At 44.7% G+C, this 255258-nt stretch overlaps 1 protein-coding gene across 1 annotated transcript; it reads left to right on the forward strand.

The window, feature by feature from the left end:
• The first annotated feature begins 586 nt into the window (after window positions 1-586).
• On the forward strand, window positions 587-187707 carry PRKCH (protein kinase C eta). The gene is made up of 14 exons (XM_074998675.1): window positions 587-1211; window positions 41114-41177; window positions 79905-80055; window positions 81978-82012; window positions 83235-83323; window positions 86493-86622; window positions 88335-88462; window positions 91177-91320; window positions 92247-92420; window positions 110255-110409; window positions 152421-152559; window positions 153977-154165; window positions 184616-184759; window positions 186588-187707. Exons 1-14 carry the CDS (start codon window positions 852-854, stop codon window positions 186732-186734), a joined length of 2049 nt encoding a protein of 682 aa, XP_074854776.1. The 5' UTR covers window positions 587-851; the 3' UTR covers window positions 186735-187707.
• The last annotated feature ends 67551 nt before the right edge of the window (window positions 187708-255258 follow it).

The raw sequence follows: 255258 nt of genomic DNA on the forward strand, positions 1-255258 counted from the left end.
AGGGCACAGTGAGGGTGTAGTGTGGGCACACCCGGCAGGGCACAGTGAGGGTTTGGGTGTAGTGTGGCTGTACCCTGGCGGGGCACAGTGAGCGTTTGGGTGTAGTGTGGCTGTACCCTGGCAGGGCACAGTGAGGGTGTAGGTGCAGTGTGGCTGTACCCTGGCGGGGCACAGTGAGCGTTTGGCTGCCGGGGGCCCCGCCTGGCCTTTCCTGGTAGGCCATGCTCCGGTCCGCGGCTCGCCACATGCGCCCGCGGCGGGCGGGAGGCGGTCGCTGCCGCGCAAGGTGCCCCTTCCCCCCTGTCGCGGGCGGGCTCCGACCAGACAGCCCCAGAGCCCCGCCCCGGGCGCAGGGACGCGGCTTTCCCAGGCGCTGCGGCGGGAGCGGGACCTGCCCCCACGTCCCGCCCAGCCGGGCCGCTCTGCGGCTCCTCCCCCTGCTGTCACACATGCTTCAGGTGCTTCCTGCCTCGGACGGGGCGGGCGATGAGCTCTCCCAGGCTCAGGCGCGCTCGGCTGCGACCGAACTCCCGCGCCGGCTGAGGGGCGGCGGCGGCGGCTTTTTCCTGCTGCGGAGCGTCCGGGCCCGGGAGCGCCAGCGGCGGGGCCCGCTGCGGTTGCGCGGCAGCTCGCCCCGCGGGAGGCGAAGCCAGGCGGGCTCGCTGCGGTGCCCGGGGACTGGCGAGCGGGGGCGGGGCAGGTCCGGGGCATGGCTCAGGCACGGGGGAGCGGGGGCTGCCTGCCCCTCTGAGGGGGAAGTGCAGTTGCTGGTCCCCCCCCTCCCCCGGAGGTGCTGAGCTCAGCCCCTCTGCAGTTAGCGCCTCGCCCTTGGGCCATCCAGCCGGCTAGCCATGTCCTCAACCATGAAGTTCAACGGGTACATGAAGGTGCGGATCGGCGAGGCTGTGGACCTGCAGCCCACCCGCTGGTCCGTGAGGCACTCGCTCTTCAAGAAGGGCTACCAGCTGCTGGACCCCTACGTGGCGGTGAGCGTGGACCAGGTGCGGGTGGGGCAGACCAGCATCAAGCAGAAGACCAACAAGCCCACCTACAACGAGGAGTTCTGCACCCCGGTCACCGATGGCGGCCTGTTGGAGCTGGCCGTCTTCCATGACACCCCCATAGGCTACGATGACTTCGTGGCCAACTGCACCCTGCACTTCCACGACCTTTTACACACCATGGGCAACACTGACAGCTTCGAAGGCTGGGTGAGTAGCTGGTTTTCCATGGGATGTGGGCAGCCCACCAGTGTGTGCTCATAGCTACTGGCATGTACGTTCACAAGTCTGTGGGCATGCAGTCCCTTGTACAGCTGTCTATGCATCCTCATCTTTGTGCTCATATGCCTCCTTGTATTCACACTGGTACGTGCATCTTGCATGCAGGTGCACCAAGATGCACCTGTGACAGGCACCATGTTGGCTAGCGTACTGGAGATAGAATTGGGGACCTCCAGAGCAAAACTTCCACTCAAGAGCCCAAGCTCCCCAACAAGGGTCTGTAGAAAATTTTTATTCTTTGCGAATATGTGAGTAATGCACACCCACTAGTGGGTTACGCATATGCACATTATGAGAGTGTGTAGGTGTGTATGCTTGCAGATAATTGCAAACATACACATAAGGAAGGACACGTTTCCTTACAAACTTATGCACGCACACATCTGTATGCCTGTGCAAAGGCACATGCATTTTGGGCCAAATTCGCACCTGAATTTAAAGGCATTACAGGGATGAACTTGGCAATGCATGAGACATTTGTATGTATAAATGCATAAGCCAAACATCAGTATTGGCAGGTTGTTCCCCAGCTTGCCAAGTCTGTGTGATTTGTTTTTCCCCTTAGAGCTATAGTTCATATTTCAACCCTAATGAGGGACCCGATGATGTACAAAATCATAGACATATAGGGCTTCCAGGGACCAGAGAAGGTACCCAGGGTATCCCTCTGTGTTGAGGCTGGATTAAGTATACCTAAATCTTTCCTTATAGGTGTCTGTATAGCTTGTTTTTAAAAATCTTCACTGAAGGAAATTCAGTGACAGGGATTCAGCAACCTTCCTTGGTTGCTCAAGTATTTATGACTACGCTTAGAGTTAACAAGTTTTTCTTAACTGTCCGTCTTAAATTTCTCTTACTGCTGCTGAAGCTGATCGCTTCTTGTCCTACCCTTGGTGGACAAGGAAAATAATTAATTACTGTACCCTTTATGAGAGTCATTAATGTATTTGCAAGCTTCCTTGTGAGGTTGATAGATTTCCATTCCATTTGAGTTGAGGGCGTCAAATTTGCAGATGAATTGTAGCTCAGAAATTTCTCTTTGGAGTCTGGTCCTGAAATTTCTTTGCTGTAGGATAGCTACTTTTAAGTCTGCTACTGTGTGGCCTGGGAGATTGAAGTGCTCTCCTACGGGTTTTTGTATATTGCCATTTCTGATATCTGATTTGTGTGTGTTTATTCTTTTACGTAGAGACTGTCCAGTTTGTCCGATGTATATAGCAGAGGGGCATTGCTGGCACATGATGGCGTAAATTATATTGGTAGATGTGCAGCTGAATGAACCCACGATGGTGTGGCTGATCTGGTTAGGTCCTGTAATGGTGTTGCTGGTGTAGATATGTGGGCAGATCTGGCAACGAGGTTTGTTTCATGGATGGGTCCCTGAGTTAGAGTGACTGTGGTGCGGTGTATAGTTGCTGGTTAGGATTTGCTTCAGGCTGGCAGGCTATCTGTGGGCAAGGACTGGTCTGCCTCCCAAGGCCTGTCAAAGTGGGGGATCATTGTCCAGGATGGGTTGTAAATCCCTGATGATGCTCTGTAGAGGTTTTAGCTGAGGACTGTAGGTGATGGCTAGTGGTGTTCTGTTGGTTTCTCTCTTGGGCTTGTCCTGTAGTAAGAGGCTTCGTGGCACACGTCTGGCTCTGTTGATCTGTTTTTTTACTTCCTGAGGTGGGTATTGGTAAAGAATGCTTGGTAGAGATCCTGTAGGTATTTGTCTCTGTCAGAGGGGTTGGAGCAAATGCGGTTATATCTTAGTGCTTGGCTGTAGACAATGGATTGTGTGGTGTGTCTGGGATGGAAGCTGGAGGCATGTAGGTAGGCGTAGCGGTCAGTGGCTTCACGGTACAGGGTATTTGAAGACTATCAGATCCTTTTATCCCCCACATAGTCTTTTCCAGACTTAACATGCCTTATACTTTCAACTTTCATTCAGAGGTCAGGCTTTCTTAACCTTTTATTATTTTGATTGCTTTTCTCTGAAATCTTTCCAGTTTATTCCCATCTTTCTTAAGTGCATTATAATTACTTCCTGCATCTTACGTATGACAGTTAAAGAATTGCCTGTTTCGTTTCCAGAACTAGAATATGGGGAAGGGAAGCATGTCTATGTAGCAATAATTTACAGTTATGCTAAATGAGAATATACAACAGTCCAGGTAGACAGATTGCAGACGAGTTAGGATATTCCTAGGAGGAATTATTATTAATAACTTGCTGAGACCAGACAGTTTAGTGAGCGTAGTCAAATCACTTCCGTGCTCAAATAAAACTGACGATACATGGGGAAAGGAGAAATAGCTATTGAGCGCTCATCACAAGAGAAAAAGCCATTCCTTTCCTTTCTGAGGCTAAGTCTACACTCCATGATAAATCAAATTTAAGGCAGTTATCTTGATTTTAAAACATCACTGTCTTCTCTGTAAATACCATTAGCTCGATTTTAGAGAGCAAAATACCGATATCATAACATTGTCAAAAGCGGGTGGGTGTAGCATCAAGTTTGAATTTAAAAGTTTGAATAAAGGCTGGTGTGGAAGCACCATATATTTGAATTAAATTCCTTAGCTTGCAGAGTTGTCCCATATGTATTCTACAGTGCCCCACAGTCTTCCGTTCTGGCTGCCTCCATCTCTGCTGCTCTCCAGGTGCACAGAGATGCACAGGAATTAGGCAACAGGAAGCCTTAGAATTTGAATTCAGCACCAGGAATCCCGGGGTTGTGGAGTCATGCTTGTATGAGAGGCTGAGAAACTTCATTTTTGATGTGTTATTAGTGCTGTGAACACATCTACCCATTAAAAACAGCCCCAACAGAGAGTTCATGGTTCTGTCTCTACCTCTGCAAGCTGAGCACTTGGGGTTTTTTCCGCTCTGGCTCCAGCCCCTGCCTCTCCACACCACATGGTAGCTAGGCTGTTGGGAGGGTCATACTTGCCTGAAAGGCCAAGAAACTTCTTTTCTGCAGTTTACAGGCATCATGCAGGCAGGGTTTTTCCCACAATCAACCACATCACGTGGCTAGCCCCCAAACCAATAAAAGGACGTGCCTGCTGTTTCTGCTGCCAGGCAGCACTGTGTGCTGGCATGTGCACGATGAGGGCTCCAAGGGCAGGAAAGATCTTTGGGAGCTTGCTGCCACCGGGGGAAGTGTGCCCCGGCGGCTAAGATATTTGGGGCCTTTCTGCAACCTAGGGGGACCATTGCAACTCGCCATGGACCCCATATTACCTCTTCCCAAAAAGATTTTTGGCGAGCATGTCAACTGGCTCTTCATCCTCCGATCTGCCCAATCCCCGCCATGCGATGAGGGTGTCTGGCACCATAACAGTCGGGACTGATCCCCCAACCTGACTACCACTACTTGTTGAAATTTGGTGAGCCCCTTCCCCTGTGTTGGACAATTCAGTGTAGTAAAGTGGGAAGCCCAAACTCTTTTTCCTAACCTTTTCTAGCCTCTTTCTTCAAGCTTTTGTCCCCTTAACCAGGGAGGAGTGGCTGGAGGACCAGTTGAGGAGACACAGGCAACTTGCTGCACTTTAAGCCCATTGCAGACACCTGCTGATTTTTGTAAAATCTTTGATATTTCCATTTTAGAAGCAAGAGATTTCAGCCCCATCACTTTTTGGACAGCTGTAGTGTAGTGGGAAGCCAAAATCTTTTTCCTAAACTTTTCTATCCTCTCTCTTCAGCCTTTGGCCCCCTTAACACAGGGAAGAGTGGGTGGAGGGCCAGTTGAAAGAACACAGACTTCTGGGTGATCCCAGGGCACAGAAGCTGTATAATGGACTGGCAAGCCAAAAACCATGCTTCACAAAAACTTTTTTCAAAACCTTTACTATTATACTCTTTCTTCAGGCTTCGAATTGTTCCTATATTATCATGTTTCTGTAATCAAGGGAGGGGTTACAGTGCTTGGAGGGCCAGTTGAGAAGACTTAGACACCTGCTGTTTTTTGTAAAATCTTTGATAATTCAGTTACAGCTACAGTTATAAAAAGCAATTCAGTTACAGAAGCAAGAGATTTCAGTTAATCTGGCAATCTTTGTTGATGCCCTACTTTTCTTTCCTTTCTCCTGGAAAAATATCTGTGTGCTTTCCATGGGAGGGAAATGAGGGTAGTGCAATGTGGAAAGATGACATCACATACCCACAACCACTTGCGGGTCTTTTTTTCCCATGCTGCTCCATCAAAAATACCCAGAATGCTACAGGGATGAGGTAACTGTAGTATAGTTTCCCACAATACACTGTTGCAACAGTATGTGTTTGGCAATTGAGTTTGTCAGTAATAAGTTGACTTTGTGGGGAGCCTGTGGGGAGGTGAGGATATTGAAATATGAATTTTTCATAGTGTAAATGTAGCCTCAGTTCTTCACAGTGGCTGAGAAATAACATTGTCTTGAAATACCAGCAAGACGATTATGCGTTTGTAGAAAAATACAACATTGGTGCTACACATTGTGTTTATTATTGTCAGCTCCAACAGTCTGCTAAGTGTTCTCCAGCCAAGTTGAGGTTTCTGCCCTGTTGAATTTCACACAATGGAGAGATGAAAGAATAAGACAATCACACTTATCATGTCAATCTTTTTGTTAATATTGGTTTTTAGTTTTGTTTCCAGTTTCAGGAAAGTTTGTGTTTGAGGGAACAGTTAGAGCCCTCTGTATACAATGTATGCACTGCACACCCACAGTGATCAGTGCAAAATCCATACATGGTGCTGCAGCTACACCATTCTAGTGTAGACAGTTGTTGCAGTGATGGAAAGGATTTTTCCATCACAGTAGTTAATCCGCCCATTTGAGAGGTTGTAGGTAGGTTGACGAATGAATTCTTCCCAAAACTTATGGGTATCTATACCAGGGCCCAGGCAGTCTAAGGCCAGATCTGTGCTAGCGGAGAAAGTTGACCCAAGATGTGTAGCTGGAGACTGCATCCCTTAGTTGTGGCATCCCCACGTGGGTGGTTGATGAAAATAATCTCTCTTGTTAACTTCTTTTACTCCTTGCAACCTGGTTGAGGGCATATCAGCAGTTGATTTAGTGGGTCTTTATTAGACTTGTTAAACCCCCAGAGATTGATCTGCGGGGTTTCAATCTCTGGATAAATGAAAACAAGTCCTTAACTACATCTCTTGTGCATGTGAATTTGACATGCCATGGGTGGCATAGGTAGGTTTGTCTAAGTTTTAAGTGTAGACCAGTCCTATGTCAGGTCCAGTGTACACTATTAAAACTTAGTCTGGTCTAGCTAAATTGCTGAGGGCTGTGAAAAATGTCATGTCCTGTGCAATGCAGTTAGGTCAGCCTAACACCCCCCTGCTCATGCACATAGTTGAAGGTAGGTCAATGGCAGAATTATTAAATAAAATATCTTCAGATATGTTTTAAAGAGGATGGGGATCAACTGTTCTCTATTCATTGGTGGTAGGATGAAAATAATGGGTTCTGCAGCAAAAGAGGATTTAGTTTAGATAGTAGGAAAATTTTGCTAGAAGGATAGGTAAGCAGTGGAATAGGTTACCCAGGGAAGTTTGGGGAATCCCCATCAGACCAGGCTGGACAAACAACAGTCGGGGAGGTCCAAGTCTACTTTGTATTGTGTCAGAACCAGGGGGGAATGGACTAGGTGACCTCTTCAGGTGTCTTCCATATTCCCTTTCTATGCTAACGTGAGAAAAGTTGTTTATATTGTACCAATATAGCTTATTCCCCTTCTGATGTGGGCATAAGGTATAGAGGTATAAGCACTTTTATACAGTACACCCTCGAGATACCCACAGCTTGATTGTGTGTATCTCAGGTTAGCCTGACTCTTGCTGTCCCTGACAGGAGTGGTTTCCTGGTCCCCAGAGTGGCAGGGAGCTGGGAACCAGGCAGCAGCCTGGCTCCCCTCCACTTGCAGAGCTGGGAAACCGAGCAGGGTAGCGGCTCTGGTTAGATTCTGGACTCCAAGCAGTGGAGGGGAGCTGGGAGCCAGGCTGCCCCTGGTTCCTGGCTACCCTCTGCTGGCTGGACCCAGGAAACTGACCAAAGCTGCTGTCCTGTTCAGTTCCCCTCTCTGCAAGCAGAGGGGAGCCTGGAGCCAGGCTGCTGCCTGGTTCCTGGTTCCCAGCTCCCCGCTGCTTGTGGGACTCAGGAAACTGACCAGCTGGTCGGTTTCCCAGATCCCACAAGCAGCAAGCGGTGGGGAGATGGGAACCAGACTGCCCCCTGATTCCCAGCTCCCTGACTCTCTGGGAGCCAGGAAACTGACCAGCCCTGCTGGACTGGTCAGTTTCCCAGCTCCAGCTGGTATCCAGGCTTCAGCCTGGTTTCTCTCTCCCCTCAACTTGCACGAAAACGCAGAAACGCAACACCTGCGTAACTCGATGGTTTCCTCTACCAGTATAGTCAGCCCTCACTATAAAGGGGGTTGTATAGCTTTAATTATGCCAGGATCATAAAAACTGTACGACGGTTGTGGGTAGACAAGGCCTAAGATCTTTTGCACTCTTTTTTGGTCTGATGTCCTAAAATGTTGTTATAGCCCTTCTTGATCCAGCCAGCAAATTAGTGGCGAGTATTTCATGACAACTGTAAGAAGGGATGTGAAAGTGTAAATCTTGCAGGTTGTATTGAGCGAGACAATTTAGGATGTGCAAGTATCCAGATGTGGAAAGAATGGCATCTATAGGAAGTTGTATGTCACTACTGCTGGCCCTTGCCAGTTAACATACGCATGATGTTTTGCTTAATGCATAACAATTAAGGCCCCAAACTCTTACATATTTGAGTAACTATGCATTTGAGTTGTCCCAGTGCTAGGTATCAGAATGGAATATTGGGTTTGTTGTTTGTGTTGAAATTTATATTTGGAGCATTGTTTTAGAATTTCCTGTCTCATAACTCTACAGATGGGTTGAGTTGTCAATGCCTTTCTACTAAACAATTTTATTACAACCTGAATATTTCTATAAATGCACATTCATTATTAAGCAGGTACAACATTCATCTTGTAAATTCATAAGTGTATTGATAGGAAAGATTTACAGTGAGTGTCTGCTCTCTGTTTCTGATCATTTTTATTTCCCTGTTTGAGGCATGTCTAATGTCTCCTGTTGAGTGCCAACATGCCTTGCATATGAATAAAGTGGGCGTGTCTGACTCCACTACCATGTACCTTTGGGTGCTGAGTGGGTGTAAAACTTAGCCAAACCTGAATGGCAGCACTTTATGCTTGCTTTACACAGGTGCATACAGCTGCATCATCTGCAAGGCAGTGGAGAATGAAGCTGATTGTTGTACTAAGAATGCTGGTATGTTGTGACTTGCATTGAGCATTTATGGAGCTTTGCAGATATTTGTTTAAGGATTTGGCATGTAGCTCCCATGGTGCCTTATTTCCTTGTGCCTCTGTTTGTAGCATAGGAGACAATCAGATGTCACTGAGGCTGCATCTGTATGAGGTCTTAGCTATGTCTACATGGCCGAGCTATTTTGGGATACCACAAGTATCCTGAAATAGCTACTCTGACATGCACCTGTCATTTTGAAGCAGTTTTTGAAATAACGGGCGCAGTACAGTATTTTGGCATCCTTATACTCCTGGTTGCAGGAGGAGTAAGGGATGTCTTGAATTAGCACATCCTTTCGACGGAGCTGTTTAGACAGTGACAAATGCCAAAATAGCCTGTTTTGAACTACACTCAAAATTGTATGGTTTATTTTGAATTTAGGCTGTTGTGTAGATTTAGCCTTACAGTGGTATATCTGTACTAATACAGCTGCACTGCTGTAAGATCTCTCATATAGTTTTCTATGCCACGGGGAGAGAGCTCTCCCCTTAACTTAATTAAACTTAACTAAATTAAAACAATTGCAGCAAGCAGTAGGAGCTCTCCAACTGCATAGCACTATGGCACTACCACTTACAATGTTGAAACTTATGTGCTTAGGAATGTTTTTTCACACTCCAGAGCAACATAAGTTTTGCTGACCTAGGTGGTAATATGGAGATGGCCTGAGACACAGGAAGTATCAGAGGGCAGGAAGGAGGGGAGGATTGCTAGGGGGTCCCACAGCAATGCCAGATAGCTTTGGATTGAACCTGATATGGTGGGACTTGGGGAGGAAGCCCCACCTCTAGCTTCTGACTTACCTCTTTTTGTCTGGTTTCGTGTGGGGTGGTGGTGGTGGTGAAAGGCAAATTATAACTCATGAGAGAGTTCTGCTAAAAAAAAAAATTTGAAAACTGTGGCCATAAATAATGTAAAGTAATGAAGCCTTAGCTGAATGGAGAAATGTTTATAGTCGATCATTACTAAATATTTTTGTATTCATTCCTGTGGGATTTATGTAGTAGGTGATATAACTCTTAAGCATAGACAGATAGCAATTGTAAGAGTGTGTTGGAACGGTCTTTACTTGCCATAGTTGCTAGGGAGTGATTTAATTATTGTTACAAAGACTGTCAAGTGTCCTAGAATTTTCAGCACTTTTACTCACCAGCCTTGTTAAACTACCACAAACTTTTTGATAGCTTTACTCTTGGAGAACGTGAAGGCAAGGGATTCACTTACTTAAACCTCTCTAAAACCACTAGGGGGAAATACACAGCAGATGGACCATTATATTGATGGGCTTGGAACTGCTGACATGTCCTGACAATGTTATTTCCATCTGCTCCCATGATAGATGCTTGCACAGTGGCTTGTTAGCAGTTCACATAATTGCAGTAAGGTGAAAACGAGCCTCATCTCTCTTGTGTTTCCTTGAAAAAGTTCATTTAAAGTTTCTCCTACAGCCTTTTGTAGGGTTATGGTTTTCTTGTAGCAGATGCAAAAAATGTGTTCTTGTTTTGAATGTGGTAAGTGTAGTAGTAGTAGTAGTAGTAATAGTAATAATAATTAATAAGGATCTATTACTAAGTGAGATGCAGGACCCAAAGGATGGTACAGTTGCTTTTCCAAGTCTTGAACAGACTGGTGTTTGTGGGTGTGTAGGGCTGAGCAGACAGATGACACAATGAACAGGGGTGTCATAGAGAATGGTTGCTTTAAGACCCGACCTGTGAGCCAGAGGAAATTGTGTGCTCGGCATCATTCTGACTTAGGCTACTGAGCATAAGTTGTTTTTTGTATGCGTTCGATTTTTATAGCCTGGGAAAGCGTATTTTCTGACATGAATTGTCATTTTGGACTTCACAGAAATAAATGCTAATATCTAAATTTTATTGTTAAATATATTAATTTTTCTTGGGTTGCTGCTAATTATGTGCAATATGTATTGTATAACTTTTAAACTATAACCTTTGTCCTTTAGGATAATTTAAACACTCTCCCCTGATGTACACACACTCTTCTCTTAACGTGTGTTCTATAATTTTAACATTAATAAAATTCTATATCTGTAAAGAGAGATTTGAACATGAGAGGTTGAATGTGGGGCAAAATGCAAAATCTTAATACTGAGTTTAGAAAGATGTTTCAAGTTAATTGGGTATTCGCATACTCCTCCAAGTTAATCTGCTACCCCTTTATAAAGGCAAGGTGACCTGCTTCTTGTAGAACTGGATCAAATAGCCATTTGTCCTGTATGGCAACATCTTTCTTCTAAGATGAAGAGCAACTAAGGGCATGTCTACTCTATGGGGCAATGCTGACCCAAGGTGTGCAACTGCAGCTACGTTGAGTAGCATATCTGTAGCTGACCTACCTTAGGTTCAGTTGCTCTGGGGTTTTTCACCTTGCAGGGGGGTCAGAAGGAGAAATTCTCCCATTGACTTCCCTCATGTTTCTCATTCCACTAGAGTACCAGAGTCAACTAGAGAGTGATTAGTGGTCAATTTAAGAGTTCTTTACTAGACCTGCTGTATCGACCCTCCCTGCCCCCCATGGATTGATTGTCTCAGCTCTGATCTCTGGGTAAGTGTAGACCTTTCCTGAGATAAACAGAAAGAAGGGGTGGTTTTCCGGCTATTATATTCCAAATTAGATCACAGGGAATGCTGAAAAAATTATTGGAGATTCTAGTTGGAGGGTAATGGAACAGGCATTGGATTTATTAATCTGGTACCTGGGTCAGAAGAACACACTCACACAATGAGACCTGTCATGTCAGAGAAGTAATTCCTAGGTGTGAGTGTTTGCAGGCCTAAGACACTGGTCACGAAGTTGCTGTTGTAGAAGACGTTGCTTGTTGAGAGAGGTTTCTGAGGTAGGATTTAACAGCAGAAATAAGCTAATCAAGCACCAAGGGGGAGGTTTCTGTTCAAAGCTGAGTTCTGTAAGCCTAATCTGACGAGGCCTCTGTGCATTTGCATTTACATTAAAGTTTTACCATATAGGCTTTTTGCAAGTCTCTGTTTCTAGCCAGCATTATTGGGGGGGAGGTTGATTTTGAGTGATTTCTGAGAAACTGTTTGGTTTTCACTTAATTTGAGTCACAAGCAATAAAGGGCCACTTAAGGGTGGTTTGATAAATTGAACATTTGTAAAATTTACCAGTGTATAAGTGTAATTCAATATGAAAGTGTATCTTCTTACTAAGCTGAATGAAACTCATTTATTTTCCCACTTGCATGGTATACAAGTTGTGAATGAAGCTGTTGTGCTTTGCTCTGGGGATTTCTTTTTCTTATACTAGCTCTTGTGTAACCATGAAAAAGGATAATCAGAAGAGCTGTCAAATAAAATCATGCTCTAAATATTCCTGCTAAATGATTCCACACCAAACACCACACTTCTCTGTTCACAAAATCTTAGCTCATTTAGAAATTTCAGCATATGTGCAGCAAACAATTCTGGCTAGGATGACCATCTGTCCCATTTTTGCTGGGACAGTCCCTTATTTAAGCTGTCTCACAGGCATTCTGACTTTTTAAAGAAAATAGACAAATTAACCTGTGTTTTGTGAGGCTCCTGTTCCCTAGCATCCTGTGTCTTGGGGTGGCAGCCTCTCCTGCCAGGGAGCTCATCCACTGAGTTGTTGCACTGGTCCCCAGAGCTCTGCACCTCATGGCAGTATTTTCTACTGCAAGGGTGCTCCTCTGTGAGGCAGCTGCCCCATTCCCTGGTACCCCATGATGGCAGTCCTGCTGCCTGTGAACTCCACAATGGGACGGCTGCATCGTTCTCTGGTGCCCTACGCTTCGGGGAGGCAGCTTCAGCTGCCAGGGGACCCCTTCATAAGTTGGCTGCCTCATTTGGTGGCCTCCCACATCTCAGGGAGGCAGCTTCTGCTTAATTTTTTGCTGCCCCCCCCCACTGGGAGGCTTTGAAACACCCTCTCCAGGGGGTTCTGGAGCCTCCATCTTCCACTTTCCTTCATCCCTGTTGCCGCCTCTTTGGAGACTGAAGAGTCCCCATCCATGGTGACTCACCATGCAGCAGCAGCCCCCATCGCCAAGGAGCCCTGACATGGGACATCAGCCCCACACCCATCCCAGTAGGCCGGTGTCCCGTATTTGCCATAGGGCAATGCGGTCACCCTAATTTTGGCTCATATGTTTTAAATGAGTCTGCCTCTGACTAACGTGAAATCTTGGTTTTTCATATCAAGGAAATAACGTCTTCAGTGGTGTGTTAACAGCAGCAATTGCTATATTCCAGGCTGTGGAGTCTTTGGACGAGTCAAAGATTGAGTAAAACATAATTTTTTTTTAAAAGGCCAGGGCTACACTAGAAAAGGTTTGTGTTATAGCTATCCCAGCAAACTCTCCTCATATAGATTTAGCTTACATTGGCATGAAAATGCTTTTTCTGGCATAACTGCATCCACATTCAGGCTTCAGCCAGTATGGAAATGTCATGAAAAAAGAAAATTGTATCTGCAGCTGTTTTTTATAGTTGATAGAGCCTTCAGCCAGCACCCCATTCTGCTAGCTGAAGTACTTCTGAATAAAAGGAAGACATTCTGTGACCCAGAGAGTTTACTGTCTAGGCTTATAATAGTTTGCAATAGGAGGATAAGTAGACACAGGTGAGTGATGGATGGTAACACAGCAGAGAGGATAAATAAGTTGCTACAGAAGACACAGTAACTGAAAGTAGCTGCTAGCATCAGTCAATGGTTATTTGTAGGCCTTATGACAGAGGAGGCTCGGAGGAGGGAAGGCAGTGACTCTATGAATTTTGATGGGATGTTATTCCCAAACATAAAGGGCGTTCATTGCTATGAGCAATAAGAACAGGTGGCCTTAAGTTGACTGTGACTCAGTGAGCAGTTTCTTATTTTTCATCCTTCAGGAAGGAATTTGAAATTTTTCTCTCATACCCAGGACTGGAAAGGACCTTTTGAGTCATCAGGTCCTGCTGTCATAGATAATGCCATCATATAATGCCATTTATGGATTTATTAAGTGGCATTTTAATGACCCTAATTGTTTGCCCCTTCTCCAATTATTCAGGCTGTTCCAGAACCTCCCTCTTCCAATTCCCATCTTAATTCCAGTTCAGATCCAATCCCACATATAAATGAGGAGTAATACTATCACAGTCAAAGGCGAGGCAACAGTTGGATACAGATGAATGAATGGGGGAGTACAAGGAAATTAGACAATGTTAGTGATCAGCAGTAGTCTCAGCACATATCAGAAGCCTCACCTCTGTCATTTTTTTATAGGTGTAGCAGCAGGGGAGTATTTTAAGGAGGGTTGTGAAAGAAGACAATGAGGTTGCTTTGCAAAAGGTTACTGGTAGCTCTTCCCAAGGAAGAGAGGCAGCATGGGAGAAATAAATGGGTGATAGACTTAGTAGGTGCATGGCTTACAGGGAGCTTAAGTGCTGCACAGATGCTTAAGGAAGCCACATAGGTCAGTGACCTGCGGCAGCAAGGGGAGGGCCACCCTGCTTCGGCCCCAGCTTAGCTCACTCTCTAATCTGCTGTGGCTGGGGCTGCCAGGGTCTGGCCCAGCCCCTGCCATGGCAGTCCCCGCCCTGATTCAGCCCCAGCAGTCCAGGCTTAGGCCCTGGTCCTTATCTGGGCCCAGCAGGGAGGGGATAGGTGCTATTCCCATCCTCAGGTGTTGCAGGGAGAGACTGAAGTGTGTGTGGCCGCTATTATTACCATGGAAAGGAGGGGATAGTGTGGCCACAGACTACCTGGATTATAGTTTCATGGGGTAGCCATGTTAGCCTGGAGCTTCACAAATAGCAAACAGCCCTGTAGCACCTTAAAGACTAACAAATGTATTAGATAATGAGCTTTGATGGGTAGGTCTTACCCACGAAACTCCTTACCTAATACATTTGTTTGTGTTTAAGGTGCTACAGGGCTACGTGTTGTTTACCTGGCTAGGAAGCCAGGGCAGATACTGCAGCTCTGATGTCATTTTATAGGCTTGGGCCCATTTCATTTGTCGTTATCTTTAAAGCACACTCTCTTGTTGGATTAACAGAAAAATATGTTTACAGTGTTATGATGTGTGGAAATCTAACAAGCATTCATGCCTTACGTGCACTCTCTGCTGAAGATAGGTCTCTCCAGAGCATATTCATTGTCTGTCTTTCTTCTTTGATCAGGAGCTGTTCAAACACTCTGCTTGAAGTGCTTCTTGCAACTTCAGGCATAGCGTAGAAGTTCAGACTCCGTTGCTCGCATTTCCAAAACATTTTATCACTTGCCATTGCAAACAAAATTAATTGAGTTGCGACCGTACCTTCAGAAGTTATTAATGCTTGTCATTTGGCTGAAAGTTTACAAAATGGCTACGTGCATACTAGGTAAATGTGCTTCAAGGCATGTTATCTAACGTAATGTTAACATGTTCTCAAATACGAACCTGGACGTAGCATAACATGAGATTTAATGTGTTAGGTGATCAAGGTCAATCTGAGCCCCTCTTGTCCCCACCTTTGGGTTAACTATAACCTCTATTAATATATTTTTAAAAATCATCTTTGTCTTAAAGATAGGTGCTAAGAAAGCAGTGCGCAAGACCCTGCCCGAGGGCCAGATTTGGCCTGGCAAGCTGCTGGATCCAGCCTGTGAACTGCCTCAGGCACAGAGCAGCCAGCTGCTACTTTAAGTAGCTTCCTTCAGCTCTCCCTTCCAGATGCAAGTGTGGTACCCAGAGGCACTGAGACCTCATATGAGGGTGAGTGAAGTTGCTACTCTGCAGCCTTGGCTGAGAGCCAGCCAGCCTTTAGCTCATGCAGTAGAGCACAGGCTTCACTCACCCTGCTATGAGATCTCAGTGCCTCTGTGTACTACCAGCAGCCCTGCACTGAGGAAGCACGTCCCGAGCTTCTGAGACCTTCCAGCAGTTCATCCTGGATGAGCCCCCAGTTGTAATACCAACAGACCCAGGTTGCCAGCACTAGGGATTGAACCTGCAATCATAGGGGCTAATGCCCTGTGCTCTACTGCATGAGCTAAAGGCCAGCTTGCTCTCAGCCAAGGCTGTAGAGCAGAGACCAGTCACCCTAGTAGGAGGTCTCAGTGCCTCTGGGTACACAAGGAAAGAGTGGTGGGGGGCTTTATGCGCTGTTCTAGCCCCCTTGCAAAATCTCCCAGCTCCCATTGGCCAGTTTCTGGTTTCCAGTCAATAGGAATTGAGAGATTTTTGTTATGTGGTGGGGGCAGTGCACAAGGCTTACTCCCTCCCCTCGGCATCTGAAGCAAAGAGCCACATGGAGCAGGAAGAAGTTTCCAGAGATCTGGGGCTTCAGCAGGCAGAGGGCCTGCCTCTGGGTCTTGTAGGGCTGCTGTCTAGGAGTTGTCCAGGTAAGTATCCTAGCCAGAACCTGCCTCTGGCACCTCAGCCCCTGCCTCCCCCAATCTTCTTCCACCTCTCCTGCACCCATACATACTCCCTGATCCAGGTCACATCCCAAACCTCTGCACCCCTGTCTCCAGCCCCAGGTCACAGCCCCTTCCTGCCTTAAGGTCATAGGCCAGACCCCTCCTCACAACTGCCTCTTTCACCCAAATCCCACACTCCCTCCTGAACCTGAGCAAGACACGAGAAGTCATTCTTCTGCTCTACTCTGCGCTGGTTAGGCCTCAGTTGGAATATTGTGTCCAGTTCTGGGCACAGCATTTCAAGAAAGATGTGGAATTGGAAAGGGTCCAGAAAAGAGCAACAAGAATGACCAAAGGACTAGAGAACATGACCTATGAAGAAAGGCTGAAAGAATTGGGCTTGTTTAGTTTAGAAGAAAGAAGATTGTGGGGGGGGGACATTATAGCAGTTTTCAGGTATCTAAAAGGGTGTCATAAGGAAGAGGAAGAAAACTTGTTCTTCTTGGCCTCTGAGGAGAGAACAAGAGGCAATGGGCTTAAACTGCAGCAAGGGAGGGTTAGGTTGGACATTAGGAAAAGGTTCCTAACTGTCAGGGTGGTCAAACACTGGAATAAATTGCCGAGGGAGGTTGTGGAATCTCCATTTCTGGAGATATTGAAGAACAGGTTAGATAAATGACTATCAGGGATGGTCTAGACCATGGGTGTCCAACCTTTTGGCTTGCCTGGGCCGCACTGAGTGAAGAGGAATTGTCTTGGGTCACATATAAAATATATAATATAGTTAATGTATATAAATCACATAATAATGTTAAAAGTTTACGATCTTGTGGGGCCGCATTACTAGCTGTCTAGGGCCGCAGGTTGGACACGCCTGGTCTAGACAGTGATTGGTCCTGCCATGAGGGCAGGGGGCTGGACTTGATGATCTCTCAAGGTCCCTTCCAGTCCTAGCATTCTATGATTCTAATCCTTCACCCCAAGCTGCTTTCTGCACCCAACCTCCACCCCAGCCCCGGAACCTCCTGTATTTATATAATATTAATTAATATAATGGAATAGTGCAGCCCTTGACCACTTTCCAAATTCTTGAAGCGAACCCCCATCAAAATTTATTGGCCACCACTGTGCTAAGAGGTGTTTAAAACCCTAGCTAGTTTTCTAGCACCACTTATTTTGCTGGGTTAGACAAGACCAATGTATCTCTGCTGACACAAAATATTAGCAGTGCACAAGTGGCTTCAACATTGACACTATAGAGGGAGAAAAGAACTACTATAATTTTGGCCATTTAGACCCAGATCTAGTCAGGCACTGAAGCACGTATGTAACTTTAAATATGAGTGTTCAGAAAAATGTCTGCAAAAATAGTTTAGCTTCAAAACTGCTAGAAAAGAATAACTGAAACTGGTGCAGACCATGGATTCTCATAGACTTAATTTGGACTGTCAGACAGGACAAAAAAGTGGTTTTTTAGACAGTAGTATAATGAGCACTTGCAGAATTTTAACCAACCACCATATTTCTCTGTATTTTGAACCGTTTGTCTCTTCACAGTATTCAGCAACGGTTTCCACAGGAACTTCACTCTTTACAATACACCCTGCTGTGGCTTGCTGCTGCACCACACTCATGGAGTGTAGGTGTTCTGATGCTTGCAAGTGGACCACATGTTTCCATCTCTTGCTCTGAGTTTTCCAGTCAGTTTATTGTTCAGACTTTTTATTGTAAGAAGATTGTTAATTCAGTGGCTGAAAATATTTACTGGGGCAATCCGCTCCCCCCATCCCCCAAACCTTCTAACCACTAGTCTGTAGTAAGAAGAATCTTGACATCGCGCAGTGCCTGAAGTGTTAGTTAAGTCAGAAGAAGTATCTGATTCTCAGCTGTAGTCATTCAGCTTAGTGAAAGTCAATGGTGCTACGCCATGTTACACCAGCAGAGGATCTGGCCCTTGATTTCTACAGTCTTATCTATAGCTCAGTAAATGTTATACATACCAGTTACATGGTGTGTTTGTGTTCAGTTTCTGTTCTTAAGGACTTTTGTATGGCTATATCATATGAATGATGTCAAAGGAACCATACCACATGCATTTATTTTTCATAGTCGCTGACAGAATGATGTAATGGCATACCAGTTTCAGGACTAGATCTATGCTTGTTTATAGGCTATATGTTGCAGCAGGGGTGAGCAAAGTGTGGAGGGGTAAAATTTCAAAAGTGGGGGTGCAACACAATCAGCTGCTGGGTGTTAAGGTCATCCATCTCATTAAAAATGTTGAAATATGTTACTGTTTTTGTGTATGTGTATGTGTATTCATATTTATATACCAGTTTGTGAAGTTTTTAGATTCTACTTATTTTCCTACACATGCCAAAAGAGGTTTTACTTTTCATATGAACAGAAACAAAATTTCAATCGATTTAGATAACATTAGACAGGTTGTGGGGTCCTGCTAATTGCAGGGGTGAAAAGGGGGTCCTGACACAGAAAGTTTGCTCACCCTGTGTTGCAGCACTCAGTCAATCTTAAAGCAATAAAGTTATTCCAATATCTTCATTTAAAATAATTATGAAAATGACTTCTAAAGACTTCTCTCCTCTCTAGATGTTACTGTAAATTGGCATGTATAGAATTTAAAATAGTCATGGCATGAGAACCCCACAGTAGGAGACTGTACCTCTGAAAGAGTTGTGTTTGCTCCGTGGGAAGGAGGCAGAATTATGGAGTAAAGGACATGACGGTAAGGACAGTCAGATGGGGTGTGTTTGTTCCAGAGTGGAATTTACACTGATTTTGCTAGCTAATGTTTAGGAGACTGTGGGTTATGAGTGTGTGTTGTCAAATAAAGTAGTGACAAGACAGACTGTGGGCTGCTGTGACAAGAAAGCAGGCACCAGCTGTGATAAGCTCTTCTCTGTAGGGTGGGTGCATGGCAATGAATACGAACCATCTTCCATGGGGACCAAGATGGAGCTTTGCATGTTTCCAGTTGTGTTCCCAGACACAAGCACCATATTATGGAGGAGAGCATTGGCTGCTGCACTTTATAGGCACTCCGCAGTTTGACAATGTCCCAGTTCATGTAGGAATTTGATTAGCAATATTAACCTGATATCCTTCAGTAGTATCATAGAATCATAGAATGCTAGGACTGGAAGGGACCTTGAGAGGTCATCGAGTCTAACCCCCTGCCCTCATGGCAGGACCAAGTATAAGTAATGGGGTACTGCTAGTGTACTTAAATCCAACTACTAGCGTAGTGAAATCCAAAGCAGACTATAAAGAACTACAAAAGGATCTTGCAAAACTAGGTAATTGGCAGATAAAATTCAGTATTGATAAATGTGAAGTAATACATACTGGAAAGCATAATCCCAACTATATGTGCAAATTTATGGGGTCCCTTCCACTTCGCAGAGACTGAGAGCCCAGGCTCCAGACTGGGGTGAGCAATAAGCATCTTGCAGCTGGATGCAGTGTGCTGCTAGATGCTTCATTCGTCAGTGCCTGTTGTCCAAGGTTTTTATATTTATATTTCCTGTCAGTGAGAGCTGCTGGAAGTGCTGCGGGCTGAGCTACTGCTGCTCACAGCTCCCGCAGGTTGGGAATGGCAGAGTCAGCAAACACAGAGTCCGACATGTAGGAAGACAAAGCATCTGGCTGCCCATCAGTGATTTATCCTGGTGACCTGCACCTAGCGTGGCAGCCACTTATTGCCCCCCTTGCTCCAGACCTACTCTGAACGTGTATGCCACAGTTAATTAGCCTCGTAGCCTAAGCCCTAATCTATTGGCACAGGCTGGCCATGGATTTTTTATTGCACTGTAGTGTAGACAGACCTTTGGCATCCAAGACACATCTGAGTTATATCGTTTGAAGTGCTCCTGTATGAAACTGCTCCAGTGAAACTGTATTTTGGAAGGGAAAAAAGTGGTGAATACTAATAAATGCCAATGCACTATATAGGGGCTTTCAGTAAGTCAGGCTTACTTCATTTTGCAAATGGAGGTTGAACATGAGGCTCACATATGCTGGCAGACCTGGAGGCCTTCTTTAGTTCCTTTCCATCTGAACACTGCCATGAGAGTGGTAGCTGTGACTATAAGTTTGCAAAGGCAGAATGAGATCATCTCTTGTGTTGTAGGCTGCTGAATTCTCTTTTATATTCAAATTTGACACATGAACACATGGTTTGAACTGGGATGGGAATTTTTTAGGTCATTATAGGGGCTCTTTTGCATAGTTGGCTTAATCTAATTCTTGACTCCCCTCCCCCCCACCTTCTGCCCCTCTACTCTCTGATTTGCTCACCTTGATAATATTTTTCTGATTTGTCAGCCTTGATTACTATTTTTGGTTCTCTGTGCCTTAAATATTGAGTCTGTTCTGGTATGGCTATGACCTGAAGAAGTGGGTCTGTCCCATGAAAGCTCATCACCTAATAAATTATTTTGTTAGTCTTTAAAGTTCTACTGGACTGCTTTTTGTTTTCATCTCTTGTGTTGCTTTTCCTTGACTACATAACTGTGATTTCAGGATTGATGGCACTAACAATTACTTGAAGGCCTTGAGTGTAGTTTCTTATTGTACCTCTTAACTTTTGAGGTCCCAGAAATGTTTTTAAGCTAATCTTTGCTGTAGAAATATGCAGCATAATGTTATTTGGAGTTTTCCATATGGAACAAGCATCAGCAACCCCCAGCATGGATGGCAAGGGTGACATGTAAGCCGATTTTCATTGGCACTAGAGGCAGGAGCTCAGTCTCTTCCCTCCTCCCCTATGCAGCCAGGAGCTTGCTCAAAGCCATGCCACCTGTGGATTAACAAAAGACCAGCTAATGCTACCACCTAAATGTTAAAGCTCTGCATCTTAATTATTTATTAATGAAGCTGTTGTAAGTAGGACTATTTGGCTTTGTCTGCACTAGAAGTATCTGTCTACAGAGGTTACTGTTGGAAGAGATGTTCCTACAAAACTTCTGTCTTCAGATCCATCCACACAAAGAAGTGGATAGATCTTTTGATCCACACTGTTAGCAACAGAGCCCCCAGAGCATCTACACAGCCTTTTTGTCAACAATTTCTGTCAACAAAACTCATTTTGTATGCAGCAGCTCCACGAGTTTTGTCTGCTAAAATCTCTAATATAAACATAGCCTTAGTGACTTTAGAAAGTATCACTGGCTCTCAGACCATACGTAGAGGTCAAAGATCAAATTTTGGCACTGTGCCTCAGACAAGCGATTGACTAGGTGTCACTCTCTTACCACTTCACTGAATAATTTTTAAAAAAATAAAATAGGATAGAAATTGAACAGAACAAATTGGCAATAGCAGGTTTCTGTACACAGCACAATAGAGCTCATGGATGTCATGAATTAAATATTGAATCCTATCCCAAATTCTGCTTACTGAATAAAAGCTCAGCTGTGTTTCTTAGAGCCAGACCTCATGTGATTAGGTCACCCAAATGAATGGCAGCATTTTGAAGCATTATATCTATAGAGGAACAGCAAACATAATGCCCTCCCCCACTCCCCAGAAACTCCTTGCTACTCTGTCTTTGGAAAAACCTTATCTAGGACAGTGTTTCTTAAACTTTTTGGCGGTGTCTACACATGCCACTTCTGTCTGGAAGATGCTGATCAGGCATGGATGTAAATTTCCTGCACCTCATTAGCATATGGGCACGTGGTTCGGAGTCCAGAATACACGTGCAGACACGTGGCCTGCGGGGATCTTCCGGAAGGAAACCCTCTTTTCGGAAGCCCCCTCTTCTTCAAAAAAAGTACTTGGTTATAATAAAAGAAAATATACACCATTGGTGTATAATATCAAAAAAGTGTCAGATGCTTGTGGCACACCTTCAAGTTGTTGACAGAACACCCAGTGTTCTGCAGAACATAGTTTAAGAAAGGCTGGCCTAAAAGGCTAGATGGACACAAGTTGCTACATTTAAACAAAGTTCTTAAGGGCTGTCCTGGAGACATCATAGTGCAACATCAAGGTATGGTATAAGGCGAGGAATCAAAATGCAGATTACACTGTGATACAGCATGATTCTCTAATGGCAGTAGAGGAAGAGTGAAATTAATCAATGACCTGCCGAGCATCTCGTGAGCATAAATAATTAGATCTCTCCATGAGGTCATTTTCCATATTTTCAGCTAGATGTTAATCCAGCGCCCAATAAAGATGGCAATTGATTGTTCCCGTTTAGCTACTTAGCTGACGGGAGGATTTCATAATGTGATTAGGCTTTTACGTAGGTGCAGCTGCAGGTCTGAATTACATATGCAAAGTTTTTGACAGTTTCTGAATACATAGCCTATATGCCACTCTGCCAATATGTGAAACCCCACTTTTGCCAAAACTGTTATAACTGAGCTGTTAATTTGCACATAAAATTAGCCCCTTTCCCCAGGGACTGCAACAGTGACAGATTTTTCAGATAATGCAACTAAAGCAGTATTTTGTAATCAGTAGGGAGAGACAGGTTTGCTTTCTTTTCCAGGAGAAAAGAGCAATTTAGCCTCACTGGCTTGGGAGGATTCTGTGGAATTAAAGAAGTGTGTTGTATTCAGGTGCCTTGCGATTGTTTGGTATTATGGCTTGGCAAAGAGGGTATGGGTTGGATTTCAGGTGCCCTAGGTTCTGTTCCTCTGTCTGCCACCAGCCTGACTTCTGTTTGCCTCTCTGTAAAATTGGAATTGGGAGATTTTCATCTTTTATATTACACTATGGGGTCTATGGCTGATAAGAGATCTATGGCACACTCTCAGAAGTAGATTGTGTTGTAACACACTGGTTCTGGCAACAGCCTAGGCAAGTGTTAATCATAGCTGACATTCATGGTCTCTGCACATATACAGACTGAATACCTGTAGTTGTCATCCAGAAATACAATTGGAAGACTAGTATCTCGTGTAATAACTTCAGTCTTTCTTTAAATATTCTAATATTTGGGGAAATCAAATCCACCAGACAATTTCAAAAATAGAGCAGCAGTATTTTTTGCACTGTTTTAGGAAGGTTACATTTTAGTTTCCATATCACGTAGCCCCCAGTTTCCTTCCTGCAAGATAAGTGCTTAGATGTCTTCTGTCTGCCTTACGGGTTTTTTCATGCTTATCACTGTAGTAATGCAACACTATAAATAAATTGACTTTTTTCAGTCAATTGTGATATACCATGTTAACTTTAATTTTGCTCTAATTAGCGAGAAGATGCTTGGGTTTGCAAAAGCTATTCAGATCTCTTAAATCTTATCATAGTATCCCCTCTTTGGCATAAAGGAAGACCTTTCTCTTCTTTCTTCCTGTGGCATTAACAATTTTGGAAAACAAATCTGGGGAAACAGTAGGCTTACATGTCTGTTGCTGTATTTAAAGATTGTTTATTTTAACAGCAGAAGAAAAGGTACTTGGCAAAAATGGAATGGCAGCAGTAGATTGAAGTAAATTAAATACAATGGCTGATTTGAAACAGTTCTCAGAAATAGCCTGTATAATTAATAGGAATTTGTATTTAAAGAGTAGTAGGCATCCTTCAGTCTGCATAGACTATGGATCGCTCCCTTTACAGTTTCAATTGAAGACTTCATTTACAGTGTCTACTGTGACTATGAAGACCCACACGAGAGTGACAGTCCTTGCTCTATCTCTTGCAGATGTGGTGGGTGTCTGGCAAGTCCTTAGTGTGCTTTCTGTGCGCTCGCTTCTCCTCTGCTAGCTGTCTGATCCTCATCTCGCCCTTCTGAAGGCCCTTGTGTAACCCCTGCCTCCATCTGCTGCAGTCGTCTGCTAGTTCTTCCCAGTTGTCCAGCTCGATGTCTACTTCTCTGAGGTCTCTCTTGCAGACATCTTTGTAGCGCAACTGGGGGCGTCCAGGAGGTCTTTTGCCAGAGGCTAGCTCACCATGCAGGATGTCTTTTGGAATCCTTCCATCATTCATCCTGTGGACGTGGCCAAGCAAGCGGAGCCGACGCTGCCTGAGGAGGGTGTGCATGGTTGGGATTCCAGCATGCTCGAGGACGGCGGTGTTGGTCACTCTGTCCTTCCATGATATTCCAAGGATGTGCCTGAGGCAGCGCAAGTGGAAGACATTCAGCCTCGTTTCCTGGTGGGCATACAGGGTCCAAGTCTGGCTGCCATAAAGGAGGGTGCTGAGGATGCAGGCTCTGTAGACTTGCATTTTGGTGTGAGTGTACAGCTTGTTGTTATTCCACACTCTCTTGCTGAGTCTGGACAGAGTTGTGGCCGCTTTTCCCATCCTTCTATTTAGCTCAGTGTCCAACGACAGGGTGTCAGTGATGGTGGATCCCAGGTAAATGAACTTGTGGATGACGTCTAACGTATAGTTGTCAATGCTGATTGATAGGGATTCAGCAACATCCTGACCGAGTACGTTTGTCTTCTTTAGGCTGATGGTAAGCCCGAAGTCCTTGCACGCTTTGGAGAACTGATCCAGCAGTTTTTGAAGCTGGTCTTCCGTGTGAGACACTACAGCAGCATCATCTGCGAACAGCATGTCTCTGATGAGGACTTCCTGCACCTTAGACTTAGCTTTCAGCCTTGCAAGATTAAACAATTTCCCATCAGATCTTGTGTGCAGCAAGATGCCCTCTGTTGAAGATCCAAAGGCATGCTTTAGGAGGAGTGCGAAGAAGATCCCAAGCAATGTTGGAGCAAGCAAGCATCCTTGTTTGACGCCGCTCCTGATTCTGAAAGCATCCGATAATGCGCCGTCATATTGGATGGTTCCTCTCATGTCTTCGTGGAACAACTGGATCATCTTGAGTAACCGTGGAGTACAGCCTATCTTGTGGAGCAGTTTGAACAGACCATCCCTGCTGACCAAGTCAAAGGCCTTGGTCAGGTCGATGAAGGCTATGTAGAGTGGCTTCCTCTGCTCCCCGCACTTCTCCTGCAGCTAAGAAATTGCAGCATATTCAAGATTATACCATAATCCTGTAATCATTACCATAATTGTTCTTTGATACAAAATTCTGACAGACGAAGCCAGAAGAAGTACTAACCGCTCAAAGAAAGTAAGCAGGATCACAACAGAAAAGTTAATTTTATGTAAGATGTAACATCTGCAAGTATGCTAGGACTCCATAATCACCTGAGTTACGTTCACTGGAGGTAAAGATGTAGAGCGCAAGGTCTTTGTTTCTTGAGCCTTCTATTGCTATAACTCAGCAGTTCCCAAACTTTTTCTGGTCCTGGAACACTTGGAAGTCAAGGTGCTCTACATGGAATACTTCACCATTTTTTACATCGTACTAACTATAAGGGGTTGAGCCACAGCCATGCGAGGCTGGGAAGTTTCAGCCCAGGACTGTGTGGGACTAGGAGGTTTGAGCTGGGGCTGCGGGGTTGAACTGCTGCTGTATGGGGGTGGGGTGTGTGTGTGTGTTCGAGCCGGAGCTGTGCTGGGCCGGGGGCGTTGAGTAGGGGCTGGGGGTTGTGGGTAGAGCTGCAGCTGCATGGGGCTGGGGGTGTGTGTTTGAGCTGGGTCTGGGAGGGGGGTTGAGCCGTGGCCACCGGGGACCAGGGGGTTTGAGCTGGGGTTGCGCAGAGCCAGGAGGTTTGAGCTGGGGATGGTGGGGGGTTGAGCCACGGCTGTGGGGGGCGGTGTTAAGCGGGGGCCGGGGGTTGAACCATGGTTTACTGTGGGTCTAAGCCAGCGGTGAGCAAAACTGTAAAACTGAGCAACTTTTATCCCAAAATTTATTTTTTTTTCCCCGTGGAGAATGGGGAAGAGACCTCCATTAATCAGTTTCACTGGAGGAACACTTTGCCATAGCTCGAAGAACACAGTTTGGTATCTGCTGCTATAAGTCAATGGAGGTGACTTGTGTGGATAACCACCGCTTCTATGTTCAAGTGTGCTATTAAAGCTCAATTGAAGACAGAGGAGAGTGCTGCAAGGCCAAGGACCCTGTTGCTGCTGCTCTTCCTTCTAGCATGTGTGGCCTTCTTTTGCCATTTGTTCCTACATTTTCTTCTGGAACCAAATGAAAAGCTTTCTGTTTCTACCCACGCAGATGGTCAATATGTCACACCTTCATTGGAGTCTGAACGAAAGTAGGCCTTTATTTGCCATGAACTGTTTCTGAGAATTTTGAGGAGTCTTAAACCTAAACTTTCTGTGGCATCATCCACAAACATGCACAAAATGGTCTGTTACATGCTTTGCAGTGTTGTTTTCATATTGCGAAACACTACAAGCACACTTTTCTCTTTTGGTATTTCAATTGTTTCTGTACTGGGAAGTCTAGTTGTTTGTATGTATTTAATTTTTTATTGGACATAACGAGTTTAGCAATTTCCTGGGTTTTCTGCCAATATATATTGGGCTAATCAAGTTATGTACCAAACCAGGCAGTCATTCATAAAACTCTTGAGGGGAAGGGAAGATGTGGGGGGTGTGTGCCTTTTTAATGCAGAGGTGAGATTTCAACAGCAATCCTACCTGTTGGTTATGCATGTCTGTCTTTTGTTAAAAGTTGAATTTCTCTTCCCTTATGAAATGAGTAACCAACAGCTTCATGACTAACCACCACTGTCTGTAGTTGAAATCAAACAGTCTTCTTTTATCAAAAGCCATGGAAGTTCTGTCATGCGAACAGATACTTTGGGCTTACTTTTAGAGGTGTGTGCTTGCAGTAGCATGTACAGCTGTTTTGTCGGCTGTGATTGCACATGCAAATTGGCTAATCAATGTACATTGCAGCAGTCATGGGATGTTTCGAGGTTCCTGTGTGGCAGTATATGTGAATGGAGCCCTGTCTTTGCAAAACTTCAGTCTCCTGGCTTTGTATGTTTTTGCTTCATTTGGAAGTTTTAATGATGTTTATCTGAAAAGAGCAGGAGATAATCACATGTACAATGGTAGATTGCAGTGTCGATGCCATCTGAGCTTTGCCCCATAACAAAAGGAGCTCTAAAATGAAATGTTGGGTGCAGGTTTAGCTCCATTTCCCTCCACATTTCCAAAGTTCTCATTATCTGATTCACCAGTAGCACAAAGCAACCTTGATCCAACTATTCTGACAATTTCTCCTGCAGTGGTAAATCTGTAATGCTCCCATAACAGATGACATGCCACCTCTAGCTGAAGTGTAGTGTGAGAGGTTTGGAAGTATAACTGGGCTCTCTCTGCACCTGGCTGCTATAATGGCTCCTGGGAGCCATTGATGGCTAATGTATGAGTGTGGTGAAAGGGTGAATTAAAACCTCATTGAGACTGACTGGTGTGAACTCAAACTTCAGTGCTTGTAGCTATGGGTATGTGCTTATAGTTAAGATAAAGGGATGTGTGAACCCAGCCAGGAACTTTGGAATTAATATTGTTTTAAGGGTGTGTGTGTGAGAGAGAGAGAGAGAGAGAGAGAGAGAGCACTTGCACAGTACCTGACAACAGTAAGGAATAGAGTGAGAAGAAAAGCAAGAGTAGATTAGACACACACCTGTCAGGGATGATAGTTCTGCCAGGCATGCAGGGGATGTGACCTAATGACCTCTTTGATCTCTTGAGGTTCCTTCCAGTTCTCTGATTCTAAGAAAGCCAAGCAGAAACCTGTAAGCATTGGGTGGTCTGGAAGAAGCTAGAAAACAAGCTTTTGTGTCGAGTTTTGTGGAAAGAAGCTTGAGGGCTGTACGTTATGAGCTTGGTCTTTTTGTTCTTTGTTCCTTCTGCATTGAGATATTCTTGTAAATATAGACAATTGCTTTGAAGATAATGCTAGTCTCTATCAATTTCTGTTTCCAGCTGGAATATCCCTAAAATTCTGAACTTTTACTAAGCACCTGGGTCAAAAAATGGACAACAGAATGTTAAAATAATGGTCTTCCTAATTTCAGGTGCAGAGGTTTTTAAAGTCTCTATTATGTATAGCCCTCTTCTCAGAGACTCCTCCTTTGGGAGTTTTCATAACAGGGTAACCTAGGTCCATAGTGTTTTTAGATTTGTCTGTAATCTTCTCTCAAATATAAAGTGTGGGAGAGAGCTAAATGTTCCATTATCTGAATACTGAATATTGCTCTTTCCCCAGTTGAATGGTATGAGAAATGTTTCACAATATAATGCTGTACTGTCTGAATGCAATAGCCACATAGGGCAGGAAGTCACACTCACGAGCATGACTGAACCCAGACAATCACACAGTTCTGTGGTAAAACTCCCCTCCCGTATAATGCTTAAGTCTATTGATGATGAAACAGCCACAAGTGTATAAGACCATCTAACGCTTCTCACCAACATGCCCTTACCATGAAATCAGAAAAATACCATTAACTTGAGAGAGGCAGAAAAGATCCAGGATGAAATTTTCAAAAATGTGGTGCCTCCCTTTATGCATCTGAAAAATGGCCAGATTTTCTGAACTCCTCTTCTTGTACCTCCTATTGTGATACCTGGGGGCAGATTTTTTGGAATTGCTCTGTACCCAACATGCTGCATGCCTTTGGAAATCTGGTTGTGTTTATGAGTGGTGAGCTTTTGGGGAAATCTGAATCCTGGTTGCTTTTCTCCCTGTTTTTTTTTTTATTTATCCATCCAGTGATTCACATTTAGTATGCTCCAGGTAGAGAAAAGTGGGAACTCCCCGAAACAGTCTCATCCTTGTTGACAAAAGATGGTTCAAAGGCTAGGGCAGTAGCCTATGGCTCATGAAACCTGGATGCAAGTCCCCGTTTTGCAACAGATGCCTGCGTGCTCTTTGGCGGATTGCATAGGATTGATTTACACTACGGGAGGCGATTGATCTAAGTTGCGCAACTTAAGCTATGTGAATAATGTAGCTGAAGTTGATGTACTTTGGTCTACTGTACAGCAGTGTTTTCACCCAAGAGTACCAGAATCAATGTGAGAGCAATTAGCAGTCAGGCAAGATAAACAGACCCCTGCAGGACTGATAGCTGCCCATCAATCCAGGTGGTAGCATAGATATATCCTTAGTCTGTCTTTCTACTTCTGTTTCCTATTTGTAAAATGGCATTTTCCCACTTAATAATGGTCGTTGGGGGGATAAAATACATTAAAGACTGTAAGGTATTTTGCAACTATGTTAATAAGAATATATGCTCATGATAGGTCTGCAGTAAACAGTAGTTTGGGTTTTAATTAGTTTTTCTATTTTTCTTTAATCAGCTCAGGAATAAGAGGACAATAGTCCCTGAAGAAAGGGATAATAGGTATTGATTTTTTTTTCATGTACATTTCTCATGTAGTTTATATTTCTAGAGAACCAAACTAGACTCTTCCCTTAAAACACAATAAGACATTCTACTACTGAAACAAGACTAGTCACCAGAAATTATAACTGAGGTCTATGGGTTTTGCTGTGCATTAGAGGTGTGGTTTTGCAAAAGCAGTTATTACTGGCTTAACTCAGTCGCATTGAAGTTAATGATGAAACTCCCATTCATTTAAATGGGAGTAGAATTAAGGCAATACGTTTTGTTATATGTGTCCACTCAGTAGGTTTATCAAGAAGCGTTTCACATGAATACAATGAGATTAGTAGAAATCATGAAACCTTAAGGGTTTTTACTTGGGCAAAGGTTCTATTGAAGCCTGTAGGGTTTTTGATTTAGTAAAACTAACTAAAGACTTTAAAATAGTGATCAGTGGCTGTCCGTGCTTGATTGTTTTAATGATCATGTTCATGGTTGGCCTATAGCCTGTAATTCAGGAACTTTACTGAAAAAGAAATAATGCTTTAAGTACCCATCCTGGAATGTAAATCAGATGAAATTTTAGAGCAATGCCTTGAATAACTGGTTATAGGAATTGTTAAAAAGACTACATTCCCACCAATATGAATGGGGTGAAAATTCTGTTAACTTTACAGTGCAATGCAGGGGTTGGCAATAAAGTGGTTACTTTATGATATTTTATTATCCATGACAAACTTTGACAGTAACTCAGCATGGAAGAAAGTAAACTTTTTTTTTAAATCCCAATTTCATGATGTCCTTATGTCAGATCCACAGTTTTGTCATTACACTGGGGATTGAACAAGGAATATTTGAAGCTGAAAGCATGAGTCACTACAGCTTGACCTGCAGAGTCCTGGATTTTTAACTGGGGCTATAACACATATTCTCTATGGCCTGGGCATGGAGCAAGAACATAAGACATAGTGACCAATGGATAAGGCCCTTCATTATTGGTATCTACTGATTTTTTTTTTTTTTCAACCATGAAAATTTCCTAGCCTCCCTCTTTTTGGGGTTTTAATACTTTTTTTTATCCGCACTTTATTTCTGCTGGAGGGGGTGGGGGGGAGATGTTTTTACAGAGGGCGCAGACAGGGCTGTGCTGAAGGGCCAGCAGGGTCAAAAGGGGGCTTTGTCTAAGCAGGGGTGGGTCAGTACTCATAGATAACAGCTTTCCTCTTTCTCCTGACCTTGGCCATGACCCTTCAGCATGGCCCAGTTTGCTTCCTTTCTGCAGTAGGAGAGTGAGAAGGGCAGGAAGCTGTGTCCTAGCAGCCAAGGTTGCTCAATAGGTGCTGAATGCATAATTCTTCCTTACCTGCTAAATGGTGAGTATCTGTCACCATGCAAAATGTGCACTGCAACCCCTTGTATTTTTTTGTTTTTGTTGATTTTTCCCCCATTTAAAAAAAAAAGAAATCTAATCCTCCTCCAGAAATAAATAGAACAATGCCTGAACTGAAAACAGAAAGAATGGCCTGACCAATGGGTTGTATTACACCATCATTTGTAGAAGGGAAAAGCAGCAGGTTAATCCATTTGTTTAGGTCTGTTTTTATAACTGCTAATTACATAACCTTTTCTGTCAAATAAACAATTTCAGCCTGTAGAAGCCCTTTGAAACTAGAAATGCCAGGCCTGCCATATAGCAGTCCAGAGGATTCCAGCTGAGATACTTCACTGTGCATGCAGCAGCATCACTCCTTGGAATGCTTGTGGGGGGAAAAAGAATGACTAATTTAGACGTATCGCGAAGGAGGGACAGTCAGGCCAAACCTGAATGTTGCTATGACCCTTTGTGCCAAGTTTTAACACCTGGGGTGAGGAGCTGGACCCAGTGTTGGTGGCAGTCACTATGGGTCCTGGGGCAAGGTCTGTGTGTGGTCGGGGGTGGGGGGGGTTGGCTTGAGGTGGTGGCTGGCTGGCTCCCTGCTCCCAGAAGGGGGCGGGCCAAGGGTTGAAGGGGCGCAGGTTAGGGCGGTCATCCCCACCATGGTACCTTAAAACCTCATACAGAGCAGTGGCACAGTGTCCCTTGGTGTTTCAAAGGGGCCTGGAGCTCTGGCCACCACTGCTGCTACTTCAGCAGTGGCAGCAGCTGAAGCTCTTCCCCCATCCACCACACACACATGTTGGTGGGCCTGGCTGGACATCGTCCCAGGAGACAGGAGCAATTGCTGCAGAGTGAGTACTGGATGAGCTTGCTCTGACCTGCCTTCTTTCCCTTTCCCTTGCTCTGCAACCCACCTAAAACCTTCCTGTGAGTGACACCTCCCCCATTTGGAAAACACTGCTGGAGTAAAAGTCAGAGAGTGTTCCTTGTTGCTTGAATCTCATTCGGGCATGAATTTGTATTCAAAGTTTAGAAAGTACTGAGCATTCCTTTTTTGCATTCCAGAGGTGCAGTTTACGTTCACTGTTCTCAGTTTTAGACAGAAACTGTCAGGCAGACAATGGAAATTAAGGCCTCCCTCTAGGTTTTCTCCTCTTCATTCTTTTCACAGCCATGGTGAGGTATTCATGGAAGAATGCCAAGCTCTGTCTTGGAAGCTGACTGGAAGTACTTGCTGTTCAGGTTTAGTGGATTCTTCAGGTGGGTGTTGATGTATTAGCTGAGAGATTTTCTTCCTTGGAGATTGTTTGTAGAGCCTCTACCTCTGATGATTCATACTTGACCAGTTTCTATTATGTACATGAAGGTCTGTGAGTGAAAGAATCTTTTGTTTGAGTCTCTCTGCTTTCTTGTATTAATTGACTTCTAAACTCAGATTTAGGAGGAGTTAGTAACTTCTGTCTGATTTTCAGTAAAGATATTAATATAGATCTGATCTGAGTGATGTCGGTCTCCAATTTTACTTGGAGGTAGATGGTAAATGATAATTTGGGGCCTGATCCTGTGACGTGCTGAACGCTCTTATTGCCAACTGAAGTCATTGGAACTAAGAGAACTTAACACCTTGCAAAACTGGACTTTACAAGAGTAGTTCTTCTTATAGAATGAAGTGTACAGCCCCGTTTAATTTTATGTAGTGCCTTTACTATCAAATTGGTATGTTGAATAATAGGAGTTAGGTGATACCATAGCTAAACATAGCTAAACATGACAGGTGCTCAAGAGTAGCACACACAGTACCTTCATGGATATGATTCAGCAAAGCACTCAAGCACACGTTCAACTTTAAGTTCCACTAAGTTAGAACGGGTGTTTAAGTGCATATTGAATTGGAATCAAAGTATTCTGCTCATACCTGTTTTCACACAGGAGCAATTTGGCTGATCCATCCTCATTTCATCAAGTGGCACAGGATTTTTATTCTCCATCATAGATACTAGAGGTGTAAAAGTCTGATAAGTCAGCTAATAATAAGCTGATAGGCATCCACTGCCCTACCAATCTGTTAGATCCCAGGTTTGTTAATTTTCTGGGAATGCTGCAAAATAAAAATCCATTTTCTCCCAAGAATTTGAGGAATGAGGGACTGAAGTTTACAATGTGGCCAGATGGGTCTCCTAGTTAGTATTATATGAGCAAGTATTATATTATGTACATGAAAAAATATTATGATGTTATCTGGCAGGCAGGCAGTCTAACTGTGTATAGTTAATACCGTATACTGAATGTTGTGAGGTGCATACAGCTGAGCATGGGGAATCCTTATAAATGGAATAAAAAATAAGACTCTCCTTTTTTCGAGTTGAACTAGTGGAGGTTTTTTTCCTATTGTCTGTTTCCCACTCTAATTTAAACTGTTCAAGGCATTGTCCAACCACTTACTCATTGTGGAAAGCTATTCTGTATCTTACTGATCTTGCTGTCAGGGAGACTTCTCAAATACTCAACCTGAATCTTCCCTCTTTTTCTGTCAGTTCACTTCTCTTACTCTTGTTTCACTCTAATAATGGTCCTTATTCCAAGTGACTTTTGAACATCTCTTGGACGTACAAGGCTTTCTATAAATGTTTCTTCCAACCCCCTGATTATATTGTCGTGCTTCCTGGAAATCACCTGTGGGGAGAGATCTGTATCAACTCCATCTTCCCAAAATAATCTAATTGATCTCATATGCTTTCACTTTTGATAATTTATAAAATGATAAAACTGTAACTACTGTGTCCTCCCCGTCCATAAAAAATACAATATAAACAGCAACAATTAACTCTGTGAAGGAAAGAAAGATAACATAAGAAGCAAACTTGATGTGAGGATGCAAGTGGTTGCCAGGCTCCTAGATTTAGCAACTCTTGACAGAGATTCCACAATCTCCATAGGTAATTTGTTCCAATGCTAAAATATTCTGATGGTTAGGAAGCTTTCCCTAATGTCTGACCTAAATCAGCCGTGCTGCAATTTGAGCCCAATACTTCTTATCCTGTGCTCCTCTTACTAACAACACATATTTGAAAATTCTATAATCTTTCTCCTCAGTTGTCTTTTCTCTACAGTCAACAAGTCCAGTTTTTTTTCCAGACAGTCATGTTTTCTAGACCTCTATTTTTTCTTGTTGCCCTCCTCTGGACTTTCTTCTGTTTGTCCACATCTTTCCAGAATTATGGTGCCCAGAACTAGACACACTACTCATTTTGAGACCTTATCAACACTGACTAGAGTAGAAGAATTAGTTCTCTTGCTTATAACACTTCTGCTAATATATCCCAGAATAATGTTTGCTTTTTTTGAAGCATTATTACATTGTTGACTCATGTTTAGTTTGTGTGCATTCTAATCCCCAGATCTTTTTCTGCAGTACTTCTTCCTTTTCTATTTTGTATTTGCACAATTGATTTTTTTCTTTCCTTAGTGGAGTACTTGTTTGTCCTTATTGAATTTCATCCTGTTTATTTCTCCAGTTTGTCAGAATAATTTGGAATTCTAATCCTGTCCTCCAAAGCACTTGCTACACCTCCTAGCTTGATGTTGTCCACAAAATACGTAGGTGTAGTCTCTTCAGATCATTTATGAACCTGAACCTCCGTGATTTGGGTGCCCCTGATTTGGCAACACCTGTGATTTGGATCCTGGCAGGAAGGGGAGGAAGTGCCTCTGCACACTGCCTCTCCTGCTTCCCTCCAGATGGAGGAAAGGCAGTGCAGTAAAGTGCTTGTTTGGAGGCTTTTCCCCTGCTATGTTCATTGCTGCAGGGGGCAGTACCCAGGGAGGGGCATGGAGCTGTATGGGCCCCCCGGGAGTGAGGCACCAAGTAAATTCCTCTCACACACTTTCATCTCTCCCAGACCCTGCCACTGCACCTTCCATGGTCTGAAAATTTCCTTAATCTGGCATATCCTATTTCCTAGGGTTGCCAGAAGATCAAGTGTATTGAATAGGACCAGAGTTGGGACAGATTTCTGTTATCCCACTGAAAATGCCTTTCCAGGGATAACTTCTCTCTGAATACAGAACATTGTGCACCCACCTTATAGAAATTCATCTAAGCCAGAGCTCTGCCATCTGTGGCTCCAGAGCCACGTGCAGCTCTTTAAAGCTTTTTAAGTGTCTCCTGACGCTATAATTGCAAAGTAGAAAAAAAAAACCCTCCTGATTATTTTTGATAAACGGTGAACATCTAAAAGCCCAACAACAAACACCACATATCTAAATAGCAAGCTATATGTGATCTTGAAACATTGGATAACTCCTCCTTCAATATGTGTGGTGCATTTTGGAATATGATAGTGTATCTGTGTGTTGGTCATATTGCTAATAGTTTGAGTTTGAAAAGGAAAAGGGAGCTTGCATCATTTCTGATGTGAAGGGCAGCACACATTTTAAGAAGAAAAACTGAAATTAAACGAAGTAAAATTGGCATAATTAAAGTGGATTTGGGAGTGAAAGTCAGGAAGATGGGGTACAAACACACACATGGAAAGTATGAGGAAATAGAATATGTAAAAAGTTTGTGAACATCCTGCAGTAAACATGTATCTCATTACAAATCATTGTGTGTGCCCAGTTACTAAAGTAGGGGTTACAAAAAGTATGGTTTGTTGTTATTTATTAAGGACTGTCTTGTATTCACATGCCTTGTGGCTCTTGAATTCTTGCGTTTTTACCAAGTTGGGAAAAAATGGCTCTTTTTTGCTATTTTGCTTGCCGACCCCTGATGTGGGCTTTATTCACATAGTTTGTTTATCAGAAGATCATGTGAGATTGTAGCAGAAGCCTGACTTGTGGACAGAGTTAAGCATGTGAGTACATTGAGTGACTTAAGTGGGGTGACTTTGTTGTGTCTGTCCATGTACTTAAAATTAATTTTGTGCCTCGCTGGATCGGTGCCTAAGCAGGCAAATTACATGGGCATGAGTCTTCTGAGTACGCCTCATCCTAGAGATTTCAGTTCTTGTGGTCAAGATCGAGAGCATCCTTTGAGATTTGAACGGCTGTGACGGGGCAGCTTGTCTCTCCATGTCAGGTCTTTCACAGACTCCTTGGAATGTCAGGCTGGACAAGGAGGTTGACATACGAACATAAGAATGGCCATACTGGGTCAGACCAAAGGTCCATCCAGCCCAGCATCCCATCTGCCGACGGTGGCCAATGCCAGGTGCCCCAGAGAAGGAGAACAGAAGACAATGATCAAGTGATTTATCTCCTGCCATCCATCTCCTGCCCTTGTTCTGATGGCTAGGGCACCATACTTTATCCCTGGCTAATAGCCATTTATGGACCTAACCTGCAAAAATTTATCAAGCTCTTTTTTAAACCCTAATAGAGTCCTGGCCTTCATAGCCTCCTCGGGCAAGGAGTTCCACAGGTTGACTGTGCGCTGTGTGAAGAAAAATTTCCTTTTATTAGTTTTGAACCTACTACCCATCAATTTCATTTGGTGTCCCCTAGTTCTTGTATTATGGGAAAAGGTAAATAATTTTTCTATATTCACTTTCTCCACACCATTCATGATTTTATATACCTCTATCATATTGCCCCTCAATCGCCTCTTTTCCAAACTGAAAAGTCCCAGTCTCTCTAGCCTCTCCCCATATGGGACCCGTTCCAAGCCCCTAATCATCTTAGTCGCCCTTTTCTGAACCTTTTCTAATGCCAATATATCTTTTTTGAGGTGAGGAGACCACATCTGCACGCAGTACTCAAGATGTGGGCGTACCATAGTTTTATATAGGGGAAGTATGATATCTTTTGTCTTATTATCGATCCCTTTTTTAATAATTCCTAACATCCTATTTGCCTTACTAACTGCCGCTGCACACTGCGTGGATGTCTTCAGAGAACTATCCACTATAACTCCAAGATCCCTTTCCTGATCTGTCGTAGCTAAATTTGACCCCATCATGTAGTACGTGTAATTTGGGTTATTTTTTCCAACATGCATTACCTTACACTTACCCACATTAAATTTCATTTGCCATTTTGCTGCCCAATCACTCAGTTTTCCTCTATTTCTTCCCCTGGGTGAAGTTTATAGTTTTAGTCTCATTTCACATACCTCTGGTTTGTTTCTAAAGATGAACGTAAAAGGGGGTTCTTCACAATGTTGTCAAAGCTCACCTTTAAAAGACATCATTGCAGGTCACAAAATCCAAACTTATATCAACAGTCTGACATTTTTAATTGTTTCATTTCACCGTAACAATTGCTTTTACTAAACCTGAAGTACCAGAAGAGACTACTACAATGGTCAAGTCTGATTGCCTTGCCTGACTCTGGGGCAAGGTGTGGGGAGTGGCTCCATTCTCCCGGAAAGGATGGAGCCTGGGGCGGAAGGGACAGGGCTAGGGTTAGCCAGGCCTGAGCACTACCTGGAACGCATCCCTTCCCTTCCTCTCACAGGCAGTTCTTAGCACTGCCTGGAGCATGTCATGCAGTGCTCCAGTGGCAATTTAAGGGGTCTGAGGTTCCAGCTACCACCACTGCTTTAGTAGCTGCGGCCAGGAGCCCTGGATGCTTTTGAATCACCGGGCCCCAGGACAACTGCCCCTCCCCTCCTCTGTTGTTGGGTCTGGGCGTGAGAGAGTCTGTTACAGCTATTCTGGGCTGTTATTTATTTATTTATTTATTTATTTATTGCTGAAACAGCTACATTCTATGACCATGTGGCTGCCAAATTAATTCCCTGGAGTTAAAAAGATCCTTCAGCCTCAGAATGGGGAGATCTTTGGACATCTGGGCTACGTCTACATGTGCAGCCAACATCGAAATAGTCTATTTCGATGAATAACGTCTACACGTCCTCCAGGGCCGGCAACGTCGATGTTCAACTTCGACATTGCTCAGCCCAACATCGAAATAGGCGCAGCGAGGGAACGTCTACACGTCAAAGTAGCACACATCGAAATAGGGATGCCAGGCACAGCTGCAGACAGGGTCACAGGGCGGACTCAACAGCCAGCCGCTCCCTTAAAGGGCCCCTCCCAGACACAGTTGCACTAAACAACACAAGATACACAGAGCTGACAACTGGTTGCAGACCCTGTGCCTGCAGCATAGATCCCCAGCTGCCGCAGAAGCAGCCAGAAGCCCTGGGCTAAGGGCTGCTGCCCACGGTGACCATAGAGCCCCGCAGGGGCTGGAGAGAGAGCATCTCTCAACCCCCCAGCTGATGGCCGCCATGGAGGACCCGGCAATTTCGACGTTGCGGGACGCGGATCGTCTACACAGTCCCTACTTCGACGTTGAACGTCGAAGTAGGGCGCTATTCCTATCTCCTCATGAGGTTAGCGACTTCGACGTCTCGCCGCCTAACGTCGAAGTTAACTTCGAAATAGCGCCCGACGCGTGTAGACGCGACGGGCGCTATTTCGAAGTTGGTGCCGCTACTTCGAAGTAGCGTGCACGTGTAGACGCAGCTCTGATGTGGTAGACCATTTCCTACTGTATCTTTAAAGTGAGTGATCACACCAGTGATCTCCTGAGATTGCATAGTACCTTGGACGCACAAATCATATTTATAGTGGAGTGCAAAACAATGAAGAGCCCATGCAGAATCTGTTCCAAACTCCAAGTTTGGTGCTTTTGGTCTGTATCAAGATACTCTGGAAGGCTCATTAAATATATATAGGGCTCAATCCCATGGTCTTTACTTGGGTAGAACTCCCATTTAAGCAGTATGGGAGCAATGCCCTGTAGCATTTCACCTATGTTTTACTATTAAATTTCCAGAAGAGTAATGGAATGCTTGAGTCATCTTCACCTAATAACAGTAGCGGAATAACAGTGCATAGTGACAGTCATTTTGATTTTACATTTGAAGGCCTACTTAGCTCACATTCAGGCTAAAAGGAAGAATTTCTCTGAGAAGCCTGAATTGTCTGTTCCCAAATGCCCATAACTCAGTTTTATTTATTTTAAAACAACAGATGTCAACTTTAGTAACCTGCGGACCTCCATTTTGTGTTAAAATTTTTTGAGGACCCATAAGCCTCCTGCTCAGTCCCTGCTCTTGCCCCAACTCTGTCCTATCCCCAAGCTCTACCCCTGCCTGCCTCCACTCCCACAGCTCCACCTCTTCTCCCCTCTTTCTGCCCCCTTCCTGAGTACACCCTGTCCTTGCTCTTCCACCTCCCTTACAGCACCTCCTGTACACTGCTGAACAGCTGTTCCCTGGTTCACAAGAGGCACTGGGAATCAGAAGAGTTGAGTGGGGTTGGTGGACCCTCTATAGAACCCTTTGAACCCCAGCTGGAGGAACACTGTTTTAAAAGAACAATTCAGGATTGCTGAAAAAGTGTTTAGAAATCTAGCAGCATTGGAACTGAGGTCCACGGGGGCAGGACATCATGGGATGTGTAGTGTGGACAGGGAATTGATCCCATAGGAGAGAATGGGAGCATGAAATGCAGCTGCGTTGATTAATGTTGACTCAAAATGACACATTCTCTTAGATTTTCCCAGTTGAGTGGTAGGGTGGAGTGGGTTTCAAAATAATTTCATGCATTTTCCATACAAAAAACGATTCAATAGAAAGTTTCCAAGCAGTTCTGGTTAAACTGTTGGCAGGAAATAATGAGTTTCCTTGTCTTTATTCCTTGTGGGCATGTACCTGTCTTTTTTTGTCTTCAAAGTGCAATGAATTGCTATTGGACTGTATAAATAACCATTGTATGCTAGCTCTCCTTTGTTCACCCTCACTTAGCTCTTTTTTCCTTTGTGGTGTTTCATAGGTGTTTCACGCTAATCAGTGACAATTTTAAAAGCATCAATCATTTTTCTACACTGGTGCCAAGAGCAGGGATTGAGAGACCCATGAGAATAGTGCATTTTACCATCCCTTTCAGAACAGCACTTGCTCCTTGCTGTTCTTAGTCCAGCTTCACTGGTGGTGGTGCTGCAACTTTTCTTGGATAACACAAAGAGGAATTACTAATTAATACCAAAAACACAATTCAGAGAGAGTGACTTTATCAAACACATCTCTTCCCATTTACAATTGTGTAGACCACTTCTCTTACTATTCATGATCATGCAGCACTTTCATAGCACCAGCAGCAACTGTTAAATGTAAGTTGAACGTATCAGACTTCATGTTGTTGCAGTTTAGCAGCTGGAAATAAAGAATACAGATCGAACCTCTCTAGTCTGGCAGCCACAGGACTTGACTGGTGCCAAATGAGAGAATTTGCCGAACCAGAAGCGGTCAATATTGTCTAGCAGCATTACCAACACTTCCGCAGCTTACTGAGCTCTTACAAGACATTTAGGAATAAATTAGAGCTAAATAACAGCACAGAACACTGAGAGCCAGGCCTGGTGGCTGTAAACAAACTTTATGGGGCCACGGGAAACTTGGCCACACCCATGATAAGTGGACATGCAGCTAACTAAAATCATGGTGGACCATACATGACCTCCTAGGGTCCGGCAAATTCTCTCGTTCAGTACCGGTCAAGTCCTAATGATGCTGGACTAGAATGGTTCAACCTGTAGTTGTTTTAATGGTCTGTTAAATAACTCCCCTGTCCCCCTCCCCCGCCCACAACTAGTGCAAGCTAAGAAAAGAGAAGAGACAGCTGGAAATTTGTGTTTAGTCATTCCTCCTGAGAGCTCTATTTTCAGAATTTTTCTTCTGCAGAGATTGTCAGTACACACGTGGCGTGAAGCTGGTTCTTAGATTAGCAAAGATAAAATTAGCAGAGACTTTTTTTGTAGCTATCATGTGACAAGCTGACTTGAACTTCAGTAATTCTTAGCAAGTCTTCAATAAAGGAAGTAAACTTTTAAGAAATGTTTCAAAATAAATTTTTGTGGTTCCTTAAACTTGGTCATCATTAGAGGTTGAACCCAGAACTTCCAGAACTATTCCATGAGGCACCGTGTAGTGTGAGTAGTAACAGAGAGGTAACTCTGTTAGTCTGTACTCCAACTAAACAAAGCAGCAGAAATGTAGCTCTTTTAAGATGAACAGAATGATTTATTCGGTGATGAGCTATCGTGGGACGGGATCTACTACATCAGATCAACCTCATTTCCAGTCCCAATGACTCCAGTCTAAAACAAGCATGATGTGAGATAATAAGGGATTAAATAAAAGCTTTTTTAATTTACTTCACTAATTGTGATACACCTTGTAGGTTCCATTTTGCCCAGAAAACCAGGGATCTTATTACCATTGACTGTGTCTGACAAATTAAAATGGTAATAGATTTTGTTGATTTATTTTAATGCAAGAATGCGACTGTTCAATACACTGCATTATTAAACAATTAAGAACCTGCTTTTTTCTACCCCCCTCCCCCCCCCCCCCCCCCGAGATGGTGAGCAATTGGAGTTGAGGATGCTCTGTATTTCTGAGAATCAGGTCTAAAGGAGCATAATTTACACAGCTTTAAATGTTTGTCAAGTATTGTATTAATGTCACATGTGAAGAGAAGACTATATTCTGAACAATAGTTTCTCCCTTTGTCCCCCAAACTTTTTCAGGTGGATCTGGAGCCAGAAGGAAAAGTGTTTGTGGCAATCACTCTTACAGGCAGCCTTACTGAAGGTAGGAGGAATATTTTGGCTTGTTTTCAAATATGGTTTTAACTCCATTATTGCTTAAGTTTAAGCTGCTTCTTGTTAACATAATGTAAATATTGTGGATGATAGTATGAGAGTTTTACAAGAAGAATACTGCTGCATGCCAGAGATTTTATGAGTAACAAGGGTAGTTCTGAAGAGGCTTTTATAAACCGCTTTTTCTGTCTACAACATGGGCCTTAATCATTGTGATGTAGGACCAGCAGAGCTGATTTGCACCTAATCTGGTTCATTTCTCCCAGGTTGCCCTTCAGACTAATTGTTTGATTCACTTGAAATTTCCATGTGAGTATCTTTGACAGGGTGTGCCAAGTATGGAAATTTTTTTCTTGATAATCCTTACTCCTTAATTTTACCCAACTACTTCATGAGTGTTTCTGTTTCAAGAAAGACACTTAGCACTGGGCATCCATAAGCCTCTTAGTGCAAAAGTTGCCCTGAAAAATATATTTTTCATTTTTTCTTTCCCTTCTCATTTAAATTTGCTTCCATGACTATCCATGTTGTGAAATGTTTTCAACTTTTCCAATTTTTTATTGTGATAATCGTTAAAGCCTGGTTAGGAGAGGACAGGTGATTGCTTTACCGTAGGATACAATGCAATTTGGAATGCCTGCTTGGAAAAGACAAAGCAGCTTCTTTCCAGGACATGATGTGTTTCTGTCCAATTGGCTTCACTAGGATGGAAAAGTAAAGGATATTGGGTTGATCTATAATAATATTGCATGTGAGCTGATTATGGATAGTAAATGTGTGCCTATATTGGATCATTTACCGTATACATACATTTGTTTAGTTTAGTAACAGGGTTGTTTGGATGGCAACAGAACAGCCCCAAATAAACAGTCTCCCATTAAACATGTTGGGGGTCTTTGCTAGGTAATGCCTGAGTTACTAACTGGGAAGATTCTCCTTCCATCTGGCAGCCAAGTTACTTGACTTGTTTTCTTAGGGCTCAACAGGATTGCAAACAGTCACCTGTCTAGAGGCAGGGGCAGCTGTTGTCTGCTGTTTACAGGCGAGAAGACTGACACAGACATCAGCGTGGGAATGTGAAGCTCTTTGCTTTCCTATACTAAGATGGGGAATGATTACCTGTAGGCAAGACAGACATGGGTGTAGGGCAGGGGTCAGCAATCCCCGCCATGGGTGCAGAGAGTGGTATGCAAGCTGATTTTCATTGTCACACGAGGTGGGAGCTCAGCCCCATGCCTCTTCCCCCATGCCGTCAGGAGCTTGCTCAAAGCCAGGCCATCTGTGGATTAACAAAAGACCAGCTAATGCTACCAGTCATCACCAAAACGGTAAAGACCTGCATCTTTGTTTATTAAGGAATCTCTTGTAAATAGGACTATTAGCAACTTAAAAAGTGTCACTGACACTTGGATCATACATAGAAGTCAAAAGGTCAAATTGTGGCTCTCTGCCTCGGAAAGGTTGCTGACCCCCTGGTGTAGGGGTAAGTAAGTATCTGGAAGACTGTCTTCCAGTGAAAAGGGGTAAAAGCTGTTCTGAGAGGACCACTGAATTTAATTTGGTGTTCAGTTGGTCACACTGTTCTTGGTGCTCTGACTGAGTGATTTGTAGGACTCCAAAGGGTGCCTGACTGCTGACTCTGGGTCCTAGCCAGTTGCCATTAAAGTCCATTGAAAGATTCCCATTAGCTTCAGTGGGAGCTGGAGTGTGAGTCAGAATTTGTCCAGAATGCTGTCTTTTCAGTAGCTGCTACAGGCATTGTATTCTGTTTCTTTGTACTTTTCTCCCACTGTTATACATTTGCAACCACATGAAGATCATTGGCTTTGATTTGTAAATCCACATGCTATTTCTCGGTTGCATCAGTTGCATTTGGCTTTGTTCCATTGTCCCTGTTCATTAAACCATGTGTTATTCTGGATGTTGGTCTATGTGTAACCACCAACAGGCAGGCTCAAACTTGGAACCTCTGGAGCTTTGTTCATGAGCCTATACAGTTTCGGCTAAAAGCCAATGGCCTCTCAGCTAAGGCTGTAAAGGAAACTCAGTCTTTCTCTCTCTGTAAGTGCTCTAGATGTCACTACATGGGACAATGAACCACAGCTAGTAGGTGTGTAGGATACATATGCCATGTGGGAATTTCTCTCATTCTGTTTATTATGCTTGATTAAATTTGTGCTGTTGCCCCCAGCATTGCTGGACTGGGAATTCACTCCCAGGAACAGGAGTGAGATGTAGCACTGCCATCTTTTGCCAGAGAAGGGAAATTTAAACACAGAAGCTTTTTGGAAGATTTGCTAATTTGGTGTATCATCAGGGTGCTCTGGTTCCACTTTACCTCTAGCTGCCCCCTCCCACGTCGTGGGCTGTGCCATGTGTCTCCAGACCTTAACAGAAATGGAAATTGCTCACCACTTGCACTCTTACTTTGTTGGGTGTTAAGGGCCTTGCAGCCTAGCTTCTCCCTGTGGAAACCCAAGGATTCAGGCCATGAATCTTGCCCACTATTGCTAATCTTCTCCTTTTGGATTTGGCGTTAGTGAGGTATCTTGTCTCTTGCAGTGAAGTATTTGTAAGTGAATTCATGGCTTTTGACAAGTTGGGTGTCCTTGGAAGATCATACATCAGAGTGATAGCACGAGTAGCAGTGCAAACTTCCATTTGTCTCGGCATTGTCTCATGGGTGTGTCCCAGCCTTCATCTGAAGAGACTGCCTCCAGGAGCAAGAGAGAGCTTAGTTCTCCTTCTCAGTTTTTCATTGTTTGTAGAGCCTCCACCATTGCATCAGGTGTCCGGAGAAAATTTTTTCAAAGGCGCATAAGTCTCATTTTCAAAAGTGACGTAGGCATTTAGAATGGTAAGACTTACTGATTTTCATTGAGACTTAGGACCCAGCATCACTTTTACATGCTAAGATGTGTAACTCAGGACCCATGAATCCTTGGGGCCTCGCTAGACAGAGGCTGCCTGCTTAGCCAGTTTTGAATACAACTGTCTGGTAAATGTGAGAGGAAGCGGGAAGGAGCATCCAAACTTGGCAGATGAAATGGAGCTAGAAACTCTACTATGGAGAGAGCTTCTTGGTCTGGTAAGTCTTTGCAGCTTACCAGAAGGGGTCCTAGGCCAACAGACCTTAACAAGTATGCCAGAATGGAACTTTCCTTGTTGAGGCTTGATTTCTTTGGAGCCTTGAGACATGACTGGGGAGTTAGGTAGCAAGGGATGTGAATGAAGGGGCCAGAGAAGCCATAATGAGGGACTTCCAAGAGCTGTAGCCAGGAGCCAGATAGGGTGACTGGACAGAAAGCCTAGTCGAACAGGATATAGTACGAGAGAATGGAAGCACCTCTTGGATCTAAGCAGTTCCATCGTCTCTTGTTTGCAGAGCTTAGTTAAGTGATGAAGAATAAGGGAAGGCACTCTTTGGCCATCTCTGGATTAGTATTTCACACCTTCAAATCAATCCTAGTTGTGATCTGCCCTTTTGTATAGATATAAAATTTGAATATGCCCTAGGCCTGAGTTGTTATGAGTGGGATGTGTGTGTGAGTGAGAGAGAGAGAGAGAGAGAGAGAGAAATCTGGAGTTCATGAGGACTGTGGTTCTTTAACTACAGAGAGCAAGCGTTTCTAAGAAAGCATTTAAAAATATTTTATCTTCAATCAGTAAATATGTCACCCAACAAAAAGGCAGCAAAATTCAAACTGTTCTCTTTTTTTTTTAAAGAGGAGGTGAGTGACCTGGAAACATCCACTTTTCCCTGCTCCCTCTATTTCCTGTCTGGTTTGAAAATGCTAAATAATCATTTGCTGGTGGTTGTTTCTCCTGCACCAGAGAGTTGTGCGGGTTTTGGCTGAGCAATTGCTTATAAGAACCACTTTGGAATTTGGGATTATATCACTTCTGCCCTAAGGAAACTATTTTCTTCCTTGGAAAGGTGGAACACGGATGACAGAGTAGCCCAATGACTAGGGTGCGAGCCTGGATCTTGAGACATTCAGGTTGATTCCCTGCTTCGTCACAAAGTTATGTTGTGATCTACATTGTGTCTCTTAGGCTGCATCAATACTAGCAAGTTCTTTTGGAAGATCTGTCCCTTTTTCAAAAGAACACACAGAGTGTCTACACCTACAATATGCTCTTGTGATCCGAAATCAGAAGAACTCCTTCTAGAAGCCTTCTTCCACTCCCGGATCAGGAAGACCGCCTTCTTTTGAAAGCTGCTTTTGAAAAAAGCATGTGTAGATGCTCTGTGGCCCCTTTTTTGAAAGAGCAGTCACCATGGCGCTGGATTTTTCAATCACTGGCCCATACTTTTGAAAGAGCAGTGGCTGCGTGGACACTCTCTGTCGAAAGAGCAGATTGATTTTTGATTCACCTTTTTGTGTGTGGACATGATCTTTCAAAAGAAGTTTTTTTCAGAAGAGATTTTCCAGAAGATCGCTGTAGTGTAGACGTAGCCTTAGTGTCCGTACCTCAGTTCCCCATCTGTAAAATGGGAAAAGCAGTTTTTCCCTACTGTGAGAGATGTTGAAAATGCATGCAATATAATATCTTTGGGAATTATATTGTATTAAGTGAATGAGTGGTTTATGTATCACTGCAGGCCAGTGATTGTATGCAACACTGAGGGAAAGAGGATTATCATAATGCCACCAGGGTTTAAAAGCAGCCTGGGGTAACTAGGGTGAATCATTAAGGTTGTAAAGACTTCCAGAGAGGTGCCATCTGTAGGGGAGGCTTAATATACTGGTGCAAACTAAATTCCCCAGAGACCCGAGCAGAGAGAGGATTTTTGGCCAAAAGGGCTGCTCTGAAATTGACTCAGCACCTTAAGCCAGCAAGCAAACAGGACCTTCTCTCCAATGGCCCCGAAAGTTGTAAAGGGCATCATAAAATGGATGGTTGATCTCCAGTGCTTTTAGCATGAATAGGAACCTTTATTGTTTTTTACATGATTAATTAAGGTCTGTAATGCATTTTTTAGATTCTTGAATTGCAGTTGCTGCAGAAGGACAACTCATTACTGTTGTTTAGCCTATGGGACATTCGTGCTCACAGCAACAGTGATGAGATCTCTGACACTATTCCTGATGTGATATTGTTATGTCAGGCACTGGGGATAGAAAGAGGAAAAGGAAGGCTGGCCTTGTGGTCAGGGGACTGGAGTAGAGCTTCTGAGATGTGTTCAATTCTGCCACAGACATAGTAGGTAACATTAGAAAAGTCATTCAATGGCTTTGTGTCTCGGTTCTCCATCTGTCAAATGAGAATAATAAGCAAAACAAAAAGCAGTCAAGTAGCACTTTAAAGACTAGCAAAATGGTTTATTAGGTGAGCTTTCGTCGGACACACCCACTTCTTCAGACCATAGCCAGACCAGAACAGACTCAATATTTAAGGCACAGAGAACCAAAAACCTTGCTTACTGTTTTTGGTTCTCTGTGCCTTAAATATTGAGTCTGTTCTGGTCTGGCTATGGTCTGAAGAAGTGGGTGTGTCCGACGAAAGCTCACCTAATAAACCATTTTGCTAGTCTTTAAAGTGCTACTTGACTGCTTTTTGTTTTGATAGTGTATAGACTAGCACTGCTTCCTCTTTGTTACTATGAGAATAATAATGTTTCTTTTGCCTACCATTTGTCTGCTTAGATAGTAAACTCTTTGGAAGTTAGACTCTTTCACAGTATGCACAGTGCCCATCACATTACAGTTTCGTTGACAATCTCCCATGAGTAGCATGGTAGAAATGGCTCTCAAAGGGTGGTTTGTGGGAAGACAGGTTGGTAGCTTGTATGTCTAAGGGGAAGCATAGGAGAAAGTACTTGCGGGCATGAGGGAAAAAAGAGATAAATAATTGGTTGCAGCTGGGACGTTGGCAGAGGGATGAAGGTTGTAAGTAGGGAGCAGAGTTCAGTATGACTGTCCATACATGGAGTTAATCAAAAACAACTCTGTACGTAGTCAACCCTTATGGCCTTTTCTGTCTCTGTAGACACCACCAAGTCATGAGGAAATAGACAACATGGAGATTTGGAAGGGAAGCCCTCCTGTAATATTATTCATGTTTATTACAGCAGTGTCTAAAGATCAAGCAACAATAGGGCCCAGGGTTCAATACAGGAGGTGCTCATCATTCTTCCTTTGTTTTACTTTCTTCTCCTTTGTCACTTTTTTTAAAGGAAGTAGCTCAAGGTGGAACCTTATGGATAAAATTCTAAATTGGAACTGCTCAGATGAATGTTAATGACTTGGAATCAGTCATTAAATGCCAGTTGGAAAACACAGAGGGAGCTCCTAAATCCCCAGTTGCCTGCAGAATACACACTCAACTGCATCTTCCATGCTAATAATTACTAATTGGACAGATATGGCTGTAATTAGTCCTGGCTGACAAAAGCATCCTATCACTGAGCTGTGTCTGAGCTGGAATGAAAGTGTGTGTGTGTGTGCGCGCGCGCACACGCGTGCACATACAATAATATAATAATAATAATAATAATATAATATAATATAATTATAGCCTGTATTAAATACAGTCACCTGGTCTAGCATGTATTTTATGGGCTGTAATTTCTAAGGTCTTTTGCAAACCTTACCATTTTCTCATAATTCATCTGGAACAATAATATACTGTAGTTAGGTATGTTACTCGTATTTCCTGCTCCAAATTGTCTGAGCTAACTCTGATGGAAAAATGCTACACTGTACAGGAAGCAAAGAAGACCAATATAGGAATTAAAATACACAGAGGGTTTTTTTTTTTATTTTTGAGCCATGTATGTAACACCCCAAGTGCATTGTCTAGGCATGGCCCTTTAGAGGTCTTGAGTAGGTAAGAGGATAAATGAAGAATTTGTGTGAGCATCTGAAAGCTCTGACCAAGCAAGAGGAGGGGACAGTAAGATCAGGATGCATTTATTCCTTAAAATATCTTCAGACATTTCTCATACTGAGTTACCAATAGGCTATGTGTACACTAGGGAAAATAAGTTGATTGCAGATATGCAATTCTAGCTATGGCAAGTGCGTAGCTAGAATTGACATATCTGCAATCAACTTACCTGGTGGTCCTCACTGAAGAGGGTCAATAAGAGAATTTCTCCTGTTGACCTTCCTTTTTCCTTGTGTCTTTCAAGGAGTACAGGGGGTCACTACTGACCCCAAAAGGTCAATTTCACTTGCCCCTATTGGGGTAGTGTAGACAAAGCCCAAGAAATAATTTACTTCAACAGTTTTTGGGCAACTCTCTTTGGTATGTCTACATTGCAGTTAGACACCTGCTGCTGGCCATGCCATCTGATCTGGGCTTGTGGTGTTCAGGCTAAGGGTCTGTTTAATTGTGGTGTAGACATTTGGACTTGGGTTGCGGGGTCCTAGATCCCAACAACAGCTCAAACCCAAACATCTACAGCACACTTCAGCAAACCCTACCCAAAGTACTCAAAGCCTCGTTTGCGGATTTTTGATTGCAGTGTAGACACACCCCTGATAACAGAGACTAAATTCATCCACATGTAACTCCAATGGATTTCAGATAAACTTTTCTTAGCGTTAGTGGAGTTACACTAAGGTTCAGCTTGGTGTTACAATCATTTGAAATCCTAGTAAACGTGTCCAATATAAAAAACGTTCCCCATGATGCTGGCAACTTACAATTCCTTTGTTGTTGTTGCCATTATTTAAAATCTTTGACCAAAGATTAGACTTGTATTTACATTTTGCAGAGAAGCTGAGTAGAGAAACTTAATATATAATTTTTATAACTGTGTCAGATGTTCAAGTAGATTTTGGTGGTGAGTGCTATGGTGATTTAAATCAAAACACAGTCCCTCATTTAGCCCTTTGCTTTACAAGTTGTATACTCCTTGCTTAAATCCCCAGGAAATAGTTTGAGTCATGGGGCACATGGTAGTTATATTTTCCATGCCTGTCAGTGGGAGTTTTCAACAGCATTCAACATTTGCCTGACTGCGCATTTTCAAACAATGGTGAAACTCCCATTGACAGCACAATTGGGCCAACGTTGAGCACTTCTGAAAATCACCAGCCAATAATAATGACCCTCTTTTAGCTCTCCTGTTACTACTTTATTCTCTGAGCCTTCTTCTTTCACTGGGCAACTCAGTAGGAACTTGGCAGAAGGATATTTTTGAGTCCACTCAAAGTGAATGTTGTTATATACTAATTTAACTGAACAGTGTCCTTGTTTTTCTCTGACTTCTTACTTCCTCAAAGGGAAACTCCTGTGACGATGGCTCATCTTTTGTACTTGCCCACTATTCTGAGGCATGGGAATATACTTGTTAATTTTGTTAAAAGTACATGTTATTTTTTGTTTTGAGGAGAAAACGGTGCCATAGAAAGCGAGAAAAAGGGACTGAGGATAATTTAATCATGCTCTTTTTGTGTCTTCTAGCTATGTTGAATAAACATGCTTGTGTATCTGTGCAAAACTGGACTTGACAGAAAATGTTTTGTTCTCTTTGCTTATTCTGTACAAACTCCCCGCCTGTTCAGCTTATATTTCCTGTGTGAACCCACTCAGACAGAAATAATTAACCTCTTTACCTCAAGCTCTGATCGCCACATGCGTGACACGCTCATGCTACTGACCAAGTTCCTGCTAGTGCTGACAACATTGCACAATTTAGCTAGCTGCAGTTTGTTGCCGCAGTTAGTGGCACAAAGAAACACAGGCTCTTTTATTGTTTGATTTATCTGTTTCATAGTCCTTTTTCATCTTTTCATGTAGATACCGGGTGGGATTTTTCAGAAGTGGCTCTTGTGAATGTCCCTGTGTTTGGGTGTCTCTTTAAAGAATGTTGATTTTTCCCAAAGCGTTTGTGCTTAGCACCTTCTGAAAACCAGGTCTCTTTTAAGGAGAATGGCCAAAATCACTAGTTACTTTCGAAAATCTTGATAATCAGTGCTATTCCACTTAACGCTAGACTTTTTATTGCATTTTTTAAAATGTGTTTTTTATACTTAAGTTTTTGGGTGTTCCGGCCCACTTAGTAGTAGATGGTTTCTGCTAGGAGGAATTAAGACCCATTTGGTCTCCAATACATGAAGATGAAGCATACCTTGTGGAGCTCTTTTCTTGGGTTGCATGATGTAGGAGACTTTCTACACACGACTTACATGGAGCAGGGTTCCTTGTCATGAGAAAATGGTTCACTTTCATCAGTGTCTTATGATTGGGGAAGACCCATCTGAATTATGGTTTAATTGAAAGACCCATCAGAATATTGCTTTAAAGACTGTGCCTTTTTGATAGAGCTCCTTAGGTGTTGTGTGGTCATTTTGAAATCATCCATAAGTTTGTGACTCTAGCTATATTTTAACTCCCATCTTAAAAATCCACTTCTGATTTAAATTCGTTTGAAGCCATCTTTGCTGCCAACAAAGAATCTAAGTGCATACAATTCCCTAGTATTTTGCGCTTCCCCTAACCTCTGTCCTTACGTAATCCCCACACCTAGGGGTGTTGGTCGCTGACTGTCCCATTAAGTGAGACCTAGACCACTTAAAGAGAGAAAAGAATAAGTATCATTTACAGCCTTAGCTGAGAGGCAGCTGGTTTTTAGCTCATACTGTCGAGGTTCCTGCACTAAGCTCTAGAGGTCGCAGGTTCAAGGCCGCCTGTGGTGGTTATACTTACACTGTGAGCAAGCCAGAGAAAGGGCTGTGCCTTCTTCGGAGTCTGAAAAGCACTTAGTCCATTAGTAATTCAAAGATTGCCACACTTGTGGTTGCCGTCCTTGCGTATTTGCCACGGTCCGCTCGTGCCCCACTCAATGGCCTCCCCATTCCCCAGAGCCAGGTACCCCCAGCCCCACCACCCTGCTCTCACTAAATGCCCTCCTCCCCAGCCCTCAAGTGAATGCTGGCGACTTACCAGACCTGCAGCCACTGGAGCTGCAGGGGTGTCTGGAGCTGTGGCTGCGGAGTCATGCTGGGGCTGGAGCCACAGAGGTTGCCACTGCCACATGCAACAGTGGGGTGCATGTGCAAATGGGTGGAGGGCACAGCATATGTGTGGCTCTGAGGTGCTACATTCAAAGGCTTCAAGAGCTGCATGTGGTTCCAGACCCCAGGAATTGCCACACCGCAGTGTCCTGTTTGCCGCCGGTGGCAAATATATTGGGCACTGTGGACCTAGCACATCCTGAATATACCACAAACTGAGCCAGGAGATATTACTGTTGTAGTTCCATAATCTCTAATCCAGTGTGTCTAAACCACTGAGTAGAATCTATCACCCTTTGTAGTCCTCAGCACTTTGATAGTGTGCCTTTTATGCAGCATCACTCAGATTCCTTTCTTAATCTGTGTGAAATGTGAATCTCTCTTTCAGGTGAATTGATTTACAGAGTTTGTGCTCTCAGAGGAGCAGCTGTGTTTGTAGCTTCACAAATAACAAGCAGTCTGGTAATGCCTTAAAGACTAACAGATTTATTTATTAGGTAATGAGTTTATGTGAGTAAGCCCCACTTCCTCAGAATTTGTGAAACTTACCTTAGTGGTTTTACAGCGCTGCCAGTGCCCTCTGCAGGTATTCTGTGAATCAGCCATGATTCAGAATGAGTAGAAGTAAGGTATAAATTAAAACCTGCCATCCATTTCCTGTTCCCATCCTTTACTCCTACTGAATACAGACTTCAATTGTCAAAGGGGAAACCAATAGCTTTTACACAGTAGCAAGGCACACATGTAATGTGTGTTAATTACTTAGTACTAAGTTATCGAATCACACTCCCAGAAATCAGTGAGAAAGAGTGGAACGTGCTGAAGTGCTTTGCTGAGTTAGGGCCAAATGAACAAAGAGAAACCTCAAGTGTGTAGCTGAGAGATGGCATGCTACTCATATCCATTGAAACCCCAGTAAAATGAGGCTAATTCAGTCCACTGGCAAGCAACTTTGCACATAAGGTGTGGCGTTATGCTTACAAAATATACACTGATTACTACTAATTATTTGTATTACCATCATACTTAGAAGGCCCTAGTCATGGACCACAACTCTTCTGTTTGTACTGCACATAGAACAATGAACGTGATCATAATGTAATAACATATAATATTCCTGTGGTGGGAAGAACACCTCAGCAGTCCAGCACTCTGGCATTTAATTTCAAAAAAGGGGAATTATGCAAAAATGAGGAGATTTAGTTAAACAGAAATTAGAAGCCAGAGTGACTAGAACAAAAACCCTGCAAGCTGCATGGAAGCTTCTCAAAGACACTATCATTGAGGCCCAACTTAAATGTATACCCCAAATTAAAAAACATACTAAGGGACCAAAAAAAGAGCCACCATGGGTTAACACCCATGTAAAACAAGCAGTGAGGGATAAAAAGTCATCTTTCAAAAAGTGGAAGGCTAATCCTGGTAAGGTAAATAGAAAGGAACATAAATACTACCAAATTAAGTGTAACGCTGTAATAAGAAAAGCCAAAAAAGATTTTGAGGAACAGCTAGCCAAAAGCTCAAAAAGTAATAACAAAATGTGTTTTAAGTACATTAGAAGCAGGAAGCCTGTTAAAAAACCAGTGAGTCCCCTAGACAATACAAGTACAAAAGGAGCAATCAAGGACAATAAAGCCGTTGCAGAGAGACTAAATGATTTCTTTGCTTCAGTCTTCACGGCTGAGGATGTTGGAAGATTCCCAAACCTGCACCATTTTTTGTGGGAAGTAAAACTGAGGAACTGTCCTGGATTGAAGTGTCGCTAGAGATGGTTTTGGAACAAATAGATAAACATAATGTTAACAAATCACCAGGACCAGATGGCATTCATCCGAGGGTTCTGAAAGAACTCGAATGGGAAATTGCAAAACTGTAAAGACTAGTTTGTAACCTGTCCTTTGGATCAGCTTCTGTACCTAATGACTGGAAGACAGCTAATATGACACCAATATTTAGAAAGGGTTCCAGAGGTGACCCTGGCAATTACAGACTGGTAAGTCTGTCAGTTCCAGGCAAATTAGTTGAAACAATAGTAAAGAATAAAATTGTCAGGCACGAAGAAGAACATAATTTGATGGGCAAAAGTCAACGTGGTTTCTGCAGAGGGAAATCATGTCTTACTAATCTGTTAGAGTTCTTTGAAGGGGTTAACAAACATGCAGACAGGGGCGATCCAGTGGATATAGTATACTTAGATTTCCAGAAAGCCTTTGACAAGGTACCTCATCAAAGGCTCTTATGTAAATTAAGTTGTCATGGAATAAGAGGGAAGGTCCTTTCATGGACTGAGAACCGGTTAAAAGACAGGAAACAAAGGGTCGGCATAAATGGTAAATTTTCCAAATGGAGAGGGATAACTGGTGGTGTCCCCCAAGGGTCAGTCCTAGGACCAAACCTGTTCAATTTATTCATAAATGATCTAGAGAAGGGGGGTGAGCAGAGAAGTGGCAAAGTTTGCAGATGACACTAAACTGTTCAAGATAGTCAAGACAAAGGCAGACTGAAGAACTTCAAAAAGATTTCAGCAAACTGAGTGATTGGGCAACAAAATGGCAAATGAAACTTAATGTGGATAAGTGTAAGGTAATGCACATTAAAAAAAATAACCCCAACTATATTTACAATATGATGGGGGCTAATTTAGCTATAACTAATCAGAAAAGAGATCTTGGAGTTATCTTGGATAGTTCTTTGAAAACATCCATGCAGTGTGCAGAGGCAGTCAGAAAGACAAATGAGATGTTAGGTGTTATTAAAAAAGGGATAGAAAATAAGACAAGGAGTATCTTATTGCCCCTGTATAAATCTATGGTACGCCCACATCTTGAATACTGTGTACAGATGTGGTCTCCTCACCTAAAAAAAGATATCCTGGCACTGGAAAAGGTTCAGAAAAGGTCAATTAAAATGCGTAGGGGCTTGGAACAGGTCCCGTATGAGGAGAGGCTAAAAAGATTGGGACTTTTCAGTTTAGAAAAGAGGAGACTGAGGGGGGGACATGAGAGAGGTATATAAAATTATGACAGGTGTGGAGAGGGTGAATAAGAAGTTATTTACTTGTGTCCATAATATAAAAACTAGAGGACGCCAAATGAAATTAATGGGTAGCAGGTTTAAAACTAATAAAAGTTCTTCACTCAGCACATAGTTAACCTGTGGAACTCCTTGCCAGAGGAGATTGTGAAGGCTAGGACTATAACAAAATTTAAGGAAGAGCTAGATAAATTCATGGAGGTTAGGTCCATAAAAGGCTGTTAGCCAAGGGTGGGAATGGTGTCCCTGGCCTCTGATTGTCAGAGGCTGGAGATGGATGGCAGGAGACAAATTGCTTGATCGTTGTCTTCAGTCCACCCCATCTGGGGCACCTGGCACTGGCCACTGTCTACAGACAGGCTACTGGGCTGGATGTACCTTTGGTCTGACCCAGTATGGCCGTTCTTATGTTCTTATGAGCAAAAGGTTTCCTCACCAAAGAGCTTACAATCTAAATATAAAACAAGAGGGAACACATGGGGGAAACTAGAAGACAATGAGAAAACACAACAGTTTTCTATTTTGACCAAAGTTACTGCAATGGATAATGTGAATTCATTCTGTTGGCTTGATTTAATAAAGTCTACCCTACAAAATATAAAAATCCTTTCCACTGCAATGCTTTCGACTCTTCTGAACTTGCCTGTTTCTTTTCTAAATTGTCACTCAGAATCCTAGTTCTATCCTAAAATTCTGTTTTGGGTTTCCCCCTCCTTTCTTGTAATGACAGCCCTTTTTCATGAAGAGCCCAGAAAGCAAATGACAAATTCAAATCTAGCTGTAGGCTAGAAATAGAACAAAGAGAATATTCAGTAAACAAACACATTTGGTAGTGCAAGTTTGGCACCTGTTCCTTAATATTCAATGAAGATGGGTGCTGCTGCACCCAGGAGACCAGAACTGCCTCTAAACCAGAAAAACCTCTGTAATTTGTAACTCTCAGTCTTAGGCATGTGGTGTATTTTTGAGATAGCAGTGTTTCCTTTCTGAGCATATAGTACCATTAGTCTCAGGTTATCATCCTTTCAATACTTTTTTATTCTCAAGTGTTCTTCTTTTAAAAATTATCTTCCTTTCCCTCCCCACTTCTGCCCTCCCCTCTCCTTTGGCAGCTGTAGAGGTTTCAAGACAGGAAACCTTTAGTTATATGGCTTTATTGAGTCATCAAAACATCATCTGATAGCTAGAAACACTGTTGAGACCACTGCCTATCATGTCGATGCCATTGTCTTGTTATTTCCTTGTATACCCTCATCTTCACTGTATCCCTCTATTTGTTGTTTATTGTCCTGACGTTGGTCTGGCGCAAACTGAAATGTTATATCAAAATAGCAGTGTTGGCCAGTGGTGTGAAAAAACACACCCATGAGTGATGTAGCTATGCTAACTTAATTGCCAATGTAGATGCAGCTATGTGGGTGGAAGTGGGTTATCCATGTCTTTGGGCAGGAGAAGGGGTAAGTTCTTATATGGACAGAAAAATGCCTTTTGTTGGAGTAAGATGTGCCCATACCAGTGTTTCTCAAAGTGTGGTACACGTACCACTGGTGGTACATGAAAGGATTTTAAGGGGTACACAGCAGAAAACAAATTCTTCTTCGAGTGGTCCCCGTGGGTGCTCCACCGTAGCTGTCGGGCTCGCCCCGGCGCTGCAGCTTGGAATTTTTCAGCAGTCTCCGTCGGTCGCGCATGCGCCGATGCGCGTCGGTCCTTCGTGTGCTTACGGTCACGTGCGCGATCCGGTCCCCGCCAGTTCCTTCTCAACCGCCGACGGCTGCAGACAGAATCCTCTCCGTCTCCAATGCCTGAGACAGATAAACTCTATTTACTTGTTGCTATAGTTATCTAGTTATTATAGTTTTACAGTGTACATAGTTTTAAAGGAAGGGGAGTGGGAGAAAGGACTCAGCGGCCGCCTTTGGGCGGGCCTGCTGTTTGAAACCCCTTCAACGTTGCTTATCTAACTGTTAACTGTTCTTGATTGCTGCCTTAATAGGCTGCTAAGTGCCCTGTTAGTACTAAGATCTTAAAGACTTAAAACCAAACAATGTCTTCACCAGGTTTTAAAAAGTGTGAAGAGTGCCGGGAGGCCATGCCCGCTTTGGACGGGCACAGTAAATGCATTCAGTGCCTCGGGGAAGCACATGTCCCCCAAAAGTGTCCTCTTTGCTCTAAGTTATAACTAGAGCTCGAAAGGACAGAGAGATGAGGCTCAAACTGTTTCCTTTTGATAAGGTCCTTCAGCCCGCGACATCGGAAAAACCCCATGAGGAGGGCTCCTCAGTTTCGCACAAGAGGAAGGCGGCTTCTCTAACCTCCTCTGTGCACAAGAAGAGGAAAGCTTCACCAGCTCGATCCCTGCCAGTTACCTCTCTGAGCGGGATGAGTGGAGCACGGGGCCTGGGCCTGTTGGCCTCTTCTGTTGGGAAGGCTGCAGCGCATGTGCCCGTATGGGGGCCTCCGGCTCCTAAGGAAGCGGCACCGAAGGCCGTGCAGGCACCGGAAAGATCGGCACCAGCTGCCGTGGCACCGAGCCTCACGGCTCCGACGGCACCGGAGCGAGAACACCGGCACGGAGTCCAGCAGTGCCAGATGAGTCTCCCCGCTGAGGACAACGGCACTGACCGCGGCACCGGGGGCAATGGAACCCAGCACGGCACCGACTATGGTGCCGATCCCTCCGGCACCGATCAGACTTCCTGCGGCTCCTGAGAGGGGGAAAGCAAAAGCAAAGACCCGGCACTGCAGCCCATCCTCTGAGGTTATTGCGCTGCCATTATCACCGCGATCTGCCCTGGAGATTCAATGGGCAACAACCCCATCTGCCTGCTGCAGGCTCCCATCTCCTTTTCTTCAACAGCCATCTCCTGCATATGGGCATTTTTCCCCAACTTCAAGCAGGGATCCCTATGAATACTATCGCAGGGGATCCCCGCCCATGTCAGTATTATCTCGACAGTCACGTCATTCTGCTCATCGTCCCTACGTTTTCAGGTCCTGGTCCAGGTCCCCATCACTGGGACCTTGCCCTTGTTGTTATGGTCGTCATCACTATACGGGGCATCGACACAGAAGTTCTGCGTCTCAACGTAGATCCCTGTCAATGCCTTGCCAGTATCTCAGTGCACAGCTTCAACCTGGGGGAACACTACAAGTTTCCCAATCCGAGACTGGTTCAAAGGATTTGGAACCCCATCTGGAAACTTCAAAGTACAACCATATGTACATAGTCAGGAGCCCGAGGACTTAGAGGAGAGGTATCACCGCGATGCCTCCTCATCCTCCCCAGATGAAGCTGTTGTTCCTGGGGATATCTCTCCCCCAGATGACCTAAAGCAATTTCAAGAGCTGTTCAAAAGGGTGGCTCAATCACAAGACATTCAAGTGGCAGAGGTACAGGAGAAACACCATAAACTCCTCAAAAACCTCAGACCTCCGGCTTCATCTAAGATAGCCATACCACTGGATGATGCAATTTTGGAGTTGGCCACTAACATATGGCAGACCCCAGCCTCCATCCCTCCTACTAACAAGAGGGCAGATAAAAGGTACTTTGTCCCTGCCAAGGGTATGGAATTCCTGTTCAGTCACCGACAGCCTAATTCACTAGTGGTTGAATCCTCTTAACGCAGAGCCAAAACGTCCCAGTATAGATCTGGAGGGTCAGACAAGGATGTAAAGAAATTAGACCTCCTCGGCAGAAAGGTTTATTTGTCATCTACTTTACTTCTACGGATGGCGAACTACGCTGTTCATTTGTCGAACCACAATTTCGACAACTATTCTAAGCTTACCTCCCTCATGGACTTCCTCCCGCAGGATATTTAAAAAAACAAACAAAAAAAAAAAAAAAGGTCCTCAAGGCAATTGTTCAAGAAGGATATGCAGCTTCTCGAGCAGGAGTCCAGATTGCCCTGGATGTAGCGGACACAGCGGCTCGTTCCGCAGCCACCGCGGTGGTGATGCGCAGGGAATCGTGGCTCCAGGTGTCGGCCATTCCCAAGGATCTGCAAGTAAAAATCGCAGATCTTCCCTTTGACAGACAAAAATTATTTGCAGAATCAACTGACTCAGTTCTACACTCTAGTAAGGACTCGAGAGCTACACTTAGAACCCTGGGTAATTATACCCCACCATACAGAAGAAAGAAATTTTACACGCAGCAGCGGCGTTACAGCTATCAACCACAATGCACTCATTTCAACGTGGGTATGATCAGGGGCGCCAACAACAGTCGCAACAGTACAAGGCCCATAGATGTCGACCACAGCAGGGCCGCGCCCCCTCCAGACAAAACATAAGACAGCAGGTTTGGCGGGTATGTCGGGGACTGCAAAGCCAACACCATCTCTCAGTGCCAATCCCAACACGTTTCACCATCGACTCAAGCCATTCTACTCCCAATGGCAAAGCATCACTACAGACAAATGGGTATTGGACGTTATAGCCACGGGGTATACAATCCCCTTTCAATCGTTGCCGCTGCCGAATCCTCCCACCGGGCCCCTTCTCAGAGACCCTTCTCACCACATAAAATTAAAGCAAGAGGTGGACCACCTCTTATTCATAGGGGCGGTGGAGAGAGTACCAGAACAATTTCAGGGAAAAGGCTTCTATTCCCGGTACTTCTTAACACAGAAAAAGACAGGAGGTTGGAGACCCATCCTGAATTTAAGGGCCCTCAATCGGTATCTGCACAGGCAATGCCTCAAAATGACTACAATGGCTTCCATAATCACGGCACTAGTCGATGGAGACTGGTTTGCAGCCCTCGACTTACAGGATGCGTATATCCATATCACAATTCATCTGGTGCACAGGCGTTTTCTCTGGTTCACAGTGGGCAAAGAGCATTTCCAGTACAGAGTCCTTCCATTCGACCTCTCTTCGGCACCAAGAGCTTTCACCAAAACCCTAGTGGTTGTATCAGCATACCTGCACAGACAGGCGTCTTCATTTTTCCGTTTTTGGACGACTGCCTGTTAAAAGGAACTTCCAAAGTGGAGGTCTTGCGGATGATAAACATCACCACAAGCACATTTGCCTCACTGGGCCTCATTATCAACCTCTCAAAGTCAAAAACCGAGCCCTCACAAAACATAGAATTTATAGGAGCCCGAATAGACTTGGTCACATCAAGGGCATACTTGCCCAATGCCCCTTTTTGGGCCATCAAATCTCTGATACAAATAATAACGTACAGCCCCACTGTTCCAGTCTTAACATGTCTACAGTTGCTGGGGCACATGGCGACCACCACGTTTGTGGTACAAAACGCCAGACTGCACATGTGAGCCTTGCAGCATTGGGTAGCGACCATGTACAAACCATCATCTTGTTCCGTTCACGGGATGGTATCACCTACAGTGAAGGTGCAGAGGTCATTGGCATGGTGGGCAAACCCCAAAAACCTGCTAGTAGGGGTGCCTTTCCGCCAACCTCAAATTACCGTTTTTCTCACAACAGATGCATCCCATATGGGATGGGGAGCGCACATGAACAACAAGACCACTCAAGGTTTATGGTTCCCCGTAGAGAAAACACTGCATATAAACACACTAGAGCTCGGAGCAGTGTTCAACGCGTGCAGACACTTTCGGCACTACCTCCGCGGGAAAGTAGTTGGGGTAAATACCGACAACACCTCCACTATGTTTTATATAAACCAACAAGGAGGGGCCAGATCTCGTGAACTCTGAGCAGAGGCTGTCCGCTTGTGGAACTGGTGCATTGCCAACAACATAACCTTACGAGTTTCATAAAGGTGGACCAGCTCAGCAGGCACTTTGCGCCCACACGCGAGTGGCAGATCCGTCCTGACCTGCTTCGTCGAGTGTTTCACAAATGGGGATTTCCCCAAATCGATTTATTCGCCACTTATGAAAACAAGAAATGTCCCCAGTACTGCTCCAGGGCGTGCATGGGACAAGGCTCTTGGGGGACACCTTCATGATCGCATGGAAGGGCCCTCTACTCTATGCGTTTCCCCCCACAGCACTCATACACAAGGTTTTGGAGAAAGTCAGGAGGGAGGGAGCGCGCATGATTCTCATAGTTTCCACCTGGGACCGACAACAATGGTTCCCAATACTTCTACGCATGGCATGTTGCCAAACGCTTCCCCTACCGGCGGCACCCGACCTTATCACACAGGCTCGAGGGTCGATACTGTGTCCGCACCCGCAGGGGCTCTGCCTACAGGCGTGGTTAATCCATAGCTCAGTGCTTTAGAGAGTACATGTTCAGAGGGAGTAAAGAAAGTCCTGGAATGTAGTCGGAGGACTTCCACCAGAAGGACTTATGAGCACAAGTGGACGCGTGTTACCTCCTGGTGCTCTTCCAAGCAATTGACACCTCTGGACGCCCCTATAACCGAAATTCTGGATTACCTACTAGAACTAAAACAAAAGGGACTCTCTCTCTGTCATCCATAAAGTTTCATCTTGCGGCTTTTCGACACGAAGAGGAAGGAGCAACCATTTTCATCCATCCTGTTGTCTCGCAATTCTTAAAGGGGCTGGCAAATTTGTATCCCCCTCGGAAACCGATACTGCCACCGTGGAGTTTGGACTTGGTCCTCCACACGCTGTCGGGACCGCCCTTCGAGCCATTGGCTACGGTTTCCCTTCGGCTACTTACCATGAAAACAACCTTCCTGCTTGCAATCACGTCAGCTCGCCGGGTGAGTGAACTTGCGGCAATGATGGCCACATCTCCCTGCACAGCATTCTCAAAGGAAGCGGTGGTCTTGAGATTACACCCAGCCTTTGTTCCAAAGGTCTCTTCAGACTTCCATATTAACAAACTGATAATACTTCCCTCGTTCTACCCAAAGCCTCACAACTCAAGCGAAGAGGCTCAGCTGCACTTATTAGATGTAAGAAGGGCGTTAACCTCCTACATAGATAGGAATAAGCCTTTCCGGAAAACGGACAGACTCCTGGTGTCCCTCGCACCCAGGTCAAAAGGGGAAGGCCTATCCTCGCAAAGAATTTCAAGCCACATCGTCGCATGTATAAGACTGTGCTATGAGCTTCGTAAGACTCCGCTACCAGTTCCGCTCAGGGCTCACTCCACTAGAGCGATGGCAGCATTGACAGCCTTCTTCAAAGGAATCGCACTGAGGGACATCTGCAGAGCAGCGACTTGGTCATCCTACAACACTTTCGCCAAGCACTATACCATGCACAGGATGCTTGATGAGGATATGCGCCTGTCGACAGCAGTCCTTTCAAGGGCAAGCTGTGCATAAAGCGGGTACCCACCTCCTTTTTTGGGGGGGGTTACTGCTGGGTAGTCACCTACGGTGGAGCACCCATGGGGACCACTCGAAGAAGAAAGAGAAGTTACTCACCTGTGTAGTAACGATGGTTCTTCGAGATGTGTCCCCGTGGGTGCTCCACTACCCACCCGTTCCTCCCCACTTCAGAGCTCTGTTTTTAGTATTTTTTTCAGAGGCATCCGGAGCGGTTGATCAGGAACTGGCAGGGACCGGATCGCGCACGTGACCGTAAGCGCGCGAAGGACCGACGCGCATCGGCGCATGCGCGACCCGACGGAGACTGCTGAAAAATTCCGAGCTGCGGCACCGGGGCAAGCCCGACAGCTACGGTGGAGCACCCACGGGGACACATCTCGAAGAACCATTGTTGCTACACAGGTGAGTAACTTCTCTTTACTAAAATTCAGGAGGTAAGCACTAGAATGGCCCCGGCAGAGGGGGTACACTAATAAGACTGATGTCCCGAAAGGGTATGTGAACATTTTAAATTTGGGAAACACTGGTCTATAGTATTGGTTATTCTATGCTATATAGCTATGGCAGAGTAGTCTCCATAGTGTGGACATGCCTTTTTATTGTAAATCCCTCGGGGTAGGGACCATTTTTTTGTTCTTTACTTGTATAGCACCTCGTACAAGGGCATCGTGGCTATGACTGGGGCTCCTAAGCTCTATGGTATTAAAAATAATAATAATAAAAACAATAATAATAATATGGTCATGCACAAGTATTAAGAAGATTCCCCCCCTTGGCATCACCTCCTGGCCCCCTAAGCTTTCACTCAGAAATTGCATGGAATTTTTTTAGGCTTGAAATTATTTCTATCCTGTTCTTACAGCTCCACTGTACTGTTAGCTCTGAACTTTTGGATGTGTATCTCAGCCAACCGCTGAACATTTAAGATGTTACCCCTCATTAGTTATGACTGCTGTCTACTAAACATCAGGGTGTCTTGTCCTATATTCAGGCTATAAACAGTTTAGTTAGGCATTGTCTCTTTGTTGTGCTTGTAGAGTGCTTAGTAGAATGTGCTATTGCAATACATATACAGTAAACCCTTTGATTTAATGAACTCTTGGGGGGAAGGGGTGCCCGTTAATGCTGAAAGTCTGTTAAATCTGAATGGTTATACTGTATGACAATGCACGGACCTTCACTGCCCATCACTTACTCCTATCCTCTGCCCCCACCTGCCCCATTCTTCCCCTCACACCTTCATCTCCCTCTCCCAATTACCAGGAGAGGAGCTACATGCTGGCCTGTCTTCTTCCACCTCCCATGGCTCTCAGCATGCTCAGAGCCCTGCCCCTGGCTCCAAGCCACCCACGCGAAGGCAGAGTGGGGCTGCTGCCCCAGGCCTGCCAGCGGGCAGCAGCCTCCAAAGCTGCAGCTGCTGCTCAGCACCATTGCAGTAGTGGTGGCTAGGTGCCAACACGCTCTGCCACATGCAGCTGCGGGAGGAGAGCTCCCACACCTCTCTGCAGCCCACACCCGCCATGCTGCTGCTCAGGCCTCAGCTGCTCCAACGGCCCCAACCACTGTGGCGTCTCCTCTGGCCCTGGTTCTGCAGGCTGTTTAAAGCATGATTTACTCCTATGCCATACAGTTGACATCAAACAGAGTTCTAACACAGTCAGGGCACAATCCTTTCTGTAACACAATTCCCTCTCCATCCGAAGAATAAAATTTGTAGCACGGATGCCTTGTTAGATTCCTACATAAGAAAAATGAATGATGAAAGAAAGAGACGAGTCTTGATCTTTGATTCTGTCTCCCCCACCCATATACTGTAATTATAACAACATGGTTTTCAAGCTATTTAAGAAGCCAGGTGAGCCGTTTGTTTTGAGAAGTAGGTAAAAAAACAAATGGAAATGGAAGCGGAAAATTTCTACTCCCTGGCAATTTAGTGAACAACATCAGGATTAAATTATATCTGTAGCTAGCTGTATTGGGTCTAGATTTTGAATCTTATTTATAATATACAAGATCTCAGAGTTTCTGGACATAAGGAGAAGCAGAGTTTTTCACTTCATTTTAACGTGTTTTCCTGCAGATGTGCTGGTGGCTTAATCGGCATCACCCCACTCGAGGCCAGCGTAATGCTAATGTTAGTGTTATACCACAAGGAAGTGAAAGGACAAACTACAGTAAACTCTGTTTTCTCCACTGTTCAAACAACCAGAATTCTCAACCAGCATTCTGTCCTGCCTCAGTCATCCCCTTCTTCCTCTGGCTTCTCCACTCTCCCGTCTGGTGGCTGTCACCTAGAGCAGCTCCCAGAATGGCCACTGCCTTCAGAGTGGTGCGTTAGCTGCCTGCAGAGCAGCTCCCCACCCAGTGCCTGCTGCGGGCAGCGGCTCCTGGAGCAGCTGCATGGCAGCTGACCCCAGCAGCAGCTCTCCACCCAGTGCCTGCCACCAGCAGTAGCTCCTCAAATGACTGTGCGGCAGCAGCTTTTCACCCAGTGCCTGCCACCGCAGCAGCTCCCCAAGCTCCCAGGTTTTTCCGAGCGGCTCCTTGCCCAATGCCCATTGCTGGCAGTGGTTCTTCACTCAGTGCAGCCATGTCCAAGGCCCGTAAGTGACTCCCCACGGTCCCCACCAACAAGGTAATGGGGCAGCGGTTGAGCAGGAGCCGGTGCTTGGGGGGTGGGGGGTGGCAGGAAGATGAACAACCATGCTGGGTCAGACCAAAAGGCCATTTAGCCCAGTATTCTGTCTTCTATCCAACAGTGACGAATACCAAGTGTCCCTGAGGTGATGAACAGAACAGGTAGTCATGTCACCCATTCCCAGCCCTGACAAACAGAAGTTATGGGCAGCATCCCTGTCCATTCTGGCTAATAGCCATTGATGGATTGATCCTCCATGAATCTATCTAGTTCTTTTTTTAAACCCCGTTATAGTTTTGGCCTTCACAACATCTTCTGGCAAAGAGTTCCACTGGCTGGCTGTGCATAGTGTGAACAAATGCTTCCTTTTGTTTGTTTTAAACCTGACGGGTATTGATTTTATTTGGTGACACCCCCAGTTTTTTGGGATTTTTTTTTGCAAGAAGGCATAAATAACATTTTTTTTACTTTCTTCACACCAGTCACGATTTTATAGACGTCTATCATATCCCCACTTTGTCATCTCTGTTCCAAGCAAAAAAGTCCCAGTCTTATTAAACTTTCCTCATACGGTAGCCATTCCATACCCCTAATCAATTTTGTTGCCCTTTTTGAACATTTTCCAATCATATTGTATCTTTTATGTGTTGACATTAGGAAGACTTTTGATACAGTCCCACATGACATTATGATAAGAACATGGGTGTGTTAGAAGTACCATTAAGTGGATAAATAGTTGGTTGAACAACTGCACACAGAGAGTAAGGGGATTTGCCCTTCTATGTCTCTGGAGAAAGAAATTATCAATCATGTGTCATAACTCTGCCTCCATATTGTACTCATCTCCACATCCATAATGCCAGGAGGAAGGGTGTCTGGGTCGTGATAATGCAAAGAGAGACTTGCCCAAAAAAAGGCCGTTGGGAAGTGTCAGCTAAGGTTTGCTAAAGGAGTTAGAATTGCAAACAATTAACCAGTTTTCAGTCTATTTAACATGGCCTATGTTTAGTTTTGCATACTGCAATTTTTTTTTCAGAATCATACGCAAAGTCCATTGATGTACAGAAATCTATTGTTTAGTATGTTTTCTCACAAAAAAATTTGAACAAAAGATACGCATTTAAAATGTTTAGTGTTTTATTTCATATTTTTTTTTTAAAAATGCGGTTTTGATTCCAATCAAGTTTTTTATTTCATTTTTCAGAAAACAGTCTTTTTGTCTTGAAATATTATATTCAGTAGGACTTTGTTTTTTCCATGGGAAAATTTTCCTGATGAAAAATTTTCACCAAATTTTACCGGTCATTTGTTAGCTGCATCAGGGGTTGTCTGTAAAAGTTACGTTTTCCAAACATTGAGCAACTTTCCTGGAATACAGCCATCTTGGGGACCTACGCCCTTAGAAGTGAAAAGGTTCCTCCTGGACCAGAATTGTCTGCAACGTTATTAGAATAGTGAAAAAGCATATGCCATTGTGTAAGCTTTTTCACAATAGTCCCCCAACCCCCAGTGAAAGAAACGACAGCTGTTTATCAAATGTTTTCACCATAGCAGTAGTTTTGAATATGAATTTTTCTCTAGAAATTCAACTTTTTCACATGGTGGTGGTGGTGGTCTCTCCTTTGTACGCCAGTCCGTGTAAGGCAATAAAGTTGTTAATGACCTGCTTTTAGGGCATTTACAATTACGTAAATGTTTAGCAAGCTGTCATGTGCAAATCTCAAAAGAGGAAGGAACAAACACACATAATTGATGTTAGGTATGCAGCTATACCACTTTGGGTTACAGTGTTGTCAGCTAAGTAGGGTTGGGCCCAATCAAGATTTGGGCCATTGGCCAGCCAGGTGAATTCAGGGGTGCTGTAATAAGTGTGTTGATGACTTGGATGTTAGTCATCCACCTGAGGTTATATCTACATTACTGCTGAGCTACTGCAGTATAGTTGGTACTTCTGTGCTGCAGCTGTGCCACGGTATAGACACTTACAATGATGGAAGGGTTTTTGTGTTGCTGTTGTTAGCTACCGCTCCTCAAAGGGACGGATTAAGTTGACAAAAGAATTCTTCCATCAACAAAGCAGTGTCTGCACCATATGTTAGGTGACTGCCTTTTAGGGCTGAGAATTTTTCACATCCCTGAGTGACGTGACTAGTTTGACTTAAATTTTAGATATAGACCAAACCTGAGTTAATACTGAATTAATATGCCAGCAGTTTGTTAGAGGGGACTGGGCAGCTGTCAGTCAGATGAAGGATCTATCTAAGGCACTCACTGTGGAAGTGGAAAGGTGTCAATTACCTTGGCCAGAGTCCAACTCTCCTAAGTAATTTCTCCTTTTCTAAATTCCAATTTTACTTTATCATTTACTTAAAATACTTACTATGATACTTACTTACTAATGGCTTTAGTGCTACTAGTGAAGGTGGTCTGCTGTAGCCTACACTTGAGGTGGGTGCATTTTAGTGTTAAATAAGATGATCTTTAGTCACAGAATCTCTAATGTAGATCAGCACCTTTTGGATGAAAGTTGCTTGGTAGCTAAATTAACATTAGATTTATTAATAAATTTTGCCTTCTCTTAAAAAAAATTCTCTCAAAGTTTTCTGACAGTTTAGTTTATTTTCTCTTTTGCCCACTAACTTGAAGAGTATTTTCCATGTTCTATATCTGTGAGATGGGCATGTACACCGGCAAGGTGCATCAGTTTAGGGATGAGCAACCCCAAATAGTGGCTGGGCCATACAAGTGGCTCTCCTTCAGTAGGCTGCAGCAGCCTTTGGCCCACTGGGAGTCCACCTGCAGCCTTCTGGCTCTCCCTGCCCTCCCAGCTGCTGCCTTCCCCCACCCGCCTCTCAGGCACCAGGACCTTGCATTTATCTCCTCTTTCCCCCTCCCTCCCAGCACTTTTGGAATGTGCAAATTGCCTGTTTCGTGCTCCATCTTGGCTCCTCTCCTCCCACCCAGAGCTAAAATGCTGGGAACAGCTGATTCGCTGTGTTCCCTCTCTGGGATGGAAGGGGAGAAGTTGGGACAGACCCCGAATTAGCAGATTCCTGGCTCCTCTGAAAGTGTTGGGAGTGGGATGTATAGGAAGTGTGGGTCTCTGACAGCTGAAAGAAAAGTAATAACTGTAAAGATAAAGTAAATTATTGGACCTTTTGTAAAGACATTTCCAGTAAGAAGGTAAGTGTCACAGCCTGGTGCTGACAACATAGCACTACTCATTTAATCAGGTAATTCTTGTTATCTTTGTTAGCTGTAGTCACATTCAAGTACTACCAGTAGTTCAGCCTGCCTCCTATCGCTTGTCTCAGGGTGAGGCTTAGATGGTATTACTCATAGATTAACTTCTTCCCTTCATGTAGCAAAAATTTATAAATAGAAATGAAGTGCAGCTAGTCTGCTTTCTTTAACAGTGGAAAGAGGAAATTCAAGGAGGCTGAATGCCTTGCCTTGTGTGTAGAGTTCACTTGATCTTGTGCTCATACGATGCTTGTGGATGGATTGCCTTATTTAGTGAATTTCTAAGGCTGGTAATAATTCTTTACAACACGTGAGAGCTGCAAATGGCTTACTAAGAGGCTGGTGCTTCTGTGATTTTTCTTTGCCTAAGTATTAGTCTTCTGTATGACATAGTGTTTATATTATGCCTTCTGTGTTCCAAGCACTGCACAAATATTAACAAATTAATTCTCAAAGCTCCTTTGTGAGGTAGATGGGAATGAGTTTATTCCTTGTTCACAGATGGGTAAACTGAGATGGAAAGGAAAAATTATTTGGTCTAAGCTGCACAATGAGTAAGTGACAGAGCAAAGATTAGAGCTATGGATGTGACACCTAATCTTGGATGAAATGCTGGCTCCAATGAAGTCAATGGCAAAACCCCTATTTCATAGAATCAAAGGGTTGGAAGAGATGTCAGGTGGTCATTGAGTCCACCCCCCTGCTAAAAGCAGGACCAATCCCAACTAAATCATGGAATCATAGAACACAAGAACTGGAAGGGGCCTTGAGAAGTCATCGAGTCCTGTCCCCTGCCCTCACGGCAGGACTAAGCACCATCTAGACCATCCCCGATAGGTGTCCATCTAACCCGCTCTTCAAAATCTCCAGTGATGGAGATTTCACAAGCTCCCTAGGTAATTTATTCCAGTGTTTAACCACCCTGACAGCGAGGAAGTTTTTCCCACTATCCAACCTAAACCTCCCTTGCTGCAGTTTAAGCCCAGTGCTCCTTGTCCTATCCTCAGAGGCCAAGGAGAACAATGTTTCTCCCTCCTCCTTGTAAACCTCTTTAAGGTACTTGAAAACGACTATCATGTCCCCTCTGTTTTCTCTTTTCTAAACTAAACAAGCCCAGTTCTTTCAGTCTTCTCTCATAGCTCATGTTCTCTAGACGTTTAATCATTCTTGCCAGCCAGGGCTTTGTCAAGACAGGACATTCCACCACCTCCCTAGTTAACCCTTTCTAGTGCTTCACAACTCTTCTAGTGAAATAGATGTGCCTAATATCCAGGCACCTCCACTGCAACTTGAAACCATTGCTCTTTGTTCTGTAATCTGTCACCATGGAGAAGAGCTTCTCTCCATCCTCTTTAGAACCCCCCTTCAGGTAGCAGAAGGGTCCTGTCAAGTCCCCCCGCCCACTCTTCTTTTCTAGAGACTAAATAAGCCCAAATCTCTCAGCCTCTCTTCTTAAGTTCTTTGGTCCAACCCCCTAATCATTTTGGTCACCCTCCTCTGGACTCTGTCCAATGCATCCACATTGTTTCTGTGATGGGGTCAGGGGACAGAATTGAATGCAATACTCCAGATATGGTCTCACTAGTGCTGAATGAAGGGGAATAATCACTTCACTAGGTCTGCTGGCAGCACCCCAATGCACCCTAGTATGCCATCAGCACATTGACTCACATACAGCTTCTCATCTTTGTAATCCTGAGACCCTTTTCTGCAGAACTGCTGCTTAGTCAGTCAGTTCCCAGTCTGTAGCTATGCTTGAGATTCTTCTGTCCCAAGTGCAGGGCTTTGCACTTGTCCTTATTAAAACCTCATCAGATTCCTTTTGGCCCAGTCCTCCAGTTCTTCTAGGTCATTCTGGACCCTATCCTTGCTCTCCAGTGTATCTATCTCTCCCATTAGCTTAGTGACATTCACAAACTTGCTGAGGGAACAATCCATCCCCTCATCTAGGTCACAAATAAAGATGTTGAGCAAAACCAGCCTTGGGGCACTCCGCATGATACCGACCACCAAGCAGACATTGAGCTGTTGAGCACTACTCATTGAGCCCCATGATCTAGGCAGCTTTCTATCCTCCTTACAATCCATTTATCCAGTCCATACTTCCTTAAGATGCTGGCAAGAATACTGTGGGAGACTGTATCAAAAACTTTGCTAAAGTCAAGGTATATCACATCCTCCACCTTTCCCATATCCGCAAAGCCAGTTACTTAATCATACAAGGCAATCTGGTTGGTCACACATGACTTGTCCTTAGTGAATCCATGCTGACTATTAGTGAATCCTGATCACTTTCCCCTCTTCCAAGTGCTTCAAAATGGATTCCTTGAGGAATGGATTCCTGTAGTTCTCCAGATCTCCTTCTTCCCCTCTTTTTTAAAATGGGCACTGCATTTGCCTTTCGTTGATCATCTGGGACTTCCCTTGACTGCCACAAGTTTGGCCAAGGGTTCTGCAATCACATCAGCCAACTCTATCAGCACCATAAGATGCTTTTGATCTGGCACCATGGATTTGTGTATGTCCAGAAATAGTTCTTAACCTGTTCTTTACCCACTGAGGGTTGCCTACCTCCTTCCCATACTGTGCTGCCTAGTGCAGCAGTCTAGGAGCTGACCTTGTTTGTAAAGACAGAGGCAAGAAAAGCACTGAGTACCTCAGCATTTCCCATATCATCTGTCACTTAGTTGTCTCTGCCATTCCATTGGGGTCCCACACCTTCCCAAATGATGTTTTTATTGCTAACATGCCTGGAGAAACCTTTCTTGTTAGCTTTCACATCCCTTGCTAGCTACAATTCCAGTTGCACTTTGGCCTTCCCGAGTATACCCCTGTATGCTTGAGCAATATATTTATAATCTTCCCTAGTCACCTGTTCAAGTTTCAACTTCTTATAAGCTTCCTTTCTGTGTTTAAGCTCCCCAAAGATTTCACTGTTAAGCCAAGGTGGTTGCCTATCATATTAGCTTCACTGGAGTCAGAATTTACTCCACTATGATCATTCCTCCAAACAACACTGATGGGAAGGGGGAAAAAAAGCCCTTTAAAGACAAACTTCTCTTGAAAATGAGTTTGCTGGAAGTTCTACTGTTGATATCTGTATATGTGGTCCTTTCCCTGGCTTCAGTGGTAGAACAATGGCTGGATCAAATATAAGGTACTGTTTGAGTTAAAATGTTTGAGTTAGTGCCCTTTGTGGGAACTGAATCTGGCATGTTTCTTCACAGTGAAACAAAAGAGTGATGAAAATTTAGAAAATTAAAAAAAAGTAGAACTTTAGAAATAGGAAAGAAATGACAGCATCGGTAACTCATCAATCATAATTGTTGGAGAACTGCTCCCATGTATTTTTTGGGTAAAGTGATGCTATTGAATGACTTAAAAAACCACAAAGTACTACACATTACATAAAAACAAAAAAGCAGTAAAGTAGCACTTTAAAGACTAACAAAATAATTTATTAGGTGAGCTTTCGTTGGACATACCCACTTCTTCAGACCATAACCATACCAGAACAAACTCAATATTTAAGGCATAGAGAACCAAAAATAGTAATCAAGGTTGACAAATAAAAAAATAATTATCAAGGTGAGCAAATCAGAGAGTAAAGGGGCGGGGTAGGGGAGTCAAGAATTAGATTAAGCCAAGTTTGCAAAAGAGCCCCTATAATGACCCAGAAAATTTGCATCCTGGTTCAAACCACATGTTAATGTGTCGAATTTGAATATAAAAGAGAGTTCAGCAGCCTCTCTTTCCAAAGTAGTGTGAAAATTCCTCTTCAATAACACGCGAACTCTTAAGTCATTGACAGAATGGCCCACTCCATTAAAATGTCAGCTGACCGGTTTGTGGATCAGGAGTGTTTTTCTGTCTGTTTTCTGCCTATTAACTCTTTGTTTAAGAGAGTTTGAAGTCTGTCCAATACACAAAACATCTGGGCATTTTTGGTGCAAGGAAGAGTCCCAGGACTGGTGTTCCTGCGGTATAGACTGTGGCTGTTTGGTGAGAATCCTCATAAGGTTGGGAGGTTGTCTGTAGGAGAAAATAGGCCTGTCACCTAGGGCCTTCTGGAGTGTGGCATCCTGATTAAGGATAGGATGTAGGTCTTTGTTACTACACATTACAGCTGTGTCTACACGTGCACGCTACTTCGAAGTAGCGGCACTAACTTCGAAATAGCTCCCGTCGTGGCTACACGCGTCGGGCGCTATTTCGAAGTTAACTTCGACGTTAGGCGGCGAGACGTCGAAGTCGCTAACCTCATGAGGGGATCGGAATAGCGCCCTACTTCGACATTCAACGTTGAAGTAGGGACCGTGTAGACGATCCGCGTCCCGCAACGTCGAAATTGCGGGGTCCTCCATGGCGGCCATCAGCTGGGGGGTTGAGAGATGCTCTCTCTCCAGCCCCTGCGGGGCTCTATGGTCACCGTGGGCAGCAGCCCTTAGCCCAGGGCTTCTGGCTGCTGCTGCGGCAGCTGGGGATCCATGCTGCAGGCACAGGGTCTGCAACCAGTTGTAGGCTCTGTGTATCTTGTGTTGTTTAGTGCAACTGTGTCTGGGAGGGGCCCTTTAAGGGAGCGGCTTGCTGTTGAGTCCGCCCTGTGACCCTGTCTGCAGCTGTGCCTGGCACCCTTATTTCGATGTGTGCTACTTTGGCGTGTAGATGTACCCTCGCAGCGCCTATTTCGATGTGGTGCCGCGCAACGTCGAAGTTGAACATCGACGTTGCCAGCCCTGGAGGACGTGTAGACGTTATTCATCGAAATAGCCTATTTCAATGTTGCTATTTCGATGTTGGCTTCACGTGTAGACGTAGCCTACATGTGTCAGTTTCAGAGTACCTGCAATGTATTCCTGCTGTGTGGTTCTCTCAAAGTGCCTGCTCAGATCTCCAGCCATCTCCTGTCTCTGAGAAGGCAACCTTGTCCCACTCCATATGACTGGAGTTTAAGGCTGCACAACTCCCTGCTGCACGCTTAGATACACAGCATGTCAGTCTGCTTAACTGTCAGCCTCTGTGCCTCCCTTTCTCTTCCAGGGCATGAACACTGTATTGCCAGTGGTGACATGTTACCACACACTTATAAGCAGCACAATTTTTCTTAATGTAAAAGCATTACAGAGAAAAAATGTTTATTCCCCCTGGTTAAAATGTCTATTAAACATAGCATGAAATACTTCTTGGTTTTTGTGATGCCCTAGTAGGCCAAAATCCTATCAGAGGTTTCACAGATTATGGCCTCCTTGGACCAAAATTCGTGTTCATTTGGTGTCTCTGAAAGAAGGCCTTCTTAAACCAAGACAGGTATTCATGTGAGTTTCTGGGAACTCACTTTGAACCTGAAGTGGTACCTCTCTAGAATTGTTTAGTTCGGTGACCCGTCTTAATCACCCTCCACTGTTTTTCAGTTCCTGGAGGAGTAGTGGTACAATAGAACACAAGGAATAGAGCACAGTTGTATATAAACCATTTATAAATTTAAAACCATGATCTCCAAAGATACTGCCTTGGGCTGCAGCATCTGTCATCCCATATTCCCAGCTAGATAAGAGAAACTGACTACTTCTACCGATCCTTGAACATTCAGCACTGAATACTTGTAGAAAGTGGAAAGCTGAAAGAAATGGGCAGATCAGATAGAAAGCATACCATAATTTTCATCATTAGCAAAACATGATTGCTGCGAAAAATAGGATGTAGACAGTTTATGTTCGAGAGGTGGTTTATGAAGCAGAAATGGAAGCTGTACCAACAGAGCCAGGGCCATTCCCTTGCCCCCACTGTGAACGCCCATGCTGTTCAAAGCTTGGACTCCTCAGCCACATGCGAGTCCACAACCGATAAGCCCGTGCAAACTCAAGAGGTCATCGTCGGACATGACGGACTACCTATATGATATAAACATATCGGAGAGGTAGCTATGTTAGTTTGCATCTCCAAAAACAACAAGAAGTCCTGTGGCACCTTATAGACTAACAGATATTTTGGAACTTAAGCTTTTGTGGTCAAAGATGCGCTTTGTCAGATGCAGGTGACGAGTGGGTCTTTGCCCATGAAAGCTTGTGCTCCAAAGTATCTGTTAGTCTATAAGATGCCACAGGACTTCTTGTTGTTTTTGGCATAAACATAAGAAAATATCTTCAGCCCTTTGCATTCATCAGGCTGAAGGATTATATCTGCAGCATGCTCTTGGTTTAAAAGTTACTAAGTCATTGTAAGAAAGTTTTGTCACAGAATCATTGTTTTTCTATTAAACATCTTGGATTTGCCTCTGTTTATTTTCAATAAATGTCTCTGTATTTACCTAGTGGGAGGAGACTTTTATCTTGGGACTAAATTTGATTCCATTTGCATTTTCATTTAACTATTTACTTGATCAAATCCTCTTATTTTTTTGTTTAGTGTAGACACCAGGTGAGTGAGTGTATGTAGGGGAGGAACAATACATCCCTGAAGGAATTGTCATGCACAGGTTGTTCCCATATGACTTGTAAAACCAGCGTAGTAATAAATTGTACCAGTAGGTACAATAGCAGTAAGGCTGATTTTTTGATTAATTACATCTGTCAGTCTTTGGCTATATCATTCTCACATCTCATTTGAAGGAAATGATTATGCAACATAACATTTAGAACAACTGTTCTGTGGTTTTTTTCCTTTTGTTGGCGCAGTTATAAAATCAAGATAAGGACTGAATGTAAACAAATACTGTGATAAAGTATATAAACACTGCAAATGCTGATCAGTCATCTCACTCATTTGGCCCTTTCAGCAGAGACAACATTAATTCAGGTTTATTTATTTTATTAAAAGAGGAATAGAGCCCTAGCAGAGAACATTGGGAAGAGGCAGCAATGCATAATGCCATTCTAAATAGTATGAATACATAAGTTTGTTGGAGTAAAAAGACAAATGTGAATATGTGCTTCACTATAGTGGAGAGCAAAATGATATCTATTTTACAGCTATGGAACTCTCGACTCTTTAAGGTATATTCACCTAAAAATGTATGCAGTAGAAAATAGAAGAAAATTCAGTTGCAAAGAATTTTGGAATCACTTAATCTAATATGGCAGATATTCCAATATCGTTACATTGCTGAGAAGCTGACTAGCATGCCTTTACATATATATGTCCTCAAATAACTTAGTGGTTTATTCATTCTCTGTTCCCACAACATGGATAATTTTTACTGACGTGAATAGGTACTGTGCGTATCTGGAAAGAGGGAAAACTCCTGAATATTCCTCTCTGTAGTCAGTTTTATAAATAACCAAGCATAGTAAACACGCTATTATCATGGATGGCTGAATTTAGCCATCAGCATAGTACCAGCTACTCCCTTTGACTTCTTTGTGTGGTTGCTTGCATGTATATGATGGCAGAATTTGGACCATACCAGTAGTTCCATTACCAGAGTTTGGAAGGTTTTAAAAGTTTGAGTACTAAAATAATCTGGAATTTTTCAAATCATTACTTTCCTTTGAATGTGTTTTGTAAAATGTTAAATGTGGAAGTTTGTCAGTTTGGGAGGAGAGATTCTGTGGGAAACTGGCCAGAATTCAGTGTGAGGTTTTTCTAGCTATTACTCTCTATTACTCTTTATTTGTGACACTAAAATTATAGACGAGTGGGGCTTTTACATCAGCCCCTCTGTGTTAACCAAGGAAGCCTCATATGCTCTCTTATATTGCACATACAGTCTCTAGAAGGATGGTGTTCTGAATACATAAGTGGACCCAGTGATTATTTGCTGGGATTTTGCCATCTTGAAGGAAGCTGGTTGTGGGAAAGGACATACTTTTGACCTGGAAGGGAAAATTGGTGTCTTCAAATACTTTTAAGGAGAAATAATGAGACAGATTCAAGAGCCAAGTATAACAAGTATAACAATTTTCTGCAATATCTTGAACAGAGCTTATTGAATTAAGTATTTTAGGAATTCATTGTATTTAAAAGGCAAGTGTTTGTGTTATGGTGGGACTTGACTAATGTAAACCTAGGAAACTATTATGAGCTTCAGAGGACTTCCTTATTCAGTGAGCTAAGACAAGAATGAACTGTTAAATGGGTTTCCTAGGACAGTGTTTCTTATAGTACGTTCCATGAAACCCTGGTATTCTGTGAACAACTTGCAGATATGCCACAAACATTTGGAAAAATAATTTAAAGTATATATTTTCATTTATTAAAGCCTGATACAATGCTACTTCTCCATTGCCATGATAGCTGATTAAAATACTCCATTTTGTTTTTGCTGTATATGTTTTTTTGTAAAGAAAATTTTCATAGGTGTTCTGCATAAAAACTATTGTCTGGTGTTCCATGGTTTCAAAAAGTTTAATCTTCTTCAAAAAGTTTAAGGAAAATCTGTCCTAGGAAATACTTGGGAGGAGGGGAACGAAATGACCACCTTCAAGCCTGCAGAGGATTGTCTTGCTGAGGGGACCTTTGCTTACTAATTACTTGTTCCCAGGATGAAATTGCCCCCAAAGCATATAGAAGTAGCTCATAGATAACTCGTAACTCATTCATAAGTGTGCTGGTTCTGAGTCAAAGCAGTTATGAACTGGTAACCACAGAAAAGCTCCTTGAGGGAATTTGAAGAACTGTTAAAAGCATCAAAAGGCTGTGCAGGATTTTATCACGCCCATAAAATGCTTTGAAAATATGGTCAGTGCTATGAGCAGGTGGTGTAACTTTAGCACCAGCAAGCGTGTTGATGTTTTGTGGGAAAACAAAGAAGTTTTTAAATTGCCTGACTTAATAGATGACTCCCAAAAGTACAGCCTCTCTTAAATAATCAGGACCAGCTCATGAATGCACAGCTGAATCCCACTAAGTGGGATTAATTAGTTTGACTTCTAAATAATTATGGTTCTTTTTGCAAAGAACCTCATTGCTTTTCATTACACATTGGATGAATACCAATTGGGATGGCATGGGGTGGGGGTGCATTTTTAAGTGCACATCCCTGAAGGCAACTGAGAGGACAATTGGAAATACACATGATAAATTAAAAACACATAGTCTTAAATTCTGGCAAACATGAGCAACAAAGTGTGAAATTCAGGAACTGCTGGATTTCCCAGTGAAACAACTGATGGAAAGCAAGCTGTACACAGAAATTATTCTTTAGTCCATTTAATTATGCATGGAATAAATGGGACGCTTACAAGCATTATTGTCTCTTCTCCTCAATTCACTTTTCAGTGCCCAGGACTTAGGTTATCAGTGTTTAAACGCTGCTGCAGGATACTTTCCTGTTATTTTTTTGACCCTGGTTGAGGAAAGCACTTAAGCATATGCTTAATACAAGAACAATGGTGTAATCAGAAAATGTCACACTAAAATTATATAAGTATATATTTTTCACACAATGTATAATTAACTTGTGGAATTCATTGCCACAAGAAGTCGCTGCAGCCAGTCATTTAGCCAAATTCAAAAAGGGACTGGAGACTTTCATAGAGATCAAGAATTTCCAGAGTCACTAGGATTAATGATGACAAATCATTTGGAAAGGATACTAAACGTTGTGCTTCAGGTCTTAAACCAGTTGTTAGAAATTAGAGTTTGATTTAATGTTGGTGCAGATTATCCTGCTGCAGGGCTGCTGTGTGCTGCAAGGTATTTACAGCTTCCTCTGAAACATCTGGACAGGTCACTAGTGGAAAAAGATACTGGATTAGAGGGACCATGGCGTCTATTCCATAAGGGAATTCCTGTGTTATGTCCCATTGACTTCAGTGGGAGTTAAGCACATGTTGGGATTTTTTTCCTGATGTCCTTCTGAGCAATATCCTTTATGTTAACTAGAAAGCTGGTTATAAAGAAACTAAGTTTCTTTTTAAGTGATTGGATAATACCACATCCCTGCTTTGTTTAATTGTCAACTCTCGATTTATGGTGTGTGTTGCATTTTAAAAATTCAAACTGTCTTTAAAGACAAGCACTCTTCAGTGTCCTAGTTATATGATGAGGCATGAAATTTGCAGTTTGGGCAAGTGAAAGGAAGCATGTACATAAATGACTGAAGAATCCAGCAGAAAACAATCTGAGTTTTACTGATAGTTTTCCTTCTTCAACTGTATAGCAAGAAATGAGAGAGACTGCAGTGTGTCCATATGGTTAGTGTCCCGTTGAAATGGTTGGCTGCAGCGCTGATAGTATTGCTTTGTCTATCTCTGTTTTGCAGAAAGGACCATGAAATGTGCTTGTAGTGTGTAACTCTTTCCCCTCATGCCTTGATCAAGTTAGCAACATTTTTTGTTTATTTGTTTTAAAAAACATCTAATGAGCAGAGCTGGTTGAAAAATGGAAAAAGTTCTCAGCCTATTTTTGACATGCTCGGGGTTCAATCCAGATTAATGCGTAGCTGTGTCATCCCTGCCCTCTAACCTGAGGTGCCTTCACACTGCTTTTTGCTGCTTTATCCTCCAGTAAGGACTGCCCACAATCTGCCTCCACCATGCAAATTGCTTCCAGCTTATGTCTGTACTTCAGTGTATCAGCCATGCTTTGGCACTCACCAGCCATGTTTATAGTAAAGGGTGCCTACAATTGACTTCCAGTCTTAGATTGACCCCCAGAAGTATATATATTGAACTGCTCACCCTCTCCTGGGCAATAGAAGTGTGCAAAGTCCATTATTTCTTTAAGATGATAATATAACCACAGCATATTATTTCAAATAGTTCTTCAGACACTTCAGTTTAGATGCACTGGATTAGGTAAAACATTAAAACAAGATAGTTGTCCACAAAGTAATGGTGCATAAAAATCAGAAATAGTTACAAGAAAAATAAAGATAAAACACAACTAGTGCTTAACTTAACACATTATATTAAACTGAAAGCCAAGTTTTCTCACTGCATGTCATCAACAGTCTTATTTGTCTAACTTCATTGGAGTGCTTATTCCTTTTTATAGTGTCAGTACCCATTTAAAAAACATTTATAGCTGACATTCAGGAGACAGTATTCATAGGTAAGGATATTCCCCACTGGTTTTGCCATCATTTGAACTTCCTTTCTCTCCTTTTTGGCTGAATAACTGTGTTTGCTGTTTGGTTATGTGCAAAGTAAGCAGAGCCCACATTGTTTTATTTCAGACAGGCCTGTTTGCCGGCCTCAGTTTGAAATGTTATAATAGCATCATATAGGAAAACTTATAACTTCACCTACCTGGAAAACAGGACAATATCAACCAGCCGATTATGCATTTTCAAATGATACATTACAAGACACACCTTGTACAAAGATTATAGTATATAGTAGTAGTAGTATATAGTATGTAGAGTAGTATGTAGGGTATATACTTTGTCCCACCATTCTAAGGAGAGGGTTGTTATGGTAGTACCCAAGAACACCTGCACTTGCTAATAGTGGGTTTGTGTGCAGAGTGAGGGCAGCAACTTCAGCAGATATTACTGAACATGCTCAGTGTAAGCCAAGTAGTAAATCAGTGGGAAGAAAAAGGGGAGAGGACGGAGGGGATGTGACTCCATGCCTCCCGTACAGGCACACACATCACCTCTGGTGGTAGCTGCACTTTCAGATTCAGATAAACTTGTAAGAAAAAGAGTTTGCAACTCTACAGTTTCCTGAGTTGTTACTATGTTGAGCATTACGACTATGTGGAACTTCCCCTTCAACATCAATAGAACTTTTATCCCCCTATCCCAAGGCCCAGGCCCTGAGCACTTTCACAAGAGGAGACTCTCCATTAGTATTCTGCAGTGTGTGTTGGATATGCTACACAGGTGGTCAGCTCTGATTCCATCATTGGAAAGCAGCAGTATGTGTACAGTGGCCTGTTTATTACAATATTGGTGGCTTTTATGTGATGTAAAAGTCTAATGCCTTTGATCTGAAAAACTAGGAAAGGACAAATCTGGTGGCTGTGTCTACACATGCCCCTCCCTTTTGGAAGGTGCTTGTAAATAACACGGATTGGAACTGGTTAATGAGGTGCTGATATGAATATTTAGTGCCTCATTAGCGTAATGGAAGACAGTCTCACTTCAAAAGTGCTGCTTTTGAAATGCAAACTGGTTATGTAGACTTGGGCACTTTGAAATAAACCCCAGGCTTCAAAAGTCCTTAGTCCCAATTCATTTTGGGAATAAGGGAATTTCAAAGTCTGGGCTTTATTTCAAAGCTCCCACATCTACACAGCTAGTTTGCATTTCAAAAGCAGCACTTTTGAAGTATGACTGGCTACCATTATGCTAATGAGGCACTGAGTAGTCATATCAGTGCCTCATTAACCATTTCCAATCCATGTCATTTACGTGTGCCTTCCGAAAGGGAGGGCATGTGTAGACACGGCAGTGAGTGCTGCATTTGTAATTTGTGGGTTCTTTGCTATTGTCTTATTCTCTTACCTGGCACAAATAATTTATTTTCTCTTTGTGGTGTCCTTGTCTTTAACTTGGGGATATTATGATTGATAACTTTGGAAAATGTTTTGTGAAATAAGGATAAAGATCAATATATATAATAAACGTGGTATTCATTTTATATGAATAATCATAGATTAATATTAATGTTGTTTTTTCCTGTACAGGAACCCTCCAGAGGGAGAGAATTTTTAAAAATTTTACTCGGAAACGCCAGAGGGCTATGCGAAGAAGAGTACATCAAGTCAATGGGCACAAATTTATGGCTACGTATTTGCGACAACCAACATATTGCTCTCACTGCAGGGAGTTTATCTGGTAAGAATCACTTAAACAACTCCTACACGGGCTTTTCCTTCCCCTGAGGATTTAAGCACAGGGAGAGTGAGCGTCATTTTAGGTTATAATTGTACAGCTCATTGATCTGCTGTGCACCAAGTCACTGTGTGGACTCCACTTCTGTAGCAGGAGGTCAAAGAGCACTACTGACATTTTAGTGCACAGTAGGAGACTCCATGCTGTGAGCCATACTGAGGTCCATCTAGGCCAGTATCCTGTCTTCCACCGGAGGCCAATGCCAGATGCCCCAGAGGGAGTGAACAGAATAGGCAATCATTGATTGATCCCTCTCCTGTCATCCATTTCCAGCCTCCGACAGACAGAGGCTACGAATACCATTCCTGCCCATCCTAGCTAATACGTATAAATAGACCTAACTTCCATGAATTTATCTAGCTCTTTTTTGAACCCTGATAATGTCCTGGTTTTCAAAACATCCTCTGGAAAGGAGTTCCACAGGGTGATTGTGCACTTCATGCAGGAATACTGCCTTTTATTAGTCTTAAACCTGCTACCTATTAACTTCATTTGGTGAGTTAGTAGAAAGCAAGCTGGTGCTTTGTAGATTTACACCCTGTCTTGGCATGTGCTAAATGACTGTGTAGACTAGCCCATAACTGTACCTTTACACTCTTTCTTATAGGTGTGCCGCCATGCAGTCACTCCTGAATTAGTCATGTGGTACTTCACAAATGTTAGTTAAGGAACAGAGCTTACAGCCTGAGTTAGTAAGACTATTGGGTAGACAAGACCTTGGACTGTAGTTCAGTTGATGTTGTGGGGATTACTGATGGTGAGAATAAAGCAGGAAGTTCTGTTTGTTGAAGGAGGAGGAGAGAGTGCTGGGTGGGTGAGAAAACAAAAACCATTCAAGGCATAAAGAGCAGGTTAATAAATGTAGAGCTAAAATGGGAAGAGAAAGTAGAAGTAACCCAATCCATTAAACTGAAATGGCTGAGAGGAACAATGGGGAAGGTGATTCTCTCCCTCTCTGCTGTGTGTCTCTTTTTCCACATGGAACATAGGGCCCTCAGACACAATTATAGAGCAAATGTAGTCTGATCCATCTAATAATCGTTTTGTTTAGCAGGATATCAGTGTCGGCACTTAAGGAAATATGGGGAGAGATTAGACTCAGAGGGGTAGCTGTATTAGTCTGTAGCTTCACAAATAACTCTAAATCTGAGGAAATCTACCCACAAAAGCTAATACAAAATAAATAAATAAATAAATGTGTTAGTCTTACATGCGGCTGTGTCTACACCGCAGTGTTATTTCGGAATAAGCTATTCTAGAAGAGATTTTCTGAAGTATCTTCGAATTAGCATGTCTACATACAAAATGCCTATCAAAATAGTGCTCAGCTATTTTGAAATAGAGAATCCATACTGTTTGGATGCTGAATTTCATTTAAGGCCACCTGGAACCAGTGCTGGAGGCTCCCTGTTTTGAAATAACCCCTTTTCCCTGTCTATATAGCCGGTATCCTGAAATATCTATTTCAGAATGGGTGCTATTCCTCATGAATGAGCTTTACAGAATTTGAAGTAAGATGACCACTATTTTGAAATGATTTCAAAATAGTGGTTTTGCTGTATAGACGCTCCCAAAGTTACTTCGAAATAGCGGACATTACTCCGAAATAACTTTGCTGTGTACACACACCTTAAGGTACTTCAGGACTGTTTGTTATTAGTGAGAGATTAATGTGGAAAGAAAGACGTATTTTGTTGGCTATTTTGTGAGCCAAAGCACATTGTTGTCTTGTCACCCCCCGCTGTTGCCTTTGGGAATCAGAATGCTTGGGCTCCATCACCTTTCAGTTTCTGCCCTCATAAAACTACTGCCAAACTGTTTTGGGGTGTGATTGTGAGTTACGTTCCATGTTTTGTTTTGAACAGGGGAGTGTTTGGGAAGCAGGGATACCAGTGCCAAGGTAAAGTGCTATATCCCTATGCTGTATATTATAGAATATTCCAACACTGAGTTGCATCTCCTCCACCAGGGCCATGCTGTCTGCCCTCTCTGTGAAGTCACTATTCATACTGCTGCCTGAGGCAACCCATAAGGTGTGAATTAGCAGCTGTCAGGCTGGCTGCATGAGAGCATGCTAATACAGATGCATGCTGGAGCATCCACATGCTATGGCCCCGATTCTGCACTGTGCTGCTAGTGGGAGATATCAGATTAGAGGCTGTGTTGCCTCAACATAGTGTCATGCCTTCTTTAGGCATTCAGGCTCCAGGCTGCAGGGTGGGTGCCTTTTTCCCCTGCAATAATTCCTTTATCTGTGCAGTTAAAACCAATTGACAGTAGTGGAATTACTTCATAGGGAAACTGTGGTTTGAACTACTGTTTTTGCCTAATATGAAACGATAGGATGCATTGATTTTTACGGTATTTTTTCTGTTTTATTGAATTCTCTTCAATTAATTTAATCTTGGCCTTTCCCTTTCCCTGTGCCTTTGCACTAGAGTGCTATGCAATATGACTTAAGTTAGCTTCCTGCATGAAGGGTCTTTCAATAAGCCTAGTAATGCAGCTTGGCTCTTGTGAGGTGTGCAGGGACATCAGTGTGTTCACATTTGTTTAAACGGAAGAGAAACCAAACGTTTTCTGCCTAGCTCAACAAAAATAAAGTATTCATTTGCTGATAAACCTTTGTGCGTGCTATAAGGCACCGGGGGACTTCTAGATACAATCATCAGTGTGTTTCATTTGACCTTGTAAATATCCCTTGCTAGAATCACTTCCTTGAGCTGTGTCTGGAATATTAAATTTCTCAAAGCAGTGTCTTCTATGACATTGTTCACATCACCTGTAATGCTCTTTATTGCAAGATTTCAGTGATCCTATTTATTTAGTTCATTGTTAGTAATGTTTATATTACATTGACATTTCTGTATATATCTCCCTATATTTAAAGTTCCCTTATGTTCAAAGCTTCTTAGAGGATTTGGGCATCCAATTTCTATTAAAATTAACAGAAACTGGGTATCCAAATCCTTTAGGCCACTTTGAAAGTCTCCGCCATGATGTTCATTTTTCATATCTTTTCATTACCTGCTGATTTAAATGGAATATAGAAGAACCCAGTTTATTGTTTGATACATTTTAAGTTGTTTGATAAAAATCAATATACTTTTTCTGTTTCCTAGTATGCACCTGTGTTGTACACAAGCGTTGCCATCATCTGATTGTTACAGCCTGCACGTGCCAAAACAATATTAATAAGGCAGACAGCAAGGTAAAGTCACAGTTGGTTACTTGCATCATAGGATTTCCTGAAACTTCAGGTTTGTGTGAGTGGTAGCGGTTGCAAAATAATGGAATTTATTTTTCTTTGGTTTACTATCTCCATTCCCAAATTCTAAGACCAGATGTGACCATTTAGATTATATGGTCTAACATGCTGTATAACAGTAACAGAGAGGAAGCCGTGCCAGTCTATACACTATCCAAACAAAAAGCAGTCAAGTAGCACTTTAAAGACTAGCAAAATAGTTTATTGGGTTTATTTATTTATTTATTTGTTTATTAACGAATAAACTATTTTGCTAGTCTTTAAAGTGCTACTTGACTGCTTTTTGTGTTGATGCTGTATAACAGAGGCTGTAGAATTTCATCATCTGTTGAGCCCAGTAATTTGAGTTTGACTAAAAGCCTGTTTTACTTGCATCCAGTCAGGATCTGAAGACTTCCAAAGATGGAGACTCTGTCACTCCTTTTGGCAGTTTGTTGTCTAATTTCTAGTTTAAATTTCTCTGTCTTGGATGCCTTGTTACACCTTTTTTTTGTGTGTGTCATGAAAGAGCCCCTTAGTAAGCTGTTTGTTCCCCCCCCAAAGAAAGTATTTGTGCACCAAAATCAAATCACATCTCAATCTTCTTTGATTATTATTAATTCTTTCTTTTTCCGTAGAATTTGCTCTGTTTCAGACACTTTTAGGTACAGATCTGGCTGTTCCGGGTAGTCTCTTTCCTAGAGCTTGATAATATTTAGGTTGTATCAGGTGAGGTATTTCTACTAGAAATTAGGAAGCATTTCTGCCATTGCACAAAGCACTGGTAAGGCTAAATAAGGCATACCAGATGCAGTTCTGGCTCCCCATGGTCAAGAAAGATAAATTCAAAATGATCAAGAACTCTGGGTCTCATTTCCCTGAGCTAGCAGCTCAGCTCCTAGGCTGGCTCATGAGCTGAGTTGTGCTGTGTCAGCATTACTGGATTGACTGGCAGCCTGTCTGCTTGGCTTTCTGGTTGGCTGCCAGGAGCCTACAGGTCTGCAGCAGCATTAGGTTTTAGGGTGCTGAACAATTACATCCATTTCCAGTCTTGCTCCAGACTTGTTCATCCCTTATTCCTGTCCAGTTGTAGCCTGCCCGAGCCCTGTGCCCTTGTTCGAGTCCTGGCTCTGACTCCTGGTTCCTGTTCCTGTTTCCAGTCGCTAGATCAGGCTGCCCACATCCCAGTCCCTGATGATGACACCAGAAGACATTCAGCGAAGGGCTGCTAGGGTAATCAGGAGAATACAGACTCCTCTTTCTACAAGAGGAGATTAAAATAGCTTGGTGTTTTTAACCTACCAACTCCAAGCCTGAGAAGGGATAAGATTGGACTTTATAAATGCAGCAGGGAGGAAGAAGAGCTGGTTCACCTCAAGGACAATGTTGAGGCAAGAAGAAATGGGTATAAACAGTCCATGGCTAAAGTTAGGCTGGAAATTACAAACAGATTCCAACCTATCAGAGAGAAGCAGGCTCTGAAACAATTCTTTAGTCAGAGAAGTGAACACAAACAACCTGACTTACTTTATGAAGGAGCTTGATAAATTTATGAATGGGATTATGTGACAGGGTTGCCTGTGATAGCAGGCAACTGTTCTCTAACCCAGATGATCACTTCCAATTATAAATCCTCTGTTTTGTAGTATCCATCCAGGTCCAAGATCTGTGAGGAATATTACTTGTCATGGAGTAAATCTACACCACAAAAGATGTATTGTAACCAGTAGTGTTCTTTCCAGAACATGCAAACAGATGTCATTGCTCACTATTTCTAAGCAGAACTGTTGAGCGAAACTTTAAAATGACTCCTCACCAATCCTAAAATGTTAGTCAAATACTGAATCACTCAAGAAGGCGATTAAACACTTTAAAGAAAAAAAAAAAAGACCTAAGCTCTTACACATGAGACAGAGAGAATGTTCAGGAGGTGTAACTGACTTAAAGCCTGTTAGTATATTAGCAACTTTCTTTTTTAATTACTGAAGATGTGGATTCATCTTTCAGTCCACCAGGGCCAAAATGTTGAGGCACAAAATAAAATTGGATCCATTTGTTTAGTATGCATCACATTTTTTAAAGATTTTTGGTTCTGCATTTGTGATCTAAATAATTCACACTGGAAAAGCAAGATAACCCCATGTGTGTGTGATGTGTCTGGAGGAGATAAATCAGAGGCCAAAATGTTGATAAGAAGTTGTGAGGGAGGAACCAGAATGGATAATTCTGGAAGACCTGAGAAGACTAATACCATGTACTAAAAATCATACAGAGATTCAGCATTTTTAAATACCTTTATTTTTCATATGACATGTAAGCTTATAATGTTTACTGCTGATTCATTAACAGCAAAGTGCAATAATTTGTATTCACTACTAAAATGGCTTGATAGTTGCCATCATGTGCCAACAATGCCCAGATGCTTTGTATATTGGACAGACTTCAAACTCTCTTAGGCAGAGAGTTAATGGGCCCAAAACAGACATAAAAACACTCCTGATCCACAAACCAGTCAGCCAACATTTTAATGGAGTGGGCCATTCTGTTAATGACTTAAAAGTCTGTGTTTTACTGAACAGGAGTTGTCAGAACAGTCTTGAAAGAGAGGCTGCTGAACTCTTTTTTATACTCAAATTCGACACATTAACATGTGGTTTGAACCAGGATGTGATTTTTCTGGGTCATTATAGGGGCTCTTTTGCATACTTGGCTTAATCTAACTCTTGACTTCTTCCTCCTTCCCCCTCCCCCATCCCTATACTCTCTGATTTGCTCACCTTGATCATTTTTTTCCTGATTTGTCAACCTTGATTACTATTTTTGGTTCTCTGTACCTTAAGTATTGAGTCTGTTCTGGTATGGCTATGGTCTGAAGAAGTGGGTCTGTCCCCTGAAAGCTCACCAAATAGATTACTTTGTTAGTCTTTAAAGTGCTACTTGACTGCTTGTTTGTTTTGATAGTATATAGACTAGCACGGCTTTCTCTCTGTTTCTTTCAGAACTGGGACTTTTTAAAAAATAATTCTGCAGTTGCTCCTAATGCTTTTATGTTATTGTACTTTGTATTAATAAAATCAGCTCAATGTATGCACTGATTTTTTCTGCCCTGTGTTTCTTTTTGATTCCTTCTCAGGTTTCTGAACAAAGATTTGGAATCAACATTCCCCACAAATTTAGAATCCACAACTATAAAGTACCAACCTTCTGTGACCATTGTGGTTCTTTGCTGTGGGGCATAATGCGACAAGGACTGCAGTGTAAAAGTATGTAAACCTTATTTTTCGTGCTTTCTTAGAATAACCTCTATGGATGTGTGGAAAATCAAAGAGTTGATGGCACAATTTCCTCTATCTTTCAGCTTAGGCTATTGAAAGAGTATTACGTTCCTCTCTAGTCCATGGATAAAAGTGATGCATAGCTCTTGTTTTACAAAGGTGAAATAACAAGAAGCCCTGTGGTACCTTATAGTCTAACAGTTTGACTGGAGAATAAGTTTTTTTGTGGGCAAAGACCCACTTCATCAGATGCACTTTGTCAGTGGGTCTTTGCCTACAAAAGCTTTTGCTCCAATCATTCTGCTCGTCTATAAGGTTCCACAGGTCCTTTTGTCGCTTGTTTGTGCAGGTACAGACTAACATGACTACACCTGTGATCCTTGTCAAGCTGAAATGATTATTCTAATTTCTACCATCTGTCCAAATTTTCTTTCACTCACACAGCTTATGGGTACAGTAGAAAAAGTACTAACAAGGGAAAAGTCATCAGTATTTGTTTATTAACACGTCGCTTTGTCACATAGCTGGTTGTCTGCAAAGCCTTTTCTTTAATTTAGCCGTTGTTTGATGACTGTTTATTGTCAAGCCATTTAAGTAACAAATGCTCTGTCTCCATTTGCCTTTAACTCCCCAGTGCTGTGTGTATGTGTGTGTGTGTTTAAAATTCTTTTGAAAAATATGGATGTAAAACTAGATAATTGTAAATTAGAGTTGAGCAGACATTTTAGACAAAATATTTTTTGCCACAAAATGTGCAGATTCAGATTAAATGAAACATGCATTTTTGTCTCAAATTAGCTGAGTGGTTCATTGTTGTTAGTAGTAGTTAGTTTAATATTTAATATTTTAAGATCAATTGAAGCAAGTTTCTACATATCATTTCAAAATTTAAAAAATCCAAGGTTTTGCTTCAAAAGTTTTGAAACAGAATGATTTTAATTTTATTATTTTAAGGCTCTTTTTTTTCCAACTAAGTGAAATATTTTGTTGAATACAAAAGATCTTTTTTTTTAAACATTTTGGTTCACTGATACTGCTTTTAAAATTTTCAGTTTGCCCAATGAATTGAAATATTATTTATTTTCCCAGCTGTTTTGTAAGCGGCTGTTGAAGTGTGTCACTAGATTCCTTGGCATCCTGGAGCTAATTTATATGAATGGGTATTGCTGTAAAATAGCGTATGAACCCCTTGAGCCTTCCATGCTCAGATGTGTACACAAATGAACACATGACCAGACTGCACCATATGGGATAGTTTCAAGTAAACAGTCTCTTAATTTACATAGACTTGTTCTATCATAGGAGCTCTGATCCTGCTTCCACTACACGTTCCTTTGGCAAATGTCTTTTTGGCTTCAGTAGCACAAGATCAAGGCAATAATGTAGATGATCAGGAGGGAAATCATAGAAATTTAGGGTTGGAAGGGCTTTCAAGACGTCATCTAGTCCAAGTCCCTGCTCAAAGCAGGAGCAACCACAGCTAAATAATTCCAGCCAGGGCTTTGTCAACCCTAGCCCTAAAAAGCTCTATGGATTGAGATTCCTTCCTCTTCTAGTAATATAGTTTCCCTAATATCTTACCTAGACCTCCCTCACTACTTTAGTCCTTTAACCCATGCTATTTTTCAGCACTAACTTTCTGAACCTTTATCTCAGCATTGTTCCAATTGTTCATTTGTTTTTATTTTTCACTCCTTCAGTGTGTAAAATGAATGTACATATCAGATGCCAAGCCAACGTGGCGCCCAACTGTGGGGTAAATGCAGCAGAACTGGCCAAAACCTTAGCATGCATGGGCCTACAGCCAGGAAACATTTCTCCAAATTCGGTGAGACATTTCTCCTTTTTTTTAACCATAGTTTTCAGCTGTGTCATTCACTTGCAACTGCCAGAGAAGCTGAGGGCTTTGGTTAGAATGAGAGGCATTAAGGGGCAATTTGTCTTTCGTTCTGTGACGTTCAGCAAATGCATCACTTCACCTTGATGGTGAATGTTCAGTTTCAGAGCTTATGTTGGCAAAGGCTTTGATGTGTGTTTCTTCCTGTTAGATTAGTGTAAAATGTGGCAAAATCAAGGGCCCTGTTCTCTTCCCACACTTACAGCAGTTGAGCTGTTGATTGGTACAAATGAAAGGAGAAGCCAGTTTAAAATTTTGTTTAAAGGTCAGTGTTGTTCAGGGACGTGGCCACTAGCAAATAGGCTGATAGCCTTGTGAATAGAGCAGGAGTTCTAGTTCTTGTCCCAGTTCTGCCACTGGTTTTCTGGCTGATCGTGGGCAAATCACTGCATCTTCCTCTGTCTCGGTGTAGCCAACTAATAAAATAAGGATTCTGGATGCTCAGCTTTTTTTGCACAGAGCTTTAACATCTATGGATGGGAAATGCTATATGAGAACAAGATATTATTTACTGAAGTTAGTCTACACTTCCAGGGAGATCCAAGTCAGGGTCAATCTTCCAGAGTTTGATTTCACGCATCTGGTAAAAGATATGTGAAATCAATCTATGTGGGGTCGGCAGTTAACCCCTGTACTCCTTGCTATTGCAAGGAGTAAGGGAGGTTGCCAGGATAAATGCTCACATCAGTCTTCCTTAGTGAAGACAGTCAGGTAGGTTGATTTCTGTTATATCGATTCTAGCTACACAATTGCTGTAGCTAGAACTACATATCTGAAATTGACTTTCAAGTCTAGTGAAGACCTGCTGTAGATGAAAAGCTACTGCTGTCCCTTCAGCCAACAGATCATATAAATAGGAGAACTCGCCAGGGATATAAAGGGTTCTATAAAGCCCCTCTCCTGCAGACGTTATACACACACCTAATTTTGAGTATTTGAGTCCTGTTGTGCCTAAGAGTTTGCAGGATTGGGGGCTGAGTGTGCACTGTGTAATCATGTATATTAAAATATTCTATAATTTTTAGACTGATATACATTTTTATGTAACAGAATGTTCAAATGACTGTAAATATTTTTGAAAATAAGCCAGGCTGGCCAAGGTGGGAAGGGCCAAATGAAGCAGTTTGCTCTGAGCCTTCCCCTCATTTTAGGAGTCTGGCATATCCAGAGGACAATATGATTATTGAATGAAACACCTCTACTACACAAAACTCAGATATACTACATGAATTCCAAAGATGACAAATGCAGAAAATGGAAAAACTGTTTATAGTGCTGTGATAAACTCCATATAAAAGCAGGAGACCCTGTTGCAGTACTTTCTGTGCAGCCTGCATGTGAGACTGTCACAATCTTTGAATTGTTTGAGCATTTGTTTATTACTGAGCTCTAGGGAAGACACTGCTGAAGACACTCCAGCTGATGTAAAATGTCCTTGGGGTTTTATGAAGAGAAAAGCTACAATTCTACATGAAGATCATTCATATTCAGGAAAAAAAGATTAAAGAGTGTCTGTATATAAGTAGAAATAAGCTAAGGTAAAAAAAACCCATTTGTCTGCCTGACTATTCTGTTAGTGCATGCTGGACACAAAATATCTGTGCCCTGGTATACAGTGGGCTTTCCTAATTCTTTGTGAAGTCAAGGCTGCACTTAAGTTATTAGAGCTGATGACTTTTGCCAATGTACGAGAGTTAAGTTCCTCTAGCTCTATTTTTGCTAAGGATTTGTGGATTTTTTCCAAATAGTTTTGTTTCATTCTGCATGGCTGGATTTTCAGTTACTCTAACATTGGCCTTGTCAGAGGTCTCATTGTGCAACTGAGAATTTTGGTTTGCATGGAACAGTCACAAGGTGGAGCTCAAGAAATCAGTGTGTGTGTGACTTAGTTCAAATGATAAAAAAAAAAAAAAAGCAAGAGTTTCCATTATTTTCTAAGTATTTGGGACTTGTCTATGCACCTGCATATAAAGAACCATGAACAGAAAGCCCTGGATATTGACTTGATATAACTACTGCAAAAGTAATAGCTGTAGAAAGATATTGATACCGACAGTATTCTTGAAAACATAAGGGACACGCCATCAAAGTGGATCTGTTCTTTAGTTAGGGAGGAGACAGCTCCAGTGGAATTTATGTTGAAGGCGGAAGACTCCAGCCCAGCGACAGGGAGGTAGCTTGGAGTGGGAAGGGAGGCTGAGAGGACGTGGCTTAGACGCAGATCTTTTGGGTTCCAAATGTAGTGAATACCATATATGCTGCAAGGTATTAGGTAGCCATATTTATAAATCTCCCTGCAATTTAGATGGGAGACATGGAGGTTTTCTCATGGATCTCTCCCATTTCCAAAGCAGAGAGGTCAGGCTTGTCCGTTGGGTTTAGCAAAGTGACTTTACAAGGTAAAACACAAAGAGCAAGAACCCAGTTCTGATGTTTCGTGATGGCTGTTGCCATTGGCAGGTGGGCTTGTTGCACAAGATGTCTGTGGTGATATTATGCCCAACTTATTTGCCATTTCAGCGACAGTACAATGTGGCTGAGCACAGCAGCTGCCTCCAGACAGATATACGTCATTAGTAAACACAGTGGCATGTCATATGTGGGATATGGTTTTCAGAAAACTCAAGAGTTATTTTCCTCTGCAGAAATTAGTTTCAAGGTCCACGCTGAGGCGCCCCAGGAAAGAAAGCCCAAAAGATGGCAACTGTGTGAGTGGAAGTTCAGCAAGCAGGCTCGGGATCAAAGACTTAACCTTCATCCGAGTGTTGGGAAAGGGCAGTTTTGGGAAGGTGAGTTTTATTCCTGGCTCTTCAAGAAGGGGTGCTGGTGGTGGTATTTATTGTTTTAATGACTCCCAAGTACATAAGGTGCTTCCCAACACAGATAAAAGGTAAGACCCCACTCAGGAGAAGCATGACAGGAAATCAGTTGGGGGGCTGCATGGCAGCTCAGCACATATGAATATCTGGATGATTATACATAAAGGATGCAGAAAGATCAGCTAAGGAGGGAAATGGGGGGGAGAGAGAGGGAATGTAAACCAGACACAAACTGAAACATTGCCTATGACAAAAAAGGAAAACAGCCCCAATCGGAAGAATAATTTTAACATGCAAGGTAGCATAAGAGCTGGCAAATACATTGCTGCTTTAGTGCTCCCTTGTGCAAAGTTTCCTTGGGCAGGTGAATTTTTTCTTTAAAGGATGCCATGTGTTAGTGTAGGAGCTCAATGTGGTTCAGATCTCACTCTCCATCTACATGCAAACTTGCGCCTACTTTTTTCCTTGGTGCCTCAGAGCAAGTGGCACAGTCAGAATCAGTGAATGGGCCAAACTGTGCAGCAGAGTAGGACAAAAGGCACTACTTATTGTGTGTTTTTTGGTAGAGGATTCCGGCTGGCACTTGGGAGGATATTACTGGGCAGATCTAAGAGAAATTTGCTGCCATTTATAGCACTGAGCAAGCTACATGCCAGTATCTACCAGCTAAGGCCTGCTATTGTGGCAGCACACATGCCTGCTAGGTTTGTCACTATATGGTTACACTGGTGACCACCACACCTGCTGACATTGACTTCCTTGTGCCTAATGCCTCCTTGTGTGCTGCCTGCCATCTCCTACCAGGTGAGCTGAGAGGCCCCTGTGTCCTCCTGCCATACATATCAGGGAGAGGGCAGGATTTAGTTTGTACAGTTCACTCTTCTGCTTTGGTTTAGGTGATGCTTGCCAAAGTGAAAGCGACCGACCAGCTGTATGCAGTGAAGGTGCTGAAGAAGGACATTATTCTCCAGGATGACGATGTGGAATGCACCATGACTGAGAAGCGCATCCTGTCCCTGGCAAGAAGTCACCCCTTCCTCACCCAGCTTTTTTACTGCTTTCAGACTCCTGTGAGTATGGAGCAGCTTCCACATAGCTCCCTGGATGCTAGGCAGCGTGGCCAGGGAAAATAGAGTCGTCTTGAGTATTTATCCTCCCCAGGTATAAGCAGTGCTGAGTGTATAGTGCAACATCCACAGACAGTTCCTTCACAACTTGCTGTAGGCGCAGTTTCTCTATTCCACTGACAGGAGTAGGGGCAAGGCAAAGGTTCCAGCAAGTTCCACACCTAACATCAACATCCCCACTGATGTGGCACAATCCCACCTCAGTCCAAGCTCCTTAACAAAACTGCAGTGGCAAGGAAAACATGCTGTGCCATGTTTCCTGGAAACAAAGCCTGTGCCAGTGTTATTCTGCTGGCATATTTCCATCCTCCCTTCTCCTCTTAATCTTCTGAACTGGTTAGTGAGGGGTCTCTGGCCTGGAGAGTCTCGTTAGAGAATGAAATGACGCTGAGCAGGCTCCACTCCATGGCACAACTCTGCAATCTCAACAAACTAAATTTTGGGGCAGGAAAAAACCCTGTTGGATCATTCTAGCTCGTACAGGGTCTGCTCAAAAGACCACTGAAACCAACAGAAAGATTCCCATTGACTTTAGTGGGCACTGGGCAGACCAGTGTAGAATAGCTCTGTTTCAATATGGAGATGTATGTTGGATAAGCAAAACCATCTTTCCCATTTTGATCCAAGTACCGACTGTACTGAAGCTCTTTCAGACCACTACAACTCATTTCTAGCTATTACGAATCTGTCTCCTACTGACGGCTAATAGAGCCTGCCTTTCCCCTCAGAGGGTTGCGGAAGAAATTATCCTTTAATCACACGTATTGCACTGCTGCTTTGGGAATCTCTGACAGCGAAGGAGTGCATTCTGGCAGCAACCAGACTGATGTTTGTTTTATTTGATTGGCACAAAAGTCAATGCAGAGAGCTCGGGCAACATGCCTGCTTGGAGTAGAGCTCTGGTTAGTTTCACCCAAGAAATGGAGGAGAGATTTTTCTTGGTGTTTATATATTTCACAAAGCAACCTGTCTAATGTGTCAAATAGAAATATGGTTGGAAAGGTCTGAAAATGTTAGCTATTACTAGAGCTCAGATCTACTTAGATGGGACTTTGTGTCATTAACTGATAACCTACTTTGCCATGACTTTATTTAATTAAAATGTTTCCCTGGAGAATGTCCCAAGCTGAAAGATTAGTTAGTTTTAAGGGTTGTTCTGGAGCAGCAATAAACATCTGTAAACCTACATTAAATTAAAACAAAATAATAGAGACACTAAAACTAAATAGATTTTCAAATTAACATCGTTAATTGTGATCAGTATTGCTTGGGCCAAATTCTGGACTCAGCCATGCCTGCTGTAACCCTGAATAATCAGATTTAACAAAAATCTAAAGAAGTGGGTCCTATCCATGAAACCTTTTTACCTAATAAATAAAATTTAGTCTTTAATGTGCTACAAGACTCTCTTTTTTGTGAGGCTACAGACTAACATGGCAACCTTTCTGAGCAGATTTATGTTAGTTTCTGAGAGCATGGGTGGGTCCTTTTGCTACAACAGAGATACATTTACTCATTGGGGTGAAATTTACGTCTCTGCATAAGACAGTTAAATGATCAAAATGGGTTTAGGGGGACTAAAGTGATGGAAAGTCTTTATGCTTAGTCTCTGCACGGGGTTAATTTCTTCCCGTATTCATTTCTGTTTTTCCTACACAGTTATATTAATAAAGTTTAATTGCCTAGTTTTTAAATTACATTGTCATCTATTAATCAGATAGATTTTCGAAACTTAAACAGTACATTACAGTTGCAAATAAAAATAAGGTCATTTTATGTGCAATGCAGAGTTCACTCATCCCAGTCCCCATTTTCCTGCACCCGCTCATGCATACAGCATATATTGCCACACATAATGTGTGCCCTAAGTTCAGAAAACGGATGCAACAGGATTATGCTTAGAAAAAAATAAGTCCGTTGCTCACCAGCAGCGGCAAGGGGTTTGAGGGCAGCTCACCTCCATTTCTAAATGATAAGGTGCCAGACGTCTCATTAGAAATCTGAAAATAACACATTTTGAGGGCTTGTCAAATTTTACAGAAAATGAAGAGCCTGATCCTGAAACATGCTGAGCTCCCACATCTCCTCTGGGGCTGCCCATTTTACCTTTTTTTTTTTTTTTTAAATTTAGTCCTAATCACAGAATTTCTGTATTTGAAAAATATATTAATGAGCATAAAAAGGCTGTTATAGCATAAATGTACACAATGCATTGCCTGCAATAGGGCTTTCCGATGATGAAGGAGAATTCACTATAAAAAAATATATATGAAATACCCTCAAGCTTCAAGAGTGGATGGACGAAAGCTGCATTGGGGATATTGGTGAATGCAGGGCCCATCTGATCATCTAGACCCCAATATAAGATTTGGATGCAGTCAGGCAAACTGTGTTGCAAGTTAGGAGCAAAGCATAGGTAACTGCTTTGCAGCTGATTAGAGAGAGAGTTTGTTTCTTTATAAGAACCTCTGCCTCTGTTGTCAATCATTTTCTCACTTTTTGGGTTGTTTCAGTGCAGCACCTAGCCCAGGGGGGCTTTGGTCCATTCAAATAATAAATACTAGTAATGACCCTGAAAAGGCCTTGCTCTGTTCTCTAGATCTGATTGACCCTGATGCAATTGACCTGCTGTTTTCAAAAGGATAGGTTTTTACCACTGGGTGGCAGGAGTACACTTTTAGCCACAATGGGTCACATATTTTTGGTTTAATGAAGAAATGTTAAACCTGCAAGAGGTTAATGAGGAAACTTATCCGTGCTGTTCCTTGCTTATCTTGTGTCTTTTAACTCCCACAAATGGATAGGGAGGGTGAAGGACCTTTGTTTTTCCTCTTTCTTTAGTCCCTGAATTCAGTGAACTCAAATTCCTTGCATAGGGTAATTTTTAGGCACATTGAAACTGAGCTTGAGGGGATGTCTGTTCTTTGAAGTTCACCATTCCATTTGGCATTTTTAATGCTGTTCACTGTTTATATAGTCACACATCTTTACCTGATGGGTGATTTCTACTTAGTCTGATGCAGTTACCCTCTCTTTCTATAGGGATTTGAGCCATGCCATTGAATTGCATAGAGGATTATACCCCCACCATGGTATCCTATATAGTGTGCTACCTGGCCCTAGAGCTGACCTGGGAATTTGCACAGGGGACTGAAGGTATTAGTTCCTTATTGTCCATGATCGCTAAAGAATACTCTTATGTCTGTTTGATGATATGGACACTATGCAAATAAATACCAGTGACCAGGGCAGTATAAATACATTCCTAGACTGAGTGAGAGAGATTATAAGGATGTAGACAAGAATTTAGATTAAGGGGGTTAGTTTGGCCTGGAATGTATTAACCAAATATGTTTGCATAAACACAACCCATTTTCTTGGGAGCTGAGGGACTGTTATTTCTGTGAGGATGGTTGATTTTTAAATTCTTTGTCCCAACAGCCATTAGAGTGACAGGCAAGATCCATTTCCTGTTCAAATTGTATCCAATGGCACCCAAGTTAATGCTTCTAGGTTTTGCTCCTGTTGCCCTCATCCCTTTCTGTTACTGAGCACACAGTACTTTCAGAGGCCTCTGTCCTTCTGAGGTGCTATTTCAGGCACTGTCCTTGTTAGCAGGACTGCAAATCTGGTCATGCTGTGGCTTTATTTTCCATATCCTTACCCTGCCAAGTGCTGAAACAGAGAGCTGTGAGTGTGTCATTCCAAAAGTAGAGAGACCTTGGTTCTTGGCATTGGCACATGCTTTTCTGTAATGAACACCTTCTCAAATGATAGTTTACAAATAAGGGTACTCTTGAAGTCAAGAATTCTAGGAGAGCTAATCACTGAATAGTAACATTTTGCAAAGCCAGGAGGCTTTGTAAGACACACAGACTTCTGCCCCTTCTAAAAACGCTAGCTGATGTCATGCCACTAAAATTACTGAACAGCCAGTGAAAGTTACTCGTTTGCCTCAAATGGCTCCCATGGTATTCAGTTTGTTTTTTTAGAATGAACACAACCATTTTGTCACACATCTCACACGTCCCAGCAGATGAGCCTGTCCTCAGCTGCCCTTACTTTTAAAAAATTAACGTAGGCTGAACTTGAATCTGTGCATTTGTTACATAAGGGTTCTAGCTGTGAGTACTTTTTAAAGGGACACCTTCAGTTTTGTTTTCTCCAAGATTGCATAACATTTGGAGCCAGCACCGAGGCTGGTTTGGGAATCTAGCAACCACCCTGAAATCAAAGGTTGACAGTCCCGGGGGCAGAAGCCTGAGTAGCTGAGATGAGAAACTCGAGAATGCCACTTAGCCTTCTCTCAGTCAGAGCCCTCCCTCAGCCAGAGGGGAAAGCGTCATGATACAGGCCTTGCAGAGTGCAAGTTGCAAAGTATATAGGAAAGAAAAGGAAAAAAAATGGAGGTTCTCTGTCTGAAAAAGGCTCATAGGAATAATTGGTAGGTCTGAGTAATTTATAGATACCTAGAGTGCAAATGTATTGGGTCTGTTCTTGCCGAGTAGATCTTTCTATTTCTCTCTGTGGCAGTGGCAGGCAATGAGTCTGCTACTCATCCAAGTGACCACTATGTTAGAACACCACCAGCTTGGGGTGTTTTCTGGTCAGGGGGATTCATTAAGATTCGGAATGAAGTGAGGAGAAAGGAAAATAGATCAAAGGGCATAGCCTGGCATGAAAATGGACAATGATTGGGGTTTACCATGTCGATTACCTAGGTGGAACAGGGTCATTGGAAATGTTTGCAGGGGTGAAGGGTGAGCAGACAGCATGGATAGAGGGAGGGAGAAAAGAGCTGGGGGCTTGGAAAGTCTCCTAGATCACATCTGTCTAAAACAGCTGTGGCAGTGGGTCACCTGAAACAGAAGCTATTGTGGAACTCTAGCACAAATAATATAACATGGTAAATATACTTACTCACTGTAATTCCATCCAGCCTGGGTTTCTGGGTGGGATTTGGGCTGTTGTTGTTGCAGGGCAGGAATAGGGTTGTCTCTTTACCTGGTTGACATCAGGGTCCTGAATCCTAAGAGATCTTTGTTCTCAGGGGAACTGTTCCCCACTGGCCTCTTCATGCTTATCCTCTGAGGAGTGTTGCTGGTTGTCCTTGGGGGGGATGGAGAAGAGGAGTCAGAAGCTTCCAGAATCTTCCTGGGTTGCATGGTTATGTATTTAGGCAAAATCCTACCCAGTTCCTTAGAAAATTAGTAGGTTATAAGTCCCTTGCCAGATTATTTCTGGTCATCTTTGGTTTTAGTATTGGTTCACTGAGCTGCTTTCTCTTTATCTGGCCTTGCTCAACAGCAACATCAGGTGCACATGAACAGCAGAGCAAACTGTTTCAACTTGCAGCAAATGTAGTGCACTTCAGAAAAGGACTCCGTAGTTTTTGATAAATGCAGAGTTGGTGCACTGTGATGGATTCCACTTTGTGTACGCAAGCATTTTTTGACTGGATTTACTTGACTTAGTCTGGTTTTAACCCCTTGTGTAGACAAGCACTCAGCCACAATATTTGGCTTTGGCTAAGAGTTACGAAGAACAGAGTAAGAACGTCCTGCTTCTAGCATGACATGTTCCAAGAGGTTTGGTAATGTTTGTCGTTCCTTTGAAAGGCCAGAAAGTGAATCATTGTTAGGGGCCTGCTACAAAACCCTTGTAAATCAGATTGTAGCTGAGGTAAGTTGCTGCATTGCAGCTAGGCAAGCCCCAGTAGTTTGCAGGGATAGTATAATCTGTGGCTACCACCGACGCTGGAGTATAAATTGGTTTAGAGGATACTGCATGAGTGTCAAAAGCAAGGCAGTCCCTATCCAATGTGTGGATTGGCTCCAATTCATGGACTAGTACATAATTTTTACAGGAAACATCTGATCCTATCTGTGAATCTTGCTGCATGTCCTGACTTAAATTGGTGCCATGTGAACAATAGCCCTCTCTAGGTATTAATATGGTGATTGCTACAGCTGTGCTTTAATTACCACTTCTGCTGGCTAGCATGGCTCTCGGGAACTGTGCGGACAAGCAATTTTTGATAGGCAAATGATGTTATAACACCATTTCATAGGTCCCATCTACAATGGCTTATTACACATTTTAGCATTTTGTCAAACACAAGCTACCCCTATTATGCTTCATGCAAAAGTAACCGGATGATGATAGTGTCTGTATCATGCAGGAGATCAGATTGAAAGATCCTTCTGGCATTGGAATATATGACTCTGTGGCATAGGACGGTTTGAAACTGGAACAATTTACTAACTGTTTGTGTGGCTGGGAGCCAGCTCATGTTGAAATTAGTGCTATTGGCCAGTTGTGAGGCAGGGGTAATGTGCTTTCGGCTGATGGAACAATGTCCAGTGGTTTCCAGGTGACATTTAAGAGGTTGGCACACATCTGCCCCCTCAGGCCACATTTTCAAAGTGACTATTGAATGTCTTAAAATTTGGCAGCCCCCTGATTGGAAAGTTATTGAGTCTAGTTTCGGATGTGCTGAGCACCACATCTCCATCTGAACCTGGTAGGAGCAGAAGGTGCTCGGGAGTTCTGAATTCAATCCAGAGTCTTGTGCCAGGAACTGATGCACCTAAACCCAGTGGCTGCTTTTAAAAATGTGTTTGCAAGCACCATGGTCCCAGTTACTCTTAAAGAGGCCTCTCTCCTTGTGTGATCCTATGGCAGCTGCAAAAGTGCATGCACTCTGCAGTCTCTGGTTTGAATGAGAAAGGTTGGTGGCTGGACATATTCAATCAAATGCCCTTGATTCTCAGATTGGTTCCTCTTCGAGAGCCAAGAGAACCTGAATTTTTGACCTGCCAGAACTGCTGAAAGTGCTACATAATTTCCCATACTCCCTACAGGGGGACATATGTAGTGAGGGAAGAATATTTTGTTTATGATGGGTGACTCAGAGAGTTTTTTTGGCATGTGTTTTTTTTGGTATGTGGTATTGCATAGGCCCGTACATTTTGGGATTTGTTTTATTAAATGAAATAGAAATGAGTAAGCAGCAATACAAATCATCTCTTTGTGTGCATTCTCTGTAGAATTTTATGACCAAGAATCTTTGTGTCATTTAAGATGTGTTTGTTTAAGATGTATGTGGTCTCAAGGGAGTGCCAGGAGTAACCTACAGTTTGCAGGACAATTACCTTTCACAGGGTGGCCAGACTGTCAATTGGAGTTGGGCCTAATCTCACCTGTGACTGACCAGTTATTTCTAAACTGAAATTGAGCACTTGATCATAAAAAAGACAAGAAGTGATTCGGTAGAAGAGGATTGCTGCAGGAGTGGGATGGATTCCTGTTACAGGCCTCAAGACCAGGGCCTAAGGAGAGAGAGAAGCAGCCTGATTAGGTGAAGACCAAGAACAGCTTTGTTTAACTTCTGTGTTGAAGAATAAAACTGTACCTCCAAGGAAGGGCATGAACAGACTCGTGGGCATGGCATTAGCCCATCCTGGACTGGGGCAACCAGACACTGTGTATCTCAAAGGGTACAGAGAGATGAATGTGATTAACTTGAAACCTCTTAAAATTGCTGCAGCGGACAAGTTTGCCACAACACAGAAGGGGTTAAGAAAATACACAGAGGTTCTGCTTTATTAGGATGTATATTTGTGCGCAAAGTGTTAACTGATTCCCAAAGATGCCGAGTGCCTATAGCTCCCATTGACTTTAACTGGTGTTAATACTCAGCACTTCTGAAAGACAGGCTTAGTGTTAATACTGCACTGTGTAGAACATTGCACACACAGTGACCTTTGCTCAGAGAGACGCTGGAGAAATCTTACAGGAAGCTGGACAGAACCAGTTCAATTGTCTTTGCCTCAGGGAGCGCCCTTATGCTCAGTTGCTTTAGGAGTGCTGTATATGGAAGTTGGTCTTTTGCCTGCAATCAGCAGTGTAAAATAACAAAGCACTGTCAGATGATGAATCAGCAGTTCCTGGAGCTGGAGCAGTGTCGTCAGTAATTCATTGTTGTAAGTGCTAAGAACAGGCCAAGAGAGAGAAACTGATCTGTGTTTCTCAGAAATGTATTAACTAAATATAAACTGGGCAGGCCCCTTAGATTAAACTAATCTACTGACTGGAAATCCTCAGTCCTCTCAAAGACAGCCACTATGTATGATTTTTCTAGCTTTGGAGAAATAAATGCAGCATGCGGTTTACTTTATAATTTCTGAAACGTGTTAGTTTTTCATTATGCCTTCATTTGCTCAAAAATAAATAAATCACAGCAATTCAGTGTTTAGTTTTACAACAGCTCATTTGTGTTTGTGCTGTACCAATAACTTGAGAGCTATATAATATTATTGGCATGTTGCAATTTGATTTCTTCTCCTAGCCATAAATTGTTGCTGATAGCAGAATGAATTTACGGAGTGATTGAAGTATGCAAATAAATTGTCCCATATAATCACAACAGAATCAGTTCGCTATTCATTAATTGCTGCGTTTTTGTAGTCCTTGCCTCTGTCCACAAGATTTCCAAATGGCTGGCTAAGTGCTCTGATGTAATTAATTTGAAGGTATTAAAGAACTTTAGCTGATGTGTAGAAATGGTTCCTAGGATGGGATTGTGGGGAGTGGATGGCGTATCTCTGTTTAATGTTACTCTGATTAGAAAGCAGAGGCCTTGAAGATTAGTATACCTCCATTCAGTCAGCTGGGAGCTGGCTCCAAAATTAAATTTAATCCAGAGCACTTCTTAAAGAAAGTTTTTATTTATGATTTGTCTCCCTCATTCCTTCCTTGTACTCCTGATCCCTTCTTACTCTGGACTGCTGCCATTCTATGAACCCATTCTCTGTAACTGTGCAAACCTCTTACTTTAGAATGTCAGAGCTCATTAGGATACAGGACTGGTTTAGTGGGCATGGTGAGGTTAAGTTTAAAAGTGGATCAGTCAAATTATTGTCTCAAATAACTTTTTTGGGAAAATCAAGTGACATTTTCACAGTAAATCACTTGGTCTGCTCCTGTTCACTCTCTACGATTGCATCTGGATTCTGTGGGTGTGTCTATGTAGCAAAGTTATTTCAGAATAATGGCCGCTATTCCAAAATAACGTGGCGAGCATCCACACAGCAAAACCTTTGTTTCGAAATAGTGGATGGTTTATTTCAAATTCTGTAAACCTCACTGTATGAGGAATAGCAGATATTCTGAAATAGATATTTCGGAATAGGGATTGTATAGACAGGGCACAGGGGCTATTTTGAAATAGGGGGCCTCCAGCCCTACCCAGGTGCCCTGCTGGCCAAGCAATGTGGAGGCTTTATTTTGAAATAGTCAAGTGCTATTTTGATACACAATTTGTGTGCTGACACGCTATTTTGAAATCAGCTATTCTGTAAACTCTCTTCCACAATAGCTTATTCCAAAATAACTCTGCTATGTAGGCATAGCCCATGATAGTAAGAGCACTGCACTGCTAGTGAAGTTTGATATGTGTTTTTCATTAGCATGGTGTTTAGAAAGCAGTTGACAATTTCCAAGTTTCCAGCAAGACTTCAAATGTGTAGGTTTATGTGGGTTTGCAGAGCCTTACACCACTACCTCCTGCTAAAAAAAAAAAAACACACCCAGAAGCTTTGAGGAACTCTGAGATAGACTGTCTGCCCTTGAGACGGCTTTGTAATAATATTTTATCAGCTGTCCAACCCCTACACTTTTTTAATGAACAAATAAAATTCCATTGTTGAGCAAAGACCTGCGCCTGCATTGAGTAGCTTTTGTGCCTTGACTTCCACTGTGCAATGAGTAAACTGCTGAGAACACACTGTGAAAGCAATCTTAATGAGAGAACAGGCAGTGAAAATGTCCCCTGCTCTCTAGTGGAGCCTTTTGACTTTACTTGAGTTTCAGATTGGGCCTGAAATATGTCTACCAGTAAGTTACATGTGCTAGTCATATCCATGGAAATTAGATGCTTACAGCATGGAATTCCACATTCAAGTGGGATTTCTGAACATGCTGGATAACCATAAACCACGTTTCTTCTCCTCCAAATGCTCCCTTATAGGGACCTTACAAGCTTGAAAGTCTTTAGATGATAAAATAAAACTACTCACCATTAAATTTTTCTTAGAAGAGTAATTAAGGATCTGATCCTGCAAAAGCCCCCATGTGAATCAGTAGCTATAAACATCTGCCTTCATGAGTCTCTTACCAGGACTGAAGGCTATGACAACTTCGCAGCGCCTCTAAGAAGTGCAGCTTAAGGACAGAAGGATCTAACATGGCTTTAAACCACCTTTGCACCCTCTAAGTCCTGGGCTGCTATGTAGGGGTGGAGAGATCTAGGGGACTAATTAAGTACAGCAGTCTCCTTGGAGCTTCCCTGTGGACCCTATGAGAATCTCTGCAGCACTCTGATGCATATCTGCCCTGACACTCTCCTGGTACACCCCCTATGCAAGAGCAGCGTTCCTGAGGAGCTTACGGTTCTCTCACTTCATTCCTGCATCAGGGGAATTGTTTCTTGTCCTGAACTGGGATTTTTAGGCCCTGTTGATGCCACTCCAGCCTTTTGACTCTGCGTAAAGGGGTCCAAGCACAGGTGAGGATTTCACTGCAGAAGTTTTCATCATTCAGCGTCTGATCGGATTAGACTGCCTCGGTTAAATGACACAGATCTCACACAGCTTGTAACCAGTTTGTGTGTGGACACTAACAGTGTTATACCTGTGTTATGCTGTAGCTAGACTTGGCCAGAAATTTCCCAACAGAGTGATTTTCTGATGGACTATGTCATCTTGTTTTGCTAAATGTAAATTGTCGTGGAAAAATTCCAATTTTATTGAAACAAGAATTTAGAGTTTTCCTACTGGGAAAATTGAAATCAGGTCTCCTAATATGGGAGGTATCTTGTTAATTTCATTTTCTGATGGAAAGCTTTGTCCTGTTTTGGGATTTTTTTTTCACCCCACAATAACATGAATTTTTTTGTAGGCAGGGATCCCTGTTTTCCAGCTAGCTCTAGCTGTAACTGTGTCTGTAGAGTGTTATAGACATGTGGTTATAGATTGTTGTGCAAGTAGATTTTAATTGTTACTGACATACGGGCAACTTGGGGGGGCACAAGTCTTCCACGTGTAAGAACCCCCTTTACATGATCTCTTGCCCGTCACTAGCCTGAGCTCCCACACTCTCCCCATCCCCTTCCCATTCAGTGTTACTGGTGTGGGAGCTCTCCTCTGTCCTCCCACTGTGCTGGATTTGATTTCTGAACTGCAGGGCTCTCCAGAACTGCAGTAGTGAAAGTAGCATGCTGGCGGCTTCTCTGGCACAACTATACTACCTCCACCCTGTCAATCAGCAGGTCTGAACAGACTCTGAAAGGAAGGAAGGAGATGCAACTGGATGGAGGTCTGTGGGCACTACAGGCACACTAGCAGCTCTGTGTTTTGCTCCTGTGACTTTCTGGTGTGACGTGGTGGCAATTAATATCTTAAAGGTGCAGCATATCAGACCGTACCGATCTACTTGCACCATTCGTATAACAGGCTTTGGAGACCAGGTGTATCTCACCTGCTGTTCCAGGCTATGCCACTATAACTTATTCTCACAGGCAGATTCTGCACACTCCTATACCTCAGACAGTCCTATGTTTCCGTTCCCCTATTCCTTCCTGAGTCAACTCACTCAGTGTCCCAGCCACATATCTTGAGGAGTATGTCTACACAGCCTGAGAGTAGCAGGGCTTATGCCAGTGTTCTTATAATAGTCATGTAGACAGTATTTGGAAGTTATGGCTGGACCGGACCTCAACTTCTGAAACTCAGTGGAGTGTGAGGGGTGGATTTTAGAGTCTGAGCTCCAGCCAGAGATGTACCTTTCACCTTCACTTATGTGCAAATACCAGCAGGAGCCCTCCTAACCCAAGCCTGTCAGCTTTGACTGAGAGACTCACGTTTGTGGGTTGGGAACACATGCTCTTAATCCTAATCCTGCAAACTACTCAGTACCCACACAGACCTGCCTAGTAATTCACCCAGAACAACTTGCAGAATTGGGCCAAACTGGAAGGAATCCCCTTCAAAGCCCTACAGTGCTTTTCCAACCAAAAAGTGGGAGGTGTATCTGAGTTACATGAGGCCCTCTCTTAAGGCACAAAGCATGTATAAAGGTGGTTACAAGGAGGAGGGAGAAAATTTTTCTCCTTAACCTCTGATGATAGGACAAGTAGCAACAAAGGCTTAGGTTGGACATGAGGAAAAACGTCCTAATTGTCATGGTGGTTAAGCACTGGAATAAATTGCCTCTGGAGATTGTGAAATCTCCATCATTGGAGATTTTTAAGAGTAGGTTAGTCAAAAACCTGTCAGGGATTGTGTAGATGGTGTTTGGTCCTGCCATGGGTGCAGGGGACCAGACTTGATGACCTCTTGAAGTCCCTTCCTGTTCTGTGACTTTGATTCTCTGTAGTTCCCACAGTACTCTTGATTAGACCTGGGAATTTTAGCGAAGTGAATATATATATCTATTCACTTAGCCTATATATATATATATATATATGTATATATATATTTACCAGAAATGCAGATTTGGATCAATGAAAACTATTCACAAATTTGATTTGAATTCAGTGAATAGTTTTGACTGGGAAACAAATGGAGGAGGGGTCAGAAAAATTTCATTGTGGTGCCAACCAAAGCATTTTATTTGGTCTGAAACTATTTTTTTTTGTCACTTTTGGTTTTGTCAAAAACTTTTTAAGAATTATATACCTGATCCCAGCTGCTTTTTGTTTTTGGTTTGACCAGCACTGTTATTTCCCCAGCTCTGTTCCTAACATTTTTCAGCTTGGCAAGCAATAAACTAAGTTCTCCTGCAGAAGAATCTACAACATTCACCTCTGGACGCTGGCCAGCCTCAAAACAAAACCATATGATGCTGGTCACTTTATTTGACTAAATTGTTTCTTTAATTTACAGTAACATTTGGCATTGTGGCTTTTGTTCAGCTTGAGTCTCATCCAAAATGGTGCAACAGTATTTCCTGTTGTGGCTGCATTGCTGTGAGGCCTTGAAGTCATTGTTTCCTGTTGACTTGAAGTCTTAATTTCTTATTATTGGCAGTGTCAAAGATAACAAAACGGGGAAGCTGCTTCTGAGAAACAGCATGTAAAAAGCCCTGAGGAGAATTTCAGCAGTGCCTATCCTCAGCCCATTTTAACTCCCCTGTGTACCCCATTTTAGTACCCATCAAAGGGAAGGCTGTTTTAGGTGAAGACTTTTCCCTCTCCCTCTGCCCCACCTCAGTACAGGGAACATTCTGAAATGAAGACTGGGCAGTTGTGGCTTGTGGAATAGCTCCTTGGGAGCCCTTAGCCTCCAAAACAAGTCGGAGCTGCACTGAGACTGCTCTAACTTGTGCAGAGAGCCCAGCATCTAGGAAGGGAGAAGAGTGGTACAAAGCTCTCAATCTCTGACCAATCGCTAGGTGCGCCAAGCATTGCTGTGGAGTGCCAGAGGATCTACTCCAAAGTTTATTATTAAAGCTATTTGCTGTGTAAAGCCCTTCCACTCCACCCTGATTCACAGATATTTTATAGTAGGCTGATCCCTAATTTTAAGTGGTGTAAATCCCCTTTCTTAAGAAAATGTCATTGTTTCAGAATGCTTATTTTTCTCCTCAGGGTGCTTTTTTACAGATTATTTAGCTGGTCTTTGCATCTTAGCAGGTTGATTGCCCTGCTTGTGAATACCAGTGGAAAATCTTGCTTAGTTTCTGATTTTTAAAACCTTGTACTCTGAGTGGAGCATAGGTCATCTACAAGTCTCCTCCACTTCATTCTGTCTCAGGACAAAAATACTAGCTGACTCCAGGAGTACCCCAGTTGTTCTCCTTCGGTCTCAGTAGATCTTCTCCATATTGTCCGGGGTCTTCCTCTGTTGCGTTTTCCTCGTGGGTACCATCTGAGAGCTTGACAGACTATGCTGGATGATGGTTTTCTGTGAGTGTGGCCTTGCCATCCCCACTTTCTTCTCTTGATTTGAATGTCAAGTGGTTCTTGTCCCGCTCTGTTCCAAAGCTCCTCATTTTTAATAGTCTTCCCATTTGATGTGCAGGATGTACCTCAGGCATCTGTTTATGAATGTCTGTTGCTTGAGATTTTTTAGTACACCAGGGCTACGTCTACACTAGCCAATAATTTCGAAATTGCCATGCAAATGGCCATTTTGAAGTTTACTAATGAAGTGCTGAAATACATATTGAGCACCTCATTAACTTGCAGGCGGCCACGGCACTTTGAAATTGACATGGCTCGCCGCCGCGCAGCTTGTCCAGACGGGGCTCCTTTTCGAAAGGACCCCAGCTACTTCAAAGTTCCCTTATTCCCATCTGCTCATAGGAATAAGGGGACTTCGAAGTAGCTGGGGTCCTTCGAAAAGGAGCCCTGTCTGGACAAGCCGTGTGGCGGCGAGCCACATCAATTTCGAAGTCCCCTTATTCCTACGAGCAGATGGGAATAAGGGAACTTTGAAGTAGCCGGGGTCCTTTCGAAAAGGAGCCTCGTCTGGGTGAGCTGCGCGGCGGCGAGCTGGGTCAATTTCGAAGTGCTGAGGCCACCTGCATGTTAATGAGGCACTGAATATGTATTTCAGTGCTTTGTTAGTAAACTTTGAAATGGCCATTTGCATGGCCATTTTGAAGTTTTGGGCTAGTGCAGACACGGCCAATGTCTCACATCCATACAGCAGCACACTCTTGACACTTGTGTTGAAGATCCGCAGTTTCGTCTTCATAGATATTATTTGTGAACTCCATATGGGATGGAAAGTCTTGAATGCAACTGTTACTTTTCCTCTCCTGGCATTGATATCTTTATCTATTCCTCCATCTTTGCCCATAATACTTCTCAAGTAGGTGAACTGCTACACATCATCTAGGCCATGGGTGTCCAACCTTTTGGCTTGCCTGGGCCGCATTGAGTGAAGAGGAATTGTCTTGGGCCACATATAAAATATATAATATAGTTAATGTATATAAATCACATAATAATGTTAAAAGTTTACGATCTTGTGGGGCCGCATGCGGCCCGTGGGCCGCGGGTTGGACACGCCTGTTCTAGGCCATCCCCTCCCAGTGTGGTGGTGGTGTTATAGGACTAGTTGATCCTCATTGTCTTGGTCTGTCCCTTGTTAATTCTCAGTACAGTCATTGAAGCAGTTTTGTCTAGTGCTGTGACCTTTTCTTCCATGCTTTCATGTCTCCTTCCTTTCACACCGACATCAGCAACAAAATCAATATCCTCTAGCTGTTTGAAAAGTGTCCATTGATGGCCATCTGTTGTCCTGTTCCTAATCCAGTACACTGTGATCAAGAACAGGAAAAGTGACAATAGGCACCCTTGTTGCGAGTGCTGATCTTTCTAATATGGTCTACCGTGCACGTAAAAAGTCAGTTTACAAATGCTGGATTGTGAATAATTTACAATACCCAGCCATATTCTTCTCTGTAGTCAGACCCACAGGACTGATAAATGTTAGTAAATTAGACAATTAATAGCCCTAGCTAAACTGGGGGGTGAGAGGGAAAGAATTGAGTAGGCTGAAGTTACGCCGAAGACTAAATGGTCTCACTGGTAAATCCTGATGTATAGTCTGTGGATGTGAGCATATGCAGTGTCAATTTCTAGTTTGTATGGTTAAAACATGCTCAGAATGTGACCTTAGTGTAACCCATGAATGATGTTTGCTTGGATTTGTGGAAAGCCTGAAACGTTAGTTGCGGACTGCCCTGTTAATTTCAACAGCTATTTAATTCATATGCCAGTGATGATGTTTTAAATACTGCTGTTTTAATGCACCCGTAAGCATGTGGGAAAGGAGGAAAGTATTAGACCATGAACATTTACAGCAACATATCTGAGAGTGTACCCACAAGGAGGTCAGGAAGGACTAGCTGGAAGGGGGGAAGCAGAGCATGTATGAATTAAGATAGCAAGGGATTGCCGTGGCTTCGTTTTCTCACAGTTCAGCATAAAAAAGTGGGAAACTCCCTACTACTTCAGTCACTGTTTTCATAACTGCAAACCTGGTACATTTGGTGCTGATGAATTAAATAACTTCATGTGGGCAACGTGGCAGGAAGGGAGTTTTAAGGAGTAATTTGCATGAACAGGTGAGTGGTAGCTTAGTGAGCAGACTTATGTAGGATGGATGGTTCTTTGTGCAGCAATCAGTGTGGGGGCGGGGGGGGAGAGAGAGGCGTAAAAGAAATGTCAAGGATGGTATAATTAGCAAGGTGCAGGGATCTAAATTTTATCAGATTTCACCACAGTGTATGTTCCTTCTTCTTGCTCAGTGTCCTTCTAAGGGCTTGTCTACACTGAGAAGCAAGTTCAGAACAAATTTGAATGTGATTTTTAAAATGCAACAGCAATTCTCAGCTAACTTCCTGTGTGCATATGTGTATTCCCTATTATGACTACTTTCTATGCAGTATAGCTTAATCCAGTGTGCCTTGAAAGCATTATTAGCTTATTGATGTAGTGGCAAGATTCCTTTCAGATCAACTTCTACCTTTCTCAAATCAGAAGAGTTGGTTATTCTTAACCACTGAGTCCATGGAGCATTAGCTTACTAATTTTAACACTAGGTTCTTTTCAGGGTAACTCTCAAATTGTCAGTATTTCTCAGATGGGGAGAGCTGATTATACCTCACTGATCAGTAGTGTATTCTTTCACCCGGAACTAAGTACATGTGGATTAGAGGAAACCTCACAAAGGCATTTTTAGTATGGAATAGGAGCGTCCTCATAGGGAGCTAGTGTGCAATAGATATTCCAGGCTATTTCTTCCTGGGGACAAGTCCTAAGGTCAGGCCAGAGCAAAACAGTGAAGGCTCATTGCCATTTGTATGGACTTCATGCAGCGTTTAAAGCTCTTGGGGTTTGATCACTTTCCACGCTATAGTGCAAATGCTGGCTGAAATTTTTTAGACTCCAAGATGTGGGGGCACTTCTGTCTTAATTTTGCTGCTTTTGGAGAGAGCTCTAGCAGCAGCCCACAATGGTGATGAGAGGAATGCTTTTATCATCAGTCACAGGCCATTTGGCTTCCCTCTTAAGTCTGCAGCACCAGCTATAAAATGAAAAGATTTCTGGTTTTCTTTTCTTCTGCAGTGAGCGTCTCAAGAGGTTAATGTCAGTGGTCATTTCAAGCTGGCCAAATACAAGAGCCTGCAAAGAACTAAACACCCATCCATTGGAATTTCAAGATGAGGTTAAAACCTCAAGTCATAGATTAGTAATGTTCAGGAATGGGAGGGGGATTTGGAGAAAGGCAAATCAAAAAGAATCAGAAAGAACTTGAACTTGCTCATGTTAATTCTCTATTAGCCTTCCAGACAGAATGGAAAGTTTACCTCTGAAACAATTAGAAGAATAGGACATAATATTTAACTATTGAGGCAAATTTCGATGCAACCTCAAACAAGCCTGTGACTTTATTTTCATTTGCAATTTTCTTTGCATAAACTGGACTGCATGCTCTCCTCCTACTCCCCCCTCCCAAAAAAAAAAAAGCATCTGCTCATATGTTCAGACCAAATGGACATATTTCATTATTGAGATGTTTGGAGTGGCTTTTGTTTTTTCCAGACCTTCTAGTTTTTTATTTAATTTTTCTGGAAGATAACATTTTTCAGCATCTCTTGGTGGTTTCTTCATTTTGTTTTGGGGAGAATAGTTTGTATTTGAATTCATCTCTGTACAGGACAGGATGTGCTGATTTGTCCATTTTGTGTGTTTGTCTGTGAAGGATCGCTTGTTCTTTGTCATGGAATTTGTGAATGGTGGGGACTTGATGTTCCATATTCAGAAGTCTCGTCGTTTTGATGAAGCCCGAGCTCGCTTCTATGCTTCAGAAATTATTTCAGCCCTCATGTTTCTCCATGAGAAAGGCATCATTTATCGGTGAGTTCTGGATTTCATTTATTCTCCTGATCTAGCCTGCACTTTTTCCACTTGGGCAAATAATCCATCACTGACCCTTGGGAATCAGTTAGCAAATGTAATGACAATTGCTATGTTTCCTTTACTGCTTATTGTCAAAGGTGCATGCTCATAGGCTGCAGGAGGGCGGCAGAGAAACTACCTGGTACAACATTTGTTACTGGGGAGAAACTGGGAAATTAGCTCAAATGGTAGAGTGCTTGCTTAGCATTTTCAGACCTGTTTTATGTCTGGGAACAGATATGAAAGTTTCAGCTTTGCTTGCCTAGATATGGGACCAAATGCTGAATTGGTGTAAACTAGTATTGCTCTGTGAGTTCAGTGAAGCAATGCTGATTTACATCAGCTCAGCCTCTGGGCCCCCAGATATTGGCATTTATCAAGGCACGTTATTAATGAGGAATTGGATAATTGCGGAGTGTTAGCTTCTGAAAACAGAAGCCTCATATGAATAGGTCTCAGCCTGTTCTTCAGTTGCTGAATACAAATCAAGGTCACCACAAAGAGGGAGTAGATTATGTGAAAGCATTCTGTATTATCTGGGGCATAAATAGATGAGCTGAATCCCCTGGCAGGGAGTGATTTGTCATTTATAGCCCTAGCCACATGGCTTGAATCCAGCCCTGGACTGCTGTTTGTCCATATTACAACAGTGCTATAGGACTGTGTTCATTCCCCCTCAGTGCCCACCTAGGCTACGTACAAAATAATGGGTCTGACACCCATGTCTAATGTGACTCAGTATGTCCACACAAGTGCTTTTTTTCCACAGCACAAGTATTACGTGTTGTCCTCACCTGTCACTTTGCACAGTTGTGTTGATATCAGTGCAGTGTAGGAAAAAGGGAACATTGTTCCCACGTTGTTTCAGACAATACTGTACAGCTAGAGGATTATGAGTGTTTTTAAAGACACCATTTCCTTCTTTCCAGTACCATTGCAGAATACATCTGGGTTTGCAGGGCCAGTTTGGTTATTAGCTGTCCCTTATGTAATTCTCCATTGCTCCTCAGTAGCCATCTGACTACCCTGTGGTCATCAGGCTAGGGTGGATGGTGGGTTCTGCATCATAAAGGTTGGCCTGGCAAAGACCAGAATTCCAGAAGTTTTTAAGAATTCCAACATGTGTACAAGGAGCCAGATGATATGAGGCACTTCATAGAACTGGATGGAATGACTAGTGCGATGATCTTACAAGATATTGAGAGGACATGATTAAAGAGTACTGTCCAGAACATTTGGTACAATGTACTTCAGAATGTCCTCCCACATTCTTTCAGGCAGTCCCAACAGCAAATCTCTCTTGTTCCTAGTCCATTTATGGCCTGACAATCCTACCACAGCATCAGTCTCCAGCCAGGCCTTTATACAGTAGGTCAGTCTGGCTAGAAACCATGTGGGGGTATGGATGTGCTTTGTGCTGATTCAACCACATTACATTACAGTCTATACAAATGTGTGGCTAGATCATGCAATTGGATCCACGTGAGTAGACTCTTGTGCTCAAGTGGAACAGCCTCATTGAAGACAGTGGCCATTGGTGACATGTTTTTTGTGTGTGTGTGTGTGTGCTGAAGGTTGGTCCAAACATCATTTGATCTTTGGACCCTAAGGTTTAGTGCATCTGAGCCTTCTCTCCAATTGGTAGTGTGATTTCACTTAGCAGAGGAACAAAGTTAAAAATTGTTTTCAAATGTACTTATTTGGTGCTCAGCAGTCACCTGTTCTGAGACAGGACTGAAAGATAAGATAAATAAAGGATGAGTAATAGGGTCAACTCACAGCCATGGCACCTCCTACGGATCACATCAGGAATTAGCTCTTTTTAATGGTATATGCTGCCTTCTGGTAAGTGTCGTTCCTGTTGTTGCACTGCCTCACCGTCACCACCATCCCTTTTTGGACCTGTCACTCTCTGGACTGTGGCATCTTCATCAGGACACTGCCTTCTAACAGTGCTCACCACTCCGTTCTGTCCCCTTCTGAGGGTATGAGCAATCCTAAGTCCTTTCACACACTACATTGGCCAACTGCAGACCCAAAGTGTAGCCCCTGGCTAGCTACAGTTTGTCTAGGCCACACTTTAATTACAGTTCAAAGAGAATGGTAGATTGTCTTGGTGTAGATTTGGATGATAGTCAGAAAGAAGAGTGTGCTTTCTTGTATAGTGTCAGTCTAATTAAATATGATAACCCCAGCTGGTTTGAGAGTTTCCACTTTCTTCCTTGTTAAAGCTAGAAAGGAAATGAGTCAGTCTTTTAACTCATAAATTACTTCTTGGATGGTTATTGACATAGTGACTGGTAGGAAGCCGTTTGCAGCCCAGAGGATGATGTTCAGGAGGGAGCCATTTTATATTACAAGAAAGGAGATTGAATCCTCTGCAAGAGAGTCAAGGGCAGAACTTTCTGAACTGAAAGCGCTTTGCCAGCATCTTTCCAACAGCCCTCTTTGGTCTATACCTGGGATGGGAAACCCCTGGCCCACAGTCTGAATCCGGCCCCCTGAGACTTGGGGCTCCCCTCCCCAGCATCCAGCCTGAAGCGTGTAGGGGTTGTGGAGCCTTGAGTCAGGCAAGCTGGGGTTGGATCCGCTCCATGGGCTCTGCCTGGTGGGTCCACAAAGGGGTTCCGCTGCCGCTGTTCTTCTTCCTTCTGCTGGCTGGGGGAACGGCAGTGCACGGCTGCATGGAGAGGCTTTCCCAGCTGCCTGGGGGCAGTGAGAGAAGAGCCTGCTCAGGGAGCATTTCTCAGCACTGCCATTCCATAGCCAGAGCAGGGGGCAGCAGCAGTGGCACACGGAAGTAAGTTCTCCCATGTTGCTCAGGCCCCCCTACCCTGCTCCTGCACCGCTCCTTCCCAGACCCCTACCCTCAGCCCATTCCTCTATCATCCCTCCCACCCAGACCCCAAACACCCATCCGCAGCCTGCTTCTCACCCTCCCTCCTGCCCAGGCCCTTCATCTGCTCCCTGGCAGCCCCCTTCCACACACAGAGTACTGAACCCCCGCATGTTGGTCCTATCCGAGGTCCCAAAAGGGTTAATCTAGCCTGAGGGAAGCCCTGAACCTCAGTCCCGCTTTCTCCACTCTCCTGCCCATAGTGCTGGATCATGAGGGGAGTGAGGTGTTTCATTCAGGGTCCACATCAGTGAGGGTTGGGGGTGGGAGGTTTCTGTGGGTGAGTGGCCCCTGACCCAAAAAAGATTCCTACCCCTGGCCTATACTAATAGAAATTATCATTAGAATAAAGTAGTACCTTGGAGGATGACCCCAGAATTTTCCATCTTTCAAAATTAAGTATTTCAGGATAAATAAGTTTAGTGGTAGCTCTTTAATTCTCAGTGGCTGCTCAGATCACCTCATTCTGAAGCTGTCACTGATAAGTCTATTTTTTTGTTCTTGAGAACAGGCTCAAGAACAATTCCCTTAAACCTTGTGACTTTCTTTTCTTTAAAGAGGGTTTTTGGTTTTGTGGATGTTTTTGTGTTTCTGCAGATGTGGGACATTTTATTAGCAGTATCAAGGAAACATCAGCTGAGGTTTACTTTTCAAATCAGCACTTTCTGTTTATAGCTGTTTTCTGAAGAACATTGACAAGTCTACCGCAGTTTCTTATCACATCACATGAGGGGGAAAAATTAGAACAAAATTCAACCATGGAATTAAGGATATGCTTTTCCATATGTCAAATCATAGTTTGTTTCCTGGACTGCAATAGTGTTGCAGGAGGGTAGATTTTACCTCCATTTGCCATACAGTAAACCCTCGAGTTACGTGAGGGTTGTGTTTCTGCAACCCCCACGTAACTCAAATTTTCGTGTAAGTCATGGGGAGACAGGAAACAGGCAGCAACCTGGTTCTCAGCTCCCCTGGGTTTGCAGGAGCCAGGAAACTGACCAGCCCAGCAGGACTGGTCTGTTTCCTGGTTCCCAGCCTGGCAGAGAGCCAGGAATCAAGTGGTCAGTTTTGCAGGTCCCACAAGTGGTGGGGAGCTGGCAATCAGGCAGCTGCCTGGCTCTCCTCTGCTTGCAGCAGGGGAAACTGAGCAGAGCAACAACCTTGTTCTGTTTCCTGCCTCTAGTCAGTGGAGAGGAGCCAGGAACCAGGGGCACCCTGGCCCCTGGCTCTCCTCTGCTCCTTGGAGCCAGGAAACTAATCAGGGCTGCTGCTCTGCTCAGTTTCATGGCTGTGCAAGGGCAGGGGAGCCGGGAGCTGGGAGCCAGGGTGCTGCCTGGTTCCCAGCTCCCTGCCACTCTGGGGACCGGGAAACTGCTTCCCTGCTCCTGTCAGGGATGGCAGCCTGAGTCATGGCTGCTGCCCCTAACAGCAGTGGTTTCACACTCCTGTCAAGAGTGGCAGTCGCGGTAACCCAAGACACACGCGACTTGGTTGTGCGAATCTCGAGGGTTTACTCTGTGTGTGTGTGTGTGTGTGTGTGTGTGTGTGTGTGTGTATTTATATATATGTTACTGGACAAAGCACTTATCACTGTTCAGGTTGTTGCACATAGAATTCTCTTCCATACTGTAGCAATTGTGCTCTGTTTAAAAAAAACCTACATCCAAAGGAAAACACTATTATCAGCATGGGCCAGGATATGTGAGTTTGTTCTCAACTGTTCATAAAGCAGGCATGTAAATATTCTTGAGGTAGTTTGCATTTTCCAGCTTGCTAGTTCTCTAAGCTAAGGGGAATACAGAACACTTGAATTTTGTGCATAAAAGCCCCATTATATGAGTATTGTATCTGAGGTGGTGTGTGCTGCCATATACACTAGCCTTAACAATTAACAAGAGGGTTTGGAAAGAGAGAGTACGTCATTTCTAAATTTAAAAAGGTGCTTACTAATTTTATACTGATCTAACATGTTAAATGGATGAGCTACTTTGTTGTACGCCAGCTGAGACCAAGGCAAATCAGTGCAGCACTTGGATTATAGGTTTCCTGTCTATTAGGTTCTCTTGTCATGTTTCACTTGCAGTATCCTGAAACTGAAGCATGGTAAATGCACACCTGGACCCATTAGGTGTAAACGTATCTTTGAAGTGCTCCTTTCCGTGAGTGAGTTTAGTAAGATTCAGACAGATTGTGGGCTTCCTAACAGCAGCACAGTTGTCTGCTCAACCTTCCTGCACCCTCTTCGTTCTCATTACACTTCTACCTTCCTTCTTTTCCCCTGCAAGGTATCTCTATGAGGTAGTTGCCATGTTCAGAGGTGTTATGCACAAGCAACTGCTGCTGATTTTGCAAGTTTGTAGGATATCCTCAGTTCAGACAAGTAGTTCTCTTTTTGATTGGGACTCTTCTCTTCAGAATGTGATGTAAAAACAAGGTCCCAGGCACCTGTGGGCATTAAAGGACCCGAGTCACTTTTCATAGAATCATAGACTACTGGAACTGGAAGGGACTTTGAGAGGTCATCAAGTCCAGTCTCCTGCACTCGTGGCAGGACCAGATACCAACCATCCAGATTATCCCTGATAGATGTTTCTTAATCTCCAACCTAAACCTCCCTTGCTGCAGTTTGAGTCCATTGCTGCTTCTCCTAATAAAACAATCCATCCAAGGAGCAATTTATGAGTTAAAAGACAGACTGATTCCCTCTCTAGTTTTCATAAGATAGCAGGGCACTAATGTTTTCACCGAGTTCTAATTCTGGTCATGACATTTTGCCTCCCCAAGGATACATTTACACTACAGAAGCAACCATGTCATTAGACCCAGTTCCAGCATAATTTTCCTCTTTTATGATTTACTCTTGTATTGTAGATGCCTCCTCTCCCACCACCCCCTCCCACCCTGTGCCAGGCCCTCTGTACGTTATCATGACGATGGTCCCTGCAGTTGTTAGCACTTTGAAAGAAAGTGATGAGGGAAGCCGCATCCCTTGAGACAGTCCAAGCAAATTACTGGTAGATCCCCTCAATGAGAGTGCACCTCCGCCCTTCGGAGGGCAAAGTGTAATTATCTGGGTTAGAATGTGGCCATGATTTAGGGATTTAACAGTAGTGCCTACATCCAAAGGAAAACATAATTATCAGTGTAGGCCAGGATATGTGATGAGTGCCATTGAATTGGTAACGACAAGGGATTGGGGATCCGTTTATACAATTTCATCAGTGCAATGCTTCCTAACAGCGTTTGGGTCATGATTCACAAGTAAGAATCTGACCACCTGAATCTTCCAGCAGCTGCAATTGATTTGGAGATCTCCCAGCCCCAGAACTGGGGCAGGTTTATAAGAAATCTTTGTTAGCTTATAACGCCTGACAATATCATGTCTCCTAGGCCATAGACTTCTATAAGCAATATGTTTTTGCTACAGGTTCATAAACTTGGTATTTCAGTTGACAGTCAGTGGCATTTAGAAAGAGGTTTACATAAACCTTTTAAACAGACTGATTTTACAAGAAAGCTTTATAATGACCAGAAAGGACAGAAGACTTACAGGGAGGCAAAATCTCAAAAAAGTTAATGTGAAATTATACACTCAAAGCCATTAGCCCCCTTTCCCATTTGTACAGAATCACTGTCCATAGCCCAGCTCTTTCTAGTACACAGCTTCCCTTCTTCCCAAGCCAAGAGATTCCCCCTCCTCACGCCACATGTTTTATTTGTGCAGTTTTTGCAAATGGTGATTTTATTTCCACTTTGGTTCTGTTGGGTTTCCATGTCTGTGCATCTGGGTTTGGATCCCGATTCCCCTAAGCACCTGTTTTTAGTCTGTGAACCTCTAGGGATCCGCAGTGTGCTACACATCCACTCTTGGATTCCCCTCTAATCCCATAAATATACATACGTGTTGTCTTTATACTAATCGGGAAGCAAGGGATGGGATGTGAGCAGAGTTAGGACAATGATGCGACACTTGTATGTTTACTGCATGCTTGTATGTTTACTGCAGCAGCAAGAATCCCCAGTGACTGAATAAATCTATTGTTGTAATATGAGAGGCCCGGCTTCAGAAAACCAGTTTAGCACAGGCTTAAATTCTTTCCTGGATTGGGGCCAGGAAGAGTATTTACAGTATGATGGTATATGCATGATAGAACAGCAGGGGTTATGAGGATAGCAAAAAGAGTGGGAAATGAGCAAAGAAAGCTGATAAGATAAAAATTGTAAATTGTCAGAAGGCATGCAAGTTTACAGGTGGTATAGTCCCTTGTGCCAGAGTTTGTATGCAGCAAACCTAAAATCTTTGTAATTTAATCCTTTTTGTGCAACCAAGTAAAGGGAATTCAGACATAGTCTAGTAATATCTGTGGGCAGGTTGTATAATAGCCAACAGCATAGATACTGTGATAGTAACTGATTTCTTTCAACCTAATTTAGGTTGACATCATTATGCCTCGCTCCCCTGATTTTATTATAGCTATTCATATATTTAAGAGCTGTTAAATTACCAACTGATATTGGCTAGAGGGATCATTATCAGGAATTACTGATGTCATGAAAGTCTGTTGGTGTTTTTATATTGTTAAAACAAATTGACTCAAAACATTGAACCTGTGCTCATGGCCAATCTATGTAAAAACATATGTTTTTGGTAAGGTTTCATTTGTTCTCCAGTTTGTTACATCTTGTGTGTTTAGACTGCATGCTCTTGGGGGAGGATGGGGAGACAGAGATTATCCTTTACTCTGTTTTTGTACAGCATGGAACACAATGGGGTCCAGTCCTGCTAGTGTAGGGTGCTACTGCATGTACTAGTGTAATTCAAATACACCACATCAGTTACAAAACAAAAAGCAGTCAAGTAGCACTCTAAAGACTAGCAAAATAATTTATTAGGTGAGCTTTCGTGGGACAGACCCACTTCTTCAGACCATAGCCAGACCAGAACAGACTCAATATTTAAGGCACAGAGAACCAAAAACAGTAAGCAAGGAGGACAAATCAGAAAAAGATAACCAAGGTGAGCAAATCAGAGAGTGGAGGGGTGCGGGGGAAGGTCAAGAATTAGGTTGAGCCAAGTATGCAGACAAGCCCCTATAGTGACTCAGAAATTTCCCATCACGATTTAAACCATGTGTTAATATGCCGAATTTGAATATAAAAGCCAGCTCGGCTGTTTCTCTTTCCAAAACGGAGCGATAATTCCTTTTCAGTAACACACATACCTTTAGGTCATTAATAGAATGCCCCATTCCATTAAAATTTTGACTAACTGGTTTGTGGATCTGGAGTGTTTTGATGTCTGTTTTGTGCCCATTAGCCCTTTGTCTAAGGGACTTAGAAGTCTGTCCAATATACAAAGCATCTGGGCATTGTTGGCACATGATGGCACATATGTTGGTAGAGGAGCATGAGAAAGTGCCCGTGATTCTGTGACTAACCTGTTTGGGTCCAGTGATGGTATTTCCAGAGAAGATATGTGGACAAAGCTGGCAGCAGGCTTTGTTGCAAGGAAAGGTTCCAGGACTGGTATTCCTGGGGTATAGACTGTGGCTGTTCATGAGGATCCTCATAAGGTTGGGAGCTTGTCTGTAGGAGAGAACAGGCATATCACCCAGGGCCTTCTGTAGCGTGGCATCCTGATTAAGGGTAGGTTGTAGGTCTTTAATAATTCGTTGCAGTGGTTTGAGTTGGGGGCTGCAGGTGATCTGTTCTGGGCTTTTTTGGGCCGATCTTGGAGTAGCTGATCTGTGGGTATTTGTCTGGCCCTGTCGATTTGTTGTTTTACTTCTCCTGGTGGGTAATTCAGGTTTATGAATATTTGGTGAAGATCTAGTAGTTTTTGGTCTCTGTCAGTTGGATCAGAGCAAATGCGATTGTATCTAAGAGCTTGACTGTAAACAATGGATCTAGTTATGTGTGCAGGATGGAAGCTAGAAGGGTGTAGGTAAGTATAGCGATCAGTAGGTTTTTGGTACAGTGTGGTATTGATCAGGCCATCCTTGCTTTGTACTGTAGCGTCCAGGAAATGTATCTCTTGCGTATTGTAATCGAGGCATAAGTTGATGGTGGGGTGTAGATTGTTAAAGTCTCTGTGGAATTCTTCTAGAGTCTCTATACCATGGGTCCAAATCATAAAGATGTCATCAATGTATCTTAAGTAGAGGAGGCGTAATAGGGGACGAGAGCTGAGGAATCATTGTTCCAGGTCAGCCATAAATATATTAGCATATTGTGGAGCCATTCGGGTGCCCATAGCAGTTCCACTAATGTGGAGGTATAAATTGTCCCCAAATCGGAAATAATTGTGTGTGAGAACAAAGTCATAGAGGTCAGACACCAGATTGGCTGTGGTGACATCAGGGATGGTATTCCTGATTGCTTGTAATCCGTCTTTATGTGGAATATTAGTGTACAGAACCTCTATATCCATTGTGGCAAGGGTGGCGTTATCAGGAACTTTTCCAATGTTTTGTAATTTCCTCAGGAAGTCAGTGGTATCTCGGATATAGCTGGGAGTGTTGGTGGCATAGGGTTTGAGGAGGGAGTCCACATAGCTGGATAGTCCAGTGGTATGGGTGCCAATACTCGAAATGATAAGGCGTCCAGGGTTTCCAAGTTTGTGGATTTTGGGAAGTAAATAGAATAATCCAGGATGGGGCTCAGATGGTGTGTCTGTCTGAGTGAATGAGGTCCTGAGTAGCAGCAGGGAGTTCCTTAAGTAGTTGTTGTAATTTCCTTTGGAATTCCAAAATGGGATCAGCAGAGAGAGGTCTGTAAAATGTGGTGTTGGAGAGTTGTCTGGCTGCCTCCTGTTCATAGTCTAACTTATCCAGGATGACAACAGCCCCCCCTTTGTCAGCTGGTTTGATTATGTTGTCTGGGTTATTTTTGAGACTGTGGACAGCATGGTGTTCAGCATAGTTGAGATTGTGTATAATGTCAGTTACATGCATAAGCGGCTGTGGCCACACTTGGCCAAACCTTCGAAATGGCCATGCTAATAGCCAAATTGAAGAATACTAACGAAGAATACTTATTAGCATTAGGGAGCTTCTGGCCGTGGCACTTTGAAAACACTGCTTTTGAATGCCCGCAGCTCGGAGTGGCTACATGGGGGTCCTTTTTGAAAGGACCCTGCACATTTCAAAAAGGACCCCCGTGTAGCCACGCAGAGCCGCGGGCATTCAAAAGCAGAGCTTTCGAAGCACTGCGGCCGGAAGCATCCTAATGCTAATGAGGCGCTGAATACTCAATTCAGCGCCTCATTAGTAATCTTTGAAATGGCCATTAGGATGGCTATTTCGAAGATTTGTGCCAGTGTAGACACAGCCAGGGTGTACGAGATTAGGCTCTAATTTGGTACGATGTTCAGTGTCCTGATTTTTTTAATACTGGAGTACATTGAAAATAATGCAATTATGAGATTGCTACATACATCTACTTTAGAAAAAGGGACAAAACCAGAAGAAGGAAGCAATGAAAATTGAAACATTTTGTGTTCCAGTTTTTCGTCTCAAATAAAACATTTTTATGGGAAACAACAGGTTTTTATTGTTAAAGTTGCTGAGCATGTGGGTGCCTAATTATGTGTGCAAGAGCCTGATTTTTTTCTAGCCAGATTTTAACATCTTAGATCTCTGCCCCCCAAAATTGTCTGATACTAGTGCAATAATTGTTTTTTAAATTTAGTACACATCTGCCATATAAAATTAATTGGCAACATAGAATCATTTCTGAAGGAAATTTTCAGCATAGATACTGGGGGGCATAAACCCTTAAATTTCCATTGGGGGAGCTGATACTTTTAGCAGAACAAAAGGGAATTGTCAACCTCAACTAGAATGAGTGCTTTGTAGAGTTTTTAAAAAACAAACAGTATACCAATGGAATTTCATTTGATTGACTCCTTCCTAGTTGTTGAACTAGAAGAATTTTTGCAACATCACATGGTACAGAAGGTGACACAGCTGCCTACGTAATAGTGACAGCAAGAAAATCAGCAGTAACATTGTTAGCCATTCACAGACAGAAAAGCTATAAAGGAAATATTTTAATTAGCTTTTAAGAATATCAAGGTCCGATTACTGAGATTTTCTTGGCCTTTAATTCCTAATCCTGTTCAGAACTCCAATTAGTTTAAAAACATTTCGTGTGTGTATGTGTGTGTCAAATATACGCGCACACAAGGAGATGAATTTTATAAAGCATTTATTTCTAACTTGGTTATTTCACATGGTGCTTGACACATTTGTTTTGTTGGTCTCACTCTCTCTTTTCCTTATTGTTTATGTTGCATGTATGGTAGTTTGTAACGTTTTTGTATTTATGCCTAATCAATAATTTAATCTTCATCTTGAACAGTAACAAAAAAGACATAAATTAAGTCACCAGAGTTTAATGTCACTGATTCTTTTGAGCCTCAGAGTGAACAATAAGTCATAGAAACGGAATTACTACTGTGTGTGCAAAAAGAACAAGCAGTCATGTGGCACTTTAGAGAGTAGCAAATTTATTAGGTCATGAGCTTTCATGGGTAAAACCCACTTCATCACATGGGCAGGAAGATCCTGAAAGGAAGTGACAAAGCTAATTCTGTAACCCAAGTCTTTGATGAATAAGACAACAGTATCTCTGTGGAAACTGCAGAAAGACAGCACTGGAGGGGATCCAAGAAATGCCAGGTGACTGACTCCCTGTGCCTCCAAAGAAGATGTTTCTAACTGTGGCATCCAATATATAGTCACTTATAAAACTTCTCTTTGAAAATATGGTTCAAAATGTATCTGAGCATGTAGGACAACAAACACTACCACTTGTTGGAGGCTTTTCCAGTGACAAATCAATGTCTGTTACCAGTAGAGGTGTTTGAAGAAGCGTAAGACGGTATTTAAGGACACAAGGATACTTCTGCATGCTGTGTATGCCAGAATGGCTTTTGGATCTCATGATGTCAAAGAAACCATAGTAACTGGTTCCTTGATATAGATGATTTGGCCCTTGCTGTTCGCAACTTTCTAAAAAAGGAACATACAGATAATGTGGGTTGAAACAAGCACCGTTATCAGCATAGCTGATAAACATCACTTCATACCTGTGCATGCAATTTGTGGTGCACTCACTCCTGACTTCTCCAGCATACTTCCTGCTGTACATGTATTAGCGAGATATGACTTTGTCGTCCCTCTCAGGTATTGGGAAAATAACATCTGTGTTTAATGCTGTCAAAACAAAGGTGCATACTAGTTCAAAGATTTTGCCAAATGGGGAGAGAGTGACAGACATGCCACAATCTCTACAGCAAAGTAGTTTGGTAGCAGCAGAGCGAAAAAGAAAGAGATACCCACGGAGACCTTAGTTGCTTGTGGTTTAACCTAGCCATCAAAAAGGACAAGTCACTGGTCAGACTCCTACCATGTGAGGACAGTTTTGAAAAACAAGCCAGAAGTGCAGCTGAGCAAGCAAAGATTTGGATTTCTTCACGTCGGTAAACTAGATATTGAATCACCATTACAGCATGAGTGAAAAATGTATTTTATATTCGTCAAGTGCCCAATATAATCTGAGCTCCTACAAAATGTTATTTGTGCCTGTATTAGTAAGGGTCACTGCACAATACACTATGTCTGTGGTCAGAATAATCTTTCATGCACAGAACTCTTTATGGGCCAAGATAATGAAGACTGTGGTCACCTATGCGCACTCAACAGAGATCTTGATGTTAACGAGAAATCTCACCGGCACTATTGCATTTCATTGATACTTATAAACATTTGTTATTAGATTTTGTTTTACCCTCTTGATGTTATGGTGTTTTGAAGTCCCAAAGAAATTGAAACTTATGTATTGAAATAATACACAGAGTCAATATGCAAAGATAAGCAAATGCAGAGTTGTCATTTTGACCTGTTATTGTAATTGTTTTTCCCTATTTCTCAGGTAGCAGCACCATTTGACAGTTCCACATCATACCTCATCTTAAACTAGAAATAAGCTTTAAAAAGATGTATGATGTGCATTTATGTTGAGAAGTTATGTGAAGTTGAATATACTGGTAATGTCTACTGCTCACCCAATCCCTATAATATGCAGGGCAGGTGAGTTAAGAATGTTGGTAAGTATTGGTTCTGTCTCATGGTGCACTAGCCAGGTCCAGCTGAGTTGATGGAGGGAGTGTCATGACTTACTGCTATACAGACCAGAATTCAAATTGATAAACCATTGCTCAGCTCCAAAGCAGACTGAGAAGTGTCCCTCACCATGCCTGTTGAGATTGTGCAGTTTATGCACCACCCCTTGTTTGGAAACAACAGGCTGTATTATCTGATCCTTATCCTTCTAAAACCAGGGGCAAAACTATACTATAGGAGCAAGCCTCAGAGACTAATAACAGAGCTATTCAGAGTCTAATTTCAAATTTATAAAGTATACCCAAGGTCTAACATTGCCAGAAATCACAGAAACACTTATTGCAAATTCTGCTCAAGTCTCACTCAGTCAATTGTATATGTCCATATCTGGGCATAAATTATAAATATGTAGAGCAGTTTCACAAATCTCCAGATTAATAATCACAAAGAAGCACTCCTAAATCAGGAAAAAGTGTTTTCCTGCTGCAGCCAAATCTTCCTTCCAGGAATCCTGCCATCATGAAGCTCATCCAAAAATTTCAACCTTCAATATGAACTGGTAACGAGTGGGAGAATGTGGTATTGTGAGGTGCCTAAACTGACTGGATACATGTCATCTCAGGAAAGGCTTGCAGAGTCAGGATGCCTTCCAAAACTGGCCATGGCCCTTTTTTTCCCTTTGGAGTGATAGAAATTTGGGCTGGTGGGAGAGGAAGGAGAAAAGCAGTGGGAGAGAGGACTGTGGAGTGCAAGCAGTCAGGAATTTTATAACAAGGAAGTTTCTGGTAAAGATGAACTTTGAAAACTAACTCATACTCTGTCTTTTGTAAATATGCATGTGTGTGAGAAGGCTGCAGAATATTTCCTTTGGAGACTCCAGTGCACACAGGTTCTACCACGTTGGATGCAGTGGTTGAGCTGATGTATGGCATGTAGCATACATGCTTTTTTTTTCCTCCATATGAGTTCGGTTTGGTACCTTGAGATAGTTGCTAAGCGAAAAAATATAACGGAGGTTTGTCATGTATCCTGACTTGATTCTGGCAAAATTGTGGTGTCAGTTTTATATTTCAAAACACACCAAGTTAATAACATTTGACGCATATATAAACTTATATCTTATGTTTTAGCACTTCAACACAGCCCACAATCATAGACTCATAGAAATGCAGGGCTGAAAGGGACCTTGCCAGGTCATCTAGTCTATTCTTTTGTGCTGAGGCAGGGCCATATAAACTTAGAACTTCCCTGACAAGTATTTATCTAACCCTAAGGGGCATGACCTTTGTAGGGGCCTTGGAGGAATGGTGGGGGCAGAGGGGTACAATGTGCAATACATATTTTACTTTGTAAAAATTATTATGACTTAGTCACTAATTTGTGATAGTGTGGAAATTGCAGATCCTGCAATATAAGGGTACCACCAAAGTTTTTCAACTGTCCCATGGGCAGTGGGAGCCTCGGCCACAAACCACCCATCTGACAGATTGTAGTGAAAGCTTTAGAGAGCTATTAGAGAAGTAGCCATGTTGGTCTGGTCAATGAAAACAAAAAGGTGTTAAAGACTAACAATTTTATTTGGGCATAAGCTTTCATAAGTTGCAACTCACATTGTCCAACACATGAAGAAACAGATAGTAGGGACACAGAGGTGGAAGTGTTATATCAGAGCTAATTCAGGATGGATGTGGATAAGAAAGTGAGAAATACCTAAGTGGAAAATTACTTATTGTAATGAGAGAGCCATTCCTGGTTCCTATTCAGACCCATTCTGATAGTGTCAAATTTTCATATGAATTCCAGTTCAGCAGTTTCATGTTGCAGTCTGTTTTTTTAAGTTTTTTTGCTTGAGAATGCCAACTTCTAAGTTTGCAACTGTGTCGAGGGAGGTTAAAATGTTTTTGTATGCTGCCATTCTTGATGTCTGATTTGTTCCCCTTTATTCTGTTGCATAGGGACAGTCTGGTTTGTCCAGTGTATGCAGTAGAGAGGCATTGCTGGCACACAATGGCGTATACCAGACTAGTAGATGTGCAGGTGAATGAGCCTTTGATATTATGGCTGATATGTTTTGGTACTATGATGGTGTTACTAGGGCAGATATGTGGGCAGAGTTGGCAGTGGGGTTTCTTGCTGTGATTAGTTCCTGGATTAGTGTTTCTGTTGTTAAGTGTGTGGTTGGTGTTGAGTGTGTTTTGGGTTGTGGTGCTTTCTATGTGGGATCCTGAATTTCTGGAATATCACAGACTAAGTATGGCCTAAAGTTGCGAAATATTTACTTGTATGTATTTAGTTATAAGGACTTTTTCGACTGATACAAGGCTGCTGTAGTGCATCTGAGCATATTGTTAGTATTCGATAGCCACAGCTACCTTTCTGTCCTTCTAGTTTAGTACAGTTGGGTCTCAACATGCAGGAGGGTTCCATGTTCAGAACCCTCACAAATGTTGATTTTTCATGAATATGGGGGGTGGTGCCCAGGGTCCTGGGGGATGCGGCAGCTGCCAGTGCTCCTGCCCGAGGCTCCAGGGGCACAGTGACTGCTGGCACTCCTGTCCAGTGGCCTGGGGGAAGTGGCTGCCCAACCACTCACAAATAATTGAATTTGCGAACATTAAGTTCATGAATCATGAGACCCTACTGTATATCTTATCCCTTCGTTACAACAAACAGTTGTGCAATGGTTATTCTGCTGGTGAGTTTGATATTTTTTCACATCATTATGAGGTCAAAAATGGGTCAGTACATATTGTGAAAAGATGGTAATATTCTGAAACAAAAGGCAGAAACTGAAACTGCCAAAGCCAAAATAGAGGAAAAATCTGTAAAAACAAAAATATGATGAAATATTTTTGGATTTTGGTTTCATTTCTTTTGCAATTAACAGAGAAATTAAGCCTCAGTATGTAGTATGTGCAGTAACTTTATCAAACAGCAATTTGAATTCAACAAAATATCTGATAGGAAAGAACAGAGATTTTAATGAAAGCTATAAGAAATTAAAAAAAGAACAGTAGAAAATGTGGTATCCACCCCTGCAAATGCTCTAAAGGCATCATCTCCAGTCACACACTGCATGACCAAGAGCAAAGTGTCTTGCATAACCAGGGAGAAGCTGGATCTCTGTGCAGCAACTGACGTTTTCAGGACGATGCTTGGTCTCAGTGTGGCAGAGAAGTTTAATAATGATCCTACTGTCAAACCGTACAGTCTGCCAGCAAACCTCTGACACATCAGAAAATATCCAGGCACAGCTGGTCTCCACTGTATTTGCAATACAGCTGGATGGAGAGAGAGTGTGTGTGAAAAGAAGCTAATTTAATTGCTTCCATTCAGTACTCCCATGAAACATCAATATTGGAAGGCTTTTTTGTTTGGTTAGCCAGTTAAAAAGCGTGCACCTGGATCCGAATGGTTTAATTTTAAACTAATTCTTAACATCTCACAAGTTGAAGTGCGAAGCTTGTGTCAGAATCGGCTCAGGTGGATCCCTTCTGTGTCTGGAAGCAGGGCAGTTTTGAAAGCCAACATTTTTGAAATTGCTCCACATAGATTGTGGACTTACATAAGAAACACCACAGAGCCCCCTTGTGATTTGAAAGGTGGATTTGGAACTTAGGACAAAACTTTTTTGTTTGGGGAACTTAATAGTGTTCGGAGTTCTGCTATTTAAAATCATGAACTTTATCAAGGCACAGCCCACAAGGGCACATCTCTTTGCACCGCTGTGTGCAGAAATGGAAGTAGAGCATATCACTGAAGTGCGAGGAGTCACCAGGTCCTTCACCCCCATCCACAGTGAGATGTAATTCTCAGTCAGTGGGTAAAACGAAAGGTGTATTAGTTAACAGGAACACAGTAGGCAGCCAACACAGAAGCAGTCAGTGCAGTCCATCTTGAGGACGGCCATGTGCCACTAAAGTTCCAGTGCTGGCTTAGAGGAGCTCCCTGCAGAAGATGTGGCACATGTCTGTGTTATGGAAGCAGCTTGTTTTAAACCCTTCATCACTACCTCTCTGGCTGAATCCCAGAGTCAGGCAGATTGTCATAAGAAGGCTCTGGTAACATAGGTGTGACTTTTCTTTTTTTAACTCAGCTCCCAGTGCTTGTGTGGGCAAAATTTCATTTGAGGTAGCTGGGCTGAGACTGCCCCAAGAATGTGATCCTTTTTGTCCTCAACAGGACCTTGCGAATGAGTGTTTTTCACAAGTCCTCTGAAGCTAGTAACTGGTAGTCAGGAGAGAGAACAGTTCGGTGCATTCCTTACGCTGTAGGGTGACCATCTGTCCCATTTTCACTGGGGCACTCCCTTATCTTAGGCAGGCAACCTGCCCCCTTTTTCTCACACACACACACACACACACACACACGCGCGCGCGCTGAGCTGCCCTTTCCCCAGGTCAGCACAGCTGCACCTGCAGGTAAAATCGATCAGGAGTTGGCTAGACAGCACATGCAGCACATACTGGCCAGCCAGTAGAGGCAGCATCAGGAGAGGGAGCCACAGGCCCTGCCATAGAGGTAAGGCAGAGTATGTTGAGGGGTGGGGTGGTGTGCTTTGTCCCCACCTCTAGGATTTTAAGGGGGACCTGGTGCCCCAGCGCTGCTGGGCAGCCCCTCTGTGGGGCAGCTTCCCTTGCAGCCTGGGAGACCACTGCAGGGATGTAGCCCAAGTCCTGCTGCAGGACAGCCTCCAGTGTGTAGCGCCCAATGCCTCCTCTCCCTCATGGGGCAGGTGCCTACACGGCTAGGGAGTCCCTGTAGCCAGGGAGCTCTCCTATGGGTAGCAACAGTGTTGCCAGAACCCCAAGGCATGGGGCAGCCACAGATCTCTCCTGCAAAGTGGCAGCCCCATTGCCAGTGCCCTAAGTCATGGGGCAGCCACTGTTCACAGCCGCAGAGGGCCCTCCCTCCGGCAGCAGTCTCATTGATGGCTCCCTGAGGCATGGGGCAGCTGCCAAGGCCCCCATAGGGCAGCAGCCCCGTTCCCGGCATGCCAAGGTATGGGGCAGCTGGGGAGGTCCACCGGTGGCGGCAGTTCCATTCCTGGTGCCCTAAGGTGTGGGGCAGCTGGGGAGGTCCCCAGCGGGCAGCAGCACCATTCCCAGCACCTGGAGGCATGGGATAGCAGGGAGCCACAGCTGCCCCCCACAGCCAGGGAGTGCCCCCCCACAGAGCAGCAGCCACTGCAGGAGCCAGGTAGCATCCCTGCAGTATTCCCAGAGTCTGGTAGCATGGGGCAGCCAGCAAACCCCCTGTTCCACAGGGCAATTGCCCCAGCAACCTCTCTGTGCGGTAGCAGCCCCGTTCTGGCTCCCTGTGGCATAGTGCAGCCACGGAGCTGCACTTGCTTGGTAGCCACAGCCAGGGAGCCGCCCCTCCTCCCAGAGTGTCCTGTATTTGGCATAGGGAAATATGGTCACCCAAGCTGAGGAGTATTGGGGAAAGATTAACCTGGACCTGCCCCAGTTGGGGGACATGCACCTCTCTCCTGGCTGTACCTGCTGGAGCTGCAGCAGCTGTGGAAAGATGCTTTTCACCTGGTCCCAAGTTGCTGCAGTGAGAGGGAGCTGGAGTAGTCCTCTCTCCCCAGGGCAGCCTGCAAACTGAGTCCCTCATCCCAAGCCCCTCCCCAGAACAACGATTTAAATTAAGAGTATATATTTTAATTTTATTTTCCAAATAATGAAAATTGAATTAAGGACACAACCAGCGCCGGGAAAATGAACAGTTTCTTCCCCAAGACCCTGGAAGCATTGCTTATGTTACCTATAATCACGCGATAGCCCTGGATGTTTGTACACTGGTCCTGATCCAGGATTAGGGTTTCTAAATGCTGTAACAAGAAGCTTAAAAACAACTGCTTGTGCTTAATCAGTGTCAGTTGGCATAGGACCCAACTCTTTACCCTTACTCCCCCTGAGTAGTGCCCTGCTCTGAAAATAGACCAATTGATTTCAGTGGGAATGCTGTCAACAAAAATTAACACAATGGCTTGAAAACTTTCTCTGCAGTGATTTTTCAGTTTAGCAGGTCCAGGTCTGTCCCCTTCCGTAACACATTTTTGGTGATTTTTTTTCAAGACTTATCTATCTCTTTTAAACACTGAAACAAATGCATACAATTAAGGTCCCACCTATGCCCTAATCCATTACATAATTTATAGTCTCTTCTTCCTTTAGCCAGAAGCCTTTAAACAGGTCTCTCTCAATCTCTGCCTGTCCTTTTTTTTTTTTAAGTAACTCACTTCATTTCCTTGCCATGTATTAATCACATGGTGCTCTTTCTCTGTAAGCCACCATACCATAAAAGTTTGTTTAAACTGCTGAGGTTTGGGAATGCCAATCAGCTGGATAATAAAGCTCAAGATCTGTCTTATCCTCCTTCCTTATCTGTCCTTGCAGAGCTACCTCAAACAGGCAAGGTTAGCAACCTCTTGTCTGGTGAGTAAATACTGTGAGGTGGTAGTGACAGTTTACATCAAGGGCAAGCTTAGAAGCAGATGCCTGTGGGGATTATGTTCTCATTGTGATAGGGTCAGTGCCCCCCTCCCTTGAAATGGAAGTCATAAACCCATTTAAGTCTGCCTAGAAACAAAAAAAACACACACTACCTGTCTAGCATCTCCAGCTGTTTTCCTTGTGGGAGGCCATTAGTTTTTCACACAGTTCTCTTTTTACCAAGATCAGACTAATACAAACAGCTGAACAATAAAGATTCCTTTCGTGACAGGGCAGTCACATGATCTCAGTCCTCTGCTGCATGAGGGGAAGGGAGGGAAATTACTCCTCATTACCAGTCTCCTCTCACAGGAGCACCTCAATCCCATCAAAAACCTTAGCTTTCTATGGTTGCATCTCAGTCTTTGAGGTGCCACAGCTATGAGCCCTTCTCTGCATGCCTTACCAGGGAGAAAGTGTTTACAGGCTGGGTTTTTCCTCTTTGCCCTAGGAAAGGGCTTAACACCTTCAAGGTTCCTCTGAAGATGGTATATATACATGAAGCACATACCACTCAACATGGCTGCAGATCTGGATCAAGGATGGTAGAAGAATAATCACCACAGAATAGAGCACTTGTGGGGTGTTTTCTCCAACCATTCTCCCCTTGAGTACCTCACTCCAAAAACAGCTTCGCACACTGAAATCACAACAAAGTGTCAAGAAAGTCACTGTTTAGCACAGGTAAGAGTGGCAATCTGGTAAGGAGAAAAGCATGAGCGGATGAGGAAAGAAGCTGACTTAAATTCCCGGAAAGAGATGCTACCCCCACCCAAATTGTGACCCTGAGCAACTTAGGAGATTTTATTGTTTGAGATATTGAAATGCCTGCCTTAAAAATCCTCCCAGCAGGAAGCCCCTAGTTAAATGATGCATAATGCTCCCAGCTCTACAAAGGGAGCTCACAATAGATGGGTAAAAGGCCCAGAAACTGAGTCATGTAATATTTTATTTACAGAACAGTGTGTATGCATGTGGTGCTTTGTAAACACCACAAGGGGCACAGTCACTGCCAGGAATATATGCCAGCTAATGCAGACAGGATGAACCACAAGTGACTGGTTTAGGTAAGGAAAGTTGTGTGGCAGCACCCCTGGAGAGGAAACCACTACATGTGAAGAACTCATGACAGCCAGGCCCTTATAGCTGAGTACTAAGTTATTAAAAAGAGGCCTTCTGGTGTTAGAGCAGCTGGCCAGAGTCCATTTTATAGCTTAACTTTTTCTTTAAAGGAGAGAAACTAAACCAGAAGCTGCTTGGTTTTCTGTTTAGTTTTTCCGCCTATATAAGCTAGTACAGTTGCCAGTGAAATGCCAGGAAGGGCTCCAATCACCACAGTTCAACTAAGGACAGAAAGGAACTATCCCTGGATGCACGTTTGAGTAGCAAGTCACTAAGGGCCAGGTGCCAATTTTAGCTTTCTGTCTTGTAAAGAGGCAATATGAACTCCGCAGTGTACAATCTTCAGAGCCCTTTGCTTTGAGATAGAAATCTGAAATTGAAAGTATTGAGCAAGGCAACCTATCATCCTTTTCAGGGGCCTCTGACTATGACATGTCAATGGGTTATATGGGAACACTTTCACAAGAGCAACGAAATCAGGCCGCTCTTCCAAACATCCATCCTTATCTGGTCTGAATCCCCTTGACAACCCATTTGGGTTGCTGCGCAGGAGGTAAAACTCTCTTGCTGAGTACTTCCTTGCTGAGTGTTGGCTATTTAGAGTAAATTCAGTCGTGATCAGATTTGCTGACACAGCCAATACGTGAGCAATAGCAAACACTCAGTTTGTGGGGGATAGAACTGTATTGCAGCATGATTTGATTAGAGCCGCGTGACTGTCACAGAGCACGATGGCTTTGGAGTGCCCCATTCTGCCTCAGTTACTCTCTCAGCCACCTCAGCTACTCTTGACTCACCCTTCTAGGCACTATTTTCTTATAAAACCTCATACAAAATAGTCCATAATGAAAGTCCCAAATAAACAAAATGCTCTTCTGGCCTTTGGGGTTCCTCTGAAGTGATCTCTCTGAACCGTGTAACTCTCAGGCTTACTTTTCAGTCTGTATGTGTCTCCTGCTTCTTGGGCTGGGAAACACAGGCAATTAGTATCCTCCTTAAACCAGAAATCCCCCGGTCTCCTGCAATGGTACCTGTAACTTTTTCCATGCATGCGTGGAATAAATGTTATGTGCACCAAGGCACTGTGGATGTGTATCACCAACAGAAACACATGCTCCTGATTGTGGGCGGCTTTCCTCTTGCCAAGTGCTCCTTGCCCTTACTAATTCAGATAATTAATTTGCTAATGTGGTGGAATGAATGACCTCCAGAATATACAGTAAAAGCAAAAATGTTTCACCGTGAGTTCCTTTAGAGGGTACCCCATAGCTTCCCATTAGCTTCCAGCGCCTCTAATTACTTGTCATTGAATTTATTATTGAAAGGAATGGCTGGGTCTTCATGAGCCTCAGAACTCAAAGTTCTCAAAGGGGCATGAAATGAACCTAATCGAAAAATGCTAATACGGCGCTGCCATGAATATGCAGCATCTTATTAGCATAATGGCAGCCACGGCACTTCGAAAATGCCGCTTTCGATCACATGCGGCTTGTCTACACGGGGTTTTTTCGAAAGGACCCTGCACACTTCAAAATTCCATTATTCCTTTTGAAGTGCTGTGGACATAATTATGCTAATGAGGTGCTGCATATTCATGGTAGTGCCTCATTAGCGTGTTCCAGTTAGGTTCATTATCATGCCCCCTTTGAAGTTCTGGGGCTAGTGTAGACATAGTCAATGTGTCTGAAAGCAGCAAACACAAATGAAGAGCATTATAAGTACCCACGCTTGAATGCACTGTTTAGTTTGGTGTACTTCCTCCTGATGATAATTATGCATACAGTACTTGTTAAGAGCCACTCAGCTGCCATTGTACATAAACAGAGCAGTACAGTGTGAGAGCAATGGAAGAAATAGGACTTCGAGTTTTGTGCATTAAATTTTAATCAATACGTGAGTGAAATACAATACACTTTAGTTGTGACATGGGTCACTGTACCTAAAACAATCAATATCGGAAGTGCTTTGAAAAGTCTTGTTTTAAGATTGAGACAAACCTCATATTATAATAGGAAATGTTTATTATTTTGCATTTTTATATAGTGCTAATAGAGTAGGTTTGAGGGAACAATATGTAATCTCAGATTTTGACAGGTGTTTGCTAGTCACTGTATCCAGCAAAGATTGTTTTCCTTGTTGCCTGTTGTTTCTTGTCTCCTTAGATTAAAAGAAAAATAAAAAGGATTTAGAGTGAAGAAAAGTGACTCATAATGCAAGTACCTGAAACCATGCCCAGAACTGAGGGCTATACAGAATAATGATGAGTCTGAACTTAAGTTTTCCTTCATTTTAAATAGTCTAGTCTGAGATGGTAGACCCTCAGTTTCAGCCCAATGAAAAGTGAGAGACAGAGCTGCACAGTTATCTTCTTTTAATTTTTAGGGAAAAATGTGAACCTAACAGAACCATGCAAGTACTGACTCAGGATGAGCTGGCTGGCGGGCACATGTTACTCATGGATGGTGCCGTCAAAATTCCCATTTTACTGCATACCACAGTTAGTCACCAGTCCCAGCATAGGTGCCAACTCCATAGGCTCTCCAGCTTTGGAGCACCCATAGAACAAATTAGTGGGTGCATAGCACCCATTAACAACAGCTTCCCCTCCTCCCCATCACCTCGTTTTCAGCAGCCCCTCTGGTCCACTCTTTACCCTCTCTCCCAACTCCTCCGCCCATTGTGACCAGCTGTTCTGCAAGGGGCAGAAGGCACTGGAGGAGGAGGAGTAGGGCTGGGTCATGCTTGGGGATGGGCAGAACTGAGAGGGAAGAGGTGGAGTGGGACATTGGGGGAAGGGGTGAAGAAGGAGCAGGGCCAGGTCCTGGTAGGTATTGAACACCCCAAGGAAATAGGAAGCCAGTGCCTGTGAGTTCTCAGAATTACATTGTAGACTTTACCCTGAAGACTGCTCCTGTTACTAGAGAAACAAATCATGGTAAGTGTAAAGACATACATACTCCATACACTGCCCTCTTCTTAGAAACCAGCTTTTGAGACCCACCACCACGACGACTGTTCTTACAAAGGAGAGTGAGTGTCAGCACAGAGAACTTTGTTTTATACTATGTCACCTATTTATAATACATATTTCTTCTACTTCTGAAACAGCCAGTTGTTCAAACCACATTCGCCATGTAACCTTCAACATAGTTGCCAACTCCCCATCTCTGCTTTGCTTCATATGTCTAGCATTTAGAATCTGGACTCTTCAGGATTGGCATCTCTCTTCAGTGTGTCCGTGTGGTGTCTGGGGGCACACAGAGTGAAATCTGACCAAGTGTGGAAGGCTGATGCAGAGCCAGTTGCCCAGCAGCAGCCTGGATGGGCTGCGCGGTAGGCCAGTGTCCTGGCACTGTGGTGGGTGGAGTGAATTTCATTCTCCTTTGTTCCACCCATAGAAAGCCAGGTCACTTGCACCTTCTGCGTAGGTAGAGTGAATCACCATTAATGAGGGAATAGCCATCATAATCCCATTTTAAAAGAGAAGCTAAAACATTGGAAAATATCCCATCTGGTAGGCTCTGACAAATATTTCTCAGTTTGAGTTTGCTGATGGAGTTTAAGTGCTTTCTGGGGCAAGAGATTGCTCAGAGGAGTTGGGAGAATTTTTGTTTGTTTAGCTACAGCTTCTCCAGCATCTTAGAAAAGAGTACTAATAATGCTGATGCTGGCTTCAGCCTTTAATGTAAACAGAGCTGAAAACAGGGTTCCCCCAGTAAATATTTTCAAATATTCTTATGTCTAAACAGCAACAGTGAGTCTCAGTGGACTTGGACTTGTGTGGCAGGCCTAAAAATAGCAGCGGAGACAGGTTGGCTTGTTCTGGAGCCTGGCTGGGGTAGCCCAACGAGTGGAAAAGGTCTTTCTGGGCAAGTTTGATTGTCTATGCTGCTAGTTTTAGCCTCACAGCACACATCCTGCAAGTCTGAATTTGTTAACCTAAGCTCAGAACTTGCTACTGGTGCAGGGAGGATGGGTGTTTTGTGAAGGGAGGTTATGTATTTTGTCCTCTAGACATACCATCAGTGCATTATGCCTCCAAAGTGTTGCTTTATAGTCCATGGGAATGTACCCTACAGACAGAAATTATACACATGGTGAGAGGATGGGGAGTTTTCCAAGATACTTAGTCTTCAGCCTGATGAAGTTATTGAAGTTAGTATTAAAGTCCAACCTGCTGCAATGAAAACAGGCCAAAGGTGAGCACATTTACAAAGGCAACCCAGACTATTTCACAATTTACTGTCAGCTTTCCTGCTGCTTTATGGAATAGAGTAAGTGCTATCGAATAGCCACGCAAATGGCCATTTCGAAGTTTACTAATGAAGCGCTGAAATGCATATTCAGCACTTCATTAGCAAGCGGGCGGCAGCGGCACTTCGAAATTGCCGCGGATTGCTGCTGCGCGTCTCATCCAGACGGGGCTCCTTTTCGAAAGGACCCCGCCTACTTCGAAGTCCCCTTATTCCCATATTCATTTCAGCGCTTCATTAGTAAACTTCGAAATGGCCATTTGTGTGGCCATTTCGAAGTTTGGGGCACGTGTAGACGTAGCCATTAACTGCTGGGTGGGCTGTGGATTGATACTGGATAGCATGTTGTAACAGGTTAATCATTAATCATCATCTTGTCAGGTAACTCATCCACCTCATTGCTCCCACGTTTACAGCTGGCACAAGTGCTTCATTTCAATTTCTGCATCAGGATTCAGGGTGTGTCTATTTCTGTCACACAGTGACATAACCGGCTCATGCTTCTCCCTTCCTCTCTTCCTCTGTTGGCAACATCTGTCATGAATCTTCGTCTAACTCACATTGGCACATTTATGGCTGAAGCTTCCCCTGCACCTACTGTGAAGATTTCAGGCAGTAGGATGGAGCTGTTGTTTTTATTTTAATTATTTTGGCAAGCATAAAATAGAAGCACTGTTAGGTAAATGGTATTGCCTGGGCCAGCAAATTCCAGGTCAAAGCTGTCAGTCCAAACATCTCATTTATTTGGTCACCCAGACAGGATGTGTACAGCATAAATGCCATGAATTTGAAATAATGACTTTTTTCCATTGCTTTCTTCCTCACTGTGAATTGCAGAATATTTTAATTGGGATTCTGCAAAATATCTTAAGTGTAACTCCATTCTTTCTGTTTTTCTGAGAAGGCTACTGTGAAAAAGTGCAGGAAGTAAATGTGTGCCATATATGTACACAAAAGTGGATTGCACCATTGGGAGTTACCCTAAGACAGCCATCTCTAGTAGTGTCTTTGCTTCAGCAGTAATGTTTTTGCTGCTGCTCTATTCCATAAGCCAGAGTACTTCAGTTCTTTTTAAGGCTGCTTTTTGTAACTGTCATTGCACCATCTAATAGCTACCATTGGTATCATAACGATGCAGCTTCTGTTGGTGGACTTGAACCTGAAAGCCATAGACTGCCCACACCTCCCATTAGTTCTGCACCTCTTTGGCCCCATGGCATCAAGGAAGCCCTGCAATTATATATTGTGGTCTGCCAGTCTTTTAGTCAGTAGCGTATTTTCTTTCCAACCCACTGACATTTAATTGGGAGCTGAATCAGGCCTCTTTTGCTCAACCATATTAGAAATAGTTACCTTCCACAGGAGGCTCTTCTGAGCAGTTAGGCTGTCCACAGGGGGCTGAGATGGAGAAACGGGAATCTTACGTGAATGCAGAGAGGTCTTAGGAGCAGGAAAAGTCTAATCCATGTTTGCATCCATTTATTTGCTTTACTTGCAGTGGTCATTGCATCTTCTCTGTAAATGCCATCTGGGGAAGACAAGTCTTCTGTGTCGTACAAGTGCTGCTTGGAGTTCATAGGCAAGGAGCTAGGTGGGCCCATGAAGCCCATCAATGTTTTGTGTTACATTTGCAGAGCCATTCTGTCCATAGGATGAACCAGGAAAATGCCCCAGGCCCAGTGCTCTGGGGAGCATCGTGCACTTCTGACGAATGTGGGGACTTGGTGCCATCAGCAGCAAGTGATCTGACCCCAGCCCACTCCTCTCCACCTTACCCCATTCCATTCCATCCCCCAAACTCCCTCCCTACCTCTTTCTAGCTTCCACCCCGTCCCTTGAGTGATGCTGGGAGCTGGTAGGGTAAAGCTCAGCAGGCTGGGGTCAGATTGCTCACTGCTGCCAGCACCAGGCCCTCGCTAATGCCCCAGGCTGCTCTGGACCCCAAGTCTCCCTGAAGAGCACTGCCCCCCCAGAGCATGGAGCCTGGAGCTGTTTTCCTGGTCTGTCCTGTGGGTGGAACAGCTCTACTTGGGCCCATTTTGGGCACCACCAAAAATTATGCAGTCTTGGTGCCCATGGTGTAGTTGTATTGCAGAAATAACACAGTTACAGATACGAGGCAGGGGTATCAAGTGATGGGAGGGTGAAACTGAGAGCCGGGAACTCCCATTTTCTAGTCCAAGATTATGTGGAAAAGTGAATGGCATTGGCATGGCCTAGACAAATAGCTTGCAAAAACTTGTCCATGTGCTTGAAGTGCTAGTTGGCTCTATCATTTAAGTGCAATAATAGTATTTCTGAATGTAGAGATACTCGTTCATACAGCTCAGCAGAAATTAAAACTAAAGCTAACTCATTTGGTACATAAAACAACATGAACTCGATAGTCCCTGGATCTTGCAGAGGTGCACAAGTGGAAGAATTTGCAGGGACACGGACACACACCTGCTTTCACAACACAAGGCCTAGGTCCTTCAGTACACTCCGAAGGGCATAAGACATATGAAGTAGAGGGGAAGATGGGGCAGGGATCCCCTTTTCCCCTGCTATTTTCACAGCAGGTCCCTGTACACACAGGAGGAACTGCATAGGGACTGTTTCCTGAGGGACAATCCTTCTCAAAGGACTTCCTTTCCCTCCCCACAGCTCTTGTCAAGAACAAGTAACTACCTGCCATCATCTGCTGGTGAATGTTTTTACATTCACTTATACAAGATCTGGATTTAAGCCTTTGCCTTTGTTGTGTATTGAATTACCCTTTGCTATACCAGTGTTCAGGAGAAATATAGAGGTTTAGGTTAGAGCCCTCACAGTAATGTTCTTCATTCCTTTGGCCTAGGATCTGACAAGCATTTGGGAATGGCTTCCTGCTATCAAAACAGAGCTTTTCACTAACCATTTTACATTCTGTTTAATGTTCAGATCATTACATTTACTTCCTTTTTAAAAAAGTTTTTTTCATTTTTATGGCACTATGACACCATGGCTACGTCTACACGTGCACCCAACTTCGAAATAGCTTATTTCGATGTTGCGACATCGAAATAGGCTATTTCGATGAATAACGTCTACACGTCCTCCAGGGCTGGCAACGTCGATGTTCAACTTCGACGTTGCTCAGCCCAACATCGAAATAGGCACAGCGAGGGAACGTCTACACGGCAAAGTAGCACACATCGAAATAAGGGAGCCAGGCACAGCTGCAGACAGGGTCACGGGGCGGACTCAACAGCAAGTCGCTCCCTTAAAGGGCCCCTCCCAGACACACTTTCATTAAACAGTGCAAGATACACAGAGCCAACAACTAGTTGCAGACCCTGTATATGCAGCACGGACCCCCAGCTGCAGCAGCAGCAGCCAGAAGCCCTGGGCTAAGGGCTGCTGCCCACGGTGACCACAGAGCCCCGCAAGGGCTGGAGAGAGAGTATCTCTCAACCCCCCAGCTGATGGCCGCCATGGAGGACCCCGCTATTTCGATGTTGCGGGACGCGGATCGTCTACACGTCCCTACTTCGATGTTGAACGTCGAAGTAGGGCGCTATTCCCATCCCCTCATGGGGTTAGCGACTTCGACGTCTCGCCGCCTAACGTCGATTTCAACTTCGAAATAGCGCCCAACACGTGTAGACGTGACGGGCGCTATTTCGAAGTTGGCGCCGCTACTTCGAAGTAGCGTGCACGTGTAGACGCAGCCCATGTGAAGTCTTGTCTTTCAGTGCATTCTGGTTTTATCGTACCCAACATTGCAAACCATTGTGTTGTGCAGTTACGTTGGACCAGGCATCATATTCAGTGCCCTAGTGAGCTGAAACCAGTTTTGCTCCTATAACACAGGGGGCTTTACACTGGAAGGTAGATAGAACATTTCACTCACCCAACAAACAGAAAATTCATATGGGGGGTGGGGGGGTGAGAGGGGGGAACTGGTGAGGTAATGGTTTGCAAACCAAAAGGTTTATTTTGATTCTTCGTTTTCAAAGGTCAGGAGGACTGTGCACATACCTACAATATCCATTGTTTCATATTTTGAATAAGGGAAAGTAGCAGAGAAGGCTGCAGTTAAATCTTAACAAAGATTTTGGGATCATACCCTGAAAGCAGAGAGCTATAAAACAAGTCCAGACTTCTAAATATGGGTCAGGCAGCAATAGTATGGCCATAAATGGCAGTAGGATACTGAGTTTCTTTAGCTAATCAACCTAATGTGTCATTTTCAGTATTCCTTTTGGCTCTGTGCCAAAAAGAAAGTGTTCTTTCTCTGAGATCTCTGTACTGTATCTGTGCTGCTTATTACTGCACAATTGTTCTAGCTCTGCAGATTTTTCTTGTGAAAGTTCCACAACAGAAGATTTACAACAAGCATTCAAAGCTGGCAGAGAATGATAATTCTGCTTTTTATTCCACAGACCTGAAACTTTCAAGCTGTTTTTCTCAAGTTAAGAACAGTTTGATCTGGTTCTGATCCCCATTTTGTGGCTTCCTTTTTCAAAAGCCAATAGTCTGGTTTTCCATTTGTGATTATGATCTCTAAGCCAGAAGGCTTGTCTTCCCCAGATGCAGAAGTCTTCATCAGATAATGTTTGTTACTATTTGTTGATGCTTACTCTGTTTTACTGGTGCTCTGGAAATTTGCAAAGTACTTCTAAAAGGCCCCATGCAGGCTTTTGATTGGGGAAAAAATGTGGAAGAGGTGAGACATTTTCCTGTAAGAAGAAAAAATCTTATTCAACAATGACTTCTCTGTGATTTCAAGTTACAGGATTGCAAATAATGTGAGTAAAATGCCATAGGCTGCGATGTGCAACTTAGGCTAGTGAGTCGGCCATGTGAGTGGTCTTCCTTCATCTTAGTGGACCACAAGTTTGTTATTACCAAGATGGTCTCTTGAGATGGGTGGGATAGTTCAGTGGGTTGAGCATTGGTTTGTTAAATGCAGGGCTGTGAGTTCAGCCCTTGTGGGGACTATGTAGGGGTCTTGGACAAATAGATTTTTGAGTGGGAGGGATAGCTCAGTGGTTTGAGCATTGGCCTGATAAACCTGGGGTTGTGAGCTCAATCCTTGAGGAGGCCAGTTAGGGATCTGGGACAATTAGATTAAAAGGAAGTGCGGGGGGGCATGGTGCTTGGAGGTGCTCAGTGACCTCCCAAGATCCCTTCTAGTCCTATGAGATGTGTCTCCATATACAATAAATATATAGTTAGCTGTGCTTCTGTACCTAGAATGGGCAGGCTGGGCTGATTGCATGTTAGTGGTGCTTTCACTGGATGTGGAGGCAGTGCACAGCTCTCAGAAGCAGTGATGTGTCTAATCAGCACACATCTTACTGCACGTTTCCCTGCTTTACATGAGTGTCACTTCAGTAATATCTGTAGTAAAAAGAAACTACATCAATGGAAAACAGTGGAATCTGGGCACCCTGCATGTGGGCAGCAGTAAACAAAGTGCCCCATGGGCCACACATAGAAACCTGATGGGCTGCAGGTTGTCCACCACTTTAAGCCTGATCCAAAGCCCAAGGGAATTTCTCTATTAGCTCATTACATGCATTGAACTAGATTCTGCTACCCCTAACTCAAGTGAAATGCAAGTAGCTCTGGTGACCACTTCCACAGCAAAGTGCTGCTCAGCGGGAGCAAAGGTGGCAATGATGCAGTTACCACCTTTTGAGCGATCCAATTTGGGAATCCAATGTCCCAGACTGATGGACATGCATTCTTATAAGGCATGTGCCTCATCTCATTTAAATCAATGGCAAAATCCCCAGTAGTGCAAAGGAAGCCAACATGTATAAATATTACAGAGATGACCACATATGTTACACATTTTTTCTGGAAAAATTTTGGGTTTTAAAATGCCAGTATACTTGGTGATGCAAGAGGCTAGAACACCTCTCTTGTCACATCCTCCACGCTTAAAACAAAAGGATGCATTAAATGCACACGTTGTAATTATATGTTCCACTCCTTAGCATGCACAAAGTCCTTTTTCCAACGGGGTTTGCCTGCAAAAGGAGTGTGTCAAAACTGCCTAATGACCTCAGACCAAAGGCATAATGAATGCATTCTGAATGCAAAATAGTCCTCTCTTTACTGCTGTATCACTCTACTGAAAAAGTGGAATGGCAAAGGCAAGCATTAAGGAAATTCAAGGTAGGCTGGGACTCTGGGAGTGGGTTACTTTCCAATTTCATCAGCTTCCTGGATTTCTTGCTGGTGAACTGAAGAGTGCCTTGTAAATCTTAGAATTCTGTCTGGGTTTCTTTATGTGATCCCTTTGGCATAAAGAACAGAAAGACCAGTGTATGCGTAGCAGAAAGTATGCAGATTAATGCCTTTGACATCGCTTGAGAAAACCACTGACTGCAGATGAGGCCAGTGACAAGTAAAATAAACAGTTTTGGCATATCCTATGATGGAAGCTAGACTTGGAGCATTTTGTGACCAAGCAAAGTTAATACCCCATTCTGAGCCACATGAAATAATACCCCATTCTGAGCCACATGAAATAATAAAATGTGAGCTTTAGATTTCACATTACTTACGATGCCAGTGGGAGCAAATGTCCACCTTTTTGCAGAGGGAGACAGATTTGGGAGGGACATAAGGAAGCCCACAGTAAGCTTGCACCTGCAAGTGCTCCTTTCGTATTGGTACTCTAATGATCATATTGTACTGCCCAGTTAACAGCTCTCTTGGTGGTCACTTGATAATGAGTAGGGTGTCACCCTCCTATTTGTGGGTCTGTTGATGGCTGATAAGCCCAAATCTGGACCTGCAGATCTGATCACAGAAGAGGCAGGTGTTAATAGCTGTTGGAAGGGCGCAGGGCAGTTTCTGATGCTCTTTTCTTCTCTGCCTGTTGTTGTCTGCACTGCAGTGGGACCTCTCAAATTGTGCCACTGCCTCATAGTTTACTGTTCTCCATTGGGGATAGTCTTGAGCAAAGTTTTCCCAAGTGTCAACACCAATGCTACACTTTTTCATGTGTGCCTTCAGCATGCCTGTATATCTTTTCTGCTGGCCCCAAATGCTCCTCTGTCCTTCATCCAATTCAGAAAACACAATCTGTTTTGGGAGGTGCTGATCAGATATCCGAACCATGTGACCAGTCCAGCGAAATATGTTGGTGAATGATAATGGCTTTTGTGCTGGTCATCATAGAATCATAGGGCTGAAAAGGATCTCAGGAGGTCATGGAGTCCAGCCCCCTGCTTCCAGAAGGATGAACCCCAACTAAGTCATCCAAGGCAGGACTTTGTCAAGCTGGCACTTAAAAACCTCAAACGTTGGAGAGTCCATCACCTGTCTAGGCAATGCATTCCAGTGCTTCAGCATCCTCCTGGTTAAGTAGTTTTTCCTTGTATCCAACCTACTCCTCTCCTTCTGAAACTTCAGACCATTGCTCCTTGTTCTGCCATCTGTCACCACTGAGAACAGCCTTTCTTCATCCTCTATAGAGCTCCCCTTCAGGAAGTTGAAGGTTGCTATTAAATCACCCCTCAGTCTTCTCTTCCGCAAAGTAAATACGTCCAAATGCCTCAGCCACTTATCATAGGTAATGTGCTCCAGCCCCTTAATCATTTTCGTTGCCCTCCGCTGAATCTGCTCCAGCACATCCACATCCTTTCTATACTGGGGAGCCCAAAACTGGACACAGTACTCCAGGTGTGGCCTCTCCAGTGCTGAATAGAGGGGAGCAACAACTTCTCTAGATCTGCATGAAATGCTCCTCCTAATGCACCCCAATATACTATTACCCTTCTTGGCTACAAGGCACACTGTTTACTCATATCCAGCCTTTCATCCACCATAATCCCCAGGACAGTTTCCCCTGTACTGCTGCTGAGCCAGTCGTCCCCAGCCTATAACAATGCTTGGGATTCTTCTGTCCCAAGTTCAGAACTCTACACTTCTCCTTGTTGAACCACATCAGATTTATTTGGCCTCCAGTTTATCCAGGTCACTCTGGATCCTATCTCTACCCTCTAATTTATCAACCTTACCCCCTAGTTCAGTGTCATCTGCAAACTTGTTGAGGGTGCAATCCAGTCCCTCATCCAGGTCATTAATAAAGATGTTGAACATCACCAGCCCCAGAACCGAGCCTTGTGACGCTCCACTTGAAACTGACCACCATCCAGATACTGAACCATTGACCACAACCCGTTGGGCTCGACCATCAAGCCAGCTTTCTGTCCATCTTATAGTCCATGTATCCAACCCATAGTTTCTTAACTTATGGGCAAGAATGTTGTGGGAGACTGTATCAAATGCTTTGCTGAAGTCAAGGCACTGACTTCCCCATGTCCACAGAGCCAGTTACCTCATCATAGAAGCTAATCAGATTGGTCAGGCACGACTTGCCCTTGGTGATTCCATGTTTACTACTATTGATCACTTTCCCCTCTTCGAAGTGCACCAAAATGGATTCCTTGACAATCCCCTCCATTATTTTCCCAGGGACTGAGGTAAGGCTGACCGGTCTATTGTTCCTTGGATTGTCCGTCTTTCCTCTTTGAAAGATGGGCACTACATTTGCCCATTTCCAGTCATCTGGGATCTCTCCTGGTCTCCAAGAGTCTTCAGAGATCATGGCCAAAGGTGGTGGTTACAGTGCTGACATGGCCTTTGTTGACCCTGCACTCGTTGGATGAGGGGGTCGTCCTCACAGGAGTTCCCTTTGCCCCTCAGCAGACCTCGCTTTCCCTATGAATGGACGCTTCAGACCAGGGGAGTGCACCTGGGTCAGCTGCAAACCCAGGCTCTTTGAAGTGTGTCGGACCTTCAGCTCCACATAAATGTGAGATTGCTCAGGACTGTCAGACTAGCATGTGAGACTTTCAAGGCCAATCTGACTGGACATTGCATGGCAGTCAGTATAGACAACACGACAGCAATGTACTATGTCAACAAACAGGGGTGCACGCTCCTCTCCCCTGTGTCACAAGGCCGTGGTGCTCTGGGACTTCTGTATACAGCACAACATTATGCTGCAGGCCTTTTACCTGCCAGATGTGCACAGTTCACTGGCAGACCAGCTCAGAAGGTCCTTTATGGATCAGGAGTGGTCTCTCCAGCCGGAGGTCGTCCATTCTGTTTTCTGGAAGCGGGGGTATCCCAGGTGGACCTCTTCGCCTCCTGCCTCAATGCAAAATGCGGGATGTTTTGCTCCTACCGCAATCATAGAATCATAGAACACGAGGACTGGAAGGGACCTCGAGAGGCCATCGAGTCCAGCCCCCTGCCCCAATGGCAGGACCAAGTACTGTCTAAACCATCCCTGATAGATATCTATCTAACCTGTTCTTAAATATCTCCAGCAATGGAGATTCTACAACCTCCCTTGGCAATTTATTCCACTGTTTGACCGTCCTGACAGTTAGGAACTTTTTCCTAATGTCCAACCTAAACCTCCCTTGCTGCAGTTGAAGCCCGTTGCCTCTTGTTCTATCCTCAGAGGCCAAGAAGAACAAGTTTTCTCCTTCCTCCTTATGACTCCCTTTTAGATACCTGAAAACCACTATCATGTCTCCCCTCAGTCTTCTCTTTTCCAAACTAAACAAGCCCAATTCTTTCAACCTTTTTCCATAGGTCACATTTTCTAGACCTTTAATCATTCTTGCCGCTCTTTTCTGGACCCTCTCCAGTTTCTCCACATCTTTTTTGAACTGCGGTGCCCAGAACTGGACACACTGCTCCAACTGAGGCCTAACCAGCACAGAGTAGCGCAGAGGAATGCCTTCTCGTGTCTTGTTCACAGCACACCTGTTAATGCATCCTAGAATCATGTTTGCTTTTTTTGCAACAGCATCACACTGTTGACTCATACTTAGCTTGTGATCCACTATAATCCCTAGATCCCTTTCTGCTGTAGTTGTTCCCAGACAGTCTCTTCCCATTCTGTATGTGTGAAACTGATTGTTCCTTCCCAAGTGGAACACTTTGCATTTGTCCTTATTAAACTTCATCCTGTTTACCTCAGACCATTTCTCCAATTTATCCAGATCATTTTGAATTATGACCCTATCCTCCAAAGCAGTTGCAACCCCTCCCAACTTGGTATCATCTGCAAACTTAATAAGCATACTTTCTATGCCAATATCTAAATCATTGATGAAGACATTGAACAGAACCGGTCCTAACACAGACCCCTGCAGAACCCCACTTGTTCTACTTTTTCCAGCAGGATTGAGAACCATTAAGACCTACTCTCTAGGTATGGTTATCCAGCCAGCTATGCACCCACCTTATATTAGCCTTATCTAAATTGTATTTGCCTAGTTTTTTTATAATATCATGAGAGACTGTATCAAATGCTTTACTAAAGTCTAGATATGCCACATCTACGGCTTCTCCCCTATCCACAAGGCTTGTTATCCTATCAAAGAAAGCTATCAGATTAGTTTGACAAGATTTATTCTTTACAAACCCATGTTGGCTGTTTCCTATCACCTTACCACCTTCCAAGTGCTTGCAGATGATTTCTTTAATTACCTGCTCCATTATCTTTCCTGGCACTGAAGTTAAGTTGACTGGCCTGTAATTTCCTGGGTTATTCTTATTCCCCTTTTTATAGATGGGCAGTATATTTGCCCTTTTCTAGTCTTCTGGAATCTCTCCTGTCTCCCATGATTTTCCAAAGATGATAGATAAAGGCTCAGATACCTCCTCTATCAGCTCCTTGAGTATTCTAGGGTGCATTTCATCAGGCCCTGGTGACTTGCAGACATCTAATTTTCCTAAGTGATTTTTAACTTGTTCTTTTTTTATTTCAACTTCTAACCTACCCCTTTCCCACTAGCATTCACTATGTTAGGCATTCCTTCATCAGACTTCTCAGTGAAGACCAAAACAAGGAAGTCATTAAGCATCTCTGCCATTTCCAAGTTCCCTGTTACTGTTTCTCCCTCCTCACTGAGCAATGGCCCTACCCTGTCCCTGCTCTTCCTCTTGTTTCTAATATATTTATAAAAAGCCTTGTTGTTTCCCTTTATGCCTGTAGCTAGTTTGAGCTCATTTTGTGCCTTAGCCTTTCTAATCTTTCTCCTGCATTCTTGTGGTGTTTGTTTATATTCATCCTTTGTAATTTTTCCTTGTTTCCATTTTTTATACAATTCCTTTTTTATTTTGAGATCATGCAAGATCTCCTGGTTAAGCCAAGGCAATCTTTTTCCATATTTTCTGTCTTTCCTACACAGCGGGATAGCTTGCTTTTGGGCCCTTAATAATGTCCTTTTGAAAAACTGCCAACTCTCTTCAGCTGTTTTTCCCCTCAGTTTTGCCTCCCATGGGACCTTACCTACCAGGTCTCTGAGTTTACCAAAAGCTGCCCTCCTGAAATCCATTATCTCTGTTTTGCTGTTTTCTGTTCTACCCTTCCTTAGGATTGTGAACTCTATGATTTCATGATCACTTTCACCCAAGCTGCCTTCCACCTTCAAGTTCTCTGCCAATTCCTCCCTATTTGTTAAAATCAAATCTAAAACAGCTTCCCCCCGGTAGCTTTTTCAACCTTTTGGAATAAAAAATTGTCTCCAATACAATCCAAGAACTTACTGGATAGTCTGTGCCCCGCTGTGTTAGTTTCCCAACATATATCTGGATAGTTGAAGTCCCCCATCACCACCAAATCTGGGGCCCTGCTTGACTTTGTTAGTTGTTTAAAAAAAGCCTCATCCACCTCTTCCACCTGGCTAGGCGGCCTGTAGTAGACGCCTAGCAGGACATCACCCTTGTTTTTTACCCCTCTTAATCTAACCCAGAGACTTTCAACACGTCCATCTCCTATGTCCATCTCCACCTCCGCCCAAGTGTGTACATTTTTAATATATAAGGCAACGCCTCCCCCTTTCTTCCCTGTCTATCCTTCCTAAGCAGGCTGTACCCTTCAATACCAACATTCCAATCATGTGTATTAGCCCACCAAGTTTCTGTGATGCCAACAATGTCACAGTTATATTTATTTATTAGCACTTCCAATTCTTCCTGCTTATTACCCATCCTTGCATTTGTATATAGGCATCTAAGATATTGATTTGATCTTGCCTCCCTGTTTTGCCCTGACCCTCTTTTTACTCTGACATTGTTGCCCATACTGCCTCCCATTTCTGACCCATCACCCAGGTTTCCATGTTCTCCACTTACCTGAGGGCTTTGTTCCCCTGCCCCCGTTGAACCTAGTTTAAAGCCCTCCTCGCTAGGTTAGCCAGTCTGTGTCCAAATACAGTCTTTCCCCTCCTCAAAAGGTGAACACCATCTCTGCCCAGCAGTCCTTCTGGAATAGCATCCCATGGTCAAGGAAGCCAAAGCCTTCCTGGTGACGCCATCTTCGAAGCCAGGCATTCACCTCTAGGATGCACCTGTCTCTGCCTGGGCCCCTACCACTGACAGGCAGGATTGAGGAGAATACCACCTGCGCCCCAGACTCCTTCACACGTGCCCCCAGAGCCCTGAAGTCACTCTTGACCTGCTCAGCATCATACCTCACAGTATCATTAGTGCCCACATGGATGAGAAGCATGAGATAGTAGTCAGATGGCCTGATAATCCTTGACAATGCCTCCGTAACATCGCGGATACAGGCCCCAGGCAGGCAGCATACCTCCCAGGATGAAATGTCAGGGAGACAGATGGGTGCCTCCATCCCCCTCAGAAGAGAGTCCCCGACCACCACTACTGTTTCCTCCTCGCAGTGGTGGCAGCAGACTTCCCAGTCTTGGGGGTACGAGGCTTCTCCTCTACTGTATGGGGCAATTCTTTGTCTCCTGTATCAAGTACAGCGCAACGGTTTCCCAGTACCACAGTGGGAGGGTTCTGAGCAGGGGTGGAACACTGCCTACTGCCAGAAGTAACAAGCTGCCAGTGTCCACCCTGATCTATCTCCTCCTCCACCACTGGTTTATCAGCTGTCCTGTGTACTGGGACAGTTACCTCAGCTGTCTCCACATGAATACTGTTCAGGAACTGCTCATGGAGTCGGATACTCCTCAACCTGGCCACCTCCTCCTGTAGCTCCTCCACCTGTCGCCTGAGAGATTCCACCAGCAGGCACCTTTCACACTGGATGGTCCCCCCAGCCTGGATATCAGTGAGTGGGAATTGCAGGCTACAGACCCTGCAAAGCCACACCAGGATCTGGGTAGAGGCATCCATGGTCAGGCAGTCTGTCTGGCTACAGGCACAGGTGGAGGAGACAGCAGTAGTGGTGGCACAGGTGTTGCGGGTCTTCCTAACCATCGTAGGCCTCCCTCTGTCCAACTCCCTCTTAAACTCCCCTGTCTGCAGCTCCCTGTCCACTTCGCTCCCCTGGTCGCCCTTGCCTCTGGCTTTTAAAGCCTCCTGGCCTGGGTCAGACCCTCCCCCTGTGAGTCACACAAGGGAAGGCCAATCAAGGGAACAACGGTCAGGCAGGCAGTCCCAGCTGCCACAGAAACTGAAACTGAAACTGACCCACCTGAAATCAAAATGGCAGTTCAAATTCAAACAGATTCAAACAGTTAAGCACACTCACTCACCCCAAAAGGCAGCGCTCTCACCTGGTAGCTTCTGCAGCGGCAGGATCACTTGCTCTCCCTCTTAAACTCCCTTGTCTATAGCTCCCTGTCCGCTTTGCTCAGAGCCTGGGATCCTGGGCGGATGCCTTCAGTGTCCCCTGTTCGGGCAGGATGATGTATGCATTCCCTCTAATCCTCCTAGTTCACAGGGTCCTCCTCTAGATTCGCTCAGAAGGGGCATTGATCATCCTGGTGGCACCAGCATGGGCCTGTCAGCACTGGTACACGTCCCTCCTGCACCTGTCGATCCGCAAGCCGATGACGTTGCCAATCCGGACAGTCCTGCTGACACAGCAAGAGGGGAGACTGCGACATCCCAGTCTCTAGTCGCTGCACCTCACAGCGTGGATGCTCAATGGTTGAGGGACCGGGAGCTGGCCTGTTCAGATCCCATAAAGGACGTACTGTTAAATAGTAGAAAACCCTCCACAAGGGCGATTTATTTGGTCAAGTGGAAAAGGTTTTCAGTGTGGGTGTCTCACAGAGGGCTATCTCCCTCGCAAGGCCCTATTCCATTGATTTTAGATTACCTATAGGGTCTGGTACGGGAGGGCTTGTCCCTGTCCTCAGTTAGGATGCACTTAGTTGCTATCTCAGCCTTTCACCTGGGTCATGTAATGTCTTCTGTGTTCTCAGACCCCATAGTCAAAATATTTCTGAAAGGTTTGGAAAAGGTCAAGCCCCAGGTTTAGGCACCACTGCCTCCGTGGGATCTCAGCTTGGTGTTAGCCAAGCTTATGGGGGCCCCCTTTGAACCCCTGGCTACCTGCTCTCTCCTGATTGAGTTACAAAACAGTGTTTTTGCTGGCAATCACCTCAGCTAGGAGGGTACCTGAGTTGAGGGCACTTTCAGTGGTCCCCTTGTGCACTGTGTTTCACAAGGATAAGGTTAGGCTGAGCCCTCACCCTGATTTTTTGCTTAAAGTGGTTTCCATGTTTCATGTTAACCAAGACATTTCCCTACTGGTATTTCACCCAAAGCCCCATGCCTCCCCAAGGGAGCAATGTTTACATACCTTGGACGTTAGAAGGGCGCTGGTCTCCTATATGGATAGGACGAGTCCCTTTAGAAGAATGCATCAACTCTTTGTGGCAGTTGTTGATAGGATCAAGGGTCTTCTGGTTTCCTCCCAGCGAACTTCCTCCTGGGTAGTGACATGCATCTAGGAGTGTTACAAGCTCACAGGGGTTCCTCCCTCTCAGGATAGGGCACACCCCACAAGAGCGCAAGCATCGTCTGTGGTGTATTTGGCACAGGTGCCTATCCAAGACATCTTTAGGGCAGCCACCTGCTCCTCAATTCATACGTTTACAGCACATTATGCTTTGATTCAGCACGCACCAGATGACACTGGGGTGGGCAGGGCTGTCCTGCACTCCGTTCAGGGCTCTGACCCTACTTCCGAGGCATTGGCTTGTATTCACCCAACTTGGAATGGACATCAACAATCATTCAAAGAAGAAAAGACAGTAGCCTGTTCTGTAACTGGTATTCTTCGAGATGTGGTGTTCATGTCCATTCCAAAACCCTCCTGCCTTCCCCACTATCGGAGTAGCAGGCAAGAAGGAACTGAGCAGGGGCGTGGGGTAGGGCGGTGCATATATTGGTCGCCATATTGGCGCCACTCCAGGGGGCTCTGCGCTGACCCTATGGCTACTGGCTAGGGCAAAAAGCTTCCAGTGACTGGGCGTGCATCCATGCACACCCAGCTTGGAATGGACATGAGCAGCACATCTCGAAGAACACCCGTCACAAAACAGGAAACTGTCTTATCTGTCAGCAGCACAGGGCAGAATTTCAGGAGCTCTAACCATAAACCACAGAGCAAGGTTGTCATGGTCCAACATACATAATACATCTCTCTGTGTCCTCCTAATCCTTTCCAGGGTGGGTTTTTGGCCCAGGAGGCTTTCTGACCATTTTAATTTTTATAAAGAAAAACTCTGCCACTTGCTCGCATCTCATCCAGAGCACATGCTGCAATGTAACTCAGAGTAGGGCTTATTCCTGGCTCTGCTGACCTTGGGCAAGTGACTTAATCTTTCTGCACCACGGTTCCCCATCAACCAAGTAAGGGTGGCAGTACTCCCTTTCTCCCACTCTCTTATCTATTTGTAAGTTCTCTGGGGCAGGGTCTGACTCTTGCTAGCATGGTTGCCTAGCACAGCAAGACCAATAGCTCCCTTGTAATAGAACTAATAATAAATTCCATGGTGACCCAATGCTAATTTAAGAGATGCTTTCTGCAGTGGTTCTGGTTATTGGACTGCTGAGACAGAGTGGGATAGCTGGACTTCTCGTTTTCAGGGCATGGTAGTAGAGGAAAATGGTGCTCCAGTGGGTAGAACGCTAGCAGGGCACCTACGTTCTAGTCTCTTTTCTAACGTAGGCTTCCCATGCCTTGGTTTCTCTATGCCTCTGTAAAATGGGATTATTAGCCCTGCTCTGCCTCCCAGGAGTACTGTGAGGCATCCAGATGCCATACCAATAAGGGCCATATGAGGACCTACATGGATACGCCAAGATGTCTGTCTAGTTGAGAACTAGTGTGTCTGCTCTGGGAATGAACTGGAAGGTTGGGGATGTACCACACCAGCAAGGCACTGGCTTATCTGACCATACGTTTGAGAGCCCAAGTTGTCCACAAAAGCCAGGAAAAAGAAATGGTGCCCATTCCTATCATGTACACAGGCATCCTGCGGTTAACATTAATGTCACTGGGGCAGCTCTCTGGCAGGGGTTGCTTCGTCCCATCTGTGAGTGTGTGCAGGATAAGCTTGACAATTGCAGAGGCCAGGTGCCAAGAGCTGGAGTATATTTTAGGAAAGTGTTGCCTTTGTCTGCAGATGGCTCCAGTGCTGTCCTGACTGTACTTATGACTGTGGAATATTCCCTGGGGGCCATCTCAAGGTCAAGCTGCCAACAAACTTCTGAAGTGTTTTGATCCTCTAGATTCGCTGTTTCTTGGACTCTGCTTATGCTATGGGCCTCCATCCTGATAGAGATGGTGTGCTGGAAACTGCATTATTTTCTTTGTTCCTATTCAATTGGATGCAACCACTGGACACTTTGACAGTAACATGGGGATGGAACAAAAGTACATATATAAATAACAAGATTCTTGCCAGCAAATCCTCCCCTTGTGTACGTTGGTACAACCTCACTGAGTTTAGTGCACCTAAGAACAGATGGGCCATTGTGTATGTAGAACTGCCACTCTGCTCAAATGCATCTGAGTGAAATTAGCATTAGATTTGTGGTGCATTGGGAAAGTGTGTAACACCTGATCACATTAAATCTGGCTCATCCCAACATTATTAGGGCCTCCCTTCCTCAAGTGCCAAATTCATACACACAATTTGTTTGATGGTGCAGTCATCCACTCAATCCAGTGATAATGTGTTTTGTCCAGGCTTTATTTTAAGCTCTGGAAAGTAGGGATTGTGTCTTCCTGTGGAGTCATACAGCTCCTAGTATGTAGCAATTTAAATAATAATCATAATTCTTGTTGTTTCAGGGATCTGAAGCTGGATAATGTGTTGCTGGATCATGAGGGCCACTGCAAGTTGGCAGACTTTGGCATGTGCAAAGAAGGAATTCGTGATGGAATTACAACAGCAACGTTTTGTGGCACACCGGACTACATTGCTCCAGAGGTACAGGAAACCCTTATTCACTGGAAAATCCACTGTGCAGTTAAGAGGTCTGGTTTAAAAGCGACAAGATGAGCTCACCACTTAATTTGGGTGCATCTTCTGTGGCTGAGAGGTGGAAAGTTTGGTCTCAGAAGGACACTAGATTTACAACCCTGTGGGCTAGTGATAGCTAAACAAATCTGCAAGTTGTTATGGGCAAGGGCATCAGCTCTACTGAGAGAAGAGAAAATGCAGCTTGAAAAACATGGGTGCCAGACTGCAGCTTCCAAAAGGCTGATTGCAGAAAATGCCACGAGTTCCAGCATAGTGTAGTTGAAAGCAGACCTCTGTCTCCCATAATCCCCCAACTCCCTTCCATGTCTTGATGTGTTCCCCTCTTGCCATTCATCTGTCTAATTTAAAAATGAATAAATACAGCTTTAAGAAGCCTCTTCACTCTAACTTCTGCCAGGTGTACTCATGGTGCTGTACAGGCTTCTGAAATGCTAGTGGATTTATGCTCTGTGGCAGCAGTTCCCAAACTTTTTCTGATCGTGGAACACTTGGATGTCATGGTGCTTTCTGTAGAACACTTTATCTTGTATATATCATCATACCATGAGAAACATTACGAACAGAAAATATGTCATAATATTAATTAAATTATAATTAATAATAATTTAAATTATAATTTAATTATATAATTATAATTTAATTATGTAATTTAAATTTGAATTAAATTGTATAGTAAAGGCAGCTCAACAAATAATAATGAAACCAGACATTAATAAAACACACACAAAATTGGTTACTGTATAGTCATTTCAAGAAAACAGTAAAATTGAGAAATTCCATCCCATAATTCATTTTTCTTTTCCTGAGAATGGGGAAGAGACCTCCGTTACTCAATTTCAATGACGGAACGCTTTGCCGTAGCTCGCAGAATACAGTTTGGGAAGCACTGCCCTGTGGTTATGGTTCCTCTGCCCCCTGATCTCACACTTACTTGTGTTTTTGGAGCCATGTAAACATTTCCTTCTGAGAGGCAAATGGGAAGGCAGAGGTTCAAGCCACAGTCCTAGCAGATACACCTCACTGGAACAATTGGACTTGAGAAACTCTTTATCTCCTGGCAAGCTCTTGCTCAGCACGTTATTTTAAAGAGTGTGTTCCCAAGCAGGATGGACAAAGGGAGTACACCTGGCAGAGCCCTTGCTTATGTGATTTGTAAATCAGTGGGCTGCCAGCTGGGAATGCACATCACACAGGGGCTATGAGAAAGGAGGAATGGTAAGCGCAGCAGCAAGCACAAGTAGTTCTTATACAGTGATATGTTATGTTCATATTAATATTCCATAATCCGTTTTCTCCCTGCTTAGTAAAAGAAAAGTTAAGCCTTGTAACTGATATTTATCCCTTTTCCAAATTCCCATTGTAGATTCTGCAGGAGATGCTCTATGGTCCTGATGTAGATTGGTGGGCTATGGGGGTGCTGCTTTACGAGATGCTATGTGGCCATGCCCCTTTTGAAGCCGAGAATGAAGATGACCTCTTTGAAGCCATTCTCAATGATGAAGTTGCTTACCCCACCTGGCTCCAGAAGGATGCAGTAGCAATCCTAAAAGCTGTAAGTTACTTTAGTTTTGCGTGCTCTGCCTCCATGCCCTTCATGCCAGCTCACACCAGTTTAGCCTGTTCTTTAAAATAGTAGCTGATACAAACAGAGGTGGGCAAATAATTGATGTTGCAGTCATATGGCAGTTCCCCAAAATTGAAAAAAATAAATAATAATTTATTTCGGTTTTAACTGAATATGAAAATTTGGGGAAAAATGTAGGTGAATAGGGTCAAACAAACATTTCATTCAACACAAGACATGTTATTTCCAGAAGTTTATAAGGGCTAGATTCACAGAGCGGAGAGAGAGGGGAGGAAGTAACGTTAGTCACACTTACAAGAGGGCTTAGAAGGGTTTGTTTTTTGTCAGTAAGCATTGATTGCACCATACAACCACAAGCTAGCAAAAAAATTTCCATTGGTAATAACTGAAATGGTCGGTAGGCAAAGTGAGAAATATGCTGCTTGTGATCTCAAGTTTGATTTTGAATATATTTCATTTTGTATGTTGTAACAAGTGAAATTTTGTTTGAACTGTCAGAAAACTTTAACTTGTTGAATCTCAGTGTCTGCTGACATTAAATAAGTATTGTGTGACACACGCCCCATAATTTCCCAGGCATGCAAAAATTTAGTAAGTAAAAAGTACAAACAAGTTTAGAACCCAAAATTTTGTGTAACTATAAAAAATTAATTCAATAATCATTAAAAGGCTTAAAAATAACCATCAGTGGTAGCCATCGAAATTATAAAATTAGAATTCTGCTAGTCCTATATCTAAGTTTTATCACAGGCTACATCTGCACTAGAATTATCTGTCTACAGAAGTTACTGTTGGATGAGCTGTTCCAACAAAACTTTTGTCAAAAGATCCTGTCTACACATAAAAGCAGATCGATCTTTTGAGCTGCTCTGTCAACAGAAGGTCCCCTGGAGCGTCTACACAGCTCTTTCAGTCAACAGTTTCTTTTGACAAATCACATTTTGTGCATAGGCGCTCCATGAATTTTGTCTACAAACCCCAGTTTTGTCTACAAAACTCTCTAGTGTAGACACACGCACAGTGGTTAGGGCCCTTATCTAGGATATGCAAGACCTGAGTTCAGTACTCCCCTCTGCCTGATGGATAATCTAATAATAATTTCAGCAGGGATTTGAGCTTGAGTCTCTGATTGTACGAGTTCCTAACCACCTGGATATAAAGACCCTCTCTCTCCCCGGCCTACTTACTGTATAACGATGTACCACACACTCAATAGGAATGAATGAGAAAGGCCTGCCCTCTAGGATACTGCACTCTCTTTTAGGGTGGGAGACTCAAGTTAAAAAACATTCAGACATTTAAAATGGAGGGGGCAGACACCATGGAAAGCAAGCAAATGAGTGGAGTAGTGGGAGTCCTGGTTCTGAATCTAATAGCACCCGTTCACTTTTTTGGGATGAAGGACAAGAATCCCTTTTGGGGGGGAGGGATTTTGGCCATCCCCTAACTGGTTCACCAGTCAGGCTGGCAAGCAGCATGCATGCTCCCTCCTAGACTGTGATTGTAGCACATGTTCATCTTCCAGAACAGAAGAGATACCATGCTCCGCATGCACTAGGGGATACCATGTTATTTCCATGTGAATTAAATAGCTACAGTATCTCAGATTGGCCTATGTGCTAAGCATTGATAGTGCTGACTTTCCCAAGGAGATGGCAAGAAAATTCTCATTTTTGAATGTTTTTAATGGAAGATTGCTGACCTGCCTGGAGACCTGTTTTTGGGAGGGCCCAGAAAATACATGTGGAAGGATGATATTCCCACGTCTGCTCCATGTTTTTGTGTGACCATGGATAACTCAGTCTCTGTGCATCTTAGATCTCCACCTGTAAAATGGGAATAATAATCTTTCCTTTTTTATTGAGATTGTAAAATCTTTGTCAGGGACTGTCTTTTACTTTATGCACACGCAGCACCTGCCACATCACGGCCACTTGGCACTGCTGTAAGGAGTGAGAGGATGGTCATGGGGCTAAGGCACTAACCTAGGGATTAGAAGGCCTAAACTCAAGTCCTTGCCCCACCACAATCTTGCATAACCTGGAGTAAGGCATTAAGCCTGTTGGTGCCTCAGTTACTTCTTTACCTTACCATAGCACTGTGAGGATAAGTACAGTAAACTCTTTCCTATCCGGCAGCCCTGGGATCAGGAAGTTGCCAGATATTCAAATATTCTGAATAATAGAGAGGTATACCTACCAATGCATAACACTAAAGAAAAACAAGATTAGATATGAAGAAGCAAACAAAAATGTATTCAGAGTACTTTATTTGCCAACGAGAGAATTGTACACTGTAAACTTCAAGGCTACGTCTACACTACAGAGATCTTTCGAAAGAAGCTCTTCCAAAAGAGCTTCTTTAGAAAGAGTACATCCATGCACAAAAAAGCAGATCAAAAGAGTCATCTGCTCTTTTGAAAAAGAGCGTCTACACAGCCCCCATTCTTTTGAAACAACAGGTCAGGAATTGAAAATGAAAACTGTTCTTTGAAAAGAAGGGCCCTGCAGAGCATTTACACGCATTTTCTTTCTAAAGATTCCCAAAGGGGGTGTGCTTCCTGAAACGGGAAAGGAAGAGTGATTTCGAAAGGAGCACCACATTCTTTAGACTTACTTTTGAAAGAATGCTTTTTGTGTGTAGCTTCTCCATAGGCTCTTTTGAAAGAGCTCCCTTCTTTCGAAAAATCTTTCAAAAGAACTTGCTAGTGTAGACACAGCCTATTTTTACTGTTTTTGCTGTATTTATTTGTATTTACTTTCAAAGTATTTGCTGTACTTAAAAACATAACTAAAATTTACTTATAGCTAAAATGCCAGTTATTTGAGAGTTACAGGTGGTAGAATGCCAGTAATGAAAGAGTTTACTGTACTTTAAAAATGGTGAAGTGCTCAGATACTCTGCTAATAGGGCCAGGGGGAGAGACAACCATATAAATACCTAAAATAAGTAATTAATAGTTTGTGAAACACTGGCTTAAATAAATGCAGTACCATAGGAATGACTGTTGAAAGGAAGGTGGTCTAGTAATGAAAGGCTGGAAATTGATGTGGTAGGTTTCTGTGGGTTATAAATAATCCAGATAATAATAATAATAATCCAGTTTACAAAGTTGCCTGCATGTCCTTAATATTACTAAAAGCACCATTAAAAACAATCTCCTGAGGAAGGGTAGTACTATAAAATCCATAGGCTCTGACCAGAGGTGATCACTTTTCTCTTTTGGAGGCTTGGAAATCTTGCCCAACAATTTAAAAAAAAAAGGTTGGTTTTCAAAGCCATGGAAATTCAAAAGCAGTACTTGTAGTGCTGCATCAGTGCTCTCAAATAATTAGGACAATTTGTGTCCTAGAACAAATACCTCCTCAGATACGTGAGTGCCTGCTAATACAAAACAGTTCTAAAGTTGATAATGTTACACTTACAGATATTGAATCTTCTGTAGGTTGAGTGCAAAGTAGGATTCAGTGATCACACAAGGAAGTACAAAGTAAAATATTATTTATTTTGTTTCAGAACAAGGTGAAGGGGGTTTAAACTGGTGATATACTTGTTTAATTAATTACAACAGGTACCTCAGCAAGCCAGCTGGTTCATGTTAGATTCACCCTCAAGCAGTTCTGCTCCTTGTGGGGGCTGGGGCAAAGAATCAGGGAGCCATAGCAATTTCACAATACATTTTCAAACATGTTACTTTAAGTGATCCTCTTGTAACTGCCAGTAGTAGCATGGTGTGGGGAACTGGAGTTAGAGAGTGAGGTTTCAGGAGGGGCTGAATTCATTAAGACACTCTGGTGTTTAGGAATGTAATGGGAAGCTAGGCAGCTCTCTCAAAGGCTTTGTCTACACTTGCCGCAGACTTCGAAGGGGTTATGGTAATCAGGCTGATGGAAGATTACTAATGAAGTGCTGCAGCGTGCCACCACTTTGAAGTTTGACACTTCAAAGTCAGCATGGGGGATAGTTAACCTAATTAAGTGCTGCATATTCATTGCAGCACTTCATTAGTAGTCTCCCATCAACCTGATTACCACGCCCCCTTTGAAGAAGGGGGCAAGTGTAGACACAGTCAAACCATAGACCCTCCACATAATGCACAAATGTCTCTATCTTACCACTTTGCCTCACCTGATCATTGCTTATTGCTCATGAAACACAAACCAGAGCTGAACTGCCTTTCTGCTGTTTGATTACAAAAAACTGTGCCCTGAAAGGGATTTCTGCAGGAGGAGAAAATACATGTAGGGTAGAGAAATACTTTAAACTACTGAAGTTCTGAGCAGGTCAGTTTCTGAGCAATAACCAGAAGTCTGTGATGAACTGCGGAGAGTTTGCATCACCACATTTTATGTGTGCCATTTGGTTTAATTCCTTACAGTCCATCTCTTTCCAGGTGGCTGCTGCTTCAGGTGGCTGCATGAAAAGTTCTTGAATGTATGATTAGGGTGACCATCTGTGCCTGTTTTGGCAGGACAGCCCTGTATTTGGCACGCCAGAATGACATCCCAATTTATTTTGTCTGAAGGCCTAATTGCCCCATATTTTCAGGCGGCCGCTGCCCGTTTCCCCCTGCTTCTCCATGGCGGCTCAGCTGCTCCCCAGCTTCCCCCAGCTCTCCTGCAGTGGTGTCCAACTTCACCCCCCTGGGGGAGCTGGGAGCCGGACCCGCGCAGCAGTGCTGATGTTTCCCAGCTTCTCCCAGTGCCCCCACAGTGGCACGGCTGCCCCTCAGCTTTACCCCACTGTGGGAGCCAGGAGCCAGACCTGCACTGTAGCTCCCCACTGCCAGCTTCCCTTGGCAGGGGGAGGCAGAGCTGGACACGCACAGCAGTGTGGCTGTCCCCACCCCAGCTTCCCTCAGCTGGGGGAGCCAGAGCAGCACCACGATGAACCCCCAGCTGGTGGAAGCTGGGAGCTTCAGTGGGAGGGTAAGAGCCCCCGCAGGGCAGCTACCTTCTGACTCCCAGGTAGGGTGACTATAGGTCTATGCCAGACTTTAGGAACCAAATAGGGGGTCTTTAGCACAAACCATAACCTGCCTCCGAAATTTCCATCCTACACCATCCGTCCCATTTTGGCCTGGACAGTATCATTCCCCTTGTCCCATATTTGGGTGGGGAAGACATGGTCACGCTATGTATGAGTCAAGAGACTAAGTTCCTTTTTGCCAGAGGTGGAAGAAGTACGCTAAAAGTTACTTGAGTAAAAGCACATCTGCTTTCATTTCTGGATACTTGAGTACAATCAAGATGTGCTGTATGTGAGAGAGACTTAAGTACCCCTGCCACACACACACACACACCCAGAAGCTATACTTTTACTCGAGTAATGTTTTAGGTACTTTTCCCACCTCTGTTTTTTGCAGCACTAAAACACTTTGTAGCCTTGTGCAGAGCTTCCTGCTGCTTCTCATTAATTGCTTTGGGTTTACAGACCATTTCATTGGACAATCTCATTAGACCCTTCTCTTAGAGGAAAGGCAAAGGGATGTTTTTGCCTCTAAATTCTAATGAATAATTGACGTGTTTGTTTACTCTCCATCTGTTTTATAGTTGTAACAAAGACTTTTAGTGCTAATAACTAAATTTACATATTTGCCACAGATTTTAGCTCAATTCCATATTTATATATAAAGTTCCAATGTAACCCACACTAGTCCAGTGACACACGTCCCTGAAACCAAAATCGAAATCTCTCTCCAACCAGAATGGCAAAGGGCTGAAGATATTTGCTGTGTTAAAGAGTTGGCCTTTTGAGATGTCTTGCAAGTTGATATAGAGCGTACATAAGCACAGGAGCAGTTTATCTTTGTGTATGGCTTTATGCTGTGATTCAACCTCATGAACTTGGGGGCTACTTCAGGGTTCTTTTCACCACTCTTCTATTTGCTCACCTCCTTCGTCTCTAGACGTCCTCTGTATGTGTGTCCTGTGAGGTAGGTTGCATCCTGTGCATCTCTGTAATTTCCTGTAGATTGCAGCAATCCATTCTCAAGGGCTTATTTGTACTTAAGTCTTGTTTGGTCAATGGCCCTTCCAGGTCTGCTTTTCTGGATTGCTGCTGTGGGGAAACAAAAAACAACTTGGATGCACGTGGAGCCTGTCTAGGAGCCAGAACAGAAACCATTTGAGCTTTAAACAGGAAATTGTTTCTTATTTCCCCTTCAGTGTTTCGTGTCATTTAAAAATATTTGCAAAGGGCTGGAAGTGAGGGGAGTCTGAACTGATATAAATCAGCAAAGCTGTGTTGGAGTCAGAGGAACTGCACTGACTTGCACCAGCTGGCACCCTGGCCTGTTAGCTGTAACGAGAGCTGTATGAGGTTCATTTTCCAACTTCTGTCTCCCGCTACTTACTGTCAACCCTAATGTAATTATGTTGAGCTACACTAAGAATGAATCTGGCCCCTGCTTCTGCTGTATAAACTTCTACCCCCTCAAATCATTCTTGATGTAAGCTGACCTAGTTATTCCCATTTTCTGCAGAAGACTCTGTGAAAGGGAAACTCAATTTTTGGTCACATTGAAAATGTCATTATGCAAGTTCCTAGACAGTGACTCATATTGGCTATATGTAGCTAGGGGATCATTTTAACACAGAAAGCTCATGTCTGATTTGTTATTAGTGGACAGTAACACCTAGGCTACGTCTACACGTGAAGCCTACATCGAAGTAGCTTATTTCGATGTAGCGACATCGAAATAGGCTATTTCGATGAATAACGTCTACACGTCCTCCAGGGCTGGCAACGTCGACGTTCAACATCGACGTTGCGCAGCACCACATCGAAATAGGCGCTGCGAGGGAACGTCTACACGCCAAAGTAGCACACATCGAAATAAGGGTGCCAGGCACAGCTGCAGACAGGGTTACAGGGCGGACTCAACAGCAAGCTGCTCCCTTAAAGGGCCCCTCCCAGACACAGTTGCACTAAGCAACACAAGATCCACAGAGCCGACAACTGGTTGCAGACCCTGTGCATGCAGCATGGATCCCCAGCTGCAGCAGCAGCAGCCAGAAGCCCTGGGCTAAGGGCTGCTGCACACGGTGACCATAGAGCCCCGCAGGGGCTGGAGAGAGAGCGTCTCTCAACCCCTCAGCTGATGGCCACCATGGCGGACCCCGCTATTTCAATGTTGCAGGAAGCGGATTGGCTACACGTGCCCTACTTCGAAGTAGGGTGCTATTCCCATCCCCTCATGGGGTTAGCGGCTTCGACGTCTCGCCACCTAACGTCGATGTTAACATCGAAATAGCGCCCAACACGTGTAGCCGTGACGGGCGCTATTTCGAAATTAGTGCCACTACTTCGAAGTAGCGTGCACGTGTAGACACGGCTCTAGAGTGAACGAGCGGTATTTCAGCAGCTGGAGATCTTGGGGTGCCACCTGAAAGAATTGCAGCATGAAATATGACTGTCTCTTTCATCCTTTTTTGCCCCATGAACAGCATGGTATATGTAATTTCAGCACCATCACTATCCCCACTGCCTTGCAGGTAGGTTCGGGAAATCCAAAGACTGGGAGTAAACCCAAACATAAAATCCGGAATGAAGACTCTAAGACAGTTAGCAGGGAAGATTCATCAAACCTGCTTTCTGGCATCTACTTGCAGTCACCTCAGTTCAGAACATACTGACTTCTGTCTTTCCTTTGGATTCAACTGGGGCAACCGAGTGGGGGGTAGTACCACTTGAGCAACACACTTACTCCAAACACTAGCCCAGGCAATGCAGCGTGTAAGAGGGTGCCAAATGGAGAGGACCCTCCATCCTTGCTGATGGCATGGAAACAACACAGGAAGTGGCAGTTACAGGTTAGGAGCCCTCCTCAACTGGTGAAGAGGAGGATGCCATAGGTCACTTTCATTGGTGGGAGGAGTCATCACACCCCACTGGTCAGCTACCATCTGCCTCAAGCCAGGCAGCTCCCAGTCAATAAGGTACTGACCTGCCACATCTGCCTTCCTCATTGGGTGCGTGGGGATAGACCAAAAATCAATAAGTAGATGTTATGATTTACCCACCAAAAAGCGAAATAATAAATCAACTTGCCTGCGTCTCAGTAGCTGGAATGTGTGGGCCCAGGGCTTGAATCTGCCCATGACCTTATGAAAACTGACTCCATACACAAAACAGCAGTCATAGATCAACAGCTACACAAACAGAACGTCGACATCACTGCCCGCCAGGAAGCCAGGTTGGCAGATGCTGGGTCAGTGAAAGAAACCAGCTATGCTTTCTTCTGGAAGGGCTTGAGTTCAGGGGAACACTGCCTCTGTGGAGGTGGATTTGCTGTTTGGAACAATCTGCTGAAATCTATCAATACGCCCACAGCTGAATCTCAATGTATTATATCCCTGAAGCTCTGCTCCAAGCCAGGATATGTCAATATCATCAGTGCTTATGCACCCATGTTGGCATCATGCGCCGAAGACAAGGACTGCTTTTATTATAATCTTCAGAAAGTTATTGACTCCTTTCCAACTGGCAAACAACTGTACATCCTTGGCGATGTCAGTGCTAGAGTTGGACGTGACCATCACTCTTGGCCCCTCTGCGTTGGTCATCACGGTATTGGGAAAATGAACAAAAATGGTCAGAGGCTTCTTGAATGCAGCTCTCAGAATCAGCTCTGCATCACTAATACTTTCTTTACTTGAAAGAGTATCACAAGGTTTCTTAGCTCCACCCCAGATCTGGTTACTGGCATCAACTTGACCTTGTACTGGTATGCAGGACTGGTATGCTGTGGAAATTACACACACGTATCACAGTGCAGATTGTGACACGGATGACTCCTTGATCATCAGCAGAGTGCAAATCATCCCAAAGAAATTCTAAATGACAAAGGAATGCAATAAGTCAAAAATCAATACCCTCAATACCAGAGATGCGCTGAAATGCTCTGTCTTTGCAGATGATCTCACTCGCAAAATGGAACACAAACCTGACCAACAAACCATTGATGAAACATGGTCCATGCTGAGAGATGCAATATATGAGTGTTCCAAATCTGCCTTTGGAACATGTAAATTCTCTAACAAAGACTGGATCAATGAAAAATGCTGACATTTTTAGGCCTCTTCTTGAAGAAAAACACAAGGCACATCTGAATATCATAAAGAACCCATCTCAAAGCACAAGAGATCAATTTCAACATGCAAGCTCTGCTCTTCAGAGAGAATCCAGGCAGTGTGCAAACAAGTATTGGGCCGACCTATGTTCTAATATTCAAAAGGCATCTGATTTGGGCGACCTGAAAACCACGTATGATGGATTGAAGAAAGCACTCGGACCAAACATTACCAAAGTCACCCTACTGAAGCATGGACAGGTGATTACAGACAAAAAGCTGCAAATGTCCAGATGGGTGGAACACTACTCAGGTCTTTATTCCCATGAGTGTACAGTACAACCTGAACTTGATGACCTCATTTCAACTCTTCCAGAAATGTCTGAGCTAGATGCAGAGCCTACAAAAGAAGAACTTCCTCAAGCTCTTAATGCTCTCTCCAATGGAAAAGCACAGGGAAATGACAGAATTCCAGCTGAAGTCCTGAAGGCAAACAAGGCTGTGCTCTTCCCTTTCCTCTGTGATTTACTCCTAAAATGTTGGAGAGCAGGTGATGTCCCACATGACATGAAGGATGCAAGCATCATCACTCTCTATAAAAACAAAGTCAACAAGGGTGACTGCAACAACTACAGATGCATCTCTTTACTGAGCATCACAGGAAAGCATTTCCCCGTGTCATTCTCAAATGCCTGCAAAAACTTGCAGATCGAGTCTATCCGGAAAAACAATGTAGCTTCAGGGCTGGCAAGTCAACAATGGATATGATTTTATCACTTCGACAACTACAGGAAAAATGCAGAGAACAAGGAAAGCTGTTATTCATAGCATTTGTGGACATAGCAAAGACGTTTCACACAGTCAGTAAATCAGGACTAAACAGAGTATTAACCATGATTGGCTGTCTGCCGACCCTACTCAGGTTCATAACATACTTTAACAAAAACATGAAAGCAACAGTGCAATATGATGGATCTACATTGGAACCATTTGCAGTGAACATTGGAGTCAAACAAGGGTGTGTTCTTGCCCCTACCCTCTTTGGCATATTCTTCTCAGTTCTACTAAATTGCGCATTTCAAAACTCACGCAGCAAGGTATTTCTACGCACAAGATTAGATGGCTCTGTCTACAATCTGGCAAGACTTAAGGCCATAACTAAGGTCAAGAAAGTCTGCATCAGGGAACTCCTCTTTGCAGATGATGCAGTTCTTGTCACTCATAATGAAGACCCACTATAGTCACTTATGGATTCTCTATCCAGAGCCTGAAAGTTGTTTTCCCTTGACATAAGCATGAAGAAAACTGTTATATTCACTCAAGGTGTATCTTAGTGACCCAGTGTCATTCTGGGTAACAGCCCACTAGATGTGGTTCAACAATTCTGGTACCTTGGATTTACTGGCACTGTGAGTCTATCCATGGACAAAGACCTGAATGTCAGAATCAGGAAGGCAGCTATGATTTTTGGCAGACTTACGGAATGAGCATGGAACAATCCTAAGCTGACAGTGGAAACAAAGATACTCCCCTACCAGGCATGCGTATCGAATATCCTGCTATGAGGTTCTGAGGAATGGACCACCTACTAGAACCAGGAAAAAAAATTGAACAACTTCCATCTTTTCTGCCTCTGCAGAATTATGAATATCAGCTGGCAAGATAAAGTTTCAAATGCAGATGTCCTGTCAAGATCTGGCACACCTAGCCTGATAGTGATCCTCAACAGCAGAAGACTATGATGGCTTGGTCATGTGAGAAGAAATGGGAGACGAACTTCTTCCCCAAGAAATCCTCTTCAGTGAACTGTCATGTAGGTTGAGAACAAAAGGAAGACCAAAGCTAAAATTCAAGGATACATGCAAAAACGCCATGAAAAAATTCAAAATCAATCCAAAATCCTGGGAATCTACATCATCAGACCAAAATACCTGGCGTCGATTGCTACGACAGGACACATCATCTTTTGATAGTATGTGTGCAAGCCATGGAAAAGAATGTAGTCTTAGAAGGAAAAACTCTCAGACTCAAGAAGCTGGAAATAGACTGACATGCAGTTACTGCAATCAGCCATGCAAATCCAATATTGGACGGATAAGCTACGAGAGAAGCTGCAGACTCAAACGCTGCCCATAGATCCTCACCACTGCTGATATCTGCCATCTCTCGAGATGAAAAGGAGCCATATTATACTAAAGGTCTAGTTAAGTTTGTGTCTGTGAGCTCTTCTGGGATGTGGGCCAATTTTGCACCAGCTTGCTGGAGGTTACATTTAATAGGAAAGGAGATAGGAAAAGTCATGTTAAAAATCAAGGCTCAAGGAGCAATGGTCTAAAGGAGAGGTAAAGCCATGAAAGATGCAGAGGGAAAAATGCAGAGAGTCAGGGTCAGAGGAAGAGGAACACTTGGTCTGTGCTCTAGAGGAGGGGTGAGCAAACTTTTTACATCAGTCTCCATTTTTTTCCCCTGAAATCAGCAGGCCCCCCCAGACCTGTCTAATGTCATTCAAAACAAAAGAACTTTCAGTTATGTTTATTTGAAAACAAAACAAAACCTTTCAGCATGTGTAACAAAATAAGTAGGTAGAATGCAAAAGCTTTATGAAATGATATAGAAATGAGAATACACATCTATGTAAACAATAACATTTTTTAACGAGATGGATGAGCTTAAGGCCCAGCATCCAATTATGCTGTGGCCCCCAACCCACCCCCCCCCACTTTGCACACACCTGCCCTAGAGCAAGATAGTTATATAAACTTAACCCCAGGTGCAGACAGTGCTGCATCACCCAAGGGCTTCTCCTGTTGCATAACTACCCTCTCTTGGGGGGGTGAATTAAGTACACTGATGGGACAAGCACTTCTGTCAGTGTAGATAGTCTTCGTTAAGTGCTACAGTTTAGGCAAGGTCTAAGACACTACAATAATAACAACGGCTAGTGGAGTAGGCAGTAGATACAGCTGGTTGTCAGCAAGCCAGATGCTTGGAGATTTGCAGTTGTTTCCTAGGTTTTTGGCATCTTCCAGCTGCACTAAAGCCTCTCTCTAAAAGGCAGGTAATTTTGAGAGCTAAGGCATGGAAGCACCCCAGGGATAGCTTTATCTCTGGCTTCTGGGCCCAGGGCTTCTAACCAACTGCCTCCCTCTCTTTTGATAGTCAGATGAGCAATCAGGTGTTCAGTGGAAGATGCCTGCTAACTTCTGTGCACAGTGTGAGTGTTCAGATGTTTCTTGCAGCTCAGAATTTCTCCAAAATTGGGTGTGTGGGCAGCTCTGCCTTGTTTTGTGGTCTATAGAACGGTTGCACTCTTCAGGCCTGCTGCTAGGTGCTGGAATTGGGGGTGATGCCACCACACCCTTGGCTTGAAGTAGTTTCTAACATATGCTGGGTTACAGTTTGGTTCAAAGGCTCTCGGCATTCCCCCTAAAAAAATTGTTCCATCGCCCCTGGCTGGAGATGCACATAATAATGAAAAAGTACTATTTAAACCCTGCTGTTGTCTATGGAGGTCAAAATCAGGATGAGGTTATGTGTCTGCAATGCTGATTTTGAACGAAGAGTGAACAATAAACTGAAACATACTGCAAGAGAGGGGTCAGATGCTGGAAGGACAGCCTGTGATTGCAGTCATCCGTGTTCATTGCTGAGTTTGGAAACGCAGGGGTAATCTTTATGATGGTGAGTTAGCAAAACCAGCATTCTCCAGAGTCGGTGAGGCTGTAGAGGGGATAATTTAAAGAGCTAATGGGCATGCTTACAGCAGTTAATCCAGTCCTGCTGACACAAAGGTGGCTAAGAAATACTTGCCAATAATGCTCCTGCCAATCGTACTGCGACAGAAAGGGGAAAAGAAGACGGAAGCTGATCTATGTTTATAGGTCACAATTAGCCAGAACTGACACTGACTCAGAAGGCAAAATCTCTGTTTTACCATACTGCCTGTTGCCACAGGTCACTGAGTTCACTGCGGTTCTCTACGTAACCAGAGTCAAACAGGTTAACACTTGCAGATGTCTGAACCCACCGTTAAAACAACAGCTGCTAAGTGGGGTCATGCATGAGCAGTGTGTTAGTGACACCACTTAATCCTGCATGTTTCTCTTTAGCACTTATTGAAATGTTATGAAAAAATAATGAGAATAAGGAGTAGGAAAAGTTTGACAGAAGCGAGCATGTTTTGGTTCCTATCTTTCCTACTGTTCTTCATATCAATGCACTTCCAGAATCTTATCATTGCCTCTCTTTAGCGGAGTGGTGAGCTAGTTTGGAAGCCCTGCAAGGTTGCTTTCGTTAGGAAGAGAATTAGATTGTGGGAGCTGGGTGTCTCTGTGATATCCTGTTTATTCACAGTGCACCTAGCTCTGCTTCCCTGTGCACAGTGGCAGTTTCCTTGCTCAAACTTTTTAGTCCTGTCTTTCAAACCAGTACTTATCCAGAAGAAATTCTTTTTTGGCTTCCTCCCTGGGCTGCAATCACACTGCTTCTCTTGTGGTCTGCTCCCAATACACACTGTCCCCAAGGAAACACGTCTGATCCTGCCAGAATTAGTTCTTGCTCAGACTTTCCAGGGGACCAGTGCTTTTGGGCTTGAGATGTACTTTTTCATTTATTTTACTCCATACAGGCACTTAATTGCTTATTTTATTTCTCCAGAATGAAGTGTAGTTACCCATCAGCTTCACTGAAGTGTGTGATTGATCCTTAGACAATGACGCACTTCCTTGGAGCCACCCACTGTCCCCATCATATAACTGTAAGTCCAACAGACCCAGGTAGTCAACTGGAGGGAATAAACTTGTGACTTCAGGGGCTAAAGTCAGTGCTCTACCACATGAGCTAAAAGCCAGTTGGCTCCCAGCTAAGGCTGTAGAGAAGAGACATCCCTCTCCCTCATCAGTGGTCTCAGTGCCTCTGGGGTTACACCATGATCAACCTGTCATAACGCTGTAATGGTTGGTTCTCATATACATTCATTGACAGGGTAGAACAATGTAAAAGTGAATTATGTTTACATTCATTTTTGAGACCCTTTGCACTGCCAAAGTGGTATAAAGGAGCTGCAATGTAAATGAGTATCAGGACCCTAAACCTGGACATAGGAAACAAATAATGGTGCTCCAAGAATCCCTGCTACTATTTCTGTTTGTGTTACAGTCCTGCCCAGTGAGATCCAGTCATGATCAGGGCCCCATTGTCAGGGTGTGCGTTATGACAAAAGGCACAGTGCCTTTCTCTGTCTTACCCAATTTTAATCTTGAAAATTAGTTATTAGTCAGCAGAAATAGTGGGGGAGACCTGGGTTCTTGCCATAAAATGTGCTTGGTTCTGTTTTTTATGATACACATTTTTTAAAAGAACATAATACAAGCAAATTTGTGGTGTGATGTGACAGCATATTTATTTTTGACAGATGGTACAGAGCCTAGCAGGTGGTCATTCTTTAGCTCTGTTGCTCTTACCTTAAACACTGCCAGGGGAGTAGAGAAACAACATACATAGGACTCAGCTCTTCTTTCTGCCACCTTTCTACCTTCACCTTTCCCCCAAGTCATGGAGCAAATTTGGCCCCTGGAAAAGTCAGAGCAACCTTGTGGCTGCTGTAATTTCTGCTGGCTGGTGGGCTCTCCAGCTGCACCCCAGAATGTGTTCTAAAATGGGGTGTTATAGGAGAAAACCTGGAGCTGGTTGCTTATAGTTGGTTTCGTTGACATCACCCACAGAACACACAGTGTTGGCACAGCGTTTTCCCTCCTTCGTACATATAGCTCATGGATCCGGCCCGAGTTTTTTGTGTCACGAGCAAATAAAAGGTAACTGCTAATACATTTTGCACACCATGACAGAACAACTTTGTGTGAACTTGTCTGCAGAGCAAGCCAGGTGATATAAGATTTCACACAAGGATTAAAAAGGAAAGGATGAACACTGGTGGACACAACTGAAAGAGGAGCAATGATGAACTCAGTGGTCTTCCCCAGAGTCAAGAAACCTGGCTAACAAAAGCAGATATTAAAGATGTCTTCATGAGGCCAATAATGTGTATACTTTGGCATCTGTTCTGAGTTGGCAGACCCAATAAATTCCGTCTCTCAGTTACGTGAAGCTTGGGCTGTCAAAGCCACACCAGAATATCTGATTCACTTTTTGAAGCTCTGTGCTGGATCGTTGTTAACAACTTTGTTTACTCTTCACCTTGCATTTCCTGAGCAGTTTTCCATCTCCTGCCTCAGAACCAGAATTCTGGAATTGCTGTATCTTCTCAGCTAAGATTACTTTCTAGGGTTCACACTAGTCTCTCTACGTACAAGCAAAGGAGACACTCATTGACATTAATACCTTATTAGCTATCCACTACACATGTCCATCTTCTGTTCACTGATCATCACAGTTACGCCCCAAGATCTGCCAACAGCAGAGCGTCTGTCTTTTACATTTGGCTACTTGCATCATCCATATCTGCACCATGTCATCCCCCTCTAGTCATCCCACTTGTCTTCTATGAATCGCAGAAGCCCAGCAACAGCGGGCAGCTACCCCAGTGATTTCATTGACTTAATTTATTTATCAAACTTGGGTATGAATTATTTGTTCTTTGTTTGATTTTGCAGACTGTTAGTGAATGAAATTCATTTATGGTGTGGCTCGATAGCATTCTGTCCCCTCACCCTTCTATATGGCAGTCTTTTGTGTGCTGTCTGTCTTTCCCTATGTTGGGCCTTGCTTATTTCAACAATCAATCATGGTTGCATTGAGAGTTTACGCTCAGCAAGAGATGACACAGAACTGCAGCACCTTGAAAAGAAATTGTGATTAGTGGGTGCCTTGCTTCCAGGGCTGTCGTTTGAGAAGGCAGTAGTCCTCTCCCCACCAAGACACCTGCCACAGCAGGGCATTGGCTCCTGCCTCCCCTTAACCCAGAAATGTGAGGAATGTAGGATAGTTCCCTTATTTATGCATCTTTGGTTCTGCTATTTCTTTGAGGCTCCTCCTTGCCCCCAGGCACCTGCCCTGAGCTACAATGAGTGAAAAGCTACCTCACTCTTCACTCCTCTCCCACCCCCTAGGCTGGCTAGTCTTTGCTCTATTACTTAGGAATTCTTTAGGGTAAGAGCAACAGAGCTAAAGAATGACCTCCTGCTTGGTTCTTTCCCGTCTGTCAAGACATAAACGTGCTGTCGGACCAAACCACAAACATTGCTTAAATTACACTTAAAACTTTCCTATATTTTCCGGCTCTCCAATTTTGGGGGAAATGACAGTACCTCACAGTGGAGTATCTTTTCTTCCATTTAGTTCCACTTGGCACTTGTTTGAAAGACTCTTTTCTTTCAATGGGCTGGGTCAGATTACTGGGCAGGGCCCAGAATGTTACACACGCGTGTTGATTCTTCAGCAGGATACTAAATGTACTTTTGAATTCTAAAGACTTTTTCCCAGAACACCTTTGTTACTGGTTACTGTGCAGAAACAATAAATGCTTGCCCTAAGCAGCCAGCCATTTTATTGCTGTGTGTCTCCTGCACTATCCTCCTCTTCCAACTAGTAAGTAATCTGAGCTTCTGTTTGCATTTTAATATTTCTGAGAGTAGCAGATTGTCTCAAACTTGCGTATCTTTAGTGAGTGATATGGAGATGGTTTGTACAGTCATATCTTTAGAAAAACACTTTGTATTTATTTTTCACCAAGGGTGAAAGTAACACTTTTCTTACAGATAGTGTACTGTCACAACCTATCCCTTACCTGCTTGGGGTGCTGCTGCAATAAAAGTGCCTGTAAGAAATTACTGTTGTGTGGAGTGCTGGGGGTTCAGGGCAGAGGGAGAACTGGGGAGGGTCAGGAGGCATGGGATTGGGGTGTGGGGCACTCTTTCCTCTAAGAATTTTCATCCATGAATGGAGTGAGTCTTGTCTTGTGCACCAGTACTGAGGTCATGTGTGCTTGTTCAGATATGTGCCACCATGGTACCGCACGCATCAGTTACTAACACGTTTTTAAAGCACCAGTGTGCACACATGCTCAGAGGGAAGTGGGGAGCTCAGCCACACACCCACAGGGCAGAGAGGAGCCCAGTTCCACCCCCCCCGCACCCCGAGAGGGCAGTTGGTTAGAGCTCAGCCCCACACACACACACACACACACACACACACACACACACACAGAGGAAGGGGGAACCCAGCCCAGCCTCCACCCTTTCTGCTTTCAGCCCCAACCCTTCTGGCATGTGTGGACCCAGGCATCCTCCCACCTTGCTCAGGGGCCTGGCATGGCTGTCAGCCCCTCTGCCCTCTCTACCAAAACCTGAAATGACACCCCTGCCTGTTTCCCCTCACATACACACCTGCTCCTGGTGTGAAGTTTAGTGCTGCAGCCCTGAAATGGGTGTGGTTCACACACACCCTGGCATGAGCCCATATATGCTAGTTGGCTAGTGGGGTGCCAGAGCTCTGCTCGCTCCTCAGTATCTTCAGTCACAGGGAGAGTATCTGGTGCATCTCACCATGTCCTGATCCAAACAAGGGTGAAGGATGGAGGGTGGGATAATTAATTGAGAGAAGGTCTGGTTCCTGGTTTGGGATATTTTAAATGAACATCTTTTCTGCATATGTAGTCTGATTCCTCAGGCTTGGCACTTGGATATTTCTCTCTCTGCACTTCTCTGATTCATGCTTTTGTTTCACATTTCACAGTGTAAGATCTTTACCTTCAAAAGGACAGCAAATGCCACCTCCCTGGGTGGATGCAGCCTTCCTTTGAGTCATCATTTCATCAGTTATTTGACCCTAACTTAGCCTTGTTGAAGCTGCCTACAGTGATGGCAGAAGCCTGCATCTTCTCTATTCATGTCATAGCTCCTCTCTCTTTTTCTTTGAACTCTGTGCAGTAATGGCCTTTATGCTGCTTCTGAGTAATTCACTATAAAAGAGAACTAAATCTGTGGGAAAAACTGAGGCCAAATTCATCTTGAATGTAATCATTGGCTCTTCTCCCTTTCATTTCAAACTCAGCATCGTACAAAGTTCCTCAGCATGCAGCAACTAGTCTGCTGCATAACGAAAGCTCATAATCTTAGATATTACAACAACATTTATGATTCATTTCTCTCTCTCTCTGCCACAGATACAGCCAAGGCAATATTAGTAGTGCTGATCATTTTTTGCTTTTCTATCTGCTCTTTTCCTAGTTGCCTGGGAAGAAGGATATTCTTGTGGCTAAGGCATCAGCTTAGGACTCGATAGAACTCATTCAGTTCTTGACTCTTCCAGACACACCCTTTGTAACTTTGGATAAGTCAATTCATGTCCCTTTGCTTTAATTACTCATCTGCAAAATGTGAACAATAATACTTCCTTTGTGTGTCTCACCTGTTTAATCTCTGTGGCAAGTACTGCCTCTTATGTGTGTGTACAGTACCCAGCACAATGGAGTCCCAATTGCAGCTGGAGGAGCTAAATACTACTATAATAATCCTCTGAATGCATTGCATGCTTTCTCTTCACTCACCCTTTTGTTGCTCACCTTCCTGGCCAATTCTTGTGTCATAAGAACATAATTTAAATAATTTAAATGTTTACAAGAGAATAAAAAGACTTGTATAATGTTTTTCTGAGAGTTTCCTGTTGCCCTTTCAGTCTTTGCTGATACACTGTATTAATATTTCTACTTGGCCTTAAATTATATTTACTTATGCCTGGTAGTCAGTTTATAAAGGGCCAAGATTTTCTAAGTGACTAATGATTTAGGACAGTTCAGTTGTTGGATGCCCAACCCAAGAGCAACTCTCCACTCTCTGAAAATAAAGCCCTTTTGAAATGTGGCAAAATGAGCATCCGAAATCACTAGTCCCTTTCGAAAATTACAGTTTCAGAAGTGTCTTGGATTTGAAAATGTTGGCCTAAGTCAATTAATTTTGAAAATGTGTTGATGAGAACATCTGGAGATGTTGAGAGGAAGCAAGGAGATTCCAATACAGCAAGTTAGTTTGAAGCTAAACTATCAATACTCTCAGTTTACCTGGAATAGAGAGCACATATTGTGGCCAAATTCTCAACTGGGTGAATGGGCAAAATCCCACTGATGTCAATGCAGATTTATCCATTTACAGCTGTAGAAAATGTGGCCCCAGATTACTCACATTGCTTTCTCTTTTTCCATTCATTTATTTTGTGTATCTATCTTCCTCAACAATCTCCACAACAGAATAATCTTTGTTCTGTTTAAGAAGTTGGAATTGTCAGCACCTTGTCAACTGATCATCTAGAAACCAAGCAAGAGTGAGACCAAACTTCTCTCAGCTTAATATCAGTTAAATTAATCTCTGTAGCACTGATATTTTTATCCTTGGCTTCAGGATCTATAGCACTGAAATTGTTGCTAGTGCCATTGAGAGAGGTAACAAGGAGTCCTGTGGCACCTTAAAACTAACAGATTTATTTCAACATAAATTTTTGTGTGTCGTCAGATGAACCTGATGAAGTGTTTTTTACCCAGGAAAGCTTATGCCCAAATAAATCTGTTACCTGTTAAAGTGCTACAGGATTCCTCATTGTTTTTGCAGATACAGATCAACCCAGATACCCTTCTGGAAAATTATGATAGATGTTAAGTTTTATGCTCCATGTGGTTTTCAGAAATAAGAGAGAAGAGTGATTTAGTTTTACCCACATCCCCTCTACTTTATAGCTGGATAGGTGAGATAACCAAGAATATCCCTCTTCCTCATTTTCAAAAATGCATTTTATATATATCTCTGCTCCCTAGATCTAATGCTGCATAGTTTAGGCCTTGTCTATGCTGGACAATTTGCCTTGACTTCTGCCATCAGTAGCCCAGACCCCAGCACTGACAGGCAAGGTTGCTATCTGCATCAGTGGAACTCGCATCTGTTTAAAACTATGGCAGATGGATGGGTAGGAATTACAGCTTATGGCAACGCACCGTGTTTCACTAGGGGAGCAAGGAGCAGTACTGCTATTGCTGCATCTGATAGTTGTAATCAGGGCAAATCCACAGTGTAGAAGAGAAGAGGGCATTTTCAAAAGGGCCTATCTGACGTGGATGTCTGAAGCCTGTTTTCAGAAATGACATCAGAACTTAGAAGCCTAGTGCTCAGTGAGTCGGTAGAACTTAAGAGCCTGAGCCACTTTGGAAAATGGGTCTTCAGCTTCTGAGCCATTCAGGCAATTTTGGAAGTTGTACTGTTGATCTGATTCAGCTAGCGCTCTCATGGAAGATCATGGGAATTTTGTCCGAGAAAGGAGCTCGGCACTGAGCCCTGTAAGATCTGCTAATAAAGGACTTCTGTGCTATGTGAGTGCTTCCTGTCTGCTTGTCATTAACAAAAGTAGAGCCGTCTTTCTTCTTCTTTGCTCTGGAGCTGGTGAAAGCTAATGAAGTCACATATTGTTAGCTTTTTTTGCTTACATAATAATCAAGCCATATTTGCTGCAAGTCCAGTGTTCAGTGGTAATATCCATGAAGGGAAGCCTTAATTAGAGTAATTGCTTTATTTATATAACAATCTCCCTTTGCCTGAAATGAGCTAGATCTTTGAGATGCCCTGTTTCCTTTAGAGTTAACTTCTGTTTTCTTGGTCGAGGTCACTTCTCTTCATGAGCCTGAATAATCTATTCTGTCTCATTCCCAAGGGATCTGTATTTTGGTACTATTGTTCCAGTGCATGCTTTTGCTTTGCTTTTTCGTGTTTATCTGACTTCACTGACAACAAGAGGAAAGCTTTAAGAAGTACGAGGAAATCTTACTTTCCCCTACCATCTTGAAGGCAAGAGTTGTCTGGCACAGCATTCATCTGAGGTATTGTGTTTGAGAGAGAAGAGTTGGGACTGAGGAGATCTGGCATTATCTCTACCACAGACTCACTGTGTCTGTCTGGGATGGTCATTTATTGTCTCTGTGCTTCAGTTCTCGTAAATTCTCTGTGCTTCAGTTCTCTTAACTTCTAGACAAGTTTACAAAACCATGAATCAGTTGCAGTGCTATGGCACAAGCAATGTAAAAAATAGTTCATCTGTCTACAGATTTAGCTCTAGTGGCTAAGAAGATATTTTCCATGTGGTGAGCTTTTTTATCCTTACCATCTCTGTTGTAGCTTCACTGGCCCTAGGCAGACTAATCTTCAGCTCTTAATTGTGTGGTGTGATTTGTTGCATGTTCTTTCAGTAAATACGTATCAATAATTCCATGGAAATCAGGTGTTCTGGCTGACTCGTGCTGTTTTTGGCTGATGTGCCTCTGAAAAGTTCAGATGAGGTTGGGTTCTGTCTAGCTGTGAGTTTGCAGATTTACAAATCCACGTTTGTAGAGTTCCTGCTGTTGATTTCAAGGAGAGCAGGATCAAATTACTTACACGTTTTTAATCTGATTTGCTTTTGCTGAGGGCTTTTCATTCATTCTGTGTAACTCTTTGCTGGACAGTGTGTAGATAAGGCTGGGTCCAGAGGCAGATATTCATATTAGTTGTCTAGTTGTTGCTACAAAATAGTTACCAGATAAGTACTAATAAATGCATTTTCCAAGGGAGACTCTTTATCTGTGAATTGTCTCTTATTACCAGCCAAAACGCGGCAGAGTTGGTCTCGTAGGCGTTGGCCTGGTTATGCATATGTGTTGGGCTGTCTTGCTTTGGTTTGGATTCAAATTGGGGTCAAGACTTTGGAAAGGCCTTTACCCTTTCTGAGTTCATCATTTCCCAGTACAGTCCAGACCCTGGATTTTTGAAAGTCTTTATGTTTTTCCCCTGGCCCTATTCCTGTTCCATCTGGTATCCAGAAGCCCTCAGAGCTCTCTGGTGGCCCAGCATGGCATCCTGCAATACCCATCCTGCCACTGACTGGTTAGGAAAGTGTTGACTAAAATTGCCAAGCCACTGGCTTAGGCGTCACTCTTCTATATCATGTAAACTCTTTGGAGAGGAAAGTCCTTTGTGGTTAAGGCATTAGATTGAGACGCCGGAGAGTTGGGTTGGCTTCTCTGCTCTCCCAAAGACTTGCCTAATGACCTCGAGCCACTTATGTCTCAGTTATCCATCAGTAAAATGGAGACAGTAATATAATACTTCCTTTCTACCCCTCTTTCTCATGTCTGTTTAGAGGCTGTCTTTTACTGTGTGTAGGCATAGCACCTAACCTACTGAGTCCCTGTTCTAGATGCTGCAGTAATACAAGGAATAAATAATAATACATTTTGACAGAGGTGCTAAGTGCTGTCTAGAGAGTTTCATGGATTAGCAAGGTCAGAAGAGACCATCATGATCATCTGTCTGACCTGCTACCTGACCTCCTGCCTTAGACTTTCAGCTAGTAAGTCCTGCTCAAAAAGCCCATTACTTCTGACTGAATTAGAGCATATCTTTTAGATTATTAAATTTAATGAGAATAAGGCATCCAACTCCCTTAGGCAGCTTTGGATATTTCAGCCTTAAGTTTGAAATGCATCATATGATATATGTAGCTACATTATGGCACAGCATTAGTCAAAAAGGCATAAGAGACGCTGTTAGTATTCTGTGTTTTTCCACTCAGTTGCAGATCCCTATTTGATGTTAAACCCAACTATTTCCCACATAAACGTACTGACTGTAACTGACTGCTACCACTATGCCATTTCCAGAAATCAGAGTGAGATTTCATGCACTGGAAGACTAGGAATGGCAAACAGCATGTTGTTTGTGACATCCCCTGGGTGAGAGAGGCATGATAACAGCACATCAACCTGTAATCAGCTGTGATATTCTGGGCTGCCATGCACAGAGTTACAGTTTATAGGTACTGTACAATGGCATGTCAGAGCTAGAGTTTCAGAATGAAAAATAACACCTACTGAATGCAAAATGCCTCAGTACAGCGTACAAGAAGTCAGCCAGAAAGGGGTGCAGTTATGTCAGATCATAAGAAATATGACTGGCCTTTCAAAATGTTTCCCACCTGTTTTGAAACAGAATGTCTTGGGCCTGATTCTCATTTTTAAAGGCTTTTGATTTCACTCTCGTCATGTAAAGGTGCCCATAGAAAATTTAATTATTTACACTCACTGTTAAGACCCCAATGCACTGTCAGAGGTATAAAGGGGCCTTACTGAAATAAGATAGAGGACCTTTATTTTTTAGAAAGACATAAAGCTAATGGCTCAGGCATCTGGTTTGTCACATGTGCCCCAATACCTGTGTACAATGGAAACTTATGCTTCCAAAACAAAACCAATGGCAGGGCAGAACTGAATTTATACATAAAATATGAAGCCCAGGAGAAAGAGGCTCTTTGATCAGGTATCCAGTGGTTGGAATAATTTACAAAGATGCTTACTCCTCTGAAACAAAGATCACTTCAAAAGGATTTTCACAGCAGCCCAGCCATGAGTTTGGCCGTAATGACGCATCCTCTCCCAACTGCCCCAGGAGGCTGTCAGCCAGAAGTGCATGCCATAAGAGAGCAAATGTGAAAGAGCTGTTTCCCTTCCTGCCTCCTTTGGACACCAAATACCAGACACATTCTGGGGAGTGGAACTTGCTGTTTTGTGTCTGGTATAACTTCCTGAGGAAATGCAGGTCTTTGGTGCTAATGTGAGCCAGTTAACAGAACCAGAACAATTGGGTGGACCTCGATTTGTTGCACTGGGTACCTTTGCTTGCTGCAAGTCTTTAAAGTGCTACATGACTGCAGTTTTGTTTTGTTAGAATACAGACTAACACGGCTACCTCTCTCACTGTTTGCTGGGTGCAGTTTTGGCATAATGCTGAATAAAGCAAGGCAGTGAGAATACAAGCACACTTCTGCTTCCCAGGGCTCTGGACTGGTTTTGTGGATGGACAGACCCATTCACATTTGTGTTGGTTACATGGCTTGAACTTCCTTGTGCCAAGCCTTTAGAATATAAGAGTGGCCGCACTGGATCAGATCAAAGGTCCATCTAGCCCAGTATCCTCTCTTCCAAGAGCGACCAATGCCAGGCATCCCAGAGAGAATGAGCAGAGTAGGTAATCACCAAGTGATCCATTCCACACTTCTGGCTAACAGAGGCTAGGGCCACTGTCCCTGTCCATCCTGGCTAATAGCCGTTGGTGGACCTATCCTCCATGAGACTTTGCTGACACTTGAAAATGTTTGTGGTTTTTCATTCTAAACAGAGAATCCATAGTTTTTTGGGTAGGTACCAGGCTGGGAGTCAGGAGATGTGGGCGCTAATTGCAAATGCAGTGGACAAGTTAGTTCATCTAGCTGTGCCTCCATTTCTCCTTCTCCTCCTTTGTTTTGCCTATTTAATCTAAGTTTTTTGGGGAAAATGCTGTCTTGTACAGTGAGCAAGGTAGGGGCCTCTAAGAACCACTGTGATACAGGTAAGAAAAAAATGCTTACTTTCCCTCTGCATCAAGAAGTGGGTCTGCTGAAACAGTAAGAAAGACATTCTCATCTCTCCAGCAAGACTGAAAGCAACAGCACAGGGGCTCTTACAGGTGAATCTAGAGATTTCCAGACACTTTTGCAAACCTCAGAAGTTCATAGAAAGGCTCTGAATTGGTTTTGCTTTGCCCATCATTAACTGGTGTATGGATCTGAATCTGAATCATAGAATCACAGAACACTAGAACTGGAAGGGACCTCGAGAGGTCATCGAGTCCAGTCCCCTGCCCTCATGGCAGGACCAAGCACCACCTAGACCATCCCTGATAGATGTCTGTCTAACCTGCTCTTAAATATCTCCAGTGATGGAGATTCCACAACTTCCCTAGACAATTTATTCTAGTGTTTAACCACCCTGACAGTTAGAAAGCTTTTCCTGGTGTCCAAACTAAATTTCCCTGGCTGGAGTTTAAGCCCATTGCTCCTTGTCCTATCCTCAGAGGCCAAGGAGAACAGTTTTCTGAGCTGTCATGGAAGGTCTTACATAGAGGTGGAAAAAAGTTATTTGAGTAAAAGTGCAGCTGCTTTCATTTCTGGATAGTTGAGTACAATCTAGATGTGACATTTTTGTGTGTGCAGGTGTGTGCGTGTGTTCTTTCACTGGAGTAGCTTTCCAGAGGGACACCAATAACTTGTACTTACATACATCTTCCCCCTCCTCCAAACCAGCTGTACTTTTACTCAGGTAACCTTTTGGGCACTTTTTCCACTTCTGTACAGAGAAACAGATCAAGAGGAATCTGCTCTTTTCAAATCAGACTGTATGGAGGATGCATGTTTCCCTTTGATTGTGCTGGAAGGGAGGAACAAAAGCAGGTAGAATAAGAGGAGGACACATAGAAGGGAAACAGACCCTCCCCCGTGTGTTTGGTCCCCATCCAGGAGGTAGTAGACAGCTATGGCTTTGTGTTATGGAAAGGGCATGCTTAGGGTACAGCCACAGAGCAATTGCTTTGCATGGCACAAGTCCTTTGAGAATTTAAATTACCAAACAGCAGCAAACGGCATTAACTCCCTTCCTGCATGTTCTGGCAGGGAGAGTGGAAGACAGGAGCCGTGACCTGGTGACCATGTGGCTCCTACAGAAGCCATGCTGTCAAGGAAGGAGGTGGGGAAATGCAGTTGCCAACCCTCCTGGTTTTGACAGGAAGCTCCCAGAATCGGGCTGTATCTCCCAAGGCTACTGAAACAAAACAGGGAGATTTTAGGTTGCTAAAAGTCCAGCCGCACAGAGGGTCTAAGGCAGGTATGCGTCAAGAAGTGGAAAGCATGTCCTTGTGACCCTGTGGGGGAGTCGAAGCATCTCTGCTTTCTTCCCCCTCCCCGATTGCCCACTCCACAGTTCCCATTGCCCAGGAAATGCAGGAAGCTGCGGGGGCAGTGCCTGCAAGCAGATGCTGCACGTGGCGCTTCCTCCCCTCCTCAGAGGACACGGAGATGTACTGGCACTTCCAGGACTTGCCTGGAGCCAGGACAGGAAGCCTGCATTAGCCCTCCTGTGCCACAGAATAAGTGCCTCCTGAGGTAAGTGCCACTCGTTTGAAACCCCCTCTCCACCCAAATGGCCTCTAAGAGCCTGGACCCCTGCCCTAGCCCAGTGAAAGTGAGTAACAGTGGGCAACCCTACTGGAGGTCAGAGAGGCCTGGATTCAAATTGGATTTGTCTGTGGAGCTGTGAGTTCCAGAGGCTTCCCAGGCTGTGGCCTACCCTCGCAGCATTCCCCCCGTGCATATGGTCAAAAAGGCTGTCCTGTTTCGGGGAATGTGGTGGAGGACACTCCTTGACTGAGGTGAACCTTGCAGAATTTCCACCATTCTCCATCTCCTCTCTCATGGGTCTGTCTCGGGGAGAGAGTGACCATCCCTTTTAGTAACTCCCCTTTGAGGCATTCCTGCCTTCTGAAAGGATCTTCCAGTCAGATTTGAGTAGGCCTCTCAAAGCTCCTTCTGCTCATTTTAATTCTCTTATTGCTGAGGATGAAGTGGCCTTAAAATTCCATCAGCCATGACCAGGTGCCTGGTTCGGCTGGTGCAGTATTCACTGAACGTAATGCTCTTCCACCCTCAAGGAACTCATCTGGAAAACTCAACCAATGATCCTGATATTTCTTCCTGCTGCTGTTTCAACTGGCCCAACAAATTTAATTGGCTGGTTTCTTTCCAATCGGCTTTCTCTTTAGTGAATCAAATATTTGGGACCAGGGATAGAATTTTGGTTTGTTTTCTTCAGTCCATAGGCAAGGTGTGAGGGTATGCCCATGGGGCCACATGCCCCCCACCCACCCTTACTGTCAGTGCCACACCTAGCTGTTTCTGTTGAGTGTGGGGGTCTCCGCCAGAGCCGCTCAGCATGACAGCAGTACGAGCTTCTAGTGGGGGGATGTAGGGAAGACAACAGCTCCACATCTTCTGGAAGTGGTGGCGAGGGTGGATCAGGGTTGGGAGGAGGAGAAACATAGGGGGAAAGGGGTGAGGAATGGGAGGAGTTAGGGGCAGGGAGAAGTGGGGTGGGAGCACATGGCCAGTGTCCCCCCACTGCAGTCCTCAAACTCGTTGCCTCTACTTCCGTCTTTTAAAAAAAATTGCATCCTGAAGTTTAAAAATGAAACAAAGTGCTTTCTTACTAATATAAGAAATGACTTTCCAGCAATTTGAAAATGCATTCTCACTCAAGCATTATTTCTAGACTCTGAATGGTACAAGCCATATCCCTCTCACCGTAGCACTGAACCTGTTAGTGATGCACAGCTTTTCTTATCATTTGCTATTACTGGATTACAGCCCCTCGCTAAAGTCTGCTGCTGGTGCTGGTGTAAAGAGCTTTCTTTCCTCTTGTAGCTGAGGTAGGAGAGTCAGCCAGTGAGTTTCCACACACAGCAAGTGATGCCACCTGTATGAATTCAGGGAAATGAAGATGAAGGGGAAAGGAGTTCAGGAGAACTGGCAGTATTTTAAAGAAGTCTTGCTGAAGGCACTGAAACAAACAATCCCACTGCATAGTGAAAAACACAAATATGGTAGGCAACCAGTTTGGCTTAACAGGGAAATCCTTGCTCAGCTTAAACTCAAAAAGAATGCATATAAGAAGTGGACACTTGGACAGGTTACAAAGGAGGAGTATAAATATACAGCTGGAAAATGCCACGCAGTAATCAGGACAGCAAAGGCACAATTGGAACTGCAGCTGGCAAGGGATGTGAAGGGTAACAAGAAGGGTTTCTACAGGCATGTTAACAATAAGAGGGTTATCAGGGAAGGTGTGGGGCCATTACTGGATGAGAGAGAGAACCTAATGACAGATGATACAAGAAAAGCTGAAGTACTCAATGGTTTCTTTGCCTCAGTCTTCACAGGCAAGGATAGCTAGACACTGCAGTGTAGGAAGGTGGAGGACAGCCTTCAGTGGGCAAGGAGCGAGTTAAGAACTTCTTAGAAAAACTAAATGTACACAAATCCATGGGTCTAGATTTAATGCACCCAAAGGTACCGAGGGAATTGGCAGACGTCATTGCTGAGCCTTTGGCCATTATCTTTGAAGACTCTTGGAGATCGGGAGAGATCCCAGATGACTGGAAAAAGGCAAATTTAGTGCCCATCTTTAAAAAAGGGAAGGAGGACAATCCAGGGAACTATAGGCCCGTCAGCCTTATTTCAGTACGTGGGAAAATAATGGAAGGGAGCCTCAAGGAATCTATTTTGGAGCACTTGGAAGAGGGGAAAGTGATCAAAAGTAGTAAACATGGATTCACCAAGGGCAAGTTGTGCCTGACCAATCTGATTAGCTTCTATGATGAGATAACTGGCTCTGTGGAAATGGGGACGTCAGTGGATGTGATATACCTTGACTTCAGCAAAGCTTTTGATACAGTCTCCCACAACATTTTTACCCATAAGTTAAGGAAGTATGGATTGGATACATGAACTATAAGATGGATAGAAAGCTGGCTTGATGGTCAAGCCCAACGGGTAGTGGTCAATGGCTCAATATCTGGATGGCGGTCGGTTTCAAGTGAAGTGCCCCCAGGCTCGGTTCTGGGGCCAGTGTTGTTCAACATCTTTATTAATGACCAGGATGAGGGACTGGATTGCACCCTCAGCAAGTTTGCAGATGACATTAAGCTAGGGGGAGAGGTAGATAAATTGGAGGGTAGAGATAGGATCCAGAGTGACCTGGATAAATTGGAGGATCGGGCCAAAAGAAATCTGATGCGGCTCAACAAGGAGAAGTGTAGAGTACTGCACTCAGGATGGAAGAATCTCAAGCATTGTTGTTGGCTGGGGACTGACTGGCTAAGCAGCAGTACAGCAGAAAGGTACCTAGGAATTATAGTGGATGAAAGGCTGGATATGAGTCAACATGTGTCCTTGTAGCTAAGAAGGCCAATGGCATATTGGGGTGCAGTAGGAGGAACATTTTTAGCAGATGTAGAGAAGCTGTTACACTCTGTTCTGCACTGGTGAGGCAATGTATAGAGTATCACATCCAGTTTTGGGGCCCCCACAACAGAAAGGATGTGGATGTGCTGGAGCAGGTTCAGCAGAGGGCAACAAAAGTGAGTAAGGAGCTGGAGCACATGACCTATGAGGAGAGGCTGAGGGATTTGGGCTTATTTAGTTTGCAGAAGAGAAAACTGAGGGGTGATTTAATAGCAGCCTTCAGCTTCCTGAAGGGTACTCGAAAACAGATGGAGAGAAACTGTTCTCAGTGCTGACAGACAGCAGAAGAAGGGGTAATGGTCTGAAGTTACAGGACAGGAGTAGGCTGGGTATTAGGAAAAACTACTTCACCAGGCAGGTGGTGAAGCACTGGAATGCGTTGCCTAGGGAGGTGGTGGAATCTCCATCTCGAGAGGTTTTTAAGTCCCAGCTTGACATAGTCATGGCTGGGATGACTTAGTTGGGGTTGATCCTGCTTGGGGAAGGGGGCTGGACTAGATGACCTCCTGAGGTCCCTCCCTGAGGTCCCTTCCAAGGTCCCTCCCTTCCCTCTATGTTCAGTTTTCTCTGGATTGCTGCTTTCTTCTTAATGATCTCTGAAATTCAAACCCTTCCTCCTGCTCCTCAGCCATTCCTGGTTTTTACATGAGACTACAGGAAGCACAGTGTGGGTTTCTGGCTTCATTTCAGCCAGTGGAGATTTAGGGAAGAGGCACAGTCAAGAACTGTCTCCAGTCCAAAGCCCAGACAGCTGGCACATACCAGCCTAATAAAGAGCTTTTGTTCCCGACAAAGGAATCCCCAAGAACATTATGCAGTATCTTTAGTGCAGTAGGTAATTCACTTCAACTTTCTTTTGTGCTGTGTCTGCACTGCAGGGTTTTTTAGAAATAATTTATTTCAACGTTCTCATGTTGAAATAAGTTATTTCTGAAAAGAGCGTTCACAGTGCAAGAGCATTTCGAAACTGAGCATTCACACGAGAGAGCCCAATTTTGAAATAAGAGCAATGATGGGATGCCTTCCGGGAGGCCAGTTAAGTTGTAATTACCTCTGCTTAGGGCACACTGAATCAATTTTGAAATTGAAAGTGGTGAGGGTCAGTGAAAGTTGTTTATTTTGGTGTAAGTGCTGTTTTGAGTAAATGCCCTGTTATTCCAGAATAACAAGCTCTGCAGTATGTAAGCAAGGCTTTCCCTCTCCCTTTCCCCCCAGAAAAAAGGTTTTTTTTCTCAAAAGAAAAAAAATGTGGAGACGAGACCTAAATAGAAGTGGCCAAGGCCAGAAATATACCCATGCTCCTTCCCAAAAGAGGAGCCTTAGAACCCTGCATGCTCTTCCAGTGCAATGACGGTGGGACGTCTGGCCAGCAAAGCAGGCTCATCAAGAAAGCTGAGAAAGAAAGCATCTGTGCGATTGCTAGTAAGAGGAGTGTGTCTGTACTGGGTGTGAGTGAAGAACTAACCAGCTTCATTTATTTTGCTCTGCAGTTTATGACCAAGAACCCCAATCTGCGTCTGGGCAGCCTGGCTCAAGGTGGAGAGCATGCTATTCTGAAGCACCCCTACTTTAAAGAATTGGATTGGGACCTGCTGAACCAGCGCCAGATTGAACCTCCCTTCAGACCTCGAATTGTGAGTGACAGGGAGTGGGCAAGGGTCTCTCCTTTTGTTAAACTCTTTCACTAGCTGCGTATCCACTGGGTAGAAGGCTGCAGTGAAAGGGCAGCTTTAGGGTGAAGGCACTGGACTGAGATTTAGCAGAAGTGGGCTTAAATCACAGCTCTGCCACAGACTACAGTGGTCAAATCACTTAATCTGCCTGGGACAAAAAGATACTTAGGCACCTAAAGACACATTTGCAGGAACACGTATGCAGATTAGATGACTGACTCACCTCTGTGTTTTAATTCCTGTGTACAGAATATGGGGCAATAACTCTCCTCATGCCTAAACCTTCCTTAGTTGTCCAGGGCGGGCTCTCTTCCCCTGAGTGTTCATTCAGTGCCCAGCTCAGAGGTGCAGTGATCCATGCTGGGACCCCTGAGTTCTATTATAATGCCAGTGAATAGTTACAACAGTGAGGAGCACAGAGTGCTGGTCCCTCTTCCCCGCAGATGCTCATGGTGATACTTTCACACTCCTTCCCAACGGAAAATCTCCAATTTGCTTCCAGTGACACCACTGCCTTTTAAATTCCCTTTTGGGGCCTGATCCTCTGAGCTGCTGGGCTCCTTTACCCCACATTGCAGTTGGTGGGTCCATTCCTGTTCAAATCCCAGTGAGGTTAGTGCATGCAGAATCAGGCCCAACGATCATTACAGGTGCTTAGTACTTTTCAGGATCAGGCTCTTTATGTTCTGCCTTTTCCTTCACCAGAATGCAAAATGTCCTGTGACCAGGCTTTTCCCAATCTTAATGTTGGGACCCTGGCTCAGCTATCCCTTGGCCTTGGCCTTTGCTTAGACTAATCAGCCGTTTGGACTGTGTCACCAAGCTTTCTAGCTATCCAGAGAGCTGTGGCATCTGTGGATCTTGAAAATCTCTTACGTTGTGCAAGATTTGAGAGACTTATTAAGGAAGCCATAAGGGTGGGATTTTTGCAAGGCTTTCGGCCCCCATGGGAGCCAATGGTAAAATACTCTTTAGAGACAGGAGTAGGAGCAGAACTCAGTGTGCTTGAAAATCCCACAGTAAGTGTGCACATGTTCTTGTATGGCATAAAGTGACCTTTCAGTAGTGAATTCCCCTTGCTGGTGAGTTCCCTAGTGAATTCCTCTTTCTGGAGTGGATGTGGAAAAATAAGTCTTGTGGTAATAAAACGTGCTTTTCTGGGTACGTGAAAAATTAGATTGTGTCAAAATGTGCTGTAAGCCTACTCTGCTGGGTCTTTACTGATAACAAGCGTACTTTGTACTGAGTGGGTAGGAAACCAGCACCTGGAGACAGGGTATTTGTTCCTCCTGTGCCATAACTAATTCATTGTTGTACAACTATAATTGCTTTTGAACAGAGGAGAATATCCCCCAATTGGGCCATTTCAGACACAGCACGGATAAAGAAAGACTGTGTAGATTCAGCTAATTGGAAACAGTGTGTATAATTACTGTGAATGGCTGGGTCTGTGTGATCTGATACTTAAAATCAAGTAAGGGATTATTGCTCTGTGGGGTCTGCCTTGCAGAACAATTAGCACTCCAGCTGATGTTACCTATGTCAGCCAGGGGTATGCCTGCAAATGGCCTAAGAAGCTTACAAAGAGAGAGGGCAGGCTAGAAAGGGCTAAGCGTTGGCACTCAGCATTTTACAGGATGCAGCCCCAAGTGAGTTACAGAATAGCGGAGCACCCCATGGAGCCAGTCATGCATCTCGTTCAAGGTGAGAATGAGTTACAAAGGGAATAGAAAAATGAAGGCGCCCGGTTGTGCAGAGGTGGTTGACCTCTTGTCTCTTTGTCTGGCAGAAATGCAAAGAAGACGTCAGTAATTTTGATCCTGATTTTGTAAAAGAAGAACCAGTTCTAACCCCTGTCGAAGAAGGGATCCTTGCAATGATTAACCAAGAAGAATTTAGAAACTTTTCCTACACTGACCCGGAACTACAGCCATAACCACATGGAAGGTTGTAAAAGGCGGTGATAAAACGTGACAGAAGAAGTGAAAATTGGGTTTACCAGGAGTTTCATTCTCAAGGAGTACCCTGAAACAGCCTTATATTATGCAACAGCGCCAGCAACAAAGTTACCTTAATGTGAGATTTTAAAAAAAAATACACCTCTAGGATTTGTGCATTCTGATATCCGATATTTACAGGGCTGGAAATAAACATGATATCATAAATAGTCGACAGAGGATTAAATGCTGAGACACTTGGTTCAGCACAGTTCTGACTAGTCGCAAGTTGCAATGATCTTGGGGAGGTGGTGTCAGCATGAAATGGGCACAGTCTTGCAGCTCTGAGCCAAACAGACATTTTGCAATACTGACCTTTGCAAGACTCAGCTTTGAGGGATCCAGCACTGCCTCCCTTTTGGAGACATGGGAAAAGAACCAGCATCCACTGGGCTCATTGAGCAAGATGGTCCGTGTAGCGCTACCTGTTTCTGAAGTATTTATTTCTATCTTATGGACAAATGGCTCTTTGAACCTGTCTTGGGCTTCCATGTAAAATATTTTACTGTGTAGACTAGCAAAAGCAAAAAAAAAAGTGTCACCCATCCACCACCCATTCTTCCAAAATGGAGTGAAGCCACTTGTACGCTCAGTGTTTAGCATTTGTGTGATATGAACTGTTTTAGCATTTACATTCTGTGAAATGTCTTTTGCAACATGCACTATCAATGCTCCTTTCTCTGCACACCAGCTTTTTTCATCTAACCTGTTGTGTGTGAAACCTTGCCATTTACTTAGACAGATTGTATTTAATTATGTTGTACAGAGCCCCTTTTGTGAATTCATTGGCTCATTAAAACTTTGATGGAAAAAATAGCTTTTAAATTATTTGTAATGTGATGGGAGCGGCAAAACTGACAAGCTGTGTGAAAGTAGAGTTCTCAGATAATAAGCAATGACATAAAAAGACAATGCTTCTTCCCCCTTACAAGAATAAACCTTCACTGAGATTCAAGGAGAGAACTGACTAAGTTTGATTTGGATTTAAGGGTTTGTTATTCAGAGGGGGATACCTTATCAATTTGTAGTTTTAAGCACAAGTCATATTCAAGCTGATTCAATGCTGAAAGTGACTTCCATTAGGAGATTCAGATGTGTTTTACCTGCACTTCTGGAAGCTGGGCAGATTTTATGTCCATTTCCAGTGCTGACTCCCTTAGCTATTTGCTAGGCTTCAGGCTGCAGTCAGGGTTAGAATCCTTTTTCTTGAGGGTTTGCTTCTTGGGTGGATGCCTGTTAGTGGGAAGGGGAAGTGGATGTTATAGTAAATAAAATATATAGAGAGACACATCTCATAGAGCTGGAAGTAACCTCAGGAGGTCATTGAGTCCTGTGCCCTGCCCTCTTGGCAGGACCAAGAGCCATCCCTGTTAGATTTTTTTTTTAAATCTATTTGCCCCAGACCCCTAAATGCCCTCCTCAAGGACTGAGCTCACAACCGTGGGTTTAGCAGGCCAATGCTCAAACCACTGAGCTATCCCTCCCCCTGATACTGCTTTCCAAGTGCTCATGATTTTGTACGATGAGTCACAAGTTTTAATTTGAAAAAAAGGTCATGCAGCAGAGGCAGGCTGTGTTCTCATGCCTGGGTTACGCACTGACGCTGCACCTGAAAAGCAACGTTGGTTAGAGCTATGCTGTTCCCCTCACTGATGGTGTGGCTCCTATGGAACCCCTACTATGGATGCAGTTCTACCAGTACAAATGTGTTTACACTAATATAGTTTATTTCTCTTCCAGTACAGGAATAAATTCTACTGGTACAAGCTCTTCTATACTGATAGAACTGCATCTTTATATGGGGATTGTATTGCTTTAATTACACTACAAATTGGGTGTGTAGACAAGATTTTACAGTTGTAGCCAAAGCCCATGGCAGTCCCAATGTTGTCTTTTCTTTCACCTCCATGGTCTTTGGAGGAGGCATCAGCGTCTCAGTGCTGTTAAAATGGGACATTCTCTCTAAAGAGAAGTGAGCGCACTGTGGGTTGGTGCCCACTCAGCACGGAAGGGAGCGCTGCACCTGGTTCCTAATGATATGTAGGCTACCCTGTGGCAGTTGGTCCCATGGGAGATAAGTGTGGAGTAGCGTCCTGGGGAGACCTGTGCCAGGAAGGTGATTGGAGGTATGCCACCTTCCCCTGAGTGCTAGTACCACCCCTCTCTTATTGCCAGTTCTGCTCCACCAAACATCGGTGGGCCTCATCAGCACCGCCATCCCTAGGGGAGTGTGGGGCCCAGGACAATCCTGCTCCTCCTCCACACCTGCTCTGCTCTCTCCCCCACGTTCACCATGGTGGCAGTAAGTGGAGCAGCCCAACCCCAGATCCCTGTGTCCCTGAGACCAGCTTTCAGCCATGTTGCTTGGGGGAGCCAAGTGGATACTGCCGACTCGGAGATGGCAGAGCAGGCTGGGGCTGGGCTGTTCTGCTTGCCACAGCTCCCATCACCACTGAGACCCGACTCCTGTTGCCAGCACCAGCCCCTTAGGCCCTGTGTGGGCCCCCACATTGTGAGGCTGCCCCAAACCATCCTGTAGATGGGATGGCTCTGGGCCTCTTGGCATGCCATTCTTGAATCCCCTCACAGGAATTAGAGCTGCCAATTCATCCATAAACATTGAGTCTTCCTGTTGCATCACCCTGCCAGTAGGACACCAGCAATCTTACAGTCACTGGGTACACCAGGAATTGCATGGTGAACATGGAAAATCCGACTTTTAAGACTTTTTCTTGATGCACCTGATTGAAATCTCTCATCTGAGATCAGTGGGAGTGAATCCAAGGAATGGGCTGTTGTGACAGTTTCTGATTTCCATTTCATACAAATCTCTGCTAGAAAGTTGAGAACAGGAGTATGTCTAATTGCAATTCACCCATCCTGAAGATTGCTGAGCAGGGACAATTTTTTCTTTGTACAGCCAATTTCTGTTTGGTCACTCACCTGGGGCAACTTTTTTTTGGATGTTTGAGTAAATATCAGGGAAGAAGTTCTGACCCTGTGGACCTCAATGGCAATTTTGCCACTGACATCATCGAAGCCAGGAATCCACCCCTTAGATCCTTTTATACTATCCTCATCATTCAAGCATGTGCGTGCAGATCTGTTGCTAAGGATGGAAATTCAGTGGTAATTTGCACTTCTGCTGTGCAGTGTAAAATAATCTAACAGGCTTTCACAATTCAGAATAACCATTCATCATGGCTGTCTTCCTGGCGCTAGAATGGCAAACATGATTTAGCTGCCAGTCAGCAGATGCTGAATCAGCCGCAATTGGCTAGATTCACCGAATTTTGCCATACGTTTAGAAGGAATTGGGTTTTGCTTTCACTCCTTCAAGACCATCTTGGCTGCAGAATGAATATCAAGTCATTAGAGAGTATCCATGCAGGAGTTTGGGTTTTTGCAAAAGCTGATATAACATTTAAGTTGTTACTGAATATGCGACTAAAGGCTGATTTGAAAAAACAAAAAAACAGAGCCATCCATATGAAAAAACTTCTGCATCAGTTGTTCTGCCAATTATGTCAACAGCATGACCAACTTGGGTGGATATGATTAGCTGGTTTTAGTATATTAATTTTAAACCTTGCATTTAGGAGTATATTAAATGAGCAGCCACTGGTTTGCAAAGATTAAAGTGTGGAAAGCTTGTGTTCTCTCCAGTATGAAAATTGGCCATGGAGCAAATTATTATTAAGCAACTTTGCCCTAAAAAGGTAAATGCATGCTTTTTAATACTTGCATTAAAAAAAAAGTCTCTTTGAAGTCTCAGCTCTGAACTCTTGTTCTGTATTATCCTTTCATTTGCAAAGAGATGTATGAGATTAAGCCATAAATTTCAAGGAGCTAAATCCTATACAAGGCGTTTGAAAGTTTAGGGAAAGATCCAATTCAAAAAAGCCAAAAGTAGATGACAAGACATCAGAAGAATCACTTTAGTGCAACAGCTTGGCAAGCAATGAAAAAACATTGTCACCTCACCTGAAAATATTTCTAGGAATTTAATTTTAAAATAAAATTTAGCAATTGTATAAAGATGCTTTATATAAGTTATAAAATGCCATGTCATGTTTTTGCTCATTTTCTAACTGCCACACCGGCAACAGATGTGAACGGTTGAGGTTGCCTAAGCATTCCTACCCTAATCTCCTCATTACCCTTTATACCTTTCAACTTTGAAATCTCAATATTTTTTTCGAGCTTGAGGAAAGAATTTGAGAGCAAGGGGATGAGCAAGGAATAAAGTGCTCTTTTCCCATTGCAAAAATATCTCAAATTAAGCTACAGCAGACTCTTGATTTGTGCGAGAGAGACGTTCCTGGAAAACCAGGACTAACTTGAAATTTGCGCAAGTCGAGGGGGCGGGGCAACCAGCTCAGCACCAGCAGTCGCTGTCACAGCCAGGAGCTGGGGATCCCCCTGTTCAGGGGGAAGAGAGCTAGCAAAGCACCTTGCTCAGCCAGCTTTGCCCTGAGGTGCCACTGCAGGGGGCCAGGGCTCCCCTTGTTAACAGGGATCCCCATGTTAAATGGCTGCTGGCTGGCTGTGGAGGGGGATCGCAGCTGGCCTGGAGTGCCCTCAGTGCTATCATGTGGGGGAGCCTGGGGGCCCCTTGTTAACAGGGTTCTCCATGTTAAAAGGCTGCTGGCCAGCTGGCTGTGAGCCAGCACAGCCACAGCAGCCCCTGCTGCCTGGGGGGGCACAGTCAATCCCCCTGTGAAGCGGGATCACATCTGTCCTGGGGTGCCCTCAGTGCCATCATGCAGGGAGCTGGGGGGCCCTTGTTAACAGGGATCCCCATTAAAAGGCTGCTGGCTAGTGGAACAAAGCTCCACCAGCTCAGCCAGAGGCAGCCGCTGCCGCACAGGCAAGAGGGGAGGAGATCCCCATCAAAGGGAAACAGCTCTGCCTCTGAGTGCCTTCTGAGGGGGTGGGGGTCAGGGGAGCTGGCGATGGCACTCAGGGGAACAGCTGCTGTGCCAGCTCGGTCCCCTTTTGATGAGGGATCTCCTCCCCTCCTTGCCTGTGCAGCCGCAGCTGCCTCTGGCTGGAGTTTTCCTGGTCCCCCTCCAATCGCGCTAATGTGAGATACGCACATGTCGAATGCGCGGGTCTCGAGGGTTTACTGTATTTGAATTACAATGGCTTTATAGAGTCACAGCGTCTTTCACCATATTGATGATCCTTGCAGTTTTATTGTGAGTCTGAGTATTTGTTGTTTTACTTAAAGTCTCTGCTCCCAGAGCCGTGGGATTCAGTGAGAATATCAGGTTTGGTTTTGGTTTTTGTTAAGTTTCTGGTCCTCATAATTGCAGAGGAAAGCTGGAAAAAACAGGTATTTCCAAATGCCTTAAGAACCAGAAGTCAAATTAAAAAAATCCAGAATGAGTCTGATTTTTTGAGCCAACCTTGTGGTTTTGGGGGACTTGTCTCATGCTTTTTTTGAGCAGCTGGGTTGGAAATATTGCTTTTGTTACCCTGGCAAAAATTCTGTATATTTAGCTGAGTTATACAGGTTTGACAGGTGTAGTCCAGGTAGCACTGTAGTAAAGAATATAGTAAACACTGTCTCGTTCAGTGCAGGAGGTCACATGTTAAGGGAGTTCAGAATTTTTTCAGGAAAGCAGCTAAAGGAACTCCTGCAAGGCTCACCAGCTGTAGCTGTGGCTGAGGACTGGAATGTGCCTGCAATGGGAAGGCCAATTTAATACATTCTGCAACTTATACCCTCTGTACTTTGAATGAAGCATGGACTTCCTGCAGAATGTTAATGCACTTGAGGCAGAAGGTTTACCAGTGACTTGCTTAGCAGTCACAGCTGACTGGATGTTACATTTACACCGTTGTCAGCTCTCAGGAACTGCTAGTATTAACATGTTTCTTATTCTTCTTGGAGACCCAGCAGTTGTGTAAAATGAGAATCTTAGCTTCCATTTTTTAACAAAACCTTGTTTTTGTAGCTCTTATGTTTGGATTAAAATGAGATTCAAGTGCATCTTAAAGACTCAAAAGGCACATGGCAAATGAAAAGAAATCAAAATATATTGGCCTCAAAATCATGACATTTACCAAAAAAACTTACATGGCAGGGAGAGAGCTGATTCATAATATTTGAACACTTGTGGTAAGTGCTACTACAGTTGCTAATGCATTCACTTTACACTTATATCCCATTACTACTTAATTAAATGGACATCTCTTAGCACTTAGTTTACTTCTTGAAGCATCAGGTACTGGTTTTTGGTTTTGCTTTTGATAGTTCATACACTTACTTGGCGCTTATGCTAGCAAGTATATTTGCAAGTAAGGTCGAAAGAAGCCTGTCTTTCGAAATTCTCTGCAGAGCATCTACATATAAACCGAGATCTTTCAAAATAGACTTTGAAAGAACAGGGCTGTTCCGTCGAAGTCAATCCTCTGTTCCTGTGGTGGGAAGAGTGCTCCCTTTTGAACGACTCTTTCAAAAGAGAGCAAGTGTAGACGCTCCACAAATGGCTCTTTCCAAAGAGGGAGTCCTCCATGGCGCCCATCAGCTGGTGGTTGGGGGTGCCACTCACAGCACAAACAGAGGTCTATGACTCAGGCGTCCAGCCATGTTAAAGACGCAGGCTTCCACAAAGCCCCAGGCAGGAAGCTGAGAGCGTGGAGGCAGTAGGGAGGCCACACTGCTGCACAGCCCACTTCCTGCCACAACGCCCCTGCCAGCCCGCCGTGCTCCACAACCCCATGGCTAGCCAGCCAGACCCCCCACCCACCCTAAGGGCATCCAAAGTGCCGGGCCCCCTCCTGGATGGAGGCCGAGCTCTGGGACCTCTCTCCCTATGGGAAGATGAAGAGGTCCTGCTCCAGATGGGAATCAGGTGCCACAACAATGCAGCATTTGAGCTGCTTTCCAAGGGCCTCATCAGCTGGGGCCACCTCACCTGCATGCTGAACCAGGTCCACTTGAAAGTGAAAGAGCTCAGGTAGGGCTACTGCAAGGCCTGGGATGCAGCTGGATCATCGGGGCAGTGCCCACCAGCTGCCCCTACTGTGAAGAACTTGACCACCTCCTAGGACCCAAGGAGACGGGACCCCCGGCTATTGTCCTTGACACAGCCGAGCCGGAGATGGACCTGGAACCCAAGCTGGGGAAGGAGAGCAAAGACTGCCCAGGACTGGCAGCTGGCACCATCCACCTGCAGAGGCTGCAGACCATCAGCGATGACGAGGGCTCAGGTGAGGGGGCCCTCATCATTGACGGCCCATCCAGTTGGGCCCCGTCCACCTGCGCCTTTCTTGAGTTCCTGGAGAGATCCACAGATAGGTGTCATGCATGCCAGTCACCCTGGGGCACCGGGGGACTGATGCACAGCACTCAGCACCACGCAGGCGGGACAGCACCACGGACCACATGGCCATGAAGGGACCGGGAGGGCGCTAGGGAATCCGCGCCTGTGCCATCCATGCGGGGAACCGTGGGACGTCGTCATTGCAGAGCCCCTGGGACAGGGAGGGGAGGGGCAGGGTCACAGGGGTCATCGCATGGGACTAACAGCCCATTTCTGTCTCCACAGCTCCAACAGCTGGCAGCCAGACCAGCCCTGTCCATGGTCCAGGGAACCCAAGCAGGGTCAGCACAGGGCTGCCACTAGACTGTCCGCTGGTGCCACCAAGGCAGGGAGGAAGAGGCGAGGGACTCTGCCCACACCTCAGTCCTCCGGGACCTCACGGCATGCTGTGGGAGTGGCTTGCTATGGAGCAGCAGGCCTGGGACTGGGCGGCGGACAATGTGGATGCTCTGACCCAGGCTGACTGGCCACCTGCCCTGGCTTCCTCCCCCTTGCGAGCTACACTTGCCCCTCCCGTCTCCACCCCACTGCTCTCTGTTCCTCCATCACCTGGCAGCCCCTGAAAGGCTTGGCCACCATGCGACCCTGAATTTCCTGGCCCTGTACTTTTGAAAGGGTGCCCTGGCTCATGTGGACACCTTCTTTCAAAATTGCAGTGGGGCATTTTGAACAGGCGGGTCAGACCATCACTCCCCATTTGCCAGTGTGGACGCTCCTTTTTGAAGGGCCGTCTTTCAATGTTTAGTTTTGAAAGCCGTCCTTTCAAAAGAGCATTGTAGTGTAGACTCCGCCTTAGTGTTTTTTCATCATGGTGACACACAGACCTGGTTGTATTATTTGCATAGTGTTACATGGGGTGAGGTCACATCAACAGATTCTGAGAAAGAGTTGGGGGTGGGATTAGAATCAGCCCATTGATTCAGAACAAGAAGAGAGCAGGAAATGACCCTGAGCTCTTGGCTTTGCTAGTTGGGGCCCAGGAAAAAGCTTGAGCTGTGCCCAACAGAAGAGGTAGCCTTGAGAAAACAGACATAGAAGAACTGGGGATCAGACCTGGTGATTTGGACCCCACGGATGAATATCTTCTAAAGCTCCTAAGTGAATAAATTCCATTAAAACTCAATGAGAATGAGCCATGTAAGAGTTTTGGGAAAGTCTACCCCAGGGCCAGAGTTTGAGGAAGAAGGAGGGTGTGATCTCTTCTTTGATTCTGAAAGATTAGCAGGGGCCATTGCAGTTACACCCTCAACAGGAGAGAAGAGTATGACACTGGTTGAGAGAAGATGGAAGGAAGGGAGCATGGAGATTTTCCAGAGGTTTAACCCTTTAGTTGGAGGTCTAAATGACCCAACCAGCAAAGCCTTCTTCCTCAGTTGTGGGACTGTGGCTCATAAGGGGTTCTGATAAGATGTTCTTAAATGATTCCCAATTATCATTTGTCAGTTGGCATGTCTGAGTGTTTTCTCTCCATTGGCTCTCCTACTTCCTTCCAGACCTTCATATACCACCCAGAAAACTACAGACTGGGTTTCTGGCAACAGTACTCAACTAGGTTTATCGTCGTCAAAGCATGGTCCAACTGCCTCATAACATTACAGGAATACTGGCATAGGTATGCCAGCGATCAACAGACCTTCCTTATCAGCAACAGGGTTTTCTGCTGTTGCCCTTCTATCATTTCTTTTTTTAATACATGTTACACACTTATATTCTTCCCACGGTTAGTTGCCAGCCCTACACCTTGTACCTACTAGTTTTAACAAAACTTCCCCCTGTGTTGTCCTGTCCTTGTCTTACTTGAAGTCCTGTACTATCTCCGAGGAGTTTGCCCGTAATAGTGGGTCAGCAAGCTTTCTGAGGCAGAGTGCTGAAATTTGACCTTTTGATCTATGTAAGGTCCAATTGCCTGTGATACTTTTTAAAGTCACTAGCAGTCCTACTTACAACAGCTTCACTAATAAACACAGATGCAGAGCTTTACCATTTAGGTGGTGATTGGTAGCATTAGCTGGACTTTTGTTAATCCCAGCTGCATGGCGGACAAGGGATGGGGGCTGAGCGCCCACCTCATGTGCCGCTGCAAATCAGCGCACGTGCCACTCTTGCCACCTGTGCTGGGGGTTGCTTACCCCTGCCTTAGCTTTTCAGCTTTTTGATCAGTTCCTCTTCGTCTGCTAGGACACAGCTGGAACACTTTTGGAGGTAAGTCACCTCTAGGTCAGGGATGCGCCTCTGGTTTTGCAGTGCCACTGCTCCCCTCTCTCAGTATAAGGATCGTTACTCCTTGACACGCTTTCCCTTGCTTTCTAGCCTAGCCTCATTGGATGCACACTCCCTACGCTCTCTCTGCTTTCAAACACCGAAGGCCAAGCATCCTGGAAGTGAGCACAGCTCCACTGGAGACCATCTGGCCCTTAAGTTCCATCTTACATCCTGCTCCCTTCCCACCCCCAGGCAACTCCCTGCCTTGCATGTGAGTCTCACGCCACTTTTTTCCTTGACACATCCTCTAGCCTTCTAAGCAAGCCCCAGCAATAGCCAACACTCTACTCCCCAGGTAGTCTTGGCCAGACGCTCGCAAGTTTTTGCTTCATAGCAGCTCCTTCGTCAGTTACCGAAGGGTTAGGCTGTGAAATGCTGGGAATTTTTAAGGTTGCACCCTCTTTTTAAGGACTTAAAGGTTTAAGCTGACTATGATTTATACCCTTTGCAGATCCTTGGCTGAGTGTAACTGAGTCATACCCTAGTGTTTGCTCCTTGCTCTAGGACACCCTTTCTGCTAATTGTCTAGACCAGTGATTCCCAACTGGGAGTCTGTGGATTCCTGGAGGTCAATGAGGCTATTGCAGGGGATCCCTGGGGGAGGAAAAAAAAAAGATAAAAACTATCATAGCAGTTTTAAATAAATTGCAACATTATAATCTATTTTATTTAAATAAAATGTCTTCCAATGATGCTGTCAATTGCTGTCTGAAAATCTGAGTTGTGGTTTCCTTTTTCATTTAATGAAGTGTATAGAGCAGCTAGAATTGGCTTTGATGAGGGGCCATGCGTGGGGGCAGTTGGGAACCACGGCTCTAGGGCTTGGTGACAAGTATCAGAGGGGTAGCCGGGTTTGTCTGTATCTGCAAAAACAAGAAGTCTTGTGGGTCTTTGCCCATGAAAGCTTGTGTGCCAAAAAGTCTGTTACCCCATAAGAGCTGTGTCTACACGTGCATGCTACTTCGAAGTAGCGGCACTAACTTCGAAATAGCGCCCGTCGTGGCTACACGCGTCGGGCGCTATTTCGAAGTTAACTTCGACGTTAGGCGGCGAGACGTCGAAGTCGCTAACCTCATGAGGGGATCGGAATAGCGCCCTACTTCGACGTTCAACGTCGAAGTAGGGACCGTGTAGACGATCTGCGTCCCGCAACGTCGAAATTGTGGGGTCCTCCATGGCAGCCATCAGCTGGGGGGTTGAGAGACGCTGTCTCTCCAGCCCCTGCAGGGCTCTATGGTCACCGTGGGCAGCAGCCCTTAGCCTAGGGCTTCTGGCTGCTGCTGCTGCAGCGGGGGATTCATGCTGCATGCACAGGGTCTGCAACTCGTCAGCTCTGTGTATCTTGTGCTGTTTAGTGCAAGTGTGTCTGGGAGGGGCCCTTTAAGGGAGCGGCTGGCTGTTGAGTCCGCCCTGTGACCCTGTCTGCAGCTGTGCCTGGCACCCTTATTTCGATGTGTGCTACTGTGGCGTGTAGACGTTCCCTCGCAGCGCCTATTTCAATGTGGTGCTGCGCAACGTCGATGTTGAACATCGACGTTGCCAGCCCTGGAGGACGTGTAGACGTTATTCATCGAAATAGCCTATTTTGATCTCGCCGCATCGAAATAGGCTACTTCGATGTAGGCTTCACGTGTAGACGTAGCCAAGATGGGACAGAACTTCTCATTGGTTTTGCTCTAGGGCTTGAGCCTGAAAAGTAAATTAAGTTCCTAAATCTTGGTGACTTCGATAGAAGTTAGGCACCTAACAATATGGGCCATACAGTCCGATTTTCACAGCTGCTGAGCACCTGCAGATGCCTTGGTTTCCCCTGGAGTTTTGGGTGATCGGCTCATCTGAAATCAGGCTGAGGCTGAGAGCATGGAACTGAAGGTAATTTGCAGGGCCACTTTGCTCACTTAAAATAGCCTGCTGACATTAGACAGCGCAAGGAGAGCAGCATTTGACTTCTAGTGAACAGCCAGCATGGCCCGAATTTATATCTGCCTGTTGACGGTTTATTAGAGAGAGAGAGAGAGAGTGTGTGTGTGTGTGGTGGGGGGGTCATCTGAGAGATACAATATCTGAGTATTGATAGTTCATGTGTGACTCTGAAAGAGCTTTTCAGCTTGTCTGATGCAGAAAGCCAATCTGATAAACACATTCTTAGATATACAATTAATAGTGCAGGCTGAATTTTAAAATGTATGTTGATGTAACCATGACATTTCACTTTGTTCTTGGCTTGACTGAATGCAACAGGGCCCAAGGGTGAAATAATTTAATTAGTAATACCACAAACCACAGAGGTGATTATAATATCCCAGATATAATATAATCTGCATAGAGTATCACTTAGCATGATAAGCATCAAGTGTAACGTGGTTTAAATATGTCCTTTGTTCTAATGCTAAATGTATCGACAGCCCTAATCAAAATGATTTCTAATGTGACAGATTAGCTTCCTACCTCTGTTCATGGATGTGATCAGCCACTGAGACGAATGGAAGAAATATGCCATTCCACATCAGCTAAGATAATGTTACACATCAACTGGTTCATCACATTCTTGTTCTACTCCCCTCATAGAAGGCAGTCACCATTTACATTATGTCTTTGAGAGGGTGAGAAAATGACACTCAGGTTTCACCTTAATTTGAGGGCCTCACTGCAGACGTTTTGCTATTAAACCATAAGGTGGGTCACCACCCTGCAATGCCATCAAAGCATTGTGAATTTCTTGCTCCCCTTTCGTCACATTATATGTACTGGCATTTTAAGGAATCATAATCATGCAGCTCTTAAGAAACTCAGCATGTAAAGCTCTAGTCACCAGGGAGCTGGCACTGTGACTAAATCACCTGGCCCTGGCATAAGCTAGGACAACAAAAGATCTACTTGAATTTAGATCACTGGTGCATGGTCCCTAAGTGATCATATACTAGAAGAAGAGAATATGTGTACCAGAGCTCTGCAACACCTCCTTGCTCCTTTCCAGTCATGACTCTTAGGCCAAAGATTTGAGCAAAGATAGTTGTGCCAGCTCCTCCAGTTTTATGTCAGCAGAGTTCCCTTGTGACTGAGTGGTGCAAAGCAATGGTAGCAGATAGCTGATTCTGGTCCATAACTCATTGTTTTAGCAGACTAAGAGTATCATGCCCTGGATCAGAGAGGTGGAGAATGCATGCTGGGTGGGTAAGGAAAATAGCTCACTCATTAAAGGCAAAAACAGTCATTGATTTAATTGATAGAAAGCCTGCACATTAAAGTCCAGTAACAGGCAAGAAGTATGGGAGGCACCAACCAGAACAATTTCACCTCTGGAATGTAACATGTTCAGATCAGTTTATCAGGCAATGATATTTAAACTCACTGCCCAAAAGTCAGCTCAGAAAGTTTTGAACAGATGACTCTGCCTTTGCGGTAATGCTTACTCATCTCTAATATGATTTCCTGCTCTAGATCACAGGGTTTCCAGCTGCAAGTGGGACTGTTTTCACTTCATGGGTTCCAGTAGAAATCAGTACAGTTGTCAGTAAGATCGCAATTGTTCCGGCTTTCACAAAAGTAAGGGCCCAGCCCTTAGGGCTGCAATGGCTACTTTTGCAGTTCTCCCAGAGCACAATAGAGCTGGGTTAGGTGGCTACTTGGGAAGTCCCGGCAAAAATATGGTAACTGGCGGGGTGGGTGGCACAGAACTGGAACAGTGTCTCTCTCATTCATCCATCCATCCATCCATCCATCCATCCCCATAGTCACGGTGTAGGCAGATGTGCCCAGCAGAAAGCTGTGTAGATTTTGTGGATTGGCCCCGGGGTTACAGGCCAATGGGGGCTGAATTGGTCTGTAGCTGGCCCTGGAATTAGCTGGGGTCATAAGAGCTTAAAGGCATAGACAGCCATACAGCAGACATAAATCACTTTCCATTTGTCAGGAGTGGGTCCTCCTGAACCAGAGCTGAAACCTTACTCCTGCAAGTAGAGACAAGGCAATGTTTCAGCTCCTGTGCCTGCTGAATGCATGCTGGGGCTGTGCTGAAAGCAATCCTTAGGCACGTGTTTTGGAAAATCTTACCTATGAATCTCTAGAGAGCAAAGTAGGTGTTCGGTCTGACCACCAATTTTCCTTGCTTCTGGTCCCCCTCAAACTCTTCCTTCATCATCCAAAAAATCTGTGAAGTACATGGAAAAGTTCCCAGTGACTGCCTTGGGCTGTAGCTCCAAGGTGGGTCTTACTCCAGGTAGAAAATGACAAGAAGTGGATCTGGGTAGGAACAAGCCGCTCCAACAGGTCTTTTTTAAATGTCCTCTCCTCAACAAAGAGAGAGGGTTTGGGAACCTCCGTATGAGGGGAAAAGATGCTCTCCCACCACGTGGTTGGAGCAGGCAATTTTACCTTGATTTTTAGGGTTTTTTCCTGTAGCCATGGGAATTGTAGGTGCCTAATCTGTCTCGACTGTATGTTCAGGAGGCCAGAGAGCTGCCGTCTCAAACAAAAGGCACTGGGAGGGCTGAGTAGAGGTATAGCTACAAATGTGACTGCTACTTTTATGAACTGGTGCAAACCTATTTATCCCAAAGGTTTGGTCAGCATCCTCAAACGTGGAGCTGGGTGGGGCTCTGGGCTCACTTATTTGCATCCTTTCCCCTTTTGTACTTCCATCAGCTTCTCCCAGGGCAGCCCAGCAAGCAGACCCATGAGCAATTCTCATCAGTAAAGTCAAGCAGTGTTCAGAGGAGAACAAAGCTCCAGGCCCACAAAAAGCTCTGGTCATAAAGAGGGTGGGTCTAAGTATTTATCACTTGTTGCTGTAGCATTAGAGGCCTGAGTCAGCATCAGATCCCTATTTTGCTAAGCAGTATACCCTCAGGCACATGTAGGAAAGAGACTGTCCCTGCATTCAACCCCAGCTGTCCTCTAACCAGAGATGAATTCAGAATGTGCTCCAGCTCCACCATTAGCCGTGACGCTTGATGAAGGAATCCCTGGATGAAGTTCTGTGGGCTTTGTGAGGCAGAAGATCAGACTGGACCTGTGGTTCTCAAGCCCACAGACCACATGTGGCCCAATTGGTGCACAGTGGGGGGCAAGCTGTGTGCTACAGGACAGCAGAGTCCAGGGCCAGAGCTGCCATGTGGCAGGGTCCAAAACTGGGGGGGAGGTGCTATTCCCTATTCCCACATGGTGGGATCCAGGCTGAGGGGTGGAGCTGCTGTGAGACCCCCTGCAGCAGGTGTTGGGGTCAGGGTTAGCAGCAGGGTTGGGCTGCGGCTGCCACCTGGCCCCATGCAGTGGGTCTAGGGTCGGAGTCAGGACTGGGCTGCTGCTCCACCCTGCCATTGGGCTGCCATTCCCGGCCCCACTCTGTGGAGGGGTCTCTGGGCTCAGGGTGCTGGGCACAGCAGTGTATGGGGTGAGCTGTGGTGCTCCACTTGTAGCCCAACACATTGTGGGATGTATATGCAGCTCACAGTGATGAAGAGGTTACCAACCATGGCACTACATGATCACAAGGTCTTTCCCAGCTTTGAAATCTATGAATCTCTCCCCCTCCAGAAACAGCCTCCGCACAAAGATTTGATTTAATGTCCCTAAAGAGCTTGCTGTATTATTTGCTATTTATTTATATTGTTGTAGCACCTGGAAGTCCCCGTCACAGTGTTCGTTGCAGGGGGTGCTGTACAAAGAGCAGCTGGGCTCTGGCAGATCATAGGGAGAAAAAGATTCCAAATTTGGTAGCTTGTCCTGCCTCCAACATCTCCTATTTAAACCACGCTCTTCTCTCGGCTGCTTTGGATGGTCTCAACAGCTGTCTGAGGCTCTCTGCTTGGTGTCCTCCTCTGGTTCCCTCGTTTTAAATCTGTGACCTGCACCCCGGCTCCTGTTTTCGTATTGGTTGTCCCAAGAACTCAGCTGGGTCCTGGGTCCTGTAGCCCCTCCCCCTAGGCCTGCCCCCTTCCCAGAATCCAAATAGTCACAGCAGCTGAGCAAAGGGGGAAAGTGACACCTCTGGAAGCACCCTGCAGCTATGTGAGGAGAAGGTTTGGCTCATCGGGGTTTGTACAAGTGGAGGCTTGCCTGTGACCTGTGTCTCCCTTTCTGCTGGAGGAGGCACAGGATAAATTGCTGTTTCCCGTGAGTGTGATTCACTGGCTGGATTGCACCAGTGGAAGCTGGCAGAATCTGGGCTAATGGAACTCTGCCCCCAGGGTGGGTGGAGCCAAGACTACCCAAGCAGCCCCAATCCTTCCTCTGAGAGGGGAGCTGGTGCCAGCTGGCACCGTCAAGAAACAAGCTGGGGAATCTCAGCCAGCTGATGCCTGTCTTAGGACAGAGGGCTGTATTGTATTCACTAACAGAATTCATAAGGGGTTTCACTATCTGCCCTCCATTGGATGAGTGAGGGCAGGTAATCCTAGTGAATGTAACACTGAAATCTAGTCCAGCACATGCAGTGTTTGAAAGAACATACCTGCTTTATTGTGTTAATTCACATTTTATCAGCATCACTAACTCATAGGGTAGCCAGGACACAAACCTAAGGGATAAACCCAGCTCAGCAACAAACATCTGTGGCCTGGGACAAACATTCTTGTGATGTCTGCACAAATTCTAAAAGTCCTGTAAGGCTTCTACCTGCTTGGATTTTCCCATAATAAATAACGTCCCCCAGCCTTTACCATAGATAAAAACAGGTTAGTCAGGAGGTTCCCTGTTTTTTCTATGTGCAATCTTGAAAACACTCATGCAAAGTAATTTAGTCCCAAAAGGAAATGGGCAAGACATTGATTTATATCAGCAGCAGAACAAATTCTTGCGTCACCAACTGAAATAACCGTAGTTGTCTGTGGTCACTAACCAAAATGATATTCGGCTTTCACTGGCCTGGCCGGTTGGGTAAAAAGAGAAACATGAATGTTGTTCTCCCCACCACGCTGAAGTTGGGTTTTGGTGAGAAACACAGCCAACGTCCCTGGTGACTCTGCATCCTGTCTCCCAGCCCCAGCCCATCTCCTCAGCAGCAGTTCACAATGAACCCAAGCTGCTGTAGGAATGACCAACAGTTGTTACCATTAGAAGCCTACTCGAGCCTATGGGACACATCTGCCAGGCTGTGGATCTGCTTTGCAGAGCAGGAACAGGGTCTTCTTACTGTCACACTTTATCCTTCCTCTCTGTTCCCCTGTTGATGGTCTTTTAGTGCATTCTGGGTTACTTTGCAAGGAAAGACAGGAAGAACTTGTTGGAGGAGGGTGGGGTAGATAGTTATGCTGCTATCTGGCCCTGCGACTGTATCGTGTGAAACACAGGAAAAGTTGCCATGGTTGTGGAATCTCTGTGTCCAATGAAGACCTTATTGCATAGTCTGTGAATTCCCCTTCATTCGTTGTGGGGTGCAGGAGGGGCGATTTCTCATTCAGCAGCATTGTGGCTTGGAGACCTGCACATTTTCTCAGGAAATTAATTAGCTTTCAAAACAGCCTCTGGTCAGTTGCTCCTCGCTTTGGATGCTGTTCCCCGTCTTCTCAGCGGCGCTTTTCCTCAGCAGTTTCCCAAGCTGCAGTGTGTGAGAAATTAAACCCCAATAGCAGTGGCTCCTCTCTGAGCTGTAGCTAGGATGCAGTACATGTGCATGTTGGAGCAATGCACGTGTTGGAATGCATGTCGACTTAGTCATGAGTTTAATGAAAATCTAATTCAGCTAAATTAACTGGTGCAAAGATGTAAAAGCGCTGGAGGGCTGGGTATTGAGAACAGACAAGATCTGCATAACCTTCAAACATGGAGATGGTTTGAGATGCAGTCTGGGTGACTTCCTTGATCTCTTATCGCCCTGGTAAAGCCTTTGTTGACTTGGCCATTTTACAAACTCTGCTAATAATGCCTCTACAAAATAGTTTATCAGCAGTTTGATGAAGCATTACAGAATACGCTACTCCTACCTACCAGCTAACTGTTCCATTGTGAGGCTTGTCAGACTCCTCGTTTGAGATGTAAAAAAGACTTTTAAGGGCTATGGATACCCAAAAGCCACTGCAACGGGGGGATTTGAAAATCATAGCGTCCCTCCCACTCGCTGTATGGTGCAGGGGTGTGGGGGAAGGTTGTGACAGGCTTACAGGACACACGATCCTAAATCAGGGCTCGCCTGCAGTTATGGGAACTGGGCCTGGGGGAGCTGAGAATACAGAGCCAGGAACAAAGATTTTTCCCAAGTGACTGACCCGGTCAGGCCAGAGGCAGCTCTAAAAAGCAGGAACAGCCATGGCTAATCAGGTATCTTACCAGGAAGAGTGGGAGCAGTGGGGGAGAGGCTGCTATAAATCAATTAAGCTCCAGCTGGCCCCTGCCACAGGCCTTTTAAGAGCTCTACGCCCCCCCACCCCCATGGTAGAGAAGGCTGGAGAGATGTGAGTAGATTAGAGCAGAATCCAAGAGAGTGAACAAGGAGAACACCAAGATTACCAGAGACAGCAGAGGAGGTGAGGAGCCCCTGCAGGGAGTGTTTGGCCTCCCTGCCCCTGGGAAACCCAGGGCTCAGCTGGAGGCTGAGTGGGACTGCTCACTCACACCAGGGTGCTTTTACCTGCTGCCCCTTGTGGCCAAAGAGCTAAAGCCAAAGCCCTGGTTTGCCCAGCGGGTCCCATCCTGCAAGACTGTGGACTGAGCAGAGGTCTGGGGCCCAGGAGTGACTCTGACCCTGCCACAGTGACCAGTTATTTTTCGGTCCCCCCCTCAGGACGGTTTTAAAGAGATGCCATTTTCAGAGGCCGGGCTCAGTCTCTGCCTCCCGCCGGACGAGTTGGGCATGCAAACCTTGAAACCTCCAAAAGCCCGCTTGAAAAATGTTGGCCAAAGGAGTTGGAAAGGCGCTTGGAATGAAATGTTGTGCTTATGCAGAGTGTCCTGCAGGGGGAGCCGACAGATCTGTGGGCCCCTGGGCAAGGTGGGGGCGGAGTGACTGTGCTCCCAGAAGGGGTGGGGCGGGGTCCCTGAGCATTGTCTGCCACACACTGTGCTGGCCCTTCCCCCCGCAACCCCAGCAACCCTCAGAGCTGCTCAGAACGTGCCCCATGGTGCTCTGGCAGCCATTTAAAGCACCCAGGGTTCTGGCTGTCACAGTAGGAGCCCCAGGCCCTTTCAAATCTCTGGGCCCTGGGACAGTTGCCCCTTTGCCCCGCTTACTTTATTGACAGGCCTGCAGCCGTGGAGACCTCCCAGAAGAGGAACTCTGGCCTGGGTAGCAGCTACGTAGGCTCCACCCCAACTACCCACCAATGCGCTTCTCCTTGGGCTGTGAGCCACTAACCTCCCTCAGATAAGAGTCCTTTAAAGGGAAAGAGGAGCCAATTTCCAAGCCCTCGGTGCAACCCTTGGTCACTGATATTGCCAACAAAGCCGTGGCGTTTGCATGGTGAACGCGTTCCTACTGGAAGGGGGTAGCAGCTCACTTTCCAGGGGATCCTCTCAGGTGGTAACAACCTCTCTTAACTACTGGCCATGGCAGACTTGAAAGGGGTAGCCTACAAGTGCCAGGCTCTCTGACCCCTCCCTGCCCAGAAAGACAAGGGTGGTGGGGTTATGGGAAACTAATGCACAGGCACTAATGGATGGACATGCTTGTAAAGCCTGAGCAAAGAGTTGTGCTGTTCAGCACAGAGCTCAGTGTACTTGCAGTCTCTGAACCAGACCTCCTCCTCCTCCATTCCCCTGTAGTCAGGTGACAGAGTTCCTCAGCCTTTTTCCTACACAGCTGATGCCTTCCTGCCATCACATAGGTGCATGCATTGGGTTCCTCTTGGTCACACCTGAAGAGGCAACTTAAGGACTGCAGTGAGAGGCCCCATCATTACTAAATGAGGCCTGTCCTGCCTGCAAAAATAGTTCAGGAAGTCATTAAATTCCACCTCTCTCCTTTTTGTTTTGACTTGGCTGAGGCTTACAGCTGAAGGGGGTCTGTGCCTCTTGCAACAGCTTGAAAACACATTGTTTAAATCACTCAGGTTAATCCATTAGGATGCAAAGAAACCAAGGCAGCTAGCTATTGTTGTGTGTGCTGGTGTGGTGCCTAGGTACACTGCTCTCTTGCTAAAGTTGTAAAGAGTTGACTTGTCTTCCCACAGAGGAAATAGTTTAATACTGAGATGGGGCTCACCAGGGTGAAAGTAACAACATTTCTTACAGGCACCGTTGTGTTGGAACCTGGGTCTCTGCCAGCTCTTTGAATGGTTCTTTGCTGGCTTTTGCTTCAGTTCAGCCAGTTCTTGATGGGGCAGTGCACCCAGACCCAAAAGGAAGATTTCAAAAACCCTGTCTCTGGATGATCATTTTATTTATTTAGGTCTGGACCTGTATCCACTCTGGCAAGAAGAAAGTTGCTACGGTGTTTGCACATCATGGTGTGTCTACACGGGCACAAATCTTCGAAATAGTCATGCTAATGGCCATTTTGAAGATTACTAATGAGGCACTGAATTGAATATTCAGCGCCTCATTAGCATTAGGTCACTTTCGAAAGCGCGCAGCTCGGCGCGGCTACCCAGGGGTCCTTTTCAAAAGGACCCCGCACCTTTCAAACTTTTCTTATCCCAATCACTGATCGGAATAAGGCGATTTTGAAAGGGGTGGGTCCTTTCGAAAAGGACCCCCGTGTAGCCGCACCGAGCTGCGCGCTTTCAAAAGCGGGGCTTTCGAAGCGCCGCGGCCGGAAGCGTCCTAATGCTAATGAGGCGCTGAATATTCAATTCAGTGCCTCATTAGTAATCTTCGAAATATGGCTATTTCGAAGATTTGTGCCCGTGTAGACACAGCCCCTGTATCTGGATAAATCTAGACTTCCTTTCTGCTGCCCAATGCCTTGTTTTGTGGAGCTTTTAGCAGCTGAGGCAGGCATGACTAAAGACAACTGCATACTGGAACTTGACATTGTTAATCTCAGAATTGCTTTGATCAGGGTATAACTTGCTGGTCTGTAAACTGCTTTATAAATTTCGCTTTTGTTGGGAGGTCTCTTGGCATTAACCCTTCCTTCCAAGCAAAAACCAGCTACACCCTCCGAACCAGATGCTGCCCCTTTACTCATATAGCATACTTATTTAGGCTTTGCTTAATCCCATTGACATAAATGAGGCTATTGACTGAGTAAGGTTCTGCACAACTTCACTAAAAGTGGGGGCCTCTATTCACTAGATAGCTACAGCTTTCTCTGCAACATGGTATGTTTGTTATGTTAGCACACAGCAACATAAAGCAAGGTGGTTTCTTTCATTTAACAAAATCAGAGTAATCGCTGAACAAATGTAACACCAGAGGCACTGGGACTAATGATAAGAAAGAGTGAAGTCTGCTGGTTCTCAGCTCATGGTGTAGAGAGGCACATGGCTTTAGCCATGAAGGTCACAGGTTCATTCTCTCCTTCCAACAGCCCAAGTCTGTTAGTCCTTGTATAAGGGAACTCAATTCTGAAAAAGCTTGTAATGAGCCCCATTCAAGATTTGCACAGGCAGCTCAGGCTGTACAATACCTAGATGTTTCATTTTACAGGGATTCACGTGAGCACTTCCGTCAGATTCGACTCACCTAAGTTTCCTTGTGCTTCCAGCCCTTTGTTTTCTTTTGAATCCTCTGTTCCAATGAGCCAGGATCTCCAAGGAAAACTCCTACATTTCACTGGCTTTGAGAGTCCCAATGGCACGGTCTGCATGTCTGTGGTCTGAAAGTATGATTTTGCTCTGGGACACTCAGATGGGTTCATGAACCCAGACAAACTCTCTGACGAATATGGTCTGTTTTGTATTTGAAACAAAACGTGGAACTATGTCAATTCTATCTGGTTTTCACTGTGTACCTTCCACATAGCTGTAACTGTGACTTGCCAAGTTAAATCCAGCTCTTGTTTTGAAGAAAACTTCAAGTACATCCATGAAGTTCAGAGAAGTTACTTCAGGTTTCTACCCGTTTAACTTTTAACTGACAGCAAAGTTCAGCTTGGTCTCTGTTTTTGTTTTGTGCATTTTGAATACACTCTTCGTTGTTCTGCAGATATCAGCATGAAGGGGCATTACATATAACAACATTGCAACATAAATGCAAGCAGGAATTCTGTTTTGTACTACATACAGATCATAGAAGCACAAGTTTTTAAAAGTCAAGCAGATGGAATGTGAAACAGAATTTTCAAAGGGCCCCTGCAGGGTAACAAGAAATCATGTAACAATTCTGTAGGATACTCAGTCAACAGAATGATCAATAAGCTATAGTGTTGCTTGTCAGAAAAGTGCAATTATTATTCATTACAGTAGACTCCCAACTTACACAGAGGCGGCGTTCTTCTGCAATCCCACATAAATCAAATTTTGCGTAACTCAGGGGAGCCAGGAAATTGACCAGCATGGGACCACTAGTCAGTTTCCTGTCTACTGTGAGTGGTGGGCAGCCGAGAGCTGGCTCTGGGCTGCCCACTGCACACAGGAGAGGTGAAACTGTTGCCCTGCTCCTGTCAGCAGCGGCAGCCAAGAGTCAAGGTGCTGTCCTGACAGGAGCTGGGAAACCGCTCCTGTCAGTGGCGGGAGCCTGACACCACCCCCGACAGGAGCAGGGAGGCTGCCACCCCTGATGAGAGTAGGGTCATGGTGCCTGGCTCCCAGCTGTGTGTCACTCACAGGAGCCAGGAAACTGAGCAGCACAGCAGCACTGGGCAATTTCCCTGTTCCTCTGAGTGGTGGGCAGCTAGGGCATAGTCAGTTTCCTGGTCCCCTGAGTGGCAGGTAGCCCAGAGCCAGGCACCAGCTCCTCGCCACTCAGAGTCATGTTAACCCAAGCTACACGCAACTCGAGTGTATCTCAGGTTCTACTGTATAAATGTCACATCTGTTTTTAGGTCCAAGTCTGTGAGACTCTGAACATCTCTCACTGAGGTTAGTGGAAGTTGAAAGCAGTCAGCTCTGTTCAGAATTAAATCCTAATTAATCTGCTAGGAGACACAGTGAGCAACAACATATAGAGGTCAAAATACATAGGGCCTGATTATTAACCGGTGTAAATCAGTAGAGTTACTGCCAGCTTACACCCAGAACAAAACTAGCCTATAAAATCTAAGGAGTAAACTCCTTTGTACAAATAAAATTCACACCCATGCTGACGATGAATAGAGCATTGTGTGCTCTCCTAGGACACTGAAAACAGGGTTTAAGTGGGACTCTGACTGGAGCTGAATCTGCACAGTGCTGGATTTCTCACAGAATGTGACAAATGGTTCTCACATTATGATAAATTTCTTCTTTTCCCCTTCAGTTAAATAAATGGTTTTGTCCCGAGAGAAAATGCCTTTTAAATCTGTCAGATGATTACCAGCTGCTGGGTGACTGCACTGGAGTGATGACTCTTTTCCAGTGGAAGAGAAATACACGGATGTTTTGTATGTATTGATTGTCCAAGGAAAAAGGGTTCAGAGCAGGTAGGCCCAGGCTGACCATTAATAACGTTTACTTTTCACTGAGTGCTTTTCATCTCTGGGTTGCAAAGATGCATAAGTGTTCACATCCGGGGTTTCATTTTCTATGGGGCAGAGAGGCAGTTTTGTGCCCATCCCCTGACTTTGCATAACTCCTCACCAGCCCGCTCTGTGGTGCCTTCCCTGGCCTCTGGATGTGGCTGTCATGTCATGGTCCAGATCAGGGCTCCTAATTACCTCATTATCAGCAGAGCCCCACCAGGAGTGCTGGAACAGGTTGTGCAGTGGGAATGCTGAGAGCCATGTAATCAAACTGTAAACCCTCTAATGGAAACTGCTTCAGGCCAGGGGTGCTGCAGTGCCCCCAACACCCTTAGTTCCAGCTCCTATGTGCCCCAACCTCCAGTGGCCAGACAGGAAACAGCAGCCTGAGCTAGAGCTGAGTGGGGAGCAAACCAGCCCCTAATTCCTGCTCCAGGCACCTCCACAGCCCACTGGACACCCACCACTTGGTATGGGACCAGCACACCACTCTGAGACGGGACTAGCCACAGCCCCACATACACACACCTGACCTCAGCAGGAAGGGGGGATGGTGACGCTACATCCACGCCATTCTGAATTTTTCCAAATTAATGCTCTGATTAAAAGCCCCATTTTACAGATGAGGAAAGTGCACCACCTGCCCCTGGCCGCAAAGCAAGCCAACACCCGGGCTGGGGGCAGAGCACAGGTCTGCTTCTAGTCTACTGGAGGGTGATCTGGGAAGCCCCGAAATGCAAACTGTCATCACTGTCCAGTAAGAATTAAAGGCCCAATAGCACCAGCTGTACAGCACCCTCAGCAGCTCCATTAACTTCAGCTAATGTTGTGGGCACTAATTACCAGGACTGGCTTGTAAAAGGAGGACAGGCCCAAGCTATGAGTCAGGGAGCCATCAGGAGTCCTGCATCTCTGCCAACAGCTTTTCTTTGCTTTAATTGCTCAGCCCTTACTTCCCTTTTCTCCTTCCAAGCCATGCAGTCAGCAGCTTGAGAGAGCTGAAGTGTATAAATAATTAACAGTTACTTCACACTCGGTGCCTTGTCTTTTAGCCTGACAGCTATTATGCAGTCCTACATGCAGAAAGTTTGGCAGACTGCAGCTGTCCTTGCATCACTGTAATTGATCAGGAGTTGAGGTATCCACCTGATAGCTTTTGAACGTGCCTTGAGATGCAGTTAATGTGGACACACTTCCTAAATCTTCCAGTGATTTCAAAGAATAGGGCCACTGGTCAGGAACTTTCTGTAAATATGTTTTTCAATTCAATTTCTGCAAAAAAAAAAAAAAAAAAGAAAAAGAAAAAAAGAAATTTCCCACAGGAATCGTTTTATTTTTTGCCAACATTTTAAAATGTTCTATTGAGAAAAATCTAAACAAAATATTTGGTTTGAGGTTGTGTCAGCTGAAATCAAAACAATTTGGTGGGTTGAATAAAAACATCTCATACTGGGTCAGTTCAACACAGATCTGAGTCCATCAGAGTTGCATTAGTGCCTCATAGGAGATATAGCTCAAGGTCATCATGGCTTTGCTCTCCTCTAAAGTCTGGTCTCTATGGTCAAACCACTTCTTCCGTGGTGTACCACTGCCACAAGCATCCCATGATGCACCATGGTGATTCAACCAGAGGTGAGAATGCAGTGCTTCATGGGAAATGTAGTCCACCCACGGAGCAAAGCTGAGTAGCTGGATGCTTCCTGTCCTCATGTTCAAAGTACAACCCCCATGAGGCAATGCAGCAGCTCAGGCAGACATAGTTCAATGTCACGCTAATTGGAAATGAAATACTAAATTTTGGGATGTTGAAATATATTTTTTCTGAATCAAAAATTTTGAAAGCTTTCTGTTTCTTGAAAAAAAAAAATTTCTTCCCAATTTGAGATGAAAACCCAGGTTTGTAGCGGAGACAGTATAACACTGTCTACAATAGCAGATAGTGAAGCTGTGACTGCTAGCTGCAAATATCTCCAATAGCTACTCATAGAGCACTAAACACTAAATGCTGAGGCCTCTGAGTTACTACAGAGAATTCCTTCCCAAGCCTCTGGCTGGGAGGTCTTGTCCACCTGCCCAGAGTGTAAATGATCACCACATACGTGGGCTCGGAGTAATTTTTCCCCATGTCAGCCTTGCAGAGCTTCTGGGTTTGTTTGTTTCCTCTGCAGCATGGGACATGGGTTAGTTGAAGGTTTAAACCAGTATAAGTGATGGGTTCTCTGTAACTTGAAGTCTTTAAGTTCAGACCTGAGGACTTGCGGAACCCAGCTAGGGACTAGGCTTCTGTTATACGGGTGGGTGAGGTTCTGTGGCCTACCATGTGCGGGAGGTCAGACTATATGATCACAGGGGGCACTTTTTGCCTTTGAGTCTGAGTCCGTGAGTTTATGTGTCAGAATTTCTCACAGCATGGACATTCTCATTTCCAGCCAGAGTGAGTTGCAGTACCAGGTCCAGCAGTATGTATTATTTAATTCTTAATAAATTCCCCTCTGTTTGCATATATAATGGGTTTTGAACTTACAAAAGTCCTAAACTGCACAGATGAGGGAGAAGTCTGTTAATGTTTTATATCTGGTTTGATATCTGAACATCAGGTAACCTCAGACTGAGACTATAGAACAGAACCAGGTGATCAAAGTGATGTGGTATGTATTTCTGATACAGTAGCAGGCTGTGTCTACACGTGCCCCAGACTTCGAAATGGCCATGCAAATGGCCATTTCGAAGTTTACTAATGAAGCGCTGAAATGCATATTCAGCGCTTCATTAGCATGCGGGCGGCAGCGGCGCTTCGAAATTGACAAGCCTTGCCGCCGCGCGGCGCGTCCCGACGGGGCTCCTTTTCGAAAGGACGCCACCTTCTTCGAAGTCCCCTTATTCCCATGAGCTCATGGGAATAAGGGGACTTCGAAGTAGGCGGGGCCCTTTCGAAAAGGAGCCCTGTCTGGACGCGCCGCGCGGCTGCAAGGCTCGTCAATTTCGAAGCGCCGCTGCCGCCCGCATGCTAATGAAGCGCTGAATATGCATTTCAGCGCTTCATTAGTAAACTTCAAAATGGCCATTTGCATGGCCATTTCGAAGTCTGGGGCACGTGTAGACACAGCCTATATAGCTCTTGTAATGCAGTAGCTGTGTAGTCTAAAGTGTAGATAAGACAGATTTTGCAACTTGGTGTATGACTAGACAAAGCAGCCATTTCCTCAAATGGCCTTGCAAAGTTTTGTACCAAAGCAGAGACCTGATGGTTTTGGCTAAGATTAACCAAGTTTATAGGATCATTTGAATCTGAGAGTATGTCTATACAGCAGCCTTATTTTGAAATAATCATTTCTGGACTAGTTTATTTTGAAATCACACTACTACATACAAAAATACGTTTCAAGATACCACTCGGTTATTTTGAAATACAACACCTACATACACAAGCTACGTGTACGCTACAGAGAGCTTTCAGAAGAAGCTATTCTGGAAGATCTCTTCTGGAAGAGCTTCTTTTGAAAGAGCGCGTCCCCACACCTCCTGCTCTTTAAAAAGAGCAGTCCCAGGGTCGAAAATAAAGACTGCTCTTTTGAAAGACGGGCCCCATGGAGCGTCTACACACGTTTTCGTTTGAAAGGCGCTTTCAAAAGGGGGGCACTCTTCCTGAAACAGGAAAGGAAGAGTGATTTTGAAAGGAGCACCACATTCTTTCAATTTACTTTTGAAAGAATGCTTTTTGTGTGTAGACGCTCCATGGGCTCCTTTGAAGAGCCCCCTTCTTTTGAAAGGTTTTTCAAAAGAACTTGCTAGTGTAGACGCAGCCATAGAGCCATCAACACACTATGGCTTATTTCAAAATTGGCTCTATTCCCTGTCTTAACAGCCCCTATTTCAAAATAGCTATTTTGGAATAGGTCCTACTCCTCAGGCTACACTAGCCGGCTATTTCGAAGTAGCCGTGCCAACTTTGAAATAGCGCCCACTGTGTCTACACGCGCCGAGCGCTATTTCGAAGTTGAAATTGACGTAAGGCAGTGAGACATCGAAGTCGCTATCCTCATGAGGAGATGGGAATAGCGCCCTACTTTGACGTTGAACTTCGAAGTAGGGCATGTGTAGACGATCCGCGTCCCGCAACATCGAAATAGCGGGGTCCGCCATGGCGGCCATCAGCTGAGGGGTTGAGAGACTCTCTCTCCAGCCCCTGAGCTCTATGGTTGCCACGTGCAGCAGCCTCTTAAAGCTCCCCACCCCCTTATTTCCTGTGCAGGAAGCTGAGAGCTCGTGCAGGCAGCAGCACTGCCACGTGCCCAGCCTGCATATCCCTCCGCAGCTCTCACAATCAGTGTTGGGTACAGCCACCATGCACCTCATACCACATGCCCTTGCTTTCTGTGTGTGTCATTTTAGTAATACTGGTGGGAAAAACAAAAAAAACAGGTGGACAGAAACCAGAGAAGTCTGGTCATCCTGTGCCTGGGCAACAGTAAATAAATGTCTTGTGGGCCACACAGAGAATCCTGAAGGGCCTTGTGTAGCCCACAGGCTGCAGGTTGCCCACCACTGCTCTACAGTCATAGTGCAGCAGATTGTGTGAAAGAACTTGGAAGCCAAATGCTATGTGCCAGTGGTGACAAACTGTACAAGCTGCGGTGTTTTGTTGCATCGCACAGAGCGGGCAAAGATCCAGCACTACATCAGCTTGGAAAGCAATCAGAGCACCAAGGGGGCTATGCATAGCACATTGCTGGGAAACAGAAGAGTAAGAAAGCAATTTCTTCTCTTTTTAAGATGACAACAGAGAACATTGAGACATGACAATGGAGCTTGTGGATGCATTTGCAAGAGCTAACATACCACTGGAAAAATCTGATCACCCAAAGCTGCATGAGAGAATGTGCAGACTGTCAATTGCTTACCAAAGGTGAGTAAATTGCAACACGGCCACCACCTCCCAAAGATTTTGCAACACATTTAGAGAAGATGATGTCTCCAGCACGTGTGTCTTTCGCAATTATTTCTGATGAATCCACTGATGAGCAGAACGGCTGCGTACTACATGTTCTGTTTGATTTTATTTCTGACCGGGCCAAAGCTGTACAAACAGGAAAGCTAACAAGAGTGCTCGTCAACTGCATTTACTTGGATGTTGTTAACTACATGGCAGTTTCTCAAGCAACAGCTAAAACCATTTCAAAATATGGTGTGGAGTTTGGCCAAGTTTCCACTTTCAGAGGCGGCACGTGGGAGACATGAGGGTTCTCATATCCCCCAAACGCTGTGGTCAGGAGGGGCAAGGTGCTGGCCAGCAGCTGGAGAGGGAATTAGTGGGGCGGTGGGCTGTTGCCCGTACCAAGGGGGCTCTGCCCTCCTGCACTCACTGGCGGTGGAGGGGAAAGCGGAGCAACATGGCCACAGCTCGTTGTGCTCTCCCAGCGGTGCCACTCGAGGGAGAGACAGGGCCGTCCCCGCATTCACTGGCCATGAGCGTAGGAAAGCACAGGCCCCCCACTGACAGCACCAGATCCCGACCCTGCTAGTTCCCTGGGGTGGAGGAAAAGAGCAAGGCTAGGGAAGATAGGGAGAGAGGATGAAGCAAGGGCAGTGAGGGGTGGGTCCTGGAACATACAGGGCTTGTCCCAGCCCTTCCCCAGGCTGGTGTTGTCCCCTCCCCGCACCTCTCTTCTCACCAGTCCCCGCTTCCTGCTTTCATAAGCAACAATGCAACTAACCGGATTAAATCTGTCAAATCTGTTCTCCGGGGCTGGCGCCAAATGATGTCTGTATAATATGTAATGCACACCCCATTTCTCTCCTCCGTGAGCCGTGAGTTTGGTGAAGTGGATAAATTGGTCACCTACATTAAAAAGATCTCTAAAAACTCTTCCAGCCCTAAACTTCGATACAGGCAGGACATTGGAAATGCCACTGAATTTAGGGAGCAAAAAATTACCCTTCCCCCAAAGGCAGTAATTAATGGAATTCTTGTTTCTGAGTTACACAGATCCAAGTAGCTCACCTGAAATACTGCTCAGAGCTTGGCCCAAAAGCGCTCATACTGACTCCAAAAAAGCAGGTTTTAACAGAACTTGCAAACCTCCTAACAATGCTCGGCTGAATAAGGAAGATCAGTTCACTGCCAAGAACGCCACAAGACTGATGGACTTAATCACTGGCTTCAAATCTCAACATGTCATAATATAATCCATGAAGCTTACAACAAAGTAATAGAAGTACCATTCTGGGCTGATATTCAATCAAATGAAAATCACCCTGACAATGCTGAGTTCAATGCCAGCACTCAGCAAGAGTTTCCTTGCACAGCTTAGAAATTCAGACAATATTACCGTGATGGGGAAAAGACAAGCAATGTAGAAAGAATGCCTGAAAGATTCAACAACCTGCGGCACCTTTTTCCTAAAAGCTACTAGAGTTTTGGCCCTGCACAACTGCACCTGTTGAGGGAGGGATTTTTATCTTGCTTAATGCAATCCCTGGCTTTGTCATGAATTGTAGGCAGCATATTCCTGCTTACAAAAATAAGAGACTGAGCTTTGCCTGTGGTACAGTTTCGGAACTCAGTGGAAGACAGAATCCCTCAGCTCACAAAGCTAGCTCAGTGTTGTCTGATTATTCCAATGTACTCCAGGGAAGCAGAGAGTGGTGTCTAGACACAGGCAGCTGTTCTCAGCCCAGAGAGAGGGAAAGAAGAAATACTCAGCTGTGGAAGGCTCCATGAGCACATTCAACTAATGACATTTGAAAGCCGAGTGTTTTATCCCCACCTACTTTTATTAATGTAATGGCTTTACATGGTTATGTTTTTGCCGTTTTTAAAACATATTCATGCTTTGTTAGAGCACTGGGGAATTTAAGAGTTATATATCTGAAACCATGTATGTAAAGAGTTTGTCAATGCTAGGACTGTGCAATTTACAAAAATGGAACCTGAATTTCATAGGCTCATGTTTATACTGTTGAGTCAGTTGCTGCAGGTCTTTGTAGTTGATGGTGTATGGCCAGAGGATTTTTTGGAGGCAGTTATTGATAAATGTTTGGATTTTTTGACAGTCCTCTTTGTTATTCTCAATGGATTGGACATACCTTAGAAAGCCAACCACCACCATCACAAGGCAAGCCTCAAGTTGGAAAAAAGGAAAAGCGGACACCCAAGGCGTAGAGACCTGGCGTAGAGACCTGAAGGCAGACACTAAAAAGAAGGGATACACCTGGTCTGAGCTGGAAAAGGGGACACTGGCAAATAGTTGTCAATGGCCTATGCCCCAAGATGTAAGCGTGGAAGAGACTTACTACTACTACTACTACTACTACTATGTATATATTGTACCTTCTGATTGGGTACTTATGGTGACAGTGCTGAATATAGACATTCTCAAGCAAAATGAGGTGCTTTGTATGTGCGAGGCCTAGCAGATTCTACCATCTGTCTCATATTTCCTAGATGTGCTAGTGTCTCCTAGCAGCAAGAAAACAGCTATTTGCTTCGTTGTGAGTTCACTGATTTCTTCGCCAGGTGCAACAAGTGAACAGGACTGACATCCACTTCCAGCAAAAGCTAACGCTGCCAGTTTCCATTATTCTTTCCTCCAGCAACTTATGTGTAGGGAGCTAACAAAGAATTTAATTCATCTGAGTGATAATTCAGGTAGCAGGTCACAAATTTATATAAAAGACATTCAGAAATTGTAGCTTCTTTTGCATCTCTGTATTTAGCCAGGACGAACAGTCAGGTCTAGGAAATATCATACAGCAAATCAGTATAGCTCCCTGAAAGCTTGTTATTGACAGACACCAGCTGAAGATCTGGGCCTGATGGTCACATTCCCCTTTTACTTATGCTAGCTCTATACCCATGTAAATCCACTGACTTCTACTCCTCGTTAACCCTGGAGTAAATAAGAGGAGAAGCAGACCTTACATCTGTCAGTCTCTTTAAAAAATATTTAGTCTGAAATTAAAGCATGCTGTGAATTATACCATGTATGGTGGTTTCGTACTCTTCACACTTGTTAATACAGCATCTTTGAATGTTATAGATTGTATGGTAACATTCCTATTAACTTGCAGGAGTTAAAGGTGGACCCTAAATACTCTGTAAATGTACTGACTATACAGGTTGGCCATCTCTAGTCCAGCACCTTCAGGACCTGACTGGTGCTAAACAAGAGAATTTGCCAGCCCACAGGATGTCAATATTGTCTAGCACCATTACCAACACCTCCACTGCTTACTGGGCTCTTTGGCTGGGTCTACACTCACCAGGGAAGATTGAATGCTTGGGTTCAGTGTTGACACTGGAACTCCTTCGAGCCTCAAGAATTAAGGAATGCTGATGGGAGGAGCGCTCCCATCAGCATTCTGCAGTGAGGATAGGGATGAATCTCGACGGCTGCAAAATCGATTTTTGGTATGCAATTGGCATACCTAAAATTGCATAGCAGCTGTCAATATTCAAAGTAAGTGTAGACCCAGCGGGAGAAAACATTTAGAGGTAAAGTACAGCTAAATAACAGCACAGAACTCAAAAAGGCAGGATGGGTGGCTGTAAACAAACTTTATGGGACCACAGGAAATTTGGCCATGCCCATGATAATTGGACATGCAGCTAACTAAAATCACACCAGATGATGGATGTTGCTGGATTAGAGAGAGCCAAACTGGAGAGAGTCAACCTGTAGTTCCTTGTCTTTTTTTCTAGGTTGTATAGGATAACTTCCTGCTTTTTTAGGATTTCAAGACAGTTGCTTGATACGTCAATAAGTGACTGAATTAATCCTTGACAGAGGGCAGGCAGCGGCTAGCAGCCCAAGAGCAATCAAGGTCAGCATTTCAGTTACAGGTCATTTGGAGCATTTGTCTGCTCCACAGCTCAGCAGCCTTTGGTACTGTCCTTGGCTCTTTACATTGTTTTATTGCCTCATTCACAAGTACTGACCCGTGAATGAGAGCAATTGAAAGCCAACAAAAATAAAAGACCAAGGATGCCAACTTACAGACTGAGTAGATTATTAGAGCACAGACAGTATCTGGCTACCAGAATGTAGTCACCATAAAACAATCAGTTCCATAAAGAAAAAATTCATATTCTTCTGCTGATGTCTCAGATTTCCTCAGGGGACATGTGAGGGATAGAAAGAGCACATTTAAGATCTGGATTTGTATCTCTCGACTACATGTCCCAGAATAGTACTAAGTTCCCGGAAAAGCAGCTGAGGTAAGAATTGATCGTAGAATAATGAGACCAGACAGTGGGAAACGAACATTGATCAGTGAAGGTTCCAATCTGAAATGAAGCCCTTAAATCATCCTGGAATTGCATTGGATTCCTTCTCTGAAGCGGACAATCAAGATCATATTCATTTACTCTGTCCAATATACAAGTCAAAGATTCATGACATGTTATATTTAGTCTTGGAACAATGCACAAAAAGTACTGATAAAACTCGGAGACCAGGAAACGTAGATGCAGCAGGAAACAGACCGTGCCAATGAATCTTCGGCTTTCCCAAATGAGCCTTTCTCCATCACTGTCACTAGTGAGTAGAAACAATCAGATCTATGTGGCTCCTTCTAGCATTGTGTTTGGTGCTACTGGTGACCCTTCTCCTTGACCCCATCTTCAGAATTTCATTAGTGCCACAGGATCAAGAGGCAGAATTAGTAACACACCTCTGAGAACAATACTTTCTGAGAAAGTCCTCTTGGAAAATGAAAGCAGCAAGTTTAAAGCATAACAAGACCGCAGATCGCTTCATACTGCAGCAAGGGGAAAACCCTGATGATGCAACACTAGCCTCTCTCCTTTCTTCAGATTACTTCCTCTTTCCACATCCTGCAACAGCAGCAAGAGCTGGATGCTGTTTGCTCAAGCAGGCAGTTAAACACCCTGAAAGATGATGTCCAGGATCGCTGTTTATTGCCAGTTCATTTCAAGTGTTCCTGCTGACTGGCCTGGCGTGAGGACTCTATATGCAGAATACTCCATGGTGGTAAACAAGTTTCATTTTTAACAGGATTATTGGCAAATTTGACGCCTGCAGGAAACTGTTTTTCAGTGAGCATTTTGGACGTTCTACTTAGGAGTGGGATGTAAGAAATGGCTTCTTAGGCAACATGTCACTAAAAAGCACCTGATGCATCCAATATGTGCCTCTTTTGAAACTAGGCTACAAAGGTGCAAGCTGTTCCCAGTTCATGCAGAACCCAGAAGTGAGAGAGGTTGAGAGCTATTAACAGAGCAGAGCTCTTGACTCTTCCTCATCCCCAACAGTTCTCTCAGGCTATGTCTAGCTGCGGGTGGTATCTCAAAATAGATGCCCGCGTCTAAGAAATGCACCCATTGTCTCAAAACAGTTTTTGAGATAACAGGCGCGTGATTCTGTCATTCCTGTGTACCTCATTGCATCAAAATAAGGTTTAGACAGCGCCACATGCTGAACTAGCCTATTGTAAAATCTATTTGAAATAAGCTAAGCAATTTGCATAGCCTATTTTGAGCTTACGGCGCCATGTAGACATAGCCTTCAAAAGCCCCAACACTTGCTTCCCTTGTATTGTGGTTACGCCTTTCCGACTTGCTGAGATACTCTGCAGCTGTGTTGCTGGTTCTGTGGAATCTGTGATTCTTAGCAATGATGTCTAGCAATTTTAGTCATCTTAACGTCTTTCCTTAGGCACACACATTAATGTCAAGTGTATACTGCAAAGGAAACATAACAGCAGGGAAACATTCATTGCCAGAGTGATTGCTCTTGCTTTCACAAAGTGTAAACCATGATTGTTGAATTTGCTAATGCAGTTTGGCTAAAGAATTATCCAGGACTTTGCAGCATAATTCATATGGCCTCTTATGCAATTAGGCTTCTTTGGAAAAAGCACCGCCAGCATCTGATCCCTCTACATCCTCAATCCAGAAAACTGAAAATCCAAAAAGATTTCTTCTTGACCAGTCCTGTTGTCTTCGTTTGTGCTGTGGATCCAAAGTGATCAGATGGAAAATGTTACTCTCTCTCTCATCCTTTTTAAAGTGACACTCCATAAAGCAGCTGTGTGACGAATCATCTGTTTTGCTTTAGACCGTGGCTAATTGGAGTATGAATGTTTAGGATCAAGTCTGGTAGTCTGCTACTGCTGGTCACACTTAGTGCCTCACCCTGGGAAGAGTACTATTGACTGAAGTCAGTGAGGATGCTTACAGAGTAAGGCGCTGCTAAACAGTGTATCTAAGTCTGGTCCTAATTTAACAGTTTTCTCTTAAGCAGAGATCCTTTTCGAGGTACAAGCTCCTTTGTAATATGTGGTGAAGCACCAATTTAAAATATACCCACATCTATGTTGATGAAGGTCTTAGAATTTTGGTGCCCTGTTTTCACGAGTAAGTTGATATTTTTTCGAAAGTAACTACAAGTCTCTTTGGGGGCACTCCAGAGGCAGACAGACAAGGACAGGCCTTAGCTTGTTTGCTTCTTCGAAAAGCTCTGTTGACTTCATGAGATTATTTTCCAGCTTCTACATCTCTGGAAAAGGAAGGAACCAGATATGAGATATTGGAAATTAAATTTAAAGACACAAAACCTGCTGACGTGATTCTGAAAGATGATTCTTGCAGCGAGTTTTCATTTTCTTCGCTTCTCTTTCTCTCTTGCAATGGTAAACATCAGTGAGCTCTGTGCTTTAGATAGTGCCTCAACCTGCAGATCTCCATGTGTACATATGTCCAGTGCAAACATCCCCCTTTGCTCTTACCCCTCCTTTTCTAGCCCACTGTCCTTGAGCAGGTAGGCCATGTCATGCTAAGTGCTCACATCAGAGCTCTTGGAGCAGCCAGTGGGAGTTCTCATCCACAGAGACAGCTATTAATTTGCCACATAAAGGAAAATACAGCACTTGCTAGTATGGCTGTGCATTTTCTGTTGAGTCTAACCTCCGATCAAACGCATGCCCTGGAAATAAAGCCCTGGAAATAGACAAGACAGTGGGTGTCCCCGATCAATGCAAACTAAGTACAAGGTACTGCCCCCAGAATCAAATCCCATTCTGGTGGCTAAGTCATAGAACTATTCTTCACACACACACCTTTGCACCTAGTGGTGTGCACAGCAGTCCTACCAACCAGACAGTGACCAGGAATTCCCCAGAAGGGGAGTAGGATCTGGCCACTTAGCATTATGTTCCTTTTGTCTTCAGGCTTTTAGTGAGGCTCTCTCTTGTCCCACCTTGTCAGAGTCTCTGTTTCCCTCACCCCATCCTATTTACCCTAACAAAATGTGCAGCAGCACCTCATTAATATCTTCCAAGTGGTGGTGTTATTCCCGGTCATTTTCAAATGGATTTGCCTCAGGCTGAAGCCTGGCAAAATATTGTCATGTGCGCGCGCGCGCACACACACACACACACACACACACACACACACGACCCCCAGAGGTTGAAAGGGCCATTCATTAAAGAGGCTGCAACCTACCGTGTTTACAGGAGAGAAATTTAAAGAGCCAAACTTGCTTTTAAAGAGCCTCAAGTGTGAACATAGAGAGCTCCAGAGTGATAAGAGCAGGATGGAGGCAGGATGTGCCTTCAGTGCAGAGTATCAGAGAGGTCGCCGTGTTAGTCTGTATCGTCAAAAACAACACGAAGTCCTGTGGCACGTCATAGCCTAACAGATATTTTGGAGCTTTAGCTTATACTCCAAAATATCTGTTAGTCTGTAAGGTGCCAGGGGACTTCTTGTTGGTTCTTCAGTGCAGAGTTAGCCTGGTAGATTGGTATCCAACCTGGGCTAGCCAAGCTTGGGTTGAATGGCCCCACTGCAAAGTTCTACTCAAACCCAACGCAATGGCTACATCTGCAGTGGCACCACACTCACTGATGTGTAGCCCGAGGACTTTCGGAGAGCATCTAGAGAGAAGGCATTATTCTTCCCATAATTATGGACAGTATTTCCCAGTGTTATAAAGAATAACAACATAAAAATGCTCATAAGGTTGGAGACCAAAGGTCTGTCTGGCCCAGTGTCCTGTCTTCCAACAGCGGCCAATGTCAGGTTCCTCAGAAGGAATGAACAGAACAGGTAATCATCAAGTGATCCCTCCCGTCACGCATTCCCAGCCTTGACAAACCGAGGCTGGGGACACTATCATTGCCCATCCTGGCTAATAGCCATTGATGCACCTAACTGCCATGAATTTATCTAGTTCTTTTTTGAACTCTGTTATAGTCTTAACCTTCGCAACATCCTCTGGCAGGAAGTTCCACAGGTTGACTGTGTGTTGTGTGAACAAATGCTTCCTTCTGCTTGTTTTAACCCTGCTGCTTATTACTTTCCTTTGATGGCCCCCTAGTTCTAGTGTTATGGGGAGGAGTAAATAACTTTCCCTTATTTACTATCTCTGTACCAATCTTGGTTTTATAGAGGAATATTGAAGACCAAAGGCCTGGAAAGCAGCAGCTTTAGAGATTGGGCCCAGCTGTTTCCTTGCACACCCTGGTGTACATCAGGAGTGGCTCTGCTGCAGTCAGTGGTGTCACACTGCTCTGAGAGCAGAATTTTGACCTTTCATCTGCAGCACAATCAAGGATTTTTACCACCTGCTGTTTGTGTAGCATAGTGCAGTGGCAGGTGGTACACCACAAGATACTGGGTACGGTAGAATATCGTCAACCTTGGCATTTCACAGCTTCACGGAAGGGAATTCATGCTTATGGCTTATCTAGTACTTTACTTTTTCAAAGCACTCAGCAAACATTAGCTCCCTAATCCTCCCAGCTTCCTGAGGAGGCAGGTATGTAATCCCTCATGGTCATTAGGCGTTACTTTAAGAATTAAATTACACTTCATTGTTGATACCAAACGCCAGCCTAAGCACAGGAGAATACTGCTCAGTCTTTAAACCTCTTTCGAACTCTATTTTCAGTTTACTTCACTTACGCAATCTAATTACCTCATTCACAACAGGCACCTTGGCTAGATGCTGGCTTCTTTTATTTATTTATTTATTTATTTATTTATTTATTTTCTTGAGTGACAAAGCCTGGCGGGGTGGAGAAATAGAGCTGCAAAGTACTGTCCCCACCCATCCCCACCCTTCTCCCACCTCTGGGGATCCCATGTCTCCTCTCCCACTGAGTCTCCTCTCCTCGTAGCCCCTCAGTGTGTGAGCCGGTGCTGCTGGGACACCGGTTCTCAGTGGACTGGATTGCACTGCACCGTATCCTGTGCACCAGCTCTCATCATTTGCCAGGGCTGCCTGGCTGTCTGGACAGCAGGGTGGCAGCTCTGGGTCACATTTCAGTGGTGTTGCAATCAGGCAGCTGGAGTGAGGCACTGGGCTGCTCTGGAAGCGCCTGTACTGATTTAGGGTGGGGCAAGACTGGTCAGGCCACAGCTGTGCAGTCCAGGGAGCACATGCAGAAACCTTAGGTGGAGCATCCTTGCTTGGTGCTGCCAGGAGCAGTGGAAGCCTCATGGTGACAGAGGGAGCCAGAGATTCTGGTCTCCTGTCTTCAAGTGATTCTTCTATTTCTTTTAACTAAGGGAGCCTCCGCTCGTAATTTCCTGGGTCTGAGTCTGAATCACAGACAAGCAGAACTAGGGATCCAGCGTGTGCTGCTCCTTTCCCACCACCACCGAAACACTTACCTCGTCTGGGCTCTGAGGGACAGCCAAAACAAACAAACCACCTGCTCCTCTCCCTTCAGCCTGCGGACAGAGGAGGAGGCGAGAGCATCCTTGGGTCCATGCCCTGGGCTGTGGTTACAGCAAAAGGAGATCTGGTTGTGCTTGATTTTTCTTGCTGCATGTCTTTTGTGACACCTGCGGTATTTTTTCCAGGGCCAGCGCACTGATCAATTGTATGGCAGGTTGTGATGAGGAAGCTGACATTTCGTCAGGTGACAGCGTCTGGGCAGTATTTCCCTAATGATATTCTTGGGCAATTAGAAATTCCCATCAACCCCTGCTCTGATCAGCCCAGGCACTGATTACCTGGAGCCTGCATCTCAGAAGCACTCTGCAAATGAGCCTGATTGTAGGCAAAGCTCATTTGAGAGGCTGTCCCATGTTATCTGGATGCCTCCATGAATAAATCCCAGCTTAGCAGTCCCCACTGTATAGCCTATCTGGGAGGGAGAAACTACCCTGTTTCCTTGCAGTTAATATATCTTGATGCTACATTGGACAAATTTAACCATATGGTGGGGCTGGACTCAATGACCTTCCATGGGCCCTTCCAGTTCTACGAGGGTGTGTGTGTGTGTGTGTGTGTGTGTGTGTGAGAGAGAGGGGTTGGGGGGAGAGAGAGTGAGAGAGACATGAGCATCACAGCAGTTGGCGCAGGAATAGCTGGAGCCCACAGACTAATTAACAAAGCCTTCAAGTAGTTTTTCCCACCTGTGATATTGTAAAAAAAACAAAAAATGTTGTTGCTTGAAATGAAGAAACCTGGTGAAAGTTGATGGTGGTTTGCTCCCTCTCAGCTCAGCCCTGTCTCCTTCCTACTTCCTGCCATAAGAACAGATGTCATCAGCGTCTGCTCTTTTTCCATTGCAAACAGTTAAAGTGTCCCAGCAAGGACAACAGACCATTCTTGGCATTAGAATTAGATATCTAATGTGAATTCGGTACCTTAATGTTGACTGTCCCTGCCATTGTTTCGGTGTGCACTCCTGGTCAAAATATAGGTATCAGTGAGTGACTTGTATTTTCTTAGAAATGTGTAAATTGCTGAGTTCTTTGAGATCTTTGCTACAGAAGTTGCTAAGTGATGCTGGCAAAAGAGGTTCATGTATCACTTCACATGTAATGTCATACAATTAAACTACATAATATATGGGAAAGCAAAAGCAGCCTAGATACATAGTATTTCAGTGTTACATGCAGATGTCTGACAGTCTACTGGGTTTTAGTTGCAAGGGGCCAGGTTCCCTCCCTAGTCTATACTAGTGAAAGCTAAACCTTGTGGAGGCTAAATAGCCACAACCAACCTAGCTGGTTAATGGAAGCCGAGGGTCAGTGTGAGTCACTGCAGTGTTAGAGGCCAGGAAACAGGCTAATGCAGACCATCCCTGCTTCATCCTCTGCTGATGAGCGATCAAAGCTATCTTTCTCCAGCAGAATTCTTGTGGGAAGAATGGTGGTAAGAGTTGAAAAGTTGACACGGGTAAAGAAAGATGATCCATATGAAATCAGAAGCCAACTAGAGAGTGAATATTGAGGTTCCCTTTAAAAAAAGAGACACACGCAAAAAAGATAATCTAGCTGCAACTGTTAATTACGAACTACCTAATCACAAAGCATTAACAATGAGATTGTAATGGAAAGGGGTCCTATGACTGCTTCACAGTGTAGAACTGCTAGTTATGATCCAAGATGTCTTGTCCTCAAAACCTGATGAGGTAGTGATGGAAATTTCCATTGTGGTGGGGGGTAGTCCGTTTAATCACTACCGTTAGTTGCACTTTAATACTGAGTTTCCCAAAGGGCTGAGCGGGTCTGAGCGATGCATTGCCAGCTGCAGTCACCTTATATGACCCGGCACAGAAGGCAGAAATCCAAAGCTCTGCTAGGATAGAACAATGAACTGTTGTTGACAATGTTAGTCATTCCTGCAGCTCCTGTTGAAAATGCTTTGGATGCCAGCACAAGGGGACCAAAACTGTAGAAAATGCATCCGCGTCTGTTCAATCTCATACATTCTCTGTAAACAAGTTACAAATAACTGGGGCCAGGCCTGTACTAGTCGTCCAACAGGTTCAGAATGAGGTACTCTAGCTGTTGCCATTGTTAGCAAGGGTCTGTGGTCCTGGTGTGGACAGGCCCTGTTCTTAGATGTAGTAACTCTGGAGTGTGGCTAGGTACCCAAGAGCAGAATTTGGCCCTAAGGCTCCACAAAGTGATAGGTAATTAGTTAATTCTAAAGGTTAAGGCCCACGGTGTGTGTATGTCAGGGTAGGGAAAAGCAAGTATCTTCTCTAACAGTTGCACAGAACCCACGCACAGCATGCTCTGCTCCCTTTTATATGCCCCCGAATATAGACTTCCAGTCAGAGGGTGGGGACAAATTGGGCCTTCCAGCCTCTGGAGCAAAGTCAGTGAACTGCTGAGGGAGAAAAAAATCTGCTCCACCCTGTTGGGCCGTGTAGAATGCACATCCCACCTGTGTAAAGAGCAGCACTGGGAGCAAGTCTGGTTTGTGCGTCTGCCCTGGTGCTCTCAGCAGAGGGTAAAATTGGAGCAAAGGAAGAGAATGAGAGAGAGAGAGAGAGAGACTGGGAGTCCAAGTATGATCCTCATTCACATAATGAGTACCCTGGCCCCACTGAAAATCAATAGCAAACTTCCTCTCTGTCCACTAGGCCAGAGTGAGTTCCCACATCTGTGCAGGCTCAGGGTCCCTTGTCCTCTGTGTCCTGAGCGTTACATGTGTTTCTTCATCCACACATGGTGTGCAGCCTCTGTGCATTCGTGGAAACCTTGTTTTAGCTTCTTTGTTAAAATTGCTGGACATTTCTGTAGCATGCCTTCCCCTTTTGGGAAATGCCATGAAATAACCTGAATAGAATAACAAACAATATCCAAACACTCTGTAAACGTGAATGGTCAGCCTGCGTTTGGTTACACCCATTTTATAGCCTGGAATGACCTCCAAACTGCCTATGAGAAGTATTATCCTCACCTCCAGACAAACCAGCATCACTTCAGCCACGTTCTGAAGAGTTTTTGAGTTTGCAGCACAGTTTGGTTTTGAAGCTGCTAAAGAGGGGTATGCGCTGCACATGCATGGCACCGGGTCCTCAGCTGGTGACCACTGACTTAGCTCAGCTGATGTTAGGGGAGCTAGGACAATTTACATCAGCTGAGGATCTAGCCCCTGTCCTGTATTTTAGGGTAACAACTCTGGTTCGAGGACAACGAGAAGTCCTGTGAGTCATGCATCTGATGAAGTGGGTCTTGGCCCACAAAAGCGTATGCTCCAAAAAATCCGTTAGTCTATAAGGTGCCACAGGACTTCTTGTTGTTCTCAAAGATACAGACTAACACGCCTACCTCTCTGATCCTTGTAACTCTGGTTAGAGTTTGTACTTTGAAAACATATGTAGGATGCTTTTATATTCATATGTGGGTAAATGTATGAGCTTATAACCAGTCATATAAAATGTATGGTACTAGTGTAGCTTTTACATAGATTACATAAAATTTTGTTCCACGTGTGTAAGTGCTTAAAGAAAAAAAAAAAGTGCTCTTACCTCCCTGATCCCACCCCCTCAAAACTGAGAAAAATTGCACCTACTTTCAAGACTTTGAGCCAAAATCAGCTCTGGCCTTAGCAGACACAGAGCCACGGAGCATATTTTCTCATCTTTGATCTTTTGCAGCACCAATCTTAAAATGTCATTTCTGTAGCAGTCCCTGCTGTCTGAGGAGCTGCCAGAAACAGAAGCCAGGGCACTAACAGGAATCTGAGCAATGTCCACAATTTCCCTTTAAAAGGTCAAATTTATTTTTTACAAAATCAACAGCGAAGTAGACAAGTCAGATCCTAGAACATTTCAATAAGTAGTAGTCCATCCTCGAGCAAGCTGGAATCCCAACCATGCACACCCTCCTCAGGCAGCGTCGACTCCGCTGGCTTGGCCACATCCACAGGATGAACGATGGAAGGATTCCAAAAGATATCCTGTATGGTGAGCTAGCCTCTGGCAAAAGACCTCCCGGACACCCCCAGTTGCGTTACAAAGATGTCTGCAAGAGAGACCGCAGAGAGGTAGACATCGAGCTGGACAACTGGGAAGATCTAGTGGACGACCGCAGCAGATGGAGGCAGGGGTTACACGAGGGCCTTCAGAAGGGCGAGCTGAAGATCAGACAGCTAGCAGAGGAGAAGCGAGCGCACAGAAAGCACAATAAGGACTTGCCAGACACCCACTACATCTGCAAGAGATGCAGCAAGGACTGTCACTCTCGTGTGGGTCTTTATAGTCACAATAGATGCTGTAAATGAAGTCCTCAATTGAAACTGTAAAGGGCGCGATCCATAGTCTATGCAGACTGAAGGATGCCTACCTAGTAGTAGTAGTAGTAGGCATCCTTCAGTCTCCATAGACTATAGATTGCGCCCTTTAAAGTTTCAATTCAGGACTTCATTTACAGCGTCTGTTGTGACTATGAAGACCCACACGAGAGTGACAGTCCTTGCTGCATCTCTTACAGATGTAGTGGGTGTCTGGCAAGTCCTTATTGTGCTTTCTGTGCGCTCGCTTCTCCTCTGCTAGCTGTCTGATCCTCATCTTGCCCTTCTGAAGGCCCTCGTGTAACCCCTGCCTCCATCTGCTGCGGTCGTCCGCTAGTTCTTCCCAGTTGTCCAGCTCGATGTCTACCTCGCTGAGGTCTCTCTTGCAGACATCTTTGTAGTGCAACTGGGGGTGTCCGGGAGGTCTTTTGCCAGAGGCTAGCTCACCATACAGGATGTCTTTTGGAATGCTTCCATCATTCATCCTGTGGACGTGGCCAAGCCAGCGGAGTCGACGCTGCCTGAGGAGGGTGTGCATGGTTGGGATTCCAGCTTGCTCGAGGACGGCGGTGTTGGTCACTCTGTCCTTCCATGATATTCCAAGGATGCGCCTGAGGCAGCGCAAGTGGAAGACGTTCAGCCTCTTTTCCTGGCGGGCATACAGGGTCCAAGTCTGGCTGCCATAAAGGAGGGTGCTGAGGATGCAGGCTCTGTAGACTTGCATTTTGGTGTGAGTGTACAGCTTGTTGTTATTCCACACTCTCTTGCTGAGTCTGGTGGCCATTAAAATGCTATGGACCAAATTCTTGACAAGTGGGACTTACCTAGCTCCTGTACAACCAATGGAGTTGTGCTTAGTCAGACCAGCTGACGAGCTGCACCTTAAAGATCAGATTCAAACTTCACTGAAGTCATTGCAGTTATTAATGCTTTGTATTTCAGGAGCACACAAAAGACTGAGCCCTTGTTTGTGCCAGGCCCCCTACATCCATGTAATTAAAAAACAAAGGTAAAGGGACTTCGATGTAGTGTGGGCACTTCAAAGTACCCGCGGCTGACCCGTGGCTGCATGCAAGCCAGCACTTTGAAGTTGTCATGGGGGAGATTTAGCCTAACGAAGCGCTGCATATGGACCACAGCACTTCATTAGTAAACTCCCGACACCCTATTTACTGTGCCCCCTTTGAAGCTGGGGGCTAGTCTAGATACAGCCTCTGCATGGCTATGGGGATTGAATTTGCTCCATTATACTTAATGAACAGTCAGTTCATTTCTGTATTGACTTTGTGTCAGTAAAAACCTCTTGTTCCTTTCACCCTTATCAGAAGATTAGAAAGGGAAAACTTTGAGGGTGGAGACATGCAGGGATGCTAGAAAAATGCGACTTACAACCATGGAGTGAAAGGAATTTCAGGGGTGTAACTGAGGACATAAAATGGCCGTCTGGGCAGATCTTGGCTGGATTTGTGAGGGACTTGGACTTCACGCTGCTTACACCACCCCACTGCTACTGGGTCTCATCATTTCCCTTTAAACTCCACTTACATAACAAAATTCACCATTTGTAAGCACCACTTTTAAACATGGTAATGGCCCAGTTGTGTTATCACAGGGGTCCTAACCCTGCAATCAGTTCCCTATGGGAGCAAGTGGAGTTCATTGTAGAACGGCTTCTCCCCTGCCGAGCTTCCATTATACTGCAGTAAGAAACTTAATTTCTTGGAGGAATAAACTAAAAGCTATATAATGTGGCTGGACTAAGGTCATGTTTTAACATGTTTTGTAGCCTGGGGTGTAGTAGTAGTAGTAGTAGTTGTAAGTAAGTAAGTCAGTAACAGTAAGCCTCTTCCACTCCTACATCTTGGAGCACAGACCACTGACAACCATTTGCCAGAGTCCCCTGTGCTGGGTGATCTTTTCCGGCTCTGACCAGGTGTACCCTGTCTTTTTAGTGTCTGCCTTTAAGTTTCTGGGCCAGGTGTTTCTTCGGTGCCCTCTTTTCCTTTTTCCTTGTTGGTTTCATCTTAAGGCTTGCCTTGTGATGTTACTGGTTGGTTTGCTGAGGGTATGTCCAATCCACTGCCATCTTCTGTTCCTGATTTCTTCTTAGCCTTGGGTGGGTCATCAGCTTTCACTGTTATAATTCTAGGGAGCACAAGTCACTCTTTCTGTCCCTTCTCTGCCTGCCCCAACACGTGTCTGACCAACTTTCCCAAGTTTTAAAAAACACCCTGACCTTTATTCCCTATTTTCCCCTCCATCCCTTCTCATCCTTTTAGGCATCAGATCCCTGTTGGAGCCTGTCTCCTTTCACTTACATTGGTGTTAAATAAGAGTAACCCTTTTCAAGTCAATGTTAATAAACAAGTATAAAATCAGTGTGACACTAATCAGGCCCCATGAGACCATTTGTCTGAATCTGACTGGGAAAAGAGAGGTTATTAATATTGTTAATTAAAAATTGTTTAATGTATGAGTGCAGTAGTCTGACTTATACATTACCATATCTCTCACTGCCTGAAAACCAAGGGTGGGGACATGGGTGGACTTAAGTTTTTTATTACAGTACATAATGCTATTTGTGATATGAGCTGGAGAACCTTACAAGGAACTATGTATTTATTGTATTTCCCTCTCCTCGGTTGCCCATTTTATTTCCTGTGTGGCAGACCCCTACCTGGAAGCTTCAGGAACCTTCTGGAAGGACGGTATACTGGGTGGTGGGCCAATGCCTTTTTGTTCCCTGACTAGGCCCAAGCCCTCATTGGTCAGCTGAGGCCCTGCACTCCCTATAAAAGGTTCCCCTCGCTGGTTGCAGGGGGGGAGGTTTTGGAAGGCACACTGGAGGAGCCAAGCCAAGCCAAGCGAGCTGATGCCGTGGGGGAAGTGGTGGGCGAAGTGACCCAGGGTGAGGTTGCTATTTTGGGGCAGGGGTGAAGGCCCTGCCAGTTGCCTCTTACCCTCGTAGAGACCCTGGGCCGGAGTCCAGGGTAGAGGGCGGGTCTGGACTCCCCCCACTCTTCCCCAGAGGGATTACTCCACTGGAGCAGGTGCAGGCCTGCAAGGGGACTGGCTTTATTCTCCCCATTCTGGACTTACCTATGATGAGGATGGCTCGCTAAGTGGAGACTCCTGCCTTTGGAAAGGCCTGGGCAGATAAGGGGTCTCCGTGAGTCTCTGAGGCAACAGAGAACTTCCAGAAAGCGCAGGGACCCACAGGGGCTGACAAGGGACTTTGTCACACCTGCTTTTAAGTTCCTTCTTCCTCTTTCCCTCCTCCCTAGCTGATGTTTTAGGCCTGGGTCCCAGAAAGACTGATATAACGTTATCCACAATGGTTTGCCTGGTTCCTTTGGAGATCAGGGAAGCTATTCACAGTGCAGAAAATCAAACTCAGGCAGGATCAAGATCATAATATATTGTATTATATTTACTATGTACAACATCCAGAGTGCTTTAGTTGGGGAGGGTGGGGAAAAGTAGTACTATTTATAAGTATTATTATATTTTTTTTTTCTAGTTTTTGTCACATAAACACTGCTAAACCAGGGTGTGTCCCCGAGGCTTATTTCAAGGCCTCAAATCTGTATCCTCTCTGCAATGAACAAGCTACTAAATGATTGCAGACTGTTTAGATTATTGTTTGAATTGACATATAAAAAGTGCCCAATGCCCGTCTGTTTAAGTTACGTAACTTGTGAGCTAAAGCAATTTTAGAAGCTGGATTTACTGAATAAATAGAACAATTTCCAGTAAGATGATTGAGACTTTTTTTTTTTTTTTTTCGGGAAACAGAGAATTTACCAGAAGAGCTGTGATTTGAGTGAGCACAAATGTTCCAAAATACACAGAAAGACAAATACGTGTCACTGAGCACTTTTACTTTGGGAAGCTGCCTGGTTCAGCTGGAAGTCCATCGTATAGAACAAGATTATACAGCTAAATACTGAACAACTTTTGAATATTTTTGAAACCCGGTTTTCTGTACTTTTTGGTTTTTAAAATGTAGGTTAATGCTTTAAAATCAGTGTTACTCTATTAATATTTTACATTTTGTGTTTTTAATCCTGTTGTTTTTAATCACTGTTTGGCTTTATGTAAGTGCCAGAATCTAGTAAATCACCCCACTAGAAATAATAAAATAGCCTTTTCTACCAATGTGTATTAAAAGGAGTATAAACAAACTGCAACAGAAGTTGGAAATGCTACCAGGTTTGTCATACAGGTTGAACCTCTCTAGTCTGGCAACATCCATAATCTGGCATGATTTTAGTTAGCCAAACAACCACTTACCATGGCTGTCAGTGTTCTGTGCTGTTCCTAAGCTATAATTTACTCCTAAGAGCCCAGTAAGTACCTGAGGTGTTCGCAATGCTGCTAGACAATATGACTTCCCATGGTCTGGCAAATCCTCTTGGTTGGCAGCAGTCAACTCCTGATGCTGCTGGCCTAATGAGGTTCAGCCTCTACTGTTGTAGACTGAACTGTGTTGCTAATACTGAGGAAAACTGCTGGTATTTTGTTGCTATTTCACTGTGAATGCTGTGTTTGAGATTAGAGAGTGGTTTATCAGTGTTTAAGGTTGCCGCTATTCTCCCAGTTAGGTTTGGTTTGTGGGGGGTTTCCCCCCCTCTTATATCTTGCATAAGGTAACTTTCTGTTCTGTTCATTTTTGAAAACAAAGAGCCAAATATTTCTGAAAGCAGACAGTTACCATGTGTTGCATATTTCCTGAGGAGAAAAAATATGTTTCACGCATATTTTATTTGTTAAAAAAAAAAAAAAAAAAAAGCCTGTTTCTGTGAAAGTTGCTACAGCTACTTTTCCTTGTAACAGCAGGGCATCAAGAGAGGGGTTCCTTCAGTCTGCCCAGCACATAAATTCTCTCTTTCAGAAGAGAAGAATAGCTCTCTCTCTTGGTTTATGAGTCACTCTGAGCCTGCTCCCAAGGCCTGCTTAATCCCTGATTTCAGACAGCTGTGCTTGTCCTGAGGCTCTCCAGATTCTTTCCCAGATTGCGTTTTTGCATGCCTGTTTCTAGCCTTAACCTCATTCTTTCCTATTGATTCTATTTCTACAGCTCTAATATTTACCTAGCCTCAGTCTCCTCTTCATTCTTTGGAACTCCCTCATGACAGAGTGATGGAGTTCCTGTTGGGGAGAGGGGATAGTTCAGTGATTAGAGCATTGACCATGTAAACTCGGGGTTGTGAATTCAGTCCTTAAGGGGACCTTTCAAGGGTCTGGGGCGGGTTAGATTAAAAAAAAAGAGAGAATCTGTCAGGAATGGTGATAGGTCCTGCTGTGAATGCAGGGGACCGGACTTGATGACCTCTGGAGGTCCCTTCCAGTCCTATCATATGATATCATACTTTAAGAAGACTAATGTTTTGGCACAAAAGAAGCTTTTTCTATGGCTCTTCACCAGATGCCTCCCTCCCTTCAATTGGTACCTCTCTAGAAAGCCTACAAAGTATGTGCCTGAATAGAGAAATTTCTTTTGGTAGTTCCCATTTAATTACTTCCATACCACCATCCTCCCCACAAAGCACTGAGTTATAGTCCCTGTGTCATCCCTGCCATTTCAATGTCTTCCTGAACTCTCCCATTTTCCCCATGATCTCAGTGCACTGACTTGTTCAAGGAAAAGACTGACAAGATATAGTGTAAGCATCTTCTTCAGTGCAGAGACAGCGCTTTCTGCTCCATGGAAATGGTTCTGCCATGGACAGAGACTCTGGGCTCTTGCCATGGTCTTCTCTTAAGTCTTGCTCACTTTAGCAACATCAAGGTTTAAATTTGGCAGTCCGGGGGGGGGGGGGGGGGGGTTTGCTGGATACTTTTTCACCAGACATCTCAGATGTATGACAATGAAACTAAAACAGCTGCTGTGATAATCAGAAAACATTGCAGCAAACTTTCAATAAAATTGCTCACAGGAGCATGGAATACTCCTGCAATGGATGTGATCCTTGTGGCTTGCTCCCAGGGACCTCACCATCAGCCCTTTGAGTTTGGGACAAGATGTTCTCTTTCCTTCAGTGAGGTACAGCTTGCATGTGATTGGTGGGCTGTGCTGTGTGCTGTGAAAACGGGTCTTGGCTCATTCAGGATTCTGCAACCAACACGCTGCTGTCAAATTGGTGCTGTTTCTGGTTCACAAAACCCCTACCCGCTGCAACAGCCTCACTTGGCAGTCAAGGTGAATAAAGGCAGGCATATCTACGCCATGGGGTAACTGAGGATTTGGACTTTGAGGAGGATTTGCGGTTGGAGCTAGTGGATTATGCAGCGCACCCATGGGATACACTCTCATTGGTCACGTGTACGTAACACGGAAGCTGTGTGTTCTCCAAACTGGAGTTTCCATGTGGATGTCACAGTGAACACAGGTCAGAAGAATTTGCTGCAAACCGCTGGGGAGTGGATGAAATCATGCATAAAAGTTTCTAGGTTGTTATCTGAGCAAAGGGTGTGGCATTTGGCATTGAGCTTTTAGGGATGAGCTTTTCTGATAGAGAGTCTGGGCAGGGCAGTGGAATGATCTTGTTATGCACAGCCAACCAGATCCAGACAAAAGATAAACTCCATCTCTTGCATGCACCTTCCTTACTAAATGACCTTTGAACATCAGAGAGGGGAGCGGTCTTTCACCTAGCTGAAGCTGGAAAAAGGCACTTCTTGCCTCTGAACTGCCTGTATGTCTAGGAGCATCGTAGGTTTGCCAAGTATCCAGGTTTTGACCAGGAAGTCCAGCTGAAAGGTGATCTGTACAATGTCAGGTCACAAGTACTGACCAGCCAGCGCAAGTCCAGTTACAACAGGTCGGGGGCGAGGCTGGGCCATCAACCATTGCTCAGCTGGGGCTGCCTCCTACCTGCCTGGCATGGGCAGGCAGGCTCCCATCCTTGCCCTGGAGCAGAAGGAGGCCAGCTAGTGGGGGATGGGGCAGAGGAGGGAGATGGGACCGCATGAGGCAGAAGGGGATGGGTGAGCAGTGTGTGATGGGGGTGAGCCCTCAGAGGAAGAGGTGGGAGCGAGGAGGTTCCAGCTATCCTGCTATATTGTCCAGTTTTCAGAAATTAGAAAGTGGCAGTCCTAGCATGCAATAGGTGCAAAATTATAACACAGAAAATCACTCCACATGTAACGAAGAAATGCTGCCAGGACATGATTAGCGTCTTCATCTGATCAGCAGGTGGTTGAAGTCATGCTATAAATATCAATAACATTCTTACATGAAAGAATGAACTTTGAGGAAGGGAGCAAAGCAACAGAACAATATTTCAGGAACTGGATAGCTGCCAGTTACGACGGTTAAGCAGTAATTGAGACTTATGCACAGCACCTATACTCTAATGGCTAAACTATTTCATATGTTACTATTTATTTGTACTGTAATTAGTCTGTAGCATAGAGGCATGGCAGGAGGCTCTAGATGGCCAACAGAAGCAAAGATTGTGAACAATAAAATAGACTGGTGAGATGCATCCGGTCACTCCAAGCAGTCTGTACTTCTTTCATACTCTTGGGGTGCATGGGTAAGGTGTATATGAGAAGGGTAAGCAATTGTGCATTGAACAATGAGGGCCAGATCTTCAAAGTTAAACATGGATAATTGCACATTTGAAAGTGATGCGCTGCTTAAGTTATGTTTTGTCTATGGTTATGGAATATTGCGTCAGTTTCCGGTATGATGTTTGCTCATGTATAAAGTCTCCTAAGTACAGAACAAGTTTCTTTTCACTGTATGAGTTTTGTTTTTAAATGTGTGATGGTGTATTTGTTTTGCATGACATTTCTTGATGGCTTTTGACTCACTTACTTGGATTGCTTTTACATGAGAAACTACAGTATGTGGATGGAGAAACGTGGGTCGCAGCAGTCAGACATCTCTTGTTGATTGGAAAAGTGTGTTAGATCCTGAATTGCAGTAGTTTGATTTTTTTTTCTTTTAACTTCTTTGACCTCAGGCAACATGATCCAGTGATAAGGGCACAAAACTGGGAGTTAGGAAACACGAGCACTGCCAGTGATTTTTTTCACTGTGTGGGACTTTGAACAAGCTTCTCAAGAGGGCTGGTCAAAATTTTTCCACGACTCCTGGTATTCAGTGGAAACCTGTGTGATGGAAGTTGAGTTTTTGGCTGAAATTAAACTTTCTAAAAGCTCTGAGGAAATCTTAGAGTCTCTCCCTAAAAAAACCTAAATGCATGAAAATGGAACTATTATCAGCTGAAAAAATAAACTGTTTCAGTATGGACATGCTGCTGCCTCCGGGAAGTTGTAATTCCATTGCTTTGTGTTCCTTTTCTCTAAGGACGAGGTTCCACAGCCAGCCTTCACTTTCCCAAGATGCACTGTGTAAGAGCAAGGCCAGGCAGGGCATGGGTTAAATAGGGCCTGTTGGCCCAATCAGCCCCCCCCGCACCCCTTTTCACCTGCAGCCAGTGTCAGGCCTGGAGGGGTATAAAGGGAGGATAGCCAGCCCAGTTTGAGGCTGACAAGCCAAGAGGCAGGAGCTGGCTCAGAGGCAGCACGGCCCAAGCCAGAGCTGCCACCGGAGGGCACGGCCTCAGGACCCTCCCCCAGGCACAGAGGGGGGAACCCCTCCCAGGGAGCCCCTCTCCTGCTGGAGGGGGAACTAAATTCTTGGGGCCATGCCCCAAACTTATCCCATAGACTCTCGGGTAGGGCTGAAGACCTACAGCCCAGGCCCCGGCAAGGGGGTCTAGCCACTAGGCCACACTATCACCAGTGGGAAACACTCACACACCACTGTCCCTCACCAAGGCAGGACACCAGGGGCTTTGTGAGACATGTGTTGCCAACTCTTGTTATTCTTTTGTAAGTGCAAATCTTCCCTATCTGATATTTTCCTGAATGCCCTTGTCCGAAGAGTCATATGAATGCATCATAATCTCAGCTTTTGGGGTGGTTTAAAGTCAGTTTCTAGCCTTTGTGTTATGAAGAAAAATATGGAAACATGAATCCTGTAGATTTGGAAACTAAGAGGCAAATGAAGAGATTTCTAATGTATATTTTAAGAAGTCTCATGCTTTGGGGGGTTAGTTCATGGTTTTTTGATGCTTAGGGCGGACAATCTTGATATAAGTACAAGATGTCAGGTTTTTGACACCGTCTTGATGTTGTCTAGAACTGACTAAAAGTGAGGCAGGGGAAAATAAAAACAAGTGTCAATTTCCTTTGCTTCACCTTGGGGCTGAAAGGGCAAAACAGTGGTGCAATGCACATGTAAGCATCCAAGTGATTAAACTGTAGTGGGAAAAAGCCCAGGAGGTAAGGTGTGGCAATATTATGGAAAAGAAATTTTAGACTATTTAGTTGTATTATAAAGACAAAAAAGCAGTCAAGTAGCACTTCAAAAACTAACAAAATAATTTATTAGGTGAGCTTTCGTGGGACAGACCCACTTCTTCAGACCATAGCCAGACCAGAACAGACTCGATATTTAAGGCATAGAGAACTAAAAACAGTAATCAATGTTGACAAATCAGAAAAAAAATTATTAAGGTGAGCAAATCAGAGAGTAGAGGGGCAGAAGTGGGGGGGGAAGTCAAGAATTAGATTAAGCCAAGTATGCAAAAGAGCCCCTATAGGCTACGTCTACACGTGCACCCAACTTCGAAATAGCTTATTTCGATGTTGCGACATCGAAATAGGCTATTTCGATGAATAACGTCTACACGTCCTCCAGGGCTGGCAACGTCGATGTTCAACTTCGACGTTGCTCAGCCCAACATCGAAATAGGCACAGCGAGGGAACGTCTACACGCCAAAGTAGCACACATCGAAATAAGGGAGCCAGGCACAGCTGCAGACAGGGTCACGGGGCGGACTCAACAGCAAGTCGCTCCCTTAAAGGGCCCCTCCCAGACACACTTTCATTAAACAGTGCAAGATACACAGAGCCAACAACTAGTTGCAGACCCTGTATATGCAGCACGGACCCCCAGCTGCAGCAGCAGCAGCCAGAAGCCCTGGGCTAAGGGCTGCTGCCCACGGTGACCACAGAGCCCCGCAAGGGCTGGAGAGAGAGTATCTCTCAACCCCCCAGCTGATGGCCGCCATGGAGGACCCCGCTATTTCGATGTTGCGGGACGCGGATCGTCTACACGTCCCTACTTCGATGTTGAACGTCGAAGTAGGGCGCTATTCCCATCCCCTCATGGGGTTAGCGACTTCGACGTCTCGCCGCCTAACGTCGATTTCAACTTCGAAATAGCGCCCGACGCGTGTAGACGTGACGGGCGCTATTTCGAAGTTAGTGCCGCTACTTCGAAGTAGCGTGCACGTGTAGACGCAGCTATAGTGTCCCAGAAAATTTGCATCCTGGTTTAAACCATGCGTTAATGTGTCAAATTTGAATATGAAAGAGAGTTCAGCAGTCTCTCTTTCCAAAGCAGTGTGAAAATTCTTCTTCAATGAGACGCAAACTCTTAAATCATGAATAGAATGGCCCACTCCATTAAAATGTAGACTAATTCATTTGTGGATCAGGAGTGTTTTGATGTCTGTTTTGTGCCCATTAACTTTTTGTCTGAGAGAGTTAGAAGTCTGTCCAATATACAAAGCATCCGGGCATTGTTGGCACATGATGGCATATATGATGTTAGTTGAGAACATGAGAATGTGCCCATGATTCTGTGACTAACCTGGTTAGGTCCAGTCATGGTATCTCCAGAATAGATATGTAGACAAAGCTGGCAGTGGGCTTTGTTGCAAGGAAAAGTCCCAGGACTGGTGTTTCTGCTGTATAAACTGTGGCTGTTGGTGAGAATCCTCATGAGGTTGGGAGGTTGTCTGTAGGAGAGAACAGGCCTGTCACCTAGGGCCTTCTGGAGTGTGGCATCCAGATTAAGGATAAATTGTAGGTCTTTAATAATGCGTTGCTGTGGTTTGAGTTGGGGGCTGTAGGTAATGACCAGTGGTGTTCTGTTCTTGGCTTTTTTGGGCCTATCTCAGAGTAGCTGGTCTCTGGGTGTTTGTCTGGCCCTGTTGATTTGTTTTTTATTTCTCCTGGTGAGTAATTCAGGTTTATGAATATTTGGTAAAGATCTTGTAGTTTTTTTGGTCTCTGTCAGAAGGATCAGAGCAAATGCGATTGTAACTAAGGGCTAGACTGTAAACAATGGATCTAGTTATGTGTACAGGATGGAAGCTAGAAAGGTGTAGGTAAGTATAGTGATCAGTGGGTTTCCGCTACAGTGTGGTACCGATTAGGCCATCCTTGATTTGTACTGTAGTGTCCAGGAAATGTATCTCTTGCGTGGAGTAATGGAGACATAAGTTGATGGTGGGGTGCAGATTGTTAAAGTCCCTGTGGAATTATTCTAGAGACTCTATATCATGAGTCCAAATCATAAAGATGTCATCAATGTATCTTAAGTAGAGGAGGGGTAATAGGGGACGAGAGCTGAGGAATTGTTGTTCCAGGTCCGCTATAAATATATTAGCATATCGTGGGGCCATGCGGTTGCCCATAGCAGTTCCACTAATGTGGAGGTATAAATTGTCCCCAAATTGGAAAAAACTGTGGGTGAGAACAAAGTTACAGAGGTCAGACACCAGATTGGCTGTGGTGACATCAGGGATGGTATTTCTGATCATTTGTAGTCCACCTTCGTGTGGAATATTAGTGTACAGAGCCTCTACATCCATGGTGGCAAGGATGGCCTTGTCAGGAACTTTTCTGATGTTTTGTAATTTCCTCAGGAAGTCAGTGGTATCTCAGAGACCGCTGGGAGTACTGGTGGCATAGGGTGTGAGGAGGGAGTCCACATAACTAGATAGTCTGGTGGTAAGGGTGCCAATACCCGAAATCATAGGGCGGCTGGGGTTCCCAGGTTTGTGGATTTTGGGAAGTAAATACAATAATCCAGGATGGGGCTCAGATAGTGTGTCTGAGTTAATAAGGTCCCAAGTAGCAGCAGGGAGTTTCTTAAGTAGTAGTTGTAATTTCTTTTGGAATTCCAAAGTGGGATCAGAGGAGAGAGGTTTGTAAAATGTGGTGTTGGAAAGTTGTCTGGATGCCTCCTGTTCATAGTCTGACTTATTCATGATGACAACAGTATTTGTATTACAGTAGCACTTAGACATCTCAGCTGAGATTGGGGCCCCACTGTACTGGGTGTTGTACAGACACATGATCAAATACAGCCCTTGTCCTAAAGAAATTACAGAACAGTTTTGAGATAGGAAGCTGAGTCACAGAATTGTAATGTGATTTGCATACAGTCACACTGAAGTCAGTAGCACCAGGAAGAGAACCTGTTTCCTGCTGACTTCTGGTCCAATTTCCATATCCAGGGAAGGTAGTTTAGCTCCATTAAGTTCCTTTCACGTCACTGCCAATGTATGTACAAACCTATAATGGCAAGAGAAGACATTTCACCTATCCCAGTCAATCAGGAGGATTTTTTCCCTTCTGAACGCATTTTCTTTTGGCTCAATTTGTTTCCCGATTTAAATCAACCATAATTCCAGAATCTGTAACTTCCAAACTAATTCCTTTTGCTCCCAGAAGTAATGTTCTGCTAGGCCAGTTAAATTTACTTTGTTTACTGCTTTTGGGATCTCGCTCAATGTTATAGCTTCTAGTTCTAGCCACAAACTCACACTCGATTGCATATAGGCCATTGCCCTCTTTTCTTCAGCCATGAACTCTTGCCTTTCAATTATCTGGAGCTGCTTTTAGCAATAATCTGTTCTTTTCCTGTCATGAGCTCACTTTAGTCAGTGGAACATCCTTTTTGTCTCTGTTGTATATAGAGAGATGCGTCAATATGAATCAGTGGTTTAAATGCTGCTGGAAGACTCTGGAAGGTCATTATTATAGCAGCCAAACCTTGAAATACTGTTGGTACTGTATGCTAGAATCACAGACCTGTAGGACTGGAAGGGGTCTTGAGAGGTCATCTCATCTAGTACTGTCCCCTAAGTACAGTAAACCCTCAATTTAACAGACTAAGTGGCAAGGGGTGTTCATTAACGCTGAAACTCCATTAAATCTGAATGTGCAGGATTGGAAGCACCTTGCGGCGGTGGTCCCGGTGGCTCCTCTGGCACTCAGCAGCACCATCTGCTCCAGCCGCCCCTCCAGCCCTGGCAGCTCCAGTGGCGGTGGCTCTGGCAGCTCTGGTGAGTTGCCGGCATTTATTGTGGGGGTGGGGAAGGGAGGAGGTGTGGACAGCATCTGTTATTTCCGAAGTCCGTTAAATCAGGGTCCATTAAAGTGACGGTTTACTATATTGGCTAGATCATCCCAGCCATGTGTCTGTCTAATCTGCTCTCAAAAATCTCTAGTGATAAAGATTCCACAACCTCCCTGGGCAATTAATTCCAGTGTTTAACTACCCTGACTGGAAATGTACTGTCTGTGACATTATCTAAATGATTGATAAAAATATTGAACAACATTGGCCCCAAAGCTAATCCCTGCAGCACTCCTCACAGTTTGACTGTGAACCACTGATAACTACTCTCTGGGAATGATTTTATAACTGGTTGTGAACCTATCTTATAGTCACTCCATCTAGGCTGTATTTGCCGAGTTTGTTTATGAGGCGGTCATGCCAGACAGTATCCAAAGCCTTACTAACGTCAAGATATTGCACATCACTTACTTCCTGCCATCCATGAGGCTTGTTACCCTCTCAAAAGCCGTGTCTACACGTGCACGCTACTTCAAAGTAGCGGCACTAACTTCGAAATAGCACCCGTCACGGCTACACGTGTTGGGCGCTATTTCGATGTTAACATCGACGTTAGGTGGCGAGACGTCGAAGCCGCTAACCCCACGAGGGGATGGGAATAGCGCCCTACTTCGACGTTCAACGTCGAAGTAGGGACCGTGTAGCCGTTGCGCGTCCCGCAACATCGAAATTGTGGGGACCTCCATGGCGGCCATCAGCTGAGGGGTTGAGAGATGCTCTCTCCAGCCCCTGAGCTCAATGGTGGCCACGCGGAGCGGCCCCTTAAAGGTTCCCGCCCCCTCCCTTCCTGTGCAGGAAGCTGAGAGAATGTGCAGGCGGCAGCCCAGACACGCGGCCAGCTTGCACGTTCCTCAGCCAGCACAGACAGCCACCCCAGCTGCGATGGCCGCCCGGCAGCCCCCCAGCACCCCCAGGGGACCCCTCACAAGGGGAGCCAGGGCAGCCAGGGCTCGCAGACTGGCAGCCAGGGCGGCAAGCGGCAGCGGGGCCCCTCCTGGACGGAGGCCGAGCTTTGGGACCTGCTGGGGCTCTGGAGCGAGGAGGAGGTGCTCCAGGTAATGGGGAGCAAGAGGCGGAACACGGATGCGTTCGCTCGGCTGGCTGACGGCCTGGCTGCCCGGGGTCACCCTGCCCACACTCCGGACCATGTCCGGAGTAAAGTCAAGGAGCTGCAGCAGGGTTACGCCCGGACCCAGGATGCGGCCGGCCGATCTGGGGCCTCCCCCGTCACTTGCCCCTTTTACAGGGAGCTCAGGAACATCCTGGGCCCCCAGCACACCTCCTCCCCTCCAGCCACTCGGCTGAGGAGCCCCAGCAGGCCCCGGAGCCAGAGTCCGCCCCGGCGGTAAGCCCCGCACCCCGGGGGCCCCCCCTGGAGCCCACCCCCGGGGCACCAGAGCAGGAGGAGGAGGAGGAGGAGGGGGACTCCTCCACCGACACCGGCCTGCACATCCTCCTGCCATCGAGGAGCAGCAGCTGGGCGTCCACCCCCCGGGTGTCCCCCAACCGTGGGAGTGGACCTACAGGTATGTACCCCCCCCGGTGTACACCCCCGGGGTTGAGGGGCGGGGGTGATAGATAAGTGGCCAGGGCCCTCCACATGCCCAGATGGCCATGGCCCCAAGGACAGCAGTGCCATGTCCCTCACAGGAGTGCATCAGCCCCTGCCCCGCCCCCCCAGCACAACAGTGCCATGCCCCATCCCCGGGGCTGGGGAGAGCGGAACCTCTAGGGTGCCCCGGGAGGAGTGGGTGGGACACCCCACAGCAGCAGCAGCCGCAGCAGCAGCAGCAGCATGTGATGGAGTGGGGGGAGTGCAAATGCAAGTCTCAGGCTAGATATGAGCAACAAGCTGAATAGCTCCCAGTGACTAAGGATGATCCTGGGGCTACAACTGGCAGGTTACACCTCTGCCCTGAACAAAAGGAGGGAGGAGCCGAGCTGGGTTTGAATCGGGGGCCGCAGTTAGAGGCTAGGGGAAGGGAGAGCTGGAAGGCAGCCAGCCTGAGGAGGGGGAAAGCTACACCCCAGAGGGGCACCCCTTGGGGTCTTCTCCCCAGGACGGGTTGGAAGGACTGTCTCTGACTGCTGTACTGTCACTTCTGGGAGAAACTGGGCATCTGTTGCCTAAGAAACCACTCCTGTCAGACCCTGCAGGGTGAAGTGAGAGTCACTCCCGCCGGGGGACGGGGTGCAGTGCAGGGGGACCCTTGAACCCCATCACAGCATCATCTCCCGGGGACGGGGATGGGGAACCTGCAGCACAGGGGTAGGGGGACAAGGGCCACGGCTCGGGGCCCACACTATCGCCTGTCTCCACTCTTCTTCCCCCACTCCTGTGTTCCGCAGCTGCACCATCGGAAGGACTGGAGAGCGTCGGCGAGGCGTCAGTGGTCCCGGAATCCCCTCCGGGGCCATCGCTCCAGGCCAGCCCCTTGGCGGAGCAACGACCGGCCCCACGGCAGGCAAGACGGCGGACCCAGCACCACCACCCGACGGCGACGGACCCCCAGCTGCTGGCCCTCCACCGCCGGCAGGTGGAGGTCACGGAGCAGCGGCTGCGGGTGGAGCAACGTCGCCTCCACCTCCAGGAGCGGGCGCTGGCCTGGCGCCAAGAGGCATGGGGGGCCTACATGGAGACATTTAACCGCATGGCGGACTACCTGGCCCCCCATGCCGCGCCGTCCGCCACTGCGCCCACCCTGACTGCTCCACCCGCTGCACCACCGCTGCTCCTGTCTTCGCCGCGCTGTGCACCGTCGCCCCGCCACCGAGGGCCATTCCGCCGAGGGGGACCTGGGGCCAGCTGACACTCGCTGGCCATATCTGCTGGTCCGCCCGGCCCCCCGCCAGCCCCGGACAGGGCCGCGGCCGAGGTGGGGATCCCGGCCGCCCACCCCCAGTGCTGGACTATAGGGGCGTGGGGCCCAGGACGTGGCCCCCACCCCCTTGTATATATTCGCCCCACTGTTTTGTTCTTTGCGTTGTATATAGTTTGTATTTATTTATTTGTGCCCCCCGTTTGCCCAGTCTGATCCTTCCCCCCCCATGTAAATAGTTTTCCCCTTCCTTGTTACCCTGTTTTTTTTTGTTAATATATACATACACTTTTCATATTTAAGTTAGTTAGAAGTTCCTGTATATAGTTAGTATTAGTTAGAACAGAGTCAAAGTAAACAAGTTTGATTTCATAAACAAGTGTCTGCTTTTATTTGTGCAGGAAAAGTGGGGGGGGTGTGCTGTTGGGTGCTCCGTGGTGTGGGCGTAGGGGCAGGGAGTGTAGTGGAGGATGGGGGAGGCAGTGGGGGCCCGGCAGCGTTCACCCTGCGGCCTCATCGAAGTGGGCCCGCAGGGCCTCCCAGACCCAGGTCCCTTCGGGGTCCACCTGGCGACTGGGGCAGCGGGTGGCTGCACATCGGCCCTGCCGGCCTCCACAGCCCAGCCCTGAAAGAAGGCCTCCCCCTTGCTCTCCACCAGATTGTGTAGGGCGCTGCATGTACCCACAATCTGGGGGATGTTGGTGGGGCCCGCATCCAGGCGGGTGAGGAGACATCTCCAGCGCCCTTTGAGGTGGCCAAATGAGCGCTCCACCACCTGGTGCGCGTGGTTCAGGCGCTGGTTGAAGCACTCCTGGCTGGCAGAGAGATGGCCCGTGTACGGGTGCATGAGCCAGGGCCGGAGGGGGTATGCCGCATCTGCGATGACGGAGAGGGGCATGGTGGTGTCCCCCACAGGGATCTCACGCTGGGGGATGTAGGTCCCCACCTCCCGCCGGTGGCACAGGCCCGAGTTCCGGAAAACCCGGGCGTCGTGGGTGCTGCCAGGCCAGCCCACATAAATGTCCTGGAAACGGCCCCGGCTGTCCACCAAGGCCTGGAGGACCACTGAGTGGTAGCCCTTCCGGTTTATGTAGCATCCTCCACTGTGCACCGGGGCGCGGATGGGGATGTGAGTCCCATCCAGAGCCCCGAAGCAATTGGGGAAGCCCAGGGTGGCAAAGCCCGCGATGGTGGCATCTGGGTCCCCCAGCCTCACGAGCCTGTGGAGGAGCATGGCGTTGATGGCGCGCACGACCTGCAGGGGAAGCACATGGGAGAGCACCAATGAGAGGTGAGCAGGGTGTGCGTGGCCCTCCCCTGCCCTGCCAGGGCTGCCTCCCCCCTCTCCCCCCGTGGGTCCTCTTACCTCCATGAGGACAGCCCCGACGGTGGCCTTGCTGATGCCAAACTGCTGTCCCACGGATCGGTAGCTGTCTGGAGTGTCCAGCTTTCAGACAGCGATGCCGACCCGTTTCTCCACTGGGAGGGCACGCCGCATGGCGGTGTCCTGGTGCCTGAGTGCGGGGGTGAGCCACTGGCATAGCTCCATAAATGTCTGCCGGCTCATCCTAAAGTTCCTGAGCCAGCGGTCGTCGTCCCACTCCCCAAGAACCAGCCGCTCCCACCAGTCGGTGCTGGTGGGGTAGCTCCGCAGCCGCTGGCGTGTGAGGCGGGGCGGGGGGGTCGGGGTGCTGCAGGGTTGGGGGTTGAGTCCTCCTCCCCTGCGGGCCGCTCCTCCTCCTGTGTGGCAAGGAGGTGCTCAGCTGCCTCCCGCATGGCATGGAGCAGGGCGAGCCCGCTCCTGCAGGGGCGGCTGGGTGGACCTCTGGCGGCTGCTGCTGCTGCTGCTGCTGCTGCTGCTGCTGGGGGTCCATAACTGCGTCGCCTGAGGTGTGCGTGCCTATGGCCCTGCAGACCGCGTGCTGCGCAGGCTGAGTGTGTCTGGGAGGGGCCCTTTAAGGGAGCGGCTAGCTGTTGCCCCGGAAGCGCTAGCCCGCCCTGTGACCCTGTCTGCAGCTGTGCCTGGCATCCCTATTTCGATGTGTGCTACTTTGGCATGTAGACGTTCCCTCGCTGTGCCTATTTCGATGTGGTGCTGCGCAACGTCGATGTTGTACATCGATGTTGCCAGCCCTGGAGGACGTGTAGATGTTATTCATCGAAATAGCCTATTTTGATGTCTCCACATTGAAATTGGCTACTTCGATGTAGGCTTCACGTGTAGACGTAGCTAAAGAAAGCAATTAGTGGGTGAAACGTGGTATCTTTTTGACAAATCTGTTCTGAATGTTACTTAACTTTTTTATTATTTTGTAGGTGTTTACAAACTGTCTAATTATTTCATTATCTTTCCAGGTACTCAAGGGAAGCTCGTTGTTTGGTATTTCCTAAGATGGTCCTTATTTCTTTTTGCATAGAATGTAGTTCAGGGATTTCCAAACAGAGGTATGTAGGTGTACCCCAGGGGACATGCAAGAAAGTATGCAGGAGAAGCTGTGTAATGGTGAATTTTGTTTTATTAATTATTTTATTTATTCTGTTTTCACAGGAGGCTGCTCAAACAAAGGTTTAAAACTGTGGGAATTTGTTTTAGAAACAATGGTAGTTAAATAGATGATAAACCCGTAAGAACATAGATACATAGAGATGCTGTTGTACAGAGCCACTGTAACCCATACACCTAGGTGTGGTTCATTATCCCATGTAGTGGCACCGGGACTTATGCAGAGAAAGAATGAGTCCCCTCTGCGGCGTTAGCTGAGAGTGAGCTTGTTTTTAGATCAAACTGCAGCGGCTCCTGCACTGAGCTCCAGAGGTCCCACATTTGAGTTTGCCTGAGGAGAGTTTGCCCTCACCTACAATCATTGTACAACATGGATTCAGTTGCCCAGCAACTATCCAGTTTAATGGAGCTCAGAACTTAGGCTGTGTGTGTTTGGGATTGTTGGCTGTATACATTACAATGTAATTATACGGGCATATAACAGTGAAACAACCCCACAGGTGGGGAGCAGGGGAAGTGTAAGAGCCTGGTGATTCTAAAGGGCTCAGGGTTCCAGGACACCACCACCACCAGGACTACAGCAGTGGTGGTGGCTGGAGCCCCTGGCCCTTTAAATTGCTACAGGAGGCTTGCACAGCACTCTCCAGAGCTCTGGGTGTGTGCTCTGTATAGCACTCAGGGGCTGGGGTGAGGGGGCCAGTCTCAGCCCCACACCTTCTGCCTAATGCCCAGTCCCTTCCAAGGATGCAGAGCCGTGCCACCCCCAACCTGGCCCAGGAGCCCGGCAATTCTGTCAGCTTCCCATGCAGTGAAATTTGGACAGGTGGCTAAAGACAGGTGGTTGTAAGAAACATAAAGTGTCAGTGATGAGCTCTGTTCCCTTTAAGTTTTTGCATCCATGGGCAGAATAAATGTTGTTATGTGCACCAATGCATGTGCAGATGTGAACCACCAAAGCACATGCTGCCCTCTGTGGGTGTCTGTGGGTGCTCTGCTAACCAGCTGGGCAGCCCCTGAATCTCTCCTGGGCAGCTGCCCAAGCGCTCAGCTTACAGGGACCACTGTTGATGGGACGGGTGGGGTACTCAGGCAGCTGGTAAGTCTGGAATGGGGTGTGCAGACAGCTGGTAGATCCAGACGGGGGCGTGAAATAAAAAAGTTTGGCAACCACTGATCTAGTGTTAAATCTCTGGTATCCCACAATGTCTAGCAAAGTTTGGATAATCATTAATCAGAAATCTAATCTCCAGAATTGAGTAACTCTGTTGTACTTTTCTAATCTCTGCAAAATTTGTGCTCTAGCAGTGCTCCCAAGCCACAGGAACATAAGTCTATCCAGGTGAAGTGTAAATAGGCTCGTGTGTTGACTGAACATCTTGTAGGAACATTACTATTCCACGTCACAAGGTAAAGTCAAAGACCTTGTTTACTTATTTTATTTCACTTGGTTTTTTAAGTGGTGTTGTTGACAGTGAACCAGAAGTTGTTCACCTGGTATTTGTGGTCTGTATTTTGTAAAGGTAGCTATAAATCTACACTAGTTTACATCCAGCATTCTGGACAGGCACTGTATTAAAAGTGTTTATGGACTCAGAAGAAAGTTCTAACTAGAAATATATATGGCCCCAGGGCTAGTGACTGACCTGGGCAAGGTGTGTGTGTGTGTGTGTGAGAGGGGCATCTCTAGGACCCTCAGAAGGGACAGGGTCTCAGGGAGAAGGTTGGTGGGCTGGGGGCTAGCCTCCCTTACCCAGCTCTCAGCACTGCCAGGACCATGCCTTACATGGCTCCAGTAGCAATTTAAAGGGCTCAGGATTCTGACCACGGCTACTGCTGGGGTAGCAGCAGTGGCAGCTCGAGCCTTGGGCCGTTTTAAATCGCCAGACATCCCTCCCCAGCAGCAGTTGCTGTCTTCCACATCAGTGTCCCTACAGCCTCTATTTCTGTAGTATGTCTGCCTCCTGTGATAACAGTAGTAACCTCTCTCTGTCTCTCTCTGGCTGCGTCTACACGTGCACGCTACTTCGAAGTAGCGGCAGTAACTTCGAAATAGCGCCCGTCACGTCTACACGTGTTGGGCGCTATTTCGAAGTTGAAATCGACGTTAGGCGGCGAGACGTCGAAGTCGCTAACCCCATGAGCGGATGGGAATAGCGCCCTACTTCGATGTTCAACATCGAAGTAGGGACGTGTAGACGATCCGCGTCCCGCAACATCGAAATAGCGGGGTCCTCCATGGCGGCCATCAGCTGGGGGGTTGAGAGATACTCTCTCTCCAGCCCTTGCGGGGCTCTGTGGTCACCGTGGGCAGCAGCCCTTAGCCCAGGGCTTCTGGCTGCTGCTGCTGCAGCTGGGGGTCCGTGCTGCATATACAGGGTCTGCAACTAGTTGTTGGCTCTGTGTATCTTGCACTGTTTAATGAAAGTGTGTCTGGGAGGGGCCCTTTAAGGGAGCGGCTTGCTGTTGAGTCCGCCCCGTGACCCTGTCTGCAGCTGTGCCTGGCTCCCGTATTTCGATGTGTGCTACTTTGCCGTGTAGACGTTCCCTCGTTGTGCCTATTTCGATGTTGGGCTGAGCAACGTCGAAGTTGAACATCGACGTTGCCAGCCCTGGAGGACGTGTAGACGTTATTCATCGAAATAGCCTATTTCGATGTCGCAACATCGAAATAAGCTATTTCGAAGTTGGGTGCACGTGTAGACGTAGCCTCTGTCTCTCTCTCAAGGCCTTCCAAGCCTGCAGAAGAAATCATCTGATTTCTTGGCTATGTCTGTGCATGTGTTAGGGAGAGTAGGTGGGTGGGAATATATATGAGTTCACGGTACATGATATTCAGTTCTGCAAATGGTGAGATGTGCGCTCATGGGGATAGAGACCCAGCTTCCATGAAAGCTGTCTCCTGTATTCCTGTGTTGCCTCCTAGGGAGCAACTCTTTCATTCAGTATTATTATGTTTGAGCTAGTAAGGGCTCCTTTCAGTCGGCTGCTCTGTCCATATGGTTTTGAATTTTCCTGGCCTAGTACTTCTGCGAGCATTCTCCTCCTCACGTCATCATCTTTGACACCAATTCCTCCTTTCCAGATGAAATTGAATTGGCCAGGGTGGGGCCGGTGGGGGTCATGTTCTTGGTTGTCTCCGTTTATTGCCTCCCAACAGGGTCAGCCCAGATTGGTGGAACCCATTCTGTAGTAATCTGGCAAGGCTCCATCCAGCTCCTTGCATTCCGGTGACTTGTTTCCCCTCCTCTCCTCACACGACCAATCCCGATCCTTCCTGGCTGTCCAAGATCCGCTCATACTCCGCTGTTCTATTAGCTTTCATTGTCTCTGCTGAAACTCCTGTGAAGCCAGCAGGATGAACTAATGAACCAACTGTCCAAGGTACGTGTGGGGGAGAGGAATCCACTTTCCACCATGGATCATGTCAGTAGATAGGATGATAGGCAGGAAATCAGAGGTGGTGCTCCCATATCTTATACGATACAAGTTCCTGTAGACCATGGTTTCCCAAACTGGGGCGTGTGTCCCCCTGGGGGGGCGGGGTGTGAAGAACTTCCAGGGGGCGCATGAGGCAACCCAGCCAACTTCTTCACTCCCCCAATGCCAAGAAAGCGCTGGCCTTTGCTTCTTGCTCTCAGCCCCTGACATTTTACATGGGCGACCCAGCACAGCTTCTATAAAAAGCAGCTGGTGAAGACCCACATGGATCCAGTTGCCTCCTGCAAATGTGAGTGAGTGTGGGCTGGGGGGAGGGGGACGAGGAGTAGGATGAGGTTAGATGTGGGACTGGGGGTGCCTGGCTCAGGGGAGGGGGATGAGGTAAGAGTTGGGGCTGGTGGTGCCTGGATTTGGGAGAGAGGAAGGGCTTGGGTGGGTGGCTTGTGGGGCTCATGCAGGCAGCTCGTGGGACTTGTGGGGCTCAGGAGGCTGGCCCCAGCATCCTGGGGCTCAGGTGACTCAGGCTGGTGGGCAGCTGGCTGGCTCTGGCAGTGTGAGGTTCAGGTGGGTGGCTTGGGTGGCTGGCCCTGGCAGCGCGGGACTCGGGCAGTTGGCAGGCAGGTGGGCAGCTGGCCCCAGTGGCTGGTGGGCAGGTGGCTGACCCCAGCAGCTTGGGCTGGTGAGTGGCTGGCTGGCCCTGGCAGTGTGGAGCTTAGGCGGGCAACTCAGGCGGCTAGCTAGTGGCTTGGGTGGGTGGCTGGGGCAGCTGGCTGGCTGGTGGCTGGCCCCAGCAGTGCAGGGCTCAGGTGGCCCATGGGGCTCAGGTTCAGGCAGCTGGCTCATGGGGCTCAGGTAGCTGGTCCCAGCAGCACAAGGCTTGGGCAGTTGGTGGGTGGGTGGGCAGCTGGCCCTGGCACCTGGCAGGCAGCTGGCCTCAGAAGCACAGGCTCAGTCAGTTCAAGCAGACAGCTCTGGAAGCACAGGGCTCGGGCAGGTGGGTGGCTGGCATGGGCAGCTCTGGAGGCTGGCATGGGTCTCAGGCAGCCGGGGCTGCACTAGGCACCTGTAAGGGGTCAAGAAAACCTGTGCTTATTTTTAATTTTAAGTATTTTTATATCAAGTTTTTGTGTTTGTTTTAAATTACGAACTGATTTTTTTTTTTTTGTTAAAGGGGGGTCAGCTGATGGTAAAGAAGAGGTGGGAGGGTGGGAGGGTTTCTCAAAAATCAAAAGTGGGGCGTGATGCCGAAAAGTTTGGGAACCATTGCTAGAGAGACAAAGGGGCTGGAGGCCACTGTTATCTTGGAATAGTAATTATTTGGAGTGCTTACCATAGTCATTGTGTGTGCCTCACACTTCTAAATTTAGTTACCCTACCACGTGAGGAGGGAAGCATTTTTATTCCCCAACTTCCCCATGTAGAATGGGAACTGGGGCACAGAAAGATTAAGGTTCAGATCTTCAGAGGTATTGAGGCACCTAATTCTCACTTATTTCAAGGTCTCCAGTGTTCCTGGTTAGCCCCCTAAGTATTGTGGCACCTTCCATCCCAGTAGGTTAAATACATTATCTTAGGTTTCTTGGCGAGTTCTTAATTATAAAAGCAGTGTCTTGTCATATTGCTTTAGTTTTTTGTTATTACCTCCCCACCCCAGCAAAATATATCACTTCTGTAAGAGATGACCATTGATTATCCTGTGACAAACTGAAGAGCTCTCTTTAGTTAGCAATGCATTGTTGCCCTTGAGCCACAGTGACAACCAATCATTTAGATAATTGGAAGAGAATTAGAAGGGCAGAGGCCTTCTCCCGCTCAGCCCTTTCCTTGGCAAAGTGCTAATTTCTGCCCAGTGAGATGCAGTGTTTTCTAAACATTGGTTTAGGTTCCCTAGGCTTTCTGCAGGAGGGGTTCCTGAGGAAGTAATTACACCTGTCCTTTTCCTTCCAAATCTCACCCTGTGGAGCGTGGGTGGGAGGGAGTGTTCTACAGTTATGTAGGATGTGGAGCATCTGATAGCTCCCTATGTTCTTTTAGTGAATTTTGCCACCTAACTTTCTAATCAGGCATTGTTAGCTCAGTTATTCCCATTTGGCAGGCAGAGAGACTATGGCGGGGAAGGGTGAGTGATTTGGGTAATGTTACTGAGTTAGGGTCAGTGTTGTGATTAGAATTCAGGAGTTCTTGAATTCATTTTAAATGTCTGACTGACATTGCTTTATAATAAACACTTTCGTTTTAGCTTGTATGAATTTTTCTTCTTGAATATGTGTGGAATCATCATCATCCACAAGAGTCTGATCCCTCAATAGCTGCAGTTTAGGGTTTACAGTCTTCTTGAGGAGTGCACACAAACATATTCGTGGAAGAAGGAAAAAGGCAAGATCTCATTGTTTTAGTTAATGTCTTTTAATAGCTGGAGAAGCAAGCCTATTGCTGCTAACTTGTTTTTACAAGCCTAAATGTAATATTAATCAGCTCCCTCCCTCTGTATTCTCCAAAAGGCATGTTATAACACACATCTATTAAAGCCTGAATTGTGTTTTCTTATACATTAGCCACAACACAGCAACAAATTAAGTTTCCATTTCCAGAAATGCAAGGAGAAAAAGGAATAACAGGAAAATTATTCAGGAAATGTGCATTTCCCAGACTTTAGTAAAATAACTGTAAGAGCATCACAGGAAAATTTCAAAGTTGAAACCGTCCAGAATGTTAGGTTGGGTTAAAAAAAATTGTTCCCTTAATCAGTCACATACATATTGACACTTACAGCTTATTTCAGAAACAACAGACTATCAAATTATCTGGGATACCAAATCTCAAACACCTGCAGCCCAGGCTATAAATTAGCTGAAGGACTAAAAAGAAACTTTTTCCCATAATGTTCATGGGTATTTGCAAAGATCATCTGTGCAAAGAAAAACCTCTTCTCCTTTTGAGATAGTTACAGCTCCCCTGCGCTGTAGCTATTTGTACGTACGAACACATTCTCCCTGAAGTCCAGTTCATGTTTCACCTGCCTGGCTTCCATTACATGTCGTTAAATCATTTCTCTGACACTTATAAGTCATTCAGAAGAGGAGCTGGAGGAAGAAGTAAGTAAATCTTGGCATGCAGGTGCCTGAAAGCTAAGCTGGTTGTGCTGTGGGGCTAACTGGCACATGGGAGTGTCCTTTCAGCTCCAGAAACATGAGTTAAAATACTCATGCATCCGATGAAGTGGGTCTTATACTACAAAATATCTGTTAGTCTAAAAGGTGCCACAGGACTTCTTGTTGGTTTTGAGTTAAAATACTGTATTTAGGACACATATAAAAATGACTGGTAGCCCTATTTATTCATATTACAGTAGGCCCAAGAGGCCCTAATTGAGATCAGGGTCCTATTGCGCTACCCACTGTATGTATATGTGTAAGAAACAGCTAATACTCTGAACAACCTTCAGGAGAAGACAAGGGCAGGGGAAAGGAAGCAAATGTGTCTCTATTTTATAGATGGTGCAATGAGTCATAGAGTAACTGATTTGCTCAGTGTTCCACAGAAAGTCCAGAGCCAGACCCAGACTTCCTGAGTCCCTTGATAATGTCTTAAATACAAGAACATCCTTCCTGTGTGGCAATAGCTGTAGATTTGTTTCTGAGCCCTTGCAACATTTTGTCCACTTCCAAAAAACCTCTGTACATTGACCAATGTCTGCTGAAGATTGGTCTGGGGCTGGTAGGGCATCATTGCTGGGCAGACCAGCATTGGGTAATTTGAATTGCACCTGCATGTGCCAGGCTTCCATCTTGTCAGTGTTGTTGTTTTGACTCATTGATGATAAGCAATATTCTGCTTTAAAGTTGAGCTCTACTGAATCTGGGCAGCCTGAACTTGATGTCTTTTTTTTTTTAATTACAGGAAAAATTATCAGCCATGTTGAATGTCCTCTGTATGCAGAGTCATGGCTTGTTCCAAAGCCCATTGAAGTCAGTGTGAGTCATTGCATCTCTAAACCAACTTTGAGTCCAGGACATCAGCCTTTAAATATTTTAGCATGCAAATGCCAAGAGGAAGGAAGAAGAGACTGGATTAGGTTTAGGAATGTGAGGATAGTCTTCAGGGGTCCATCTACACTGCCTTCAGACCTGTGAATACAGCCCAGGAAGACACCTAAGGTACCTTTGATTGAGCTGGCTTAAGGATACACGTGGGGCCATATCAACAGGGGGAAGCAGCATTGACCTGCTGCTCCAGGACATACCCAAGATGCTGCGGGAAGTTACATGAAACCAGCTGTTGCCATTGGTGCTGCCACAACATCTCTGTTGGCTAAATCAGAGCTAGCTCAGACATGTCTACATGAGTTGCAGTTACAGTTTTGATTGCACTGTGGATGTGCTCTGAGGCTTGGG

This window comes from Carettochelys insculpta, chromosome 6 (genome assembly GCF_033958435.1).
Source record: "Carettochelys insculpta isolate YL-2023 chromosome 6, ASM3395843v1, whole genome shotgun sequence".
In the NCBI taxonomy this organism is placed as follows: domain Eukaryota; kingdom Metazoa; phylum Chordata; order Testudines; family Carettochelyidae; genus Carettochelys; species Carettochelys insculpta.

What these genes read in the sequence shown, in the direction of transcription:
- PRKCH (XM_074998675.1), top strand. Translation starts at nt 852, where the DNA reads ATGTCCTCAACCATGAAGTTCAACGGGTACATGAAGGTGCGGATCGGC. An exon ending in ACAAGGACTGCAGTGTAAAA is followed by an intron (nt 86,623 to 88,334) that starts GTATGTAAACCT and finishes TCACTCCTTCAG; the next exon opens with TGTGTAAAATGAATGTACAT. An exon ending in GAGAAAGGCATCATTTATCG is followed by an intron (nt 110,410 to 152,420) that starts GTGAGTTCTGGA and finishes TTGTTGTTTCAG; the next exon opens with GGATCTGAAGCTGGATAATG.